Source organism: Takifugu flavidus, chromosome 14, assembly GCF_003711565.1.
Source record: "Takifugu flavidus isolate HTHZ2018 chromosome 14, ASM371156v2, whole genome shotgun sequence".
Taxonomy (NCBI): Eukaryota; Metazoa; Chordata; class Actinopteri; order Tetraodontiformes; family Tetraodontidae; genus Takifugu; species Takifugu flavidus.
Window position 1 is genome coordinate 2,522,218 of NC_079533.1, and position 247,515 is coordinate 2,769,732.

General features: G+C 43.7%; 6 protein-coding genes across 15 annotated transcripts in view; 3 read left to right on the forward strand and 3 right to left on the reverse strand.

Moving 5' to 3' along the window:
- The window catches only part of opcml (opioid binding protein/cell adhesion molecule-like), a 155,315-nt gene extending 76,156 nt beyond the window's left edge, over positions 1-79,159 (reverse strand). Inside the window, exons 1-2 of one of the 2 annotated variants that reach the window (XM_057054320.1) lie at positions 78,895-79,159; positions 18,351-18,426 (exon numbers count right to left, since the gene is read on the reverse strand). In XM_057054320.1, the coding sequence (XP_056910300.1) occupies positions 18,351-18,426; positions 78,895-78,955 (137 nt within the window). In that variant the 5' untranslated portion in view covers positions 78,956-79,159. Of the gene's footprint in view, positions 1-18,350; positions 18,973-78,894 lie in introns of those variants that run through there. The other variant, XM_057054319.1, reaches the window with a different exon arrangement.
- On the forward strand, positions 9,569-12,798 carry LOC130537472 (uncharacterized). 3 transcript variants are annotated; one of them, XM_057054318.1, is made up of 3 exons: positions 9,569-11,071; positions 11,228-11,263; positions 11,792-12,798. In XM_057054318.1, the coding sequence occupies exons 1-3, from the start codon at positions 10,313-10,315 to the stop codon at positions 12,086-12,088; spliced, it is 1,092 nt and encodes a 363-aa protein (XP_056910298.1). In that variant the 5' UTR covers positions 9,569-10,312; the 3' UTR covers positions 12,089-12,798. The 3 variants fall into 3 exon arrangements, 1 of the variants encoding a protein (XP_056910298.1); XR_008953629.1 differs by lacking the exons at positions 9,569-11,071; positions 11,792-12,798 and adding an exon at positions 11,487-11,556 and having other exon boundaries at positions 11,148-11,263; XR_008953630.1 differs by lacking the exons at positions 9,569-11,071; positions 11,792-12,798 and adding an exon at positions 11,644-11,785 and having other exon boundaries at positions 11,196-11,263.
- A 19,032-nt stretch (positions 79,160-98,191) lies between the features above and the next one.
- LOC130537718 (uncharacterized) lies at positions 98,192-146,569 on the reverse strand. Its single transcript, XM_057054724.1, has 18 exons — positions 145,963-146,569; positions 142,451-142,527; positions 121,036-121,172; positions 120,635-120,646; positions 112,489-112,660; positions 111,533-111,718; positions 111,256-111,391; positions 109,929-110,026; positions 108,858-108,977; positions 108,698-108,774; positions 108,222-108,397; positions 107,473-107,719; positions 104,742-104,822; positions 102,765-103,054; positions 100,556-100,698; positions 100,267-100,481; positions 99,358-100,109; positions 98,192-98,798 (listed from the first exon to the last, which is right to left on the reverse strand). The coding sequence occupies exons 1-18, from the start codon at positions 146,003-146,005 to the stop codon at positions 98,740-98,742; spliced, it is 3,021 nt and encodes a 1,006-aa protein (XP_056910704.1). The 5' UTR covers positions 146,006-146,569; the 3' UTR covers positions 98,192-98,739.
- A 12,264-nt stretch (positions 146,570-158,833) lies between these two features.
- tmem218 (transmembrane protein 218) lies at positions 158,834-161,311 on the forward strand. 2 transcript variants are annotated; one of them, XM_057055061.1, is made up of 3 exons: positions 158,834-159,344; positions 159,573-159,678; positions 160,964-161,311. In XM_057055061.1, exons 1-3 carry the CDS (start codon positions 159,241-159,243, stop codon positions 161,096-161,098), a joined length of 345 nt encoding a protein of 114 aa, XP_056911041.1. In that variant the 5' UTR covers positions 158,834-159,240; the 3' UTR covers positions 161,099-161,311. The 2 variants fall into 2 exon arrangements, with proteins under 2 accessions (XP_056911041.1, XP_056911042.1); XM_057055062.1 differs by having other exon boundaries at positions 158,934-159,344; positions 159,576-159,678.
- A 4,250-nt stretch (positions 161,312-165,561) lies between these two features.
- Positions 165,562-179,040, forward strand: robo4 (roundabout, axon guidance receptor, homolog 4 (Drosophila)). 4 transcript variants are annotated; one of them, XM_057054958.1, is made up of 19 exons: positions 165,562-165,910; positions 169,040-169,366; positions 170,179-170,336; positions 170,510-170,630; positions 171,005-171,143; positions 171,266-171,393; positions 171,566-171,678; positions 171,755-171,986; positions 172,083-172,204; positions 172,674-172,845; positions 172,921-173,103; positions 173,189-173,231; positions 174,400-174,512; positions 174,720-175,040; positions 175,191-175,283; positions 175,425-175,560; positions 176,633-176,845; positions 176,940-177,280; positions 178,213-179,040. In XM_057054958.1, exons 1-19 carry the CDS (start codon positions 165,727-165,729, stop codon positions 178,392-178,394), a joined length of 3,321 nt encoding a protein of 1,106 aa, XP_056910938.1. In that variant the 5' UTR covers positions 165,562-165,726; the 3' UTR covers positions 178,395-179,040. The 4 variants fall into 4 exon arrangements, with proteins under 4 accessions (XP_056910938.1, XP_056910935.1, XP_056910936.1 ...); XM_057054955.1 differs by having other exon boundaries at positions 165,566-165,910; positions 171,563-171,678; XM_057054956.1 differs by having other exon boundaries at positions 165,569-165,910; positions 171,563-171,678; positions 176,943-177,280.
- A 5,316-nt stretch (positions 179,041-184,356) lies between these two features.
- On the reverse strand, positions 184,357-240,137 carry robo3 (roundabout, axon guidance receptor, homolog 3 (Drosophila)). 3 transcript variants are annotated; one of them, XM_057054393.1, is made up of 27 exons: positions 239,622-240,137; positions 229,636-229,962; positions 210,934-211,091; positions 210,268-210,388; positions 209,025-209,163; positions 208,526-208,653; positions 202,263-202,387; positions 200,513-200,684; positions 199,022-199,227; positions 195,367-195,448; positions 194,821-194,989; positions 193,373-193,539; positions 193,156-193,277; positions 192,846-193,062; positions 192,241-192,365; positions 191,824-192,004; positions 191,435-191,671; positions 190,887-190,926; positions 190,611-190,750; positions 190,253-190,534; positions 189,532-189,667; positions 189,007-189,225; positions 188,561-188,757; positions 188,323-188,430; positions 187,738-187,896; positions 187,080-187,208; positions 184,357-185,178 (listed from the first exon to the last, which is right to left on the reverse strand). In XM_057054393.1, the coding sequence occupies exons 1-27, from the start codon at positions 239,686-239,688 to the stop codon at positions 185,159-185,161; spliced, it is 4,173 nt and encodes a 1,390-aa protein (XP_056910373.1). In that variant the 5' UTR covers positions 239,689-240,137; the 3' UTR covers positions 184,357-185,158. The 3 variants fall into 3 exon arrangements, with proteins under 3 accessions (XP_056910373.1, XP_056910371.1, XP_056910372.1); XM_057054391.1 differs by having other exon boundaries at positions 188,561-188,760; XM_057054392.1 differs by having other exon boundaries at positions 187,075-187,208; positions 188,561-188,760.
- Positions 240,138-247,515: the final 7,378 nt, after the last annotated feature.

Sequence of the window (247,515 nt, forward strand, 5' to 3'; positions counted from 1 at the left end):
ATCAACTCAAAGGACAAAACTGTTGATGACAATAAAATCGCTTACAATGAAGTAAATATCAGTGCATTTCCTGTCAAGTTTCTTGGGCCCAGGCTTGGTCATGAAACATGACAGAATTCAAAATGAAGCATCATAATTCTATGAACTAATAGCCCTACATGTACCTGGATACTTTGTTGTGAAATTCAGCCAATAGCCACCAAACAACAGGTATAATGACTGTGAACCATTTGGACTATTGCTTGTTTTTTAGTGTTGAGTGTTTTTTAAGTGGCAGTTACACTGAAATTCATGTACCAAACACACTCTCACACAGAATCCTTTATAGAATCCCTCACTGGGAGAACAGGTTCCTGTGTGAGACTTTGTTTGAGGTGACGTGGTGGATTATCTGGGTTCAAAAACAAGCAGTTCTTAAGGAGATACAAATGTGTGTTGCAGGGGGAAAACGGGGAATTCTGGATGGAGGCTATGATTGGACTATATATGCTCCTGGGTGTGTGTTAAATCTGTGGTTGGGAACTGCCTAGCACCACTACATCGCCCGGGAAGCATCAATAATCGTTAGAACGGCGTCTGATAGTTTCCCATATGTAATAATATTTGCCTCACTTCAACAATTGTCAGTCATTCTTTCAAACTGCATATTTCCAGCAAATTGTGCTCAGATCTAAAGTAAGAGTAAACTGGGAATAGTCAGTACAATGAACGGATGTTGATGGTAGAACTGGGCTCGCTCCTCCTTTTATAATAACATTATAATAACTCCTTTTTTAGATAACATGATGAACCACCGCCATCACTGAATCCATCTGCTTTGTTTTGAATGACAAACGTTAAGATCGTTTGTAATTGCAGACTCAAGGCAAACGCCGAATAAATGAAATGACGTGGAAAAAGCCACTTAGGCTTTGTACAAAACCTCTGCACAATTACTGTAGAAGACAGTCTGAAAGCATCTGAGCAAATATCAGGATCAGGCAGCCGGGCAGCCTGCGCAAACAGGCGGTGAAAGTGAAGTTAAAAGAAAGAACTTCAACAACTAAAATAAATAAATACATTTTCCACTTTATAAGGTGAGTGTGTACATATAGACACCATTGTTCTGGATGCTGGAATTCAACATAAAAGTTCAGTTAGAATTTAGTGCATTTCTGTCTATCTGTTTTTTACTATATCATGCTTGAAAGAGATAGCTGCGATCGGATTTTTCATTGGGAGTTTAAATTCTTCTGGGCTAATTAAAAAGGATGTGATATGTTTCATGTTTCATTCCTGAATAGTTGAAATCTCTGCACCTTCCTCCAGGAGCTGCCAGGATCCTGATTGTTGTCTGAAACCGCTTACTCGGGGGTCAGGAAAAGCAGATAGTCTTGATTGGAATAGACATTAGATCACGTCGAATTCTGTCATCTAGGACGAGGCTTGATTCTCTTTGCTTTGCTCCAGTTTAATTATGCATAATTTCACCATCTATCATTGTGTCATCTTTCTGTCTCACAACAGTAGCTACATTAATGCAGGGTCCTCGACGTAAAATAAAAAAGGAAACTAGCTTTGGGAAACTGAAAGGGTATCAACATTTTATAGAATCTCATTTCCTCGGGCGGATCATTTGTGAAGCTTGAAGCCTGAATGATAAATCCTCAGAACTCTTTGCTTTTCACAGGGACGTATAGAATACATCTTTAGACTCAGCTCGGTGATCTTAAAGCCTGCGCCCACTAATAATGTATTAGAAGATCACGAATACAGAAGCACGACAACCCTTGTGGAACCTCGACTCTACTGTAAGACTCTCTGGAAGGAGAGGCCCCCCGGATATGCTTTGACCTACATGCATGAATTTTGGTGGGGTGATGAAGGGCCACAAGTGCAAAACAACTGTTCTTGAGTTGTGTTCTGATTCAAACAGGAAGTCCACCGCTTTGAATTGAAACTTCCTTTTCGACCTGATTTCTGTCCTTTAACAAACTCCTTTCAGAAACTTGAGCCGATTGTCTTCCTAGTTGAGCTCCTCGCGCGTCGCCGACGGGCGTGGGGGTGCGAGGGCCCTGTCCACGCTGCTTGCAGCTTTAATTATTGAAGGAGCAGTACGTAAGTTTGGGGCCAAAGCTGGTGTGTGTCATGTCATATCATGTTTTACTAAATTTCTTACAACCTGCTCCCTAAATATTCTCACCTTCTCGTCTTCTTAGCGACAGCAGGTCCACACCGGGATGGGTTGCTAGTTCATCACACGGCCCTATATGAGCATTTGTGGGTTGGGTACCTTGCTCAAGGGCACCTCAGCAGCGCTCTGAAGGTGTTCTGGCACCTTCCTCTACTACCAGAACACCTTGGATGTTTTGTCTGCACCAGGGTTTGAACTGCTTCTCAGCCCAGCTCCCAACAGCCTGAGCTACCATCGCCCACGCTGCCTTAATATTTTCTACCAGAATGTGCAACTTGCTGCATAGTATAAATGATTTAAATGAATGAACGAACAAACTAACACAGCTGCTATTTAACTAATATAGCTGCTTCAAACTACATTAAACAAGGATGTTAAAGAACTGTGTCCAATGGAAGGAAGAAAATTGGGTTTTGCTTTACTTACAATGTGCTCAAATGGAAAAAGAATAAATTGCCATCAAATCTAAATAAATGAACTGCTTTTTGTCTATCTTCCAAGATCCAAAGGGACTTAACTTGAAGTTGAAAATGTTCCGCTGTCTGTATGGTTCAAATTCATCGCCAATCAAAATGGGATTGAGCCTTTAAACAGATTCCCCCAATCATCATTCAGAAGACCAGAGTCTAGCCACACCCACTGCTGTCAGTCAACGGACCAGTGGGTGGGGCTTAAGTCTGATTAAAAGCTGAATCTGCCAATCGTCATTCAGAAGACCAGACTCTAGCCACACCCACTGCTACAAGTCAATGGACCAGTGGGTGGGGCTTGAGTCTGATTAAAAGCTGAATCTGCCAATCATCATTCAGAAGACCAGACTCTAGCCACACCCACTGCTGCAGATGCTTGGTGGGCGGGACAAAATACCTAATTAGCCTCCGGTTTCACTATAGTGAATAAATGGTCCTCTGCTGTCTCATTTAAATCCACGCACACTTGCTTTAAAAGGTTTAATGACTGATATGCTACAGGAGAAGAAAATAGCATCAGTTATTTAATTTATATGTCAGAATTTCATCAAAGATATTAATAGTATTCCACAGGGGTCGATGACTGGACCAGTTTGCGCTTTACAAAAAGGACTCTGGTGTCACTTAGATAAATCTGATTATCACATATATCAAGACAACCCGTTACTAATGTCCTCAGTCTGTGACCCATCAAAAGTAAAAATACTATTTATTTTTTTTTTTTTCTGGAAAACCATAGCAGCAAGCATTGCCCCCATCACCACCCCATTTTTTCCCCCTGTATTTTATCTATCAAGAAAAGATAATCCAGCCTGTCTCCCAGGAAGTAGGTACATAGAATCTGCATGGCCAAGATAAGCCTTTTGAAACCATGTGGGTAGGTATTCTATTTTATATTGCACGATAAACAAAACTAAATAAAACACAAAAACTTTATTTGTGATTATCTAGTTAAAACATGCATTCAAGAGCCTAATAAGGTTATGGCCTGACAGCCAAGAGTGTCGGTAGTAAAGGTTAGGGTGTACCCAGAGAAATTAATTAGATGTTGCCAGGCTTAGGGGCTTATTATTTTGACCAGGTTCTCTTCTTCCCACATGCTAAGAGCTAAAGGTTAATCAATTTGAGAAGCATCAGGAGCTCCCAGTAAGCACTGGAAACTAGCAGTATCCCAAGTATCGATATCCTGGTATGTCTGAAATACCAACCACTCCACAATTTAAGGAATTTTCTATTTCGTACTTTCTCCAAGTCAGTAAAACAGGAAAAAAAATAAATACTGCATGTAAAAGATTTCAGCAACGCATGTCATCAAGGTTTAGCCTCTCTGCTCATTCTCTGGAAGCATTCAGCCCACACATTAGCTAATCAACTACCAATCATCACATATAAAGATGCTGTTTTGCTGGCTGCTGAATATTAAACTACATCTCATTGAAACATAAAACAGGGGTTTTCAAACTATAAAAATGTAAACCTTCCTATAAAGAATGCAAAATACAAGGGTGTTGGACTTTGCAGCTATTATATATATTTTCTTCTAATATATATCTTTGACAGCAGATGCAATGTTGGGTTTACCTTAGCATCCATTCAACTTCCTTTGGGCATCGAACTTGTGGGCGTAGAGGGTGAAAAGAGACTTTGGAGTTAACGTGCTCTCATACTGTTATCGAAGCCTGTACACAAAAATCCAAACTTTTAAAAACCATGCCAGTCATTTTTGCACTTTCGGCACAGCTCGGTGTCTGTTTTTTTTTTTTTTTTTTCTTTAACCGAAGGCTCGTTAAATATAAATATATAAATGCATATGGCTATTTTTTTTCTGCCACTCCCTCCAGTCGGAGGCGCGCTTCAGAGTGTTAATCGGAAGGCACTGTGAGCTGTGGTGGTGTTGCACAACAGGAAATCAACAGACAACACGCCAATAGAATACATTAAAGTGAACTAAAAACGAGAGCCTGCTTCCACACTACAAAGCAATTATTTCATTTGCCTTCAACACTGACTCAAATTCACAAATTTCTTACCACAACACAAAACTCTATTTCTGCTTCTCACAGACACAGTAAACACACTGAGTAATGACCGTGTTCTGCAGTTTGACAGCAGCTAGGTTTTCCATCTCAGAATGCCGTCCCTCCTGTGATTTGATCTATTTTTACATATCTGTATCGCCGAATTTCTTTAAGAACATCAAACAAAATATAATGGAAGACCCAAACATGCAAATCAAGTAAGAAACAGTAGGGAGCCTTCCTCAGTGTTAGAACATGGCCTTTTTGTTAATAGATTCAGGATTAGCAAGTATACCAAATTTAGCTCAAATCTATGCACAGTTTACTTATGTGTCATATTATTGAGAACATTTACATAACTCCGCCCTAGTAATGAAGAAAATAACTGGCAGAAAATGTCACAAATGCATTTCCAAATACTTTCAAAGGTGCTATGAAAACAACCATTATGTAAAAACAGAACAAACAAGCAGTGGTGAACCTTCCAAGACCTTTAACCAGAATTCATCTGAAAGCCCATTAATAACACTCTAAGAGATGGAAAAACAGCGTTGTGAAAACAGCGTTGTGAAAACAGCGGGCCGCCGCTGATGATTGCAAGTCAATAAATAAATTGTTCACTAATTAATATAAGCCAGACAGCAGACACCACAGAAAAATGAGAACAAGATGAACAATCAGTGTCCAGAGGTTTGGAGAAGGGGACAGTTTACTGCCTGAAATGGTGGTTGCAAAAAATAAAATGGAGGGGGAAAAAAGCCTGGGACGACTTATATACTTATATATCAAACTTACATACGACAGCCTTTCTATTGATATTAAATGACGCAAAGTAAAACCAAACTTTCATGATTCTCCAAACCCAGAACGAGAACAGGAATCCCAAATATGATTAACAGAGCAGTAATCAATGTGAAGCAAATCAAATCACTGCTCTCGGCAGTTTCAGCCACTTATTTGTCTAATGTGGTATGACAATTTTTCCCAGCTGACTCACAGTTGGCTCCATCTGCATTAATGAGCACCATCGGCTGGCAGGCTGAGGCAGATTCCCTCCTCCTGCCTCGTCCTCACGCTGAAATCTGTGAGCAATAATAAATCAAGGCCACTTATCGATTTCAACACGCCTAACCCATCCACGGCGAAGCTACGTGCGTTCAACTTTAATATCAATCAGGGTGTCGGGGAGTGGGGAGTGAAATACACTGGAATGCTGCATTTGCCTAAATGGATGTCTTAGAATCCCAAAAGGAACTCAGTCACTTGTAGACTTTATGGTTCACATTATAGTTATTCTTGTTATTTATCAGGGGATCAACACATCTTTTTCTCTATCATCTGCAACAAGGATTCAGTCTGTGCAGTTGCCAGCATGTTTATCAGTTTATCCAAATAAACCGGTGTTGGTTCTGTCTGGTGTCCAGAGATCTCTGAGTAATACAAGGGGCAGACTGGGGCATCACACAGGCTCCTACAGTACTAGACAAGCGGCTAATCTAAAGATAATTACTGCGCTATTTGCTGTATGAAAGACATAATGGAAGGATTTTTATATTATGCTCAGCTCGTAAGCTAATTCTGGCAGCCAAGTCCCATCAACAGCCATATTTAATGTTTTGTATTAGCAGCTGATTGCCTGCACTGAACACATTTCAAAAACGATGAACCGACAACAGTTTCAGATCACGTCTTCTTGTACTGTAACACTTCTGTAAGTGTGGACTTTTGCTCTGCAGCAGTGTCTTTAAGGAGCAGAAGTTAACGCTTTCCTCGGCATGTTCCTTCATTAAAAGGCCAACGGCAGAGAGCCAGGACCTGACGAGAGGAGGGGGAGCCAGGAACGCTTCCTGCTCACAGGGGCCCAGTGTTGACAGACGGTTCGGAGACATCTCATTCCAGAAATGACAGTGTTCTCCACTGATATGAACAGAGACGGCACATGATCTCAAAAGCTCCTTTAAGACCCACCAGAGGTGGTTCCCCTCATGTAGCTTCTTTAAAAGTACCAGTTTTTCGATCCTTTTATAATCTGTTGTGCATGCAACACATCTTGGTGTCCAAGTGTAGGACACAAAAGCCCAAAATGTCCTGGAAGCTGCGTCTTCAGTGCATCGATGTGCCCTAATGCTTATTTCTATTTATGGCACCAACCAGCGAGCAACTGGAGGGAAAGTTGCCCCAACTCGGCCACAGAGTTGTTGGAAACTAGACAGAGCGTCGGAGTGTCTGACTGGTACTTATTCCATTCACGATGAGGTCACTTTGAACAAACCAGTATACTTTGAGAGGTATGCTGTTATTTCCTGTATGCAGCCAACAAGCTGGCTAGCCTTGCTTCAATTTGAATTTTGCATATTGTAATTTGTCCAGATTTTGACTCCGACTAACCAAAAAAAACATCCTAATTTCTGGTCTTTCTGGTAAGACAGGATAAAAGAGCCAAAAGCACAAAACAAAAATTTAGGTGAAGAGAGAGAGTGTGTGTGAGTGTGTGTACGTGTACGTGTGTTCATATGCCATTACGTCAGCAGTTTCACACACTGTCCAGGGATTAATTTTTTGCAGTGGACATGCTCCTCCACAAAAGTACCGGCTCCTAAAAGCGAGTAGCATAGCGTAGCGTAGCATCACATAGAGTAGAGGAAAGCCAATACTGTCAGTGGAAAGGCGCCATAAGTGCTAACTTTGACATCAGTGTTTGAATGTGAGCTGCAGGGTCACTGCAAGTGAGGTGAGTAGTCAAAGAAGCTTTGTCATAAAAAGCGCTGTTTAAATAAGACTTTTGCATCAATGACACTGGGTCAAAACTCTTTTTATACCATATTAAGACCGTAACCAGCTTTTTATTATACCACTCACGTCTCTGAAAAGAGAAACTCAATATTTTGTCCACAGAATTTCAGATATACTCAGAAACACAGGTAATCAAGTGATAGACATTGTAATAAAATCTCGTCAGAATCTCGTGATTGCAGATGAATTAGTTCATACAAGGTAGAAGAACACGCTGGTCCTCCTCCAGTGCCTTGATGTGGTTGGGATTGTCCCAGAAATAGGCCACCGAACCAGAAAATAAATGGTTTTACTTTTTTTTAGCATTGAACAGGCACATCATGAGTATGTGTTTGATGAAAGGATAATTCTGCTGACTAGTTAGTTATTGTGAGAGCACAAAAGTCCCAAAAAATCCTCAAATGGACCAAAGAAAATTGCAGCGATGACTGAAATTACGCGCACAATGAAATGATGACAAATAATGTACAAAGAAGTAGATCGGCAACGAACACGCTGTGGATCCAGGGAAATTCAAAGTGAATTACATGAAATGGCTGCACGGGTGTAAACAATGCATGATTGATTAGGACACACAGCAGTCGGGGCAAATAAGAGTCTTACGACACAAAACTAGAGTATGTTTGTTTCATGATAACACTCATAATTACAGTGATGCCTTCAACACAACAGCCGACACTGGGAAGTTTAGTAATCAAGCAAAGTTAGTAATCAATTAACCAGTAACTCTCTTAGCACACAACATTAGAATGATTACGATTCCAGCCATGCTTCATCTTGCAGCTAAGATGCTGTTTGGATATAAGAACATTAATTAATGCCTGTCACCATCATTTCTTTACCTGTGCTTGCAGATAATAAGGCAGGAATGTAGCAAGGCTACACCTGCATATTTATATTACTTTGCACCTTGCTTTGGCTCTACTGTAAAATCCTTTGACTTTTTGGATGTCACATTAGTATAATTAAAGGGATTAAGGAACGAATGATGTCTTCATCTCGTGTTTAGAGAACATAACAGCATTTAATTAATAGCAATGCGCTCATCATAACAGTCATGTGAAACTAAGTGGGCTACAACTCTTCCAATCTATTTCTGCACAAGATACTGTTGTTATTCATACCGCTGAAGATCAAGCCAACTTGCTCAAGGTCACACCAGCCTCAGAAAGAGGATAGAAGGGGGATTTAAGTGAGTTTGAAGATGGCAGGGTTGTTGATATTTCACAAACTGCTGATCTACTGGGATTTTCACCCACAACCATCTGCAGGGTCCAAAAAAGATGACAAAAAGGCAAAAGTAGCTCCAATAACCACTGGTTCCAACCAAGGACTGAAGAACACCATGTGTGAAGGACCAACACGTGGAACCTTGAAGGAGATGAGCTACAGCAGCAGGAAACCACACCAGGGCCACTCCTGCTAGCTAACAACAGGGAAATGAGGCTACATGTGGCCCAGGGGAGATATGTTCTTGGCCCACTTTGGGCCCCTCAGGACCAGTTGAGCATCGTTTAAACTCTGCAGCCCACCGTACTCCAGTGGCCTCTGCAGGCCCCAGAACTCCACCAATAGATCCAACCCAATCTCACCACAGATGTGCAGCCAATAAATCTGCAGCAGCGATGCTGTCATGTCAGCATGGAACAAAATCTCAGAAATATTTCTAGCACCTCGTTGAAAGTGTGACAGAGGAGGCTCTGAGGTTGAAGGTGTGAAAGAAGCAGAGTGTGAAAATGGCATGAAAGTGTCATTGGATTAGTGTTAATGATATCAGAGCGGTGCATCCACATGTTTAGACACACGAGGGTGGTGACAGCCTGTAATTAATGTCTGAGACATGGGGGAGTGGCCAAGACTGCGCACACCACAGAGGCCGCTGTTATTAAAAATCAATGACGATCTCACTGATCTACAACAACATCAAACCTGGAGAACCAATTAATGTAAAACTGGGGGAAAATGATGGATGGATGGATGGATGGATGGATGGATGGATGGATGGATGGATGATGGATGGATGGATGGATGGAGGGAGGGAGGGAGGGACGGAGGGAGGGAGGGAGGGAGGGAGGGATGGATTCAGTGCCAATGGTGACCAGTGGTGACCAGAACCTTGGGTTACACCATCTCCATCTCAAACTCCCTCAGATGAGCTGAGACTAAGATTGTGACGAACCCTCAGGCCTCCAGGCCTCTGTGGGAGGGCCTGACCTCCACCTAGCTGCATTTAATCATTTTCAACGTTCATATTCAAAGAGCCTTAAGAGGAAAAACAACAACCTGGGTTTGTTTTCCTTACAAAAAGCTGTTGTTCGAATGAGAAAATCCTGAAAAAGAAATTGAAGGAGTCTCATTAACCCTGGGCCCTCAGGCCTGTCTTTGTGAGCTGCAGCCTCCTGCTCCTGATATCATCTGCATTTGTCCATCATAACTTATCAGCGTGGTTTCATTAGAGAAGTTCTCAGCCTAACCCAGCCGAGCCACGACGTACGGAGAGCATAAAGGCAAAGCACTTCAACTCTGACCCAGTTCCGAGTCATTTTCTACAATCAAGTTGACGTATGTGAAATACCTCTTCATCATCAGCACTTGGAACAGCTCGGATCCTTTCTAACTGAATGAGGACGTCACATTATGACAAGCAGCGACTTGATCCGTTCCAGAGTAAAGAAATGTCCCTCAAGCACAACAAATCATCAAGACATGAGAGAAATTAGTTCTGACTGACTGATAATGATAAAAAAAAACAGTCTGGGGTTGATTGTAATTGTTGAGCTCTGGGCTTTCAAACCCCGGATCTGAGGGAAATCTCTCTGGAAATAAAAGGCAGAATCTCCCGAGCAGGCTCCAGCTAAATGTCAGACCTTGGTGTTATTGAGCCGGACTGGAACGCAGCCATCCCAGCCAGTGCTCCCAGTGCACTTCTCCAGCGATCGGCGCCGTGGGCAACAAGTGCAGGGTGGCAATACGGGAGCAGTGAAAACACAGCAATGCCCACCTGCACCTGTTGTTGGGGTCCAGGGTTGTGTCTGGTTTTTCCTGCAGGGGGCGTGGTGGAGCAGCTGGCACTGTGGGCAGGCGCACCTGTTGGCAATTGTCATCTGGCCACCTATTTAGCCTGCCTAGCTGCGCCGGAGTGTTGTGTTGCTTTTGTGTTCTGTCCCGCTTGTTTCCCGGCACGTTTGAGGTCTTCATGCTGTCTGCTGGATCGGAGAGCGTGCCGAACCCGACTCCCGAGTTCTCTGCAGTCCTGGAGAACTGCTTCTGTTCCCCAGTTCTCTGCAGTCCAGGAGGACTGCTTCTGTTCCAGGACTCACCCTTGCTCCCTGCAGTCTTGGAGAACTGCTTCTGTTCCCAAGTTCTCTGCAGTTCTGGAGGACTGCTTCTGCTCCCGAGTTCTCTGCAGTCCGGGAGGACTGCTTCTGTTCCCGAGTTATCTGCAGTCCTGGAGGACTGCTTCTGTTCCGAGTTCTCTGCAGTCCGGAGGACTGCTTCTGTTCCCGAGTTCTCTGCAGTCCGGGAGACTGCTTCTGTTCCCGAGTTCTCGGCAGTTCTGGAGGACTGCTTCTGTTCCCGAGTTCTCTGCAGTCCTGGAGGACTGCTTCTGTTCCCGAGTTCTCTGCTGTCCTGGAGGACTGCTTCTGTTCCCGAGTTCTCTGCAGTCCTGGAGACTGCTTCTGTTCCGAGTTATCTGCAGTTCTGGAGGACTGCTTCTGTTCCAGGACTCACCCTTGCTCCCTGCAGTCCTGGAGGACTGCTTCTGTTCCGAGTTCTCTGCAGTCCTGGAGGACTGCTTCTGTTCCCGAGTTCTCTGCAGTCCGGGAGGACTGCTTCTGTTCCCGAGTTCTCTGCAGTTCTGGAGGACTGCTTCTGTTCCCGAGTTCTCTGCAGTCCTGGAGGACTGCTTCTGTTCCCGAGTTCTCTGCTGTCCTGGAGGACTGCTTCTGTTCCCGAGTTCTCTGCAGTCCTGGGGAACTGCTTCTGTTCCCGAGTTCTCTGCAGTCCTGGAGGACTGCTTCTGTTCCCGAGTTCTCTGCAGTCCTGGAGGACTGCTTCTGTTCCGAGTTCTCTGCAGTTCTGGAGGACTGCTTCTGTTCCAGGACTCACCCTTGCTCCCTGCAGTCCTGGAGGACTGCTTCATTTCTCGAGTTCTCTGCAGTGCTGGAGGACTGCTTCTGTTCCCGAGTTCTCTGCAGTCCGGGAGAACTGCTTCTGTTCCCGAGTTCTCTGCAGTTCTGGAGAACTGCTTCTGTTCCTGAGTTCTCTGCAGTCCTGGAGAACTGCTTCTGTTCCCGAGTTCTCTGGTGTCTTGCAGAACTGCTTCTGTTCCCGAGTTCTCTGCAATCCTGGAGGACTGCTTCTGCCTTCTGTGTCTCCATGGCGCGTTCGAGGTCTTCATGCCGTCTGCTGGGCCGGTGAGCGTGCCGAGTCGGACTCCTGAGTTCTCTGCAGTCCAGGAGGACTGCCTCTGTCTTCCTTGTGTTGTTTCCCCTCCCCTCCCGTCAATAAAACTCATTTTGGACCCTCTTACCACCGGGTTCTGTCTAAAACCTGAACTCGTAACACCTGTGTCTTCATGTCCGGGGACGGCTCAGCTGGAACGGCTTTTGGAGCAAATTAAAGTGATTTGAATTTTACCGGTGTTGAGAGGAGCTTGTCGTCGGTAAATCGGTTACATTTAGGAGTTTTGCTCCATAACTGTTGGCGGCTGATCAAAACCGATTTGGTCGTCTGACTTCGGTTTAGTTCTGCTTTTATTCTCTCCAAAATAAGACAAACATTTCCACGGCCGTCACGACACAAGAAAGATGTTAAGAGAAAACTGCGAGACGTGTGCTGAGGACTGTGGGAGGGAATCTGAACGCAGCTGTCAAGGGTGTTCAAATCGATCTGCTCTGAGATGGAAGGCTGAGCTGAAGGTGGTCACAAACTCGTCCCCATTGTCCCCCCCCCCCCCCCCCCCCCCCCCCCATTAAAACTCTCTGGTATTGGAGAGTTTAACAGTAGAGCAAATAAATTCATTTTAGACTCACTTGGTTTCTCACTTAAGATACTCAATTGTTCAGAAATAAATGAGTAAATAAAATTAGAGGACAAAATGACTTGTTAAAGCACTACTCAGCTTCCACAGTACATTAGTCTTATCCATTTTAGTGGGACTAATTGGAGACTGACAATGAAAGATAAACAGCATTAATCTGTGTAATTAGGCTGAGCCAAAATGACTTCCATCCACCTGGAACTAGGACCCTGGAGCCAGGCGCCGCGGAATCTAACTACCAAATTCGTCAATGACTTGAACTACCTTAGAAAAACATAAGAAAAGCCTTATTTTCTGAAATGCAGTGAACACGTCCTTCGACTGGACATTCGTTAGACAACGAGAAGACGTCTCAGGAGGACAAAAAGGGTGCAGAGCATTTTGTGTCTCCCTGCAGGAGGTGGTCATACTGGTGGTTCATGCTGGACATTAATTGAGGAATTGGACACAGTCCTGCTGTGGCTGCACCTTTCCAGAGACAGTCCTGCCATTAGCAGCCACTTTGCTCTCCAGTAAGGCTTTTAAGACCAGCGCAGGGACTGTGCCAAAGGTCAGCCACACATCGGCTCAGCTCTCCTGGGTGCTAATCTGTCCGCCTGTGGGACAAATGACAAGGAGCCAAATGATAACAGGCTGTCAGTGACACAGCAGAGAAGCCTGGGACACCCAGCTTAACAGTGGACGCGAAGACTTAAAAACCCGTCTAAGCAGAAGAATAGCTGCCTTTTCTCCCGCCGAACAACCAGCGGATCATCGCTTGCTACCGTCCACCTTCGGCGTCCTCTCGCACTCTCATTTAGGAGCAGTTGAAGGTGGAATTGTGATCGTAATAGAATTCAGCGCTGGCTTGAATGCCTGATGTTGAAGGTCGACGCGCGACTGAAGAAGCTTCCAGCAGTTCCCTGATGCGCGTCAACAATCAGTCCAGGTATTCAAGAGCAACTCAGCCGGCAAGTAAAAAAAACTATTTAGGAGCAAAAGTGCAGACTATGGGATGCGTGATGCTCTGGCGTCTGCTGCCACATATGCTCAAGCACTTCAGTTGTTATATTACATCCAGACTGTCAACATCTGTCAACTCAAATGAACACGTATAGGCTAGGACTGAACTCCACGTTAGCAACACGGCACATATTTAATAATAAAAACCCGACGGAACACAGAGGAACCAGACTTTACTTTACCAGATTCAGCTTTCTTTCTCTCGCGAAATGATCATCGATGAAATGATGCAAAGGGGAAAGGCAGCGCAAGCCAGAGGAGCCACCACATGCCATGACAGTGGCCTATGTGGGATAGCAAAAAAGCTCATTAAAGCTGTGAGCTTTAATGGGGGTATCATAAAAGTGAGGAAGGTTGTCTTTGTTAAAAGACTGGAAAAACTAAACACAGCCGGTGATGTTTCGGTTCTAGCTCTGGAATCCACCGTCCATCAATTAGTAAGAAGAGAGAAATGTTACCGTCCTGATTTTTAACTCAGTTTTCTGACCTTTTACTATCCAGCCGGGCTGATAATAACGCAACGGGCAGTTTTAGAGATTTATTTTAAAACAAAAACCTTTACAGGCTTTTTCCACACTTTTCCCACTCATTCTTATTTTTCAAATCGTTTTGTCTCCTATTTCACTTTATTCTGTCACCTCTGTGTGTCCCTGCAGGCAGAAATAGTGATGAGACAAACGGGAAAAACAAGTGTGACTTTAATTCTTGGGGGTTTTCTGTCATTACCTTGGCATTTCTGTCACATTTCTGGGACACTTGCTTCATTTTTATTGTTTCCTTTTAAAACTGATGAACAACATCAGAATAGGTTGTATTAGTGCACTAAGAAGGACTCGGAGCTCATTTTAACAGCAGTCAAAATGGCAGCTGAGGTAAATACAGCTAATAAGAGCAGAACTAATAAGGTTCTGCTCCTCAGCAACGAACCGGAAACAGGAAATTTGGTTGCTGGGAAAAAGATTCTGACAAAATTCTAAACTCAAAGAGGTAGTGTTGTTTTCTAGATAAGAGAACAAGGAGCTGTGGTAGAGGAACAGAAGGCCTTGATCCTGCAGAAATGCTAACACCTGAATTTATAATTCAAAATCATTTCCATGACTGCGCTCGGAGGCTAGTGGCGCTTGTCCTTGACTGGTTGGTGTCAAGACACTGTATGTTACAAACAATATAAAAGGTTTATTTTCTGCAGCTTTCGGTCAGAGGTCAAGGTTCAGGGTTGAGGACGGCCAACTGCCAATCAGCTGTTAGCTAGCGGAGCTGGCAAATGATTTACTGAATGGTCAGAAGGACAAACCTCAGGCCGGAGCCACCAGAAGAAGCTACTAAGAATGTCATTATCATCAAATAAGTTCTGTAGTTATGGGGGGAAAAGAAAATGATTCATAAAACCGTCATGTTACACAATAAACCTAACCAGAGCGTTTCTGCCTGACCTAAACATACTCAAGATTCACATGCTAACTTTACATTTAGTTCTGCTCTGTGCGTCCGTCCCTGCCTACACATTCAGAAATAGTGCGATGTTCAGGATCGATCGCGACTAGAACAACAGCAGCAGATCTGCAACCATAAAGCAGCTTTCAGGGAATCCACACGGACTGTTTTCTTTTCTCTTTTCCTGGCACGTTGTGCAGCAGCGCCACTTAACCTGCATCTAATTCACTGACACCCACTCTGAGGAACGTTCACTATTTCCCCCATTTAAGCTAATTGGAAACCAATATTTGTTACAAGTGCCACATTGATGAAAGCACTGGCGACGTTCCAGCCTAAAACAATCAATTATTCCGAACAATCACAGGAGGTCAGTATATAAATGAAACTGTCGCTACCAGAAAACCCCACTCTGAAAACAAACTGGAATTGACTTCTTTTTCTTCTTTTGTTGAACTCGGACCTTTAATCATTTTTGCTCGGTGACATGCGTCTGTGCACAATATGGAGGAAGAATGTGACTAAATTTCAGCCACTTGCATGTTTACTGTTGCCTATCATTGTCTCTCGTGTAATCGTGTAGAAGAATAACAGATATTTTTTTTCTGTGCGAAGGAATTAATTAGGAGCAGCGTCGGCTTTCGTACATCACCCATTATTTTCATCACGAGGAAGCAGCTAAAATACAAAACCAAACGAACCGCCGTGACAGATGCTGCGGGCTCGTTGTGGATTAGATGCTGACAGAGTCAAGGCCACCTTTTAATACTTGGGAACTATCTTACTAGCTAGATCAGTACAAATATCACAGTCATCTTTGGGGTTTTGTCTTCCCCACAATAGATCCAAAGGCATGAAAAGAAAGAAATATTTGTGTTTTGGGCAACAAAAAGCAGAAGAATTCCTGATAAATTCTGAAAAATATGAACACCTCAGACACTTTCACATCCACTTCCTGTTAAAGTTGAATTATTTAAGCATGAACATAACATAAAAGGTCTGTATAATGTATAATTTATTACCGTTCTACAAGTAATGTGTGGAGCGTATTTAGGACTTTCTAGGCACCGTTGCTTCACGTGTGTTACATTAAAGGGGACATTCACCCTTTCACATTCACCTCACCTCTCCCCTCCTCACCTCTCCCCTCCTCACCTCTCCTCTCCTCTCCTTTCCTCTCCTCTTCCCTCTCCTCTCCTCTCCTCTCCCCTCCTCACCTCTCCTCTCCTCTTCCCTCTCCTGCTCTCCTCTCCTCTCCCCCTCTCCCCTCCTCTCCTCTCCTCCCCTCCTCTCCTCCCTCACCTCCTCTCCTCTCCTCACCTCTCCTGTCCTCTCCTCTCCTCTCCTCTCCTCTCCTCTCCCCTCTCCTCTCCTCTCCTCCTCTCCTCTCCTCTCCTCTCCTCTCCTTTCCTTTCCTCTCCTCTCCTTTCCTCTCCTTTCCTTTCCTTTCCTTTCCTTTCCTCTCCTCCCTCACCTCCTCTCTTCTCCTCTCCTCTCCTCTTGATGACATCATAGTTGCACACTGACCTCTGACCTGTTCACTTTCTGTTCTTTTCTTCAGCATATCTAATGTATTCACATGTATGATGCATCTGTCTCTTGCGCTCCTCTTTCTCTCCTCCCGCCATGCCTCTGATTTTCTTCCTCCTTGACCCAGACTTTCTGGAAAGCACAAGAGCTGCTGGCCATCAAATGTCCCACCCTCCTGAGCTTGTTCTCTCTGTACTTGACTGCTTGTGTAGGTACCAACAGAATCTCCATCCAGGTCCTTCACACGTGTGCAGATGCCATCATACCCCAAATCCACATGCTGGAACCAGGAAACCGGATAGCATTATGACATTATAGTCTGATTGTAGCTCATTGAGACATGAGCTACTCAGCTTCCTCAGGTCTTGGACGTACAACTATGGAGCACACAATTGTCAGTGTTCACCCACCACGCATTTTCATAAGCAAGGTCAAGATCACGGCGGCTCCACAGCTTATTTCATGACACTTTCAGCGGCTGCTTGGAAGTTCTGTTCAGTGAAGAAGACCTGAAAAAAGGCTGAGGGTGTCGAAGAACGCTACGGAGGATGGGCGCCTACGGGCTAGCACATTCATCTCTTCATCTGTGTCAACGGTCTTCAGGCGGTGCTATCATTTCTGTCCAAACACTTCATCCGGCCGAACTGCGTTGCCAGCCTGAGGCACATGCATGCGTGGCTTTTACAGGGCACGCTCATGGGAGGAGGCTGCAGACAGCACGGCGGCTTTAAAACCCAACAGTGTTCATTTGTAAGTCCAATCAGACCGGAGCGGTGCTAGTAGTGATCCCTGCAGGTGGATGTGAGTATCACACCTGCTCGCGTTAGCACTTTCAGGGTCGGTCGGAGGAATATGCAGGCATATGAACACGGTTGATCAAACTCTCCCTCCTGTGTGTCACACACACGTCTGGCGTGTGTAACACAGCTAATCGGGACCTTGTTTGAACTGCTGGTATTTAAAATGATGAGCCTAAAAGTGCAAATGCATTGGTTTCCTTGTAAGTCACAAGGAAGGCTATTGAATAATTTTATTATCTGATAATTAACACTGAGCTCTAGTACACTAGGTGTGTCTAAGTTTTTTTCTCATTATTACTCAGATAAAGTGGAGCTAAAGGACAGATGGAGAGATTACCTGCTTGTCCTGTCTCACCTTCTGCAGGTGTCATTTACCTCTTTTTTCATGTGTTCTGATACAGAAACATGTAGAGCAGAGTGATGCTATGCTCACGTGCATGCGCACGAGTGTGTATTATCTACGTGCTGTCTTTGTGCCTGCGTGCGTGCATGTGTGGGGAGAGGAGGGGGGCGTATCCTTTATTGGTACCACACCTTTTCTATTCTTGGGGAATGGAAGCGTAAGTGCTGCTGGCTGTTAAAATTAGGTTAGAAAATAATCAACTGAGAAGACTAAATAGTTGTTTTCCACCATGAGACCTTACAACAATCTATCCATCCATCCATCCATCCATGCATCCATCATTTACTTAATGATGCTCTCGCTCCTATCTCAGTGATAACCATGTCAGCTCTCAAAACGTTCCATGAAGTGGAACCAAAACACTGAAGAGGGGGGGCGATAATTGCATTTGTATAATCATATATTGCGATCAATAGGTGCACAGCCTCTCACTAAGTGTCTCAGCTGTGTGCATCCTCAACAGGACATTAACCAGGCGAATCAATAGCGTTCAAGGGCACCGAGCAGAGAGCCTGCGTCCCCCAGTTCTGCTCAATGTTCCGATTGAACTTGGAAATGACAACTGCTGAGGAATTAAACAGACCGTGCGCGCTGCTTCCGTGAAAGCAGCAGCTCCAGGAACACAGTCGGTCCCGATGGCGCACCGGCGGCGCGCTGTGAAGGAAAGACAGTTAAAGACTTACTTTAAGACGGCGCTGTCTCCCTGTCTGACCGTGATGTTGTCCTTTAAAACTGAATCTCCGCTTCGCGCCGGAACTCCTGCAGGTACAAGGAATAACAGTTTAAGTCCCAGGACCACAAGGCATTTCCCAGGCATCGCCAAATCGCCACAAATTCCCATGTTTCTTGTGCTGCTGTTGCTGTTGTTTTTCTTTCTACCGCCGCGCAACTTCCACAGGAAAACTTGAAACAGAAATTCCTTTTCTTGCGTCTTGAAGGCAAATTCCCCACAGAGGCAGCGGCGCCTTCCGGAGCCGCGGACGACCTGGATGCGCTGCAAGTAAACAGGCTTGTGTTCAAATCTGCGCCGTGCGTGAGACAGACGGGTCCCTCTGACCGCTTCAGCCGCTCACTTGGCAAACTGAGTCTGGGTGCGAGCGCAGCTCCGCGATTCTGGAGGGAAACTGCGCACCGTCTTCCGCGCGTCAAACGCTAATGGCTGTGAAATGGATGCTGAGCTGGACGCAGCAGCCAAGTCTCCTTCTGCGAGTCCCCTTTCTTCACTCGGTGCTCCCTGCCTCTCTGGCGGACTATAAGAAGCTGTGAGCAGTCAAAAGGCTGAATTCGCAGCAGTGCTCTGTATCGTTAAGAATCTCTCTCTCTCTCTTTCTCGCTCTGTCTCTCTCTCTCTCCCTCTCTCTCCAGGTAGCATCACTGGCCATATGGTGTCTCTACCGACAGTTCTTCCACCTTCACAGTGGTTAAGTGACCCCCAGTGGCCCCTGAACGGGGTCTTTATCCTGTTTAAAAACCAGACCAGTTCATTTTTGACATAGAGCTTTGTGGATGTGTGAGGATTGTAGTGATTTAGTGTGTCAGGTACTTTCATTTAGGACCTGTACTGTAGAATTTTTGGGCATCTTATTATGGACTGGCCACTACGTGTTCCTCTTCCAGGGAGGCACCGAGCGGCAAGGATATTTAATTTATATTGCACATTTCAAACGTGGTGCTTTACAAAAAAACAGCATGAAAACACTATTTAAGAGCACAAAAGTGTGATTTGCTGTAAAGTTGTTCCGAGAGCAAACAGAGCAAATGAATGATGGGATTTTAAACTGTTGTAAAAGTGTCAGTAATTTACAGAGATTAGAAGTGCTCCTCACTTTATTACCAAAGATAATTCTATTGTTTTCTATGTTAATGAAGGAAATTCGAGTGCTGAGCAATCAAATTCTTTTTTCCTGTCTCACCTGTTTTTGACCCCGCTGCCATTCTGTAAGAACAACCTCTCCCCAAGAGGCCATCGCTAGGAAGCGCGGCAACCGGATAAAGAAAAAGTCCTTTACAACAACATAATTGGGATGGTGTCGCTCTGAAAAGGCTGAGGCAGCGAGACAGGCAGCTGGTGTCCTGGAGAGATCTCCAACACTGAAGAGCACAAAGAGCTGGAAACGAAATGAGATCTGCCCCTCAAACCGGGATGGACAACTTTTTCAGTCTCGGCGTGACTGCCGATGGCTGGGAAGCCAATCACGATTAAATATAGTAGAATATTACTGAGCAGTATTTCATTTCTCTATAACAAACCATCTCAACCCCCAAAAGCATCTTCATCAGATGGACAAACAACTTTACACTTTCAGTGGTATTTAATAAACAATGTAGGTTAGGATGAAACAAAAACCTTTAATGGATATCAATTTACTCTTAAAGGGTGGAAAAACTCTTTATAGATGCTATTTTAAGCCAAGTAAACCTCCTCATAATAGAGGAGCAGAGCGTTCCCACAGCCTAAAGACCCAAAATGCAATTTTTTCCAGATATAGAGTTGCCGATCACAGCCGGAGCCAATAAATGTACGGGTTTATTTAACTGAATGGCGATTATACCCATTCTCGGTCACTAAAAACGTCGGATATCAGTGGGCCGGAAAGAGTTACATGACACAATTCAAGGTCTGGTGTTGAAACGTGTACAGATGTAGTTTGGAAACCAAAGATGTCACTGAAAAGCAGCTCACAAAGTCGTTTTGAGCTTGAGATACTTCAGTCCAATTGACTCTAAATGAAGCTGTTATTTAAAAAAAAAAAAGAACTGTAGTCTCAGAAGAGTCGCACCCAGGTCGCCCAGGTTCACTCGCATTTGAGAATTAATTATCTCGGTTTTGCTTTTACGCAGTCGCGTCAAAGTTACAGAAGAGGATAAATCTCCTCATGTCACCTTCATCAGCAGCATTCTGGATCCACACCTGTTCTCATACTAATTAGGATCATCCGTCAGGGCCAAGAACGTGCAGCATCAGGCGAGTCAGGAAAGACTAGGCTGGGGAGCCTGTTTTTAAAGTCAAATATAAACTTATACCAACTTTAACTGGGTTAAAAGAATCCAGAAGAAGATAAAAGGAAAATGTGCGGTAAATGAAAGCAAACGTCGGAAACACGAGCGGGCAAAGAGAGAAATCACTGTGTCTTGCAGAAATGAAGAGGAGGAATCCGGAGGGTCGATCCTGCTGCTGTTCGGTTCCTTGACACACATCTGTCACTCTCGCAAACTTCCCCCACCGATCGAGCGGAGCCCCATCAAAACAGCGAGGAGGCCTCGGGGTTCCACAGCAAAATAAAAGGAGTCATTCCAAACGTTCACAAAAAGACTGCTATTGCTGCTCCACGGCAACACGGCAACCATTCCAAAGGGTTTCCCTTCCCAGACAGTCTCAGTCCCTCCTGCCATGTTTACCAGGAACAAGACAAACAGATCTGCCTCGAAACCTCTTCAAATCATGAGATCAAATATTAAACGATATTGAAGAGTTCTGTTAGACTAATAAGACAAAATATGCAAAACCTTGACTCATGTCCGATCTCTTTACAGTTTCCTTTCCTCACTGCTAAAAACGTGTGAACATCCACTTATATCCAACTATTTTAGTTCGTGGGAATGAGTAGCATTATTGCCGTTCAGTTCTGGGTCAAATGACCCTGGAATAAATGTGGATTTTTCTTGGCTCTGGCTCCGATCGGCGATGGGAACTGTCGTCAAAAGGGGCGCATGACCACAAATTGAGACCAGACACCAAAGTTCCTTTCCTACCTTGGCCAAGGGGAGTCCCGCTCCGTTACAGACACGTCTGCTGTCCCGGGGACTCTCACTCCACCCCAGAATTGCCTCTTTTATTAAAACAGGCATGATTACATGGCAGGAGGCATTTCTTTAGTCCCATAGTTTGCATCAACTGAGTCACATTGCCCATATTTGACCATATTCAAGCGGCTCTCGGCCTATGCACAGGTGCACAGCCTTGAGAACCCTAACCCAAGCAGATATCACACATTGTTGTTTTGTCCTCCTTCTCACAAACACGCTCACATACAGTTTCCCCAGTCCACTTTACCCCAGTTAATCCTTCTATTATTATTCTATTATTATCTACGAAACTACTCTACTTTTATTGAAATAGCTATAACATAAAATGTGATTCGCTATATTTCACAACAGAACATCCAAAGAGATGTGGGAATTTGCTACCTTTTTCCTCCGATGACGTAACCTCCAACGCATCATCGTAATCTGCCGACTCGGCCATAAATGTCCTCCGTCTGCTCCGTCTGTGTTGAGTTTCTGTGCTTAGAAAGAGACTCTAGAAAAGCAAGTATGCCGCTAGCTTCCATGCTTCCTCCCATGTTGCGTTCCGATCTTTGCTTCCCCTTCTTTTGGGGATGTTTCTGACATCACGAACATGATGACATCCGAAGAGGCTCCAGAAAATCCAGGTTTATTGGCTTGGGAATGGAACCAACCTCCTGTAATTAGCCGGTTTATCCATATTTCGCACACACTGGTTTCACACTTGATTTTTTGATTCTTTGTCCTGCACTTTGAAAGTGATGAAAAGCGAAATGAAGGAAAAGTGCAATGTGGCACACTGAAATTAAATGCAGCGGAGGGCTTCGAATCAATAACACTCCAAATGACATCGAGTTGTTCATTTCATTGAAATGTTCTGCCATTGACCTCTTCATGAAAAGATCAGTCTACCATGCTGGAGACATAAAATGACACAGTCTGAGAGCGTCTTTCACACCAAACTCTGCCACTTCTGTTTCACGCTAGTAATGGCTTTGAGTTGATAGATGCCCCTTAACCTTTGTCAGTGATCGGTGTTTCATTGTTAACGTATTTGACAAACATTCGCGCCTGACGTCGGTGTTTGATGGATCGGGTGGGGAATGAAGTAGCGTTTCCTCGAAGAGCTCAAGCCGCTGATAGTGTGAACTTCACTAAAGTGCACTTTGTTTGCTAATGCGCTCCTGCGCCGTCTGTCCCCAACCACATCTGTATGCACAGGGGCGACTCTGGCCACGAGGGAAGAACACAGCACTTTGCTACTAACAGCAGCACGATGACAGCTTCACAGTCTCCGGAGAGTATAGAACAAATTAATTAGTCTATCTTCACATCAGTTTAGCTCTTTTTAAGATATTGGGATGGCAGATGTCATCAGTAGCGCAGATACAGCAGCAAATGTCGGTCTTGTCTCATCTCCAGTGTTTGCCAGCGTGTGAAATCCCTGATACGGCTTGGAGCCTGTTGTGTTTTCATCAATCCTGCCACACACCGACTTCACGATAAAAGGCCTCCTTTCAATAACAAGCACTAAGTGCATCATACCTCACAGTGCCAATAAGTCAATTACATCTTTTAACTGCTATCAGGTGTTTGAGGGATTTTATTGGCTCTCTCATAACTGTAAAGGAAACCACTTTAGCAACCACAACACAACATTCTTTAATCCAGGCTTTAGATCTCATTCCTTCTCCGTCCAAAACAAACATATGCTTCTGAAACATATTAGTGAAAAATGGTGTGGAAATTATATCGTCAGCATTTCTGCTGGTGTACGGTAACTGTGTGTGCGGCAGTGACGAGAGAGCGTTAGCAACAGCTGCTAATGAACTTATACGCCTTGGGCTTTGGGTCGGCTTCTGATGGAACTTTTCACCTCGTGATTACCCCAATGACTCCTCTGCCTCCCCTTCCGCATGTGTCTCATATATTTGCTTGGGGCCAATCCTAGGAAAACCCCTTAGCCCTCTTACCCTTTTGTCTACCTTGTATAAACACACCCCTAGGCAGTGAGATGCCACTCCATTTCCCCTGCTTCATCACCCTTTTTCCACCATCACTTGCGGTATACCTTGACAATTTCTCTAACCCTTCATTTTGAGTGAATATCTCCGTTTGGCCGTGTAGCTTTTCTCCTTAGCCCCTTTTGGGAATTGGGATTAGCCCTTAGTGTGCTTTTTCCATGTCCTGATTCATTCCTTGGGTTGTTGGTGTCTCCAGCACCTCTGTTTTCAGATTTCTTCAGACCTCTTGGCTATTGGCCTCTGGATGAGTCTGCCTTTGACTGCCTTTACATTCAAGGACACTCAGTTGGAAATGAACTCACTCGTTACCAGTCGGGACACCAACTTGAATCAGGAATCCACTGTTCTTTTAGTTTTACACCCGAATGAATTGGACCCAATATCGCACAGGATGTTTACCATCATTACATTTAGAACCAGCAGATACAATATTCAGCGTACTGTCGCTCTGGCTTCCTGCTGCCTGTAAAACTTAGGTGTTTAAAAGTGCTTGTAAAAAAGTCAGATCTAAAGTTTGCTTGCGTTTAGCTTTTGTTCCCGTTATTGAAGCACGACTAAAGTTTCTGCTCTCAGTACTGCGGCTGATGTTGGATATATGCAAATGAATGCTGGTGGAATGAAGGACCCACTCTTTGATCCCATAATGTAGAAATTTCATGTAAACAGACTTGTTTTTCATGGGCACTGATAATGTCTCCAGAGAGACACCAATGGACTGTCTGCCCTCGCACGCTTGTGTAGGTAAAGACCTTTAGACTCCTAATGGGACTGAATGGCTCGCTGGAATAATCGTACATTTGATTTTATAAAAATCTGTTTTTTGAATATTTAAAGCAGGAAGAGGTCCAAATATTAGATAATTGACGTCTCAGTGGTGACAGGAAACAGACCCCAACAAAACGCCGAAGCTCTTCTCATCAAAAAGGCTCAGTTTAATACATTTGATACATTTTTGTTATTCAGTTTCTTTTCCTATTTTGCCTGAGCACAATATATGCAGAGCGGCGTAGCGTCTAGCACTGTTGCCTCACAGCAGGAAGGTTGGGAGTCCAATCCCCAGTTATAACAGACCTGTGTCGAGTTAGTATGCGCTCTCCGTGTCCTTGTGGGTTTCCTCCGGGGGCCACCGTGAAACACAGACAGGTCTGCTTAATCAACAGCGGCGCCGCAGCCGAAGCTGCGGCACCCCTGATTGGCCTGGAAATTTCTTTGTGCAAGCAATTGTATAATGAAGATCAAGTATTCCTCCTCCTTCTTCTTTCTCACACTCCACAAAATTCATTTTTTGGGGTGATATTTTTTGCTCGGAGACCTTTTTCCAGCTTGTCTGTATCTCTTCTGATTTCATATTTTGACAGGTTAACTGTCCTCTTTAGTTTATGTTGTCCTTTTCGAGCCGGCCTCACATACTTTTGCCGCTTCCTTTTGGGACTTCCTGTTTGATTCTGCGTCTCTTTTTGATTGATCAATTTCATTAAATTAAACAATAATGAGCATCATTAGCATCACCATCATGAACAACCACAGCAGTAGCAGTAATTACAGTTGTATTAGAGGTGTACTAGCATGGAACCAAACAAAATAGGGGTTATGTCCTTTATTCCGGTACACACCACATGAAGCAGTGTCTCTGCGTCATCATAAGAAGATGGAGCAGGAATTACTCGCTCACCTGTCAGGTTATTCCGGGAGCCGCAGCTCATTAATTGTGGTATCATATAACAGCTGATCAGTTGTTGTTCACCTGTTATTGGAGAATTATGATGATGACTTTCTGTCGAGTAATTGGGAAAAGATAAGACTTAATTAAAACTGAACCTGAATGGGATGCGACGCAGGCCGTTATGTTCACGTCCTAATGTTTTTTAAATGAAATCCTTTCCGCTGACCTCAGCAAATTCTAAGATTTGTGGTCTTAATTAAAGTCAGGGGCTGTAAGGAGGGAGTGGGCGTTCTTCACCCACACCCTGAGTGGATTAAAGCTGCAAGGTTTGGTCACGTGATGTTCTTCTAACACCTCGGTCGCGTCACAGTGCTATTAAAGAATACGAACAGTGCTGTGCTGTGCTGTGCTGCCAGTGATCCGCTCCGTGCACTGCTGTCAGAGGATAAAATAAGACCACGATCCGCTTCAATCATGCCATGAGCATTATGCTTCTGATCCCCCATCCTCTGCATCCAGCAGGTCAGGCTCATCCATGACCTTGCCAAAGATCAACTATAAGCTAAGGTGCCAAGCATGCCGAAATGACAAACTAGAACGACGCTGTTTGCTTCGCAGCTCACCCGACACCCGTGGCGACAGCTGGCGTTCCCGCACAGGCTGCATGGAAAATGGAGAGGAAAAGAAAATCCAGGCCGCGTTGATCCGTTGCTATATAGCAGGTATTTGACATAGAGTATTGATTTTAACAGGCTCAAATGAACGAAGCCAGCTCGTTCCCATTAACGTCTTTGTGCTGAAGCTGAAGCTGAACACAACCGAGCTCGTTCAGAAATGCTGTTTCTCATTTATTTCACTTATACATGCAGTGACATTCACATAATTTCCTGCTGCGACACATTAACACCAGACTCTGGGAGGTTGATGCAAACCATCCATGCTAATCTCCATTCATATCATGCAAGGATGGGCAGAGCGGGCAGACAAAGGAGCAGCCACTGACCAAAGCGAGCTAATACCAGAGCAAAAAACATGCTTTGACTGAATAAAAAGAACTCACTCAAAGGATTCAGTCATCCGCAGAAGCTCATGATGCCACCCCAACACTCATGTTACGCAACTTATTCACGAGTGGCTGACAGTCCTGGGTCACCTCAGCGCAGATTTAAAGTTACAGACGGGTCACAGATGGCAGCCAAACCTTCCGGCAAGGAAAAAAAACAAATGCGTACATGTGCCACACATGTGTGAGGGGAAAAAAGATGTTCGTCTGGCATATTTTAGTCGGAAGAGCTTTATCATTCATTAGTATGGCAGTTGGGCTGTGACACAACAAGGGAATTTCATAAAGTGCCAAAATCCAGCGTCGGAGGACATTCATTCAGTTTGCGTAACGCACTGCTGAAGCGTCAAATTAGCTGCGGCCAAACACCGCGTTGCCCTTTTGCCCTCTGTCTTCCCCTTTTCATGCATATATTTGGTCTAATGTGTCGGAGGGAGATTTGATTGTCAGACAATTTCATTTATGTTTCAACCCAATATCCTTCAAGTTTGGTTGTGTTTTTTTTTTTTAGAGTTACCAAGGCCAAAATTTGATCAAATATTATTGGCTGCTCACTACATTTCAGCAGCCTTTTGATGCGCCGAGGTCCTGTTGCACGTTATTGTTCAGTCCAGTCATTAAAACAGAGGAGGAGAAACCCCAGTAAAGCACAAACCATCATGGCCTGTCTGTATTTTAATTTTCTCCCACAAATCTCATTAAAACGCGATGTCACAGGCGCGGCTTCTCGTCGGGGACGTTTCAGCGCGACAAGTGTTCAATATATGGTGAATACGAATGAAAGGAGTGGCTGAATGCAGTTTATAATACTGGCTGGATCCTTTTTTCCCCTTTTATTGCACAATAGATGTGTTAAAACCTTTCTACAGAGGTAAAAATCCTTTAGAACGTTGCTCTACAAGCACAAAAAGCTCTATTTAAGAACACCAAATAATCCAATGTGGGTGTTCAGCAGATGTCAGAACGATCAGCCTTGCATGCTTTGTGTATCAGGCTGATTTTGGAATGACACGGTGCATTTATTGAATGATCTTTATTTATTACATGTTTTTAGTTCCCTGAGCGCTGTGGGATGCACCCACTGATCCGATCAAGGTTGTTGTGTTGTCCCTGTTCAAATGCGGAGCTACATTTAGTGCCATTAATGTGGAACATGTCCAGGGTTGCGGAAAAGTTGTTTTTTTTTATGCATATTTGTCAAATTTTCAACCACTTTTGCAACTTTATTGAATGCAAGCACAGGGAATCAGAAGCTGCTTGAAGGTCAAAGCTAAATCTTCCTGCATTATCCTGTTTCTTAAGGAAAAACATGAAGTGTTTGAGTTTTTACGTCTTTCTACATCTATGTGTACACTTACAGTCTCCGCTCCAAATGAGAATGATCTCATCATTATACTCTGCTGTTCAACTTTGCTCTAGAAAGTTACGACAGTGTTGCAGAGATAATTGAATAAAAAGTGTTGGATCATGTTGGAAAATAGAGACAAGAAGCAATCGACTAAACTCGGAGCTGTTTCTTTGCTTGTACCTTAACCAAAATGTCCCGTTTCTAAAGGTCCACAGTGATGACAGATTTGTCCGTGCAGAGGCGAAACACAAGCGCTACATAATCATTTAGGACAGTCAAGAATAGGCTGTCATTCCGTTCCGTCGGTGTCGGATTGTTCATTTGTATGTGTGTACCGGGGTGGTTAACCCTCAGGTTAGAACCAGTTTAGATGCCGACAATAACAGTATCCAATCTGCAGAGACGAGCAGCTTGCTTATGCACAAACTGTCACTGCAAGACGGATTCTTCAAGGTGAATGCATCTAACTGAGACATTTCCATTCAGACATTACTCAAATGGAACTAATACCCCGGGATAGAATGAATCAACCATTCGAATCCTATTTGACACTGACATATGGATGGCGGTCGGGAAAGTTGGGAAATAATGAGGGTACAGTTAAAGAGGGGTTACACACTATTTCAGACAGTTAATTGTCCAATTTGAGCCTCAGCTGGTGACGGCGGTGATGGATTTATTGATTTATTTACAGTGTGTGGCCTTAAACACGCCACGGTGGCTGTATGATTTGGAGTTTTCTGATGCTGCCACAGGCGGCTCAACTGTGCTACGTCTGTGTATTCACCCAACTGTTGAATATTGGGCCTCTGCCGGGCCTTTTGGTACATATCATGTGTGAGAAAAGGTCTCCATCTTTGCAAAACTCCACATTTGGAAACACCATGAAAGCAGATGGGAGTTTTTTTCTTCTTTACTGTTTTTTTGGAATTAGTTTTTGCACATAAACAACATTAAGTGCACACATTTCTACACAAAACAGGGTCTCATCCAGCAGACACAAACGAATCTCCTCCGTCTTTGTACTTATCTCTCTGGTGTGTTCTTCAAATATTGACTGCTGTTCTCTGTTGCTAACTCAGAACAAAACGCAACATCCCCCCATCGACAGCTGCTCAGTTGCAACAGAAGTTACACTGAGATGCTTGTAGGTGTTGTTTGTTTTTTTTATAAAAGTTACTTTATGTCTTGTGTTAAGGTCTTTAATGACTGACCTTAACTAAGCTGTTAGCTCAACGTCTCAATGATGCTTCTAGAAACAGTTTTGGTCTCAACTAAAGGGGGATGTATGTTTCTGATCAGTTGAAATAAATCCATGTGGGCTATTCTTTTATTCTTATATTATTTATTGTGAAGGATCTTTTTTTTAAAAAATGCTTTGGTCTAAGTTTCTTCAGAGAAGCTAAAATAATCTAAGAAAAGCTGAAGATGCGTGACACTTATTTGACTGAGCTCACTGTGACAGTTCCAGCTGAAAGTGAACAAACTGTAGCGCTGAAATGACAGCTGACAAAGACAGAAGGGGGAGCAGATTTCTTTCTTTTTTTGCCTTGTGTGTGTGTGTGTAAGGAAGGGGGGGGGAGCAACATTGTTCTCTGTTAAGAGGGGATAAAGGCCTAAAGTGTTCCGGAGCTTTAATTGTCTTTGTGTTGTTTTAAGTTAGCCTCACACTGTTGGATTGTTTATCTGTTGGACTGTTTCTTGCTTATGACCAAATCTGAATTTAACTGACCTATTGGATTTCATTATCTACACTCTACTGCTTTTGTGTGCAGCTTTAGAGACATGATTAGACTTCTACTGAGCAAATAAATGAAACTGGATCCAGAGGAGGCCAGAAGATTTGCATCTTGGGAGATCCGTGGAGGATAAACTGAGGCAGAAGATAAACTGTATGCTGGTCGGCATCATAAACGTGATGGACATCGACAAAACGGGTGGTGGTGACTTATCATTCATTGCAAAACACTTGTATGAGGAAGAATAGGAAACAAAAGGAGCCAGAACTGTGGAATGGATGGTGTCTCACATCATCTAAGAGTGACTGAAGTGAGAAAAGCAATGATGCACGTGGGTTTTAAATATAACCTGATTTAAATGCCACTGCTGTTGAATGGAATTGGATTATTTTAAAACATGTGTTCTGTCTGAATACGCTCATTTGTTTAACACTGGAGGTCCCCTCCCCTCCTCTCTCCCCCCGCCCCCCCCCCCCCCCCCCCGCCCCCCAGTAGGAATTGAGTAAATGTACATTTTCTCCCAGCGTAATCTCTTTTTCCCCAAGCATGACCACACAACTGAGGGATGATCGACAGAAATGGCCATTTTAGTCACGCACGCGTTTCCAAAGGCACCAGACGCGCATACACGAATCGTTTCTTGATCAAAATCTTTCAATTCCACAACCCAAATTCTTCTCCAGCCAGAAGCCTCCGCCAAGTCACCACATTTGAATCCGGCACAAATTGTTGCGTCTTTTTAAGTTGACAAACACGTTTCCAGCCAACACAGATTAATCCACTCCAGAAACCCTGACACTTCATTTTGCCCATTTAATTAACTTACCGCAGTAAAAGGTGATCACTTCCCTGCTTGTGTTACAAAAACAACAGCGGATGGCTCATTTCGGGGCACTCTGATTTACTCGGACTTGTTTTCTTCGGCCAAACAATTTCTGCACTCACTGTACAAAAGTCTGGAGGGCCCAATTCTAACGAGCTGCAGAAAGGAAAATGCTGGCATTGGGAAGAAAAATGAGGCGTAATCGAACTCATTTTTCCTTATCTGCAGAAGTCCAAGAAGCCAGGGAGGGTGCAGTACTTCCCCAGACGAGGTGAGGCCACGTTCCACTCACAAAGAAAGTCACCCCAAATCCAAACATTCCCTTTACACTCTAACTCCACTTGGCATCTGTACTGGCTTCTTTTAAACTCAAGTGGACAAAAGCATTTTATTTTCCATCCATCGTCCGTTAAAGGGAGTTGGTTTTACGGCTTATTTGCAGACAATATTATCTTCTGAGATATGGCTCCAGAGCGAACTTGATTTTAGGAATCGATGAATTCCTCCTTAAATGAGTCCTTAACTCAGTGGAACCACAGGGATGATCCGTGTACAACCGGGACAGAGACGGAAACGTTCATTCAATATTCATTTGCTCTGTCCTGTGAGCTCACAGGCCAAAGTGCTCCTCTTTTGATGGAAAAGATCTTTCACATGTCTTCGGAAACACAAAGAGTCAGCTATGATATCAAATCAATTATCTTGAAGACACAACCCATAATTCGTGACATGAAATGGTCCACACACACAAAAACCCACAGCAATGAAAAATTTCCTTTCAAGCCACAGTTTCTTTCCTCAACATCATGTGTCTGATTTCAGGGCCAATGTGGTTTCACTGAACGGTATTACAGAGCTAAGAATTCATGCCTTCCATTTTTAGTGTGTGTAGCAACGGTGATTGAAAGGGCTCAGGGGAAGGATTTATTATCCTTATCCAAAGCCAAAGAGAAGACAAATATAAACCATTCTTCTCCTCTTGGCCCTGCAACACCAAGCCCTTGGGGGACTTCCACAAAGATGGCATAAATGTGGCATTTAACACAAAAAAGCAACTGCAGAAAATGAATTCAAAAGCACATCACTATAGGCCACTTTTCCAAATAAAAAGGCTCAACAGGAGTTGTGACACAAAGACAGATCAGGGTTCTGGAGGTGTAGCTAGCTCTGATGCAAACAGGTACAAACGTGAAGATGTGAACACAACATTAGAACAATAAAAATCCCTCTTCAGCACCCCCCCAGTAGCCCCAAATCATATCTATGACCTCTTATATAGCTAAACAACCAACACATTTTACACGCTCGGCTTCCCCCAGAACAGTTAACCCGGCGTTGCACCTTCCAAACAGCTGAATCCACCAACCATCTTCTCCTCCTCCACCCTGGATTCTCTTGCTTCTACCTGTCAGTTAGTTTAATATTTAATTTTAAATGTCTCAGTCTGCCCAAAACAGTTCAAGTTGTCTAAGTTTGAATGCAGCTACAGTGGTGTGTTCACTGTCATTCCTCATTTATCATCTTGGCTTTATTGGCAGCACGTGAAAGGCCCGGCGTGATTCTAGAGACAATATCAACGTTTCGCTGAGATGAGCAGCTCTAGTGAGGACAGATGAGGTTGGTCTAACTCAACGCTGCTGCTCGGAACCACCAGTGGCTGCAATCATTTCTTCCTTTGTACATAAATATTGCCGTCCCCATTTTATGCAGCGAGGCCCTCTCAGGACAGCAGAAGATGAATACCGGGCCCAACCCTGAAATGACTGAACTGGCAATGATGACTAATGTCCCAGCAGGCAGGACGGGTGGAAGCACGATCCCTCACTGTCACCAGGACGGCCTCGGTCACGTGACCCAGCGTGCTGCTGGGTGCTGCTTTAGTAGCTTTTTCATTCAATATTTGCTCGTTATCACCGATTCAAAGAAATGGGACACGTTTTTGTCCTTATTAATTGATCTTATTTTTACCAAACAGACACATTTCCAGCCTTTACTTCAGTATTATATATGTGTTGGAGTACTCTATGTGAACAACTGTTTATAATAGTAATTTGTTATTCATTTCTCACCCCATCAACCACTGACGTATCCAAGCTCTCTAGTGCGGACATTTTAAATCCATGAATAGTTTCTGTCCGTTAAATGGCCGCGCGTCCACGAAGGAAATGCTGACTCATCCCACAATGCGAACACTCCTGCTTTAAACACTTTGCTGTTCATATAACTACACGTTTAACTGGCTTCTATAATCAAATTTTCTAAGTGAAATTAACTGTAATTAGTGTTCCATGTTGTTGGTGAGGGAATTCAAACAACTGGGAGAATGTGCTGGTATTCACTGGGAACTGGGATTAATTGGATGCAGGGATTTTAAGAAGCTTTTGTACGGATGTGTTTCGTATCGACAGTCTCTTAATTACAAACTTCGGCGTATCCTGTCGGCCACTAAAAGTGTTGTAAACCTTCACCCTCGCTGTGGGAACACAATAATGGGGTCAGGACTGTGAGGCGCCTAAAGGCTGACTGAAGGATGGATGCTGAACTTCCTGCGGTAATGTGGTTGGTATATCACTGATTCCACTTGGAAAATTCACTGCAGCTTGCTCTGATAAGCGGCTGTCATTTGAAATGCCACTATCTCCTGACAGTCTGCAGGGCTAGGCGAGAATGCGGAGTCTTGCCGGTATACTTAGAGAGGGAGGATTTTCTGTGTCTTATCAAAGACCGGACAAACTGACAAGCAGCTCCTGTAGAAAAGAAAAGGAAAAAAACCCGCTGGGGGTCAAAGTCGATCAGAACCTCGTGCCTCAGCAGACGACTCGAGTACGCCGTCCTTTTGTTTAGCAAAAACAGGCCCTTGTGGATTTAAATCTATTCCCCTGCTAGAAAATGAGAGTTTTAACTGCAGAACATTGTGTGTTTGGGTTGAATAAGGCTTTCAGGACTGGGCCGGAGAAATATGTCAGCACAATAAAGTCCAACACTGTAAATTTACTTTGAAGGCAACACTTTCAATCCCTAAAGGAACAGAACAGCGGTGTATTTGGTACGTTATCACAGCTCATTTTTGGGTTTATATAAATAGAGTAAAGGTGTCGGGAGCAGATTATCTCAGTAACAGAGAGCAGGAACAGAAGCAGATGGAACTGCAACGCGCCAGCCGTCTATACGCTAACCACAGGACTCGCCAGGTTCAGAGACAGCACAGCAGGCCTCCCAATAACTGCTTCTTTTCCATCTATAAGTTCCATTTTTTCCTGTTTGAGAACATTTTGTCACATTTCCAAAACCTTAATCCGCCCAAGCCAAGGCGGTGTGCCTTCAAGCCAGAGACAAGGTCTGAACGTTAAAACAGAACAAAGATGCTTTTCCTGTCTTTCACCTCGCATAAATCAGATTAAACTATCTGCATTAAATCAGATTAAACTATCTGCATTTAGGATGAGCCAAAACTATATTCTTAGGGCCAGAAATCCTGCACGCACATCAGGCACCACTGGCCAACATGCAGACACACATTTCTCCAGTCACAACTTCTTTTTTTTTTATTCAATGTTATTGTAGAGAAGGAAACACAGTCTCAAGATTTATCACCAGTCACCAAATTCTGCAATATTACACTTCTGCGGTCTACTACACACACATTAGTGTGGCAAGGCTGCGTTCCATATGCCTGTCAGACAATACAGAGGGAAATATGCACCAGAGGAAGTATCCATTTGTCGACTGTGGCTCTCTCACTAATGAAATAAAATCACAAATGCCATTATTAACACTAATATCGCTGTTATTTTGCATTTTACATCTTGTATCAGGAGAATAATACAAAGACTTCTGACATGAGGAAAGAAGGACACACAAAACAAGCCTTCTTCAACGCAAAGTGCATGTTTAGAAATTCACAGAGCACACACGTCACCCTTTGCCCTTCCACATAACCCACATGATTAAATGTAGATTTAAAAGTGTACTTTGGAGGCAATGGAGAGTTAAGATTTGCACTATAAAGATTGCAAATCTAAACCATGATGCATTCCACCCAGAGAAATCATAGAGTAGATAAATGCAAGGAAAAAAAGTCACATTCATCATCCTGATATTAGCCTAATTGCATGGCACTGGAGAAGGAAATTAAACCCTACACCTATTTCTATGCCCCATTTGTCAGCAAGTGAATGGCACAGAGAGATTTACGCACAGCTGATGAATTGTTGCTGTTAAAGCAAGATTGAAGCACTCTGTCATTTCCATTTCCACGTCTACTGAGGCACTGTAGCATTTGCAAAGTAAATAAATAAAAAGCAGTCTCGGGTGTTTCTAGATCGGGGACCTGATGCAGCCAGCTTATTGCGCCACATCCAAACGACGTCATGTCTAGTGTGTCAGAAATACTGAAGTTCCAGGATGTAACACAGAGAAGGAGACTCTCAAGTCGACCCAGCAAATGCTTTATAAAACCCATTTTCTGTCCCCGTGAGTGAAAATGAAAAGATCCAATATAGATCTGTTTATTCCGACCTATACGCGCAGCAGTGCCTTTGATTTACCTCATGCACGTTTACAGGCACAATGTGATGGAAGGTGTGAGCAAAAATGAAGAATAATGTTCTGAAAGCAGAAGGATGCCTCACAGAATGATGCTGTGGTCCAAAAATGACTGCTAAGGCAAATAAAGTAGATTTCTTTCTCTCTATTGGCAAAATAAAACATTTGATATCTATTTATCCATTTGATACTCTTAGTAAATTGGAAATCACTCTCATTATCATCCTGAAACTCATTCTTTGTTAACCAGAATTTTCATTACAGGTATTTTCTAAAGCGAAGGAGATGAACGTGCAAATCGACCATTTTCACAGGATGTGTCTGAAGCAGAGTTGGGGGCACTAATGATTCCAAACTGTCTTTAAATGAGAGAGAGAGACAGTGCAAAATGAAGAGGAGCTGAGCTCATTGTCTTTGGCAAAGCCCACCCACAGAGGAAGCTTTGGTTTTCCTTCCAGGGGGAGCTCCCGTGGTTGTTACTGCAGCCTTAAAGCACAACGTTTACAGTAGAAACAAAGTAAATCATTTTCCTGATGTTGGCGGTGATTGACAGCTTCAGACATTTATTTATGTATGTGTCATGTTTCGCGTGCGCTTTATAGTCCCTGATGAGGGTAAAATCAAGCAAAATTCAGATATCACCAGCACCTGTGGTTTCTATTTAGGCTGCAACTGAAATTAAGTGGCTCCCAGTGGATCACATTAGAGATGACAGTTCCTGAATGTCATTTGCAGCAGACCTGCAGAAAAGGAAAATCAATTTGTTATGCAACCAGATATAGTATCATTGTATATGTCAGGGGAAGGGCAAGAGTGACCCGGAGGAGGGGGGGGGCAGCATTCAGGACGGAAGGTCGACGGACGCAAACGCTGTTCACTCCTCATCAAATGTCAAAACATAATGACGAGCCCAGATTAGCAGAGGTGAAAGAGATCAGGCCTTTCAGAGCTCCTCGCATTTATTTCTAGCCACGCTGCACATATAGATGAGACTAACAATGCACCGTACGCGGCTGTATCGTGCCGCCATCGGTCCAGTGAGCAAACCTGAGCTGACATTGATGGCCGATGATTGTTTTTCTGCTCCACTGTGTTCATTTCATGCTGACTCCAGCCCTGGAGGTAAACAACTGTCCTCTGGTCTCCAGTCCAGGGGCTGATGCAGGAACCAGGAACGACGTCAACGTGTTCAGTTAGCACTAATTTTGACCTCAGCGTTGGATATTTTGATTGACCCTATTTAGAAGAAGTGAGTTGACCCAGACTTTAAATCCCTTTAAATTTCCACATCCACTTCTTACTGGAATTCCAACACTGTTTGCTAAGCAAATCTGCTCTGGGAAGAATGTTGTTGTGACAACTGAGCCTGATGTCTTATTTCCAAGTTCATCTTTTTCATCTTCCATTCTTAAAATTGGATTATTGCAAAAACATTGATAACACTAAAGTCCGAGTGAACTGAATTCAAAAGAACCTGTTGTAATTTTTTTCGTTGATGAATAGAAGGTCTTTAGTGTTTGGATGATTGTCATTAATCTGCATGTACACGGGGAAGGGGGGCGGGGGGTGTTTCGGCACAGGTTAAACACGCTGTAGGAGCAGAATCCAGGACAATCTATCATCCTCCCCTCAGCTTTCACCGTTAATCAACGAAGGAAGCCAGGCATGAATTAAGAGTGCGTCACTGGCCTGTTCAGCTTTTGTGATTATCCTAATAGATCATTAACTCCTGTGCTACACTAGGTCCACACCTACCTCTTGAGTTTTCTTTGGTCTTTTTGCCCACCTACTGTCACCTGCTACCTTTGTTTCCATCCTTAATGTGCTTGAATTTATTTAATTTCAATTTCATCTCCTGGCTTTTATATTCAAACACTGAGTTTTTTCTTGTCACTACACGACGCTGCAAAAATACAAGTGTGGGCAAAGTATCCCCAGAAGTAAATTTTCATTTCACAACCAAGTAATTGGCCAGATGGACCAGTGTATTGACGACTTGTTTCTATCGATTGGTGAAGTTTCTCCTTTTTTTCTCATCCTTTTTATCCCTTCAGGGTCACGGGGAGGCTGATGGAGCATATTCCTGCTGCATATGAGTGAAGGCAGGGTCCATCCCCGAATGAGTGACCAGTGAGCATTTGGGGCTTCTGCACCATGCTCAACGGTACCTCAAAGGCGCTGGACCAGGAAGATTTGTCCACACTGGGGTTTGAACCGAGAACACTCCACGCCTCAGGCCAACAGGTTGAGCTACCACCGCCCCATCAATGAAACTCTGCTTCAGTCCAGCAGTGCAATCACGAGATCTCGATCACTATTGAGGTCAGACAATGGAAGACACAAAGATACCGAGAAGTGTCAAAAGTAAAACCTCCATGGTAGTTCTGCTTCAAACCTGCAGGTGGTGGGGTTCATAGGATCGCCTGTGCAGACGATAAGCCCTCATCTCTGAACACGTGACGATATGAAGTGCTCAACGTGAGCGCCGCTGCAGAGGAGGCTGACTGCCATCTTTGTGTTTGACTGCTGCGGTAATTTGCGTGCTAACGCTCAGGGTTTTGTCACAGTTGCTTGTTTTGTCAGCGGGGGGAGCCCACACAGATCAACACCTGTGACCTGAATGAAATAAGGCTGTGTTTTCTGAAGGTTTTGTAGAAAATGGATCTGATGTTTGTTCACACTCCCCTGCCTTCAACCACTAACCATCTCTCTTTTGTTCCCAGATTTGGTATATTTTTGCTCGATAAGGCCTTCATAAAATTCACGATTCCCATCACGGTACACCATTATACAGTAAATGAGGTACACCAATACCCCTAACCTGTTACCTGGGGTGTAGCTCATCTCAGGTGAGCTTGCTGATTTGTTTAGCTGTGAGAGGGAATGATTTATTTTTTCTTTTCATTTGGCCACTTTAGCAGCAACAGATTCAACCCATGTTATGCCTCAAAGCACCTGCCTTTCTTTTTTCTTTCTGTATCACATTGTCAGGTTACATTTGCAGTCAAGGGTTATTAGAGATGTGGTGGTACAGAGGTCCAGCTGGACTGTGTCAAATGTGCATGACTGAGGACCCCCCCCCCCACACACACACACACACACACACACACACACACACACACACACACTGGTTGACAAGTCCCATTCTATAACAATAACCCTAAACCACATGAAAGCTGGCAGGCTCCCGTTCCACCAAACGCGATGAGCTTCAGGTGACGCAGGTTCTGCTGATGTCCAACTGTCACCAGAGTAATGTCAGATGATCCATGACTAACCGCCAGTGACTGGCTGCAGACCGCAGGACTATCGACACAACTGAGGACTGAGAGTGCGATGAAGACATGAAATAAAAGATGGAAATAGTGCTGACAGTTATTCAGCTGCCTTTTTTTTTAACTTCAAATGTTCTTCAAAAGGCAGTCAGGGGGCTTTTATGGGGATCTGCTAAAGGTGTACGGTTCTGCTGCCCCCATACTGAGATCCCACCCAGCAAAACCACTGTTATGAATGACAGACGACCACCATATGGCAGAAACGTGTGCTGTTGATGCGCAGCTATTGAAGATGAATTTGGAAAGTGCAGCACAATGAAAGGGCCTCTTTGAAGGATGCTCTCTGATTTATTAGGGTGGGGAAATTGGAAAGCACTTGAGAGATCCCCTTGATCTCCTCCGACTTTCATCAAAGGTTCTGGACTCCATAGGAAGATAGTAGGATTATTTCTGAGTGTTTCATTCTAGCTTTAGTGATGAATTAGTTATGGCTCAAGAACAAAGAAAATCTTCTTGCCATTTAAAATTACATGGGTCCTGATTTTACAAGTGTGGAGGGATGTATTTTAAATCACACACAAGGCCAGTTTGTACACACAAATACTGAAAATAACTCATAATTAGAGAATTCTTAACATCTATGGAAACACTGTTTTAAGATATGTCCAATAAAAACATAGTTACTGTCCCCTTAACGAGATTCCTGGTTGTTAAAGATGCGTCGAAGTGAAGTAACTATTTGCCAGTAAGAAGTAACTCACTTTAATAGATGAGAGAAGATATCAGCGCTTCCTCAGTTTGCAGTCACACTTGAATCACAGTTTGTGGGCGTCAGATTGAATCAGCGTCGCAGGATCAGTCCAGTTCTAGTGTGACTAACAGTCTTGACACTTTTTCATTTGGTTGCACTGTGATCCCACTGTTACAAACGCAACCATATTCATCCCCGTGTTTATATGCACGGTTCTTCACAGTTCAAGAGCGCTAATTTCTTTTTCAGACATAGTTTATTACTTGGCTGTGCGTACATTTTATTCTATTTTGCAGTTTCCCTTTAAAGTGCCTATAAGAGAAGTTCATGGACACGCTGTTAGCAAGATCTGCCAGATCTTGCACGGCTCCTGTTTTCCAACTACAGGACCGGTTTCTGACTGGATCAGTCAGGGGTCACTTCATCTTGATCGCAGGAGTGAGAATATTACCCTGTCATATGCAGGGTTGAATGATAACAGTGCTTTATTGCATCCCTCCTTCCTTCCACCAATTCATTCATTGCAGATACGTCTGTCACAGACCAAACATCGCCATAATCACACTAGTAGCGAAACAAAAGACACAAGGGGACAAGTTTTGGATATCTCAGCCGAGCAGGCGTATTGTGGGTTAACATGGGAAAGTAGGTTTGTCTCTGTAATTTGTACACTGGCCTACATCAGAGGTTATCAAATCGTTTTACTCAATTAATTCCTTTAGCTGCCTCTCAGATAGGCTATTATAAACACTTCCTGACCCATGCTTGACTGCACCTGTTAGACAAACCTGCACAACAGCTAAAGGAACACAATAAAACACTTTTAATTAGAGAGAAAGGGGGCAAGAGAGAGAGAGAGAGAGAGAAACGGAATGGTACTTCAGAAAAGGAATCATTTAATGAACCACCGCTCCTTCACAACTACAGTAAATCAAAGTACAAAGGACATGTAGACTGCAAATTTGTTGTAGATTTGGTTCTTTACTTCCTCTACTATGCTCCTGTAAGGTTATTTAGGGTGACATTAGCATGCTGAAATTGTTACTGACATATAGAAACATGGATAAAAAAGATTTAAGCAGTCACAGTTGAAAGGATATGCTTAGGTGCAACTGTTTTATAGGGAAATGTCAGCGCCAATGTAGAGGTAGAACATTGAGCGGTGGGTGAGGAGGGAGGAGGGAGCTTCCAAATGTTGACATAAAGTTCATGTTTCACATTGCCATCAGCAGCAGATGGATTTCCCTGCACTTAAATGTTTGATGTTTTCGTATCGACTTTTATGAGAGGAGAGAAAGAAAGAGAAGTAGGGGAGGTGAAGGATAAGGAACCAGAACTGTAATGGGTGAGGAAGCAGGTGTGAGGGTTTAGGTGTGTTCATGTGTGACATTCTTGTCAGCATTTGCCTCCGTCTTATCTTTCTGTCCTGTTTTGATCTTTGGTTTTATTATTTTTCTTTTCTTTTATCTTTTCCTTTTGTTTGTGTCTTGTCATTGTCTCCTCTGTACTCCATCCCTCCTCCCTCGTCTCTCTCCTTTTGCTTCGTGCTCTTCAGTGTTAGCACGGGGGGGCGGGGGGGTTCTTCTTAATGATTACTCCTTTTCCCTCCAGTTTCTCTCCTCAAGTCGTATGCCTGGTTCCTTTAGATGGAAGAGCATGTGGCTGCTTCAGGCGTGGACTTCAATTGAACTTTATTTCAAGTTTAAGCTAAAGGTTGGGATGTTGCACGTATATAAAATAAGGGTTCGGCTAATTTTGTTCAACATGCAGCTGCAGTGCACAGGATGGTCAACTAATGTAGGTAGAGGGTCACGTGCCAGCTACTCAGTTAAAGCCCAGATAAGGTTCTGTCACCCCTCACATCACCTGTGATGTCTCCGACCTTCTTGGAGCCACCTGGGTGATGGACTATTGTTATTAGCCACTTTCATTCACAACGCTTTGCCTCAAAGATCTGTGGGCAGGAGAACTAATCACCCACATTTCAACCTTGAAGAAGCAGCCATGGGAGCATGTTTGGCTTCACAGTGGAGCTCGAGCCCAGCAGACCGGCTATCCTCCATCTCAGTTGCCGTTCCTCACTTTCCTGTTCACATTATCAGGCTTCCGCCTCCTCCGTGCCAACATGCGCGCAGACATCATGAGAGATGACAACAAGTTGGAACAGGTTTCGCCATAGACGAGTCAGAAGGTGGTGGGGTACTGCAGGTGGCTCTGCCAGCTATTCCCGTAGCTTTCTTTAGCAGTTTTTTTCCTATTGCCCCCCCCACCCCCCCCACACACACACACACACACACACACACACACACACCTACATGTCATTCAGTGACCTTGTCTTTCTAGCCTGAGAATTGGCCTTTACACATATTGCTGCCTGCTCCTGCTGACATATCACTTACAGATCTCAGATAGATCAGCCTTGGCTCAAAGGCCAAGACCAATTCACCCCAGCTGCACCCAGCGCATGATAGCTCTCCGGTTGTATTTTTGTTTTCTGCTCTGTAGAGTAGCAGTGACATGCCTGTATTGCCTGTCAGAAGGCAGCGCGGTGAATGTGCTGAGGCTGCTGTTTTCCTCTAGCGTCCTTATTGATTCCCAGTAAAGGACACCAAATTTATTTTGAACCCTGCCTTCTTTTTTTTTACCTTTTCATTTTTAAAAAAAAATACGATAAGACGCGATACGCAATGAAACTCCAAATGCGTTCACATAAAAACTTGATGTGCACCTTTTTCATTTCTGTCCTTTGTAGATCACATTATCTTCCATCCCAAACAAGAATAATTCTGTCTTGTCCAGAAAGAAACGTATAATAATTCCGTAACCCAACTTGAATGGTGGCATTCAAGAAGTGGACTTTTTTTTTTCAAATCCCAAGTGTCCAACATGTGGCACAATCGGAAAGCTACTTTTATTGTTTGACGTTCAGAAAAATACAACTTTTAATTGAACTCAGATCACTTTCTACAAAGACTCGCACAGACGTAGAACAGCTTCATCAAGAGCTCTATCCTGTAGAACAGGGGTGCCCACACTTTTTCAGCAAGCTACTTTTCAAATGACCAAGTCAAGAAGATCTACCTACTATAAATTTGCAAAACATACATTTATTCATAAATATATTGAGAATTCTTTATATGAACCATCTATGTTGGTGTACCTCCCATAACTACATGAATCCATATTGCTCAATACAAATCTGTGCATTTTTTGTCATTACCTTACTCTGATGACTTGCACTGAATGGAATCAGCCAGGGATGCATAGTCCGGACAGTAGCTGCTTGTTCTTAACGATTCAGTGACCCGGAACGAAGCTTCGGTGGCTGCCTTTGCTTTTCAAGTCAGCTGTGAGAAAAATGACTGCTGTTCGGACAACTGGGATTTTAGTTCCTTCACCTTTCTCCTTCTCGGAGGGAAGTTAGTATCGTAGCTTTTATGAACAGTCGGAAAATGCCGCTCCACATTTCCCTTTTTCGGTATAGCGATGACAGACTGGCAGATGAGGCGAACACACTTTGAAAGTGACAGAGTGAAAAAAAAGTCCACCTCCCATTCCGTATGGCAATGGTACGTTTTTGGCTTTTTACTTGCTCCAGCTCCCCCACTCATTTTTAGATCCTTAAGTTCAGAAGAAATAAATTGGAGGCTAACACACTAGCTTGCTAGAACGCACCGTTATGTGCGCATGTGCAGTGACCCCTCTGTCAGAAAAAGCATGCGATCGAACCACAGTAGCTTGTTCGACGTATTGGGCACCCCTGCTTTAGAAGGTCAAAGACTGATCAAAACTTCAGGCCAACCCAGGATACAAACTCGCCACAGAGTGATGGTAGTTCAACTTCCATCTTGATCCGAGCAAGGACAGCTGCCACCGCAGGACCGGCCTTACAGTTTCAGTCGAACAAGACCAGGAATGATGTGAGGATTTGGATGAGTGTGAACATTCAGTATAACCAGGTGAAGACTGGAGCGAGGAGCAACAACCTCTCAGCAGTGATGCCATTAATCCGCCCATTAACACACAATAATCCAGGTCCTGTCCAGCAGCAGCATGTGTGATTTTGGAGGAAGCCATTATTTACAGGAGACTTTTTTCATCATAGGAGTAAGTGTGGAAAAGGCATATGTTGCTAATCAGGCTAGCCTGAATGTTAGCAGCATGCCTTCTACTGCCTCAGGGGCCTTGTTGGTCATTACTTGTAAGGACTAAGAATGTCCCAATAATGGAAAGATGAGCCTTAAACTGACGTGATTCTTTTTGGCCAAACTCTTTCATTCAGCGTTTAACCTGCTTCTGCAAAAAACTTTTCCAGTTCAACAAAGTGTTGGAAAAGTTCTGCTGCTCTTGTGTAAAGTCAAGGGGTTCAAAGTGAAATCACTTATCTGTGATATCGACAGACTGGATTATCAAATCAATGTGTTTCAGTCAATATGTTCAGACTTGCTTTCAATTATTTCAAGGTTTATGCAATTTATAGAATTTCCTAAATGCCTTGTCATACACAATGTGCCATATAGTGCTATATATGTACTGTCTATAAGCATGGCGGGGGGGAATGTGTGCTGTTGTTGTGATGAGGTGAGGAAACTTGTGTAGCACAAGGGTTGCATATAGCCTGTAAGTATTTCTGTATGCCCTCTCATCTGCCACATTTCCATCGCCGTAATTCCTCGCGTGACCATAAATCTATCGCCAGCTCAGACGTTTAATCCTGCCCCCACACTCACATCTACAGCCCTGTATGAAGAACAGTGGGTCTCCCCCAGCTCGGAAACCGTAGCAACACATGGTGGCATTTACGCATGTGTTTGTGTTGCCCCACCACCTATTTTCATTTGTTAAGCTTTCCGATTGTTGGATTTTTTTCCTTTCATTTTCTCATTTTCCAAAAGTACTAGTTTTTTTTTGTCGTTAGAAACAAACAAAACCAGAAAAAAAAACAGAATCCATTTGCCATACAGATATGTTTAAAAAAGGACAGTGTCCCAGACGATATCTGACAGAAGAAATGCTGGTTTTATGCTCTGGAACGAATATTAATGGTTATTATTTAGAACCCTGCCACATTATGCTGGCATGTTAAAGGCAGAAGACGACAGGATCACGTCATGATCGTTGCTATGCGAGCATGTGATTGGCTGGCAGGGAAGGATCTTGAAGGCCGGTGCTGCATGGAGAATGTGATGTTTTTGGAGTGAGTGCATGTTAAGCTGCCTTCATTTGTGTATTTTAGGGTCGTTCAACTGAATCACAAGAGAACAAGTTCTCTTTTTTTGAGGAGTTTTTGAACGGTGCCAACGGTCTTATGCAACTCCTCCGATTAATAAACGTTATCTGTGATTATTACACCAGCTTTAATGTGTCTTCAGAGCGTCTCTGCTTTCGCTCTCCCTCCAACTGCATGCTGAAACCATTCATTCACCAAGGGGATCCTGATAAAGGCAGGCAGGTGTAGAAAGACGCATCTTTAGCCTTGATTGTTGAAGGACACTGAGTGCTCTGTAGATTTCATCTATGCATTTTAGTGTTATCAGATATACTGGCACTAAGAGACTATTTCAACTAAAACGAAGAAGAGGTTGAAAAGAGAAATGCTTTTTTCTGCTGCTTCAGAACCTTGGACAGCACCATGGTACGTTCATCCCTTTATCAGTCGTATCGACGCTGCTGCTGATGTTTCAGAGTCATGGTCAGATTCTAATGGAGACAAACCTCAGTCAGAAAATGGACCAATAAGCCAGGCAGACGTTCTTGCCACATGGGAATGAATTCTTTAACTTAACCTTTGTGTGGTGTTCGGGTCTGTGGGGCCTGTTTTCACTTTTTATTAAAAGAAAAATGATAAAATTAATTAATTTTATCATTTTTCTTTTAATAAAAAGTGAAAACAGGTCCCTTTCTATCCTCATTCTGATGCTGGTTTGAACTCCACCAAGTTGTCTGGACCACACACCCGAACACCACACCAGGGTTAAAGAGATTTTTTTTTACAGTCTTTACATTAAATTGGCTGTGTTTTGTAGAGGTCAGGTCTGGGCTTCATTGTTGCCCTCTGATTGTAGCAAATAACTCTGCTGTAAACTTTCCTCATTATATTTTTAGATATTTCCCTCCCTAAAACTCTCCTCTACACCAAATAAAATCCGAATCACTTTGAATCCTTTACGTGTGTTAATTCCTCTCTTCACCCCAACTTTTCCTCTGTCGAACAGATGTTGCCGTTTACAAATAGCATCTATTTATGAATAATTCCAATGGTTCACTTATTTAGAAGTAATGTATTACAAATATATTTACATATCATTACAACCATACATCACAGCTATAATTAATATTATTATTAAGATAATTATGAATAGGAGTATATTTATAGGGGTCATGCTTTGATAATTTCCCTGTGCACTGATAATATCAGATAAGAAATCCCAAATGAACAGATTAATAGGTTTTAAATGAAAGAGGCTACAGGTGTTGCTAATGTCTCCAGATCTTTGTCTGAATAAACTCTTTAAGGCCTCTCTCTGATTCTTCCAATACTAATGGCACACGGTGGGAGAAGGCATTTCTTTCTGGAGCTACAGGGACAGTTACAAGTGGCGCTGCAAACAATAATGTTTTGACGCAAATTTGGATTTTATGGCTGCTTTAATAATGCCACTACAGCCACATTTATCGTCCTTACACAGAAAAATAATCGTTTTACTTGTGTTTACCCCTCATCTGCTCTACCCTCACGCTATGAGTCTTATGCCCCCCGTGAGATCTAACTTTAGCAAACATTTGCTCACTCTAACACCTAATTAGTGCAGCGTGTGTGTAGCAGAAGCCTCATGAACTCTGTTCACACAACACTGTAGTCTGCTGCACAACCACCGAATCTGCATCATCAGCTCACTCCTGGCAAAACTGCCAGCGACAAGCAAAATCTCCCTCATTCATCAGTGTTTGTTAAATATGTGGTGGTTCAGAGGTTTTCCACCGACTGAAGTTCCAGCACATCTGCATTTGGGCCAGATAAGCTCACCAGCCATTTTATTAGGAACACAAGTTCAACAACATGTGAACACAAGTAGCTAATCAGCCAATCACATGGGCACAACTCACTGCGTTTAGGCTTGTAGATGTGGTCCAGACAACTTGGTGGAGTTCAAACCAGCATCAGAATGAGGATAGAAGGGGATTCAAGTGACTTTGAATGTTGCATGTTGTTGCTGCCAGGCGGGCTGGTCTGAGTATTTTAAAAACTGCTAATCTGCTGGGATTTTCACCCACAACCATCTGCAGGGTTTCCCGGAGAACGGTCCCAAAAAGAGGGAATATCCAGCGAACTGAACTGAAGAAGCCCTCTGGACAGAAGGCGAAACGTCTTCACAGAGAAGAAACACATTCTAGTTGACAGAGAAAACTACCTTGGATAACAATGTCCTGGATGACCAGCGAGTGATAGTCGTGTGGACAGAAATGCCTCATTGCTGTGAGGTCAGACTGGTTCAGAAAGGCAACAGTAGCTCCACTGGTTCCAACCAAGGACTGAAGAACACCATGTGTGAAGGACCAACACGTGGAACCTTGAAGGAGATGGGCTACAGCAGCAGGAGACCACACCAGGGCCACTCCTGCTAGCTAACAACAGGGAAGTGAGGCTACATGTGGCCCAGGCTCACCAAAACTGGACAATAGAAGATTGTTGAAACCTTATTGAAAGTATGCATGAAGAACTAAGGCAGTTCTGAAGGCAAAAGTAGGTCGTTGATCATCCAACCAGCTAATTTCAGGTGAACACTTTCAACATAACTGCCCCTAGTGGTGAGGTTTAGCATAGCGTTACAATACAAACCTGGTTTTGTTTAATCTTTTAGTCCTAAAATAATGTTTAATTAAAAAAAAGAAAAAGTTATTTATAATCTCTGAGGCCTTTATTTCCCTCGTCCTCACTAGGTGAGAAAGAAATTCCAACCAACTAGTTAACACACACACACACACACACACACACACACACACACACACACACACACACACACACACACACACACACACACACACCCTGTGAGTTCTGGCCTCTCTGTGTCCCGAAGACAGCTGTCAAAGCTTCCAGGCTCCTTGCGCATTCATAAGGGAGAAGCGGTAGAAAACGAATGGATTTATAATTTTCCTGTAACGGTTCTTGTGTTTCTCCTTCACCAAACATAGAAAACTCCCCCCTGATTATCCCATTTCGAATGATTTGCAGCGAATCAACCTCCAGCATCCAGAGCATCGACACACACATTTTACGAATATCTGAGTAAATGTTTGCTTTTGTTGAGATAATGGCATCATTTTTTAAAGACTAAAAAAGTGTTTGCCAAGATAACTTTAGGCTGTAAAAGTCAACATTTACTTTTTCCTGTTCTAAAGTCTTTGACGATCTTATTGGTCAAATCTAAAGTTGTTAAATCTAAAAGGTAAGTGTTGCTGTAGGAAAAGAATCCATTTTATAAAGTAGCCATAGGCAAATTAAAATGGTCGTCACTGTTTAGTAGAGGAGGAATAGGCCAATAAAAGTCAGGTTCATGTTTATATAAAGTACAAAGTGAACCAGGACCTGGAGAGACGGGGCTGGCGAACAAGATTTGTTTTGCGGAGAACCGCTGTGATTCACAGGCAGCGGCGCTCAACAGTGTCTGAAAGGTGATAATTATTTAAAAGCACTTTTCAGGTTTCTCCCCACAACTATCGACTGCTCTGTTTTGGTTGCTCTAAATGCAGAACGGTTCATTATCTTTGCTCTGAAATCCACTGGGAAGTATCGATGGAAGTCCTGTTGTGCTGGCGAGAGCCATGCTACCTCCTCTCTGGGCATAAATACACTATTGATTAGTCATTCCACACAGCTTTCACTGTCATTTTTCTCCCTTGCTCGCGCTGAAGAATTAGCAGACAGTAATCACTCTCGAACCTGCAGGCAGGAGCATCAACCACTAGAAATGGGCCAGTATGGAAGCAGATAAATCACACTCAGCCGATCCACTCGTCAGTTTGAAGGATCCAATGAGTAGGGCATGGAAATATTGTCTTTGTTATTTGTTGCTCTAAAAAAAAATCAGGTCAAGTCAAATTTGAATTTGTTTCTTTCTTCCCTCTGGCCCTTTTTTCCCCTGGGACCCCTTTTTTTATTGTTATTTATTTATATATTTTTAAATTAGTGAAAGGCTTCTGCAGATCTGGCTGGTTTTCAGAGTGAGGATGATACAGAAATGACAAACAGGACTTAATAAGACCTGCGGGTCATGCAGAAATACCAGCGCTTAAATCCCAGTTGACCCTGCACACTGGCACCACTGGGAGCACATCAACCAGTCCAACCAGGATGTGCTCTCAACTGGCACGCCATGAAAGCAGGAAGGCACTGACACAGAAGGGTGGTAGCGTGAGGTTTTTGTGCCCCAAGCGAAGACAAACAAACCCTGAAGCTAATGCTAAGCAGAAGGCAGAAGAAACATGCTAAGAAAAACTAAATTAATCATATGAAAGATTCTTTGTGCCTTTGTGGGAATGACCAGAACACCAACTGGATAGTTTTCTTTTTCCCATCACCTGAATCTGTACCACCGTGGCGCTCTGGTTATCTTTTACATCCCAGTCAACAGAAGAATGTTTAAACTCTTAACGTACAACGGGTCATTTGTCTGCCTTAAACCAATGTGCACTACTCCAGGTTAAATCCTGAAACAACAAACCGCTGTTATTTAAGGACTTCATTATAATCCTGATGCTTTACTTCAATAAGGCAGCAGCAACAGGTTTTAGCCGTGTAAAGATGGAGGAGTTGCTGCCACCAAAGGTTCAACACTCCACATTCTGGATTCTGGTTCTAACTAACGCTTCTATATCTCTTAAGATGACCTCAGGCACACCCAGGAGGAAGACAGAAAGGGAATACAGCCTTGAAATCAGTGCACAGGAACCAATAGGCTAATGGGTAAGTTAATTTACAACACTTCCTTCGTTAGGTCCTTTTTAATTTTTTTTCCGTCAAATGGTTGTTTTATAATCCACTTAAACTGACATTTAAAGCACATTGAGATGCAACATTTATGAAATGTGCTATAACTAAAGCTTGTGTTGAGTTAAAATGATCTTAAAAGGTTTGTATTTGCATGGGTAAATTTAATTTGAATACATTTTCAGATTATGCCATTTAATTAATTTTAAAAAATGGTTCGAAATGGTTCACAGCCAACACATAAAACGCAGCACACAGAAGTATTTTTATTTCAACAGTGTAATAACATTAAAATAATTATTTTAGAATGTGTAAACAAAGGCAGAATTCAATATGAGAATCTTTCATCTACATCTCTAAAACCAATTTACGCCGAGTGCTCCTCAGATCTATGCAGAGCAATTAGCATGAGGCTCCCTCCTTCAGGATGCCTGATGCTAATTGCTCCATGGTTTCAGTATTTAGGCTGTTGTATTTGCCACAGCACACATGATGCTCAGAAATGAGCACAAGCCTTTCTTTGCATCTCAATCGAAAGTCATCAAAAACACACAGATTTGGACAAGAATCTGTTCTAAGCCACATTAAGGTCCTTGAATGAAACTGTGCCCAAATCTCTTCTCCAGCCAAAAAACCTTTTCTTTGGTCGTCATTGTGCTTAGAACTGTAGTTTCACGGGTGATATATGACAGTTCGGGGACGTTAGTTGCTTTTATACTGACATATATTCAATCATGCGTACAGCTATGATATATTCAGATTCCTCCTGTCTTCATCGCATTGTTTTGAACTTTAATTCTAATGTATAATGACATGATGGAAGTTGCAGATTTGATCTGCATCATCATCACGTCTGACCTTTTTTTCCTTTGACCACTACATTGCTTCAGGGTAGCGAGAGGGTCGGAGGGCCTGTCGGAGCCGCATATGGGCAATGGTCGGGTACACCACCTCATGTCAGGAGCCCGTGTGAGCATCTGGGGGCTCCAAAGGTGGCGTGATAGAAGAAGAAGTGAAGATTTGAGGGCGTTTGAAAAGGACCAAACTGTGATGGCTGGAAAACTGAGCGCATCTTCAAAACTGCAGTTCCTTTGGAGTCAGAGTCTTTCAAAGGTGGTCTAAGGGAGGTGGCGGCGAACCGGCGACCGGGTCGGGCATGGCCGTGGCCTCGCTTTGTCCACAAAGCAGTTTGAAGTAGCCAGAATAAGGGTGGAGTCGACCACCAGGTGGCGACCATAACTAACCCGACATCAGTGATGATGAGTTTACGGGTCGGGACTTGGCGTCCTGTTGCGATGGTCTGGATCAGCATCGCGGCGCTCTCCGACTTTGCCACATTTCACTCGCCGTTTGCTGGCGCACGCAGCAATCTGTCCGACAAGAACTCGGTGGAACGCTTCTATTTTCAGGTCCGGGAAATAAAAGTGAAATGTAGCACATGTGCAGGTTGGATAAGCTGGCTTGCTGGCCACGTGCTCTCGTAAATCGACTCACACCTGAGCTATGCGGTGGTGGTAGTCCTGTGGGATGTTGGACAAAGGATTCCGATCCATGGCAACCGTCTTCACAACTGATAGCACGTGAAGCATCCGCTGGCATCTGGGCGCCAGATACCACGGCACATCTCCAGGGGTCCAGTGGCGCCCACACCTTGACAGGACAGGGCTGCTTCGGCGGCCAAAGTGGGGCAACATTATACAGCCAGGTGGTCTTATTGTTATGCCTGATGGGTGTAAGTTGGCTAATAAGCCACACATTATTCCCCTAGCCTGCCAAGCTTCTGCAGAGGCTTTTCATTTGATCTTTAGGACAATAATGCCGGGTCGATATGAGTAATGAGCCATTGTTAACACCACAGTTGTGTCTCTATGTCATTTCTGTAATTAACAATCAATGTTGATTCCACAATTTGCTGATGGTGATCTGTTATTGTGTGCCAAAGTCAATTCAGGAGCGACAACACCTGTAAACATCACAAATGCAGAAGAGCCTTTCAGCTGCTCTGGTTTTCCAGAGTTGCCGAGCAGCAACATCCCCCAGATCCAGTCGCTCACCCTCACCGATTGCTTTAATAGCTCTCTTTTCAATCATTAGGCTGAGGGACAATTGAAAGTATTTTAATCTTCCACACGAACAGACCAGTTTCCGGATCATTTCATATTCACGGTAACCTTTTTAAATATCGATGTACACAGTAAAGGGTTTATTTGGGAAAGTATTTCAAATTACACATGTTTCATTTAACCAACTGCACGGCAGTTATTCACAATTATTCATTTATTCACCATGTGTGTACAAACCTTTTGCCTGCACACATTTACAGTGAAAGACTGAGAACAATAATAGCAACTGAAGCAGCTTTTCATTTGCCTCCCGTATTTTATTTGTATTTGCAAAGGATTATTTGTGGGTATATGTCGAGGGGTCTTTCGATTGTTGCTTTTGAGTCGTCTCTCGTTTCATAAAAGAGGCCTATTGAGTCCTTAATAAGACAAGACTGTGTGTAAGTGCACACATGAAAAGCTGCATCTGTGATGAACGTAGATCAGACCACAAGGCATCATGGGCAATTGCTTTTGTAAGAACTTTAGTCATATTTAAACAATGTAGGTTTTGAGACAGACATGCTCTCGAGTAGAGAGAAGGTCTCTGCCTTTGCCGCTGTGGTGTTATTAGTGCTAATGACAGACTTATTTTGAGAATAAAGTAACCGTAGCACAGCTATCTGCAGTATGAGTCACTTGTATGAATAAGTGACAGCTAGAAACAAGATGATGAGGTTCTGGAATAGTTTACTTCATCGCAATAATAATTTATTTCTATTCGTTTGAGTGATAAAATGTCTCTGCTCTGCTATATCGCCTCTTAAAAATCCTTATTGTCTTATTATGAAATGGCAAACCATCCACAAATGTTTAGTAACTCATCTTATTTCGATTATCATGACAGAGCTGAAATGGACAGATTGTTCCCCAAACTGATAGAGGTCTGCAAAGATTAATGCTGCAAATCTTCAATAATAATGTTTAGATTCCTGCTTTTGAAAAGATCTGATTCAGGTCTCAAGGTCAAGAGGTCCTCCTGGAAAACGGACACAAAAACCAGTGTCAACTCTCAAACTACTTTAAAACCACATAATGACATGCACAAGGCCATCCTATACGATCAGCCCTTTCTTCAAAAGTGTATCCACAATTTCCTGCTTGGGGAAATGGAAATGTTTTTTCTTTTTATTCTCACGGGATTATGGTCGGGCTCTGACAGATAGAGAGGAGCGAACCGCAGCCTCCTGAAATCACAATCCTCAGCTCAGCGCCGCCTCTGAGCCTCGCTTCTTCTAGCATATCCCTGACTGTGGACACATGCACCCGCGCTTATGTTACTAAAACAACTCGTTTTCTTATTCGGAGCGTCGGAGCGCTGAACTCTGCAGCTGCTGCTGTGATACAGACATCAGCGAGGCTAAAAGTGAATTCATTGTGTCCGCATTAGAATTAAGCGCCTTTAGCAGCCAAACCTGGAATTATTTATATAAATGGAATATTTTTCAAAACCTCCAGGTTTACAAATGCAAGAATAAACTCATTTATTATGAAACAGTTTATTTAAGGACAAGAGCAGCTGAGGAAGCTGGTGAACCTATTTTGATGGGAGTTGAAGTGGATAAGACCCTGAGTTGTTCTGCTAACCAACAAAAGCTTATGCTTCCGCACTACATGCTGCCTTAGGGGTCAGACTCCTCTCTTAGCTCCCTGTCTGGTCTTTGCACAAAGCTTAATAAAATACAATGTATAAAGGAATAAATATTCAACTAACCTTTTATAGAGTAGCAAGGCTATTTTAAATATTCACATCGGCACTTTTTGCAAGTCCTCTGCCAAAAAGCAAAAGCACAACAGCAAAACCGAGGCAGTGGGGAAATAACGTATGAGAAACGGGCATTAATAATTTGTGCCGCACTACTTTCTGTTCTTTGAATGCAGAGCAGTTTTCAGTCAGGACAAGCATCTCATTGCAGCTGCTATGAATAGATAAATGATGCTTTCAAGTCGCCTAATTACAGCTTTCAAGACAATGAAGGTCGTTGCTTGTTGTGTCGGAAACAGAGCATGTCATGTGAGTCCAGAGGAGTTCATTTCACTTGACAAATGCACTCCAGTGTTCCATACGGTCCTCAATGGTCTTATCTCCTCAGCCTGTTACCAGTTGAAAAGGTGCGTTCAGATCATTTACAGCAGCATTTACATTTCAGTGCACAGAGGAAATATGACAAGTTTCATTTCAAACAATGAAACCGATCAGTGGAACAAACTGCTGAAGGCTATATTTACAAAGTGGGGTTTTCAATATACAGTATTATTAGATACAGATGGTTTATGACAGAAAATAGAACACAGACATTAAGACAGGGAGTGATCCTGTCTCAAGTGGTCAGCGTGCCGTCGGTCTGATTGCACAAGAGTCTCCCGGGAGCACTTTTATATGGATCATACTTTCCTGCTCTAGTTTAAATCCAAAGAAATGTAATCTCCCTCTGCGAGCCCCCAGCTACGTTCTGTCTGCAGACATATTTTGTTTGATTATCTCTAGCTTTAGGTTTGGTGGAGTTTTTTAAATTTCCCCACTCCATAAAGTATCTTTTTTTATTTTAATTGGTAGAAATGTGATAAAATATCAATTTGATCGATTATAGAGATGCCCGGGAACTTTAATTTCCAGGAATTTATTTACCGGAGTAAAATATATCCGGGTAATTGGTGAAGTTTGTGTATCCACTGGATCTCACCGCAAAGATTAATGTATTTAAATCAGGCTGATGACAAGTGTTGCTGGAACACCACAAGCAGATCCATGGTGGCTGTTGTCCTTCAGCTTTGCTTTAGATTCTTCGGATCTTCATGAATTTGTTCAGCACGTGTCCTTCATTTAATGTTTTTGACTCTCCAAATTAAAGTCCTACTGAAATTTTCCCACATCAAAGATTTTCTATTCTCTGCAATTCTTTCTTTTGATCCTTTTTAGAAGGTACGCTTTTATAGGACAGTCTTAAGTCCCGCCCCCTACTCCGTCATTTTTCTGGCAATTTTTTTTCTGGGTATTTTCAGTGGAAATGTGTCAAGGTTTCAAAATCCTGGGTAAATAATAACAGTGGTAAAGAAGACAAACATTTGACTGAGTAACAGCTGGCGAGAAACTGCAAAAACTCATAAAACTTTTCTCTGGATCACAACATGCAAATTTAGCCCCAATTTGAGCCGACAGCCAGACAAACGTTCACCGTCATGCTCGAATATGAGTTGTCGGATTGCGTGACGAGCGTCTTTACCCCTTGTACTGGTCGGAAATGAATGTTTTTTTTTTTCCCACCCCCTGTGACATGTCCTATGACGTGCTATTAGACATCACACCTTGTCCTACCTCCCTGAGCCGTGCCCTCGCTCTTGGCGGCAGCTTCACGTTCTCTGATCCAGGTGGGACTCGACCTACAATTTCCCTTTAAGACGTTTACAGTCCACCATCAGCGCTATAATTTCAACTATAATTTCAATCTGACATTTAGAAGATGGTCTTTACTGGTTGGGTTATACCGCCTCTAAATTCCATCGCTGCAGCCTCGAGGGTGGATGCAGCATCAAAGGCAGCTTACAGTGCTGTTGCAATGGCCGCTGGAAGAGATTATGGGCTGTGGTGACTGGTGACCAGCACCAAAAGAACATGACAACCATCAGGACAAGAAAGAAAACAGCTTTCTTCTTCTATTTTGGCTAATACAGGAAACAACAAGCATCATACGGGTTGAGTCACAGAAATCTCGAGACGGGCCTATTTTATTAGCAGCTCTACCATTTCAATTGATTGCAGATCACACTAGAGTGATTGAAAGGCATTCCTCTCCGATCCGACATACATTTACATCACTGTTTTTTTGGTTTTCAGGAAACAGCTGGCAGAAGCTGAGCCGCTGTATGCCTCACACAGGGAGAATTAGAACTCTCACAACCTCGACAGTCTGATATAACCTCTGCTTTAACCAGATGATTGGTGATTGTTATCAAGTCTTTATTTCAAATCCTTTAAGCATCTGCCAGGGGCCTGATGAAGGCACTATATTTTCTCAGCTTGCCCCATATCCATTAGAGACTCTGACAATTTCCCTCCTTCCCATTATCCATCTCTTTCTCCCCATCTATCTCTGCCCACTGTATGTATTTGTAGACACCCTCGCCCTTCCTCTCCGTACATCCATCTCCATCTCGGGCTTCTGCTCCTTCCTCTCTAGTCAGATTAGCCTTGGCGCGGTCGCTCTGCCTGCCGTGTAATTGCCCGGCAGCAGCTGACTGGCATGTGGATTGCTGCAAATTTAGAGACGCCTACATTTTAATTAGGTGTAGGTGCGTGTAGATGGAGGTGTGTCTGCAGCACATTTTCACTTTCATTAGGCAGAATCATCGTGCGAGTTTCCCATTCTGCCAGTGGTGCGACGTTAGAAGCAACACACACTCGTTTGAGAGAAGCACGTTTGGGTGTCACTATCCATTTATCGCCAGTCTCAGCTCTGGCTGAGATGAGTGGAGGACCGTAAAATGTACATGTTGTTTGAAGCAGATGCGGCATTTATTTTCATTTCATCTGTCAGCATTAGTTACATCCCCTGGATCACTGTAAATTATCTCTTCTGCTCAGACAGACATCAGCAGCTCCCTGCCTGATGTCCTGCCTTCAAGTGAAAATCCACAGTTTACGAGGTGGCAAAGATCACGATAGCTGGATCTTTGTGTTTCTGACACGCGCACGAGTAGTTGCTCCAGCTGTCAAGTCCACTCGAACAAATCTGGCAATAATCCTGTGTCGTTTACGGAGACTGGGATTCATAACGATTATAAATTGTAATTCCGTACGGGAAACAATGACTCCCACACGTGCGGTTCAGTGCGAGAATATTCAAAAGGCCATTTCAAACCACAACTTTACTCTGCCAACCCCTTTAGACCACGTTCTTGTCCCCACGTCGACATATCGCAGATATATTTCAGTTTTCTCGTGAGTGTGGAAAATCTCAGTGCAAAGTGTGAACTGCATCATTAGTTTTGCCTCCTGTTTGTGAATTCCACGGCTGATCTTATCTGACAAGCAAAAAGAGTTCTGTCCTGATTTAACCTGCAGGTTATTCGAAGCACTGGTTTTCTAACCTTAAAAACAACAATCTGCTTCTGTTTTTGTGTTTTCTGCTCACATTTCTTTCTGTCAGCATTTCTCAGAATTCCGAGCATCAGCCCTAAACGTAGTGACTGACCTGAAGAAAAGCAGCTAAACTAACGCCCAGTGTCAACAGATGCCTCCTTTTGTTTTATTCATCACTGTCAGAAACACTGTTAAAGATCGGAATATGTCTTTCAAAGTCGGAAGCTGCTGTTTGTCCAGGGACCCGGAAAGCCTCGGAAATACCAGGCTGAGCAGGGCAGGGATGACAGTCTGGAAGCTAATCCTCGGAAATTATTTGGTCGGCAGTCTCTGAACTTACATTATCTTCCTCTGCATGCTGCATATGATTTTAACACATCAATCTGCTTTTGACAGGTGACGCAGCGTTTAAATAACCAATCATGGCGTGGCTCCATATTTTGGCATCCAGTTTAAATTTCTTTTATTCGGATGATTCAAAGAGGCCTTTAATTTGGAGATAAGAAATCCAACAGCCTGAGGAGCCAAATCCACAGCGGTGAAACGTGCCTTACACTGGTTTCTAGGCAGATGTGGGATGGCATTATTTACTGGTTGCTCATCCGCACATGGACCACAACAGACATCTTCCTTGGGTGCGTTCCCCCAGGTGTACTGGAGTCACAGAACACCTGCTTTGCACCAGAGAGGATTTATTCATGTAGTCAGACCAATAAATAATCATGTCACAAAAGCAAACGAGGGAGACTTTAGTCCCAAATGTATCAAAACTGTAAACAGGAGAGTAAACAAGTCAAGACAGACTGTCTCTTTAACTAATGCATTAATCTGAGTTATGCTAACGTGCAGCGAAGCAGCAGAAATAAGAATGCACGGTCATGCGGCTCTCGCAACAGGAAAGTAAATGTTATTAGCACGTCAACTCATATGAATAACATGTAGTATTATATAGAATGTATGCAAGTGATGGCCGGATCGCCTTTAGATTGTTACATGGCACATTTAGGAGAGTGCTGATGTCACTCAGCGGCGAATATATTAACAGTCTCATTACGTCAGGGACCAAATCAGACCTGAATAAGCCTGAGAATTAAAGGCAGATCAAAAATGATAATATTTCTAATGTTTCCTCTGAATATAATGGTGCTAAACATTTGAGTTGCCAAATTCTCCTACGGTCTGGATTACTACTATTATTATTATCATGATTGCTTCTTTTTTCCCTCCAGATCCGGGAGGCAGCAGAATCAACACAGCAACGACAAACAAGAAACAGAGGCCACTAAGCTGTTTCATGAATTTTTGGAATATAAGAAAAGCAGAGCCTGGAGTGTGTAGCAGGAAGGAGTTGGGTTGACTCTCCTTGCCCGTCTCCTCGATCAGCGCGTCCCTCAAACGGTCAAACCTCGTGTCAAAATCCAAACATGTGTTTGCTGCCTCGGGCAGTACAACAAGGTCATTAATCTATTGAAAGCCAGCAAATCCCACTTGCAGGGTTCCGTTACACTGATTTGTCAGATTAACCAGAGCTGCCAGTCCTAAAATATCATCCCGAGGTGCACCCACATCACAATCCAGCAACAACATTTATCAGCAAGGAAAGTGCTCCTTAAAGGGTGACTGCAGGCCCGACAGTGTTAGACAAAAGCAGTTTAATATCTTCTGTGTTTGGCTGCAGCTCCGAGTCGCTTCACCCTGTAAATCTGCCACATTTGAAATAGTCTGGCCTGTCTGCAATGGCAGCATGATATGATCACTGGCGGGCTGGATATCTTCAGGCTCTGGCCTGTTCCACTTTATTATCACTTAAATAAAAGCATCAGGCTGAACAATTACATTCATCCAATATTTTCTGCTAATGGATGTGCATGTACAGCCACTAGTTTTTAATTATCAGCTCCCTCACAGATTTGTTGCTGTGAGGGAAGCATGCAAATATTGTTCTCTCAGTGTAATCTCAGCTGTTGTCACATTTAGATGGGTTTCATGATCCAAAGCTAGCGATTTCTATCAGGAGACATTTCATATCGAGTCTTATTTTGCTTCATAACGAAGGGATGTGACTTCCTCTGACCAGTCAGATGTTGTTCACATCACTTTTTATTTAAGGCCTCAACCGTTGCACAACGAAGGATCATTATCAGGTGAAAAACACCATATTTTCCCTGGATCTTAAAACGGGTTGTGAGGCCACAGATTAAAAGCTCTCAGTTGGAGAGACACTAATGGGCAACCCTACAGGATATAATGGCACATTTCTATAAGTCATTATAGTCTTCAAAAGAAAAAGAAAAAAAAGGCTCATTGTGCTAGAATCAAAAAGCAGCGCCTGTTTTATAACTTTTGTGTGCACCCCCTTCCTGCCATGAAGCAAAGTAGGCCAAAGACTTCAGAAGTTCCTAAAGTTCCTCATCCCAGGAGTCTGCTAAAACAACACTTCATTTTTCCTAAAATCAATGAAGCAAATATTAATAGAATTCTCATCTCAGCTCTGGTTTTTTGGAATGAAAACATGCACAGGTATTGCTTTTTTCTCCCGCTGAGTGGAATATTGAAGCATTTGTCAAAGACCTCATAGCATTTATTGGAGTATTCAGCGTATAACACGGCACCGCTGGTCTTCATCATTTCAAAATCCTTTTGGTTTACACCCTCATAGTTTGTGATAGTGTTCAATTTGAATACTGAATAATGAATACCAGCGCCGCCATCCAAGTGTTGCTTAACTCACACAGTCTTTTCATTTGTCACACAACAATAAAACGAAGCAGATTTTGACACATTTTTCACACATCGTCAATGAACGCTGCCACTTACGTGCAGAATTGTGCTCATTTCTAAATCCAATATTCCAAATCTGATTAAATTACCTAAAGAACTGTGAGGGAGAATTAAGCAGTGCCGTTCTCCAGGCCTTCCTGCAGGCTTCTGAGGTGTGACTGAACAGTGGGTTTGACCTGGGATCGGGGATCTCTCCTGCTCCAGTGACCACTGAGGTGCCCTCCAGCACCCCTCTGACCTTAAATCTAATTAGGAATAAGTTGCTGTTAAGGGGAAAGAAGCATGTTTGCTGAATTCTGACTAGCTTTGCCCCAATTAACTGTCTTATTCTACAGCATTTTGTCTCCATGTTTTAAATGGAACCTATAAATAAAAAACAGGTAAAATTATTATTAAGAAATTCCTGGAAATGCTGTTGGTCACGATAAGCGGTCCATTGATCCTCTCTGTCCAAAAATATCCATTTCACTTTGTCCCTTTTTAGAGACCACATTTTTAACCTCAAATGTTCCTGCTTTATAAATCATTGTGAACATCAGCCTTGACAACATTTGATAATCACGCTGTTTTAATCTACCTGTCCTCCCCTCTTCTCCTCCCCCTTCTCCTCCCTCTCTACCCAGGTCCCCTACATGAGCCTGGTCCTGCTCAAGGTTTCTTCCTGTTAAAGGGGAGTTTTTCCTTGCCACTGTTGCTTGCTGGGAGTCAGGCCCTGGGATTCTGGAAAGCAACTTGAAACAATTTTGATTGTGAAAGATGCTACAAAAATAAAGATTGATTGATTGATTTTATCAGCAGCCCGTCATACCTCCAACAACCTTAAGCTAGGATGGCCTGAACGATATCACTAATCATGATAATACTGTAAGTAAAGAGGTGCAGACAGAAGATTCTGCCCATGATGGCAGCTACTTTCTTATGCTAATCCCTCTATACCGTTCAGTGTTGGACCCTCTCTTTGCATCAAACTGCTTCGGGCTCTTGCGAGGCGCGGTCAGCCTGTTTTCCTGTGGTCACCGCCCCAGACCGTGTTCCCGATGTGCTGTTGCTTCATCCTGGGTAGCAGCGCTGATACTCAGCAGCCCCCTGGGTACTGGACAGGAGGTGAACCCCTGCATGTATCCCAAGGAGCTTCGCTGTCTGCTCCATTGTTCTTCAGTCCCTTCACTTTTGATAATCTTGCTGCTGTTAGAGACCATTTCACTGCGTTTATCCACTCGGAATGACGTTCTGATACATCCCGCTGATGTGGATCAGTGAGTCGGCGTCACGCTCGCTGTTGGCATACAGTGTGATGTCATTCGTGGGAGTGGCAGATGGTTACTCCATTCGAGATATGTGAATCTGCTCATGGTGTTCTGACTGAGGAGGTCCAGGCCAAAGCAGAGCAGCAGAGGTTACAGGGCACGCCGCACTCGATGCTAACGCTGGCAACTGGCTCCGCGGGTTGTTTGCATTAATCTTTTATGTATGACACACTGTCCAACAGTAAAAGACATGATATATTACAAGGGTAAGCTGTGGAAGGTTTTATTGTCAACTGTTTAAGGATGGACATTTTCTTAAATGGATTATTATGAGGCTGTTTTCCATGGTTGTCATTATATTTTAATGCATCCCCATTTTTTTCCCTTTTTTCAGGGTTGCATCCTTTTTCAGCAAGAAAAACAAAAGATGCAGCCTTGAGAACCTTGAAAAGTGGTGATAAGCACTCTTTGTGGCTGGGCTCACTGACACGTTGACAACTTGCAGCCATTGTTCTGCGGGTAAAAAGAAAATGGACTCACAAACAGGGCGTTTTTGTGCGGGTTCACGTGAGGAGCAAGGTTTGCAACAGAGCCTCGGAAATCAAAACAACAGCCCTATTTAATATTCATCATCTCCACCGGATTCTGCTTTTAGTTCTGCGGAGTGGCGAGCCCCCTCCTCTTCTCTCAGGGGTTCTGGGGGTTCATCAACACTTCACCCCAGAACACTAGTCATTATCGGACAACAAATTGCCAGCGGACTGGGAGGAGTTGTTCAGTCATCGACCTAATGCACCGACACACAAAAAAAGAATCGGACAAAAAAGCAAGAAAGGCTTTCTCCCAGGAACGCAACTATTTTTAGCTGTTTCCCCCTCAGAGAAAGCAAAATGCTAATCTTCAGTCAGCATCTCTTTGAAGTATAAAAGGATACTTGAGGTGGATTATTTATGGCCATATTGCTGCAGTTTTAAATCATGTTAGGTTGCACAAACAGCATGCACTTCAGTGTGAGGAGGGCTGCAGCAGTGATTGTACAGCCTGCTGCATATGCACTCACTTATATTCATGGTATAGAACAGCTCTGGGCCCATTCTGCAGCTCAAATCCCATTTGCATTAAAAGGTTGGGTACAAATGAGAGGAAATTAGTTGATAACGATCGTGGTGTTCAGAACAGGCTTTTGAAAGGAGCTGCATTGTATGTTCTTGTGCACGCACATATTTTCATTCCGAAAAGGGGCAACAAGAAATGCATCCGAGAAGCAGAACGTTTAGAAAATAGGTCAGCGCTGCAGAGCGTCGATAGTGCTACTTTGCCCCCCAGTGGCTCAAAGACTCAGTGCAGACGAGCAGCATTTCATTATCACCACCTTCAGGCTGTTGATTTTCTACCACAGAGGAGTGAGGGACGCAGATAGGCTGCATGTATGCACGCTGGGTTCAGATTTCTACAGGCATTTCCACGGCGTCCTAAAAATATGTCCTGCATTTGCTGCGGTAATTGTCGTCTGTGGCGGATTTTTCATTCACTGCCGTATAATGGACGTATTTGCTCCAGTGAGTCATTCCCAACTGATGGATGACTCATGTGGAATTCACTCACTCCATCATCTTCAAAAGCTGCATTTTATTCCTTTTCCCCCCTGCAAGGCCTCTAAATATGGCATTAATCAAATAACCCCAACTTTTCAATTTGATTATATTTTTCTTCTCACCATCGTGACACACACACACACACACACACACACACACAGACATTTTATTTATGGCACAGCTGGTCAGGATGCCTCATGGTTGGAATCCAAAGGTGTTTTAGACATAATAAACCCAGAGGGGAGCACCTTGGTGTGAAGGAAAGGGTGGTCCAGGCTTCCTCGGGTAATAGGCTGCCACTATAACTCAGACCCAGGGAAGCAGAGTAACATTAGCGGAACTACTGGTAGCAGGAAGAGCTTGTACGGTGAAGGAGAGGACCTGTTCTGGGCCAGACTTTAGAACAACTGGCTCTTCTTCAGCGAGATCCTCAACCTGCTCCTGAAGCGGCGTCGTCTGTGACTGGTTGCTTCTCCTGGTGTGACCATGTGAAAGCTGAACACCATAAACAGCACTCAGTTACCATTTGACCATCCCTTGTTTCTCCTGCCCATTTATCCCACCGTCCAATCTTCAAATGCCCATATAATAAGCTTAAAGATGCAGACGTGCGTTACCGGTCAGTAGCTGCGGCTTCAGCACATCTACAGGCAGGTTGATGATGCCTTCATGAACGCAAACACTCTTCAAGGGAACGTTTTATTAATTGTTTTAGCTTTTCCTGTGGTTATTGATGTTAGCTAAACTAGCTACTTCAATGTGCCCCTGCTTGTTGCCCATCAGTCTTTTGCTCAATTCTTCAATATGTTCATTATCATCATCTTAATTAATTGTTTTAATCTTTCAGGCATCTAAAACTCATAGAGGTCAAACACGAGGAGAGCAGAACTTGATAATGCAGCGGGAACGCCAGCACAGTCCAAGACAATCTGGCGCAGGAAGGAAGGGGAAGATTGGCATAACGAAGGGGGAGGGGGTATTCAAAAGCAGGTGAAGGACATCGAGGTGGTCGTAGATGAGCGAGAAGGGAGCTGATGGTGAGAGTGGCAGACATGGAACGCATGCAAACACAGAAACTCAGCATGAGCGCCGGTGAAAATGAGCCACAACGTAATCCTGCCGGGGTTTGAGGCTCTTTTAAAAATGAAAATAGTCAAATAACAAAGGCAGAAACTCTGACACAACATGATGGAGCACCTCATTTGAAGCTAACTAGGTCATTTACATCATCTTATTTCATGTTTCCCCACCGGTAAGTCCTCCTCCATTCCGCTATTGACGCGGTGGGATGTTTGCATTGAGAGAAGCCATTATTACGGAATTATTCCTGCAAGTCCAGCCTATTGGAATGGATTAGGGAAGTCAGACAAAATAAAGATTTCTCGCACTTTTCTTTTCATCTGGTGGTCCGAGTCCTAAGCAGTGACTGGGATAATCTTGTTCTGCTGAATTGCAGCTGCAGTACAAACAAGTGGGGGATTAGCAGTCCCCGGGGGAGATATTTTATTTTTTTGCCCTAGAGGAGGCAGATAATAGCTGGCACCTGAGGCCAGGTTTGATTTCCGAACAGTAAACACTGATGTTTTCCTCGGTCTGCGCACTATATTTCATATTGATAATAGCGTTTGGGTGCGCTTGAGTAAATGGAGTTGGATGCTGGAGGTGACAGCGGTCGGTGACCTTATCAAAATGTGATAAACTGGAAATGGGAAAGTGAAATCAAAATACCATCACCGGTTCAGGAGCGGGTGGGTTCCCGCCGTTCATTTCAGGAGGAAGAGGAGGGGGAAAAGACAGAGGAGGAAAGAGAACAGGGAACAATCCACAGGGCCGAAGCCGGCGTGAAATGTTTGAGCGTCTTCTCATGAGCTTGTTTTCACTATCAACTTGTTAATTGTGACCCTGAATAATATATTTGATGCTGTTTGCAAAATGTCAAAAAATAGAGAGCTCATGAGATGACACCCACAAATGTCAGGCGGAAGAAAGTAACGACACATCAATTATAACCTGAAATTATGGCAAATGCCTTTATTCGTTATTGAAATGGCTTTATTGATTAGTCGCTAATAAGACTGGAGATGAAGACAGAACACGAGACTTGTGGTGTCCTGCCGCAGTTCTCATCAGTTTAGCTCTGATACTTCAGGTGCAGATACTCAGCTTCCCTTAATTGAGCAGCCAGTCACGCCTTCTGTGTGTGTGTGTGTGTGTGTGTGTGTGTGTGTGTGTGTGTGTGTGTGTGTGTGGTGGGGGGGGGGTTGTTTTGGGCAAAGGTTATTAGAATTCAGAGTAACAAATGGCAATTTGGACCTAATTAGGTCTTAATGGCATTTGATATCACTAGCATACACAACCTGTGCAAAGCAAACGCGCACACACACACACATTTGCAAAAAGTGGAGGACGTCTCCTAGATGAGTACAAAGTTATTTTTCAGGTCTCAGAGCAACAAATGAGTCTGTGACTTCAGAGGCAGTTGTAAAATAAAAGATAAACATTCATAAAGATACACACACCCGTGGGGGTGGGGGGGTGGGGGGTAGAGCCACATATAAACCAATCACCATCAACGCTCCATTTCTTGTCTAAATGCACGTCTTTATGCTGATGAGAGAGCTGGAGTACCTGAAGAGCAGCCTGCCAATCAAACGTGCACGTTTCTCTCTGAATAATCTAGATTCTTCCACGTTTGCGGGTTCATTTATGGTTAAAAAACTCAAATCTCTATCATTTTCACTTTAACAAAGTGACAACAAATACAATAATACTAGTACTAATAATAAAGCTATTAATAAATGGATTTACTTCTATTAGAGTTAAATGCTGGGGAAATGTTAAAGATAGTTTAAGACGGTTGGTAGAAACTAGCAACGAAGCACTCAGAGAGCAGAACTCTTCCCCTCATATGGTGATTATCTACTGTTACCCAAAATCAGCACCCTGACGTCACTGTGGCAGGAAATATGCTGCCGCTCCGATACGTATGTTGGATTTGATTGTAGATATGAAATAACAACCCCAAAAAAGCCCCAAACAATGAAAAGCCACAAAATGTGGATGATGTTATATTAGCTAGAGAGAGAGAGAGAGAGAGAGAGCCCTTTGGCTTTGATTTTCTAAGATCAAATGTCAAAATCCCTCCGGAATTGGGAACATCCCCAAAATTTAATCATCTCTTTGGCTCATTATCAACATTTCCTGAAGATTCCATTAAAATCCTTTTCATGGCTGCAGGAGCAGTTAATATGCTAAACACCTCCGTGTGAAAATCATCCAAACCACTGATCCACTTTCTCTGACTGCACGATATTTATTTATTGATTGATTGATTTGGATAAAACGTGCGCGCTCCTCGCTCTCGTCGTGCTTTAGAAAAAGGAAAGCAGTGTCCCAGCAGATGTCAGTGTTACTCAACACAGCAGAATTCCAAATGTCCGCTGCAGGCGTCGCCTGTGTCCCAAATACCTTTAAAGTGATGATCACTACACTTTCAGTCTGACAGACAGCGAAGTATTTGATGGAAAACAGCTGAATAAACAAAGAGCTGAGCAGCTGCAGAGATAATCACCTCAAGCATGCTGGAGATTCCTAACAGCATCGACCAATTATGCAAGGTTTGATTTAACGGAGTCTTAAATGTGCCTTTGTTTGTTGATGTAAATGGAATCATTGATAAAAACATTATAAATGGATATCAAACAAGATTAAGATGGTCTCCTGATGCTTTTGACCAGAAGAATTACTTCTCAAAGCTCCCAGAAAAAGGGGATTTCCAAATCTGAATCCAATTAAATGTAAAGAAATAAAGAATTTTGGTGTGAAATGGGAACTGAGGCAGGAATGAGATCCACAACGGCTGGCAACTGTTGCCCGCAGCAACAGAGCAGGTGACTGAGCAATCCATCTCACAGGCTCGCTGCAGCGTCAGAGACACCTGCAAACGGTTGTAGCCGTCCTCACGACACACCGGGGACGCCGGGGAGCGAAGGGTTCCGGCCGGGCAAAAAATGAAGGGCCTGTTCGGAAGCAGCACGAATGGAGAACGGGTGCAGAAATGTTGCTTTGTGTGGTACTTTAGCAACTCCCCAGCAAACACACGCTCACCAGAAGAGCTCAGACCCAGCATTTCTGCTCGCGCCTCCGTGAGACCTTCAACGCATCAAAGACGCCGTTATTACAACAATAAAATGCCGGTGCTCGATATAACAGAGGGCCTTGAAGGCGCTCAGGACGGATTCTTCAGTTTCCACATTCACTGCAGCACATTCGGTCATGTCAAACACACGCTGGGCAGAATTTAAACACTGTTTTATACTCTCCTATCACAGGAATTATAAATGCAATCGGAAGCTTCAGGAAAACAAAATTCACTTTATGCCCTGCCGTGGTGATTATTTATGTTTCCATGCGCTGTATTTCACGAAGGCTGTTTGAATCTGATTAAAAACAGGGAGTAAAGATGATGAACCACCGTGTAAAAACTCCGATCTTCTCTTTTCACCGTTGCAGGAATGGAACTATCAATCGCAGAGGAGGAATAAACATTTACGCAGGTATAAGAGCCCAACCTGAAGCTGCATGTGGCACGTGTTGGGTGTTGAACCAGTATTTCGTGACATGAAAACTCCTGCAGCGTGTGCAAATCACCACTTATTAGGTTGATTGCAGAGTCTGAGTTGCCTCCAGATGTGCGCGCGCGTGTGTTATTCACGTCCATTAATTTCCTAAGAGATGGTGAATATTATAAACGCAATCCTAAACACTTAGCATCACCTAGAAAAAGTCTTCAAGGAGAGGTTAGCTTAGCGCTGGAGCTCCAACCTTTAAGAGGAGCCGTCACAGCAGTTTTACCTCGGGCGAAGCTGTATCTGAAATCTGACGCTGGCACCTGGTTTTCTTCTCCTTTGACGGAAATGTCAGAGGCGGATGGATGGCACGTGTGTGATTGTCTTCGTGCATTGTTTGTTTGGAGCCTTCTTTTCCCCCGACATCTAAAGCAGAAACAGATTTGAAGGCCAGAATCACACCTGAGACCAGCAGACCGGGAGCTCTGGCACCCACTCCACTGTCTGACCTTCAGGGAAAAATAGGCTTTGGCAGAGGCTTGAGGCCCCATCCATCCTCTGATAGGGAATCTAGTTAGAACAGCACTGAGCGCTGCCTCACTGTGAATTGCCAATTTGTGGCTATGTAATTAATTTTGTGTTGACAAAAAAAAAGGTAATTATCATCCAGGCATGAAAGTGATTCGTATGTTGGAGGTATTCATTAGGCTTTCAATAGGACATAAAGGCAACCGGTGTATGTAAAACATAAAACAGCCCTAAATGTCAGTGGGAAGAGCCACAAAATCATACGCTTCACGGGAAAAATCAAGAGGTCCGACAGAGGGTTTCCCACTAATTCCAGGTAGGGAAACCATAGAAGAGGACTGAATTAGAAGATCTGCAATCATTGGTTGATAACAACGTGAAAAGTTGCCATGCTTTTACGCAATTGTTTCAGTGAGAAGCTGATTAGACCGAATTTCGATTTCAGCGAATATAAAATTACGTAATAGAGCCATGATTAGAGCTGGCGCCGCTCTACAATTACGGCTGATTACTGACGGATTCTTGACTCATTCCAGCCTCGTGGCCCATCTGGATCCTGGCTGAATACCAATACTCCTTTTTTTCACTTAATTTAACGTCAGCTTTGTTGCATTTTGCTTTTAGTACCCAACAAATTTAACCTTAAAAATGTCAAAAATGTCTAAAAACTAGTTAATTGACGCATATCTAACACTGGGGGTGAACCCTGGACTGGATTATCCTCGTTTGCTGGAATCTGAGACAGGCTGCTCAGTAAAAGGGTAATAACAAGCTAGCCTCGGGTCGCAGTCGTTCACCTTGGGACTTCGTAAACCAGACGGACGCTAATTCCTGTTCTGATCTACAAACGACCTCCAGACGCACTTCCAGTCTACCCAACTGTTAGCCGCTGTTAGCTGCTCCACGAACAATCTAGCCTACTTTAGAAACGCTGATGTTACAGCGCTTCACCCACCAGACTAAAACTGCAGCGTGTGTGCCGGGATGAGAGTGTCTGCAGGGCAAACGTCACGGTTTATCCATCATGGTTGATTGTCCCTGCGGCAAATGCATCGCGTCTCCCGTCATTTGCACCGAACAACTAGAACTCTGCTACATTGGAGCGAAATCTTTGCTATTGAGCTAATAAGCTACACTTGTCTGGTTCCGGCCCCGTCCCCTGAAAGGTCATTTCTGTCAACTTCTCTTCAAGCAAAAGACTCCGGGCTGGATCTGCTGACCTCCCCGCTGTCACATCCACTTTTTTATGCCATTAGATTTCCACCTATGCTGTCAGATGTTTTGGAGGTAACGTATTTTCGAGGCCACGCAGAACTCTGCGGAGATGTTACGTAACATTTGTGTCTGATTTTCAACTTGTGTTTTCACCAAAATGGTTTGTGAAAACGGTGACCAAACTGGCATGTTTTAGAGCTGACTTAAATATTAATTATAAGATTTCTGAGAACATTTTTTTTTTTGCCGTTAAGTTGAAAAAGAGAAGAACTGAGCCATAGAAAGGGAGCGCTCTGCTGACGTGTCCCAAGAGGCTTCGCCGGATCCGTTTATTGTCTTATGGAAGCTGAACTGGCAGGTCAACAAAGGATTGTTTTTATTTTAATGATGCCCATCAGAGGGAAAACGAAGAAAAGCACAGCGGAAATACAGCCAGACAGGAACCATCCATTTTGTTGTTGTAGATAACTTTCACAGATGAATAGACTCATTTGCAGAAATGTTCTATTATTAGCAGCATGGATGTGTGAACTGCTGCTTTTGCAGACTGACAGTTTTATTTTCTGTTAAAATTCAAGCTTTTGTGCACAGATTTTTAGATATTCCTACATTTACACTAACCGGCAACTTTATGCTGTTTACGTAACATGAATTAGCACACTCATGTGTGCACAGATACAGCTTGCAGGCCAAACTCTCTAACTGTTGGTCATATTCTGTTGGAATAATACGCCGACTCAGCACCTTTCGTCTTCGCTTCCTTCCACATTGTTGTTTTCTTTGTTATGGTTGTTGCCAGGGTGACGCCGCGATCGAATCTGTCGCGCAACGATTACGCGGTGATTAAAACCCGTGATGTCGCCGAGGGTTCCTACCCTGCAGTAGACAGGGGGAGGAATGGTTCCTCTAACGTTCCTGCCCCCAATATTTCCCAGGAACCCCTGCAGTGGAAATGAGTTTGGACAGTTTCATATAAAAACACAAATGTTTGAAGGCTTTTTCCTCACTATTCTATCTATCTATCTATCTATCTATCTATCTATCTATCTATCTATCTATCTATCTATCTATCTATCTATCTATCTATCTATCTATCTATCTATCTATCTATCAATATACATGGACGAAAGGACGGACGGGCGGATGGATAGATAGATCGGTCGGTTGGTCGTCGGTCAGTCAGTCGGAGAACTGGTTAAAAAGAGTGACGAGCTCTTTCATTCTCTTCACTTCAACTTTTGAGCCGTCGGAGTAAAATCCTGATTACCTTCCCGAAGAAGAACTTCCTAAGAAGGGGTTCATAACGAGTACCTTCCAATGAGATGAGCTCACTCATTGGGAGTTAATAACTGTATGAACAATTGAATTGTTTCCTCAATGTCAAATGCACTTGGTGCTTTTTTTAGTTTGTTTTGGTTTTTATTAATGCACATATGTCAGATATGGACTGTTTGTTCCTGTCATCCAACAGTCATCCAACGGTTTGAGGAAGACAACAACACACCCCCACCCCCATGTGTTGAAGGATCAGGCCAGTGGAACTCCAGTTTTGACTATCCCTCCTCCATTCTCTACTTTCCTTTATTCTTTTTGATTGTATCGGCACGTCTGCAGCCTGTGGTGCCCTCCCAGATCAACCCTGACATTTCTCTGACCCCCCACCGCTACCCACTCACTTACAGTTTATATGAGGCGCCCGAGTTCGGCGTGGACGTTAACACTTTGGCCTGCGACAACATTGATCTGCAGGTTCAGTTCACAGTGCTGGTTCCAAGGTGACAGCTGGTTAACCCCAGCAGCCGGCTGCTTCCCTGTCACCCCAGATGGCTCAGAGAGCCCCCACCCCCCCAACCCTCCACCCCAAGAGAGCCAAAACCAGAACTTTATATTTTCTATGAAACTCGTGACTCTGTAGGAAATCCCATGTGTGCTGGACCATAAAGAACACTGAAATCAAGTCATTTTAAAGGGACAAAACAATACAAGTGGACACCCACTCTTCTTTAAAGGGACCGGTCACACAGTCAACAGGGACTAATGCATCATTGCCAGAAAGAACAGGCTTTGTCTCAGGCATAAAAGCCATAAAACCCCTTGAATTTTGTAATCATGTGAGAATACCAGCAAATAACTCCTCAAATGATTGTCAGAAATGAAGCAATGTGAAGGGAACATTTGCATGCTGCAGCAAATTTGGCTCATTTGTTTTTTGTCATGCAAATGTAACAAATTGCACATTCTTTACTTGAGCATTATTATTATTAAGGTGTGATTTTAAATATAACTTGCAAAAACCAGTTGGAATGACTGGACTCTCCACAAAAGAGGAGAGCTCATCGTGAAATAAATCCAGTCTTGTGTTTATTTGGTGTTAAACAACACGTTCAGGAACAGAAATGTTGATCCAACTCCCAGCTGAAAGTGTTGTGATGGCCTGTGAACACATCAGCTGAGGTTAACAGGTTTGGGATCATGTGAATTAGCTTTGTAGAGTCACATAAGCCCACACATTTGCACGCTGTTTAATTGAACATCTACACTTCTGAATACTAATGATGGGGAAAAAAAGGAATCCTGTCTCATGCGGCAGATAGATTTTTCTGTTAGAGGTTTCTACCAACATGAACGCCAACAACCAAGAGAAATGCGCTCATTAAAGTTGTGATTTAAGCACCATCTGGTGTTTTAGTTGTTTTGGATTGTACATTTAGTCATTATTTGCTGCTCTTGAGCTTCATACATTTTAGATCTTGGGAGGGCAAAATGCTGTGTCATATTTATTGGACTGGGATCACATTTGCAAGGCCACATTCTCCTTTTATTCTCCTGTATTTGATATTAAATGTAGCTCCCCAGGCACATACCATGGTGATTACGCTCTTCAGTTACCTGGTGGATTCCTAATGTTTCCCCTCACTTTTTCAGCTGGATTCACCAGGAAATGGTTTCTATAAACTCTCCATGACAGCACTGATTTCCCCTGAGTTCAGCCATCCATTTTGTGTTAACCACCGCTTATTCTGAATTTGGGTCTTTGGTCTGGGAAGGGGGGGGCTCTGTAAGCAGCATTCACCTGGTGAGCAACAGCAATCCGATCCCAAAGGTGTGCCAGGAAACACACACCATTTGCTCCCACACACACTCCTAAGGGCAATTTAAAGTCTCCAATCAATATAACAGCCGTGTTTTTGGACAGTGGGAGGAAACCAGAGTTAAAGGTGCCAAACACCCCCACTATTTCTCCAGTTAAGTTTCATAATTGGAAAAGTTATCTTCTACAATTCTCTTGGCTATAAATTGACTTTCCTTATTTCACCTTCCACAGCTATTCTGTGTATTTCTGGTGCTTTCTCTCCTTTTGGAATCCTGACCAGTCACCGGTCAAATTTCGGACCTGCGTCGCCTTTCTCCGAGATTTATTTATTTATTTTGTTCCCAACATCATCTTTAGTATGGAAGCACGGATGTTTCATCTCATCAAACTTTAAAGAAAGATGAAGGACATCAGAGAGGGGATCTTGACCCACCGTCATGGGAGTGTCAGACCTCTCTCGAAGAGATGTCACTATCCCATTTAATGAATTCCTGACAAGTGTGACAGGGCAGGTTGACAGCTGATGTCTTCTTTGTCCTTATACATCATCCTCACTGCATACAATCAGGGCCACATAGAAGGAGCTGATGTGACACATGTCAAAAGTAGGTCTTGTACAAATAAAATGTGGAATCTGAAATTTTAGGGAGGTTTTTCGGGTTGCCGTGTTTTCTGACCGCAACTGTGACATTAAAAAGACGGAGCTTAATCTGATAATCAGTGCGTCACTACTTGAAGCTAAAGGCTTAGCTTACAATGCACGCTCTAGCTGAATATTACTTGGGAACCAAACCTTGTCATATCAGCTAATTTGACTATGACCAGGTAATAAAGAAGGTTAAAAATGTTCATATTTCTTGAGCTCCTACTGGCTCGTAATATGTGCTACAAGAAGATTGAGATATTGACCAATCAGGCGCTACCACTGGTTATCAACCCATCATATTTTCTTTAATTTTCTTTTTTTTATGAAATAATCACTTATGGACAGTGGTCAGAGACGACTATTGTTGGCAGAGAGATGATAACACCCCCCTCCCACACACACACACAAACACACATGCATACACACAACCTTTCCCACACACACACATATATATGTCCATACATTCCAAGAGCTGTTCCTGATCCCACTGACATGCATATTTTCTGGTTTATCGTTGTTTAGGTTGTTATTATGCTCCACAAAGAGCCAAAAACATACATAGAACATTGAACCCAGGAAATGCTGGGACATAACCTGGAAAAGCTTCTCGTTCTTTAAAGACTTAATTGAAAGTTTCACCTCATTTGTGAAATATGCCCAGATAACCAAAGGGGGTCTTGGAAATGGCCTTTGCCATATTAGGATCTAAAAAACAACCTCCCTGAATGGAGTTTATGGATATTGTCTTTGTGCGGGAATTTCTTTCCAAGCTCCTCCCACAAACCATACACAGGCATGGCAGGATTAGAGACACTAAAGGGTTCTTAGATGGGATTGTGTGTGAATGGTGTGTCGCCTCTGGCCTGCAGACCACTGAGCCAGTTTCCAGCATACCCCACCTGTACGGTACCACGCAATCAGAAATAAGCCCCAAACAATAAGTTCAAGCTGACGATCAACACGGTGTTGACTGACAAAATAAATATCAACCAGGTTTAGATATATCTAAACCTCTCACATCCTTCTACTCCACCGTGACTTTGCCCAGTGGAAGATGTTCCTCTCTTCTAAATATGACCTCATTGCTGCCTTGCCGGAGTCTGAGCAGCACCAACAGCAGTGGCTCAGTCTGGAGAGACTGGTGGGTGCAGCGCTCTCGGCAACAAAGCAGCAAATGAGATGTGACAGTTGCAAGTGAACGCAGCAGCAGCTGATGGGGCTGAAATGCAGCAGAAATTCGTCTGTATCACGTCATTCACCAGTTCGCCGCCAAGCTTTAGGAGGAATAAATACATATGGAGATCGGCGGTTTAGACCTCTTTGTTTTTATTCTAAATCTGTGTTTGTGTGTGATCAGGGAGCATCTGAAAGTCATGCGAGCTCTTGAATAGCAATATTATATCAAAGCAGAAACGGGAGCAGTGGTCGTATTGCCTGACCTTTGCTGAGGTTGAACAGCATTCATCAGTGACATATTCAACACTGACATATTATGGCGCATGTAACTTTCTCAAAACATGGTAGAAGAAAGTGTTTTCTTCATTCTTTGGTGGTGTCTGTGCCTGCAAATACATGCAGTAAGCAAAACATCTATGAAGGCTTTAAAAAAAAAGAGATGCAAGTGTGTGAAAAATGAAATATTCTATACAGATATCACGGGAGCATCACTCTTCATGCATTTCAAACTTGGTTTTAATTTGTCAATAAATATACATGAAAAATCATGTTTATCTGGGTATAAAGAGGAGCAAGTAGGCGAAATGTGGTGAAAGTATATTAGAAGTAGAATGGTTTTATAATAACAATGAGAATAAGGACTATTTGAGATTCTACTAGCGCAGCATCCTGAATGTACCTGCAAAGACTTTCATTTTTTAGCCTCCAGCTCGAACCCGAAGTGACTGAAGCTACTGGTCTCAACAGCTGCAGCAACATTAGACATGCTGGTCGGATACGAAGGCGTCCTGGCAGCACAAGATCACGACCACCAATGTTAACAAAGGCATCGGTTGGTCTCTTCGTATTTTCTTATGGTGTTCAGCAATCACAGCTGATTCATGAAGCCATTAATCTTCACCCTGTGAGATGAGTCTCACGCAACCTCAGCACTTCTGAGCCCAATTCAACACCACAGGAGACCAGACATTTTATCGGTAGGTGATTTTTGATGGAGTTGCGGCGCCACAAAAATGCAGAAGAGACAGTTAAGAGCACACTTGTCAGAAGCGTATGGGGACATTCGGAGAGCTTTGAGTACTGAGATGAGAGCAGGGGGAAAACATCTGTGCTAGAGACAATATATTCAGGTTCACACATGAAGATTGAACACACATACAACAGTTTCAGGTGTAAGAAGCAACTTCAGCAAAGGCATTCTCTGCACTTGGGATATTTTACTGTTGAAGGGGAAATAAAGGTAATAATATACTCGCCACATAAAAGGTAACCAGCTGTACAGAAGGTCAGCAGAGACAGGTCACTGGCTAATATTGCAGAAGAGCTCGGAAGATTGCACCAACAGCCCACAGGAGCAAAACTCCAAACCACAGAAACGGAGAGATGTTTAGAACCAGAGTTTCTACGTATGGAATTTAAGCTGCACGCTGCAGACAGGCCACTAGATTAAAGTAGCTTAAAGTATGGAATGGTGTTGCAATATTGGATGGTCCTTTTGGTACCTCTCCCAGGTTTGGATGGTAAGTTTGCACAAGGAGCCACACGTTTGATGTTTAGGGAGGTGTTTGTTGCCAGCAAAACTGGACAAAAAAGAGATTTCACCTCCCCAGCAGTAACTTTAGATTTAATCTCTTTATAGCGTGAACGTTTGTGCCATTACAAACCAGAACCGTCTATTTTGAAAAGCTCAATGTTTTATTTCCCCTGAGTCTATAATTTGTCAAGTCACACATCACAAATAGTTCTGTTTACCCTGAGGGGAGTGTTTAGGAAGGTCAGTACCTTCTCCAAACACACACCAATGTAACAGAAGCCAACATCAGAGAAAATTGGATTATAAAATATTAACTTATGCATTGAAAATAACTGCTATTCCTTATCAGTAGAGACTGAAAGCCTCATCCAGGAGAGAGGGATTTTTCTTTCTTTTTAATGCTGTTTCGGTATTCATGGGCAGGAGTTCCACGTGCTGTTGTGAACTGCTGTACGATGACCTCACTGTGACCCTGTTAAGAACACACTCCTGGCACTTAATGACAGAGAATTCTTGCTGAAGGCGGCATAGAGTTCTTTTTATAAGATGGGGGTGTGCAGCGCTGTGTTGGTGGACATGTCCAGCACTCACTGACCTAGATACATTTTGGGGTTTGGACCTGTGTGGCTGTTGTGCGGCAGTGCACACAATGTCGCACTCGTATTCAAACCGATGATGTACTGTCGGACAGTCGAATGCACCCGCAACACTCTGCCAAAAAAAACGCATTGTAGCATTCAGATAATAGTTAGATACAATTCATAAACACAAGAAAGCAAATATATATATAAAATATTGTTAATGCTGAAACAGCTCCCCCGTTGTCCTTGCCACATGTTCATAAAAGGGGAAAGTGGCTTCAGCACTGGGGGGTTTGCCAGTGTAATATTTGCTTGGGATAAAAACCAAAGGTCATTGTGATAATCTAAATCAAAAGAGATAGCCTCGGTGTTAGTGCACGTTTGCCGAAATGGCTTTGCGAATATTGTTTGGGGACTTGGACTAAAATCACTTGGCCAACTCTTTATTAGAAGATATGAGCTTAATTACACCTGCAGACACGTCATCGGATGGATTTTATTCCGCAGATTGATTTCCCTGTGGCTCAGTTGTAGCCACAGCTGTTCCGAGCGTCAAATCTGGCCGCGCAATCTAGCCAAATCCATCCAGTTTCTGATGAACAGCTGCATCGTTTGATTAATTGAAAAAGTCACTTTGTTACATGAAACTGGTCTGCAATAGCCCCCTGTGGCCATTATACTTTACAACGTTTTACCAAAACACTAAGAGGTCACTGTTTCTTTAATAACTGGTGATATTTAAAGGTCTTTTTTCACTGATAGGATCGATATTGGTTTATTTTCAACCCAAAAAGAAGAAAGAAAAAGAAATCCTAGGCCCAGGCTCACCTGTGTCGACACAGAACAGCTCAAGTTCTGAACCAAACCAGCTTTTAGATCGGTTCAGTTGTGTGTTAGAAGTTTCTTCTCTGATATCAGCCCACACGAAGACTCTTCCTGGCATGTGTCAAGGCTCCCCATTCACTGACCATCCATTACTGGCATGTTCAAAGATGGTGACAGCCTCATTGAGCCACCAGTGTCAAGATCCGTTGTTTACTGATGCTCAGAGCCAGTGTTCTCGTAAATGCCTTAGCCTCCAATGAATAAGTGCTTGTGCACACTATTGTTGCACTACCGGAGCTGCGTGAGTGACTCTCTGTTAATTACTGCTCCGTTGTAGAGCCCTCCCCACAGTCTCCCAGTGTCTCAGATTCCCAATTTCCAAACGCATTTTCCACCACAAATGTGGCGTTGTGGGCCGGGGAAAAGACGTGGCAATATGAAAGTTGTTTTTCAGCGGTCGAATCTTTCACACTGGACCTTAAAGCAGAAATGTTTTTCAGCCATAAATTTCAATTGCACTGGCGGCCCTGTCATCTAATTGGTTACAGAAAACACCTCCCGTCACCGTGTGAACGTGCGCAGCTCTATCTTCCTGAGTCATATACAGCCGCACAGATATCCATATGCCCTACAGCACTCGTATCTCAGTATCTTTTCCTTTGATCAGGAGTGGCTGGATAAACAGCAAAAATGATTTTCTCTCCCCAAAGAGAAGAAACCCAGTCCAGTTGACAGAGAAAACTACCTTGGATACAATGACCTGGATGATTGAGAATCTACACAGACATTTCCCCAAAAATATCTGGATTTTTTTTTCATTTATTGGCCAGACATCCATTTATGTCTCCATAATTCGATAAATTCTACCATCTATGGAAATTTGGAGCATGCACGCTTGTATTATCTTGTATTATTATTGTCGCCTTCATAAGCTGTATACTGACCTCCGACCCCGCTGACCCACCCAACCCGCAGCTTATTTTAATTAATATAATATATCTCTATGTTCTACCTATTCTCTCCTCTCCTCTCCTCTCCTCTCCTCTCCTCTCTCTCTCCTCTCCTCTCCTCTCCTCTCCTCTCCTCTCCTCTCCTCTCCTCTCCTCTCCTCTCCTCTCCTCTCTCTCTACCCAGCCGGCCATCAGCAGGAGGGTCCCCCTACATGAGCCTGGTCCTGCTCAAGGTTTCTTCCTGTTAAAGGGGAGTTTTTCCTGCCACTGTTGCTTGTTGGGGGTCAGGCCCTGGGATTCTGCACCTAGAAACAATTTTGATTGTAACAGACGCTGTATAAATAGAATTGATTGATTGATATAACCCAAGAGCATCAGGGTTGCATTTATTCCTGTCCATAGATCAGAATACTCTCTCCTGCCCTTTTGATGCCAGAGTATCACTATGCAAACACTGATTCTGAGGTGGAGGAGGACCGGACACGCTGGCTTCACTGCCGTCCAAGTCTCTGGCCCCTGGATTTGGGTCCAGATGGGTGAAATATTTAACACACCAACCTTTCAATGAATTCACAGGTGCGAAAATGAATGTGTCAGACAAAACAAGCAGCTAATAGAACTCTGTCTGTTATTATCCAGTTCTATTCCAAAGCCTTTTTTTCCCCCATTGCAATTTCATCTCATCTAAAAGATGCAGGTAAACAACCAGTCAGAGATATTTATAGTAGAGTTGGAGTGCTTTCAGAACATGCTGGGGGCACCTGCAGTTCAACTCATGCACATATCACAGTAGGACACCAACACCGACTTAAATGCAGAACTTTTCCTCCAGAACCGACACTTCATATCAAGCTGTGTGGCTATCTATCTACTCTATTTTTGATTGTGTTGCTTTGTCTTTGCTGTCTCTCATGATTGTGTTAAATCATGCAAATTAGCTCTGAGTAATGTGTGTGCCTCTGTTATATAGGGAGAAGCATGTGTGAAATAAAATGATTGTAAATCAGGAGACATTGCAGCCTCTAATCAGCCTTTTTACTCGAGCAATGTTGCTGCGTAGGAAATGAAAATTCCCATTTTTCCCGATACTCCTGTCTGTTGTCTGTCCTCTGAAAGTGAGGTTCTTTTTTTGTGCTTTAGTCCTTCATTGGAGTTAAAAAATCAGGGTTCACAGCTGCTGAAGGATGATGCTGGGAACAATAGGAGCTGTCATGTTGTAGACACATTTTTCTTGTCTCCACTGCCTCAGTTGCGATTATGTAAGTGAAAGAGGTGACATCAAACGACACTATTGTTTTATCCGGAGTCACTTTAGACTTTGTTTTATTCGAGTGAGGATTGTTGTTTTCTCACGTGTTAAGCTAAAGTTTGAGGAGGTCATTTCCATTGTTGCATAACTGATAGTGGAGCTGAGTGCTGTTCCAACCAAGCTTGGCGGCAGAACCCTTGAAACACAACAGCCGCCAAAAGAGTCCAGCAGCCAATCAAAAAGTCCATTTATGATTATAAGCCGCCTCAAGGTAAAGAGCTGCCGTGTAAAACCAAGGTTATGAGGACTCAGCGACAACAGGAAGCTGTCTGAAATGTCATAATGTATCTGCAAAATCAGGTCATTATCATCAACGTCCAGTCAGTTTCATGTTCAGGTATAATGACGACAATCTCAGGGTGCAGCTTCATATTACTGTATGTACCTTAATGAGGTCCCCCCACCCCCCATCCCCCTCCCCTCCTCTCTCCTCTCCTCTCCTCCTCATATCCCCTCCTCCTCTCCTCTCCCATCTCCCCTCCCCTGTTTTGTTATTGATGCTGAAGTATTTTGATGTCGTGCTACAATCAAACTTTTCGAAAAGAAAATGAGTTCCATCAAATTACAAAAGCAATTTCACATCGATTGTTGTCCTTGTGTGACGCAGCCACAACCAGTTGCACCTTCAACAGCATGAAAACAACAAAAAGAGAGCAGAGAGGAGTAACAAAGGTACCCTGCGGTGGGAAAACAGCATAAATTACTTTTATGCCACAATAAAATACAAACTTTACATGTGAAACTGCTGCAGGTAAAAAAAACAAAACTACACACTTCCATTTGGAGGCTGTCACAGAAAACACATAAAGATGAATATTAGGTGGAAATTAATGGAATGAAATATCACTCCAGTGACGAGATCACTAAACACATTTCTAAGGACAAGATGAGAAAAAAGCTCCATCGCATGAGTCCGTGTTTCAGCAGTGAAACAGTAAGACAGAAGGTTGGAGACCTTTACAGGGATGGAGTGAAGTAGAAAGAGTCTTACCTGAGAACACAATCACAGCGGACATCCATGTCAGAACGATGAAAAACACAGAGTTGTACATGTTTCTGGAGTCTGATCCTATTAGCTTGTCTTTGCAGTGCTCTCCACTATGTTTTTTTTCCTCTTTTTCCTTAAATCTACTGATCTTTTAATCCCCTTTGCTTGTGGAGTTAAAGAGACTTTCAGTCCAGTGTTGTAGCCGGCTGCAGCCTAAACACTGGCAGATTTCTCCTGCAGACTGTGGTCTCCCCTCTTCCAGCACTACAGCACACAGTGGAACCAACAATTCTAACCGAAGCAGAGGAGGGTCCTTTCTGCTCCGCTGCTATTGGCCACAGCTTCTGTCACTCAATCATGAACAGTCCTAGCTCTGTTTTTCTTTCTTAAATGGCCTCCCTTTCTCTTTTTTCCCTCGTTTTTTTTTTCCTGACAGAACTAGAGCAAGCTTTAAAAAGGATGATTCAGGATTAGAATTCAGTTTAGGCTAAATGTGGAGCAGCTTTGCTAATTAATACAAAGATGATCTGGCATTAGTGCAATTTGCAGGAGATATTTCTTGGTGTATTTTTTGTCCTTGCTTGACACTCATTCATTGCTTTAAAGTGTGTTTTTCCCCTCTACTCACTATTCTAGAAACATATATGGATGAAGATAAATCACACACTCACATTTATTTTCCGTTAACTGTTACTCCTAATAAGGGTCGTGGAGACAGCTGGAGTCTACGCCAGCCGAGGCAGCAGTCCACCCTCGATAACACATTTTGCCATTACAACACATTTGTGGAAAATGAAGAAAAATGACTTGTTTGCACGAGTGTTCACAGGGCAATCTTATGATCAAATTTCATCTTCATCATTCCTGCTTTTCAAGAACGTCAAAGATGCGAAAGGATGAAAACATTCAAAGAAAAACTAGGAAACTAGGAAAAAATAGGAAAATTAGCTTAAAAAGGAAGCATCACAGAATAGTTAATATATTAGAAGCCATTCTGAGAAGGAGTGTTTTGAGGTCTGGGCAGTTAAAGGTGGGGGCTAAGGTGGAAAAGGCTCTGTTGCAAAGAAAATAGCACCTTTCAAGTTACTATCGACTACACGTTGCCTGAAATGCTAAGGAAATGAAGGCTAAACCCTTGTTTGCATTATTTCTTTGTCTTCTACATTACATAATAGTGAAGGACACATGTTGAAGATAATTTGCTTTTGCTTCTTCCACAGCTTCATTTCTCAAACAAATAGACTTTTTACCTGGTGAATTATTTCTGCAATATGACATCTCATGATACTTTAAGTTAAGTTCAGCCATTTATTTATATCCCAGACTCTAACACACGTCATTCATTCACTCACACACCCACACGTACGAATGCTTTGGCAGTGAAGGTTACCACGTTTGCTCAGATACTTAGTTTTTAAATGCAAATTGAAGAAAATAAATAAATAGTTTCAATTTAAATAACATAGTGATAATAAAAGAAAAAGAAAACCCAAGAAATATTTTCAATGAATTAAAGACACATGATTGAACTCAGTCTTGCGATGATCCCGAACCTTTTCATAATCTATCTATTTTCTAACATCTATGTAAACTGAAAAGATGGGATTTATGGGAGCAGCGTTGGAGTCAGTCAGGAAAGTAAGGTGGAGTGGCACTTTACCACATTTTACAAGATGTCTGACCACATTTCCCATCTGGCAGGCGTCTGGCAGGTGGTGAGCTAAAAACAGGTTTGCAGCAGTAGCTATTGTTGTTTGAATGATGCTTGACTTGCAGCCCCAGCTTTCTTTGCAGGATTTACAAAGTGGCCCATAGCTGATTCCTTATGCAAGGATCACAAAAATAGCCTGTCAAGACTTTCAACAACTGGAGGAAAGGCAAATGGGCCATTTCCCCCTCTGTACACAAAATTCTTAAAGAAAACGATGCTGCATCTGGAGTCATGGGAAAAAGGGGGCCTCCTGATAAGGCTGGGTCAGGAGTGTGAGGACAGATTCAAAGGCTCTGTGTGCCTGGAGTCCCGTGTCGCATTCATTTTAAACCTCTTCAAGGATGTGAGCATATCTGCGTTTTCTGAACATTTGGTTGTGCTGTTCCCTCCCAGTGTTGTTAATTTAGAGGTGCTGCAGATGTCTGCAAAAATTCCATCCTTTCAAACTCAGACAAGGATATCGCGAAGATTGCGGATGCAAAGAAGCTCGCCAACATCTGTACAGGACTGTGGATGGTGCTGTCCTTTTTATCTCAACGCATCATTTTGAACCTGCCTTCTCCATCATAAATTTATCAAGTGGACATTCCTAACTCGCCTCGTTGATGTAAACTCTCAGGACTACAAGGCCCTTGTGGACAGTACGCAGTGTCAAACATCTCATCAAGATCATGTATGCATGTGATATTGTGATAGATATGAGTATAGCATAATAGTACATAAAATGAGGGAGTTGAGGCAGCTCGCAACTTGATTGACTGTTTGAAAGTAGTTCTCATCACAAAGAAGGTTGGAGACCGCTGATCTATTCATTTATAGATAAGTATGGTGTGTATCCTGGTGTGTCAAATAATGTGGAATTCACCCAGTCATTACTAATAAGCAGGCAGACGTGCTATCAAATAATCAGACATGTTATGAAAGACTTTTGTGGCACTGATGGGAAGTGGTCATTAAGACAGAACAGAAGAGGGAGGGGTACTGTGGTTAATTTGGGGTCTCCAGCAGCGGGTCAAGCCTTTTAATGAAGGGAGAAGATGTTGGCATCTTTTTGAAGTGGTGCTTGTTTTATAAGACTCTGGTAAGACTCTAAGAAACCCATCTTGGAAGCACATTTATTTAGGTTTTTCCTGGGTTTCCAATACAGGTTTCAAAATAAAAACCTGAATGTTTGATAAAGTGTATAATTGCACTCGTTTTTGGGCACGAGTTTCGCAATTCTCTTGAAATCTCGTCTCACAACTCATTCAAAACTTGTCGTGTATCAGTACTGTTGTAGTTACATCGACAGCAGTTGCTTTTTCCTAAAGAACAGAAGAAGGCAACAGATGAGAGTCAAGATCAAGACCAGGAGGGACGAGACCAAGTCCAAGACTGAGGCCAAACTGTTTAAAAAAGAGGCATTCATTTCTTTTTCATATTGAAAATTCTAATAAAATATTCTGTCTCCTCTTCTGTTCATATGTACCACACCACCATGTTGTCTCATAGATACCTGCTTACCTTGACACAGACATCATATAATAACGTTTGAGAGATTGTTTAAAAAAAAAAAAAAAAAATTCAGGCATTTCTCTTTCCAGTTTTTATAGCACTATTAATTTTTTGCACAGTTCTAAAGGTGATGGAGACCCAGTGAGTCACCTGAACTAAATTCAAGTTCAAAGAAAAATTGTGATTTTGTGTTGCAAATACGGTTTTGTGTAACTACAAAATGTTCACGTCGCACAAATCAAGTATGTAGAACGCAAAATTTAGAAATTATTAAATTCCTAAATAAAGTCATAGCTGCACTGTCAGAACTTTGAAATGGAGAGAGGAGTTTATGGTCTGCCTGCCTGCCTGCCTGCCTAATAATCTTCATATAGTTTTAGTTATATATAGTTATATAGTTATGCACTAATTCCATTTAAATGATCAACAATATGTTGCAATTGCTAAAATGTTGCATTTCTGTTATACAGAAACTTTTTTGTATGATTTATACTCATTTTGGCATGTGCAATCCATGACTGTGCCAGGGTGTACCAGCATCTGGTAATTTAGGTGTTTAATTGAACCCGTTATCCAATAATTAAAATGTTTCCACTGACTTTTGAAGTGTCCAACCATCAATCCTTTCTGTTTTCCTCACAAGGCCACATCAGTCAGAATACCAACAAGATGAGGACAATCAGTCAGCCAGGCTGCTTGGGGAATTTACCTGGGAAAGACAGGGGCTCCATTAATACCCCTCCTCTCATTCCTCTTTATTTGCCAGGAACGCCTTAAAGTAAATGGGTGCTCCGAGTGAAAGGGCAGTTTACAAATCGAAAATATTTCCCACAACCTTAAAAGCGATGGCATTTTTATCCCGTGTAGAATTAGCTGCACTTTACTCCCTCGTGCAGATGGTAGTGAGCAATTTTTATTCCATTTGGCCACAAAATGGAAGAGAGGAGAGGAAATTGCAGGGGAGACATGAGAAGAGACATTCTGTATCACCTTTGACAAGATACCTTCAGATGTCCATGAAAAAGATTAATGACATTACAATTAGCAAATAAATGTTTTCGTCATCGTAACGTCTTCTCGGTGTACCCTACAAGCAAGAAAAGCTTGATCAAAAAGCAAAAACCTGACCAACACATGTTTCATCTATTCCAGAACCTTCTGCTTCAACATCATTAGTTTTAGTTGTCGTCATGTATCACAACATGAGCTGGCTGTTCTAATTTGTCTGCTTGGTATTTTTATTTTTTATTGGTTTATCCTGTCCTCTCTGTCTCTGTCTCCCCTCCCTCCTTCTCCTCATGTCTCCTGTCTACCTACTTTAACCCCAATTACCCACATGTGTTCCTCTTACACCTAACTACCCCTGCTGCCCTTCCTCCCCTCATGTGTTTGCAGCGACTTCTCCTTCCCTCCAGAGTCCCTTTCGTCAAAGCGCCTAACATTACCCATTGTATCCTGTTCTTTGGACTATTAGTGCTTGAATGATTGAAACGATTTTCTTTTGAATGGGATTTAAAGACCTCTTGCTGATGTAAATTTCTTAAAAAAAAAAAAAAAAAAAAGATTGAAACTTTCCCACTCCTAAACTTGGTTTTGTATTAGAATTCTGCTTAAGTCTTTCCGACAATACAGTGCAGCCAATCATGGAGTCTGTGGATATCAGGGCCTGAGGTAAGAATTTAGAGACTAGACCTTCAGTAAGGTGGAGTTTGGTTGGAGCATCACTTCACTAATCGTTATTGAGTCTCTCAATGACGTATGCTACCTGGCTTGTTGTAAAGTCGTTATAGTTACTGTACCTTTCAAAGTGAATGCATATACAGCTTTAGAAAAAATAGCATCAGTAGTAATATTAAGCAAGCATTATCACTATAAACAAGGTTAGCCATGCTGGATAGGTTGGTAATGTGACTTATTTGTGATGCACTTCCACTATGAGTGGGCTTGCTGAGTGCACGGGAAATGATTGACACCTTGCAGTCTTGCACTTTGTCTCTGATTGGTTGTTGTTGCTTGGGCGCTGGGGTTTCTTGCAAATCCAATTAAAGGCATACTGGGCCAGAGAGGGCTGGATTCTTTAACAGATCATTTTACTCATTTACTAATGTCAAGTTAGTAGTGACTGGTTTAAAAAAAATTGACAAAAAGTAAGTTAAAAAAAAACCTGGACCTTTAAAATAAGCCAATATTTTAAAGCATCCAACATCACATAGAATGTTTAAAATATTTTAGAATTTCTGGACAGTCTAGGAGAGTCAATAATTGCTGAATTAACATAAATACATGTGCTGACCCTCTTGGGTTTGGTTAGCAGAGACTCATATGAGCCTGATCAACAAAGATGGGTTCAGCTAACAGTAAGGGACCAGTGGTTTGTCCAGATTCCTCCCCCCTCGTGTGGGAGTCATTGTGTCATGTGTAGGTGCTCTTTAAGGTGTGAAACCTCACTCAGTTGATGACAACTTATGCCTCTATCTACCAACCATAAAACCACCAGTTCCAACCAGATCATTGTAGATCCTGTGTGGTAAGGCTTGGCTCCCTTTTCTTGAGAATTTTTTGAGATTGAACTTTTGCAAGTCATTTCTCATGAGTTTTTACCTGCCTCCATTATCTGGTCTTCCTATTTTTCCAGCTGCCTGTTCACTACTGCTCGGATCAGCCTGCACATTGCCCACCTGTGGCATCTTTACCGATTGTAACCTTTTTGAAATTAAACCTTTTTATGGTCAGGTTTGTCTGTGTCTGCCTGGTGGGTCCTGTTTCTGGCTTCGCTTGGCGTTACAGAATGATCCGACCACAATGGACCCAGTAGACTTGAGTGAGTGGACTTTAACACCAGCAGTCACCACAGACTCTAACTCTGTTCCAGCTGTTGCAGTGCCAGAGGACAACAGGAGGAGCCCCTCCAAACCAGTTCTCATTACAATAAAGCAATTACCGTAAATTAGCGGTCTCCTCCTACACCAGGTCGCCATACAGTGATTCAGGTTTACCTACATTTACCAGTAGTTGACATCAGAGGACCGTGGAGGTCAGTCCAGCCAAACATGGTCCACCCAAGATATGACCGATGCTTGCAAAGACCAAATTCCCTCAGAGAGGGAGGTAAGATTCTCATGTTTAGACTTTCCAGTGATGATTTTGGGGGGAAATGAATCTACATGCAGGGGTAATGTACTGATGAAACGCTCTGAATGGGGTAACCAAGCTAATGACCCATACAGACCGAGCTCATAGCAGTCTGTCATGAACTGAAACACACTTTGCCACCATTGGCCTGTTTGTTGGAGTAAACTTTGTAATCCCAAATTTTATGTTTCATGTACCCAGGATCAATGCCCGTTGTGCAAATGTGGCATCATAGTCAAGTACTGCAACATACAAACAGGTGGTGAACTGTAAAATGTGTCCCAGTGAGGTGTTCATACCTCAAAAGTTAAATCAGCGTAGTTTCATAACAGAGTTGAATGAGCTCTGACCAACAGATGCTGGTACGTTTCTACCTGGTATGGGAGACTTATTGGTGACATTCCACATTAAAACAAGATTTTTGGGGGGCAGAGTGTTCTTGAGGGGTGGGAGGAAAGGTAGATTTATCATTCTGCGAAACGCTACACCAGCTCGTGTGCAGGAACTCACAGGTGGGTGGACACAGTGAGGCAGAAGCACTCAGGAGTAAGGCTCTAAAAACAAGATAAGATGCCTTTATTGTCACTGCATTTAAATACGATGAAATTGCGACTGCCCATCACAGTGGTGGCATACATTTATTTACATTCATCACACAATATAAAGGCATGAATAAGAAAAATGATCTTTAACACAAAAAGAAGGAATAAATAAATTAAAGGATAAGAAAAATGAGCACAACATGGCAGGTTGCTGGGAAGTGCTTGTGGTGGTAGTATATATACATTCACATTCACTCCTACATACATATGCATACACAGACACATAGAGCAAATACTATACCTATATATGTATGGAGTTGTGAGATTACAGTGTGTGTTTGCTGAGAGTCCAGATGGCTTTCAGGAAAAACCTGTGAGCCTGATGGGGTGTTGTTTGTGTTGACTTTTATCGCCTCCCTGAGGACAAAATCTCAGAGTCTAAAAAACAAATTTTCCCAGCAGGTACAGAAGTGGCAAGAAAAATCACAAAATCCGGGAAACAAGCGAAGGTTTAAAAAATAAGGAACCATAAGACAAGAAAAGCGGGAACACTGCTCACTGAGAAGACAAGACGAATGGGCAACAAGGGGAAGGAAGGCCTGGCTTCACAGAGACACAGGTGAGACACCAGCCAGAGGCCTGCCTAGCCAATGTCTGTGGAATTTTCTATGAAAAGTTCGTTTCCACTTTCCACCGACCAAGTACGTGGTTAAATCCTGCTGAAACGTAAACTGTCCTCATCTGAGCCCATTGTCCTCTAATTCTGGCAGGGAGGGCTTTAGTGATGGATTTAGGAATTGCCTTGGTTTCTGGCCCCAATGGATGGGAGGTTGTTACAATTTCTCATATACTGTTTTACAACATTCTGAGGATGATCTACTCTTTGGTTTTCATTGCGCCTCAAGCTCCCATCTGCTGACACCATTCTCACACCCAGTTTGCTATCAACACACTGTCTGATATAATCACACCAGCTCACATTCTCTGAGGCCCTCACCTTGACTTTGAAAAATGGCCCTTGATACTCACAAAGGACGAGCTTGTTATTGGTTTCCTTCTTTTAAAAAGCAGGTTTTTGAAATGTATAAATTCCATCTCCATTTGCAAATCTAAATACAATTAGTGGGGAGACATTGTCCCATTTCTTTTTTAATTGACAGACGACTACTGACTGGGAAGAGTTGGGAAACAGCACTCCAGAGGCGAACCACTGTTCGGGTTTCGGGTCTTTCTGAATTTCTTTTCACCTCACAGCCTCCATGATCAGAAATATCCTCAGCATTCCTTTCTCCGATGGAAGACTGGCTGTCTGCGATCCATTTTCTTCACCTATTTTTTTCCACTGTGTCCATTTCTTTGTGGGAAAGTGTGATGTGGGATTGATCAGGAATTGAGCACCTGTTCAACCAATATCTGAGTCTGATTATCAAGCCCAACACATCCAGAATGTTAATGTCTGTTGTAATTTCCTGTTCAGAAGTCTTCCTTTCTGGTATAAATAAATAAATTATATTATAAATAAATAAATACAAGCTCCAGGATTTGCGAGCAAGGATTGGCACCATGTTGGCCCCTGTGCCATGTGTGACAAACCTTTACACTCTGGGATCTCCGGTATGGAAAGGTTCTCCCTGGTTTTAAGTGCCTCTCATTACGTTTATCTTTAGAGGTTATTTCATTGAGCTTTGTTCCGTTGGTGAGTGGTTTCTGAAAGGTTTCAACATTTTATCAGCTAAGTTTGTACCACTGAGTGGTCTAAACTGGCCAACAAATCCAAATGAGCAGGCAAGGACAATCAGGCCAAACATCCAAGCAGTAATAATCCAACCTGAAGAATAGGACACAAGGGGCAACGCTGGACTCTTTCACAGAGAGACAGGCTTAAAGAGAAGGGAAGGAGAAGTGGGTCTAAATACATAAAGAACGGAGTGGGTACGATTAAGGTGTGACACAATGAGGGTAATTAGGGTCAAGGGAGGAGAAGGAGGGAGGACAGGACAAGGGCTGGGAGGACAAGACGAAACAGATGAAACTGAATAAAATGAAGACAATCTTACACAGCAGACAGACCCTTACAATCAATTATTACTGACTTAAAGAAATGCTTTAAATAAATTTCTAATTTGCCGGTTCCTCGGGTTCCTCGGTCCAGTCCTGATATACTTTTTAATCATTTACAATATTAGAAATATGAAAAAATAAATGCGTTCTGCTGACCCCATGTTGTGTCTGTTGTGCTGTTGTCAACATCCAACAGTACCTAACTTGATGCTGCTAAAGACATTTTTGGGGGAGTTTTAAACCAATCACATCGCATACTTTATTAAAGTTGTGGGAAGTTGTGGGAAGTTAAGTTTATTTATTAAAGTATATTATGCATACTGCTGCATCCTTACGATGAGCAGACCTATCCTGAGCAAAGAATGAATAACCCCCCTCACTATCTTCCAACAGATACCACCCATCATCTTTATTATGCTATAGGATAGAATTGCATTCAAAATATTGTCTGTATTGTTTCCTTGATTTATCTCATCTGTCCTGTTGTAATCGAATTAGGAGAACATCTTCATCACGCTTCTATTTTCTCTTTTCGATAAAAAGTAAGGCTATTTAAATTAATGTTCCATGTGTCATCACGGTGAGGCAAGACAAAAGGCTACAGTCGTGAATTAACACACAAGCAAATTGCCAAATATGTTAATAAGATCTGTTTGCTTTGAAAGGGGAGAATAATGACTGCCCTGGCCCATCAGATAAATAAAAGCATACAAACCATAATTAGAGCTAGCTTTTATGATGGATGAAAGGCGTCGCTGTAATGGTTTGTTAATAATTCCCACAACCGCCAGTTTTGCTCGAAAATGGTCTAATTAAGGCTGACTGTTGGGAGGTGACCCATTTGTATAAAACATCTGCACCCACTTGCATTCAGTGTGATTTAGTGTGTGCCAGGGGAGCCTAAATTTGGCAGGTGAAAAGAAATAAAGGTGCTCGCAGAGCGGAGCTGAGCTTTCAGCAGGCAGTAATGCACATACAAGCACGACAGAGCGACAGCAAACAAACAAACAGACCAAAAAACTCCAATTTCGGTGTAAATCAAGAGTAACTGGTCATGGGGGCTCATTTTCTGGAAAGGATGAAAACCCTTAAAGAATATTAAAATAATCTAACAGGTCCTTAATATGAACCAATCAGAACATAAGAAACCGTTGATATTTATCAGGCAAATCTCAACAGATGCTCTACTATCTATCTTTATCTTTGACCAAACAAAACTTTTCATAATTACGTCAAATCCATTTCTTCATTGCTTCTATTACGCTGTAAATAGCGAAGCAGTAGTTATCTGCCATATCGTATCATATCATCACACTGGCAGGCTGTTTTTCTTACATAAAGGAATGAGTGACGCATAAGGACGGGAGAGGACGAGTGTGTCTCCAAGCAAACACGATTTTCTGCACAGATGCCTGAACTTGCTGTTATAGTTTGCGTGCACGTGTTCCATATTACCGTATTCATTCCGGCTGGAGCCCATTCTGGTTCCCAGACAAGCTGCAGGAACCCTGCCTGGACGGGTCATAGTCCGCTTCATGACCGAGGAGATACCTTCACTCAGGAGAAGGACAGTTTTTATCAGCCTAATTGGATGGTTTTGGTCTGTGGGAGGAAACAAAAACACAAAGGAGAGAAGAGGCCAGCTGCAACCTGAGGCTGCTCACAGTAGCACCACAACACCACAGCACCGTAGCACCACAGCACCACACCCCGCAGCACCACACCGCAGCACCACAACATCACAGCACAACAAGACCGCAGCACCACACCACCACAGCACCACACCGCAGCACCACACCTCAGCACCACAACACCACAGCACAACAAGACCGCAGCACCACACCACCACAGCACCACACCGCAGCACCACAACATCACAGCACAACAAGACCACAACACCACAGCACACACACCGCAGCACCACAACATTGCAGCACCACAACACCGCAGCGCCACAACATCACACCTCAGCAGCACAACACTGCAGCACCACAACAACGCAACACCACAACAGTGCAGCACTGTAGCACCACAACAGCGCACCACCTCAGCATCACACCTCAGCAGCACAACACCGCAGCACCACAACACCACACCACAGAACCACAGCACCACAACACCGTAGCACCACAACATGCAGCACCGCAACACAGTATCACCGCAGCACCACAACACAGTATCACCGCAGCACCACAACACAGTATCAGCGCAGCACCACAACACCAAAGCACCACACCACCATAGCACCGCAGCACCACAACACGACAGCACCACAACACTGTAGCACTTCAACAGCGCAGCACCTCAGAAGCACAACACCACAGCACCACAACACAGTATCACCACAGCACCACAACAGCGCAGCACCACAACACCAAAGCACCGCAGCACCACAACACGACAGCACCACAACACCATAGCACTTCAACAGCGCAGCACCTCAGCACCACACCTTAGTAGTACAACACCACAGCACCACAACAGCCACAGCACCGTAGCACTACACCACAGCACCACAACATCACAGCACAACAAGACCACAGCACCACAACACCGCAGCACCACAGCACTGGCACTGATACATTACACACAGGGTCTGACTGTCAGTAGTAAAGTCATTACAAATAGAAGAAATATACTGATGTTCTTATCAGAGTGGCACGGAGGTAACTTGTTTCCTCTAGTCATATTTTTCATTTGATTCCTCCTGAATAAGCTGAATATGGTTTTCAAGCGATCGAGTAAAGAGTTCAATCTGGATATTTTATTATTATATTTGTGGAAGTTGTCCTACCAACTTCAGGGAGCCTGTTTCTGACCATTTGGGAAAAACGAATGCACATGCTCGGGGTCATTTTAGAGGGTGTGGCAGTGCTCCTCCAATAGCGAAGTAGACAGCGCTACTGCTGCTAGTTTGTTGCCCCCTCCAGCTCAGTAGCGCTACCGCAGCCAGTTTCTTGCCCCCACCAACTCAATAGTACTCCCGCTGCCAGTTTGTTGCACCCTTCAACTAGATAGCACTCCTGCTGCTAGTTTGTTGCCCCCACCAACTCAATAGTACTCCCGCTGCTAGTTTGTTGCCCCTTCCAACTCAATAGTGCTTTTGCCACTAGATTGTTGCCCCCTCCAACTAGATAGCACTCCTGCTGCTAGTTTGTTGCCCCCTCCAACTAGATAGTGCTTTTCCCGCTAGTTTGTTGCCCCCTCCTAGCACTCCTGCTGCTAGTTTGTTGCCCCCTCCAACTCAATAGTGCTTTTGCCGCTAGTTTGTTGCCCCCACCAACTAGTTAGCACTCCTGCTGCTAGTTTGTTGCCCCTGTTTGTCGTGGTAGCAAACCTTTTGGCCACATTGTGATAGATGTTTCATCTTGGAGGAGCTGCCCTACCTGAGCAACCAGATCATGGCAAAAACATTCCATCAGCTCCACCAATTTTAATTCTTTTCTTGTTTGCATTTGTTAAATGTTTTGCTCATTATTGATTCCAGCTTCTTACATCCCCCCTCCTCCTCCCTAGTCCAGCATAACCTTCAAATAAAAAATCAATTGAAGAATGAATCGTTACAACATGAGATACCGACATACCGGTATTGACAAAGCAAATCTGTCTGATTAAAAAAAAAGCCTTCGGATGTGAGTACTGCTGGGCGAGGAAAGGTTTAAATAACAGCAAAATCCTCAGAGTCTATAATTAATAGAACTTTGTATTCCACAGGACTATGGGGGGAAGCATTTGAAGCAAACTAGAGGGAAGATAAGATGCAAACTTTACTCAGAATACCAAGCAGTATTTTATTTAGAGTTGTTCAAGACTCCCTCCTGCTGGGAGTAATGTACTGGGCCTTTCACTCCCTGCAGTTTCTCCATCCCAAACCCCCAAGAGATGTTGAAATTGCCCAACTATGCTCATGAGCTTTCTGAGAAGTTTTTGTTTCTGTTCTTTGAAATGTAAATTATGTTCTATTTTATTTATAAAGTATGCTGTCGACTTTATATGTTGACCAAAGTAAGGAGTCAGCTTTACAGTAGACATATACCTCCGCCAAATAAAAGATCAGAGGGACCAGATCAAACATCTGTGGAAAACAGACTATGTGATGAAATAATGCTGGGAACTCACTGGTTTCATGCTGAAATAAGTGGTCAAGGAGATGTTTGAGAATCCTTTCAATCATCTTTAAAAACAACATAATTATCTCCCATTCTTCACCCAACTACAGCCCCTCAATCTTAGAAATGCTTATTATGGAGGTCAGAAAGGTGTGCGCAGGCATCATTATCTTGAGCTTTGTCAGGAAAACCAGCATAATTATCTAAAACAATAAAGACCTTGAACTGTACAATCATGTCAAGGCTCTATGTGTCCACGGATTCCTTGATTCGCACCTTCTGCTCTAATTGTCACTTCTGAATGCAGAACAACGTCAGCCGTCCTTTAATGTCGCTCCTACCCGCCGACAGCTTTACTTGACAGGGACGCCTGGGCTTCTGCCGTCAGCTTAGGCTGAGCGCTGAAGGACAGTCTTTGAAAAGCGTTTATTTACCTGGTGGCATTCTGGGGGAGAGCTTTGCAATATGTCATAAAGATAAAAAATAAACTGTAACAAAATTTTCAAATGATCTTGTAACATATGTTTTATATACAAAAACACCTTTTAAGTGTTTAAACTTAAAACTAACAAGAAATGGAGAAGATAAACAATGAAAGTGGTCACATCACTCAATGGTACTGAGATGTTTGTGTTCCTGCTGAGCATTTATATTTGGTTATATTTGCTTTATTGTGTCATGACCTCCACCAAGGTCATGTGTCAGCTGGAATCTGTTGCTCTGGTTGACTTTTAGCAAAAGAACTCAAAAAGCTATAAATGGATTTTAAGGAATTTTTCAGGAAATGTTGACAATAGGACAAGGAAGAAATGAACACAGTCTGGTGGTGTTCTAGATTTCAACAGGACTTGGACCTTTGATCTTCCAAAGATCAAAGCCGGTGGAGTTCTGATCATAAAGCAACCTTCTATGTTATGCAACGGCCTGTATACTATACTATACTATACTATACTATACTATACTATACTATACTATACTATACTATACTACTATACTATACTATACTATACTATACTATACTATACTATACTATGACCAGCCCTCCAAGATCCCGACTGCTGGTGGCGGTGCCAATTTAGAGACTCTATCCTCCTCATCGTCCACGGACTGTTTCCTGTGTTTCCTTGTCTGCCTGAGTTCCTGTTTGCCCGTGTACTAATAAAGGTAATTACCAATGGTCCCAGCTTTCCAAAGTGCTGCTTTTGGGTCCAAATTGCACCCGTCACACAGCCTCCCGTACCTGGACAGGGAGCTGGTTCCATAGCAGGGGGGCCTGATAGCTAAATGCTCGGCCCCCCATTCTACTCCTAGAAACTCTGGGGACCACAAGTAGACCAGCATTCTGAGAGCGGAGTGGTCTATTGGGCTGGTAAAGGTGTACTAGCTCCTCCAGGTAGGATGGAGCTAGACCTCTGAGGACCTTGTAGGTCAAAAGAAGGGTTTTAAAAATTATTCTAAATTTAACGGGCAGCCAATGAAGAGACGCCAGTACAGGAGTTATGTGATCTCTTTTGTCAATACCTGTCAGAACTCTGGCTGCAGCATTTTGGATCACCTGGAGAAGTTTGGACACCCTGATAATAAAGAATTACAATAGTCCAGCCTGGAAGTAACAAATGCTGGACTAACTTTTCAGCATCATGCCACGTCAGTAGTTTCCTGATCCTTGTGATGTTTCTCAAGTGAAAAAAGGCACTTCTAGAGACTAATTTAATGTGTGAGTTGAAGGACACATTTTGGTCAAAAGTTACTCCTAGATTCCTCACAGAGAGACAAGATGTTAATGAGATACCATCTAGAGTGATCATGTGATCTAATCTATCCCTGAGAGGTTCAGGACCAAACACCATGACCTCAGTCATGGTGTATACTGTACTGCACTATGCTATACTGTGCTGCATTGTACTGTACTATACCATACTGTACTGCACTGTACTATGCTGTATTGCACTGTACTATGCTGTACTGTGCTGTTCTATACAATACTATACTATACTGTACTGTATTGTACTATACTACACTATAGATAGGCTTTTGTTTATGGTGTTATTATATTTTGATTTGTATGATTAATTTAGTTTGAAAAGGGACAGTGTACTATATACACTACATACATCACACACAGACATACATTTCAAGTGTTTGTTTAATTAATGGTGAATGTTCAATAATGATGAATATAACATGAAAACCCAGAATTCAGTGTCAGTGCGATGCATCTGTGCATTAATTAATCCGCAGAATTAATGGTCTTCATGTAGATTTTGGGTTCATTTCCTTGTTTGTTTGTTGGCATATAATTCTGAGAAAGGTCCACGTCTTCATCCATGGAGCTGGAGGGGCTGCAGAGGTCTCACCACAGACATGAGCTATCAGTTTAGGTGGCCTCGTATGTGTGCTTTACAGAGGTTGTGGTTCTGCGTTGAACACTGACTCAAACTTCCAGGATGGGTCAAAGGAGAGGCAGTGCTCCTCCACATCAAGAGGAGCCCTCACTGAGCCTTTTATTAAGCACTCCTCCACGTAATGACTCCAAACAGGTGCAGCAACTATCTAATAATCCAACTCAGCGAGTCACTGGAGTCACTGGAGGTGCGTTTGATTTTGAATGCCTTCTACTTACTGCAACAGCTTTAACGTTCAACAGCTGTGGATGCTGTGGTTGAAGGTGGATCAAGACATTCCACTGACCATCATCACATGTACCAAGCCTTGGTGAAAGGTTTTATCTTCAGTGAGTGGTAAGATCATTCTCAGCAGCAGACAAAGGTGAAGAAGCAAGGTGACGTGGTATCAACCGTTCAATAGGAACAACAAATCTAAGCACAGGACCAAATCTGGAGACAGTTAAAGGGTTTAACGGCGTAAGATGCTGTCCACTGTTGAAATGGCTGAGAATGATTCTTTCTTAAAAGCATTGTGGCTAATGTTGACTTGTTGAATGACTTATAAGGTCACTAATAAGGCCACTGAACGTGCGTTTTCTTTGGCTCTCATTACCACAACCGCAGCTATCGCCACAGCTTGTGACGCAGCCACAACATGAGATCTGCAAAGAGCAAATCCGAATCGAATCGAAGCGCCTGTGCCTTTCAGCGTGAATCAATGATGCCCCCAAGTGGTCTCAGCTGTCTCCCTACAACAGCATTTATTTCAATTGGACAACACTTTTGGTGGGTTTTGAGATCCAATAGGTAAAATTTAGTTTGAGTACAAATCTAGAACTATGGTAATAAAACTCTAGCTATTTGCCTGTGCGCACATCTTATGCACACACCCCTGTGATTACACACACTGGCTAAACATTGTTCAGTTTTTGAATGTCTTTGAACGCATCACCACATAAGAGAAAACAAACCAAGTCCTATTCTGAGCTTTTGTAATACTCCAGTATACGCAGAGTGTGCAGAGCAGGACCCAGTTCCCTCCCTGGTAAAGTTTTGTCTGCAGAAAACCTCTCTGTCATGTTTCAAGTGCTTTCTATGTATTATGAGTGGATCTTTTTTTTCCCATTTTTTACAAGCCAACATGCTTGTTTCGTTTCGCGCCATCGAAACGAAACAAGCCAACATGCTACTGATATCACATTTTGGAATGTAAGCCTGCAAGCATGGTGAAAAATGTGATTTTAAATCTTCCTAATTTGCTTCAGTAAACAGTGATATCTGTGGCTGTGTTGTAATAAAAATGATTATGAAACACAGTAGACAGACTGCATTTGAATGGCTCTATAATTGCTTGTAAATGCAGCTGTGATTGCAGTGATAAATCATGTGACAGTGGAAAAACTATGAGCAATGACGTCACATTAGCTTTTTAAACTAATCACCCCTGACCTTTGCGAGAAGTGTCAGTCTCTTCCTCCAGCTACACATACTAAGGATACAATGGCAAAATGAGGTTTAATGTCCCTAATGGTCATTTTAGCTGCTTGCATTTGTGGTGTTATTCTTTGGTGAGGACACACAGCTCATTATCAAAGGTGAGGGCTGGAATGTTAAATGAAGAGCTTTGCCTTCTGGCTCACTGCTCTCTTTACCACAGCACAGTGGGTACAGCGGCCCCTGCCGCAGAGGCTGCACTCATCCATCCATCATTTCTTGTCTCATCCCCCCGCCCCACATTCAAAAAGATCCCTACTTTCTTGAACTCTTCCACTTGGGAAATGATCCCTTTTCTGACCTGGGCTTGGGATTTCATTTTATAAATTGTAAGAGTAGTGGTAGTAAAGCTAAATACTAAAATCCTAAATCCTGAGCGCTAAATGGCGTGAGCAAACTAAATCCATGTATGTGCTGTGGGCGTGTAGCGGGCGATCCACCACGATTGCACACTTTATATAGGTGCGAACGTGGTGCGGGCCGCCCTATTTAAATGTCTCCATGGAGACACAATATAAAAAATGCAAGTTTTTCCATAAGAAATATGCCATGGCTTCTCTTTGTGACTGGATCCAAATAGAGTGTGAGGTCATCCAGCAGCTCAAAAATGACATCGCTGATAAATGATGTCTCTACCAATTTATGTATTGATACGCGCACGGCAGATTCTTTCTCCCCGTGCGCCTAGGCCTGTGCCAGTGTGCACCTGCCTTTCAAACATGCCAAAAATAGACGCAAAAACACCGACAAACACTGGTGTCAGTTTCAGGTTTGATCAATGTCATTGGGGTGCCAAACGATGACATCAGTATTTTGCGCGTTCTGATTATCTACATACTGTATATTCTGCATATTCATAAAGGCAAACAAATGGATTGCGCGTCCTATTTGGCTCATTTGGCGGAAGCAATCCTCGGTGCACCCGGTTAGTAGAGCAGCTTTATGTTTTATACACACAAATCTTTGGTGAGAGAGGAGATACCAAGATCCCAAATAAGAGCTCTGAAGTGCTTGAGCCAAATGCGCGTCATGTTAGTGGGCGTGAATGCGCAACTATAACAGGACTTTTTGATAAGGATTCAGCGCGAGAGCAGAGTGGCTGTAAACGGACAATTAAGTTCGGAGCTGAGCGCTTGCGTCCACTGAGGCGCGCGTCCTCCGCCGTGAGATTCAGGCTATCGCTGTGAACAAGAAGCAGCTGATCAGCGCTGTGTCTGGGGTGACAATGGCCGTCCGTGCCCTGGTAACAGCCGGGAGGTCCTGCGGTGGCAGTGGTCCTTCCATTCAGCCGATGGCGAAAAAGCGCACTGGAGGTGCACCATCATTACGCACGACTCAGCGCAATCTGGCAAAACACGAAGCCCCAATTAAAAAATGTGTTTGGAGGAAATGGAGACAAGGTTTCTTTTCCGATCATCGCTGATTTTCTGTTCTCTGGTGGCTGTAACTTGTAACTTGTTTCAAAACACGCCGCAATGTTGAAGCGCATTCATGGGGATTTTCGTTTCGGTTTAATTACATTTTAAAGGCATCAGAGGGCTCATGAGAAATGGCTTTGAGTCAAGTTGGCCCGCGTCTGCAGTCCCGCAGCATGAATCTGTCCGGCATGTAGCCAAGCATCATTTTCCTCCACATCCTCCACATGGCATATTGCTCCAACCCGTGGGGTTTTGCTGTGTCGAGGAACAAGAAGCAGACGACACCACCACTACTACTACTACTACTACTACTACTACTACTACTACTACTACTACTACTACTACTACTAATAATAATAATAATAATAATAATAATAATAATATAATAATAATAATAATGATAATAATAGTTGAACCTTGACAGGACGTGTGTGTCTGCAACAAGCTTGAGCGCATTCCGCCTATTGTTTTGAAGAAGTCAGCTCCTTCAAAAAGCCGATTTTTGCATCATTTACTGCGTCCCGACTGCGTGGGAACTCAATATACTCGCCCTTCTTGCGCGAAACAGCATTTAACACTTGGGACCACACAGAAAAACTACGCTGGAAGGATCTAGTGGTGCAAGGAGATTTTCCACAGCAGATATGGCAAAACTCCTTTTTGTGACTGGCTCCAAATCCACCCTGAGGTCATCCAGAAGCTCAAAAATGCCTTTGCTGAGAGATGATATGTGTCTACTATCCTTAGATTGACACGCGCACGGCAGATTCTTTCTCTCCGTCATCATTGCGTCACTGCGCGTTCCAAAAAATCGACATATATTCTGCATATTCTTGAACACAACCACGCAATTCGCGGCACACCCGGTTAATGGATCAGCTTGTCGCGCACAATGATGCCATATGCTTAAACGGTGAATAATCCCAAACAAAACTATAGAGGAAAAACAACATTTTAGAAAGAACAAATGTAGAATCTTTTTATTTGAAAGTGAAAGACATTCTTGATGTAAAGGTCTGTTACATTACTCTCATATCTAATACGCTCCCTCCTCTGTCAGGGGAACAGTAATGGCATGTCATTGTTTTTTTCATCACACACATGACATTTTTCTCATTTACAGGCAGTAAAGAAAAGCAAAGAAATTACAGCGATACACGACTCGAGCAGACTGGTACAATAGTTCTCTCTAGCCGTTGACTTATATACATTGAGGCTTATGTTCTAAATACATTTTCTTTAAATTTGCTTCATGTTCTCACACAATAATTAGATTTACTTGCGTGTTCTTCTCATACTGTCCGCCATCAAAGCTTATTTCACAACCAAATGGGGTCAAACCAAGTGACAATCAGAATCATTTGCCCCATGATTTTTAAACTACGGGCACTTTGATTGATGCCCACTGTCACTGCGGCACCAGTACTGTAGAGAATCTACTGTAGCCCCCCCTCCCCCTGCTTTCCCCTTGCTATCACTCTGATTCTGGCTGCTGGAGGGCTAATAATGACTAAAAGGTGTGGTCTCCTTCAACTCATGGTACCCCTGGTGGTTTGGCTCTGTGAAAAGACAGAGAGGGCAGTTAGAGCTAGAAAGTGCCAAACATGTCCCTCCTTTACATTAGCCAGCAAGTTTCAATGTTGCAGAACAATAAGTGGCAGCTGGGTACAGAGTGGACCCTCCATTTAATTGCCCTCACAAATAAACATAAGAATCTTTGACCTCCAAATCTTTTTCTTTTCTGTCATTTCAATTAAAGATATTGCTGCTACAAAGGACAAGTGTGCTGTCTCAAGGGTCGTGCTGATTTTGGCTGGTTGCATTGGCAGGACTGTAATGTTCAAAACTTGCTCACACTGAACATATTAAATCTTTGCTCTCTCATCATTTCGCACTGAAAATCTGAAAATAATCTGGTTTGTATTCAGCCTTACACACATACAACACCACACAGACGCAAAAATGGACATTTATATCTCTAAAGCTGTTTTCTCCATTCTAGAGTATGTTGTTATTCCTCTGGTGCTCACTTAATAATTTTTTGCACATCCCAAATTATGTAGATGAAAATTGCAACTAGCAAGATACGTTTGAGTGTATAAATAAGTGTTACGGTACCAAGACTCATATTCTCCTCCACAAGAGGCTTCTTCTCGCTGCAGTTCACCACTCTGCCCTGAGCTGCTCCCACAACTGTCATGATATCCACCAGGTCAAGCTTCGCTTCTTGCTTGGCCTCATCTAGCTCCTCTGAGAGCTCCATCATGGCCTCTTCACGCTCCTCCATCTCTTCTTGCGTCAGCATCGCATTCAAGCCCTGCCCCGCACCGACGTTGCCCACCTGCGGTGGCGCAAGAGAACACAACGCCCTCACTTGCCCGTAGGACTTCAGGTGGGCGACATTAGCACGCAGGAAGAGCAGAAGAACGTTGAGATCGTTCAAAGGGCAGCCGAGCCTGCGGCGGTTGATAACATCCAGAGCTGGGAGGACCTCGTAGACCGAGAAGAAGGTCGTGTCCCAAACAAAGAGTCGGATAAGGCTGAAGAGGACTATAGGACCCAGCAGGATGTAGATGGCGCCATTGGCTACGCTTATCACCTGAAAAACCAGCTGGCCAATCATTTTACACTGAACCAGCTCAGGAACCCAGTTCTGATCCCGTAGCATGCCTGTCCTGACAAAGCAGCTGAACTCGTCCTGCAGGAAGGCAGACAGATGGAAGTACGCCAGGTAGAGGCAGGCAGCCGTCATGAAGGTCAGGAGAAGGAAGCCCCGCAAGAACAGCATGCTCACGAGGAAATAGGAGTTTTGTTTGCACAGCAGGTATCGCTCCAGAAGAGGGTACTCGAAATATCTCTTCTTCTTGGCTCTGAAAACACACAGAGAACTCCTTCAGGAACATCTGAACATGTCCAACACTCCCCAGTTATCTTCATTAACTACCAGAAACTCCCCAACAAATCTATCCTTTTATTGAGGTTTATTGGGTGTTGGCGATGAAGGATCATTTTCAGGAATTCAGTTACCTTTGCAACTCGGCCTGAAACGTCAGCGGGTTGTTTGTGGTCTGTCGCATTTCCAGGATGCTCTGAGCCAACCGGATGGAGCGGTTGTAAGACTTGTCCAGTTCGTCGATAATAAACAGCAGGTCTGAGCCCAGCGAAGGCGTCACAAGCTGGCGCCATATCAGAGCGGGCAGGTACATGAACATCGCCATGGCCAGAAGAGAGTAGGGAAACATCTGGATGCAGAAAATGATTAGACCTAGCTGAAAGCGCAAGAATTTAAAGATCAAAAACACCCGCGTCCTCTTACTTTGTGGACCCAGAGCGAGCGCTCCTCAAAGTTCCCGTTGCTGTCCGACTCGTGGTGCATGAGCGAGTCCCAGCAGAACGTGTCAACGTAGCTGGCCTGCTTCATGGTGAAGTTGCTGGGTGGGAAACAGCTGATCTGAGGACCTGCAGACCAGAGAAACGATCTACATCATTGTCCTGTCAACAGTGTCAAACACTTCATATCTCTGATAACATGGATGCAAATCCCTGTACCGTCCAGAGAGAGCTTCCCTTTTTTTACACATTTTATTAATTTCACTTGTTTTTTTTATGAAAACGCATGTTGTGAAACAGCAACCTGGCTCCCCCACCTTACATTTACTTAACCACATTTATTCTAACTTGAATCTGCACTCAACCCTTCCCTTTCATTTCCACAGCGCTCCACCCCTGAACACAGAGTGGAAGTCCACTGAGGGTGTGTTCCATCTATTTCTGAGCACGACTTCTATTTATTTTTACAGCCACATCTGCTTTCTGTTTCTGAAACTGCTTCTAATTTACTGCCAGAAAATGAGTTTTGCCTGCAGTTCAAACCCTATCTATCTATCTATCTATCTATCTATCTATCTATCTATCTATCTATCTATCTATCTATCTATCTATCTATCTATCTATCTATCTATCTATCTATCTATCTATCTATCTATCTGTCTGTCTGTCTGTCTATCTATCTACCTGTCTGTCTGTCTGTCTGCCTGTCTGTCTGCCTGTCTGTCTGTGCATACGTGTCTCCAGTACAGCGCCCCCTCTCGATAAAGTGGCCTCACTACTATCAAGCAGGAATTTTGATCTTTGCACATTCATATTTAATAATATAAATCTAATGTTCCGCCAAGGTCCCTGCATTCGGCCGCTACCCAAAACACAATGCACCCGACCCCCTTGGCCCCTCCTGCAGGTGGTGAGCCCACGGGAAGGGGGTCCCATGTTGCCTCTTCGGGCTGTGCACGGCCGGACTCCATGGGCAGAGGTCCGGCCACCAGGCGCTCGCCAACGCGCCCCACCCCCAGGCCTGGCTCCAGGAGGGGGCCCCGGTGACCCACATCCGGGCAAGGGAAACTTTGCACCAATGATCCCTCACCTAGGACCTGTTTGCCATGGGTGGCCCTGCCAGGGGCTGTATGTCCCATTAAAATATGACCTACATACAATGAAATAAAACGTGTATCTAATGACAGGAGTCATATTTTATGTAAAATATAAGTCAGTTTTCCTCTTCAGGTACTGCTACCATCATTATCATCATCTAATATCTATATATCTATATATATTCTACATATTCCAATCTGGAAATCTATTTCCTTGGCGGGGACACATGTGGGAGAATGTGTTCAAACGTCACACTGAATACAAACAACAGCCTGCTCATGGAATCTTGTGGAATCGTCTAAACCCGTCTCAGCAGCCCTCGCCACTTGGCAAGGTGAGACCCCGCTTCGATTTCCTCCTCACACTGTGCAATTAACACTGACAGACGCTGCACTCTCTCTTTGGCTGAGAGTCCACCTGCAAGAAGACCAGACGCCGAATCCAGACGAGCGGCGCAATCAAGCTCTTGTTGTCAAACCCAAGAACTGAGCGTTTCTCCAGCCAGCGCACGTCAACAACGCACGCGTGCACGCACACACGGCACCGCGTCTCCTTCCCCCACCTCCCCACTCTTAATCAACACATCCTCTCATTTGGCTCAAATCGGGGGGGAGCTGCCACGGAGGATGTTTACCCTGTAATTACAGCTTGTCAGCGTTTGTGAACGCTGCAGTTCTCAATCATCCCCCACAGCAATTAGAATCAGCAGCAGCAGGATGATTGCAGACCAGCGCAGAAGAATTCCATTTTATGATTCCAGAATCAGAAGCTCGTCATGTGCTGCACCGCTGTGACCAGACCTACCGCCTGTACTTTCAAGATGGTCTGCTATTTCAGAAACTGGCCTTTGAATGGCTGGATTGGATTTGAGGCTCAAGTAGTCAAGAGTTATTGGATTTGATTCAGCTCTTTGTTCTATTTTGCTGTTTTCTCAAGTAGACGTCATAAAAATAGACAATATGAATGCATCTTTATCATGGGTAAGATGACAGGTGCTATGTGTAATGTAGAACTGCTTCTTTCTTGCTTTGAATAAGTTCTCCTTTTATCACGCTGACCAGGTGTGAAGGAAAACAAGAAGAGAGAAAAGTGCTCACCCAGAGAGATCTCCCGGGCAAAAGCCATGCACACCAGCAGGAGCGGAAGGCCGACAGACACGAATTTGATGACCTTGTCCAGAGGAAGCTCCAGCTCCAGGTGGTTGAGCCGGTGGATCCCAGGGCTGTCCTGCAGGAGGGCATCAGATAGCATGGCCTTGGCCGCTGCCTTGGCAATGGACATTTTCAACACCTGCCTGGAGATAAGAGAGCCGAACGCTTCCCGGTAATATCGAGCAGACAAAACACGGTGACCTTTCACCTTTTGCCGTAGCGATGCCGTAGCCCGCCTTTGGATTCAATAAACAGGTCTAACAGGTAATCCAGAAAAGTGAAATCCAACCTTTACCTTTTGTGTTAGTTTCCTGCCGTGGTTCTACCAGAGATGGAGCTCCTCCGACAGCCTGCGCTAAGTTGGAACGCTGCTTTAGTAATGAGGGAGGGCCTTTGTAAATGAGAGGGTAGATCTAGGCTGGACCAGACCGAGCTGGGCCTGGATGTAATTACAGAAGACATGTGGGTACCCAGATTTCAGCCTCCCTCCTCTACACAGGCAGCCGTGTGTGTGTGTGTGTGTGTGTGTGTGTGTGTGTGTGTGTGTGTGTGTGTGTGTGTTGTGTGTGTGTGTGTGTGTGTGTGTGTGTGTGTGTAGCTGATCTCACTGTGAGGGATACTGGCTGTGGCCCACTTCAAACAACAGAACCTCTGCCCAGTGGCTTTTTCAGCCTCTGTCATTCGGAGGGACTATTTTTACTGCAGTTCAGCTGCTCGGTTCTTTGCGGCTCTGATGTTTTGTGCAAAAGAAAGTCGTGTTCTTGAGTCCACACGTCCATGTTTCTTTTGGGAACACTATGGCTCATAAGAATGGGATCAAAGGACACGGATGGGATGTCACATTTGAAAACATTGAAGTGAACGATTGGCTTGTGCAGTTGTATCAAGTTTAACTTGAAAAAACAAATTTAGAGCTCTCAAAGAAAAAGAAAACAGGTGGCTTATTCAGCTTATGTTCAGGTCGACATTTTTTCATATTTTATATTCTCTTAAAGATATTTATAATCATGGTTTAACTAAAATGTATCTCTTCTTGCCATTTGAAGCTTGAAGCTAAAATGAAAGATGGCAGCTGGTTTAAGGCTGCACCCCCATCAGCAGGAGGGTCCCCCTACATGGGCCTGGTCCTGCTCAAGGTTTCTTCCTGTTAAAGGGGAGTTTTTCCTGCCACTGTTGCTTGTTGGGGGTCATTCTCTGGAATTCTCTAAAGCACTTAGAAACAATTTTGATTGTAACAGACGCTATATAAATAAAAATTGATTGTTTGATGATAGCTAAACCATGACAATATAAAAATGTAGTGATGTATGCTTTACAAGTTTCAGTGTCCTGCAGTTAGAAGTAAATAAAGGAAAATAGATCTTATAGTTGTCTATGGAAAATTAATGAAATGGAAAGAGAAGTTTTTAGTCCCAAATGTTGCACCTGCGACATTAGCAGGACACACACCATCAATCTGGACGACGCGATGCCTCAGATCTCATCTACGCAGTCGAGACTGTCTGCTAAAGCTAAGCTAAGGGTACCAGACCATCAACCTTTGGCTTCCTTCCTCGCCCTGAGGGCTCGCAGCATTTCTTTTTCACACCGCTGGCCTGATGTAAACCACAGCAACAATCCTGACCCTGCTGTAATAAAAGAAAAGTGGATAAAATATTTATGATTTATGGGCAGATTTTCTCCTGCGGGGTATGTCGCCCTATGATAAATGGAACGTCCATGTTCAGCAGCTGTATTTATAGTGAAGATATTATAGAGAATATGCTGCAGCCTTCACACTGCTTCTATGCTCTCTGACCAGCTCTTTCCTCGTTGGACATAGATTATGATGCCAAAACTTTTTGGAGAACCCACTTTTTAATACTTTTGAGGCGTCAGAACTTTTTCCTGCATGTATATTAGAGCCCCACTCTAAAGTCACACATGTAATCAAATCCGCTCATGTGCAGCAGTATTCCGAAGCCCTCGTGGCCTTTGCGGCTTTTATCCCAGCAGAAATTGTGGCTGAAGGGGGAGAAAATCAGCAATAACAACAACATACACTTTTGTTAAGGGTGCAGGAAATAATACAGACACGCAATTATATATGTGCAAAACAATGTAAGGTTGTGCAGCTAACACCCACAGGGCTTATTAGCATTTTTTCCAAGAGAGCAGAATCCACTTGGGTGTCAGAAGTGAAACCCCCAAGATGATGAACTGTGCTGGCTTCTAACATGGACGCCGACTGCAAAGGTGGGAGAGCATTTGGGTGGGAGTCTCCGGTGCAAGTTCAGCCCCATGAGCAGTAACTAGTGGGTGGAAGACCACACACGTGATGGGAGGCAAAAGCAAAACTAACATTTAATCTGCTAACTTTGGAACGTGTTCCAGTAAAGGAGAATCCAAGAGGTGGTGCTCTGCTGCTATTTCTGCAGAAACAGTCTGGTGCTACTGGAGCTATTTTACCCCCCCTTCCCCCCATCCCCGTTCCATTTCGTAATATTTTCCCACTGACATTCCTGTTGTAATTATTCAAGATGCACTGACTGTTTATGGGGATTTGATTCATATCTTCATGACTTGAAGGATTTTTATCAATTATTTAAAGACTGTTTGGTTTGGAGCATCACTGTTTAAAATAATACTGGATTTAAGGCTTTGTTTTTTTACAGCAGCCCACCACTAGAGGGTGATCAAGACGCCGTCGACATGCTTTAGTTTCAGTTTTGGGAAACTGTCATCAACATCCAACAACAACTCTACTTGACCCTCAAATATGATAAAAACACAAAGAAAGTTGCTTTACAGAGTTTAATTATTAAAATTGGTCTGTTTAAACACAATAGGTTATGACAACAAAGTGTACAAATGAAATAGAAATTTTCCCTATTCACTGCCACCTTATCTGGAAGATCCTTTTAGAAAAAGTAATGCGGGAAAAACTCTGAATGGGCAACAAACTTCACAATAAACGACCAGAACATTCAATGAGAGGGTTCTTGTGTGGGCATCTTCACATTAGAAACACGCTCCTTCTGGGTGCTTCAGTACAAAACAGCTGAAAAGGTTTCACAGTTTCTTCAAAATCCTTCACATCTCACTCTCGTCCTTCATCAGTTTGTCATTTAATGACAGAGCGTGGGGATTCCAGAGTCATTGTGCGTCCTTTGTGGGCTGCGTCCACACCGACTGGCTGTGTTTGGAGTTCCTGTCAGCGTCGTCACGCTGACTTTTTCCACCCCCGGGGGTCACAGAGACACACAAGCAGTGCCGAAGGAGTCGACGGTTGTAGTTACGCGTGTGCGCCGCCATCGGCCGTCCCGACGCTGTCTTTTACAAAGTGTTCTTCCAGACACTCGCTGAGCTCCCACAGACACTAATCTGAATAAATATGCAAACCTTTAACACCAAAAAGGCAAACTAATAATAAGCATAATATACACACTGTATTTCCTACACTTCTTTTGTGCTCAAAGGTTAAAAAAGAAAAAGAAAAAAGAGCGATTGGTTTGCTAAAGTCATGAGAGCCAATTTATTTTGTGTGTGTGTAATTATTGGAAGAATACCCGCCCCCACCCCCACCCCCCAGTGTCAGATTTGTCCAGCAAATTGTGCGATGCAAAACATTTAGGAAGAAAGGGTCGTTTAGCGTTCTTGCTTGTTGGCGGTCAGTCCTGTTTGGTGCTTGAAACTACTGACATCTCTACTCCGTCTTGTTCCGTTAGCAGCTCCTAACTTAACCCAACACCTGACTAACAATAAAAATACAGAAAAATATCGACGAGAGTCACACACAACAGGAGCCAAACGCTAACGAGTCACCTCACGGTGTCCAACTACCAGGACGGGTTTACTTTGGACTCTCTGAGACTGTTCTAGGATCAGCGAACTAAGCGGGAAAGGTTGTCTTCACCTAAAGCAGATGTGTTTGGGATTGGGTGTGGCCCAGTTAAAATCAATAGAAACTGATATAACAATAAAGAATAAAATGAATGAGAGCTCTTCTTGTTTTTCTTGTGGTGGAGTTAAAGTCGGGTAGCTTTTATTTGTAAACGTCATCTTATAACAACGTTTCTGTCCCATTTAGAGCGGAGCAAGTCTCATATTGGTTCAGCCCAAGTGCAGCTACACGCCGTAGATTACACTGGTTTCACTGGGAAACGTCAAAGGGCTTCTAAGGTTTGCCTCTTGGCTGTCCCTCACCGGCAGCTGGAACTTTACATCCTCGGGTTGAACCAGCCTGTTGGACCGATCGACTGGACTCGCGTTTGAACCCGTCAACGAAGCGAACGAGATAAAACTAATTGTACAAGTTGATGCGATGTTTCTGCTTGCAACAAATATAAATCTTTTCACCATCACGTTTGATTAGGTCCTTGCAAACCGTGACATGATCATCCCGAGTACAAAATGTGCTACTATTCAAATACAGTATTTCAAGAGCTCACGCCATGAAAACACGCAAATGAAACAACAGATATTTTCATGGTGAAACTAGTAATTGTTCTCTATGTTTTTGATGGTCTCTGAAGTGCTCTACAGAAGAGTCTGATGGATTTGTTGAAAACCTAACATGCCCTTAAATGCTCTCGGGGGTCTCTCTGTTCGAGAGGCACCCTGATGGATACAGGAGGCCAGGTCGAGGACGGTCGTGTCTGAAAGTCTGCTCCTCTATTCCAGCTCCTCTCTGAGCTCCATGCTTAGATCTCTCCTTCCCACATTGGACATTTGCCTGCCCCTCCCCCTCCCTTCCTCTCTATCATCCTCCTCGTCCTCCTCTTCCTCCTCGTCCTCCTCTTCCTCCTCCTCCTCCTCCTCCTCAGTGCCGTCCATGGAGTCGTCAGCTCCCAGCATGGCTTGCTGCATAGCCAGTGTGGCCGAGTCTGATGAGAGTGACTGAAGGCTGTCCATGCTGAGGTCTGACAGAGGACAGACAGACAGTGTGGGAGAATTTAAAAGATTTTGGGATTTAACACCTAGCGAGGAAGACATCGTTGTGATCTACGACATTGATAAATACTGGTATATTGATTGACGTGAATATGCAACATCTAAAATGTTTTCAATATTTATTTTACCAGGATTTACATATTCAATTAATACAATAAGTTTATTGTACAGAGGTCATTGACTGCTTACACTACCCAAACAGCCAGGCTACAAGGACTCAAAGCATGATTCACTGCAGAGAGAGTGAGTGTGTAGGTAAATTTAGACATTTAAAAAAGTGGAAAAAGTCTGTTCAGTGTGATGAAAAGTGTAGCAAATAACTAATGTTTAACAGCGACACTCAGTGGTGAAACCTGGAACAATCGTAGAATTCGCCAGAATTAACTTAACAACTTCATCTATGAAGTGACAGTTCACTATGAACTAAGTCCACTTCGAGAAAGTTCAGGAAAACAATCAGTGTGGACATACTTTCCGAGTTTCCAGTTTGGGATCTGTGCGTCTGCAGAACTCCAGCTACAATGGAATCGGGCCAGAAGCGCTGTGTCGGACGGTGCTGAGACTTCATTTTCTTGGCTTTTGGAGCTGGGTCTGGGTTACTGGCATCCAGCATAGGCTGGAGGATTCGACGGCGAGCATTGATGAACCTGCAGCAGGGGCGAGGGGAGGAGATCATTCAATCAATCTCTATTTAAATTCCTATCTATCTATCTATCTATCTATCTATCTATCTATCTGTCTATCTGTCTATCTATCTATCTATCTATCTATCTATCTATCTATCTATCTATCTATCTATCTATCTATCTATCTATCTATCTATCTATCTATGTTTTGTAATTCGTTGATGTGACCAGGAGATGGCGCCACTAATTCAGTAAATTCTGCTGGTGCCTTCAACGACACCAGACAGAAATGATGTGTTTGCCTGTGCAGCTTCGTCTCACCAGTTGTTTACTTGCAAAAGGGTTAGATTCGTTTGTGCTGCAATCTGCCGTTTCTCATCTTCTGTGGGATACGGGTGCTGAAACAACAAATGATCCCTTCAGAAAATCTGCGCTCCCACTCCTTATGACGCACTAAATGCGCTGGACTTCTTTGGCTCACCATGAGATGCTGAAAGAGCCATGAGCGCATTATGTTGGTGGCATGTTTCGGCAAAACCCCCCTCTTATTTTTGGACTTCTTGTCTTCGCTGTCCAACAAGGATGAAAGGTCCAGGTTTACCTAGAGAACAAAAACAAGGTGGGGGGGGGATTAGGTGATTTGGATATTGTTGCCTCGGAAACAAAGCGAAACTACCAATCATCTATATTTTTTCAGTCGTAAGGGCAGAAACAAATGTTACCGTGGTAACTAAATTTGAGTAATGACGCTCACTGATGAAAAAATAGAGCCCTTGACGATACAGTTGTATGAGGGGGGGTCAGCGGTCTGGCGCGCAGATGAGGACTTTGCTAAACGAAGGATGGGACAAAAGTTTGCTGCTGTATTAGAGACGTGCTGCCGTCAAGTGTGACTTAGCTCGTGATTAGCGTTGACCCGAGCCTCTCTGCTGAAATTGTTTTTCAGATAATGTTGCTGAGAATAATCCCATTCCCTCTCAGCAAACACGTTGTTTTGGTGACGGACGGAGGCACCTAACGCGTTAGCTATCACCGGCGCTCCACGTCTATGGGCTTGTTAAAAATGATGGAAGGCAGGAGTAATTCTGGATCAAACACATAAACAAACTTTTGCGGTCACTCTGTCATGACCTTGATGTCGAAATAGCCGTTGTAACTACACAGATTACCTATTTTTTTTCATACATTATGCAAATGAGGATAAATGAGGTGAAGTGGTGTTGGGATGGACTGGAGACCTGCCTCTCTCACGCTAACTGGGATAGATTTCAGCACATACCCACGACCGGGATGAGGAATAAACGGAAGTCGAATAAAAATGGATAAGCTGTTATTCTTCTATAAACTATTACTTTTATGATATTGGGAGCCCAAAAAGGTACGTAAACGTAAAAGTGATTATTTTAAGCAGAGCGATAAATCACTAAGACCAGAAAAACAAAGCTCACAGTAAGAAAATTCACAAATTGTGTGTGTGTGTGTGTGTGTGTGTGTGTGTGTGTGTGTGTGTGTGTGTGTGTGAGTGTGAGTGACATCAGGTGTGGTGTTTTACCTGTGAGTTCTGTATTTGAATGGTTCCTGGCGGCAACGCCTGCGTTAACACTTGGCCTTGTGATGTCACCATGGCAACCGGCTGGTACAGGGTCCCACCTGAGGGGATAATTTGCCGTCATGAGTATCAAGTGGCTTCGGCAGCCACCGGCAGCCACGCGCTTCCCACCACCGCCACCATCAGAGCCTTATTAACTTCTTGTCAGCACCACAAACAAAAGCACCATGAACAAAAGATAAAATGATTAAATTCAAGGTGCATTAATGCCCCTTTAACCCACAGAAGAGAGGAAGAGAAGAGCCTGCCTCGCTGTTGGATTAATTAGCCTTGATGAAGACTCTCATCACAGTGTGTTTGAGCTCGTCGCTGTGTAGCGATCAAAGGAGGAGGCATTGATTTATTTTGGGTTAAAAGGGATTTCCAGAGGGCAGGATTAGCATTTCCCTGTACAGCCTTGACATTAGAAGAAGCACTTTTTGTAGGATACTATCGCTGCTGTGTGATACCCATAACGAGCACTACAGACATTTCCTGAAAGAGAACATTAAAAGAGTAGATTTTAATCGTTAGCTTCCACCATCAAAGGTGTGTGTTGTGAATATCTCACCCAATGTTTATTATTCTTTAGCTTCCCTGATGCTGTAAAGAAAATTTATGCCAATACTGACTGAGTTTATGTTTCAATACTCATTTTTCTGTGTTAAGGGTTCATTTTACTATGAATTACGCTTGTGCAGCGATACGCATTTGCACTTCTCGCCTCTTGGTTCGTAGGAAAACCTTGAACTTATAAGCACAATTGGTCCTCTCAGTTGTGACCAGTGTGGCTGGTGGGAATCAACATAAATCCCTCAGATTTGTTTCCTCTTATAATGCGGTTTATTCTATTTTCTAGACAGATGAAATTAAGATTAAGATTAAGATGTACTTTATTCATCCCTGTAGGGAAATTGAATTGTAGTAGCAACCTATACAAAGTATAGAAACAGAATAAATAAATAGAAATAAGATTAGAACGTTATAAGCATATATACAGCATATATTATAAGTATATATATATATACACATACATAACATAATATATACATATTATAAGCATTATAAGCATATATACATAAATATAGAATAAAATAGAAATAAAATTGTAGCAAAATGTAGCAAAGATGGAAAGTTGTGATATTTTAGAGACACGTATTCAACCGATATGATGTCAAAGTTACTCTTACATCCTTTTCAATCTAAATAATATGTGGTAAAAGTAATAAAATCCCAAAATACAAGCCAGCGCTGAAAGCTGTCGGCGGTGCTTCGATATTGGCGTATTTACCTGACACCACTTGAGAGTTGATTGTAGTCATGGCGACATTGCCCTGTTGCAGACCCCCGGAAGGCACCACAATCCCTGACGGGTTAACAGAGCTGGAGACAGAGGTCATGGATGGAGAGGAGGTCTGAATTAGTTCCTGGGGGAGTCACAGAAAGATGCTGGTGAGCGAGCGTCAAAGAAGTTAGCTGTCCTGCTTCTGAGTGAAGGAGCGTCAGATAAACGACACGTCTCATCTTCATGGACTGAGGTGGGGAGTCCAGAGAGGCTCCCGACCGACCTGCTGCATGTTGAGGCTGGTGTGGGACGGAGAGTAGGGTCCTCCCAGGTCGTTCCGCAGGAGGTTGTCGCTGTGCATCTTCGTCTTGAGGCAGGTGATGTAACGGTGGCAGAAATCTTTACAGAGCTCATTGACCTTCTCCAACTCCAGCAGGTGGATCCGCAACACCTGAATGGCCTTCACCATCTAAACAATTAGCGGACCCAAAAATAGCTCAGGAAATATGCACTGGAGGGCTTTGGAGGAAAAAAAAAAAAAAACAAGACACACTTTTGACTTCCGGTGACACAAATGATAATAATTAAAGCTGGGACGCTTGAAGATAGATCAGCGTGTGATAAGAACCCTCTCCTGAGCCTCCACTCACAGCAGCCAACGTCGCAGCTCAAGGTCAACACGGGGGACCCAAAAGTGCTGGGCCAAGGAGGAGATAAATCAGCTAATTAAACTGCTCTCACTTAATCAAGGGCCCAGTAACTGTGTGTCCATCACGGCCAGAGTAACATTAGCGTCTCCTGGAAGAGTTAGTGCCCTCTGGGAGGGACGCCTGCACCCAGTGCCTCATAAAGCACACAGATGCAGGGTTAATTGACTGTTCAGCACTTCTATTTCCAATCTCATGTACTGAAATGGCAGAAGTGCAACCCCCCCCCCCCCCCGAACTCCTTTGTCTCAGTTGAGCTTCATCTCCTCCCTCACATTTCCAGCAGAACATGATCCGCATCATCCCTCTCTCCGTTTAAAATCCCTGCAAGATCAGGTGCAAGGTGAAGTGCAGCAGCAGCAGCAGCAGGAGGAGGAGGAGGAGGAGGAGGAGGAGGAGGAGGAGGAGGAGGAGGAGGAGAGGAAGAGTTTTTAAAGGGTGTTTAGGAGAAGCAGAGGGCTGGGTGACGCCGCAGCCTTGGAGGGAACGTTTATTATGTGGAGCAAGGTTAGGGTGAAGGGGCCGCGCTCACCAAGTTGTCCAACTCTGGATCTTCGCTGAAGAAGGGTTTGTTTTCCCGCTCCTGCTGGTGCACGAAGTTTTCGATGTCCACGTCGAAGCTGGCCGACGTGATGCATTCGGAGCCCTGCGTGGCCTGCTCACATTTTTCGAACAACAACGCCAGGAGGGGGAACAGCGGGTGTCTGAGGAGAGACAGGGACACGAGCGCGCGTCACTTATAGATGCGTGTTTGGTGTTGGCAGGAGTTCCTTTCTAATGACTGTTCGGGCCAAATAAATAAATAAATAACGAAATGCCGGTGCGTCACGTAGGTGCATGAGAGATTGCTCAACATGAAGTTTTTAGAGAAACTATTTTATATGTGGAGGAACAAACAGCAAAAATGCCACACTGCAGTTTTTACCCTTCTGGAGGTGATCTAGCGTATATCATATTTAATACCTCATACTGTATAAACACAGCACCAACCTCGACTCCTCCAGAACGTCTGTCTGAGCCTGGACAGACGGACGGTCTTTTTCTCCTCAGCTTGAAGTATCTGACTGGTGTAACAGCCATGCAGCTAGTGGGCAACGCCTGCTTGCTGTCAGAAGAGCATCTACTTCAAAGACTTTTCATTAATTCTTTGAAGACATGTCTCCACGTAGTGCTCAAAAGTATCTACTATAATGCAGATGACTCCTCCATGTAGTCTGGAAAGTATCATTAATATACATTTATGTACCTGACTCTTCCCAGCAATTTTCAAAGCCTCTTTAATGGAGCCACTCTTACTTCTTGCCAAGCGCCCTTTGATGGTGCGTCTTGAATGTAGACATTCAGCCTGACACCTGATTTATCTCTTTTGAAAAACCAAAGCGGAGCATCTAAGACACCAATAACACCAAGGCTAGGAAGGAAGGGGCGTATACGGGGAGGTGGAATAGCTTTATAACACCGATAGAAAAGGATTTCGATGTGATTGTGCCAGATTGATCCACCGATAGAACAAAAAGAGGCTGAGGAAGAGACCCTCACGTCCGTGTTTTGAGGTATGGAAGATGCTTTAGCTTCAGTGGGGATGCTCCTCTGCTGTACCGTCGCTGTTTTGGGGGAATAAACGTTTCGGACTGGATTCTTCGGAACTCCTGCACTCATTTGGACCCTTATCACTTCTATTTATTTCCATTCATTTCAGAAACCATTTAAAGGGGTTTGACTGGTTCCTCTGTACACAACTGTGTAGCCTACAAGCAGGGGTCAATATACATATATTATATATCCCACCATACGATTTAATGTCCATTCTTTAATATCAAGGCTTCGCTTGACTGCTATTAGAATGGCCAAAATGGAGAAATGCCCAAGAGAAGAAGTGAAAACATAATAGAACCATCTCTCCTAATGGTTCCTCCTCTCTTTTATAGTGTGGCAGTTTCGTGACGTTTCCCTAAAGGAAGCGGAGCAGCGAGGTTCGACCGGAGACGAAAGAAGACGTCGGCGAGGATCAGACACGGTCCAGTGGCAGCCCAGGTCGTCATAGCGACACCTAAATTGTTCCCATCTGCCTTTTCTAGAGGATGTTACTCACATCGGATCCTGCTGAGATGCTGTGGTCCAGACTGCACTGCAGAGTTTACTGCAGAGGATTGAACATGAATTCAATCGAACTACCGAAACACAAAATATATTGAGGAATTACAGAAACGACTGTTATTCCTTTATTTCGGGTCTGAGATTATATGGTTATATGGATATATTCCAACATCTAAAGGCTGTATATGATATAAAAGGGGGGGAAATGGCCTAAATCTCTAAATCACTGGTAGAATTAAAGACCTAAAATGATGAAAACATATGTTATTTGAGTAAATTAGGCAACCGAGATATACAAAAACCTCCACTCTGTTGATCATTTAGACCAGAGATTAATAGACAAATCGATTGTTCGGCAGGAAAGGAAGATGACAGTCTTGGAAGGTGACTTCAGGAACGTCTGCACTCCTTTATTTGATGACGAGGCTTTAGGTGAGAGGCTGAGGGCAGCTATTAGCGTACTGGAGGTTGTTTCCTTTCCCTGCGTGTGCTCCCAGGCCAGTAGGAAGTCAGAGCCACCAAGGTATGGCTGCTAGAGGGTCCCGCTAATATTTGCTTGATATTAATTTAAAAAAAACAACAAAAAAATGAAAGCCAGTTCCAGCCCTGATATTGATGTTATGTATCTTGTCTAGTTACTGGTAATTGTTTATGGATGGTGGACTGGAGGTGATGGTGTATGTGGGGAGCTGGGCTGTGGCCCTGCCCATGCTCTAACCCCTGCCTCTCATTTGCAGCCTTTAATAGTCGTCTATATTATACTCTAATCTGCCTGATCCCAATTTAATGGCGCTCCCTCAGCCAGACGTGGTCGGAATACTAAACAGGAGGGGATGTCTGCCTGTGGTGGGCTGGAGAAGGCTCTGGGTGGGGGTGAAGGCGGGGCAGACACTTTCACCACTGCAGCTGCAGCAACGCGTCACAACTTCTGCGCTCACACATCCTGGTGTTTCTGCCCTCTGGATTTCCCGTTATTCCTCGCTCTGCAGCGCAGTCCGTGCGATATCCGTGCAGCTTTGGAAGCGACGTTCCCAGACTAAACCCAACCTAAATGAAGAATTGCTCCACAATAATAAGGAAGGTTCCCACTCGTGTTCTTGGTGTCTGGTTGAGGGACCTCAGAGAATCTATTTCCTGTTTCCCAAATTCTGTGTCTGGTACTATACCTGGGTAAATTGGAAAAACCTGCTCGCTATGGTGACGGGATTCAAAACAAACATAGTCATTATCTCCTCTTGTTCCACATTTTAAAGGCCACATATTAAGTTATGAGTCATTTTTAAAGATAACCTAAGACTAAACGACACTCTCGGACTTGTTTTGACAACATTGGGGTTCAAAAACTTTCAGCAAGAGTTAAAAATAATCACCGTTGTCCTGCTTTATTATTTTCTATGACGGATCTTTATGGGTGCATTTTTAAAAATAAGGCTTAAATTCTGCTTTATTTATTTGCGATAATTAGAAATGGGCATAAAACAGGGTGCTTGAAACCTTGTGTGCCATCTCTTCTAATTGCCGTCTTAATGTAAATGCTGTCCGAACTCCTCCCAGCTAGCAAGTGAGCTGCTTCATAACTCGGCTCGTTCCACTGCCACTCTTAAAGAGCGCCTTGTTTATTAATTAAACACTAATATAATAAGCTGCAATAACTAGGTGCTAAATAACTGTTGCATGAAAATAATAAAATAATTCTCAATGTATTTGCTGAGAACTTTATCTCCATCAGAACAGACTCGTGACACCCAACCTGCTCGTTACTCTCTGTTCCTTTCTAATTAACCGCAAGCACTTCTTCTCCTCAAGTTCCGTGTAAGCACAGAAAATAGACGACGACTTGAGAATCTGTAGGAGCTGTGATGGAGCCCGGGCAGATCCGGGGTCTCCGGCATGAAACCATGGTGACCATGTGCCATTGGGCACAGTTTGACTTCGGTCACTTGCGGTGAAGTAGAAACAACCTCCGTTTGCTTTCCACGACCTTTACACAGGACGTCAGCATTACCGTAGATGAGCTGTGAAAATGCATCTTTATGTGTCTGTTTGTGTGTGTGTGTGGTCATAATGTGTGTTTTCCAGTCCTCCAGCACCTCCTGATGCCAAACGGAGCACCCCTCCCCAAGCATCCGCGCTGGCTGCCGGCTTCTATCTGCAGTGCGACGGACTGGAGATTGCTGCCTGGGGGATCATTATAGGGGCCATAAAAGAGCGATTTACAGGACGACCAGTGAGTGGAGTCAGCACAGTTGCCTCCCCCCCCGCAGGACTGCACCGTGCTGGGTCACCAATGAGGAGCCCAAAACAGAGAGTCCAGCAGGGGACAAGATGACTTAAACATGAGGGTGAACCGGAGGAAGGAATAATTGATGTCAGATCAAAGCGAAATCGGTTTTATCCACAATAATAATACAATACGGAATATATATTTACGTAGTTGTGTGCGTGTACATACATGAATACGTGCCTAGATGTATGCACATGCCTATATATTCTGCAGTCACTGATGGAACGAGCCTTTCACAGCGTTGTGTCAGACCCCCATTGACATACAGATAAATATATGGAGCAAGTGAAAGAAAGATGGCGGTTTCTCTGTGTCTCTGATAAGAGTCCCCACTGCTCCGCAGCCTAATCAGGCCCCATGCCCCCCCCCCCCCCCCCCCCACATTAGGAGCTGGTCTATGGTGGGGTCCTGCTGTTTGTGCTCCCAACATGGCCCCAGTTTCCCCAGGCCTGCACGGGCAGCTAGGTTGGTGTGTGTTTGTTCCTACACAGGCTACACAGTGAGGTCCAAAACACACATTTAACCTGAAAATCCTCAAAGGTGAAAGCACAAGGAGGATGTCTGCATAATGAGTGAACCTGTTAAAATAATCAAGGTTATTTTTTAAACCATTAAACACTTCAGTCAGTACCAATACAGATGCTGCATATGGAGATGTTAAGAGTCAATTTCCAGAAAGCATCTTATTTCTTTCTAGTTTGCTGCTGGTCATTCCAGGGAAGATAACAAGAAGACTTACTCCGCTGCTCAAGTAAAAAAAATAAATAAATAAATCCTTCTTTTTCATCCAACTCAAGCAGCGAGGAAACTCATAAAAGCAGCTATCTGAGAGAAACAGCCAATAAAAGTACTTGAGCTTTGACACAGTTTCCTGCATGTGGCAGTAGCTGAGCACCAACACATGCTGACCCGCTAAATGGAGGAGCCGCGGCCTGTTTTTTAGCTCAGCGGTGCTGGAGAAGCAGCACGGTGGTCTACAGAGCGCCACGGCGTCACAGAGGCTATCAGACCTTATGGGGCCATACATAAGCAGACCCCCACGGAAGCCAGCACGGGCTCATTGGACTTATCCAATCAAAGATCCTCCTCCTGAGGCATTTGACACGAGAAATCTTCTTATTTTTGTCCCTTATGCGGCGTCTAACTGGCGGCCAAGCAGAGGTGCACTGCGGGGGGGGGGGGGTGGGGAGGAGCAATGTGCACCACACAGATCAACAAAGCTAAAAACTGCTCTGTTGTTGTTATTAATTTGCCCTGGAATTTCAGAAAAACCCCTAACCTAGAGCGAACTCATCTTATCAGTTTCCTTTTTCTCCTCTAACATAAAAAGAAGTCAGTATTTTGAAACTTAAGCATCTTGTAACCATGTTTGTGACGCAAATATGCCAGAACCAGTCATTTAACCCCGGTCAGATGATACTTGTCCGCTATAAAAAGATCATGAAACATGTCGGTGTGTTTATGTCGCTGTACACTAGAAAGCTCATTAAAACCGGTATGAAAGGGCAAACATCCCAAAATGACAAGAAGCAGTAATTGGCTTTGTTTGCTGAGAATGCAGCCACTTTTGTTTTGTTCCCAATTTACTCGGATACAAGGTTTTTGACACTGAAAATAGATTCTCTGAAGGCCCCAGATGTCCCTAGACACCAAAAATAGGCTTTTTTAAAAAATGTACTCCATCTAAACAAGCTCCTGTATGAGGAACTGAAGAAGGAAAGAGCAGGAACTGCTCACACAGACTTAAAACAGAACTTAAACTGACCTTGAAACAGAGTTTTGGCCTCATTGAAGATATGACACCTACAGTACTGCAAAGAGAAACGTCTTTCAATTATAGACACGTTTCCATCAGCAGCAGCCAGCACCTGAAAACAAAAGCCTACCAGCCTTTTAATAAGATGCAGAGTATCCAGAAGGATCTTTATGGTAAATGCCACAACTCATTAAGCTAATTACTCTATCACACATTTACTCCGCTGCTAACAGCGGAGCGAGAGAGGAAGCCACATCTCCTCATAAAGTCCTGCCAATTAGTGAAAAGAAACATTAAAGCTCACAGAGACTTCCTCTGCAAAATAATTAAAGAGAAACAGCAGAGATGTTGATTATCTGCACTTTTTTTGTGTTTCAAAGTCTGGCAGAGGAGACCTCTATTCACACAGAGGCACCATTTGTGTCTTTTTGTATAAATTGACTCGGTGTCGGAGACGTAACTCATGAAGGCAAAGTAAATTGCATTTATAACTAGGCAACAAGGCGTGTTTAGTCATTAGCTGCTTGCACAGACAAAAAAGACAAATCTAAAAATATGAATGCGCCGCGAACGCGCTCGCAAACCGGGCTGAACCCTCAGTTGTGCTGCTGCCTCTGACACAGAGCATCACAACAGTTTAACTGGCTTTCATGCAGTTACGGGCTAAATTCTCCTCTTCCGGGCCTCCAATTCATCCGATTCTATCCATGTTCTCTACACGCTCGTGTTGAGCCGTGTGGAGACGCTGATAATGTTCATCCGAGCCGACTGACGATGCATCAGTGAGGAAAACCAGGCTGTGGTGGATGTTCTATTCAGCAATTTGTAACCTTTTTGAATTCAAGCCATGTCAAATCTTATTACTCGCTGCTGTAGCTCAATGTGATGTAATACAATAAACAGTGTAATTTGGTATAGTGTTGTAGATTTTAAACATGTCAGATGTGTTTATCTAAGAGCCAGTTTTTAATCCCCCAGTGTGAGTTGGTCTTTAAGAGGGTTGGAAATTTCAATCAAAATTGCACGAGGACATTGTTGAGTTTTTAGATTCCTTGTTTCGGAAATGTTTTAACGTTTCCCTTTCACGCAATTTTCTTATTTTTAACAATCAAAAAAACGCTTTCTGCGCTGGCAACGCTGCAACTGCCTCTTTGTGTTTGTGACTCTATCAAACTTCACGCCGGCAACTCGAGCTGAAGGACAGAAATAGTCTGGATCGAGATGACGAACAGCTCCCATTGCTCTCTTCACACAAGAACGCTAATATTACCAGATGACCCAAGGTCACATTTATTGGGATTTTCATGGGGCTTCGTTCCTACTGCCCTGGCTCCATTTGTGAAATTCAAAATGTGCAGAATATCACGCAGACATAGTGAAGACTCACCACAATTGCTCACATTCTCACTATTTCCCCAATAATAACGGTGGCTCAAGTCCTTTAGGTACAAACACCTATAAATTTACAGTATTTTACACCTATTTAGAAATGAAATCCTCAATACTGTGTTAGCATTTGGCAGATCTCACCTCCCAAAAGAGGCTTTGTTAAAATACTGGGTACCAGCTTTCTGTTTGTGGAAGAGTTGCATTTTAAACTTTGACCATCACACACAACACTGCTCCGACCAGATGTTGCCCCCCCGTCTTACGCACCAACACAACTCTGGCCCCAAGAATGGAACCCACATCAAATGTACATCATATGGCAGCAGATCAAGCCTATCAAGCTTCTTTTCTGTGGTTTAGGCAAGAAATTGCGGGGAGGGGGGAGAAACACGCGTTTAAAAACAAGAAGATTTTGAGTGGGAATATTCCCCCTGCACCGGCAGCAACGGCGGCGGCACCCGGAGCTGCTGCAAACATGGCTGAGCACATCAAAGGCAGCACGCTATCTCCGAGGAGCTGCTCGGGACTTTACAGCGGCGCGCCTCCGGCCCGAGCGCGGGGGCAGATGGCTGCGGCGGATACCCGGGGGCAGGATCGGAGGAGCCGTGACAGAAGGCCCGGCTCGGGCTGCGGAGTCATCACTACAAGGTGGTGGAGGGGGGGTTCTGCACTTAGCAGCGGAGGGCAGATCATGTCTCACTCCGCCCGACAAATCTGGCTACACCGGGAGATCATCCCGCTCGATTAAAAATGTCTGTATCCTGAATAATTTACTTCATAAATAGATAATACAGGCTCATTATCAAGGTGCATCAATATTCTAGTGATTGACTGAGGGAGGAGAGAACCTATTTTATATATATATATATTTATACACATGTACACGGTTTGGAAAGCAGGATTTTGGGTTCCCTCCATCAGTATTCCCCCTTCTTCTCCGCACTAATAAGGTTCTGCCTTGCGGCGTTGCTACTCTGTCGTTAAAAAATCCAGAACAAACGTCTCAAGTCGAGCTGCAAACATCCTAAAATATGTGCTGCCAAAAAGAAGACAAACATCAGCTACATTTCACAGTGACTCAGGATTTTACTGTAAAGAACAACAGTTTCAAAATAGATCATGAAATGGAATGTCTCACCCTGAAGATCTTACCTTTGAAAATTACTGTCGGCATGAAAGAGAAATAAATTACATTTTACACAGTAAGTCGGGAACCGTTAACCAATTTTTGACACACTTTTTTAAACCTTTTTAAAAATGTGTTACTTTTGTCCCTGTAACTCCCTCAAAACATTATATAAAACTATAGAAAAAAAGATTTTAAGTGCATTTGAAAGGGAGGGGGGGGTCTGTGGGGAATCAAAACACCCAAATTGTAAAAACAAAACCGTGTAGTGGGTCTTTCATTGAGCCAAAACACTCGACAAAGTGGTTTAGATGCAGCAGAATTAACTGTGGTCGATGCTGTTTAACGCCTGCAAGTGTGAAAAACTGGGTGACGGTTGCGGATTGTGTCGCGCAAAACGAATGCACACAGCCAACAAAGGACCGACCTGTAAACGGCCCTCTTGTCCGACTCAAGCTGGGCCTGGGGGTCAAGCGTCACACTGACAGAGGTATTTCCTGATGCAGAGGCTGCTGGGATGTGAACCTGTGGGGTCTTGGTGTTCTGCTGCGTGGTGCCTGTCATCTGTCAACACAGAAAGTGATCAGAAAACAAGATTTAACCTCCTTTATCGCTGTCTCTTTTCCTTTCGACTGTCCGCGCAATGGTTAGCGTGTTAGACCTGAGCAGCGCAGGCTGAAAAGTAGAAGAATGAAGCTGGATCCATGGTTTCTGCTGAGGTGAGCCTCATTTTAACCCACTTTTTGAACGTCATTGACATCCATCCGTCAGAGCTCCTGATGGGTCACGAGCTTCGTGGCGAAGCTGTTGGGCGCCAACAAAGGAGACGCGATACGTTTGCTAACTGATCCAGACAGTTTCATTTCATATCGTTATATCCTCGTATTATATCTCTGTCTGATAAATATTCAGGCGCTAATTAGCAGCTAAACGTTTGTTGGAGCCATCAAAGAATTGTCTGTTGAAAGGATTTCTGGAGGAGAGTTCTCCCCTCACACTCCGCTGTGTACTTCATCCTGCAGCCCGCTCTACTTCCTCTATTTTCCTCTGAGGAAATGAGCCTAACAACCCCCCACTGCCCCCCACTTTTATTTATTTATTTATTTATTTTCGTCGGGCTAGGATGGAGGAAGCTTCAAGTCTTAATCCCAGCACCAAATGGGAAATAAATTAGCTTCTTCACACTTAACTAGCTCTCATTTGCATTTGCCGAGCGTGCAGGCTGCAGCTCTCCCCTGGCACTAATCCTCTGGGCGTAGGCAGACCGAGGCGTTGTGGTCAAAGAGGACCGTGTGGGGTCGGAGAAACCTGCTCAAACCCCTCTGCTAGAGTTTGTCTGCGGAGCTGGACTAAACCTAAGAGCTGCTGCAATCATGTGCTGTTAATTACTCAACCAGCACCTTATTCCACCTCTCGGTCTCTATACTCTGAAACGTACAGACTGCGTCTGTCATGTCTTCCTTACGTCACACTCACTACAGTCGGTGTTAACGTGCTTTTATATGGTCGAGAGGTTAAATCGTGATTAACCTTTTTAATAATGGCGTCTCACACAAGAAGAGGATAAACAGAACTACAGCAATGGAGAGACAAGATTGCAGTATTTGTGTATTATTTAAGGTTTATACACTGATCCTGCAGCATTGTAGCAGGGAAATAAAAACCAAAAAATATTTTTTTAGACAACACATTTATCCGGAGGTTCGTTGATATCATTATCACCAACACAAGGGGGCGCTTTGTGAAAATGAAACGTCTCCTATTGTGTTGTGTTAGATTTTCTTTTTTTCCCCGCGTAATTTTCTGAAATAATCGATTAGTATTCATGGAAATGTGCACTGTTTGATGCCCTTATTCGTGGGACCTTAAAATCCCTGCAGCACTGTTAACATTAATGTTAATTAATTCAATAAATCACTGCGGCATTCAAATGGAGTAATACAGAATTATGTTTGGCTCACATTTCTGATTTAACACTGTATTTTTTACAGTGAATATTTTACGTTGCTTTATATTGTATTTAAAGCGTGATCTGATTGATGAGTGACTGACAAAGACACACAAATAATTGTTTTAAATTGTGAAATGAGGAAAAGTCTACAGTGCACAGAGAATTCTTTTATTTCTTTTTATTTTATTTTTTTATTATTTGGCTTTGAATGTATATTTGCATAAATGAAAGTGGGAAATCTGAGCTTGTTGATTTTGGACTGGTGCATGTTTAAATATACACAAGACACTTTCCCCCTTGAGCCCAAACAAACATGTAGGAAGAGCGCAGGCACATCTGTAAATGTGTGCAGGAGCCGGTGTTAACATGTACTGACCCCTCTGACCTGTTGGCTCTCCTGGTACGATGGAGGAGGAACGCTCTGGGTGGCCATCATCGTCACTGCAGGTGCTGGGGACACATGTTGCATCATGGGGCAGCGTCACATTCAGACTATAAATAGAGAGAAAACGGATCCTGAGTTGAAAACCAGGGATGCAGCTACACACCGATGCTGCGAATGAATCATTCTCTCCCAAAGTCCAGCTGATTATAAAGCAGCGCACTTTACACACCTCTCGCTGTTAACTTCTGCAGCGCTGTTACTGAGCCAATCAAAAGGGCTAATTAGGGCTCTTGTTGGTAGGCTAATTGCTATTGGCCGAGACCCCACAGGGCTGGGGGCCGTACCCAGTGGAACACCGCTGTATCCATCAACCCCCACCACCAATGATGGGGCTAATTGGTGCAACGCACACAGACACACACCGACCCCCCACCATCCACCAATATAGGCAGGCACAACAGGAGTTCCATCCTGAAGCGACACATAACCTACAGGACGTGCACGCGCTGCAGCAAAACGTCTTCCAATGAACAATTTCACATAAAGCAGGAGAGGGGAAGTTTTCTATTTGTTCCGCTGCTCTGAAATGAACATTTAATAGAGACTAAAATCAGCCCACCTCATTGTAAATCACGAAAAACAAAACCCAACAACACAGCGTACAAAAAGGGCTGCGCACAGAAAACAGCAAAAGCATAAAAACTTAAAATACTGAATAATAAAAGACAACAAAGACAATAAAAGGCAACATCTCAAACAGGGTTAAATGCCATCGACGCACTAGTTAGACCAGTTTATACAGTGGAATTTGGATACACTATGAATGTGTGTGTGTGTGTGTTGTTTGTGCCCCATCTCCATCAGTGTCTTTGTGTACTGATTGCATTTTCTGGTTTCTGTTCCAGCCGGTATCAGCTGAAAGGCATCTTCTCCGTTATCAGTCTTCATTTTAATTGCAAATGCAGCGAGCGTGTTAGTGATTAAATGGAAAATTGCACATTAATTGATGAGAATGAAGATAAAGCAATTCCAATTACTGCACAGGATTCCAGGCAGCCTCTCAAGTTTCGTCATCCCTCGAAGGAGCGAGCCACCAAACACCAAATCTGAGCAGTCGGCTCAGAAACACACACACACACACACACACACACACACACACACACACACACACACACACACACACACACAGAGCCGCTGAAGCATGAATGTACATACAAGAACAAACACCAACCAACAACCATCTAATTTCAGCATTAAAATAAAGAAGTTGCAGATTATAAGTGGCCACAAGCTGCATGGTTAAACAACACTGTCAGTTTGTTGTAGGGATAAATGGCGTGTTTGTTCCTCCACAAATGTTTCAGAATAATTACAGAGTTCCACAAGCACATCAATGGAAAAGTGCCTGTAATGGCAATTCAGAAGGTGGCAAAACGTGGGGAGTAAACAAAGTAGGCCTTAAATTTAACGACAAACATTGAAGTCTTTATTTTATTTGAATGGCAGGCAGACGATGGCCTCCACCATCAAGCTCCCAGCTATTCCAAGCACAAACAGCCATAAATGGACGTTTAGCTGCAGCCTCCTGAAATGACAGTCCATATCTGGTCACCTGTGATGAGCTGCCTCTGGCCTCCACTCCATCTGTGTCCAAGGATTTTTCCCTTCGCCGCTGTCGGAAGGTGAATTCACTGCAGCAAACGTGTGGACCAAATAAAAGGGAGGCAGAATTCACGACCCATCGTGATATCTGAGTCTCTTTTAAAAAAATAAATTAAAAAAAAGCTCGTCCACCAGTCCACCACAATACTGAGGTTGGGGCTTATATACCAACACCGCCTCTAGATTTCTCATTCTCAATGTTTAAATTCTGGATCAAAGCAGATGGAGGTGAACCATCTAGTGTGTATGGCTGATTTTTGAGCGAGCCATTCAGCAGAAGTTATCAGAACGCTCGAGATCCTCATTCCCTTTCAACCAAAGTGCAGATAAACTGCGTTGATATTTGCAGATTTGTTTTATTCATTTGGAATTGATCAGCCAACAGGAGCTTCTTCTTCTTCAGGCTAATTCAATCCCCAACTAACTAGTCAAAGCCTCCAGACGGCCGGGGTTCTGCCTTCATTATGAACAAAACAAATGGATGAAATCATTTGACGAGGAGGGTGTGAGGTTCTGGAAAATAACCCCATCCCCATGACACCAATTTCTCAAAAACAACAATGCTGATGTTTCTCCAGCTTAACGAGTGATCGTCTGGATCTGCATTTAGCACCCTGAAGCTTCTCTATAAATATCCTGCGCATATTCATGAAAAGGGCCGACGTGGCCCAGTTTTGCAGTGCAGTCAGGTCCACTCTCGGAAACCATGGCGGATTGTTTTAACTGCTCCTACACCTGATCTGTTCATTTGGGGAGGGGCGTCTCCTCTCTGAGGATGGAAGGAGCCACCATTTGCACAACATGGCCTCAAAATCTCATTTAATCTTGCCGGTCTGGGCCTGTTGCTTAACAGGCTGACCTGCAAATGCAATGAATAACAATTGGAAGTGGTCGTGTCACCTTGGTCAGACCGCGCGCATCTTGATGCCATGCAAAAGAGCAAGATGAATAAATAAATCAAGTGTTTTTGAATATGAGCAGGATCTAATCACGGCCTTATTGTCAAGCCTGATTTACAATGCAAACACCAGGAGGCGAGGCCTTGATGCTGTTCGGTAAAACGCTGGAGGGAAGGACTGAATGGTAATAAGTATGGAGGAGCGAGGGGCTGGCTGTGTACACATTTGTGGTTGGACCAAACACAGACAGTGGAAAACACACAGATCAGAGTCAAACACCCCCCCCCACACACACACACACACACACACATAAGGGAATCAGTCTGTATGCAAACACAGGCATGGATGCAGCAACATTAAACACAGATAGCAAACTTATACCGGCCTCATCAGATCACACCACACAGCCGCAGGCAAGGAGAGTCTTAGCAGAGGTCTTGAGGGTATGACCCCCCCCTTCAGGCTAAAGCCAGGACCTGGTCCAACTCCCAGACCAGCTCATTAACCTGGGCAGCAGCCCAGCCTTTCCATTCAGACCAGCATCATTTATTCATCCACACATGTTGATTCAACGGAAACGAAGCGACACAAACGAGGCTGGAAGCTCGCCGAGGTGGACGGGACTCGACTCCAGCTGGACATTGTTAGCTGACGGTACCACCTAGGTGGAAAGAGGCTCAGCAATGTCGGCACCAGCTCAGCATAGTACTAAAAGCAGCAGTCGCACCAATCACTATGAGTAGCCCAATATTATTACCGTATTTTATAAGGCGCACCTAAAACACTGAGATTTTCTCAAAAATCGACGGTGCGCCTTGTGTGTGGAGTTCCAAAATCTGCTGTGCGCCTTTGGTGGGTGCACGGTAAATGCTCAGCCAATCGATTAGCGGCACACCTACGCGTAAGGATCCCCTAAAATAGTGCCGGTCAAGCGAGACGCGTATGAGGCTTACTTTAAACTGCAGGCCATCGAATATGCGGCTGAAAATGACAATCGAGCAATCCTGGTGTTTTCGCTTTATGAGGAGGCGGCATCTCTCCATACGCGCAAGGACAACTGTTGCTCAGCGGCTGCCGGATTACCAGGAGAGGGTGGCCATCTTCCCTAACCCTAACCAGGAGAGGGTGGCCATCTTCCCTAACCCTAACCAGGAGAGGGCGGCCATCTTCCCTAACCCTAACCAGGAGAGGGCGGCCATCTTCCCTAACCCTAACCAGGAGAGGGTGGCCATCTTCCCTAACCCTAACCAGGAGAGGGCGGCCATCTTCCCTAACCCTAACCAGGAGAGGGTGGCCATCTTCCGCACCTACTGCCGCGACAAGATAACCGCGCCCAGCCACATCACCTCTGACTTTTAACATCCCTTTGACCCACAAAGTGGAGAAAAAGGGACCAGCACGGTGGCGATACGCACAACGAGGCACGAGAAGTCGTCGTTCACCGTGGTTCTCGGCTGCCACGGAAACGGACAGAGCGCTGGATGACGGAAGGCGAACACTCCTTCACAAAGACTATGAGGCAGCGGCGGGCAAGTTATGCCACCATATGCGGGTGGATTGTAGACGCATGGGCTATGATACCGTCTTCATGTATTGTAAGAGCTTTCACAAAACGCTGAACCGGAACCGGTCGGTGAGTCCGATTCAGATGATTAAGAAAAGGAATTCGGGATGTTGGACATTGAAATAGCGCAGCTGTTTAATTCAGATACTGAAGATGAAAACTTTGATGGTTTTTTGGCGGAAGAATGAATATTTTGTTCAATAAATGTGTCAAAACTCACTGTTTTACTTCCGTTGTAATTTTTATTGTATGTTTCAGCATGCGCCTAATAATACGGTGCGCCTTATGGTCGTGAAAATATGGTAAATGAGCACTAGTGGTGGCTGCTGGCAGCAGGAAGGAAGTCACTTTAGACGTTTGTTGTGTTTTGCACGTTTACGCCAATTTTAGCAAAATTCCCCAAGCAAAGACAATTCACAACACAGTTTGAGTTTACAACGCTACTCGTACCTTTACGAATGTATTACAGTAGCTAAATATGAAAGAAAACATCCAGGTATCAAAATAAAAGCATCCAGAATAAGTTGTGACATGACTGATTTGTCTGTCCGAGAGGGAGAACAGAGGAGCATCACTTCGATGACCCGAACCCGGTCCTGCCTGACATGCTTCTACTTTCTCGAGAGAAACTTTGGTGTGTTCTTCCTCCTTCACTTTTTTTTTTTCCCAAAGACATTCATGCCTGGATTCGGATCTCTAACCTTTCCGGTTTATTCCCTCCCTTTCACACACTGAACTTCTTAATGAACGTCCTTCACATATTCAAATATGCCCCCAGCCGTAATGAAGACGTGAGGATTTCCCTCGGGTACCGAGATTCATGCCTTGCTGCGCTGACAATGGCGACAGTGCCTCCATCTGACTGCCATTCTTCTCTTTGTATTTATGCAAATGTTTGTTTGGATATTACAGATTCCAGTGTGATTGTGTCGCTTCCTGCTTTTAAAAAAAAAATCTGATTAAAGTCAAGTAAAACAGAGAGTGATAGAACTACAGAACATTTTTGTAACTCCCGGCGGACCGGCGGTTTGCATGCAAATAACCATATTAGCATAGCTAAAAGCTTTTATTGTCATTAGGTGAGGTGTGTTTTCTGAAGAAGGAAAACATACAAGATAAAAATGAAATACGTTCAGGCAGCAGTAAATGATTGTCCTGTCTTTAATTATCTGCAAAAAGATTCACTACCTGTGTTTTAAAGCGGACTAAATAAAACGAAGTGAAGCAATTAAGGTCCTATTCCCATTAGCATGCAGGCTTCTTTAATTAAAATGCAAAAGTTCCAATTTTTATTATTTTAATGGGATTAACTTCAAGCACTCTGCTAAACTTAGTGTACTGCGACTAAACAACAGGAAAACACTGCGATATTAATCGTGCGTGCGAAACCGTGGAACGATTATTATTCCAACATTTCTTCCCTCATTGATTAAATGTTTTACAGACAATACAAAGTATGGCGATGACAATTAAACTGATGTCGACTTGATTTATTTACATTAATATAATGGCACATTATATGAACATCACAAGCTGTGTTTAGCTATTTATTTTTTTTAATATGCAGTGTTTTATAGAGATTTTTTTTTTTTTTACCGAAATGAGAATAAAATTACAGAGTAAGAAGAAAAATTATCATTTTAGAGGCAGTTCATGTATCATCAAGCACCTCCTGCAGTCGATGTGATGTAATACATCCTGAAAAGTGATTTAAACTACCAAAATGAAATCAGTTATAGGAGAATAACTAAAAAACAATAACTAGCAAGACCTTTAATTCACTATAAAGTGTTAAAAGCTTTGAGGGGGGTTGGAACCCCGTATAGCCACATCAGTGACTGCAACCCGACAAGCCTACATACATAAAAATACACATGGAAAACATGGCGCGTGCCGACTAAATGGTTGCCGGGGACGCTTCGGTGAACTTATTTTTGTTTCAGCTCTGTTGCAGAGAAATTTACACAAACTGGTGCTGCATCATTTCCTAAAGCAAACACACAAACACACACACACACACACACACACGCACACACACACTCTTGGGGAGGACGATAGGTGGCTTTGGAGGAGGATGCCAACGTTGAGCTCTCCTCCGCCAACGAAAATAGCACCGCAACGGCGCCTGCATGGTGTAAATGGCTCAGAAAACCACAGACGACATTAAAATATCCTGTATTTTTCACGTTGACCTGGAATTCAATGAACAGACTAAAACTGCTTATGACCATGACCTCATTACCAGCAGCAAATTCTTATATGTATTCTGTCTAATCTGATATATATTCTGTTTTAAGAAAACATCAGTGATGTTTCTGATGAGCACATCGTCAAATCAGCAAAAATATGCTTTTGAGTAAACAGGAATTCTAATTCTAATTCTTATTTAAATAGCACTTAACTGATGTCCCTGTTTTAATGAACGTTTTGAAATATCTCTTCAGAAGGCTGATGAAAACACCAAGCAATAAATAAACAAAACCGATTTATGCTCACTTGAGGTCACTCTGCAATTAGGAGTAAACAAGAAACTGCGAGATGGAAACAGTTACTGAAGAGGTTCTGGTGTTGCCAGCGCCGGAGCCCTTATGGTGGCTGCATGGGGCCAATGCTGGTCTGGACTGGAGTGGAGAAGCACCGGCTCGGCTCTAATTAACCTCTTCCTGATTCCTCTACGCTCCAGTTCTGAAAGGACTAGTTTAGAATCCTGTATTTGCTCTTTAACGAGTATTTAGGATTGGATGGATGTTGGCAGCAACCTTTAGTTTCACGCTCTCATCAGCTCAGTAAAGAAGATTTCATCTGCACCTTCAGCCTGTACAGCTTCTTTGATTTTACACCAGATTAGATTCATTGGCTTCCTGAAGTAAAATCATAAATCAGCTGATTACAATAGAACAGCATCGCCATTCTGCCAAGCTGATAACATTAAATGGAGTTAAGATACTGATATATAAGTTCAGATTGTTTTACTCGTTTTAGTCATATTTGATCTTCTGATTTGACCTCTTTCAAGAAATAAATAAGGATATTGTACCACTGAAGATGATGTTTTCTAGCATTTTATAACATATTGTCATTGTTATTTCCTCATTCGTGTAATTTGTTCTTCAGTGTTTATAGTGCGAATAAACACAGCGATTTATTTGCAAAGAATAACGTGATATTGAATCAGATTTCCACCATTGTTCTAGTGTGGTTCCAGGTTCAAAAGAAAGGTTCGTGCCTCAGATAACCCATCTCATTTTTCACAACTGTCAGATTGAAAATGGTCGTTAGTCTAAATGAAGCTACCGATACAAAATGAAACCCTAACCAGCACATTTAAACTGCAGTTTTTTGCTGATGCTTCTTCCATGATCGGACAGGATTCACTGTAAGTGTCAAACATGTACCTGCTAAAATGTTCAGAGAGAGAGACACAGACAGAGAGAGAGAGAGAGAGAGACATAGACAGAGAGAGAGAGAGAGACAGAGAGAGAGAGAGCAGAAATGTAGGTCCAGTCTGCAGGGAGTCTTGTTCAGACTTTACATACTGTGCATGAGAGGCTTTACATAGCTGCTGATTTCCTAAAGGTCCATGCTGATATTTCTCCCTTCATTGATTTTGATTATGTTTAGCCTGTTAGCACGAGGTTCCCACATCCCTGCATAGCCTAGCTTACAGTCAAACAATCTACTGCCTTTCAGAAGAAAAATATTTTCTTGATTAGTGGGAGATTATGAATTCTACGTATAGGAAAAGAGTGCAAAGACAATAAAAGAGGGTTTCCAGGTTTTGGAATCCTTGCCTGGAGTTTGTGAAGTCCAAATGCATCATTTTAGACAAGTACTTCTTCATTAAATGGATCCAGAAAATCTAAAATGAGGAACTTTATCGGAAAGTGTAGACCACATAATGACGGCCAGCGGCTCTGTGTGCTGCTCTTGGCAGGTCAGTCGCTGTTTGTCTTATAGCACGAGACGTAAAGTGAGATATCTAATGGAACCGTCAGAGGATCCAAACAAACCTATATTAGATTTTCCCCTGAAATACCATGGGAGGAAGCATGGAGGAGGAGGAGGAGGAAGATGGGGATGTGGAATGCAGAGGTATGGAGACACAATGAGAGTGAAACGGAGGGTGGGTGGGGGCACAGCTGCAAATAAAACCAAAAGAAAGGCCTGCGAGGAGAGAGGAAAGAGGCACCGAGAGAGAAGAAGTTAGCGCAGAAGAACACGTCAACTTCACATAAGCAGGAGAAGAAAAGCGTCAGATTATTATGTCTGAGATTCTGGAAATCTGATTTTCCTGCATATAATCTTTTCTTTGGGGATGTTTTATCCAAAATACAGTGTCCAGTCAATGGAAGTTCACCTTATTTCCTTGTACACGGATGAAACTCAGGAGGGGAACCTGAAAACAGATCTGCTGTGAAGACTAATTATCAGTGCAGGTGCATCAACAACAGCCCCGAGGAGTGCTGGACAGACCAGAACTGGAGTCTGGGAGCCAGATCAAGGTCTGCTTAGAGCTACTTAAAGCCTTACATTTCCCCTCTCTGTCTCCCCTCTTTCACTGTCGGTGGAGGGGACATCTGGAGCGCATTAAGGCACTAAGGACATTGGATCTCCCCAGAGCGCCTGGCTGGATGGGTGGCCCACTGTGGACCCCTTTCAGCAGCAGAGCACAGCCCCACCTGATTAATGGCGGGAACCTCACACGAACACTTCGCACACATTCGCACACATTCACTCAAATCCCAAAGGCTTCGCGGAGTACAGTGTGAGAACCGAGACGCTGCTGCTAGCGGAAATCCGCATGGACACCGGTTCTATTGACTGACCGATCAATTATTAAGAGTCGACAAGATTGACTTTAGGCTCCGCACATTCAGAAAGCACTTCATTAGAAATTAGGGATACCCTCAGAAACACCTTATTAGAGTTAACATCTGAGGTTTGAAGCAGCACAACCACATGTAAACAACTATAAATACCAAATATCTGTTATTAACCTGACTGATGCTTTCACTGTGAAGTATCTGCAATGATCAATATTAATAATTCAATAGTATGTTAATTATCTATATTAATAATTGGCTTGAGAAAATTCAACTGGACTTCCTTCTCTTCATTTGCTCTAATTTAAATGTGAATCTCAGACTTATGCAGTAAGAATGATGCTGGTTCAGTTTAAAGGAGGAAGAATAGAGGATTTAGCTTACAAATCAATGACGCTACTTTCTTATAACTCAAATCAAAGACCATTTCCCCCGTCAAACTTGTTCTGTTGCATTAAAACACATTAGACTTTCTAGAGAGGCGCCAAAACAAAAACTTTTTCAAAGCAAGATGCTTCACAGAAACCTTTCGCTGTGCCTGATTTGTCATTTCGAGAAAATTGCAGCGTCGGCCAAAATTTGCAATTCACAAGGCGCACGTTAATCCATATTTCACATTTGGATGTACGCTGGACGGAGAGAAAATAGGAAAGAAAAGGAAGATAGGTAACGGCATGGCGGGAGATGAGGGGCGGGAGGGGAGGGGTGATGGCAGAAGCTGTGGGAGTGGAGGAAAAGCAAGAGAATGGGAAGAAACGGGCGCTATTTAGAGTAAATGGCATCCAAAAACCTTCTCCAATTATCTTTGCCTGCCATGCCAGTGAGACTGACTTAATTAAAATGACTTGAGAGGGAGGGGAGAGGGGAAGGAAGTGCGAGTGATTGAGGGGGCAGGCGGGCGACGTATCTGCAGCGAAACACAAAGCTGAAGCAGCGCGCAGGCTGTCCACCACTCTGCCTTTTCAATTCCAGACTTCAAAGGAGAATAAAGAAGTCATAATAAAAAAAGCGAGGGGGCTCTCACCATCCACAGCCGTGTAATTGTGCTATTTAAATCCGACATTTTCATCATTGTTGGAATATTCTTGGAGGGAGGTTTCTAAAATGGATAATAAAATACTTTTTGTTGTTGTTCTATCGCGTCTGGCTCCCCCCTCCTTCAATAATCCTCCTGCCTTTTTTTCTGAGAAAAACCTTTGACAGTGACCTTTTTCACATGAGGTCTGTTTCTATGGAGACGACGCCCGGCGCCGCCGTGTTTGTTGTTTTCCTGTCATCGGCTTTCCAAATCTGGTCCACTTGTGATCCACATCGTACCTTGAGTTTTTTTCTTTTATTCCACATTTCTGCACTTGCAAGATTGTGGGAAACATCTTTATTATTTTAATAGTGACACTTTTTACTATTGTCGTAAATTTCATAAATTCCCTTTAATATCAAAGTTGCTGTAACAGTTCATAGAACATTTTAAATCCCAGAAGGACGAAGACACAAGAAGCATTACTTTAAATATCAATATTTCTGCTAAACCTTCTCTCAATAAAGTCTTAAAGTGAGTTTTAAAGTCTTAAAGTTTACCATAAAAACGTCCATCTCGGATTTCTAGTTATTGGCAAACACGTTATAGCATTAGAGGTTATTGACAACAATGAATCCTGGTTATAATCCCAAGATTTTCACTACATTTTTGACTCTTTTTGTTACTCGTGATGTCGATGAGACAAGTTTTGACAGCTCAAACAAGTCGCTAAAGCTCTGAGAAGGTGCCGCGGTGCTAATCTATTTTTTGCTAACTGTAAAAACACAGAGGGAAAAAGGCCAAAAGGCAGAAAATAAGGAGAATATTTCAGTTCGGTGGAGTAGAAAAAGTGATGAGGATGTTAAATATACCTACGCTAAAACAAAAGCACATTTAAAAGAACAAAAAAAAAAGCTGACAAATGCAGAATGCAGTTGGAATCCTCTCAGATCCCCTTTTTTGCATTTTGGACGAGAAGTTGGTGAAAACTAACCTGGGTGTTTTTGTCTGCATTGACCCCTTTCATGATTCCGCAGGGCTGCTTTTCCATTTATTTGCATATTCTTATTTTACATGTGTGACTTTGTTCGACCATTAGTAGGCTGAGCTTGTGTTAATGAATTGCACACATTTACAGCTGCAGAGCCAGAACTCCATTAAAATTAAATCCACACACACACACACACACACACACACACACACACACACACACTCTCACAGTTTCGCCAGCCAATGAAACATAAAAACTCATGTCACTGCCAGCACTTGTTCCTGTGCTTTTGTCGTGCAGCTCATTGTTTCATTGTAACACAAACCCCAGAGTTTCTCACTACACACTCAACTCAAACCGAGGTTAGTTCATCAAATGCGCTTCCGCAGATGGTCGGTGGGCGCTAAACTTTGAAGTTTAGGAGTGAGAAAGTACTGTAAAGAATCATCTTTGTTCATTTATATTAGGTAAGGACAAGGACATAAAAACAAAGTTTCAAATGCAATTGATTAAAACGCGTTGCGCAGCCGCGATTTCTGCAACAGAAGGAGACGTTTTGAACGTATAAACTCAGTGTTCCCTTTTGATACAATGATATAACGGAATCATAATCAAAGCTTCAGAAAAGATCTCGGTTTTAATGAGAGGCCACAGACTGAAATACAAGGATTAATGGTGTTTCCACATCACAATCTGGGGTATTTGACATCACTCATCGTCACACGCCATAAATCTTTCAACTCAGGACTCCAATTCTCTTATTATTATGAAAGACAAGGACAGATATTCTATTTCTACTGTATCTTGAGCAACAGTGGTCCTACATCTGACTTGCATTCATGATGGTCTCCTTCAAGTGGTAAGTTAAAAATTTCCAACATCAAAAAGTAATTTCAGAACTCCCAGTTTGGACCTGGCGATTGGGTATTGTCTCATCTTTGGAGTTCGTGCACAACGGCTGGATCTTCCCTCGCTCCCACATAGAATTGCAAAGATCTCACAGTGTAGAGTTTTAAACAATGGCCATCTGAGGTGGAGGATGAACATTTATCAGGAACTAAATGGCAACAATGAGTGCAGCGCGGAGGTCTGCGCTCCGCTGGCAGAGAGAACACATGCTGTGAAACTTCCTCCTAAACTTCGGAGACTTTAACTGAGATGACGCACAGGTGAAGCTCAACTTGAGTCCAGACAGTTGGGCTTCGAGTGTGATGCTAACTATTTTGTAAACTGTGTTGCTCGGACCCAACGGTGCTGTTTTAGCTGCCTCTGCTGTCACCGCAGCACTTTAAAGACACACAACTGTGGAGTTTTGCAGCAAGAATTGATAGTAACTTGTGCTCATACTGAGCAACCTTTTTAGGGGTCATGTGATCATGATCATTTCCTCATTTCCTTCATGCAAAAGCACTTATAGTTGAGCACAGGTCAGCAAGTGTTTTTGCTGCCAATGAGAGATAGAAAGAGAGAGTGCTTCTGTGCATGTGAGTGAGGGAGAGCAAGTGTGTGTGCACACACACGCATGCGTGTTGATGTTTGCATGACGACCACTATTGTTTTGATGGGTCCAAAGCCAAGTATCTTGACACATGTACTTTCCTTCTCCCATTCCCCCATTCCTCCCCTGTTCTCCCAACTTTTCCACCCCCCCATCCACACACACACACACACCACCCCCACCCCTTCAGCTCTCTTCTTCTTTCTCTTTTGTGCCATTGCTATTCTTAAGCTAGTGTCTCGCTAATCTCTCCTATCTCCATTTTGTTCTTCAAACGAGGGGAACAAAAGGGGGGACGCTCTTTTGTGTAACACCTCCTCGTGGAGGAAAAGTGTTAATTGGTTAGTTTTGTTGTGAATGTGGTAGTTTTGCCATTATGGGTGTGTTCTGCTGTAACTGGAACATAAATTATCTGAGAGGAGTCAAAGCCAAGTCAGACGCAAACGTGAGGATCGACTCCGTAGTCTTAACCTTCAGCGCACTCACACACACACACACTCACACACTCACAACACCGCTGTCTCCGTTCCAGTTGCCAGGGAGACCGCCATACCAGGGCTCTGACCCAGGAGGTTTGGGACTGTTTTTCAACCCCCCACCCTCGCACTGGAAAGCAGGAGCGATGGCAGCTGTAGGACAGCTGTTCTTACCAGGCTTGAGCCTTAAACCACAGCCATCATCCCACCATCAGAGCAGCCCGGACGACATTCTAGGGACAAAAACAGCCTGCAGCCCAAATGATTAGACACATCTGCCCGAGCGAGTGGATTCCTCACAGCTGTCTGTGGGAAACTGCAGGACAAAGATTCCACACAGGCCTGCGCAAAACCAGAGTTTACAGCTTGTTTTTTTTCCCCAGCCTGTCTCATTTCTGCTGCCTAACTTTAGCTTTTGGTTTGATCAGCAGCTACACAGCAGCACACTTACCCCACTGTAGACAGAGACCCAATAGGAACCGCGGAGAAAGTGAAATATGAAATTAAGAAAGCAAATAAGGTAGTTGTTGGCGTGTGGGCTCACTTTGCTGACAGTCACACATTGTGCTGTGTTACATCGTCTGGAGATGCATAATTGCATTACATGCTGATTCACTGCACACCAGTGACCACATGCTAGAAGAACAGCCGCAGGCAATTTTCATGTCTGGTGACTTAACACCTTTAAGTTGCTCTGTGGTCTCACTAGCTCCATCGCGCATGTTTCCATCTACGGGTGAAGATAGGTTCCCACAGACCTCCCGTGGAGAGGCGAGAATGCCGTTGCTTCTTTCGGATCAGCTATTGTCTGAGCTGTCGGGTTCCCCGTGTTGTTTTGTTTAAACATGCGCTATTGCCGGTCTGGATTTCTACCTTCACCTTCAATAACGTGGGAACACTTCTACATTACGTCTGTCTTGATTTTTTACGTTTGCTAATAGATTATTCGGAGATGTGCGGCAAATGTTGCCGTCCAACATGCGTGGCGCTAGCATGGGTTTATGAGTTTTGCACTTGCCTCATGTACTAGTTGTCAGTACTATAGCTTATTCTTGGCTTACTGGAACACCATCACTGCCCGGCTAGTACATGTGATTCAATAAACATGAGTTCAGTCCATTATCACAGTTCACAAGAGTGAGCCATTCTTTATTTGCACACCATGAAGGGACCCTGAACACAACCCTGTGGAGTGCCCAAACAACAGTTCAGTTGTTTAACGGTCCGGGGAAGTATTTCCAGTCATCTGCTTCAGATGTGTCACCGGAACATTCTCAAATACATAACGAATGTAGAGTTTGGTTGGAAATGAAACTGAAACAGATTCTACACATTTTATCTAAAGCTGTTGAACTATCAGCTTCATACTGGCTAATAAATCCATCCGGACACGGATGAAGCTCTGGCTGTTTGCCTCCTATAGAGGAAGTCGTGAGTAATGGTTGTGGTAACAATCATATAACCACTTAAGCCTACTGATTCTATAATGCTGGCCTCTCATAGATGAACACGTTGGTTTATAAGGCGTGTAATAGAATTTGGCCGTTCCTTCATCAGCAAGAGCCAAAAGGGCCACAGAGCTGGAACCAATGTCAGACAAACCATGTCGGCTTTAAGATGGCGCGGCAAATGAAAAGTTGGAAGCAACTGATCCTGGAAGAGCAGAGCACACAACAGAATTCCACAGAGCAATGTCACTCCAGAAGTGCAGGAGGATCAGGGCTTAATTATGTCTGCAAAGGTTTCTCTGAAGGTTTAAGCTGATTTTGGAAGAGGAAAAGTGACACATAGATGACAAAACAACAGATTTATGCTTTGGCTTTGGATGATCTTGTGCAGATTTACCTGATGCTGTACTGTGGTTGCACTAAGGCAGTTACCGGTACATTAAAAACAAAGAAATCAAACCTATTCGTGTTTCTGCAGTCATGTGACAAAAGACATAATTTTGTGGTCAGTAATTCAATTACACTGTAAAAAAAAAAAGCTGGTAATAATATATATTTAAAATTACAGTAACTAAAAATTAAAATTATTACATTATGAAAGATGTTTTTCCTGGACCCTTGCTTGAAAAATAATAGTGAATATTGAGAGAAATGGGAGACGCACGCTTGTTTGTACCCTTCACTTTGTAAAATGTGGAAGGAACAAAACTGTATTGAATATGCAGTTGAAATATACCTTCTGCCATGACTACAAAAGTCCCATCTTTTACCATTCAAGAGAGTAAGAACCATAAACAGCCCGTTTTCATATACAGCCGGGCAGCCAGAGCGTGCATTTTATTAGCAAGTCTATTTCTCCACTGTGAACATTTCACTTTGTCTTGCTGCATAATTAGCTTTTGGTGTTTTAGAGGGAGACTAACCTTTCTTTTTGTCATCAGAGTGCAGGAGAAGGAGCAGGCTAAGTTAGAATAGTTGTGATTTGGCTCTCCCCCTCCATCTGTTTTGTTTTCCTTCCATCTCCCGCTTTTTGATGAGCTGGGTCTTCAGTCCTCCTTATAAAATCCCATTAGCTCTTAATGAAGTCGGGCTCCGAGCCTCTCGGCCTCACCTCATTTAGCACGATTGTCTGGCGGCCATTAGCATGGAGGCAATTACAGCCACACGACAAGAGTAATTGGAAATGCCGACAGGGACCCTGAGAAATGGTAATAAATAAATCTAAAAAAAATATATTCGAGCTAATAAGCTTCCATTCAGATGGCGTGGAGGGAGCCGCATGTGTCTAAGTTAAATCAACATAATTACAATTAGGGTTGGTAGGGTAAAAGCCAGGGCAAAAAGAAAAATGGATATTGATGGATTGGAGAATGTGTGGGTATCGAGGTAAAGTTGTGGAAGGAAATATAGGATTACACTGCTGCTAAAATGGGAAGCTAATTGTGATCCCAAACTCACGGAACACTCAGCCGAGCCAATCTATCAGATAGTTTACCTTCTAGTTTTCTTTGTCTCTCAAATATCCAAGCCGGACTCCGGAACACAGCCTGGAAGTGTTTTAGCTTCAGCTTTTCAAGTGGCAATTTAAAGTTGATTACCTTTCCAAATTTCTAAAACCCAGATGATTAATATTCAATTCCAGATGTCACAAGTGACTGAATGAGGTCTGTCAGATTGGCTGGGCTAAACTCAGCCCTGTGGAAATCCTTTGAGTCTGAAACAGGAGGGATTCTGGATGAATTTCCCTCCGTGAGCAGAGCTGCCCAAAACGGAGCCCAAAATATGTCCGGCATTCCACCGACGCTCTGTCGGGTTTCTGAATTCTGGTCTAGGTTAGTGCAAGTTCGAGCAGTTTTCTCTCTGTGTTGTTGTAAAGTGCTGCATAAACAGAGAAGCAGACAGTTTAGGCATTTTAGACGTTAATGTATGTGGACAACAGTGATGGATTTAAAGTCAACTGTACAATTTTTAACATTCTGTAAATGCTGGTCAACCAAAACGTCTGATATGTGATATCAAAGCAGGAAAACTCACAACGATCAATAAGGATCCTGCAACGACAGCAGGTTTCGGGCCTGGTGCCAGATCGCCACTGGCATCTTTCCTGTTACCCTATGCCAACGCCTCCCTCCCACCACTCACAACCACTGCTGCCCCCCCCCCCCCCTTTCCTGCCTCCTAAGCTGAATGACAGGTGGTAGAAACCTGATCAGCAACAGCCTTCTTCATCTAAACGCTCCATCTGACACATTGCCCACTCACCCACTCAAGAGTGGGGACACGATCAACCAAGTGTGTGTGTTTGTGTGTGTGTGCATATGTACATGTGTCGGGGGGGGGGGTTAAAAAAAAGTTTTTTTGACCATAAGACGTCCACAGCAGGAAAAATACCACATTTTTATTCTTTTTTTCTTAGAAATTCTAAAGGAAATACTTTTAAACTTGGGAAATTTAGGAAAAGACATTGGTTTCCTTGCTGCAACATGTCCTCACAAAGACAGGAATGTCTTCACAAAGAGAACCACAGCAACAATTGGGTGGATGTGTGAAAGGGTAGCGGGACTGAGGTCTATCTGAGACAGCACCATGACACCGGCTCAATGTGCGTGGATTTTTTGGGAGGTTTTTTGGCCGAAGCAGCAACCGCTGAAGCTGGCATTGAGTGTCCAGGGCTCAAACAGGAAACAGGAGGTGGGCTCCCACAATAGTCGCTCCCAGTGGGTAGTTCACAATAGCAGGCGAGCGGCTGCTCTCAACAATGACCTCCAAGCCCTCATCGCTTGAAGTGGGGTGACCCCACCCCCAGCATTTCCCTTCCAGCGGCTCATACGGGGTTTATTATTAGGGACACGTCGCTGGAACACGCGTGACTTGTCACTTGAACTCTGAAGCTTTGACTACTGTTTGATTCACCGGGGCTGAAACTGCTGAAGATGAGGAGGAAGTTTCAACTCACCTCTTTCATCGAGATAAAAACAGTGTCAGAAGACAGAAGCTACTTAATCATATAATATTAGAATTAAAAAATAAACATTACAAGTAACTAGTTGTCCAGTGGAGAGACAAGTGTGTATAAAAAGTATATATTTTTAGTTTTGACAGCACTTGTAGGTTCCCTTCAATACACACATATTGAATACACAGTGCAAAATATTTTATGGATTTGTTTTCTAACCCAGATTTATTTAGCTGAAATTGACAAACAGCGTCCACTAGAAACCATCAAAAAGACTTTTTCCCTGTTGCCTCAAACACAAAAATCAGATCTGAAATCCTACTGGCTGTCTCAGGAGCAGCAGAGCGTCTTGGTGCAAAATTGGAAATCCACAGAGTACGACAGCGCTGTCCTCATGAAATTCAGTCTCCCCGTTCCCCATGAAAAAGTTCATTTGTCTAAAACAGCTCCAGAAGCAATCAGACCACAGGATGGTGGTTCAGAGCGGGGTGGGGTGGGGATAATGGGAGGGGGAATAGTGGGGCTCTCCTACCAGGAGGAGATTTAATTAGTGAAATCTCATTAAGACTAACAAAATTAAGTGTAAAACAATCCTTGGTGGGGAGTCGCGCTGAAGGAGGGGAGCGGAGAAGACTGAGGGGCTGAGAGGACATGAGCCGGCTGTGCCAGGGAACACACACACGCACACACACACGCACACACACATTCTCCAAAGTAATTGTCTGCTGCCTGTATGATCATTTACAGTATATAACTGTGTGTAGAGACTAAACAGGATATCAAAGAGCTTTGTCAAGTTGATGTAAAATGTTGATTGAGAGTTTCCTTTTTTAATACAAAGAACTCAATAATGAGAAAAGCTCAGTTGGTGCATTTACTGAACTGGCAGCTTAATTCTTTCAGCCAACTCACGTTGCTTTTTTAAAAGCATGGCTATCCTGCTCCGTGTAGGTTGAAAGAACACACTATTGAGCTTTTGCACTTTCAAAAATCCCATTTCTTCTCTCTGGCGATGATGTGGCCGTGAAACAACAGGGTGGGAAACTTCCGGTGTCTGTCTAGGTGTGTCTGCGTCAGTAAAGAGGGCACAGCCTAACATTTTTCACACCGAAATGTCAGAGGTGTGACACACCTTGAGCATTGTCAAGATTTACACAGAGGAAATGGGAACCATTGAGAGCTGATCCTGTGAAGCTGAAAGCTAAAACGACTGGAAGATTTTCCGTCGTTATCAGCCACGGGCGTGATTTTCATCAGTAGCGATTAATGGCTGCACGATTCTAAATAAATACAAATGTTGGAAATGCAGCTACCGTTTAAACATATGACTTCAAATTACAGAAGGTAAAGGAGAAGCAGAGCTGAAAAACTCCTCTGACATATAAATGGTCACCATGGATACCAGGCGTGCCAAATATAAAGCAGAAAAAAGAATGCTGAAACTAAAGAAGGCAGTTACAGCCCATCTGTTTCTATTATGTTTATAGAAATGTCGTGAGCTACACCTTTGTCTATTAATTTTACAATTTTATGATGCTACTATAGACCAGTGTATAATGTGTTCTAATAGCTAATGCTCATCAGCACAGCAGCTAAACACATGTTCATATTTTCTGAGATTGATTGGGCATTTTAATTAATTTAAAGTGTAAATGAAACCTACAGAGACAAAATCTGCGTTTCTAGTGTGAAGGTAAAGAAAAAAAACGCACCTCGCTTCCAAGAAAGGTGACTGATTCATGTTCTTACAACGCTGTAAAAGAGGCTTCCTCAAAGTGTCAAAACCAATATTCGGGCCTCCTCTTCCATAACCACGGCAACCAGACCAGTGGAGGTTAAAAACCTGGCACCCCTCATCAGTTTTTAGAGGTTGAATCATTAAATCAAAAGCCCCCCTAATGCCCCTGTGAGTACTCACTACAGGACAAGGAAGACAAGAGCGAAAATAAATTGCCATCAAAGTGTCACCACACTTTTCTAATATATGTTTAAACTCGTCTAAAAATGGCAACATTTCTCTTAAATTGAATGAGTTAAGATGAGGGTGAAAGGTCATGGACCCCAACAGTGGACCTGGGTGTTGATAGCACAGCTTGGTTCCACTGTATCATATCTGGGTCGTAATCAGACCGCAGTTGAGCAAAGCTGGTGAGTTTTACGGGTAGACTCACCGTCGGGTTGTCCACCACGCCACAGCAGCTGTTCAGTGTTATTCTCTGCTCCCAGAATGCAACTCTCCACGCAGAGCCTGGAAACAGAGGCCGGCGTTACATCGTCTCCGTTAGATGACAAATACGTAGATCATTGAAAGGAGGGACGAAGTGTCGTTTTCATTGATTTATAGAGAAGAAAGACGGCCGCCACTTCCTGTGGCTTCAACACCTTCGCAGTCCGTCCACCCTGACAGGACGTTCGGATCAGTATCAGTGCTGATACAGTAGCTCTGGAGGATGAATCAGTCTGCTTCAAGAACCGCAAAAAGCAGATAAACCTGTCTTCGTTATCTGAGTCTTCCCTTGAAGGCGCGCGACTCCGTTCTCAACCTGCTGGTTCTGCCTGAATAAAAGTTGGCCGTGATGACGCTTTGCGGCTTTTCACTGGTAGCAGCGAAATGTTCTCTAGCAGCTCAAAGGTGAAAACGGGGAGGTCAAAGGAATTGTGGGACTTGGATTCCTCTGTGCAGTGAGAGGTTGAGTTATGGCCACATGTAAAAGATTTAAGCTCAATCAAGCATTGATGGTGGGACACCTGATCTTTCACTTAAAGCCGCAGAACAGTGGGAGAGTAGCCGGGCCTCCCGCCACGTCGCCTCGCTCCAGCCCTCTACGAACACAGAGCCTCTGAAGGGCTGGTATTTACCCAGACCTGCACGGCTCAGCGGGGACGCCGGCGTGTGTGGTAGGTGGGTACGACCAGAGGCTCACAGCGGGAAGAAGTGGGGGGGGGCTGGAATGAAGCTGTAGGGATTAGCAAGAGGAGGCCAGACTTTCTCCTCTTCAGAGTTTCTGCTGACAGCAGGACGCTGCTAAAACGCTCCTGTGAAAATTTACGGCCACGCTGGAAATAAGAAAACGCCGCCGACAAAATGAATATCAGTGCTTTCAAATTCTTTTGTATTTTGTTCTTAAGGATGTTTGACTTCAACGCCTTCTTCTGAGAAAGTGACGAAATATTCGTATTCAAACTGGACGGTACAGAAATGAGGTTTAGCTGGTTTACACACCTGTTGTAACTGTTTTATGCACGTCAGAAGGTTGGGTGACTATGATACTGCTGACATTCTGACCCACTCCACGTCAACACAACAATAACAGCAGATATTCCAGATCACGACACTTTTGTCTATTCTGATTTAATTCAAGGGTTACAGTTTATGGTTATAGCTATTTTAACTTCCTAACTTTCTTTAGGAACTTTGCTTTTGTTCTAAAAGATTTCCAGCTCCAAAATTAATGTTAACAGATGCTATAAGTTTGGTTTTTTTTGTATTCACAGAAAAACAACTAACCAACTCAGACCAAAGGAGAAGGATTCTGTGAGCCTCAAAGAAAACATTTTAGTCTCTGTCTAATCCTTCACACACACCCCCCAGTACCAAGGAGCCGTCTCCCAGAGGTCATTCCCCCCTGACCCCAGGTAGGATCACACGCACACAAAAACACACACACGGACTCGATCCATGACCCCCAGGGGACCTAGATGACCTTCCTGTTGACGTCAAATCAAATAAGAGCAGGAGCTGCTGCGGCGAGGGGCTCCACCCAGGGGGCTGGAGGTCTAATCACCTAACCGCCTCAAAGGAAACATTAGCATTCCTCAACATGCACAACAGCGCTCACTCTGCAGCCTTTACACAAGCACACTACCTATATCTAAAACAGTGTTTCAGCTCTCTACGGTTACTGTTAGATTAGGAGTACGTTCTCTTATTTAAAAGCACATCTGAACGCAACAGCTTGTGGATATGTTAGCGCGTATGACCCATATTTCCCCCAGTAATGGAAAGAGCTGCTATGAAAGACATCGTGTGTGCCAATAACATCACAAAACTGATGATGTCAGACTCTGACTTGGACTTTGAGCCGTCGTTCAGACTTTTGGCCTCTTTCCTTAAAATTACCGGAGACATTCTTTGGCTTTCAAAGACTCAAGCTGACGGAATTTACAGCTGGCGAGACTTAAATGTTTGTCCTTGTTTCCTGAATAATTCATCAGCAATAGCTGTTCCTTCTCTGTTACGTCTTTGTCTCCGGCTTCACGCTGACACACAGATACACAGATCGTTGGATCAGTCAGTACGCAGAGAACGTTAGCAACCGCAATACTGATACCCACCACAGGCAGTCTCGGGGAAAATCTCAGGGACACTCGCCGAGCGAGGACGGCGCATTTCTAATGAAACAATTGTTGCACATCGCGCAACACTTGCAATAATATCAATAATGAGACACGCTCGGATGCACCTGGAAAACCCTGTGAGAGAATCTGCCTGAGATGGATTTAGGTGCTTCCACTGCTCGCTTCCTTTGTGGAAAAAAAAAGGGGTTTGAAGCCCCCTTCGTGATTAAATATTCACAACTTTCTGCCTAAACTTTGTCTCTAATCACCTGTACTGCAGGATGAAAACTCCAGATGGATGTCTTCACAATTCCCAAATCCTCCACCCCCCCCCCCCCCTTTTTTATGATCGGGAGATTTGGGGTCAAGGTGTGAAGGGAGGACCAAAAGAGCTGCTTCCCACAACCCCTCTCCTGATACAGCCGCCAGCTGTTCCAAGGGCTTCCATAACAACAGCTGCGCAGAGGTTTAGTGGTTCATGTTGCTATGACAACAGCAGGATCAATTGGCATGCACAGACTCTCTGCGCTAATAGGAAAAGTGACATTATAGCATAATTTCATTCCAGGGAAGCAGAGGCAGTTTTTTTTATTGCAAGAACATTAATAAAAGAGGCCAATAATTAATTTTGCACGATAACGCTCCGAGGCTCGTCTGGCCAAAACTCACAAGAATCGCCCACACGTGTTTGACAACTCAGCCAGAAACCTCTCACTTCACTAAATCCTTCCCAGGCGATAAAGATAAAGTCTGTGTTTCCAGCTTAGACAATAGGAGCTGAATCTGCATGGATGCCTGGCAGCTGCGTGTGCCACCAATCACAGGATGTCCAACAATCACAAACACTTCACAAACAGGATGTCAGGTCACCCGGCCACCTTAACTCTGGGCATTGTATGGGACCACATGTGAAGTTGATGTGTAGACTAGCACATCAGCAATCTCTATTAAAACAAAAGGTCAGAAGTCATTTTTAAAAACAGAACATGACATTAAACTGCTTAAAAGCTTCAAAGTCACTCTCTGTCTGCGTTGTTTTTCTGCTACACAAAGTGAAAAACAACCAAACTGTTGCTCCTCTTGCATCGACGGGTTATTTAGAGTCAAACTTCAACTGTTTCAGGCTAATTCCTGGGAATTACAAGAGGCTAACGATGACAATGGCAGCTATTCCCGCAGGAGTAACCAGAGCCGGTGTGGCGTCAGTGTCGGGTTAAACTCAACGTTTAACGAGCATTCGGCTGATACAGACAGCTGTGGCAGACAAAACATGGCAGACACACACACACACACACTCCGAACACACAGCCAGCTGCTGGAACGATGCTGAAACAAGCTTTCCTACCTTTGTGTCTGTGCACTGATCGCCTGTTGTTGATATTTGACATTGATTTTCCCTCCCTGTCTCACAGAATACGATGGCTCCCTCGGAACAGAGGGGGGAAACACAGAAGAGGAATCCATTGCTAAAAATACCAGCGTCATGATGAGTCAGAATGGATGAACAAACTGAACAAACAAGATGAGGCGACTCTAAATTCCTCCAGTCTCAATTTTCTCAATAGTTTTTTTTTTGAAGGGGGGGAGATCCAGTCTGAAATGGCATCAGTGGATCCTTTACTTCAGTGACTCAAGAGCAGCACGAATACAGAAACCAAAAGTAGGATAAGAAACGGATGATCTTATTAGTGACAGCTAATGTGGAAAAGGAGAAAAGGGTATTCACATTGAGATTATATGCAAACTGATAATATCTCAGATATACAAATATAAGTTCAGCTTGAAAGAATTGAAGAATTGAAATATCCACATTAATATGTACAGCTAAATACACTTATTCTCCTTTCTAACTTAGGTGGTTAGCACCTATCAGGAAGGTCTCAGGTTGGGTCAGGCTCCAGACACGCACCCACAGGCTCACTCCTACATTGCTGTCTATAAATATTAACCTTGTAGCATTGCATATATGATGTTTAGCATAGCATATTCCTCACTGAGCAGCAAATATATTACATTTTATCCCAGCTTCCCAAATGCAATAATGGTGAGGTGAGTGGTGAACATCTATCATCTCAACAGCCCTTTTCAAAGCCCTTTAGACACACACTCATATGCTCTTTCGCTCTCTCAAAGGATGTTTTTTTTCCTGCTGGCTGTGAATGCCTCTGCATTCTGGCCATTTTTTTTTTTAAATTAACCATTTTGCCAAGGTTTTTTTTTTTGGGGGGGGGGGGAACTAAGTAGCAATGATGAGTGTTCTTAACAGGACATGTCAGAACACTACTGTTGCACCCTTAAGGAAGGTAGCAAACGGCCAAAATGCGCAGATAGGGCCCTGCAATGAGCTGGCAACTCATTCAGGGGACGTACCCAGCCTCTGCCCGTATGTGGCTGGGATTGGCTCCAGCGCCCTCCCCGTGACCCTGCGAGGGGACGGTAGTTTGAGGATGGATGATTTTTTACAGGGCAAGAGATCTGACAAAAGCTCCAGACAGAGTGGAAATGCGATAAGGAAATAAAGTTACAGAAAATATCCCAAAAAATAGATAATTTTATATATACTTTGACATAATTAAACCGAAGGCTTTGCAGGGGAGTGCTGAAATGCTACCTCTCCGATTTAAAGCTGCTGTATCCAAATACCCAAGATCAATTGGAAAAAGTGGTGAGGTGCTGCAGGGGTTAGTACTGTCCCCTTCTGCATTGTATACGAGTGTGTATGCTCGTCTCTTTCTATATGTCAGCCCTTTGGGTGAGCTGGCGACTTGTCCAGGGTGATATCCCGCCGCCTCTCGCCTGAAGGCAGCTGTGATAGGCTCCAGCACCCCCCGAGACCCCGTTAAGGTCTAAAACAGTGGATGATAAATGGATGGCTGATATTATTATGTTATTAAACCGAATATAGAAAACATAAATTAACCCCCCCTTCCTTTTTTTTGATGGAACAGGGAACAGGCTTGTGTTTAAAGTGATGTAAGGGGATGATTTTCCTCATGTTTAACTTAGGTATTACATTAGAAGTGTGAGAACGGTAAAGAAAAAGTCTTTAAAATATCTTATAATGGGAGAAAAAGGATATGACGTCAAGGTGACGTTCAGGGTGAAAAGTGAAGCAACCTCCTGCCTCTTCCCTCCAGTAAGCATCCCAGCACTCCCACAGCAACAACACTGCAGTCTATCAGTGTACAGAGGGAGGAGTTTAAAGAAAAAAACACCATCTTTGCAGTTTTTACAGATTGCAACACCTAAATCGCCACAACAAAATAAAATAGTTCCCCTAAAATGCAACAGAACATTATACGAGGCGACAGAAATGTTTTGCTAGTTCATTACTTGAGTAATAGATTCCATCTGTCTGCAACAATGACGCTTCCTTCATTAATTTGCGTTATTTGTGATTCAACTAATGTGGTTACAGAGCAGAAATTCCAGCCTCTTTTCCTTCAAGAATAGGTTCTCTGTTTTTCCACCATCCCTAAATCCGCTCGCAGCACATGATGGCAGAACCAGAGGAGCAGAAACTAATCTGCGGTTATTCTATCCAATGTTTGTATTTCCACAGGCGGTACCACAGCACATGTTGGGTACGTCCCAGGCGGCCCGGGCTGGCCGCAGCACCGCGAGGGGGAGTTTCTGATGGAAGCCACGTCAGGCTACACTCGAAGAGCGTGAAAAAAGTCAACGCAAAGCCTTTGTGGAAGGACAAGTGAAGTGAACACGCGCTCCACTCCTCCCCGCTCAATCGACACAATCACGGCAGACCAAAAACTTGGCATTTACGCCTCCCAAGCTGATGCAGCAGAAATTGACAGGGATATAGTAACTATTTACCCTTAGCTACGGGGGCTGCACCACTGCCTGTGCAGGCAGGGGTGTTTGACACTTGTCTTCTGACTCAGCATCGATGGGTTTGCTGTTTTGCAGATGTGGAAAGATGATATTCAGGAGTGGTTTAATCTAATTGCCCTACCTGCAGTGCTTTGGGTCCGTGTGGGGGGGGGGGGGGGAGATGTGGCCAGTTAAAATGAACTTAAATGAATCAACAAGTCCGATGCTGAACATTTTTGGTATAAAATGTTTGACAATAACGCCACAAGAAACTACTTGCATTTCTGATGCTTTAGCATAGAGGCTCATACCCCCCCCCCCCCCCCCCCCCCCCCCCCACACACACACACACACACACACACACACACCCTAGCACATCCCCAATAATCTTTTCTTTAACACCAAACCAACAAATGTGATCTGCCGCCAACGCGATCACATTTCAAACTGCCATTTACACCAGACTGACACTGCAGCAATGCCAGACCTGTGCCAGAGGTATGAGACCTTGACCAGGGGGCTGAGGCAAAGGGGGGGGTGCTCAGACAGCTTTTCCCTGTCATCGCAGCAGACGTGACACCGTGTAACACCTTCGGGCTAACTTATATACCTCTGCAGCTGCTTATCAGTCCAGCTAAGCGCAGGAGCAGCGCTCCTCTTTCACATGAACCTTTTATATGTGAACTTCTTTTGTCATTGGAAAGTGCTCTATAAATAAGTTTAATATTATCGGGGGGAGAGAGAGCTACTGCTTCCTCACTTTTGCTCTGACTTTCACGACTGGAGTCACCTCAGAATCTGTTTTTTTTAATGAAATAAAACTGGCTTGAAATGACCTAAGACAAGAAACTAAAGTGCATCTGACTGTTAATTACATGACAGTCAGCTTATGATAATCACAGCAAACATAGTTTAGCTATTGCATGTGTGTGTGTGTGTGTGTGTGTGTGCGTGTGTGTGTGTGTGTGTTCTACAAACTTTTGGCACAGATTATACTGGATTGCGTGGTTGCCAAAAATGTTGCCAAAGGCAGGAAAAATCACAATTGAAACATTTGGTGTCAGAGGTTGTTCTTGCAGTTCTCACTAAGGTCTCCAAAGGTTGCAAAAAGGTGGACAGACTGTTCCTCACATTTCACTAGTGCTTCATAAACACTTTTAACGAAACGCTTTAAAAGGTTTACAGAACTTGCATTATCTTTACAGGCTGAATGCAAAACCCAGGTCAAATAAGGGGGTAGAAAGGTTCTAACGTATTAAATAGAGGGAGCTTATTCATTTGATGAGTATTATTTGTAGGGATATTTGTCACTAATCAAAAATAAAATAAATGAAGGCTCACCGAAGGCTTTCTGAATAAGTGCAATTAGGGACAGGTTAGGGTCATGTGATCTGATGAGGTAGCGGCTAAAGAGATTAGCATCAGACAGGGTTTACTTGACGTTACCGATGTTGCGAACAGCTGTAGCCAGTTACAGTCACGTGACTGAAATGGGAATCTGTCGTTAACTGATACATCTCTGTCGTGTCACCATTGCTAAAGTCTTTCACATTGCTTCACCTTATGTGACGCTGTTGTTGCGCTGCTCTGGTCTTTTCCTGCCTCTTCTCACTGGACGGCTACATGGCAAAGCTAGCAATTTTAAATGACAAATCATGGACAGCAGCATCTAAATCAGTAAAAAAAAAAAAAAAAAAGCTATGAAACGAAGCAGCAAACCCAAAAAAAAACCCCACCTCTGATTATATTTCCAGTAACTTTTTAGGAAACAATACGATCTTTCATCACAGCACATATCCTCACATGCTAATTACCCCTAACACAGTTTGACTTCATTTATTATGCATGAAATAATCTAATATGATGACTGTGATAATTATGTGCACATAGATAAGATTAAAGAGTGGTAACCAATTATGGTTCAGGAGCCGGGAAAAGTAATTATTCTTTGTAGTGGGGGGAAAAGTCTGTAAAGTCATTCAAGTTTTGAATTAAGAGAAGAAAAGGAGATTTTCCTTATTCAGCACACATACAGTAAATGAGCATTTAATTCAAACCAGGAGACAACAATGTAAAAATAAACCAGGATGAAAGCTGCTCCATTTCTGCCTCCTGCATGCATTAATGTAAAGCAGCGTGTGTTATGATAATTGAGGGAGGCTTCACACGCTATGAGTCTGACATGTTTACATGATGTCTTGAAAGGGAACACGTCTCGATGCGTCGGGTTTCAGCAAATCACACGGAAATCAAAAACTGTAAGGAGTGGTGCTTGAAATCAGACGTGTGTTCCAAAGCCATTAAATATTACCACTTCTAAAATCAGAGCTGGCATGCAGTTAGCCTGTGCTACCATGTAAACACACTCTTTGCGGCTTTGACAAATTATGGCTCCGGCACTGCAAATCACAGGAAAAACAGCATGCAATCATTTAAGCTGTCGGACTCTGACACTTTTTGGCTTGAACTGCGTAATAAATCAAAGTTTCACTGAATGCAGCAGCTCAATGAGGATCATAACGAGTGGAAGAAATATCTGAGCGCTGCACTAAATAAAGAGATCAATAGATCAGATCACCAGAATGCAGATAAAATTAAATTAAGAATGAAATGAGGGTTATATAAGGAAAAATATACAATTTTGAGCTCAGTTAATTAGTCAAAATTGACTGGCTCATTCAGGTGACAACGTAAAGTTGATTTTTACACAATAGAACTTTGCTGTGGTGTATTTATCAATGTAATAATGTTCCATGAGACCTTTTCTTTCTTTTTCTTTCTTCAAATTAAGCACAAAAAAACCTCAATATTCTCTGCATCCAGTAAGTTGTGGTGCGCCGCCTGCATGCTTCATTTAAATTATCATAAAAAATAGATTCTGTCACAATTTTTAGACTTGATGCCTTGTTTGCCTTGTTTGCATATTTAATCTAAAATACATTTTGTTAAAGAAAAAATGATGTTTTTGGAAGATTCTGACATTTTCTTGACATTATGAGCATTCTACACAGTCTATTTTTCTTGTCTTCTTTACACCAACGTTGGTGACATTGGTTAATATACAGTTTTATAGTCTGTGCGTGTGGTTTAAGAAAGGTCATTTTAATACTTTAAGGCTTTGAAGCTCTGTTAATTTTCTCAATTTGTTGATCTATGGACTCATCATATTGTATTTTTCACATAGACTTTTATCTTTTTTGCGAAGCATTAGCTGCACTTCATGTTTAAGATGTTGGCTAAACAACTGAAGTGCAGAATCACAGAGAAATGGAAAGTCCGGAAAGCCTGAAATCTTACTGAAATAGAAATAAAACAGCGTGCCCTTCTTTAATATTTCAGGAGTGTCTTATGGAACACTTTAAAAGATGTAACCTTCCATGGAGAATAGAGTGCACTTCAACTGAAGCTGTGCTGTCATAAAACCATGGCACTTTCACAAGAGATCTAAAGGAAAGAGAAGTCATTTGCCTCTTTTAGGAGCGTTCGTTAAACACAAGAGAACAAATGAGTGTGTCCTTGCCGCTGTGCAGAGCTTTTAGTAAACCAAGCAAGAGTATGCAAACAATGAAAGTGGCAAAGGCCGAACCGTGAAGATGAGCTGTGAGTGGACGAAAGAATAACACTCTTGACACGTGTGGAGAGGGTTTTGGGAGGATGGAGCCAGGTTGCAGTAAATAACCTTGTGGAGGGCAGAGAACTCTTCAGACTGCAGCACAGTCAGGGTCAATGGGCTGATTTTAACATCTCTCCACATCAGCAAACCTGCCCTTGCTGAACCTCCATCATTCTGAAAGCGGCTCGTGGCTCTGGATTTGTGTTTCCTTGCCCTTCCCTGACGGGGAAGTACGTACTAAAGATCCATCGAGGTCCAATAACCCCTAATATGCTGCACATCTGTCCCGCAGACTGCAGCCTCACACTTCAGCATCTTTTTTACAAGCCCAGTCACATCCTGACAGGCCTCAGCCACATTGGCAGCTTTCTTCCCATCCGGCGCTTTGGTATTCCCACACTCGGCATGTGCACGCCTCATCTTGCTGCGATCTGTTTCTCCCCCCACTTAGTTTTCAATTAAGTAATCACTTGAGAAAAATGGGCAGAAAATGGAGAGCTTTGCTTGCGACGCCTTTGAGGTGCAATCTTCAAGGGAAGGGACCTGATTTTTACCAGAACACTTAATAATCTTAGTAAAATAAGTCTGGAATTTTAGCTGATTGGAATATTTTGGCATAATATTTCCAGCTATTTCAATTAGTCTCATGTATAGATATCACCTATGGCTGCTTTTTACTGATATTTATAGTTTTTAACTTTTTAATCAAAGATGTTTGAGATTCAAACTAAAATCATGTGTGTTTCAGAATAAATCCACTGACATTTTTAGCACCGCTGACATTTCTCCTCTAAGCTTTAAAGAGGGCACCAGGGGTAGTTTTAAGCGACGCTGACACCATTTTGGTCCGTGCAATTAGTCACTTCCAGAGGATGTGGGCACGCAGTCACCCAGCCATGGCTGTTTTTCCTGCCTCACTATGATCTGCCGTTGAATTCAAATCAAATATTTTGAACCTCGCCCAGCTCAGCTGTTATGAGGACTCTCAAATATAATAAATTCAGGATTTGCTGGTGGCCTTCATATTTTCTCTGTGTGAAACCCCGCTCATTTATCAGGATTATGTGCATTCCGCCAGAGACAGGAACCACAAGCACCGTGCGGTTCAGAGCCTTCTAAAAGGACTTTAAAGGCAGAACGTGTAATACGCTGTTGCTAATTAGATTTTTCAATTGATCCTTGAATAATCCCATCAATTTTGGAAAATATGACGCTTGTTTTGCTTTAAAAAAAAGGAATCACGAGCCACTCGTGGTGACGCTGCGAATGTGTGTGTGTGTGTGTGTGTGTAGGTATGGGGGAAGGGGGTACTACATCCACATAGGTCTATTTCAGTAAACACTCCGTGCACCCTGCTGCTGAAAACCCTCACGTCTATGAATTTTATGGAATGTTCCCTGCTGGCTATTCATTTCCTCTCTCTGACAAAAAGAATGCAATCAGAGCGTCCATGTTAAAATCATTACCTAATGATTCGGCCCTTTGAATGGTTTCTTTCTCTTTCAGGCAACGCCGCGGCGCGGAGACGTGCGCGTGAAGTTTTCTTTTAAGTTTGATGAGCTGCACGGCCGAGTCAATGTAACATCTCGGCCTGATCAATCGGCCAATCACACACTCTGAGGGAGTATGGATTTCCCCTACATGTAAGGCTGTCTTCTTTTAAAAAGCAAAAAATAAATAAAGAAGACTTTTTGTGAGTCTTTTTATTATTACAAAAACATCAAACCTCTGGACCTGGAAAGGAAATCGATGAACACAGAACAGGATGTGCAGCAGAGGTGGGTTAGTGTGTCACTGTATAATCAAGTGTATTATTCTCACCGCATATTCTATATAAAGGCATACTATCTTAGATTGAGTTTTATCTGCTGTCAACCCGTGCACTGGAATAAAGACATTACACAATAAATTGAATGAAAAGTACCACCTATAGTCAATGCCGATAATGTCATCAGAGGTGGATTTGTGTTTTACTCCTTTAAATATTCATGCGTGAGGTGCGAATGTAATGCACATATTGCATCGGTTACGGTTAGGTCGGCGAGCTGAGGTCAGGCAAACGGTTGTGATTGTTTATTCGGTTTATGGAATTCTTTCAACACGCGGTGGAGCTGATTCCACACAGACATCGATGTCTTTTGGAATAACGTCTACATATCTGCCCAGAGCTGTGAAGTCCAATTAAAACAGGAGGTACACAAAGCAAAAGGCCTTCGAATGTCTGCTTTTGTAATACGCAGGTAGAATTGTTTTTGCAGCAGAGCTCTGATCAGCTCAGTCAGGGTGAAAGGGTTCCCTCCAATGTTCCATTCATGCGTTGGGAATGGTGCGCGGCAGGTTCTCTGGGTTCTCCTGAGCCTTACTGACCATGCCATTATTCTGGGAGTGTTTTCATGACATTTGTATGACCTCACTGAAAGAAAGCTCTGTGATATCGACGGTATGGAGGATCATTAAATCTGCCCGCCGCTTCTCTGTGAACATAAATCAAGCCGATCCGTCTCTCTCCGACCCCAGTTCCCTGTGGCTTACTTAAAACCGTGCCAACGCCGTGCCGGCTGTGGAATGAGCACAAGTACGCATGCAAGGGCCGTCGCTTCGGCTGAGCCATCTGACGGCATAAACAGCCCTCTGCCTTCCCTCCAGAGCAACAGGGATCAAGGAGGCTTATTGGGTATGACCTGTGAGGGCCCAAACGGGCCAAAAACATGCAACGCAACACAACACGATTGTCTTAAGCTTCGCTCTATTGAACATGAGGGACGTAGCCCACATCGCATTGCTCACAGGCCTGGAACAGGACCGAGATCCACTCCACCGAGGATACTCTGCAGACTAAAGCCTTATGAATAATTCTGAACATCCGCTCTCTTTTTTTTCCTGCCTGATTGAAGAAAGTAAAGCCCTCAAAAACAAATTAGACATCTCACAGTCTGACTGCTGGGAAGAGAAATCTTGCAATGCAAGGCATATTAGACTAACAAAGAGCTCCTGAAAAATGATGTATTGGTTTTATTCGGCACCACGCAGGGTGGAATCACAGACAACAGCGGCGGAAATGACATTTGCTTCTGGTTTCATTTCCTTGATTGCTTTATGGCCATACATAAATGCCTAAATTAGTTTGTAACATATGCTCTTCTCGCTCGGCTTACTTCCTTCATTTAGTGTGACTGAATCACTTTATTAGTGATTAGCTCCCAAAAGCTGCAGGAACGCACAGCACCACACCTCATCTTCTAATTTACCCATATAGTAGGATTGGAAATATGCAAATAGTGTCTGCAGCACCAAACATGCCCCTGGGCTGCTTGTCCAATGACACAAATCATCAATTAAGATCTCAGCAGGGTTTGGGGAGGAAGCTAAATTGGCATTATGTGCATCTAGTGATATGTAGAGCCTGTGCAACACAACAAAGAACAAACAGCGCTGAGGGAGACTGCTTATAATTTAATTTAACTCCTGCACTTGAGAGTGCATGCACTTTTAAACACATTCCTGACTAAATCATCACCTTTGAGATTACACGGTAGTAAATAGCAGAGTTGTACATCGAAGGCTTTACACCGGCAGCACAGGGGGAGGTAGTGTACCGCACTGTAACGCATAAGGAGATGTGCACAATGATGTGACCTGAGAGAATTTGGCACATGGAAAATCCGTACGTGATGAAAAGATAGACACCAGGATGACAAATGAAGAGCTGGCACGCAAGGAGATGGGTGATGGCAGCGTCGCGCGAGATAAAATTACACAGGAGGTGGTGGTAAACAACAAAGTGAAAATAACACACTGATTATTCCATGCGCAGAATAGGGGTGTACGCAGCAATGTGTCAGAAAGCTCTACACGAGGCGGGACGCAGAGACGTGGTGCAAGGTGAGATGACAGAATGGAGAATGGCACACAACCACCAACATGTGGATGGACCCGGTAAGAGGGCGCTCAGCAAGCTGCTCTACCACGAGGTGGACGGTCATTTAAATAGCACATAAGGCTCAGTTTTAAAAGAGAGCCTTTAATTCAATTCCCTCTGGGGATTTCCCTGCACCTGCACACCGTGTTCTAACAAGGGCAGCAAAAGTGGTCCGACCCACCATTATGGTTGGCCAGGGAGGCAGATAATGAGTAAACAAACAGCCCATGCATATTTAATGAAGCTAATGTCCTTTCATTCCTCTGTCAATGAAATGGACAAACAGTGGTGTTATATTTATGCTGACACCCAACCTGCTTGAAGATGAAAACTATATGAAACTAGATTCTGTATTGGATGAATTTACAGCAGTTTTACCTTAAAAAAATAAGTGTAGTTAACTGATAAGCGAGTCTTCTAAACTTGAATCTGTCACTGAAAGGTCGATGGATAATCCAGCCGTGTCAATTTAAGACCCTTATTGAGTACTTTCAAGGGTTTCAATGATTTTAAAATGGCACTTAATCTACAGCTGCAAACGATTTAAAGTTGCAAGAGAATTTTGTTGCGCTCTCAAAATTATTGACTACTGGAACAAATAAATAAACAAAAAAAAACGCAATTAAAATGAGAATACCTTAAGGGGAAATAGGTGTATATTAAATTACTCAACACAAAGTCTGCACTTAATGTTGTTTTTAAAACACAAAATCACCAGTACTCTCAAACACGGTGCACGGGCACGGATACTGCACTCTAGAATACGTGTATGGAAAGAAAATGTTGAAAAGACTAACATAAAAAAAAATCCTAAAACGCGACAGAGAAGTTTATCAGTCAACAAATGATAAACCGAACAAAACTTTACATTTGGATAACTGCGGTGTACAGAGGAGAAAGTCTCAACCATACATATTTAATGGGCTAAAAAGAAGCGCTTATATAACAAGGTGATGTACTAAATAAAGAGAGAGAAATAAAACGGCATCTTCCTGCAGCTGAGCGCTCGCTCTCACCAGCCCTCTCACTATCCCGACATTCATTTCAAACTACAATCTTCTGCACAAAAACATGCACCCCCAGAACCTTTCTGTAGACTACGTCACATGCATGACCGAAATTATGAGGATCCTTTTTTTAAAATTCCAAACGCAAGAGAAACAGAACAAATTAAAAGGAAATCGTCTAATCTTGCTGTCCAGCACGGAAATGCCTATCGTCTATTTTCCGTCTCTCGGCGTTCTCCCCCATCCCGACTCCCCCCACCCTCTCCTACATCCTCCCTCCCTCCATCTCCCTCTCTCTCTCCCCCCTCTCTATCTCTACTCTCTCTCTCTCTTCCTCTCTCTCTCCCTCTCTCTCTGTCTGTATGAATAATGTCCTGCCTTTTGTAATGAGGGGGGGTAAAGGGGAGAAAGGACGCTGGAGTGTTGCAGCCCTGCGCTCATACACTGACATTGAAATGAATGACAGCTTACCTGCATGCCAATCTTCATCAGACTGACACTGGGCTGACAGCACAGCCTATACTCCTCCACACAGCCGCTGACGTCAGACGCACCAGGCCCCTCCCACCCCTGGCTCCATGGCACAGCCACGTTTTCCCAATGCCGGGCTGATGATGCCTTCCAGTGTCCGTGGGAAATACGACAACCGCAAAATGTGGACACAAATGTGTTTGCGGTCCAGGTACCATGTGGACATGCTGCAGGTTCCTTTTAAAGCGTGTAAAATATCGAATTTCTGCTTTAGTATTCAACCAGTCCTTGCCAGTTGAAACGATGTCATTATCTTTACTTGTTTTCCAGTAAAAATAAGAGAATAAGGCATAATATCTATCTATCTATCTATCTATCTATCTATCTATCTATCTATCTATCTATCTATCTATCTATCTATCTATCTATCTATCTATCTATCTATCTATCTATCTATCTATCTATCTATCTATACTTCCGTACATCCATTTTTTTCGAGAAAAAAAAGTTTTGATCGGGTTTTTTTCAAAAACTTTGATGACTACTTTGATCCCTAAAGGAATATTGTATGCACAAATGGCCCCGATCCACTTTCATTCAAATTATAGACAATAGCAGTGTGGCTAATTGACACAATGACTATTAAAAATAATATATTTGTGGCCTCAATCATTGATAAATGGTGAATACTATTTGCCTTTGGGAGTCAGCTGACATTGTGTTGAAAATGATTGTATTTTCTCCTAGTAAATGTAAACTGAGTTAGATTGATCTTTTAAAAAGACAAATGCTTGAAATGTTAAGCTTTTTAATGATGGGATAGGCGTGTGAAGATTATTAATGCAAAGATGGTGAGAAACAGTACAAATTCCAAATTCGACGTCCTCAAATAACACGTGTCTAAATCACGGACGGGGCTATAGCCACCTGTCGGCCTTCCTTTACAATTACATTATTCAGGCGCTGCAAAACAGTTGGAAAGATGCTGCGGAGCAATCGCCACCTGTTGGGATCACAATTCCCATTTGATGCAAAATGTACAACTTAAGTCACATGAGTGTTTAATTCTGCAAAATATTCTCGGGCTTTGTGGACAACTTGTGAAATTGTATGGCAAAATGTAAAGTAAATGTTACAGAAAATGTTTATGCCTTTTCCAGTCTCTTGATAATAGAATGTATTCAGTTTACATCCCCTATTGATGTGTTTTGTCTTTAAATCACATCTCAATGAATGAACTTTTTATTTTTCTAATTTATTTTTTTTATTGTTATTAAAGTTAATAACGACTTGTTAACACCAACAAGATGTTCAAACCAATAGGCTACAAAAATGCTGTGCTTTGATTTACGTAACTGGTAATAGCGTCCTTTTCATCAGCGCCGAATTAAGCGTTTCGGTGCACATGAAAGTAAAATCTTATGTGATTGGCTTATCGTCGATTCCTCTATCCAATCAGAGTTCACCTCTCTGTTACCAGGAAGAAGCAGGTAATTGTCTAGTGGTTGTTTCGCTGTTAAACTATCGGCGCTATCGAGTGGTTCTAACTGGGCAATAATTTTGAATTTTTCGAACAGAACATTGTTTTGTGAGGCGAGCTAGATGTTGTTTTTTTTAAATTTAATATAGAGAAATTAAGAAACAATCTATCTGCCGACGCCGATCATTGCATTTAGCTAACCTTGCTAACCGTATCGATTGTTTTTTTTCACTTATTTGAGTAAAAGGGGAAAGAAAATCATTTTTACTGAATATTTTTGCTGGTTCGGCAGGAAAAAATTGTAAATGTCGGCGTTACAAGTCGGCACAGGCGTGATTGTGATCGCGGTGATCTGGATCGCTACTCTTGTGTTGGGGATCCTGTTTCTGAGAGCGTCGGGATCAACAAAGTGAGTAAATCCCCCTTAGATTTCTGGGTTTCTCAAAAAGATTCATATATGTTTGGTTGGCTAATTTAAAACACAAAATCGAACTTGCTTAATGTATTCGAGAATGTGTATGGAGGCATGTGCATGCAAAAATATTTGTGTTGCGTTGCTCAACGATATGCTTTGAAGAATTCATTAGCATTAAACTGTGTCCATTCTTGCTTCAGGGTGATGCTTTGTTCTGTCCAGCAGGTTCGGAGTGATCCCCGTCTTCTTTCTGGCCCTGACTGTCACTTTGGTGTTGGTCTTTTTCCCTCGCAGCTCAGAGACGAGTCCCCCTTTCAAAGAGGTGGAGGTGAGCTCCAGACCCTTACAAAAATATCCACTATTCACTGTAATGTAGAAATGGTTGAATGATTGCTGCAACTGTTTGACATTTAGACATTAATAAGCCTGCTCCTGGAGAGAAGAATGTGTGTGTGTGTGTGTGTGTGTGTGTGTGTGTGTGTGTGTGTGTGTGTGTGTGTGTGTGTGTGTGTGTGTGTGTGTGTGTGTTCGTTCATGGTCTGTAGCTTTATCTTAGTCCAACAGCAACAGAAAACACAGAACACCCTCCATATTGCCAGCAGGTCGTGCCAGTAATCCAGTCTGGTCTGCCAGGGAACTGCCATCCCATAGCTAGGAGAGAGCAAAGCAAAGGGTCTCACTGATATTTACTTTTTAAGATGCCTAACCCCCACAACAGGTCTTGCGTGATAAACTTAGATGGCTACATGGTTTGATGTAGACTAAAGGATGTAATCAGTATAATCTCAGCTGACAGAAGCTTGTTCCTCAGTCAACCTGCAGGTTCTGGAAGGAGAAAACTTTCTCCAGCAATTGGAGTCAGTAACAAGGAGAACAATGCAGATTCTTGCACCCAAGAAACACCAACGTTCACTATTAAGTTGATTAGTAATTTAAATCATGAGAAGGCTGCAGTCTTTACTGGCTGGTTTAGTGGAGGGAACTCATTTGCTTCAAATATTGTACCAATAATGCACATATTTAGTAAAACCTTTCTACTACATAAGTGACAACATCTTACAGAAGCATGACTTACTTTTTAAATGGTATTATTTATTAATTAACAGTTTTCATATTTTCTCTTAGGGCTTTAATTTAATGGGGAATTAATAGTTACAAAACTCAAGTGACTGTTTTCTTTAATATCATGTGTGTGTGTCGACTTTACCTCTAACAGCAGGAATGTTGAATTTATTATTTACTTTATGCTTTCATGTTAATAACGTGTCCTTTCTGGGAAAATTAATAGTTTGTTAGAAACATTTCTGTACATCATTTTCTGAGCTTCACAACTGACAACTCTTGATGATCTGATGTGTAAATACATATTAATTGTTTCTCACGTCAATGTATTATTTAAATATAGCATTGTCACATTATTGATACAGGTTAAGCACCAGGTCACCGCTTTATTTCTCATTCATGCATTTCTCAAATCAAACAGGGCTTTTTTTGTCTGAAACCTTCTTTGTCAAAGTCCTCTACTGACGCCTGGTGGCCACGACGTGAAATAAAACTAAAGAAATGCTTTGAAAAATAGATGTTAGCTCATCAGAATCATCTTTTTCCTGCAGATAGTGGACACCTTGTTCATTGGCCGCTACGTGCTGCTGGCCTTGGTGAGCGTCGTCTTTCTTGTGGCCTTCTTTATGCTGCTTCCCTTTCACTTCCTGGAGCCAGTCTATGCCAAAACCTTAAGAAGTCAATGAAGGTGCTGAGGTCAGAGGTCACAGTGATCAACCTGACAAGAGTCCTCACAAGTGTTGTGGGCCATCAGAAGGGAGAACGGCGTTCCAAAGACGGCACATTCTGTCACGTTATGTACATTTTTTGTAAAGTTTTGATGGTTTAGATTTAAATTATGTGTGAATATCACGTGTTTTTAAATGTTACGCAAATAAAAGACAGTGTTAAAAATTTGACGCCATGTTTATTGATTCTTTGAGACTGCAATGAACTTGAGAATGTCAGCTGAGAAAGTGAATTTGTGGTGTTCAGCGTAACTGCAAGTGAGCTATGCTTTTGGCCGAATAGTTAAATTGAAACCACAAAACATGAGCTGAAAGTCTAATGCACTCGTATATGGTCCAATAAAAGCCTTTCACTGCCAGAATAGATTTGAAACCAGTGGCAGGGATAGATCGGGTCATAAAGCAGGAATTATTAAATGGCGGCGCCCTCTACTTCATGTATATTTGACTGTAAAACACGGTCTTCTACGGACCGTGGAAAACTGCTTAAATCTAGCGACCTCATAAGCAAAGTAGTCGATTTGCTGTGATGAAAACAAAGTTATTAGTTGTCTGTATGAGTAAATTGCTATTGAGTCTCAGAGGTCAGAGGTAAAAGTCCTCATTGAGAGATCAGATTTTTGACAAAATGCCTCATTTCTTCTACTTGAATCTGGTTTTCTCACCGCTGTTAATCTTTCCCAGTTGCTCAGTCACTTCACCCACCAGTGATGGAGTAGAGAGCTGGTCCAAGGATCGGACTTGTTATGGAAGCCTGATGGTAGATCTGCTTCTCCTTCTCTTCTACTTTCATTTCAGGTTTCTCATTATTACCCTGTCTTGGGTTTTCACGGGTTTGACACTAAAGTTCAACCTTCACAGGATGTTGATTTCAGGATTCCAAAGTGATGAGCTTTTGTCAGCTAAAGGCTCGATCATTGACACAGGCCCCCTTCCCTCCCCCAGCGCTACTTTAAAAGTGTGAAGCCCGAGGAGACGTGGAGTGGAATTCCAACCAGGACGATGAAAGAGAATCTAATGAATCAAAACCAATCCTGTTAGTTCCGGCCCACATTTCTATACCAGGGCCTTTTCTCCACAGAACAATCTACCACATGATTTCACACCAGCCGCGGAGCCGCGATCTTCCAGCAGAGCAGGTGACGGCATCCACGACCTTTCACCCTGGTGTCACTTCTTGCCTGTAACTGACTGATTGCTCCCCCCAAAAACTCGATCTTACCTCCCTGACAGGATACTGAGGAAGCTGTCAAAGATGCTGGTTCTGACACCCATTAACCCATTATGGAGGATCCAGCGTTAGATGTACAATAGATGTTGGATGTAATGGAAATATACAATATGGAGTAATATATAATATGAAGTTGAGCCAGAAATATGTTTTTTTACACATGTTAAGATTCTTTTCTCGTCTAGTCGGTAATAAAAAGTCATAAACGTTGACTTCAAATGCAGCGTAGTCGAGGTTAATGGGACCGAGAACTGCTCTCTCGCCACCTTATTGTGTTTTCAATCTTTTCCTCCCTGCATCTTTTCTTCGTCTTCATGTTTGTGACTATCCTCCGTCTGCGCGCAGTGGGAAAATGAGCAGAACAAAGCATTGTGGGGGTTTGAGGATGTTTGGAGTCTTTGTTGCGCAGCCAGCTGGACGTATAAAGAGCCGGAGGAGGGGAGGTGTGAGCAGAAAGCTCGGGGTCTCCAAACTCCTCTCTGCTAGATCCTCCATTCAGATTCACTCAAGCAGAACTCCTGGCTCGCTGTTCACATCCTCAGCACCTCGCCCTCTGTTTGTGATACTGTCGCCGCCCTGCCCGGCTCTCACAACATCCCAAATCCGTGATGGATTCCAGAGAGAGCCGCTGCACTCACCCTCAAGAATGCGATTCAGTCGTGTTAAATCAAGCGGGCGCTCGTGTTTGCCGTCTTTTCATTCACAGCCTTTGGTAAATAAAACTTGATGAGGAAAAACTGAAGATACCTAAGCAGGAAAGCGTACAGCACTGGATTAAGCCAGCCTTTTATCAGCTAACGGCTGAAATGTTTGGCAGACGTGACGGCCGGGCAGTTTTTCACTGAGCTGTGAAAGAGCTGCTGATAGAATGTCACCTTGTCGCCGTGGCAACAAACTATGCATTTTAGAGCCAAAACAGTCTCTTTTTTTTTTGCTTTTCTAAATTATTCTCGTTCTATAGAAGGGTGGAGGCGCAGGCGTTCCATCACACTGGGGGGGCTAGGGGGGCAAAGTGGGCCCGCTGATATCGTAATGTGGCCTTGGCCTCTTACCGCTCCCTCAGAGAGGATTTAGCCAGAGGGAAAGGATCATGGGGGGGGGGGCGCGATGACGACCCACATGAGAGGTCAGCTACCTCACCAATAGCCCTCCACTGCTCGAACATGACCCCCCATCGTGGGCTCATGCTCAACCCTACGGGAGGGGGCTCGGCTTGAAGACACGACTGAACTTTGTCCAGGCTTAGAAAAGGCAGCGGCTGCACTGATCAAAGAAAAGCTGCGCAACAGACGTGCGCGGGTGGTCAGCAGGGCCGAGAGCTCACACTGACGTTTGAGGGAGAAGGAGCACTTCTGCTCCGTGTGAGGGTCCGACTAAAGTCCGGCTGGGGGAGATAAAGCCCGAGGATTTCGGACAATGTGAAGGAAATAAAGGAATGAAAAAAACCCTGTGCTTTTTAATGCAGCCGAGTTTTAATCTTTAAATGTTTGAATGGTTGGATCTCAGTGATAGCGTTTTATTAATGTAACCCCTTTAGTCACATGATCTGGTGTAGATGTTTTCATCATGTCAGTAGGGTGGTTTCACCCCCCCCCCACGAGCTGCCGCGCCACCTGCATTATTTCTCTGCCGCTAACCATCATTTGCTCCTCGTCAGGGTTCCAAGAGGCAGAAAAACATTCTTGGGGAGATCTCTAGGGCACCACAGGGGACACAGCAGTCCCTCATCCACCCACCACGAGGGCAGAACAGACTCTCCAGACACGTTTCAGAGTGCCGGAGGAAAGCAGATTACCTACTGCTATGAGCCTGAAAATGAATCTCATTCAACTGAGCCCTGGTCACCTCTCTGCTGGCCGATCATTGGTGACGATCTGGGTCTTCACCTGGAAGCAAATCTGACTGTTTCATTCATGGATCCTCCAGAAAAGTTGTCAGGATCAATCAGCCGTCCGCCGAATGTTCCGACAGCACTTTTGTTTGCTTTTTGCTGCCAAGGCAACGTGATGTATGAGACTCATACTGTGCCGACAAGCAGCTACAAATTTGTTTGGCTAGTCAACTGGTGGGAGGGTGGGTAGTGAGGATAAGAAGGAGGTGGGGGACAGACATAGTGAAGCAGTTCAGAGGGTTGGGGGGGAGCCCTCTGTAGCCATTTTGGCCCTATGGATGCTGACAATAGTCAAAAGAAATCATTTACATCCGACCATGAGAAATTTATGTGACAATTGTGCTTTTTAAAATGGTTGAGTGCAGAGAGAATCAAAAGAGGGAGAGGGCCCAAAAATCAAGATCTCGAATGGAGATAAGCTTTGAAGCAGAACGCAGATGAAAAGTCATTATGGGCCTCATCAGTCCTAAATAAATCCTTAACATCAACAGCAAAACCCTTTGAGACCCGTGTAAAATGTTAGATCTGAGTGATGTCATCACGTCACATGGTTAAAAGTCTAATAAGTGACTCTTAAAATGGCCAGAAAAGAAAGGACTCATCAAACAATCCTGGATTTTTTTATATAGGAAAATTGTAGGGATTAGTTGTTCTTGGTTCCTCCCTCACTGCCAATCTTTGTAAATGTCGTATCACGTTCCCTTCAACGGAACATCTTCAAATAAATCCCCTGTGGCTGAATAAGAACCGATCAAACGTTGGAGAGCTACGGTCAAAGGTTACGATCTCATCCACGTTCGTCTTTTCTTTCATGAACATCTAAAAAGTAACTGTCTTGATGCAGGAAACCACTAAAATCACAGCGCTTCCCCTCTACTTGAACTGTCGGGTGGTTGTTCTTTTCATTTTCACATTAAAATAAGTGAAATCACTGATCCTTTATGAATTCCAGGGAAAAATATCTGCTCATTGACCAACGATCCGCTCTGCCTCTTTGAGTAATGAAACCTATCTGACAGTAGTGAACAACCATCTCCGTGATTCCACCCCCCCGTTTTCTCCATCCTCCCTCGGTCGGAGCCTGGTCCCTCCCTCCCCTCCCATCCCATGCAGAATGAATGGCACAGATGTTATTGGATAGGACAGTACCCCCAGTCCCCTTCCCCTCACTAATCGCCCAGCATGAGGTCTCAAACTTGTTTTCTGATGATTGTTTCTACCCAGAAGAGAACTTCTCCCTTGTTGGGGGGCTCAAGCACACCCAAAGAGGAGGGTGATGGGGAGAAAAAGAGGAGGGTAGACTTGCAGATAGCCTTGTTGCAACAAGATAAACACCACATATGGTTAACTCTTTGCTCCCTAGTACAGGTTCCATGGTGAAGCGTGACAGCAGGAGAGGGTGAGTCCGCTGAGGCGATGAAGGTTGACGTGCTGCAGTAGAGCTTCGGGTCGTGGTGGCTGAAGATGAGGGTTGGAGTGTGGCTCCTCTGGGTGTCCTGGCTCTTCATTTGGCCTGAGAGATCTAGCTGCAAAGAGATCCACCCTGCTGGGAAGGAACTTCATCAGAGGTCAAAAAGCCAGGCTAGAGAGCGCGCCCGGCACAAACACCAGCAGCTGTATCACAGGAACGCATCGCACCGGCGAAAAGGTGAGCCAACGGTGTGTAGTCATAAAACCCACCAAGCCACAAGATTCACAGGAACTGGTGGAATAATCTGATAGTATCAGCACCTTTATGCTTTGGGTCTGATGGATCTTGGGGTTATAGGCAGACAGGGATGACCACAACACTGTTGATACGTCTGTCAAATACACTAATCTTTATTGGTAATATTATCAAAATGATTGGATCATATATTTATTATTATGCTGTAGAATTTCCCTTTATTTAACCCGTGGCCCCCATTTATAATTTTCAAAAATATCCTGCATTTGAGCGCTCATGTATAAAGTTTATCTGAATACATGGAAATGTGCTTTTTCTTTCAATACCTGTGGCCCAAATCATAGTTTTAATGATGAGTAGTTCTCTAAATGATATGAAAGGAATTCATTTTGTCAAGTCAACATATATATTCAATTTCTTCAGCAAAAGTGAATAAAGATAGAATAAAGAAACAAACTTGGCGATTTTAGATCCATATGATCAACAGCTGTAAAGCACTTTTTACATCAGAAAATTGTTACTATTTATGAATTATGAGGCATTATTTTCTCATCCTGTCTTGATGTTTGGATCAATATTATCATCAGTGTTGTGTTTATATATTATGTATTCAACTCAGAATCTGATTATTAGAAGGCAAATGTGGTTAACCTGAAAGAACATTATGCTTTAAAGGGACTGTTTGGTTTAAACCAGCTTAAATGTCTTCTGTTGACTCTGTTTATAGCTTCTTTTACCAAACACACTTTTTACTCTGAAGTCACTTTTTTTATCACATTCTTTGGTGGCCACTTTTCCTTTTTTTTTCCTAACCGTGCCCCTCCCTCAATTCCCGTTGCAATGCCTCGGCTGACCTCTGGTCTGTAGTGTGAAAGAAGCTCCTTCCCTCTGAATGTCTCGGCCCGGCAGCATTCCCATGGGCTCCGTTTAGCTGGGAATCATTCTTCATCCTCTCTAAAGCTTTTGTTTGAGGCTGAAAGCTGACCGATGCCCGGGCCATCAGGCCCGGCGTGTAGGATCAATAAAAACATCCATCAGTGTAGACTTCTCTTTTCTGAACCTCACAATGAAGAGCTCAGCAGACAATACTCCATTTATGTCAGCCTTTAACCAACTGCGAGTTCACTTAATTCTGCCTCATGTTTGCTGTGATGGAGTTTGGAAACTTGTCTCCCGTCGCTGAAAGCCCCCCCCCACACACACACACACTTGTGGCAGTCAATGAAAACATTTGAGTAACTTTGCTCCATGCCACTATAGATGTATTGTGTTCTAACCATTCAAATGTGTTCTTTAATATAGAGTGAATAGTTACTGCCATTACTATTATCTTGTTTAGCTGCAGTTGTTTTGCCTATTGTACAAATATTCAAATATAATATACAGAACTGCGTGTTGGCCTTCAGACAGTACCTTTGGAATCTGTAGACGCATAGCTTCCTCCCATTCTTTTGTAAGGCTCCTTCCTGTCTCCAGCTGCAAAATAGGACAGCAGCATTTATCACATTCCTTTCATTGTTTGTTTTTACCGAATGGAAAAATATGAATAGATCAATTTAGATCAGTTTAATCAATTTATTTGTTGTCAAGAGCATTACTGCGATAAGGGAAGAGCATAATTTGGTATAGGCATTGGGGTAGAAAAATAACATATAAGTATTTCTGAACTTTTACGTTAAATTTTGTCCGTGTAATTTAAATGCATTAAACGACAATAACTGACAAAATGCGTCGTTTTTAATGCCTATTTCACATGTCGGTCTTTTATTTTGAAAAACCCGCCCACCGGAAGCTGGCTGTGTTTCGATCACATCGTGAAGTATCACTCTGACACAAATCTTGGCACGAAAATTAAAAATGGACCGTCTGTAAATTCTGTAAAGTCTCTTTGGGTAGTTCTGTTAAGCGTCGTTGTTAACATAATTAGTAATTGTTAATTAGCCACGCTGACCTCGCCGTTAATGATGAAGAGTGCTTTTCTATTCATATTCTCTGGGATTGGAACTCTCCTGTCAGGTAAAGAACTGAGTTTCCGTATTAATTTGTAAAGTTATGCTTCTATAACTCCGCAGTTCCGGACATCCTGGAAGATCTAACGTTACCATCGTTTATATTTAAGTTTAACTACACTAATTATTTGTTAAGTGTATTATTTCAATATAAGCATTCTTTACATTTGGATTTCAAATCATATGATATTTCAGCGATGACCCTATAATGGGGCTGAGTCTTGGCTTCCCACAGTTTTCAGCAATTCTGGGAAATATAGTTAAAGTTCTGCTGCTCCTCCTAATACTCAGGTAGAAAACAATGATCATTTCACCAAGAGGTTTTATCCATGTATCTATGTAATGATATCATACAAATTGTTACAATAATATCCAAGATATTGCAACGTGTGTTGAGGTATTGTTTCCAATACTTATTTAAAGTATCTCAGATATTTGGGAACTCGTTTCATTTTGTCAGTGTTGCTCTGATGCTTCCACTCGTTTCCAACCATTATTGTTTGCTGGGATTTGACGATATTTCCTGGAAAAGTGACTGAATCAACTGTTCACGTCACCTTTGAGGTGGCATCAAACATTTGAACGGCTTATCACAGGATGTCATGTGAAAATCTTCTTTTTTCTCCCCAGATTTGTCTTTCTGTGTCATGTTTTTGTCTCTTTTTAAAGCAGGCAACATGTGGATCTATGCGCTTCCTTTGCGTACGAGTGGCAGAATTAATTAATTACCACCCCGATTTTTCTGCCTTTTTCCAAATCAATCCAAATCGACGAGAACGTCGGCACGAGAAGCGTCATTGTTGTGTAGCGGATGTGATGTGTTCGGGTCAGCCTTTGTTGGGGCGGAGAGCCTTGAGCTTCAGGAAGCCGATCGGTCTGCCGTTTCCTTCAGCATGGCCATCCAACTGCAGCGGAAGTCCAAACAATGGCATTCCACTCTTGCTGGATGCAAACACACAGTATTTGTTGGATGCAGGACTTCAAGATGTTTGTTGTGACCATTTCGATAGATGCGAAAACACCTACACAACACATAGAGCCGAAGATGGGCTCCGGGTTTTTCCTTCCTTCCTTTTTTGAGATTCTCTCTCTGTGTTTCCAGTTCCCAGACTCGGTGCGGAGGAGATCGCGCCCAGCATCGTCCATCACCCCTCGGATGTGGTCGTAAAACCAGGGAACCCTGCGCAGCTGTCCTGCAGGGCAGAAGGCAGCCCTCAGGTCAGCCTCGAGTGGCTCCAGAATGGCCAGCCTCTGCAGATGTCAAAGGCTGATGGACAGATGCAGCCCATAATGTTGCCAGAGGGCAGTCTCTTTTTCCTTAGTGTGGGAGAAGGTCCGAGAGGTCCGTCACACGAGGGCGTTTACGCCTGCGTCGCACGCAACGCCGTTGGAATGGCAATCAGCCGTAATGCATCGCTGCGCATCGCAGGTACGCTGAGGTCAATGCAGATCGCGGTGACGTGTCACAGCTCCCGACCACCTGGCGTGTGTGGTGACTTTGCACCAATGTCAGGGGTTTTCTGGGAAGAGTATATTTCTCCAGTTACCTTCTGACTCGTATGGGAAACCAGGGGTGGGCAAACATTTTGATTCGTGGGCCACAATGGGTTCTAACATTTGACAAAGGGGCCGGACCAGGAGCAGATGGATGGATGGAGTGCTTTGGTAACCTCACCTCATTGGAGAAAAAATACACATCTTGGGATATGGAGAAAACATGTGCTTTAATTTCAAATGAAAATGAAGAGAAGCATTACAACAAAATATCTGACTTTGGAATGAGTTTTAAAACACTTAAAATCAAATGAATAAAATGTGCCTTTTTAAAAAAAATTAATAACCATTTCTATTTTAAAGCACTGAAAGTTCTGTTATCCTTCAGGATATCACCATCACTCTCCTCCTGACTGTGTTTTTTCTAGTGGGAAAACACCAGAATTGCAGTGAAAATATAACGTAACACAATATAACAAGGTTTATTCATTTAATTTTTCAAGTTTGGCGGGCCGAATTAAAACGTTTAACGGGCCGCGTGTGGCCCCCAGGCCGTAGTTTGCCCATGCCTGGCTTAAACTCTTCCTCTAGTTTGGTGTAATTGAGTGTAATACAGCCGGCGTGCGTTTAAAGCTTCATCCTCATCAGATGGGGCGTTTAGGGTCCGTTTTAAGTGTTGTTTTTCATAACTAACTGGATAATTCTGTTTATTAATCGTGCTTGAGCTAAGGCCAGATGTTCTCATAGTGCTACAGGAGGAGTTCCATGTGCAACCCAGCGACGTGGAAGTGGCAGAGGGAGAGGTGGCCGTCTTGAACTGCGGCCCACCCACAGGACGTCCTGAACCTAACGTCCTCTGGAAGAAAGACGGCGTGCCCGTCAACATTACCGATCCCCATTTCACTGTAAGTACACGTGGATCTAAATCAAACAGGGTACTGATTCTACTCATTATTTTAGTGTGAACGTAAAGTAGCTATAAAAGGTTTGTGGGTTTGTAAAGTGGAGAAAACAAATGACAATGAGTGTTTTCGCTCCAGCCAGTCATGATTACACTCCATCTTTCTGACTGCTGCAGGTGCTGAGTGGGAAGCTGATTGTGGCTCCAGCAGAGAAACAGAACTCTGGTTCTTATGTCTGTGTGGCCACGAACACTGTGGGTGTGCGAGAGAGCAGGGCGGCGCGCCTCTCTGTGCTGGGTGAGACTGTCGCTGTGATAATATCCCCATAAGTAAAGTGGATTTCTGCTGGAATGGCCAGCAACATGAAAGGAGCGTTTACAATCACTGGCCACTTTATTAGGTCCACCTGACTTAACAAGTGACTGCTAATAAACAAATAAAAACCTTATTGAAAAGTATGACACAAAGAATTAAGGCAGTTCTGAAGGCAAAAGTGGGTCCAACCTTTTCTGTCCCGTACTTGACAGTTACTGATTATTTCCCAAGTGTATTGATTATTCAATTATACTTTTAATTTGATTGAATTTTAATCACCTGTATGTGTATCAATGGTCGTGACCTAAGAGGCCCAGGAACCTCTCCTCTATAGCTGCTCTTCTCTTCTACTGTAGCCAAACCTACACTGCTGCTGAAGCCTGAAAATGTGTCTGTGAAACTGGGGGAATCTGCTCAGTTCTACTGTCAAGCTAAAGGTGACCCCCCTCCTACTGTGGTCTGGAGCCGAGAACAGGGGCCTTTGCCCAATGGCAGGTAGGTTCATAATACCAACTCACTCTCTTCCTTTTAAACTGTCCAGTAAAAGAGTTTGATGTGTACTTTGAAAGTTAACTTCATTTATGACTGTGTGTGTGTGTGTGTGTGTGTGTGTGTAGGTATCTTGTAAACCCAAACCAGACTCTGCAGATCCATTATGTGACAGCGCAGGATGCTGGACTGTACACGTGTACAGCTGCTAATGATGTGGGCATGGTCACCGCCAGTGCACAGCTGTTGGTCGAAGGTGAGAAAAATACTATTTTAAAAAGTATTTAACTGGAATATCATTGGATTGCACCTGTTGTGTTATGTTACACACAAGGTTATTCAGTGTTCTAGCTTGTAAAATATCTCTGTAAGATTGTAAATGATGTAAATTACAAATGCTAGAAGAGAACGTGTTGTGCCTCCAGAAGCTCCCAGCACTAAACAGAAAGATCTTCACAAAGAGCTTTCAGCCCTCCGGGTGGATTTAGAGAACATCACCATCGCTGCTCCCGGTTCGAACTTTTCCCAGGTCCAGTGGAAGGTATGAGCAAACCAATTTACGATGTACAGAGCAATCGGAGTCCTTTCTGACTGTTGTGGGTTTCCCATGTTCCCAGCTCCAGGCTCTCCCCACCCAGCCTCACTACCTGGATGGCTTTGAGGTTCTCTATCGCTCTCTGCTGCCTGCCAGCTCAGACTGGGCAGCAAAGAAGGTGACGATGCCCAGTTTTCAGTGTCAGCTGGGGCCCCTAAAGAGAGGTTTCAAGTACGAGTTCAAAGTTCGTCCTTATGGGAGCAACTTGTACGGGAGAGAGAGCAACACTCAGCACCTCAGGGTACCAGAAACAGGTGATCAAAGTCTGTCTGTGTCCTTTAGTTTGCATTTTCTATGGATGAATCCATATTTAAAAGTTAGAAATAACACCAAACTAACCCTTCATGCAGTGCCCAGTGCCTCTCCACAGACTGTGTCCATCAGTGTGAGCCGTCAACAGAATAACACCATCCATCTCAGCTGGGAGCCCCCTCCCCTTGACACCCACAATGGCATTTTACAGGGCTACCAGGTAATCCATATTTCATCATGTCTTGTTGTCAAAATCTGGTGTTTTAAAGCAACATGCTAAGAAAAACAATCATAGATGTACTGAATTGCTATTATCTATGCAATTATTATTATTATCTATCTATTAAAAATTACAAATGAGCTTTTAAACAAATAACTCCACTATTTTTATAATGCAATCAGTGCAACTTGTTATGCTAACATTGTAGCTAATGGAATGGAGGGAGAGCTGAGCTCAGAGGTATGAAAATGAGCAGAACCTAAGAAATATGAGCTTTAAATACCATCTCAACACTAAGCATGTGCTGTTTCAGTTGTGGTCCGACACCTGGCTAAATGTATACATCTATCGTTGGACTTAAAACAAGTCGATCATTTAAAAATCATCCTATACTTTACTTTGAAAAGATTTGCTATATTTTAAACATTTTAAACAAATCCACCTCACTGATTCGTATTTCCTGCTTCAGGTGTGGTGTGTGGAGTCTGAAGAGGAGCGGTACCAGAACTGGACAGTCAACAGCAGCCAACAAAAACTGGACATCTCTGCTTTAAAACCCGGGAAGCAGTACTGGATAACCGTCGCAGCAGTGAACGGAGCTGGGGTGGGAACGCCGAGCGATCCACACGGATTTCTAATCAGTGAGCTATTAAACCTTTCCTCTATGAGTCCTGTGATGTCACCATATGTCACTGAAGTGTGTGTTTTGTCTTCAGACCCACAGAAGACCGGTTCATCTCACTCAGACCTCTCCTGGGGTCTGACTCTGCTTCAGGACCCGCTATTGATTGGCGGTATTGGCGCCCTCTTGTGGTGCACTTTAATGATAGCAGCTGTCTGTCTGTTCAGGCGCCATGGCAAGACAGGGCGCCTCCTCCCAAGACATGGAAGGTCAAAAGGTGGGCCTTAATACAACTCTTAATACAACCCTTATTTACTGATCGTCGATCTTATATCTTTGATTTTCTTCCCCCTTGACCATAGGATTAAGCAAGCTCGTAGGTGAGGACCTCATCATAAAACACAGGTAATGTGAAGTTTACATTTTAGGATTTAGCAGATTTTTTGTCCAACGTGACCTGCAGTGAAGTGACTCTCCAGGGAACGTACGAGTTGTCGTGTGCTGTGATGTTTTTGCTGTTGTTAGCAGACAGAATATCTTTCAAAGTCTAATATTCGATTCAGATAACCACAGTTAGAATTATAAGTTCTTATTTCCGGAAAGTCTGAAGACATTCTGGCATCCCACCTGCACAACAGTGTAGACTTAGTGCTGCCGTCATGTGTACAGCATAAAATCAGGGTTTGAGCTGTGCAAAACACCCTTCAATAGGAAATTACATACTTCAGATGATACATTTAGAGGGGAGACGTGTAGTGGGACATTTAGATTAGAAGGCCTGGATATGACCCACCTGCACGCCTACATGGGGCTGCTCATTTTGGCAGGAGTGTACAGGTCAAAGGGTAAAGCCCCCACAAGCATTACACTGCACTTGTTTCTGACCTCATTCTTTGGGCACATCATGTTGCTGAACCTAGAGGTGACCAACTGCAGCCACCACAGGCTGGTACAGCAGACACCAGGCGGGATGGGTGCCGCTCTGATGTGTCCGTCCCTCCAGAACAGGGTAAATCTGGACTCATGAGAACACATTCTCCAGAGTCTAGGCTTTGTTCTGCCCAGCAAATTGAAGCTCTTTTACCCTCACTGATCAGTGGTTTTCTTTTCAGTCCCGCTTCCTCGCGTTCCCTTTGACTTGTTTGTGTGGAAATGCTCTTCCTTTCACTATTAAACACAGCTCTGAGTTTTACTGTTGACTTTCTACAAGTTTATTTCATAAAATATTTATGAAGACGTTTCGAGATGATGGTTTCCCGCATCCTTTTAGGTTGTTATAACTGGACAGGTGGACAGTTTTTAACCCATTTTTCGTAGTTTCTGCAGTCTCCTTAGACCTTATTCTGATCTTATGCATTTCTTTTTGGCCAGGAAATGTGTGTATACTTATGTTATAAAAAGATGAGTACTTAGAAATATAATAAAAGTCCAAAATATATATTTTTTTCTAGGTCAGTGATCTGCATATCACTTGATAGCATGGGCGGGTGGGGGTGCATTAGATCATGTAGATTCAAGTACAAATACCTCACTAAAACAACAAATGCTCTAAATAGAGATACTCCTTTCACAGGATGGCAGCTCCCGACTCACCTTGGATGTCTGGAGGCTGGAGACCTGCCCTCAATCCAAAATATCAGGATTTATGGGCTCATGGTTACAGTCACCCAGGACTCCGGAGCACTAGTGAGTAATATTCACAGTTGTTTGTTACATTTACAGAGGATATTTGTCTCTAAAAGCTCTCCTTGATAGACATAATGACTCAATTATTAATATAATTGACCACGGAAGACTTAACAGATCCCATTAGACTCGGGTTTATTAGTCACCACGACTTTTATTTGTTCTTTTTCATAAATCGCTTTTAGTGTATTATTCCTCTTCCTTTAGGTCTCCCTGTTTCAACCTGTAAGGATCCCAGCTGCCGAGACTCCGCGGTTCCCGTGGTGACGGACAGCTGTGGGGTTTACGGGACCTTTTATATGGACCTGATGGGCAACCGCCTCAAGACCTTCAACAGTCCCGGTCGCTGTGCTAAAATGCCACACAGGCTACCCCAACAGCTAGGAAGCGAGACCATCCAGATATTCGCCAAACCCATTGCCAAGAGTTTCGGCAGCCAGGAGGCATTGCCATGGAAACAGGCCATACGCCCTCAGCCCAGGATGGGTGTGCTAAGAGAGTCGTGGGAGAAGGGCCACAACAAACAGGGTGAAAACCTCATGATTGCCTCCACTTTCAAAACATTTTTAAACTAAAAGTTTTGCTTTAGTCTTAAATTCGTAAAATATTTGGAATAATAACTTCACCATTATGGTTAATAGTGCCACGTTCAATATCCATGTGATGGTTTATCTGCAGAGCTGCATGCGGTCAACAGCGTCCCCATCTTGCCAACCCGGACCCCCCCTTGTTCTGGTATCTGTAACCAGAGACTAAGTCATATACCACCAGGTACGCTCAGTGCTATTAAAAATACCTTTTTTGCTTTTAAAGTTAAATACATTGGTTTTTAAAGGTGCTGCTATTTCACTGTATAGACAACACCATCATAACTGCGAGTTATTGCTGATTCCGACATGCGTCTTTGTGCAGGAGGACACTCGGACTGCGCTAAAGTGTCCCCTCGACTGCTGCACTACTCTGCATCGTTACACCTGTTGGACATGTTGCCCCCGCCGCCACCACCTCCAGCACCCATAGACTCGCCCAGCCTCTCCACTGATGAAGGGTGAGGCTCACTCACCATTTCAGGTCCAGTTGACAAGTGGAGATTCATGTCACTAAATGAGCGTACGAGAGGCGATAAAGTAGAGTCACTTCGCTCCATAAATAGCTCCATAAATGTGAAATGCTTAAATACTTATAATGCTGCCACCTGAAATATACTCCTTGTGGTTCTAATGACACACACACGCTTGGTCGAGCTGAGGTTTGCGGTTAAATGATGACGGCTTCCTTCAGCTTTAATGGTAAACAGTAACATGAAAGCCTAGTTCCTGTCATGATGTGGTCTCCTCCGAGCTTGATTGATCCAAAATCACGTCCATTTCCTTCCTCTCATTGTGCTATTTTCCTGTTTAAAAGGCTGACATATGAAGACCAAAGCGGTTGCCTTTGCAGACATACGTGTCTGGATTTAAGAGCACAGGAAGCAGGGCTGCATTCTGTTTCCTAACTCAGGAACATCGTGCCAAATTCCATATATAGACCGAAGACAGATGAGCTCCCACATCCAACTCAGGAAATGAGAAACCACCGAACCAATCCCCAAGTGTCCCGAGCACAACGATTTGATTTGATTCTGCTTAGACGTCATGTTCTTCACCTCCTCTTCTTCTTGAAAACATAAACATGAACAACATAATCATACAATTGGCCCTTTGCGTGTATTTTTTTTCCCTATTCCGAAATATTAGAACGCAATCATCCAGCAAACCTGTCTGTTGGGAACTGGGCTGAGAAGCGGAGGGTTCTGGGTTCGAGTCTCAAAACATGGAAGGTGTTCAGGTAGTACGGGAAGATGCCAGAACACCTTCAGAGCAGTGCTGAGGTACCCTTGAGCAAGGTACCGAACCCACAAATACTCACATCGGGCCCTGGGACTCCTCCGGGGAGGGACCTGCCTTCGCCCATCGTGTCCCCCCTCTCCGTGACCCCGAAGAAGACAAATACAATCAGCCAGCGAACCTGTTCTGCTCATAATGACAAAAACAGAAGGTCTTCGAGGATCAGCGGAGACTCAGCTTGGCTCGGTTCACAGATCCATGCGGTTTCAGCTAAAGTGCCCCTTTCCTCCTCAGCTCCAGTCGATCTACAAAGCTAACAGTGGACATGGGTTCTGTGCAGTCGGGCAACGCGGCATCGCCCCGCCGTGGACAAGCGTCAGGCAGCAGCTACAGCCAGATGTTGGCTCCATCAGCTCATCCAGCTGTGGATGACGCGCATGACGACAGGCTGACAGCAGCGGACGTCGGGCAGTATCTGGAGCTCAGTCCAAAACCGGAGAGGTGCAGGTAAAACCGAGTCACCCCTTAAATTTACAGTTGACGAGCTCATGAACGCCACCAGATGTTCTTCGTATGACCCTGTGACCTCCGTGTGTGTCAGCAGCGTCCTCCCTGAGGAACGTTCTTCTCTGTCCCAACACCTGGCCCCCTCTCTGGGCTACGTCGCCGCTCATCTGAGGAAGCTCCCTGCCTCTGATGAGCCTGAAGCCACCCCCGTTGATCTGAGACGCGCCCGCCTCCAGAGCACGCCGTCATCCTGCTACAGCGACTGGGACAGCTCGCTGTGGAGCACCTGGAGCTCCGTGATGGACGGCAACATGAACAGCGCGAGAACCAGCCTCATCAGCTCAGTGGACAGCTGCTACACCAGCGACAGCACCAACTTCAGCCGCTGGCTGGCTGCAGCAGCAGCAGGGAGCGTGAGTGGAGCCTCCCTGTCAGGTGAGCGGCTGCAGGCCCCCCCCCCCCCGCCCACTGTAGCCACCATTGAAAACGCTAACACTGATCCTAACCCCACATTTATTCTTGCACTTTTCACTATATTCACTCTGCACTTACTACTTAATGTTCTTCTCAAATTCGCAGGTAAGAAATTAAGTTGAATTTATTATTCAAGATGACTAATTAAAGAAAAGCATAAGAAAAAAAAGGACAACACTGATGAACTATACTGGGTTTATTAGCATCGCTTTAATAAATGCAAGGTAGAAATAATACCAGGGGGAAAAAAGTAGAAAAAAACTTATTTGTTACACTAAAAATGTCTTATTATTCAAATCTATAATCTTTTTCCTTGCTGATCTTTTGAAAGGACTCTTAATCTTACTAAACCCCAGTAAAACCAGCTAAAACACACTGTAATAGAGGTCGCTTTTGTCATTACTGCGACTTTCCGCTAGATGGCGCCACCGGTTGGTGACTGTAGAAACGGAAGGATTTAAGTGTTGATGCTCGTGCGTTGGGAACACACGCTCTTAACAGAATTTACGGTGAATTACTGGAAATGCATCATCAGTCTGTCGCTGGCTGTTTGGACTGATGGTGCAAAATAACTCCTAATGGATCCTTGTGAATCACTCGTCCTTCAAAACATCAGCAGATTGAACGATGTTAACACTATTTTTTGTTTATTTATTGAAAAGTTTTTATCTTGCAATTATTCTCATTCCATTAATTATTGTAGTTTTGTATATTTATACTTGTAAGTATAATTATTTATCAATGCGTGGGTTATTATTTTAATAAAACGACTATAGAATGTCAGAATTTATCCCATGAAAACACAGACAGCAATATTTTGATTGCTATTTACAGCTATATTGATTTTTTTGGTTTTTACTTGGACTTGAGCTAAAAACTCCTTCTGTGTTCAGACTTCTCGCCTCCAGCTTCCCCCCTCAGCATCCTGTATCCGTCACTCCGGTCAGAGGGCGACCTGTTCGGGGAGCAAGAGCGCGTTCCTGTGTGGGACTGGAACGTGGCCTGGATGGAGGAGATGGAGGCCAAGGTCAGAGCGCACCACCCTGTGCGCCACAGCAGAAGCTTTGACGTTTAAAGACCTCGGAAAGATCTGACGGGATCGGCGGAGCCGCAGGAGGAGAAGAGGAAGACGTGACGCCGCTGCGCTTTGCGCCATCTTTACGTGGAGTTCCTGGAACCTCCATCAAGTCTGCAGCATGTCTGGTTTTGCTTTTCCTCAGACCGCCTCGGGGCGGTCCGACAACCGTTTGCATCCTTCAAATGACTTCCAGTGACTCTCTAATGTTTTCCCTCCCTCTCATTAAGGAAGAGGATAACGAGCCCTGGAGATGTTCTCGAACAGTCGGCTCTCCTCACAGCTCAAGCTGATCCTCTGTTTGCTCCAGGACCTTGTTTACTTCTGTTTAAATATATATCACACGTGTTATTTAAAGACTCTTCCACACATTCCACATGAATTTCTGTTTCTTCTGATTTCTTTTACATGTTGGAGATTCTTTCATATTTTAAGCCTGTTTAAATTGCCTTAGGCAAAATAACCCTTTAGTCTGAAATAACAAATATAGAGAAATGTTTCTGTTGAAATCGATTAATAAGTGCTGCTTTTTGCGGCATTCAAGTGTTGAATGAAAGCTTAGCTTATCGTGCTTAACCGCTAAAGACGTTTTAATGAAATCTTTGTTCTCTTTGTGGAATAAATGTGAGCAGAATCCAGTTTTAAAGGACTTCAGACGTGTCCTCCTCTCCTGGCGGGTATGTTGGAAAGGGAGTTGATCCGTTCAGCCAGGGTGTACGTTTGCTGTCAGACGCCTGTGTGCGTGTGTGTGTGTGTGTGTGTGTGTGTGTGTGTGTGTTTGGATCACAGCGGAGCAGAGGAAGTGAAGGCTCGGCATTCTTCTGTGCAGCCTGTGGGCAGATTGTTATTGACCACAGCTGCTCCTAATAGCTGTGCAGAGCAGGAAGGTGATGTTTGACAACTCATCTGTTCTACTACATTAACGGCCATGCAAACAACGCTGCTTCATCTGATAATGACTAGTAATTACAGCCCATCAGACGCACTAATTAAACCCTAATCTGTGGTTGTGCACCCACACCGGTTGAAGGTACTCTTATTGCTTGGTGTTCCAGTGCAGGCTCTCTGTAGAGATATTGGGCCAAAAAATCTAATATGTTTCCCTCAAAGACTTTATTTTGGCGTGCAGCAGCGCACTTCAGCATTGTTTTTCAAGGTAATCCCTGTCTCACATCAGAACTGTTCAGGTCAACCTTCTTAGCGCTGCTAAAACGCGCTCTTTTGGTTTTTAGCCCCGCCCAGGTGGAGAATTACGCAAGTATTCCGAACCCAAACTCGGCCATTAATGACAGAGGAACCAACTTTAAGGTCGCAAAAGCCACGGCCCATGAGAGAAGTTGAAGGTTTTTCTTTTTTTGGGGGGTTAAGATTAAATTTGGAGATAAATCTGCCTGCTTGGTTTGAAGTTTTTAGATAAAACAGCAGCGGCTTCACATTCAAGCAAAATAAAAGCATCAAGAACCAAGAAAAATATACGAGTTTCAAGCGGTTAAAGCCATATATCATCCTCACAATCTGTGAGCAACTGGATTATTTCTGTGTGTGTGTGTGTGTGTGTGTGTGTGTGTGTGTGTGTGTGTGTGCGCATCCCGAACTGCCAAAGGGATTATCCTTCATCTGTCTGTTCACTAAAGGCCATATGTTTCTACAATGAATAGTTCAGCTCCAGTAAGCAGCACACTTGACCACACACACACACACGACTGTATGTTTACAGTAATAATTTATATGCACACACACGCGCACATTTGCTGCTCCTGGGATTTGTGCAGAACAGAGTTTGGTGCATGCCAGAATACCAGCTTTAAATCTATAGCATGTCAGCAGACCGATGACATATAATAAACATGCCGAATACAGACACACACACACACGTATGATGGATAATTGCTTCTCTGGGGGCTTACATTAATACAGTAGAACCAGAAAAGTTGATATTTAACATGCAGCTTAGCTTCAGTAATTTCCTCTCAGCAGATTTAAAGACGGTGTTTACATCACTGGCGGTTTGTAAACCAAGCAGGCCTCTCAATCCCATAATCAACGCTGTTCTTTATACGAGATGGAGGCATTTGATTGGTCAGAGTAAGGAAATTTGCAGCTGTGAAAGGGTGTCACAGAATCAAAGCAAATAAAATGAAAAATGGTAAAATAGTAATAGTAAAATAACAAAGTGCTGAGATGACAGTCAAAAGAAGAGTTTAGTCTTGTCCTATTTAGCCTTTATCACAACAGCTTTAACCAGCTCATTTCTCTGTCCAAATACTTCTCTGTATCACCAAAACCAGCTGATGTAGCTTCCCTGTCCCAGTAAAACCAGTCAATGTCCCTTCCTCTGGTCCTAAACTGCTGCAGCTCCTCCGTGACCACGTTAGCATGGTGGTGAACTTGCGTGACCTGTTAAACGCGCATCATCACGCTGCGTTTCACAGTCAGGCTCACTGGACGCTGCAGCAAATTAGTGAATGATTGAGGTCCTTGTCCCGATTAACTTTACAAAGGTTCCTGTTTACCATATCCCATCAAGGCTTTGCTGACAAGTGTTGTAGTAAAACCATAAATGCTAATACTACCTAAAATAACCCCAAAATCAGTTTCACAAATGGCTATTTTAAGTGTATATTTAATTAAGCAAGCTGGAGTAAGGACGCGTGCTGAGGGGAGCTGGTCAGTCGTGCTGATCTGATTATGCACAGGTGGCTCACATTGATTGACAGCTCACAGAGATGTGTTGTGGCATACAGACTTGCTAATCACTCTATTGACAGGGAATCAATACTTCCCAAATGGGCCTTCATTTCCAATGCATCTGGTCACGGCGAGAGCCCGACTCCTGCATGTTAACGGGTTCACTGGGGCTGCAGCTCATGAAGAATGCTCACCGCCCCACCGCTCCGGCAAGACTGTTGTGACTCAGCACATCCTTAAGTTTGCGAGAATATGGCTCGGGCTCAGTGTGGGTCACCTGACCTTCCCTGCTGCCGTAGACGCAGCATCGATTCTGTAGATCTTTAAAAGCGACCACTCATTTAGTCCTGGGAGTTTCGCCCTGTCAGATGGCTGTTGGCCCGGCCGAGGGGGAGTAAAAGGCCAGAAGGGGTGGGTGGAGAAGGAAGACAAAGTGTTTTAACCTCACCTTTTCAAGCTCCGGCAGCTGCAAAACACGTCCCCTTATTTGATGCTAGTAATTTATGTGAAGGGTAGCCAAAATAACCCTAAAACAAAGCTTATTTTACTCTAGATGATGGCATTATTAAGTGATGGTAGTTTATTCCTCAGATATCCTGACTCCTGAGAGTTTAACAAATCCCAGATGGAACATTTGTCTCGGGTCACATATAAGAACTGTCCTGGTTTATCGTGACCGACGCCAAACATGTTTAGTTTCACCGGTGGAGATCCTGAAGCAGAGCAGGGATCCTGCTCAGGTGAGGAGGAGTTTGGATTTTGTTGTTTTTAATACTTTTAATTTAATACTCAAACATTCTACACAGCATCTCTGTGTTTCTTCTCTTTGGATCAGAGAGAAACAGAAAGAAACGTTGTCTTGAAATACAAAGAGAGGCTAGCCTGCGGCTAACGTTGGTGGTTTCATAAAGGACAGAGGAGCATTTTAAATTTAGAGGGGTAAAAGCTGCAGTTTGGGGGGGTTGGAAGTTTGTGGATCATCTACATGTTGAACGCTGTATCTCTTTGTCGTGCACCGTCTGCGTGCGGTGACCCTGCTGCTAGCACAATAGCTTCATTTCAGGCCGTCTGTCTGTGGAGCCAAGCCGGACGCATCCATCTCTGCTGTCACGGGAACATTAACATGGAAATTGGTGTGTTGCTGTTCAGAATAAGGAAATAAGGCTTTAAATGATGCCGTCTCTGTTCCTGGTCTCTTCAGACCCAATGGGCGTTTCCCCGTCCGATGCAGGCTAATGAATGGATGAGATGATTTACGAGCGAGGCGGAGGGCTGAGATGGGAAGGCTGGGGGCGGTGGGTCACGCCGTAGAAGGTCAGTAACGTAAATCTTCTGATCGTCTCTGTTGTCCTTTGGTCTGGGTAATGTGGCATCTGCGGGTCACATCAGGAGCGCTTTACCAAAAATCCAAAAGAGGCCCTGGAAGTCACTTGCTTCTCACCTCGAGTTAATACAGCCGCAGATCTGAGGATTTCGTCCGCTTGTAAAATACGATCCAATTTCTTTTCAACTAAAGTGAGATTGAATCCAGTCGTCGTTGGTTATCTATTTATCCGTCAACACAAAGTGGATCCTGATCACAGATCCTTCTCTCTCCCCCTCCACATCACGTCCTTGTTATGCAACGAGAATTGCCACCCCTGCCCGTCGCCTCTCACCATCGGCAACTCCAGAGTGGTAGAGAGTCCAACCCCTCTCGAGAAGACTGGTTCCAGAGCCCTTACGTGCGTCGAGGTGAGGCCGACTATATCAAGTCGGAACTTCTCAACCTCGCGCACCAGCTCAGGCTCCTTTCCCACCAGAGAGGGGACATGGAATATCCCTAGAGCCAGTTTATGCAGCCGGAGATCAGACCGCCAAGGTCCCTGCCTTCGGCCGCTACCCAACACACAATACACCCGACCCCCTTGGCCCCTCCTGCAGGTGGTGAGCCCACGGGAAGGGGGTCCCATGTTGCCTCTTCGGGCTGTGGCTCCATGGGCAGAGGTCCGGCCACCAGGCGCTCGCTAACGTGCCCCACCCCCAGGCCTGGCTCCAGGAGAGGGCCCCGGTGACCCGCATCCGGGCAAGGGAAACGTAGGACCGATGTTGATTTCCATCATTAGGGGGTCCTGGGCTACGCTTTGTCTGATCCCTCACCAAGGACCTGTTTGCCATGGGTGGCCCTACCAGGGGCATAAAGCCCCAGACAACAGAGCTCCTGGGATCATTGGGACACGCAAACCCCTCCACCACGATGAGGTGGTAGCCCAGGAGGAGTATCTATTTATCCATCAACACAAAGTGGATCCTGATCCCAGATCCTTCTCTCTCCCCCTCCACATCACGTCCTTGTTATGCTTTCGCAGCTCCGCTCCACCGTGTCTGTCGGCGCCTCAACGTCTGATCTGCAGTTTCATCACCCAGAGCAGGCAGAAGAAACACACCTCTTCATATGTGTGTGTGTGTGTGTGTGAGATAGAGCTCGCACTCTGCATACATCTGTAGAAACCTGCAGACTGACGGGCCTGTTGCTCTCAGCATGGAGAGAACAATTTCATGCTCCCGGGTGCGTGCAGAGCTCGCCCGGGTGCACGGGACTGTGAAGCTGGGGAAAGAATGGCCGATGGGGGATTAAGGAGCAAACAGAAGCTCAGCGATAAGCCAGGTTTTTATTTATTTCTTTAGAAATCACTGGAAGGTGTCATGAGAAAGTTGGAGGCTTTCAAAGCTTTTTAGAAGTTTGAGCTCCTGCAGATTTCATGACAGACAACTGCTTTTTTTGCTATTCACATGCCAATCTCTGCGCGTAACGACCCTCCTCTGAGCTTCCCTAGACAGGAAACGGCTTCCACGCCACAGAGGGGCCGACCTTTAACCTTTTCAGGAGTCTAAACTTCATGTTTTACTCCATTTTTACTCCAACCCTAACCCCGGCCATCAGCACCTATCTGAAAATACATTTTGCGGTTTTCACAAGACAAATATGAAAAGATTTCCCCCCCTTTCCCATCAGGTCATTCCTTATCTTGATTTGCTGATTGAACATTTTTTAAATTGGCAAACATACCGGAGAGAGGTAATGTTTCTACATTAAATGTCTCAGGAACCTGGTTTCATCTGATTAAAGGAGGCTTAACCTTTGTAAGATAACGATGTCTCTCATTACGAGCACCTTGTCATCAACATCTTGCATCACGAGGAGCTCCGCGGAGCACCAACGCTATCGTGGCGGCGATCAGAAGGCTGAATAATCGCCGAATGTGGCTTCAAATGAAAGAAGCAGAGGCGTGAATCAGCATCAAATGTGTTTTAATGTACATTTACAAAACGACAAGAGTACAAAAGTCAGTCCACAGACAGTTTTTTTTCTTTCTTTTTTGTTTTTAAGGAGTATATGCAAATTTCGATCTCACAACTGCAGCAAACGGTCCCTCAGACGCGAGCGGAGGGGAGCTGGAGGGCGTACAATCACACTTCTAACTTATTCCTCCACAGACGCTTTAAAACAAAAAACAGGGAAACATTCTTGCCGACGCCACGCGCGCACGGATCTCCGCTCCTTTTGGCTTTTTCTGACCCTCCTCCCCCTCAACCAACAAACACACTTTGTGCTTCATATTGTCTGTTGTTTTGCCGTCACGACAGCAGAGTGCAACAGCAGTTTAGGCTTTTTACCCCCCCAGAAAGTGTACATTATGACAAAAGGTTGGCACATTCAAGAAGACATGAGCTTTTTATAATAACAGACTTAATTTACATGTTATTTTTTTGTTCAAGTCCTCATAAATACAATATACGTCTCTTTCCCTGTATCCAGAGCCCACAAAAGAACAGTACAGACAGGTATTTACAGATCCGGATAGATAACTCATAAATAATTAGAGCGATATGGGAAACAGGACGAGGAGTTTGTTTCACAGTAGCATCAGCGGTTCGGAGCTCCTGACTCTAAATCCCCCCCACCCCAGGTCCAGATCTTTGTGTCCATGCTGGAGAGATGAGGTCCAGATCTTTGTGTCCATGCTGGAGAGATGAGGTCCAGATCTTTGTGTCCATGCTGGAGAGATGGAAGGTGATGAAGCAGCGACGGCCGCTCACGCTCTTATCTCATTTCCTGAGGGAAGAGCAACATTTAGCATCATTAATTATGCTTTTTTTGAGTCAGGACTTTCCTCTTCTGCTTTACTTGGTTATATTTTCAAGAAATCTGGGTCCTATTTATGCTTCATCCGCCATAATTTTACCCTGTTCCACACCAGCTTACGATTAACAACGCCTCCACATGATTTTCCAAATAACATATACAGGAATTCTATACTATAAAAGAAAGACAAGTATCCAATCGTGTTTTAATGTGAGTGCACATCTGTCAGATTGATGCGTGTCATCATTCATGTTCCAGGGTGGATTTCCGCTGGAGTGATTTGGCTGCGGAGCAACTTTCATGAATATGCATGTTAGCTTCAGCGAGCGTTCCTCCGAGCACGCAGGCATATGTCAGACAGCGCAAATGCTACGTGAGCTCTACCTGATTTGAAAAAAAAAAGCCCCATTTCAGCGACGTTGCGTATGAAAATAAGGCGTCCGCTGCAACAAGTGTGACCTAAAACACAAGACAATCGCCGATCCGGCTGAAATCCGTCCGTCAAAATGGTGTGGGATGAATATTTTTATAAAAATAAAAGTAGATCTATAAGAAACAGAGGCTGCGATGCTGTGGGTGTTCATGAGAAAATCCAGGAAACATCTAAACTCGCAGATTCGGATCAGGAATGGACGCGTCTTCATTCCCAGCAGCGTTCGCCTTTACCATCCCTGTCTTGTTTACAAATGAGCCTCCAGTATCAAGTTGATCTAACCCCCCCTCTGCCGAGCACCCACAGGTCAAAGGTGATAGATAAGCAGTCAGACACACCACAGGAGGAATGGGTAATCCAACCCCGGCTTCCTGCGGAAACACCTCCGATTTTATTGCAGATCCAGAGGTCGTCTTTTCATGTCGGAAGCAAGGCGTGAAAAGGCCACTGTGGGTCAGTGGGTGGGGGTGAGGCCAAGCCCGACACACAAGGCAGGCTCTGTGAGTCCGTGGTGACAGGAAAAAGGGCATTTCTCTACCACATTCCCATGTCAAAGATCGGAACGGGAGAAAGAGCTGCCGCACCACTTTCCTACACTCTTCCGGCTCAGCCGTGCATTCAGCACCAGAGACTATTGAAACTGAAACTGAAAGTCCAGTTACACTTACACCACATTAGCACAAAGCGTTGCTTTGTCTTTAAATATTAATTAAGTATTCGGGAAGAAATGGCAGCTACTATCCAAACAGGGCAGTCTGCAGTTAAACCAAACTGAGCAAAACAAGTACAGGACTGATATTTTTAGATCGTTATAAGCTGACTGCAGCTTTTTCTGGCCTTTATTTATTCACAGATGAAACCTGTAACTGATACTGTATGAAACACTCAAATCTGAGATTCTATTAACGTCATGCTCAGTGCCGGTGAGACTTTTCCTGATGAGCGCTTCGCATGTTTTCCGAGGTGATGCGGCTGTATGTTAACGGGAGTGTTGAGAGGAAACATCCTTCCAGTTCTTTCACTCAGAGACAGATCCCTGCTGGCTACAGAGGAACCTGCAGGAGCTGCGTTTATATAAGCGCTCCCAGGCTGATGTGCACTCCAGACACTGGTTCTTACTCTAAAACTATTCTGAGGAGATGCTAATGGCAGATCAGTGTGTACGAGCCTGCGGTTGTGTGTGTGTGTGTGTGTGTGTGTGCGGACAACAGGGAAATACCGGAGCACTTTTATGCTTGTGTGTGTTTTATGGAGCAGAAATAATGATATGTAGATACAGCTAAAGCGTATGAAACCCTCTGCTTGGCAGGAATACTCTTTGTTCCAGTGCTCATGAATATCTAAAACCATCAATTATTAAAACCGTTTGAGTTGAAAAAAAACTTCTCGGCAGTGAAATTATGAAATCTTTAGAAGATCCATCCCTGTTCTACCTCACTGTGTTTTCTGAGTCCCCGGGAGCCCGTGGAGCCTCTGGATGAGGAGCTTCCCGTAGTCGAGCAGTTACTGGACATCTGACTCCTGGAGAGGTACGCGGCCTTACTGCCGTACGCCATCACTTCCTCATCTGAGGACGCAAAGATGGAGAAAACAGGGAGGTGTAGTGTGGTCCAGACCGGTCAGGCTAGCTTTACAAATGTCAGAATTCAAGCTGATCGCTAGCTTGAAACGAGTTACGGGTCGTTACCGTCTGCATTGTTCCTGGATGTTCCGCAACGTACGTAATAAGTTGGGATTTATCGCCGGCCATTGTGAGATTACAGCTCTCTGGGGGCGCAAAACTGCTCTAGCGGCTGTTTGGAATTGTCGCCCGCTAAAAATGTTTGATTAACATATAAAAATCTGAAAGCACCCAGACTATTATGGAGCTGAAAAAACAAAATAATGTTTTACTGTGTGTGGGGGGGGATTCAATGATTATTATTACACTATAGGAACACATTTTATTGCTGGCTGCAGTATTTGGCTGAGAGGAGAAAGTACTGCAGTGCAGCAGCAGCAACATGGTGCAGCTGGGAAGTGTTATTACTGATTCTGTATTCCAGTGATGCTGCATCACAGTGACTGATGACTGTAACGCGCTGCGCAGCTCTTACTGTCGACGTGTCTTTGTCCCGAGCCTTTCCGCCGCTGGCTGCTGCTGCTGCTGTACTCACTCCTCTCCAGCGATGACAGCGCTCCATTTGCCACACCGCCGGCCTCCGCGCACTCCAACCGGCTCTCGTCTGGAGGAGGCTCCGGAGGCGGGGGCAGGTCTGAAACAGAAAGAAGAGGGGATTTGAGTTGTGCTGACAAATTCACGCTACCTTTTGTCTCTTAAGCTCATTTGGGTGCTTTTGCAGTTCCATAATAGCTGAATGGAGCTTTAAAGGGAAATCGGGGTGATTTAGCTTGTCTTTTCCTGCACATCACTTTTCTTTTAGAAGACAAACCAAAAACTAAGAACCCAGAAGTGGAAGCTGATTGTTACAGACGTGTTCTCGTCCATGTCGGCGGGGGTGATGGGGGCGTCTGCACACCAACCACAGTTTTTAGGATGGAATAACAATTTAAATCCTCGCCTGCAGGATTGTTACGGACCGCGGGATGACAGAAACTGACAAAATATGTCCTGTTTTTATGTCTGACTGTTTCCTGCGTGTCGCCCGTGATGAAACAGAATCACAGATGGTTGTTCTCACCTCCTTGTAAATCTCTTCTGTACGCTGAACTCTTTGACACCTTTTTCTTCACTCTGGATTTTTGGTTGGGAGGAGTGCCGGTGTCTGCCGGGGAGGAGCGGTTGTGCACTGTTGACAGGGAAAACACAACGATCACGGCGTTATTTTCTCCTCAAATTAGCATATTCATGCATATGGATTATTTAAAGAATGCCAACTCAGTTTTGATTGTTCGCCTGTGTGTGTGTGTGTTGTTTACCGGGTGTGGTGGCGCTGATGCTGTCTTCGCTGAGAGCTGGCCCCTGGCTCTGCAGGCAGCGATGAGCAGGGCTCTGGCACTGCAGCGTGCCAGCCTCCGATGAGCCGTGATGCTGTTGGCCCGAGATGTTGGGGTTGGACTGGGTGAGCGACGCGCTCGGCGCCTGGGGAACTGGCACCGGACCGCAGGGTAACCTTCTGCTGTGGGAAGAAAGGCAACATGTCACCTCAGGAGGGATTTAAATATAAACCAGTCGCTTCGTATTAGACCGAGATGACCTCAGTTGATTTATTATCTGAATAAATATCGTCTAAATGGATCAACGCGCCGCTGTTTTTGTCGCTGGAGTTGAACAAAGGTCGACTTTTTCAATGCTGAGACTTTAAGCGGAGAGACAAGTCCAACGTCTTTATCTCATAAATAGATTTTCAATCTCCCTCAAATACCGTGAAAGCTGCTGACTGTCATGGAGGCTGAGACGGGGGAGGTCATGGTGCGCTTGGTTCTCCTCGTGGGGCGATGGAGTGAGCGTGGCGGTCGACTGGTGGCTGTAGGATGTGGCCGGGGAGGAAGCGTAGTTCCTCTGTGCGGGACAAGGCCCGTCCTCACATCCTTCCATCAGGTAGGTCCTCTCTGGGAGAGGGGGGCACCACTCCTCATCCGACCTACAACCGAGAGAGCAAATGAGGGAATGAGGCAGTCGAGATCTACTCTGACCGACCGCGGCCCAGCTAGCTATCAGGCTATTTACTCCTTCGTGCTCGTCCTCCAGGCTGCGGTAATTACCGTTGGCCAAAGCAGCATGAGGCTAATCTTCCACTTGGGTAGGACTGCTGCAAGTATTCAACGCAGCTAATCATGTTTCGAAGGGAAGGAAACAGCCAAAACAATTACAAGCTGTCGAGGCCACAGGAGGAAGTGGAACCCTGAAATAGCCATTTACAGATCTGCGTACACGGAGGGCGACTCACCCCAAGTCCATGTCCTCGGGAAGGGAATCGTGCTCGTACTGTTCCAGCTCACCAATCGGGGGCGGTGGGGGCAATGCCTCCATCCAGGTAAGAGACGGGGTCTTCACGGCCTTACCCACTTTCTGCTTGGGCTTCCCTACAGAAGAGATGGGATACAATCATCCGGTTACTTGTGACATTTATTTTTTAAACATGAGGGTTGCCGAACTCGGTCGGTTAGAGATCACAGCAACACAGCAAACATGCATCATGATTCTGAGCCATCAATGATTTAGAAGCTCGTCCTCCAAGCCAGAAATCGTCTTCTTAATCCGCAACAACAATAGCAACAACCGGAAAACACAACACAACACATGGAAGAGGACGTACAAAAGGGGGAATGATGATCCCAAACTATTGGGGAAAAAACAGAGAAAACTGTTGGGAAAAATCTTGGAGTCAACAGGAACATTTCGATTTACTCCTGCTTCCTTGTTCAGCTCACGTCTTCATTTCCCGACTCGCCTTTCCTCACGCACGCCGGAGCCGATTATCAGGACAAATTCCCTCTTAACACACCTCAGACCACAGAACAATCATACAGGCCGTAAGATAACCGGGCGTTTGCCCCCCCTCCTGGTTGTGAAGGGGGAAAATCAGGACAAAAACAGCCCGGTGATCCTTACGCACCCTTTTAAAGCAGTTGTGATGTGATTTGGCCATAACAAGGACCTCTCCTCACCGTTACAGCGCTCTGGTTGGGCGTACTGAGCTCCGGGTGGACCCAGCGGGGTGACCCGCTGTCCTTCATCCGGCTGCTCTGCTCCTGGAGCCGCCACCTGCGTCTGGTTGGTGAAAGGCATGATGGAGGTGGAGGCATAGGGAGCGGTGGACATGTTCTGGGCGTAGGTGAAGCTGTGCAGGTCCTCACTGGTGGCGTCGATGGTGCTGTAGATGGGACCCTCGGTGGAGCCGCCCATGCTGTATTTCTCTGTCTGGTTCAGGTAGTTGGAGATACCGGCGTCTGCAGAGGATGCAGATGTTGTTTAGTGGAAGGCGTTCTTCTGAAGAGATAACTCAGGTCACCAGGGCAGACAGACCATTGTAGTATCTCTCTGTGGTGTCATGGCTGGTGGTGCAGCAGTTCCCAGCCTCTTTACCCCCATGGACCAGGTTAGAGGTCGGCCAAGAGTCTGCCAGCCATGGGTAGTTGCCCATGTTGCCTCCCAGCACACCAGGCCTGAGGAAACATTCCGGCATCAAGTAGAAGCAGAAACGGGACATCGTGACAGAATCGGCTGAGATCACGTGAGAATGGACGTCGGCAACTAAAATCCCTAAAATCTGACTTAACCAACAAATATGAGATGAATCACCTTCCATTGAGTCCTGATGTCTCTCCATGAGGGAAACCAACTGCCGAAGAGAAAGACAGTAAACGTTACATGACAAAATGTCTACATTATTCAAGCACTGGCCTTGTGCATTTTCCACTTCCTGCCACTTGAAACATCTTTTCTGCCCCATTCAAGAGGTAACTATGGTCCAGTAACACTGGAAGATAGCATGGATCTGGGAATCGCTGGCTCTCATGGAGGTTAAAGTCAAACTTTGATTATCATTTCATTTGGGTGATTAATCACTTCAAATTTGAAGGAAAAAAAATGCTAATTACGAAAAACAAGAAGCTTCTATCCGATATGGTATTTACAATATATGCAGAGGTTATTTTGACTCAAAAGATCAAAAGTAGATCTAGTATTAATCACATTCAAACATGTGTTTGACTGCAGGTGGTTTTGCCTCAAAAATGGAATTATTTATTTCTCAGGGTAAAATTGCAGCAACCTTGTGTCGTTTTGGTTCAGATCTCAGCTCCCCCAGACAGAAAACACGATTATCCACCTCTGTTTTTCCGTCTGACCTGCGGGCGTGTACGCGAAGGAGGCCGTGTAGTGGCTCAGCTCCTTCCTCTTCTTGCGTCGACAGTAGATCCAGACACTGAAGCCCATGAGGATGACCCAGCAGGCCCCGCCGATGCCCGCGATGAACGCAGGCTGCTTGACCACGTCGGTGATCTGCTCGGCCAGGCTCACGTTGCTTTCCTCGTCGCCGCCGCCGGTTCCATCGCCTGGCACGTTCAGCTGTTCGGCTGGTGGCTCTGTGGCGAAAGGACAGAAATGTTAAAGCACAGGAAGAGAAAAGACAAAAATAAACGTGTTTTACATCAAGACAAGTGTCAACATGATTGGGGCCTGATGTAAAACGTCCCAGTTTGAGCCTTTATGGTGATTTCTGCGACTGTGGACTCACTGATGAGGATGGACACGGGCTGGCTGCGAGTTCCAACACCAGCCCTGGTCACCGCCGCCACCTCCACCTGGTACAGCACGGGCATCAGGCCTTGCAGCACGGTGGACAACGTGTTCCCGTCCACCGTCTTGTTGAGGTAATTCCGTGTCTGGTTGTCTGCGCCGCTCCACGCGCACCAAATCTGGCAGAGATGCAGGAGCGTTAGCCTCGGATGCCTTTTTGGGGGGCCTATATCCTCGGCTGAGGAGATGCAGGCCTTTGCGTTTAGGTGCGCTGATGAAATATTTAACTACAGGCTGCAATATCCAATAAGTCATAGGCAACAGCCAGACATTCATGCGTTTGAAGTCCTTTTTTTGCGACCGGTTGTGTGATTATGGAATGCTGGGTGCACGTTTCATGCGCGCGGGCGTTTACCCTGTACTCCTGGATGACGCCGTTCTGCATGTGGCTAGGTGGAGGCTCCCACGAGATGCTAATGCTGGAGCTGTTGCTTGGCTTCACCACCGTCACAGTAACCGCTCTGGGCGGGGCGCTGGGGACTGAGAGGACACAGGCGGATACAACGCGGTTAAAATCGGAATCGTGCACGCTGCAGGCAACGAGGAAGCACGAGTCAAGAGAAACAAATACATGCGGTAACAGGAAGGAGCATCAAGCTAATGTTGGGCTTTTTCCCTCAGTAATCTACTCAGGAAGGTCTTAGCAGTGACAATACGTGCGGACAAAAAAATCGGCTCCCTTGTTTTTAATCTTTACCTTGAATAAAATTAAACTGCAGTGGACCCCAGGCAGCAGGAGTGGATGCCGGCTTTAATTAAATTAGGGCTCGGCGAGCCAAAATGGTGGAAAATATAACATTAACCCCAAAATGAGATAACATTGCTGCGATTCACATGGTGCCAAACAGGCTAATGAAAAATTTGAGAGCACTAGACTGTCAAAGCAAACCTTGATTAGGTTTAGGAAAAGTGGATTTTCTTTTGAATCTAGTTACGCCTCAGATGTGCTAAATTACGTACCTTCCTCTGGGGTTCGAACCAACAGTGTTCGGCTGTCCTTGCCTTGAAATTCATCAAAGTACGGACGGATCTTTAGTTCGTACTCGGTTCCCTTGAGCAGGTTGATGAGAACGGCGCTGCGTTCGGACGGAGAGTTGATGTCATGGAGGACCCAGCTTCCCCCGCTAGGTCGGTAAAACAGACGGTAGCCCTGGATGAACTGAGACTGGCGATCCACCTTAATGGTGAAGCAGATGGAAGAAGAAGAAGAAGGGAGATGAGAAGCGAGAACAAAAAAAATGGTCTGTTTATATTCAAAAGAGGCCCTCACAGTCCAGGACACTCGTATGGAGGCTGCTGTTAGCATGACAGGATCTTGCAGCTGGACGGCCACTTCTCCCAGTTCCCTCTGAACCTGGCGGTGGTCCACTCCCTGACCCGTGGGGCTCACATCTGAAGGAAGGAAAAACACTCGCGTTGCATCAACGTTGCACGGCTAAAGCGTTAGCGCAGTGCTGTTTAACGCCAGGTAAATCAAGCACGCTGACCCTGCGTCCTGACTGGCTCGGAGATGGGACTCGGGTCGCTCAGGCCGTAGGCGTTAACCGCTCGCACGATAAACAAGTAGACGGTGTTGGGGAGAAGGCCGGTGATTGTGTGTGTCTCGATCTTGACCATGTCGGCCACAGTCTGCCACGTGCTGCCGGCTGATTGGCTGTGAAAAGAGATGAAAAGGCTACTTTGATGACGGTGGCGGTACTGAGGACGGACTTTCTTTCACACGCAGCGGCGACGTCCAGGTTTTCCCCGACACCTCGACATGCTCAACGACATTCCGTGACTCGTTCGGCAGCGAGCCAGGAAGCAGCACTTGCTTCATTAGAAGCTGCACCACTTTTCCGCTCATTCGCTTTCAATCAAATTTAGCAGCTTCCTGACAAAACCTGCATTTGAATGACTCTCCTCAAATACCCTGAACTGGGCCAGCAGCCATAAACTGGACACTATATTCCAGCAGTGAGAAGCTGCCTTCTATTGTGTTCAGAAGTGCTTTGTAATGCTATTAAATGAGAGAGAGCATGAGAAGATCTGCTAGCAATAGAGCTATTTAATTTCTTGCGTGGAAAACAAAAGCAGATGTGAGCAAAGTCGCTTGGTTCCGAGAATTTGAAGGATTTTTCACATTAGATAATTTTCTGTTTTGATGAATAATGTAATGGGGCTTGTAAAGAGACACAGCTGTGGACAGGAAATGAGGCCATGTTGGAAGCATTGTGACGCTACAATGATACATTTTTTAACTTTCCGACCTTGTCTGCCGCTGAACTGACTGCGGTAAGGTTTTCCCCAAACGTGTATCTGTGTTTTTACGGGTTCTCCGTGGTTCCTGCGAGGGTTTGTGGCGGAGGAGCCTTCCGCCACAACAACAACAAACTAATTATGCTGAATACAACTCATTAGCGCTGGTACTCAGCTGGGTTCACACAAAAGACGGCGAAGAATCGGATCATGAATATACAACGGTAGAGGCCCTCAACACTTTTGCATACTCTCTGTACACACTCTGGAAACAAACCTTCACACACCTGAAGACAGGAAGTGCCGCAGCAAACTACACAATCAGTTTGTTTTACTCAGAACTGTTGTTGTTGGGCTACAGGAGCACCAGCACCTCCGGAGGTTAGGCTCCTTTATCTCATTTCCCCTCGATGCTACCTTTTCCCATCATTCCATCCTCAACTTTGCCCCCGTAACGACTCCAACATGGACCTTCTCGCCTGAAGATGCTGCTGTGCTTCAGTCTTTTGTTTAGCTTGTGTGTGCATGTGCCTGTGGACAAAAATTTCTCATCCAGGAAAAACATCTCATTCCATATTATTTTTCAACGTCACCACAAAAGCGATGAGCCAAGACTGGAAAAAGGTTGAGAGTCAAAAGAAGCAAATTCTCTGGTTTTAGATTCCAAAGGTCCATTATCTTGACGCGTCAACCTCACCTGAAGGCCTCGATGATGTAAGAGGTGACAGCAGCTCCCCCCTCATGAGCGTTGGGTTGCCATGTCAGAGAAATGCTGTTTTTGGACACGTCGGTGACGATGGGTTTGTGGGGGGGTCCCGGCAGCTGGAAGGGCTCAGTGGTCTGGACTAGCGATGGGTCGAAGCTCTCTGGATCAGCAGGGAGTGAAAGAAGACGTGTGTTTACGTTTAATTCTGCAGCGGCAGATACCAGACTAGCATTACGCATGCTAACCAGACGTTTTACAGTTCCATCACCAGCAGGGGTTCACTGTTTCAATTAAAATCCAACACACACAACGAACCCTCCGGCGTTAGGGCTTCACACATCAATGACATCAATGACTTCCCCGCGTCTTTTGTACAGTTTTTCCATTTAAAAAGTCAATAGCAGTGTTACTCCAGCTTCCTCATTAGCGACTGAACAGAACAGCAGGCTGGGCACTTTTTATTTCCAGCTGCATAAAAAGTGTCTTTTATTTGGTGGTGAACGTGCGCTGGACATTATTAATGGATGGAGACTTTACCTTTGACTGTGAGCACTCCACTCCAACTGGTCTCCCCACTAGAACTGGAAGCCAGGCAGGTGTAAACTCCAGAGTCCGTTTCCTAGCAACACAAACAAATGCCATCAAGTCTCAAAAGTGAGAGGTAACATCTCTCAGAGCTGGGTGTTTTCCACTCGTTCCTCTGACATTTTGATGTGGATCGGTCTGAAAGAGCATTGTAACGAGATCTCTCAGAGATGCGTTCAGGATCCCTTTAAAGATGATGTGACAGGGCGTCAAAATTGTGATTTCTGAGGTGAGGAGATTTCAGGAAAGAGGGCGCTGGAACATTCTCTCCTTCTTTTATTTGACAGATGTCCACAAACGGAAACGCAACGTTGTCGCCGTGCACCCGCGTTGAATTCTGAGCACGTTTTTCTGATGACAGGAGTCTGATTATTGATGCATGGACAGATACAATAACGCACAGATGACAATCAGACAGGTGAACTTTAGGAGCACGAGGGGCCTCATGCTAATGTACACATTTGCATGACTGAGGCGTGAAGTGGCAGCATGAATCTTAATAAACTGTCATTTCGTTCATCAATGGCTTCACGCTACTGTGATTCAGAAGGAAAATAAAAGTGTTTTGCATCGTTCTTGTGCATATTAATTGTTAAGACTGTATCTCAATGAATCGCTTTCACGCCAGACATTTTGTCAATTGTAATTATTTCTTTTTCTTTTTCATAACCTCCATATTCCCAGAGGACCTATTTGCTGTCAGAGCTACTGTCGGGAGCCAGGAGCTTTTATTCTGGCGGGTCGCAGCAGAGGAGGAGAGCTAAAGGATGAAAGGGCAGAATTTTAACGACCGGCTCAACGTCGAGAAATTTCTGAGGAGCCCGTCTACGTCCCCAACAGCTACTTAGCATTCTGGATGGGCTACGAGCAGATGTAATTAAGAGTTGTGTGATAAATGAGCCTGTGTGTGCACATGAATGCTGGTTATTACATTTTTGGGGGGAGGCAGGCCAAAAGCTAGACAGCCTGTGAAATTACCCACAACAGAAGAGGAGGTGGGGGGGGGGTCTCTCTGTGGGACACCGGCAGAGAAAGAACTCACCTCCAAACATGTTTCTGCTGCTTCTGAGTCTCCCTTCGTGCGGTTTAGGTCCGCAATCGTCAATTCAACTGACTCGAACCCAAATCTAATTTATTTTTTAGGTGATAAAGTGTGAAGACTTTATTTTAAAGTAACACATTTCTGCAGTTTGGCAGCAAACTTGATGTTCATTAAGAGTAAAAATCACTGCTGACTGTAGAACTGAGGGCTCCGTCTGGGAGTGTGTGTGCGTGTGTGTGTGTTCGTTCGGTTTTCTACCGTTTTTCATGCAGGTTATTTGAGTTTCTCTGCCTCATCCGTTTATATCCAGAACCATTCTGGCAGAAACACAAATCAGATTTCTCGTATTCATTGATTCTCCCAGCACAGCCCGCGTTATTCCCGCTGAAAAGTCCATACATTATTCAGAGGATGTACACAGCAGAGCCTATGGCCTCTTCTCTCCTGCCTGTGGGCTGCTTCTTTGCTAATGCTGACAGAGGAATTAGCGCCAAGCTAAGTGGCGTGTCAGCGCGTCCAGCGGGGCACAGGACAGGTGACGTCCCAAGCTCCTCCCCTTTCCCTATAGGCCTTGACCCTGCATTGACCTGCTGATGGAGCATCCGTCTGCAGGGTTCAAACACGTCCCCAGATGGTGGCGTTTGATTGTCGGATGGGGAATCGACTCGGAGGGAGCGTGGGAGGGGCTAACGGGGGGAAACACCTGACTATTAATCAAGGCTGGCAGCGCCGGTCTCGGCACAGGAGGAGATTTTTAAGAGCTTCAGACTTCTAGAGGATCTGCAGATAGAATGACAGAGTGCACCGGCGTCTAAGAAGGTTGCTATGGCGATAATGATCCCTCTAGAATTCACTACACCAGCTTGTGTACAAGATTTACGGCAAAACTAAAAGTGCATATTTACATTTCAGCATGTATAAAATAGGTATTAAGCAAATGACAGTGAGCCGGCCTCAACTCGGATATTATTATTCCTTTTAGAAATTCCAAGTTTGGGAAAGTTTCTCAGTAGCCTGACCCTGCCGAATGGCACCGCCACCCCCGCCCCCCATCCCCCGAGAATACACACTTCCAGGACGTCTTGGCACCAAGTGAGTGAACGTATCTGTGTGTGTGTGTGTGTGTGTGTGTGTGTGTGTGTGTGTATGTGGAACTGATCCCAGCATAATAGCCTCTCATCTCCAGGGCACGAGGAGCAAACAGTCCATCTGTCCCGTCTCCATGGCTCAGATGATATCGACTTATTTAGAACGATGAGCTCGTGATTAAATGTGCGATGCAGATTTTTATTCTTCTCGCCAACGGAGATCTCACTCGCCGGTTGGTGTGAACGCAGACTACAAGTCCTCGTTGGAGTTAGTTTAGACAAAAATGACAACAATGGATGGACTCGGTGATTCCATATCTATGTACACACACACACACACACCACTTGCTCGCTAACTTTAATGTCAGGTAATAATTTAAACCGATTTTACAGATCTACCTTTGTGCAAAAGATACAAAAAAGTGCTTTTTGTATTTACACCCCTCCCCCACCCAATTCTGGTCTCTGAAGATTGGTTGTAATCTCCATATTTATAGCTTATAATGAGTCTAACGTGGTCAAGTTGGACATGACTGGGGCTTTGGCTCGCTGCGTGTTAATCCATCACTTTGGTGTTCAACAGCTCCTGGCTGGATTAAAATGAATTAAACTGTCATCTGACATGGAATGAAGGGGTCGGCGCAGACGCCGATGGCGTCCAGATGGTTCCTCCTACTGACTCTAATGGTTCTCTGGGTCTTTCTGCGGCACCAGCAGCGGACGTTTGTGAGAGACCTAAAACATTCACCTGAGTTGATATTCACCAACAGCTTTGGTGATCGTTCACGTCTGTAAAAAAGAAGTTTGGGATCCGAAATTATTTTAACGACGTATTTAATTCAAACAGAACTAGCGCCAAATTTAGAAGCAACAAAACACTGCGATTTAGCACTTTTTCTCTCCATTCAGCCTCCACTTCCTCTCTGTTCACCTGCTGTGATGTACGGAGGATTTAATTTTAAATCCCAGCGATTATTAATCATTAAGAACCCACAATCAATTAATACACCGGCCTCCTGGTGCGTTGCAGGCGATGCGTTGACCTCGGGTGCTGCTTTGTCCCCAGGAGGGATTTTTGGGCAGAAAGGATTTCATTAGCATGGGGGAAGATGGTGCTAACGACTGCTAATGGCCTTGGATGCTTATTATCATGGTGATCACACCTCACTGATGTGGTTTCGCAACAGTTTCCACCTCGACTCTCCTAAGAGCTCATCATTCGCATCAACAGTAAAACGCCCTCAGTTGAAGAGCTTCCTACTTTCTGTGTAATTAAAACCGCTGTTTAATCACGTGGAGTGTGTTTATTCAATCTGAACTGCAACTGCGCTTAATGTGCAAATAGTGTCTAACATAGACATCGTGCGCATTTCAATGAGAAGAAGGTGCGGAGTACTTATGAATATGCATCATATTTCCCACAGCTGAAGGTCACCGGGAGAAAAGCGGATCGGTAATTAAACAGTGGTTAAAGCACCTGAAGGTTGCTGATTTGGAAGGTGCCGTTCTCCATCAAGATGATTCGGCCGTCGTTTCCAAGGATTCTCTGGCCGTCTTTCTCCCACTGGATGCTGGGCGTGGGGTTGCCCATGATGTGGCAGTGCAGCTGAATAGTGGAGCCTGGAGCTAACGTGTGATTGGCTGGCCCTTGGCGGATGATGGGGGGGACGTGGTCGGAGGGTGCTGTCAGGTGCAGAAAGAATAAATATATGTAAATGGGAACCCTTGGCTGCTAATGATGACAGTTGTGGCGACAGAAAAAGATATTTTCAAAATGCACATGAATATTTAAATCAGGTCGCGTGCAGAAGACACGTAACAGAAAGAAACGCGAGCTAATCCTCGCCAACATTTGGGTTTGTTGTTAGCAGATGTTGGATGTTTTGTCTACATTAGCAGCAGCAGTGGAAAAGCTTTCACACATGCACCGTATAATTGTCCACGGACGAAGCACAGGCGACCCATAAAAGTAGTCCCAATCTGCACCTAATGCACACATGTGCCCCTGACTGTCAACACTGAGAACAGTGTGGACATATATGGTTGCAGCTAATGCTAGCGCCCGTGGGCTCCGTCCTAAATGTAAACCGCCTGAGCTGAGAGTTGCCAAAAAGACTTTCGCCCAGCTAAGATAAAGTCGTGAAGAGTGAAAACGGCTTGTCATTGTTTACATTTGTCATAGCTTGTCACGGCGTATAGCCTCATTATTATTCAGACCCTGCTGATATCATCAGCTAACAGATGCCAACAGAAAATGTGGAAGGTGACCGCTGAGGTTTGTGTCGTAGGATAAGGGCAAAACCGTTGTTTCTCCCCGAATCGGTGTGATGGCCGGGTTGGGGGGGGGGGGGGGGGGGGTGCTGTGTCACTCCGATCTTATTTACATAGAAGCATCGGTCGTTGTCTCTTTGAATTACATCAGATAAGGAGCCCTGCTGCTGGCTGAGTCAGAGGAAAGTGTTTTCAAACTGTGCGCGTGTGAGGTGAGAGAGGATAAATCAGCAGCTTGTCGGACGCGTGTGATCAAATATGAAACAGAATGTGCTCCGTTTAATTCAAAAACACATAACACATTCATTTGATTTGGGTTTCGCAAGTAAATTTGGACATCTTTTTAACTGAGTTCTGAAGTCAGATTTAATGCTGCGTGGATCAACAGAATTCAGAATTAAGCTAGCTTAAAAAAAAAAAAATCAGCTATAACAGAGCAAAATAGTGCTTTAGATTGTAACTATCCCCACTGGGATCAATAGTGTTACTTACTCATATTAAATTACATCATATTATATTTCTACTTAATGCATGAGATTAGATTTTAAGTGATCAGTTCAGTTCCATATCCATTATGTAATGATTCTTGGTAAATGTGGTGGAAAAAGTCTTTTAATTGCAATGCTAAGAGGTTGATAAGAGCAGGAACTGTAAATGCATTATTGTCCAGTGTGTTGCTGTGATGTGAGATACTCACTGCTCTCCACCTCCAACAGGGCTTTAGTGAGGATGCTGCCGGCTACACTGATGGCCTGGCAGATGTAATATCCCGAGTCTTGCACCTGGACATCGGCGATGGTCAACTCGCCGCTCAGCGACACTGAAAAACGACCTGACTGAGCCGGCTCCTGGGTGGGGAACAGCAAGATCTGGAGGGGACAAACATCCCAGAGCTTCACGTTGCGTCTAGAAACACGTGTCTGGATTCATGTTGTCTATGAGCTGAGTGGAGCGGAAGCCTTGCTCACGTATTTTGAAATATTCATCAGCCAGCTTGCAACGAATGCAGCTAAACACAAAGCTAAACACACTTTACCGCTTAACATTGACAACTATCTGAGCCGGCGATCTTTAATGTAGACACGCCAGTATTTTAGCTCAGGCTCTAGAAACAACCAATAAAGAGCTGCGAATTGCACAAGGTAAAGCATGAAGAATTAAAATTGTCAGCTTTTGCAGATATTAAAACATATATTTTGTAATATATCGGTGTTGGAAGCTAACGACAGACAGATTTGAGATCTGTTTGATTGTAGCTGAAACAACCTGTTCACAGCAGCCATCTAAGACCCTGTTCAGGTTCCGTCAGGTACTTTTGGCTATTCTGAGCCTTAACGCTGTGATAAAGCACCATGTTACTACACACACACGCGCACATTCTTTTCCATCTGCTCTTTTCCACTGTTCTTTTCCATCCACCGACTGGAAATGGATTCCCACTGCAGGGCAGACACTATTCACAACATGCTACCCACATACTTCTCCTTCCTCCACACTGTCCGCTTTATCTTTCCTCCACTCTTTTCGTCTCCCACACATGTTCTCCAGGCCTCCTCCAATCTCATCCCCCTCTAATCTGTACCTGGGAGCCATGCTCGCAGCACCCACGCGCGCCCATCAGGCCTTTCAGCATCGTCTGCCTAGCTTATCGTACACCCTAATGCATAAACAGTCCCCATAACGTAATAATACCTTCTTTGGACGAGGTGTGTTTACGTTTGTGAGTCACGGCGCTAAGCTATTGACCCAGATGATCGCCAGGAGCACGACAAAGAGAGCAGATGCGAAGGAAAGAAACCAGCTTTAGCGGTACCGCGTTCGGTCGACACCGAGGTTGAGCTAAAATTACACTTTTGGCTGGTTTCCTTTTCTTTTCCATTTCTGTTTCCATCTGTTCGCTGCCGATGTGAACCTGAACGCAGCACATTTATGCCTGTTTACTACACGCCACTGTCAAACGCCACGATTGGTCTTAGACTAGGTTCTAAGGCCCGTTTGACACCAAGCATCGAAATCACCTGTTAAAAACGGGTCATATTGGGTTCGACCGCTGTGGGCTGAGACAACAGTGGGGTATTTTTAGACCAGTCCTTGTCCTGCAGTGGTCTTGAGCTAACTTTACGAGTATGAGAAGCTGCAGTGCTCTTCGCACCATGTTTAAGTGCTGTATGCTGGAGGTTACATCTTCAGGGGTCAGCAGAGATAATCAGCTGCCTCCATCTCCCCTCAGCCTCCAACTAACTTCATGTCCTCCTTCACTAAATCCATTAATCTCCTCTTTGGTCTTCCTCTTGCACAAACAGCCCAACATCAGCGTCCTGAACAGGCTCATCGAGAGGGGGTAAAACGCAGGTTTCCATCGAAACACGCGGAGGTCAAGGAACTGTCGTCCACTGTAAATAAAATGTTAATGGATGACTGAAAAATATCGGACAAAAAAATGGTACCTGGCTTCCTTCTTTCTGCCAGAAGACAGCAGGTGGTGGGTTGCCTTTAGTGCCGCAGAGGAAGGTCACGGTGCGACCTGGAGCTGTGATCTGGTCACGTGGCCGAACGACCATCTGAGGAGGCACTGCAGTGCAGAAGAAATTACAAAATAGTTGAAATCCTTCCTTTTGAGAAACTCACAGTCCTTTCATTCACAGACATGACGTTTTGAAGTAATGAGACCAATGAATTGACAGCAAAGTCCCAAGAGAGAAGCGGGGAGCTTCTGGAGAAGAGCCTGGAGCAGGGGGAGCGCCGGCGTTGCTCCCGGCAAAAGGATCTAAGGTTAGCTATTATGCTGCAAGGGCAGCTCAGAGAGGAAAACTAAAGAATCTAGAAGCTCTTTATGACATGAGAAAAAAGCCTTTTACTCTGTTAGAACCTGTTCTCATCATCAAGTACTCAGTGGATCCTGTAAGCAGAGGCTAATTAAATGTTTTTGCACACCACCAAGGGCACCGTTTGGAGAATAAACCATGTTTAAAGAGTCTCTCTCATTTGATTTTTGCTATATTTACAGTTCAGGGTCTCCCGGAACTGTAAATATAGCAAAAATCTACTGTAGTCTGTTCTGACAAGGCTTTTTCCCTTTATGCTTGTTTTTTTAATCCATATTGAGGACCTAACACTAACTCCCAGAGACCAAACTACAGTAGGTTCCTCTTCACGAAGGTCCCTCAGTAAATGTCATAAAACAATTTAGGCACAAGGGAAGGGATGGGGGGGGGGGCTATATTTCTCATTTCAGAATCAGAATCAGTATTTTTCTCCTACCATCGCAGAAATATACAGAAATTTATAGGCACGTCTCCATTTCTCTAAATGCATCCATACAATTTTGCTTTCTATACATAGCCAGTGTGTTTATATTTCCATACATTATCTATATTTCCTCATATAATTTGTTTAAATACAGGATCAGAGATATTATTTTACTTGAAGACACTTTTTACAGCGTGGAAGCGTGTTAAAATACGCACTTAGTTATATTTAAGATGCCCTAAAAGTCCAGTAACAACATTCAGGGTTTTTCACCATCGATGGTCACTTGTCAAATCTCTCGCGGGCTTTCACACACACACACACACACACACACACACACACACACACACACACACACATCTCTGATTTCAATTAGTAACAGCCCTCCCTGCATCGAGTGGACTGTAAAGACACTGATGCCTTCTGCAAGTCTTCATTGATTTTTTTTTGTCCACCAGATCTCCTTCTTGTTCCTGGTTATTAATGGTTATTAATACCTGTCCTCCCCCTTCTTCTCTCTCTTTACCCAGCCCCCCCATCAGCAGGAGGGTCCCCCTACATGAGCCTGGTCCTGCTCAAGGTTTCTTCCTGTTAAAGGGGAGTTCTTCCTTGCCACCGTTGCTTGTCTGGGGTTAGGCCCTGGGATTCTGGAAAGCGCCTTGAAACAATTTTGATTGTAAAAGACGCTCTATAAATAAAGATTGATTTGATTTGATTTGATTAATAAAACACTTTATGTCACTAAACATGTGAGCTCATATAAGCAGAATAGAGCCGTGACAAAAGCACAGGGCATTTCCTACTCTCACCTTTCACCAATCATCCAATAATATGACGTGTCTGTTTGAGGAAAGCTAAAATATTCATGGGAACCGCATCACAGACCGGTTTGTCTTGCAGGACCGTGACACGACCGTTCTCCAGTTTCAAAGTAAGCACTCTTGGGAATGTGCGTGGACGCTGGTCACCTCAGGGAGACGATTCATCCGTCCGGAGGGTTTGAGTTGAAAGTGTTTGAATGAAAGAGTTGACAGACAGACAGACAAAAAAAAAAAAGGTTTGAGGTCAAAGTCCAAACCTGAAGCAGAGCAGAGTGAAAAGCTAAGGTTCCTGTGAGCCGCGCTCGCCGTTTGGGGCTGTGGATCGAGCGTCTCTTCAGGCTCGCTCTCTGTAATCACTCAGCAGAGGTCAGTCATTTCATGCCCTGCACACACAGTTTCTTCTCTCGCCTGGGGAATTGCTCTGCCTTCCAAAATGCTCCTTCCACCACGGATGCCTTCCCGCAGCAGGAGACCATCCGCAGCATTTTTCAGAGCTGTGTGCTTATTCCAGCTGAAACACTCCTCCCACACATTCCAAACGAACATCCTGCTGCACTATTGTAATCCATAAAAACGGAGATTTTCTGTGCTCCTATTGCTGAGAGACAACGTTCACTGGTTGCCTACCAGTAGCAACTGGGGGGGGGGGGGGCATTACTCATCCTTAACAAACATCTTAGGTGAACATAATTGGTCTTTCCCAGCATGTTCTGAAACCCCCCAAACCAGTGATGTGTCCAAAACATCACAAACATCATGATTACATCATCTGGTTCCTGGTCCATGACTTCACGCTTCAAACCTTCCAGAAGACTCCAGCAGGGAGGAAACTGACTGCTAATAACTGGACGTGCAGCCATCTACAAAATCTGGATCGTCTCGTTTGACATATTTGCCCAGGAAAAAGCAAAGTTTGCTGTTTATTTCCCGGGATCCTTCTTGGCCTTCGCCAGCAGGAGGGAGGACAGCAGGAAGAAACCCGGCTCCTGTATTTTTGATACGGGCTGAGGACGCCGAATCCCAGAATTCCCTTCCAGCTACCGCATGATCATGCGATTCAATATTAAAGCGTTGTCATATGAGATCCGTGTCAGAGGCGCGTGTCCACGCACATAAACACACGCGTGTTCGCCAGGTCATTAAAGAAAAAACCCTGTCACCTGAGCGGTCCCACTCAGATCTGAAAGAAAGCCATAACTCTGACCCAAATGCGCTGACAGCTCGGAATATTCAGGGTATGTGAAGGCTGTTTTTGGTGCACTTCACAGCCCTGTCTGGAGAATAACAATGTTTGATTTGAGACGGCAAGCCGGCACATTGCTTCGGGCTGTAATAAATAATTAGCAATAATGGGCGCGCACAGCGCGACACTGAGCCTTAGATTTAGGGCAGGGATAAATATCAGCGTCGGAGGAAGGAAATACGGAGACGGATTAAAACAGAGCAGCTGAATTATACATGACAGGAATCAACAGATAATGATTGAATGTCATGGGAACTATTTGCACACCACATCTTTTTCAAAACGCAATGTTCTGATATTCTGGGATTCGGGCTTTGGATATGACGGGTGGGCTGTATTTCCCCCCAACAAAACTGCACGTGTCATCTGAATCCTTAAATTCTTTGAAATATACAACCGTGTCTGCAAACAAGAGGGTAACGATAGGAGGCATTATCAGGGCAAATCGCTTGCCAATGTCTAAATAAAGAATAGAACGCTCGAGATGGGAATTCAAAGGAACCTGACGACTTTTTTCATCGGCTGGATATTTCCAGGGAACGCATAACAAGGCGAACATGCCTTGAGAGGCAGGCAAAAATAGACGAGGACTGCAAGTTGCGTTTCCACAGCTTTTATGATAACAACTGTCAGACTGAAGGAGGAAAGCGCCGACTCTCTGTGAACGTCTGTGCTTCTGCGTGATAGAAAGCAAATGTTCTCTCAGCGGTGAGAAAAATCTTGTCCAATCCAAGTTCAGCCTGTAAGTGGAGGTTCAGGATTATCTTTACCACAGCTCAAACGTCTGTCTCCATATGATAAATGAGGTGAGGCAGACAAAGAGGCCTGTGGTGCAGTAGACATTCTCAGCGAAGGCATTTCAGGTTCATTACTTTTATCTAGTATGAACACATTTTTACGCCTTTATTGTGCTTTATTTTAAAATTCAGAGCTCAAAGCTATCAAACGTTTCAGCATCAGGCCACATTCTCCAATCATCCTCCGCATCTTGCCACTGGAGTCCCGCTGAGCTCACAAACTTACCCTCAGTTTCCACGATGGATCCTGACAGACACTGACCAGGTCATGACACTTCAAGTTTAACCATCAGCGTTAGCAACACAGTTTAGGCCCGAATGATGTGAGAACTGTGTGTGAATCTGGGATGTGGGCTGGCAGGGTATTAAGGTGCAGCAAAGTTGGATTGATGATGGTACTGCTGAGTCACACCTTCACTACATGAAGGACGACTAAGGGGAAAAATCACATAGCTCAGAGTGTCATTTGTCCCATGACTGGCAACTTTATATTAACGCCTAAGTAAAGATCATTAGCCATAGCGCACCCCTACGCTGCCTTATACTGCTGACTGCCACCCCGAATCGTGTCTTCATCCCTACACATTTATGGAAACACACACAAACTCACTCACTCTCACACACACACACACACACACACGCTTGCTCTCAGAAGATTAACTGGGTGACTATTAACCTTGACATGATGTATTATAGCTGGACCATATTCATTGATACTTTAATTTCATTTGGAGGGCTGGTAAAAGGATTGGGAATATTAAGGAGAAAGGGCTGTAATTCTTAGCTTCTGCAGCCATTCCCTGCTACAGTACATGTGACAGAAATGCTACTGTGTTATATTGGAATTGAAGGTCGTCGAATATTCGCTGCACAGTTTGACTTCACGTGACGTCCTCTCCACTTTAGTTGCAGTACATTCAAAAGACATGTGGTGGAAATGAAATGTTGTTTACTTTAGCTTTACTATGAGTAAATTAGGGTCACCCAGGGAGCAGATATATCAGGCTGGATGTATTGGGCTTCCTTCATGGGCAAGGTCACTGAGAAACCTGGTTTGAGTCCAGTTTAAGTCTCCAGTACTTTGGGACTGTTACATCAGCCAGCATCCAGTCAGACCAGGAAAACACTCACTTTAATTCACTTTAACTCACTCCAGTTAGTGACCACAGCACACCGACGGGCCCAAACCATTTCATTTTGTTGCACAATCTTAAAGCATTTTCATACAAGTAAGATGTTTGAAGCTGTAGTGAACAACTTTGCTTCTACAAAGGGTAAATCTGAAACACTGGAAGCTCGGGGTCGCATCCTTAAATGGATATTTCATCAGTTTCCACCCCCTTCCTCTTCAAGCTATCATTTACCCGCCATATTATCTTCTCCATTTCTCTGACATTGGAAAGAAGACAGTGTTTGACGGCAGTTTGACAACGACTGCGAGTATCCGTCAATTATATGTTTATCTCCCAGAAAGCCCAGCGAAACACTGAGCCTCAGCAAAGTGCAGCTGTGAAGGTCAGGCATTTCCAAATCACCGGTAGTAAAACCGGCTTTAATTTGCAGCTATTTTCTATACTTATCACCCTACCACACAAATAAGCCTGATTAGGCTGTTTGCGTTGTATATTCACTTCCATTAATGCATTTTTTTTTCTTTCCAGCTTTATTAAAATGAGTTTCATCATTTATAGGCACAAATATTGCTGGTGAGCAGCTCAGCAGTAAGGTAATGTATGAGTCTGAAACACACACACACACACACACACACACACACACACACACACACACACACACACACACATATTCAGAGATGACACAAAATGAACTACTTACTGGATGGGCCCACTGTGATGGAGAGAGATGGAAAAGAAAAGAGAAGAATGATGAATGAGCTGATGAACAGTAGGATGATGAAAATGGATGAATGTTGTGAGCTGTTTTGAAGACTGATGGCGGGGAGGAGAGTGCTGATTAAATGGAGTGATCACAACTACAGAAAGATGAGAGGACGGACTGGAAGCAGCCACACAGGTGAAATAATTCGAATAATGTGTCTCGGCGTTGCATTGTGTTTACATGTGTATTTTCTGATGCATTAGCAAACTGCCTGGGTCTGGTTGTCAGAAACATTTGTTCACTTTCGCGTGTTGACATCTCAGAAGTGTCGTACCGTCTGGAAGGTTCTTTCACAGCCTAAAACTCTTCTCTCTTTTATCAGCTGAGTGCTTCACTTCAAGAGTCTGACTTTATTCTAATGCAATTTCAAAGCCTTTGGATCTCTCTTTCTCTCTAGGGGGATGATGAGCCGCGCATTTGAAAGCAACTTAAAAAAAACTTTCTTATAGTATCACTTCACGCTAGTGGAAATATTGAGAGACTTTCAGATAGCCACAACGTCTTTCTATTTGGAAGAATTCTTTGCCTTATATGCACAAAGTGGACTTCTAAGAATAGCATATTTCTGAGACTAATGTCATGATACACTGCACAACAGATTAGGGAAGTGACTTCATGTCATTGAGCAGGATCAGACATTTTTCTAGCCAGGGTTGAATTCATTGCTGGTTCAAGGGCGCGCGTTGAGGGTTGATCACTCTTACCGTGCACCTGGAGGCTGGCGGAAGCTTCTGCTTTTCCCACACTGTTCTCTGACACACAGGTATACGTTCCCTCATCTTCTCCTCGTACTTGACTCAGACGCAGGCTGTTGTCACCGCGGATCTCAAATCTGCAAACACATTTACAGACGCTTTTACCTGCTTTTACAGCACCTTTAACGGGTACTTGCATTTCAATATTCTGTGACTGTGCAGAATATAAGAGCTGTGGATGAATTCGGAGTGTCGTTACGCAATAACGTGCTGCTGTTTTATGTTTTGTTAGTACAATGCAAGGTCGCAATGTCTGATGATGCGGTGCAGGAAAATTGGAATGAGCGCAGGATGATAATCATCCTTAATCTGGCCAGTATTGTTTTTATCTAACAGCATACAGCAAATAACATGCTGTCTAATCTGAGGATATGCATTACATGATGTTCATCTTGGCGAGGCGCTGAGCAGAGTTAGCAAAGTGTGAGTGGTTGTCGGTTTGTTGTACCTGCCCCGCGGAAGTTCGCCCTCCTCTCTGCGCCAGCGGACGGTTGGAGCTGGGTCTCCGTGCACCTCGCAGTAGAAGTCCACGGTATCATCCGCCAACACCACCTGGTTCACCGGCTGTTTGGTGAACACTGGTCTCTCTGATGGAGACAGCGTGAAGGAAGATTTCTTTAAAAAGTATTATTTTATTTTCTATTTATTTTAGGTTCTACCGCAGGTCTACTGCAAAGCATTTGACATTTTTCAAATAGACACAGAGGCTGGTGTGCACCAGGAAGACGACTGGTCTGAAAAAAAAGGCATAACGGCAGGAAAAGAGTTGGGAGAGTTGATGTAAAGGCTAAAACGTTGATGGATAAAGCATCAGAGAACTTTTGAAAATGTGTCATACTGTTACCAAGGCAACAAATTAAAAGAAGCACCTCCAGAGATGTGTAGCATAGAAACTGAACTCAGATTAAAATGTCAGGAATGTGGAGGAAAGTGTCAGAGAGAAGGAAAATACCCAATTCAAAGCATCTGCTTTACTACTTAAAGATTAGATAATCATTGACTGAATTTTTTTGGAAATTAACGTATAGTCTTTTTTTCCACAATACTAAAACAGAAATACTAAATTGCTTTATCACACTAAAATTTATATCAATAAATGGACTGTCCCTAAATCTGTTAGCATTCTGCTAATGGGAATGGTTTTAATCATCATCCCTGATTGTTTCCAGGCTGATGCAGCTGAACAATAAGACTGAGGAAGAGCAACATCTAAAGAGAGAAACAGGCGTCATGAGCTCTAATCGTGATCTATTTTTAAAGTGGTGACGGCCAAGAAATGAGTGCACATGTGCACTGGGTATTATCTTGCAAATTTCACAGATGGCTGTAAATATGAAAAGTGAGGGGAAGTGACACGGTGTCATGCAATGATGCATTAGGGGGGTTAGGGTTAACTGTTGCACCACATTGTGGAGGAGCAGCATTTGGCTGGTGCTGGGGGTGGGGGGTGGGTGGGGGTGGCTTGTTGGGAATCAAGAGAAATGATCAATCTTTAATCTGCTTCCTGTGATCAAAGACTCAAAGCAAGCTGCTCCGCTCTACTGCGAGCAGAGCCGAGACTTGGAGGCAGAAGCAGAGAGGTTAAGAGGGCAGAGGACCCTGAAGGAAAACATCTATGCAAAAACAAACCTGAAGAAACGTCACATTTTATGGTTAAAGGTTGTTGTTGCAGGACGGACAACGTTACTCACCAAACACAACCAGTTCAGCTGGATCACTGTCTTTCTCTCCAACCATGTTGGTCCCAACGCACACATACATGCCGGCATCGCTTTTCTTGGTATTAGAAATCATCAACTTCCCTCCTCGGATCTGAAAATGACAGCCAGAGGAGGAGGAAGAGACGTTTTATGGATATAACATGACAGGTAAGACACGTCTTACACATGGAACCCCGGGCCAACAACCGTAGAGATATGGCTTACTGCTTACTTCAGAACATGGAAAACCACTGATTGAAGCTGCATATATTCTGGTCCTAAAGGTTTGAGTTTTTTCTCAAGAGTCAGCAGCTCTGATGAGCAGAGGATCAATGCATGTCAGGAAAACAGGGCTTTTCAATTATAAGCCATGACTGGAGTTGGAATTGATTGTTAATCAGGGGCTTCCTCACTGATTGAAACTCCCCATCATTGATTTTTGTGTGGAAAACCAAAAACAAAGATGACTCAATGGCTTAAAATCTCCCCCACGAGTCGATATTGTCTGTTTAACATACTGAGCCTCAAAATAAATGTTTGGCATTTAAATGAGTGCAAACAGAAGCTGAAGTTCGGGCTTATTTAAAATATATCGGACAAAGAAAAGAGAAAAGAAACAACTGGAATCTGTCATTTGCAGAAATGTTTCCAACTTACAGTGATCCTCTCATCTCGGTCATTGACCCGGACATTGTTCCTCTTCCAGGAGATGGTGGGCTCAGGATGACCTCTGGGGGGGATACACTCCATGACCGCCGGCTCACCTGCTGCCACCACCACATCACTGGGTGTTTGACGAAAGTCGTCTCTCAAAACTGCAAAAGAGAGAAATGTCCATAGTAGTAATACGGTTTTCATTGTTTTTGATGCCCCTTGTAATCACACACGCAGAGGCCTCTTGACATTTGTACTGACCTTTAGATTTCAAAGGTAATCTACCACACTAAGCAGAAAGAAGTACAATTTCCCTCGACGTGACTTTAATATAAGCAGGACTGGACATTGTTATTGATTCTCTGTGGCTGTATTTCACATGATGTCGCCAAGGTTTTCATTGACTCGGTGTCATGTTTGCTGTGTCAATAGTCATCAATATGGAGGGCTCTTGTAGGGAACCCATGCATGTGATAAATTATTCACTTTGAACCATGCACGCTCAGTATGGTGATCCCTATGGCAAACACGCATAAATACATTGGAAATGTGGTCAAGACAAAAAGACACCTCTCAATCAAACATCTGGATGGTACAGATTTACACTCCAGTCTGTTTTAAATGCATTGAGCTTTCAAATTTCCAAACTCCATGAAAATGCAGCGTAATCAGTTTTTTTTATCAAAGTATGGGTAGTTTTAGATGTGTCATTTGAGTATTGTTTTCACAAGAGTGAGAGCTAGTGTGCATTAACAGGCCAGGGATGTTCCATTTCATGAAACATTCAGGATTTAGCCTCAGGGAAGTCCGTAGCCTCTCCTTCCAAAATTCCTCTATCTGTATTCAGCCTCCATTAGCATTTAACCTGAAGGCACAGTGCTTTTTCTTTTCCATTTCTGACTGCAGAGCTATATGACGTCTCATATTCCAGGTTTGGGGGAAGCTTTTGAAGTGAATGATGATGTCCTGACACTAGACATGTACTAGAACAGGCTTTAGCCATGCAAACCTGCAGGCTACGAGTCTGACCTCATGCAAAAAAAATACAATGGGAATAAAACAATCAATTACTCTGGTAAGATGCCATTCCTGACAAGCTTAAATACTGCCATAAGCACTCTTGAAAAGCAAATGGTCTACATATTAAAACCTGTATTTGACATGTATATTAAAAACAATTTTAAAGGCAATAGCAGCAAATTTTGTTGAAGCAATTCAGCATTTATGAGTTTTCATTTATCGCATTATAATTCTCATCAAAATGAAAGAAAACGTTTTATTCTGTTATTCATTCTGACAGATCAGACCCCCTCATTGCCCTTTCACTCTTCATTCTTTCATTTACACTTGGTGGGAAAACTGCCCAGTTTTCCATCCACTCTTGTAGACTGGAGTCCACTAACACCCAAATGTTGCTCATCTTCAAAATCAGAATGTTTATCACCTCTCAACTTCAAATGACGTGTTACCGGGAGCAAAATTTCCATATGTAAGACCAGACGTGGAAATAAAAGCAAGGCTTTCGGTCCTTTCAAGCAGCACACAAACACAAAGCCACGAGATATAAATAGTATAGATGATCATCAAAGGAAAAATGTTAACTGGAAAACATAGAAAAAACCCCAACCAACAAATATGCAAGTATGAATGGATGTAATTAAGCAAAAGAAACCAGAAAGTATCTGGCCTGTTGGATGTGGACTGAGATGTTTTTGCATTCATCAACAGAGGTTTGAATGTGAACACATCTCCAATACAACATAACGCAACAGTAAATAATAATGAATCTACTGCGAATCCCATCACATAACAGACTTTATCAAAAAGGTCCTTTGAGTCCTTTTGTCACAGACAGGACGCTTATGTGCAAGGATGTCCACACTTCTGCAGCCTGACTATAAATTTTGGTGCAATAAGGTATCAGAAAGAGACTTGACTATAAAGGTCCTTTTCAATGTTGAAATTTCAATTATCATGTGTCCGTTCTAAAATATGTCTTCAATAACACGTTGGGGTTTGTTTTTTTTTTGCAATTTTTGCATAAAGGATCAATAGAAGTGACATGTGAGACCTTCAGAAATAGATAAGCAAACAAAACAGGTTGTTTTTATTATGACAGAGTTCTATGAAAGAATTAACTTGGATGCCTCCGAGTAAATTAAAGAAATTGAGTGTGCACAACACACAATGGGCGTAAAAACAACACAAAATTCAGATATATGTTGGTGTCGTCAATCAACTCAAACCAAAGCAAAGAAAATAAAAGTGCACCACCGAAATAGATTCGAGGGTAACTGCAATTAAGATTGATTCAGATGAGTTACGAACAAAATCGATGTGAAAATATTGAAACTGTTGTGTTCAGATGTGTGAGGAACAGCAACGATGATGTTGTGATGCCACAGCGCAGCAGGCAGGATCACCGATCAATCTGACTAATGACACAGGAGGACGGAGCCCCGTGTTATCACGGCCACCCTCGCCATCATCGTTAACCTGAATGAATCCGCACCGAGGACTCCGACATTTGCTTATCGGGCCTGTGTGATGAGAATTCATTCAATCTCACTGTCAGACGTTTCTGCACGAAGGCTCGTTTCTCCTGCTGTCACCTTAAAGTGCCAGACTCAGAGAAAGTGAGCCGATATATCAGCCTGTTTTTGTTCGTAACGAAGGTCACGAGAGGTGGGCGCGTCCGTGTTTGAGGAGGACCCAGGATATTTTTCATTGCTTCCTAAGATGATGGAGCCTGAGCTTGCTTTTGCCCTGATAAAACTCAGTCTGAAAAAAACAGCCTGATCAACTTTAATCTGTTTGTCTTAGAGGGATCAAGTTCCCACTTATGGCTTTAGACTGAGTCATATCCTGATGGCCAATTACTTAGCTATAGTGCAGTTGGGGCACAAATCCCATTGGTCCCAGCAATCCTGGAATGATATGCCAAACCACACCCCTGGCTTGCTAACCAATCAATATTGGCAGGCCTTGAGACCACCCGGATTAAATTGCTGAGGAAACTGTCCTATTGTATAAAGTCAGAAGGGAAACAGGAAGATGCTCTGCTAAACAGACTGCTAAAATGACCTATCACACAGCATTTTTAACATCATGACTCCAGGGGACGCTGATCTTTCACACTTGCTCTTCACACTGCAGATGTGAGCAGTAAGATGCGATCTAGAAGTTTATTAAGCATAGTGGCAATTACCCATGAGACCCCTTGGGGCCCATATTAAGTGGGAGCACTTTGACCTTTTCTTTAAACCCCTTCAACAAAGCCACAGTAATCCTTGGCAGGATTTAATCAGGGCAGATATGCAGTGAAATATAGAGATGTGAAATATAAATGTTTAATGTCAGACTCTGGAAAATCAGATATATCCTTGTATATATGTCAGGCATCAGTATCACCATATAATATGATTACAGATTTAGATTTCTGTTGGGGCGTCTCAATCGTTCACACGTGGATATTTGATTTGAAGATTGAATCTCTTTATATCATCATCAACAGGTTGAGAACCACTGAGCATCCTTTTCGTTAAGGCCCTGTAGCGTTTTAATTAATTAATCCCTGGGGGTGAGAACATGAAAGTCACTTTGTGCAGACATATAAATCACACGGAAATGTGTGTGGGCAGTAAAGCAGTGTGTGTTGACCACGGATGAGAGCGAGAAGTGTATATTGATTAAAACAAGCAGTGAAGGATGATCATCTGCTCTTTGTGGAGTTTGTTTTTGCAATAATTTACCTCAGGTGAAGAATCATGACTTTTCTCATGTGATCATGTTATTTGATATTAAAAAAGTACAATATTATTACTGTATTGTAAGTTAGAAGCTTCTCTCTCTTCATCTATACATGCAGCCTTGTCACCACAGTGTTCCTCCACGTCCTTTTCACCAAAAACGGGAGCCATCTTTTATAAGTCACAGTCATTACCCAGAGTGGACCCCCCCTGATCGCTATCAAATGCTACCCCATGATGAAACGGCCCATACAGGATATTGCTGTGGGTTTGGCTGGTGATAAGGGGGCTGGTGGGGAGGTGTTTCACAGTTGGAGACAGATGTCCGAGCTGCTTCCCCCACCCACCCAATGTAAACACAGACGCACACGGATCGAGCAACTCTGGCAGCAAACAAAAACCGTATTCATCCAATAATCAGACGATTCAAGCTAAAATACAGACACAAATAAAAAAAAATATAAAACTCAACGTAACATTTCCGACTAAAATTTTTACTACCTACATGTAGATATGATCAGATCAGACAAGGGGCTTAACATGAAGCCTAATGGAGCAAAAATGGATAAAAGGTAGACAAAATCTATCATTAAAGATTATAAATTTGTTTACTTGATCTCCAAAAGGACAAAGAGCTCCAGGCTGGAAAGAAGCTTCCTGTATGGGCTGAAGGTTCCATCCAATTTAGCCTTGTTGATGAATAAAAACCTATTATCCGATCTAGAGCGGACAGCTTCTCAACCTGGTCTTTGTACAGTCTGGCATTCAGCACAAAATCACACATGTACTTTTCATCAACGTCTGGTGAATTGTTCTCCTTAAATGTACCCCCATCTGCTTACTTTTGTCCCTTAGTATGATGTCTGACATGGCCATTTATGCCGCTGCTGAGGCTGCTTAGCTTTGTCAGCTGAGCCCATTTAGCAACAACAGCTGTGACCTCACTCCCCCATAACCCAGACCCCTCCTACCAAACTGGGAGAGATGGTCAAAGACAGCATGAGAAATTATCTCTGCGAAGCTCAGTGTAGATCCGACGGTCAATTTGAGTGAATGCTTCAAAACTGGATTCAAAATAAGACGAAAAACAGTCGAATCAAAGCAGAGAGTGTCTGCGATTCTCTGCGGCACGAATTAGTCTTGCGTGAAAGTGTTGGCATTATTCACAGTCAGCCTCGGGAAAACCAATTATAAGCCAACGGGCTTGGATAACACTGAAATCAAATCCACGAGTCATGGCGATGCATTACAGGAAGATTACAAGTCCGTCATTAGCGTAGATAAAAGTCTTCCTGCAACATAATCAGCAGGAAAACCCAAGATTACATGCTATTAAATATTAATTTCACCCTCTGACACTGTTTACCATGCCTAAATAATTCAAACAACATGATATCAATGTTGCTACATGTGAAATTCTGCCTTAAATCAAGTTAAATGTTACAGTCGGAGCAAAGCCCCCACTCCCCAGTGCTTTAGAACACATGCATGCTGAGGTGCAATGTTTCACAGCTTTTTAAGTGCTCATAAAGGCCTCATCTTTTCAGCATCCTGTTCTACATGTAGTCAATGGTCCTGTCAGAGTGTGGCATGTTGGAAGGGGGTGGGGTGTGCATGGATGAGCTGCAGCCATATGGGTGTAAAGGTCTAATACTTGGCAGCAGCGCAGCCAATATAAGTGGGGGCCCCACATGCTGCAGTCAGAGACAACAGGAGGGTCTCATTATCAGCCACAATTGAAGGGAGGGGGAATTGTGCGTGGGCGGGTGCATGCCTGCATGTTTCTGTGCCCTAATGAAGCACATGGCCCATAACATGTTAAAGAACAGGGGTTCAGGATGACTGGTGACCATCGCATTAGCACAAATCCCCCAGAATGTGACAGAGAATCTGCTACATTTCCACCAGGAGTAGTGGGAACCATTTTCTGATCCCACCACGGACCACAGAGGGTCTATAGGTGATATCCACATCAGCTCAAAACAGAGGCGCATATCTGCACCATTAGGGCGGGGTGGGGGGTGGTTGCTGATTAAATGCTAACAGATTAAATTTAGCATGGTGATAATTGCTACAGACCAAAGTCAAAAAGTTCAGGATGAGGATAGCAAATGCAAACAATTAAATCTATGAACTCAACAACTATTGCACCCACGGCTTGATATATACAAAAATTCCAATGGCATAAAGTAAATAAAACAACAGCTCTGCTAGTCTACATTACAGATTATCTCATCTAGAATTTCCTATTGCGTCATCAGTAAATCCATCCAATAGCAGATAGTAAAACTGTATGTGTTTTGACATTTAAAGGTGTGGGGAAATGACATTAAAATGCACTGAACTCATGTTATAAACACAAAGTCTGTTGTCTTACAGCTGCAATGATGCATCGCTCAGAATGCTTTGGAAGATAACTAAAGATGAAACATAAGCAATTAAAGAGAAGCGCGTGTGTGCTCAGAGCTTCGTGGAGCCTCCATCAATGCCACTTCACTGCTCTGCCTCTTGTTTTCCATCAGACAAACAAGAAGATGCCGGAGGACTTTCAGCCATATTAGCCTAAAACTACCGCATTTGCAAACAAGCCGAGAGTCACATCACAATAAGATGACAACAAAGTGACAACGCACACAAAGTCCCATATTATCCTTAAAATAAAACACCCTGAGTACCCCCAATGATCTCACACAAGAACACAGCTGCAGTACATGTGCGTACATTTCAACACAGTGTTTTCGCTCCACATGTAGGTAAATCCCTCCAGTGTCCCGCAGGACGAATGTTGGCCACAGCAGCAGGTGACAATCCAACTAAAAGCCCCCCCCCCCAGCAACTGTCTCTCACACCCACCCACACACACACACACACACACACACACACACACACCACACTACTAGGGCAGCAAATGAGACATGCGATTAAATCTCATCAGCTATTCATCAGTTCTTCTTTCATTCCTATTTTAAGACCAACTTTTAAAGGGGCAATAAGTGAATTTTTTTCCACGGCTAGGTTTGCTGTCGGTTTGCTGTCTGTAGACCAAAAGGAAGTGTGCGATGAGCCCCCACCCCCCTCCCCGGGCCTCTCGCCTCCTCTGCAAACAAAGCTCTGCAACATCACCATTTTGTGCAACATGTCGCGTGCTCAGTAAGTAACTAATGACGTTAGAAGTCCACGAACGAGTCACCTTCCAGCAGGTTTTCTCTGCTGTTTTGTCTATAAATTAATCATGATGAAGTTAGTGTGTCACTGTTAGTGTGTCACCGCATCAAATGGTGTCAGCAGACACTTTAGTAACTTCTTCCCCAGTGTTGCTGTCATGACGGATCCTGGTTGTCTTCAGGTGAATGTTTTGTTCCACTTTCCGCCATTTCGTTTCAAATGTGCGTCCACGGGCTGCAGCCTTTTACGGGGGAGGAGGAGGGAGGAGGAAGCGAGTCACATGCATGTTCTTGAACACGCCCGGCTTGTAAACAAAGAGCTTGAAATCAACACACACACACAGACACACGCAGAGGGTGTGTGACATTACGCTGTTCTTCAGATGAAATTGTTCCCAAATTGACGACCATCAGTCATCACTTTTTTAAAATTTCCCCCAAAACTCACACACTAAAAAAAAAATTTAGATTGCCATAGAGTATCAGTTAAAATCATTTTTATATCGGAGAACTAGAAATGCTGTAGCTGTGCCAAAACCCTGATTAGAAATAAACAGCTTTTAGACATAGACTTCTTTAGCCCTTTTTAAACTCTCCTGTCTGCTAAAACGTCCTTGAGCAAGAGATTTGTGTCTTATTTCAAAGATGCGCTACTTTAATTGACCTTCAAATTTGACCTTCTGCACTGAGAAGCAAGGAGAAAAACATTAATTCAATAGATAAATATTATCACATCATCCAAACGCAGTCTTTAAGATTTATCCGGCCCATCCTGTGATGCTCTGACTTCTGAGACGGAACGATGGAGCACAGTCAAGGTTGGTTTACAATCATTATCACAGCTGAATGAAACAGAATTTTCTTTAGGAGATGATTTCACCAACTAATTAAAAATGGTTCTCGGGGTGACCTCCGAAGTCTTGTTTAAGGTTAGTACTCACTCAAAAGCAAAACCATGACCGTGTCTGTTCTATGTTTGGTATACAGGGTGTATCTATACAATGGCCGTCTTTTAAGCACCAAAGAACAAACGTATATCTTAAATGTCAGGGATGAGACCTGGCTATGATCCTTTCTAAATGTCATAAAAGGTTAAATAAAAATAAAATAAAAGCTGAATCCAATAAAAATCCCAAACATGAACCTGTCAAAACACGACACGTGCCAGCGACTCCAGTATTTCTTAGCAACCCCCCGATCACATTTAAAAAATGATCAGGCGAAGCCTCGACTGACACGTTTGAGGGACGCCGTCAGAGACAGCGGTGATATTTTGGAGGTGGTTTGAGAGGAGATGGTTTTTGGAAATGTGAAAGAGCGCCTTTGAAATACAGAAAAAGGGACGACATGAAAAGATATTTTAGTCTGAGCCATTTGGCCAAATCATGAGGGATGAGAGGGATTCAAAGGGAGGAAAATGGACCGAGAAGAGAGGGAGGCCAGCTGCACTTGGATTGTAATCCAAGCAATATATTCCATGATATGGCAACAATGGGATTATAAAAGCATTCATGGAAGAAAGACAAATATGTAATGTATGCATGACCTTGCAAAACACCATTAAATCTCCTGTGCTGGCCCCACCCCACAACATGGAGGGCCCCCACAACAATAGCCTTGCATAGGTGGTCGAGCTCCTGTGTGGTCAGCTAATAAAGCAATTGTCTGGGCCTGAAAAGAGGATTACTTTAATCTAGTAATGGCCATCGTCGTGTGGCCTATATTAGTGGGGTAAGAGGGTCACTGAGGATTGTTGAGAAGCTATTGTGACCCCACCACCCGACTACCACACACTGCCCACAGCTGACCCTCTGGCCCAGTCAAAGCTACTGTAGTTCAACCATCCGGAAAATCAGAACCCCTCTTTAACTCAACCTGAAGGGAATTCCACTACTACATACAATAGAGCCCCCTCCAAGAATGAGCCCCTCGCATACGAGCCATTAATTATTGACTGTCGCACAGAGATAAAGGAAATAAACACTGTCAGGAATGCCTTGACAACAATAAGGCGATGTCAACGTTAACAGGAGTCACGCCACTGCAGCACCGTGCCTTTCTGCTCCCAGGCCGAACAATGGCAGCGTTGTCAAATTAAAAGCATGTTGCAACAGAAGGCAACAATGAAAGTTCGCACGTCTCCATTACAACCTGGAAGCGTTCCATTTTTCAGAGCAACGCTAACTGTATTTGTTAAATCCCGTCTCATATCACTCGGAATGTGAAAGCAGTGTTTAAAGCCTTCAAAAATTCATGGGCGTAGCTACTTACGGTACTTACGCGCTCTTACCTGTGGGAGTGCGCAGACACAATCGCACACAGCCGCACCTCAACCGCATTAGCAGTGGCTAAAGTTGAGGCCAAACATGAAATGTGGACCTTTAATAACCAAAATGGGGTCTGAGCCGCTCACCTACTACTTCATGGAGTTTGCTGGCACAGAGCTTTTGCAGCACGAGTGATTTTAGCCTGTAATCCTCAGCGGCAGTACTGGTACCAAATATGCTGCGCTGATACCAGTCAAATGAATTTGGTGAGTCTCATTTTTGCCTCTGTCAGGGATGGATGGGATGTTAAATACGGAGACCCCGTCAGCTGTTTGGAGACGTCGCCGCCGCCATTCTGTGAGGCCTATAAGTTTGGGCAAACAATCACATCTTAACGCCGGTTGTGAGTGAGTTGCTTTCAAATTCTTGCCATCAGACCACTTCAGTTTTGGAAGAAGTGACCCAATTTTCTATTTCTAGATTTATTTTATTGATTTGTCACTAATGTTGGTGGGTTGTTGTGTTCATCTGGTTTCTTTGAGGAAATAAGTGAAATACCTTTAACATTATTATACATTTCAATTGTAACCCTGTAGAGGGAGAAGTTTCCACAGGATCAGAGCAGAAGGTATGTGATGATCCACTTTCCGCCCTGTTTGCCTGCCTGGTCGGTCCTGTCGACCGGAGGTGGGTGTGAACATGGCGGACGTGGTGCGACTGGCAATAGCAACAGTTCCAATTTTCCACCCTGTCAACAGACTCTAAAAGCAGATGCATCTTAAGCCAGAAATGCACTCAGCTCCAGTTGAACGACTTGAGCATTCACTTGCTGACCTTTTCTAACTAGAGGTGGGAACACATTTTAAAATGACAAAATGAAACTCGCATAAATACACAGGAAAAAGAAATCAATAAGCCTTTTCCACAGCTGTTGCTCCTCTATTTACCAGCTCCAGACAGATCAAATATCTAAATACAAAGAGTTTAGGTCTGCTGTGGCCACAGAAATCACTGAAGGATGATTTTTCTCTCAATAGAGATATAGGAAATGTTAATCTAAGGACAGAGAAGGCTTATTGAAGCATCTCATTGTTTTTAACAGTGGCTTGATGGGAGCAAAAATACAGAAAATCAGACCAAAATACAGAGGAAGTAGCATAAGCAAGTTAAAAAAAACAAAAAAAAAAACACCCAGAATATTTACAAAGTAATGCCAATTAAAACCTACAGCATGGCTATCAAATGGAAATCAAAAAGGACAGTCAAAAAGAGAACGTATCACCAGAAATGAGTGATGTCATCACTGGAATAAACAATGAAAAATGTTGTTCTGAACCACTAAAACTCCCATTTACTGGTACAACATGTCCATTTAGAACTGCCAAAACTACTAAAGCTCATTTTACACAAGAATAAATCTGAATGCACCTGTGCTTCAAAGAACAGAATCACTTATTTCCTCTTTAACAACAAAGGAAACCAAAATAAACCAAATGAAAATGACCATTTTAACCATCCCCCGCTGTTCTTTCATATCCTCTCGGTAATTTGGAGTGATTGTGATTTTCCTGTCGTGTTCATTTTGTGGCTTTACTATAAAACGTTTTTTAAATGCAAATGAATGATATTGTTGTTGTTATTGTCATTATTAATTTGTGTGGGATTAAAGCCAAGCTTCCTGGCTCATATTTATTTCTTTTAATCTCCACCCTCAGGCAACAGACCCGTTCCTCCCGTTAGCATCCCTGCAGGGCTAATGTTGGCCTCAATGAGCCAAAGTGGCTTTGGGTCATTTGCATCTGATAATGCAAAACTAATGACTATCAATTAATCACATTCTTAACTAATACTCGAGATGCATTCGGCTTTAATGCCTTTCAATATGGTAAATGTTGAAATTAATCCTGGTCTACGCGTTTTTTCAACCTTTGAAAATCTGCATATTTAAATGCCACATTACAACATACGAGAATGTTGCTGTTAAAATTCATGAAACAGAACTGTGTAATGTATGTAAATGTAAATCCAGCTACATTGTGCCATGAATTTTACATCTCACCTCTGAGATGTTTCACCTCTGACCATTTTTTTAGGTCTTTCTCAATACTTTTAAACCTTCATGAAAATGATGAGTTCCAGCTCTGTTAGCTGCTTCAGTGGTTCTAATGCTGTATTAGCACACGAGTCTCATCCAGACAGAGCACAAGGTAATCAACAAGTGAAAAATCTGGGTCGAAATGCAAATGCGTGGTCTTTATGGAATCCTAATACTGTCAGGATTACAGTGCATGTGTGAAAGCAGCTTAACACTAACTGACAGACGTTTGTGGGCATATGTGAAGAATCTGGGTGTATCAGTGGCTGGCAGCTCTTGTAGATAATGGGATGTGATTGGACACCACGGTGGTGTGCGTGGGGTCTTTATTGCACCCGTGCATCCCCCGTGACCCCGCTGCATTGTTGTTTAAACTCTTGCTCGTTCTCTGCACCACCTGTTGTCAACGCCTGAAAACCCCCCACTACAACTGATCCTTTACAACCCACACAGACAGACACACACACTCTTGTCAGTGGTCTAATTAATTCATGGCTGTCCTCTGGAGGAGGGTCTGGCTGGTGGGTGTGGATCTGATAATCCAGCTCGTGCCCCGTGGCCTCACTCTGGCCATCTGATCCCCATCTTTTAAGAACAGAATAGCCGCCAGCTCTGTCCTTAACAATCCCATTAGTGAAGCATGAACACACCTGAGAACTCACACTGAAGCAGACAAGGAAAGTCTGCTGTCACTGGTGAAGGTTTGAGGAAGACATGCGAAGCATCCTCAGTCTTCACATGTGTGATGCAGACAGCTAAACATGTCCTGAACACTCAGCTTTGACCCATCACAAGTCCAAAGTGTTTTCTATTTTATTCTAAATGCCTTGACTGCATTCCTGACCAAGCTTACGGCTTCGTTCACTCGTCTCCCATCAGCTGACACTCCGGTCGGCGTTCTCCGAATTCTAACAGGTGTTGGGGGCCTTTAGTGGTCACTTAGCTGGACCCGCAGTTCCACCGTGTGAAGATGTATGATCACTGCGCCGGGTATGACAGCATGATGCACAAAGCTCCAATCAGGGCCCATATGTCTCCCCAACACTGGGGTTAATGACAGGCACAGCGGGCGGCTTACAGAGGCTGGTCTGTGGAAGGAGAGGGGGGCAGGGACTTCTTTTTATCACAACTCTCTCACTGGAACACTTTCCTAACACCGAACCCCACAAATCCGACACCTTATTTCCTTTCCCTGCATTCAAGAAGCCTGAAATGTAATTTTCTACATAGATGTGGGAGCATGAGAAGTGTTATTCAGCTACACAACTTTCCTTGACAGTATTATAATAAATCTGGAGTATTTCAAGGATTCAGAGGAAAGCTTGTAAGACCTGGAGCTATGCAGACATGGCAGTTTTTCTTGTCATGAATGATTTTCACATGTTTGGTCTAGAGCACCAATGATGACAAATTCTAACGACAATCTTAAATTGTTATTTTAAGGTTAAGGAGGTTTTGTGTATATATGAGTATCAAAATCCTCATTCTACTAGCAAAGTCCATGTTTGGTCCACTAGGAAAAGTCCATGTAGAGCTGTACATAGGTTATAGTTAGGGTAAGGCTTAGGATCAGGAGCTGGGTTTGGTTGGCATTATGTCTTTGATGGCCCCCATAAAAATAGAAATGTGAGAATGTGTGTGTGTGTGTGTGTGTGGGGGGGGGGGGGTATGTGTGTGTGGAAAGAGAAAGGAGGATCTCCGTTTTGACAGTAATGTTCAGCTGTTACCCAACACTGCTGTTTAAAGGATTATTACAAGTGGGAAAGTTGGCTCCAATCATGCACACACACACACACACACACACACACACACACACACACACACACCACACACACACACACACACACACACCATGTCTTCACCTGTTTAGCCACCAACATGCCATAAGTCAGTTGCCATCTTGCAGCTCTCCTGCTCTATTTCACGTCCTAATGGTCAGTCTGAGGGGGCTCAAACAAAAAAGAACCCCCCCCCCCCCACCCCCCAACTGCCATCAACATCACAAAAAAGCACCTTTCCTCTCCAGTCCCCTGTCAGCGTGAATATTCATGAGATATAAATTCAGCAGGCAGAGCTGTACCACGCTTAATAAAAAAACATCAGAGGTATAAAACAGACAGAAAGAGCTGCTGGGAGCTTGGGCAAGTCCCTGTGAATGTCAGCCCCCCACCCAAGGGTGTCTGGCCTGTTGGCTCTATTGTGCTTGACTGACTTTTATGCATCTGACATGAATTGGCCTCTGCTCATGGCACACGACATTTTCAGGATCAAAGATTCTCTTTTAAAGCATGAAATCAGAGAGGATTGGGGTGAAAAAACAGGCATTTTTAGAGGGAATGCTTCAGTAAAATGACACTTGGTGATTTTCTTAACTTAAAAAGCCAAGTCAAGTACGGCTTGCCAAAGCACAAAGGATTCGATTACAAGGTTTATAAGCAAAGAAAGACCCCACTTTTAGCATGGGATTGTGTAAAAATGCACCACAAAGCCTTTGCACGCCGACCAGATTCACTCTAATAGAAAACCAACCACCACAATGTCTACTATGAAAGAATGGTCCTTGTCATTTGATTGATTTTATAGCTTTGTCTCTCTTCTTCGCAGCCGTGTGTGCTCACTCACGGATGCTGACAGAAAAAAAAAAACCCACACGATAGTCACAGAAGTGTAACCAAAAAAATATGTCAGGTTTGAGCAGGAAGGGCCGAGTGACTACAAGTTTGAGGCTGATTCAGCCAGAAAGGAAACATCATCTGACGTTCTTAATACAATATGAGTAAAAGAGAATCTAGATTATTCTGATATAATTGTTAGAATTCCAGATGATCCTGAAAGTGTCAGTTCAGATGAATAAAGTTTCCAGTCACAGGGAAGGGAGCGATCGATACTGACGGTCTATTACACCTCTAATGACTGAGCTATAGTCTATATTACCTGCAGCCATCGTCTTGACTGAATATGTTCACACAAAGGAATCAGACAAATATCCTCAGCTTATCCAAACTTCCCAGAGCCCAAAACAATGGGACTTGTCATTACAGAGAAATTGTGTTTAAAGGAAACTCTCAACTCAACAAAAAAGATTGCAGAGAGACACGATAGGGAAAAGTAACCCCACCATGCAGGAGGAGACACCTCAATATGAATCCAGCCTGCTGAACTGTCAACGACAGCAACAAGTAACGCGCTCCCAGCTGTTCCCAACATTCTAGATAATGCCTGATTATTTTTCTTTTGGTACAGATTAAAAACATGACATTAATCCACATATTTTATTTTCTCAGTGAGAATAAGAGGAAACGCTGAAGCAATTACTCCACAACTGCTGAGAGGGGTTAGCGGAGGATGCTACCAATGCTGGCTGAGCCGCAGCAGCTCTTTTGAGTTTGCGCTCAGCTCTCAGCTTCCAGGCTGGAAAACAAAGTGGCGGGTTACAACAGTGTCATCTTCTCTGCTGCCACACTGAGCATACTGGCATCTCCGGACAGTTTATGTGCCAGGGGCCATATCTCCGGCCCCCGAGGAGTCACATAGACTGTGTTTCAGGAAGTAGCCTCGGCTTGGCTCTGGCACTGCTGCACTGTTTGTTCTATACACTCTTTGTCTCTCTCTCTGTCTCTCTCTCTCTCTCTCTCTGTCTGTCTGTCTGTCTGTCGTCTGTCTGTCTGTCTGTCTGTCTGTCTGTCTGTCTGTCTGTCTCTCTGTCTGTCTGTCTGTCTGTCTGGTCCAATCTGTCCCTATCTCAGAAAGTGTGTTTGTGGGTTGCTGTGGGTAACTGTAGACAGCTAAATCCATGCTTACAATGTGCCACCAAGGCTAACGGATGCTAATCTGTGAATCTGTGAGGGCTTCAGGAAAGACAGCATCAGGATCTGGTCAATTTCTGATTAAAGTGGATACGAGGGAACAGCAACCATTAGTTAATCTCTTTGTACGAAACATTTGCATGGAGCATGAAAAGAAATGACCATTCAGCATATTCATTTTAGTGTGCTGCCTCGCTGAAGGTTTCTCTGATTCCGCTTAATTATTTCCTATACATTTTCCACAAAGGTGCATCGTGTGGTCACCAAACAGGCAGAACAGCAGAGAAAGCCTCATTTACACTCATTGCTGTTGATGCAAAGACTAATTTAACATTCAATCTCATTGTAGCAAACAAACAAGACGCGATCGCCTCAGCAACGCTCGTCACTCACGCTCAAGTCTGTGTCAGCCTGGCCTGAAAACATTAAGGCAGATTGGACTGTGTGCACAGGAGTAATGCAACATTATCATTTGACTATTTGTGAGCTGGTGAATGTTTAATATTGTCAGAGGAACAATCTGGAGATTATCAGGAGGTTTAGGCAGATGTCATCAGTAAAAAACTCAGAATCTATGAGATTTGATTCTATGATCATGTCTTCATTTAGCGGTATAGATGTTTCTTGTACCTATTTTGATAGGGTGATTTGAATTTTTTTATTATTTAATAAAAGTTCTTGTACCATTTTATTTACCCATTAGGTTTCAGCGTTTAAAGATTAGAAAAAGCCACGTCTGTGGGGAATAAAAACTTCAAAAACCAAGGTCAAAAGCACATTGCAGCCCCATATTGTTCCTATTTTCTATTACCCTCCCTCTAAAAATGATTTATTTCATTTCATTTCTTGTTTGCCTTTCATATAAAGAAGAGAAGCTCATTATGAGCCAAAATTCAGCCTTTTTGCTGCAGAAAGGTGAGGGAGGGCGCTGCTCAAAGCCTAATTATTACAGGAGAATAAAAGCTGATTCAAGGCTGGCTGTCATGAAATGCAGCCTGATAAGGAAGTTAAAGTGTTCAGGGAAATGCCAGAGCAGATTAGAGAGGCGACAAAGGTTGAGGGTTCAGTGGTTTTTACTGCGGTGAACCGACTACAGTTTTACAGCGATTGGTGCACGTTAAAGTGAAAGAACTTCTTGAGCCCTTTGGTTTTGCACATTAGTGAAAACAGAGAGGCCAGAGTGAAGGATTAGAGAAAATGTTGAAAATTAAGTCATGGCACCGCTTATTTTTGTTCAAATTATTAGACAAGAATAGATAATAGAAGCAAAAATCCAGCATAGCTGTCAAGTTGTTTCTATTCTTAATCCAACAGCATCTGATTTATCCTCTGTTCTGAAAACAGTGATCGCACAATCACCTTTTTTTAACTTTGCTGCTGCTCATGTTGTTACGACCCAAGCATCCCTGCTAATAGCATGTGACTGGGCTATGTGGACTGAAATGATGTCTGCTGGAGGGACGGCGAGGTGGTCTTTTCTCCTCCTGGAACATTTCATTTATTTAGCCTTTTTCTTTACTATCTGCTCTGTCCAGTGGCGACAACTATTATCTTTCTGCAGGCGCTCACTGTCATCCATCTACATTAACAGGCCTGGTCACAACATGACAAGAGGCCATGCTCTCTTCATAGAGAGGAGATTGGGTGTCTAGAGCGGGCAGAGCGGTGGGGTGGGAGGGGGTGAAGGTGTGAGCTGCCTGGAGATCTGACACCAAGGTCAGGGGTGACGCTTTGAGATAAGTCACCCTAGTGATCGTGATAACCATCCAGCAGGGGCTTCAGAGCTGCCCACTACAAGCTGGAATAATCAAAGGAACGTTTCACTGGTTTCAGACGTGAAGCTTAACCATTTTTCATCAAATGGTTTAGAACTTCGCGATCGACCGGTCGATCGCGAAGCTACTGTGGGTCGATCGCATGCTTTTTCTGACAGAGGGGTCACTGCACATGCGCACATAATGGTGCGTTCTAGCAAGCTAGTGTGTTAGCCTCCAATTTATTTCTTCTGAACTTAAGGATCTAAAAATGAGTGGGGGAGCTGGAGCAAGTAAAAAGCCAAAAACGTACCATTGCGATACGGAATGGGAGGTGGACTTTTTTTTCAATCTGTCACTTTCAAAGTGTGTTCGCCTCATCTGCCAGTCTGTCATCGCTATACCGAAAAAGGGAAATGGGGAGCGGCATTTTCCGACTGTTCATAAAAGCTACGATACTAACTTCCCTCCGAGAAGGAGAAGGTGAAGGAACTAAAATCCCAGTTGTCAGAACAGCAGTCATTTTTCTCACAGCTGACTTGAAAAGCAAAGGCAGCCACCGAAGCTTCGTTCCAGGTCACTGAATCGTTAAGAACAAGCAGCTACTGTCCGGACTATGCATCCCTGGCTGATTCCATTCAGTGCAAGTCATCAGAGTAAGGTAATGACAAAAAATGCACAGATTTGTATTGAGCAATATGGATTCATGTAGTTATGGGAGGTACACCAACATAGATGGTTCATATAAAGAATTCTCAATATATTTATGAATAAATGTATGTTTTGCAAATTTATCGTAGGTAGATCTTCTTGACTTGGTCATTTGAAAAGTAGCATGCTGAAAAAGTGTGGGCACCCCTGGTTTAGAAAAATCTAATTACTGTATGTGATGTGTCAGATATAACATATACAGTAGAACAGGGGTGTCCAAACTACAGCCCGCGGGCCAACTGTGGCCCTTCGTCCATTTTTAATTGGCCCGCAAGACATTTTATAAATAGAATAGAATATGGCCCGTACCTTTGCTTGAGTATATTGGACTTTTTAGTTTTAACACCAGGGGAAGCTACTGTTGGCATCAAGGCAGTTACTCCACCAAAAAGGAAAACCTGCTTTTGCGCATCACTTTGTAATAAGCGTTTTTCTGGTTAACACACAGTGTACACACCGCTGTGTACAGCGCACACACTGCACACGCAAAAGCAGCTCATCTCATCTGATGCAGATTTGCTCCTTGATCAAGTGACATTTGTCCGGATTTTTGGCCCGAGTGGCGTCAGATCAGGACCACACAGCTTGATGGCCCGATTTACATACCCAGCTGATACTCACCAGAATAATTTACTAAATTTATACGCACGTCCAGTTCAGTCTTTTAATGTTGATAACCATTTCAAGTGAACGTTATTAGGTGTGCTCCTAAGCCTAATAACTTAAATAACAAGCTTGAAATCTACCAGTTCCATTTTCCCCTTTATTGTTTGATCTCTGTACTGTAAATCTTCTAAGAAGAAATCTGAGGCTGCTGTTCTGGGAATGAGCTACCAAAGCTTTTTCTGAATAACTCAATAAAGATCCATTTATGGGAAGCTGTGATGAAGGCAGTTTTGTCTTTAATTATATTCAACAATATAACATATTTGACCACTTTTAATTGATTTTTCTAACTTTAATACACTAAAGTTAAGGCTATATACCTAATTTCTAGTAAGTGGCCCAGCCCCTCCTATATTTTTATGTATTTGGCCCTCGGTGAAAAAGTTTGGACACCCCTGCTGTAGAACAACCAAACCAAACCTTCCCATCAAAGAATGCACGCACGCACACATGCACGCATGCACATGGGTCAAAATATTAGTGCGACACTTACTCGCCACCTCCAGCGATGCGTTTCGGCTGACCGCTTCACCGAGGTAGTTTCTAGCGACACAAACGTACACGCCTTCATCGGGTTTGCTCCGCCTTCCGTGAACAATCCTGAGGAAGAAGAGGGATCCGCTGGGTAAGAGCATACGGTGGGATCGAGGGTCCTCTCTGTCCGTCTCCACTCGCTCGCCATCCTTGTACCACTCCACCATCGGAGTAGGTCGGCCTTCGGCTTTACAGTTGAGGGTGGCCGGCTCGCCTTTGGACACGATCAGGTCAGACGGGTGTTCTATGATGCGAGGAGCTGCATCTTCTAATCTCGGTCGAGATCCTGCAAAAACAGGGAGCGTTTTAAAGATTTGATAGATTCTGATAAATGTATTCAAAGTGATTGTTAGCTTGAACGTAGCTATTTCTATTAAGACCCTTTCCTGTGTGCCTGAAAGTGATAAATGAAGGCAGACAGAGACGTTCTATATGTCAGCTCTGAAAAATCCCCAGCAAATCTATCCTTCCTCTTCCTTTTTCAATTTGAATGACAGCATGTTGGCAGTACAATTATGCATAAAAAGCAATAACACAAACTGGAGAGCCACGAGGCACAAGTGAGATTTCCCCCTGGAGAGCTTCTGAAAGAATGACAACATGAGGCGCGACTTGCCAGAGATAATTGCTGTACAGTCATGACTGTGAGGAGATTTTCAGACTTCTCTCTCCGTATCGGTGTTTCATTTGTTCCTCCATGCTCAGACTGACATCAGACTGTCATCATTTCTTTCATATTTCAAGCCAGATGTGCAGTATATTTTTTGTATGTTTATTGTAAACTTTAGTGCTATTCCAATAAGCTTCTGAAAGATAGCTGATAAAATGGAGAAAGTGCTGATTTAGACATCATATTAATGTTTTTGACACCAGCTTAAAAAAAAAAAGGAAACCTTCATAATTGGTCTATCTGCCTTGTTAAAAGTTAAGACTTAAATCTACCATTGTGGCTTCCTGGATCAAGTAATGAGGAAACTGTGTCTGAGCTAAATATCATCAATGTGGTAGCAGTGGCTAATGACCAGACTATCCAGGAGGGTTACGCCTGACAATTAGCACCACTGTTTAAATCTGCATGCTGACTGACAGAAAAATAAATCCCAGCCATTCGTGCTTAAGGGTCAGGATTAAAGACGAGCTGACGTCTTACATGGACAGCTAGAGTCTGGAGAGAACCACGGGCTGTCTTCAGAAAGGAGTCTAATAAGTAAGTTTGGACCCTCTAAGGCCTTATTAGCTCCCACACATGGTGTACTATAAGAACACAGCCACAACCCTGCACCATGCACGGGAGCTAATAAAACCTCAGGGATGCTGCAGCAGCAACAGTGACTGACGAGAAGGACGTAAAGATGAACTACTGGCTGGACTGACAATGAGACAATAACACGCTCTATGGACAAATCTGGCAGCCACCACGGGTTGAAGGGGTGTCCATGTTGACATTTTCGCTCTCCTCTTTTTTGAGGCTGAGGCATACATTAAACCATTTAAGATGTTGCAAACGCTTCAGAAAAGTGTCCCTCAGTCATTCAGCCTGCTGACATTGCCTCCAAGCATGTACAAGCTCACACACAGCCGCTACATTCTCACATTCAGATGTGGGTATCAATGTTCCAATTATGTTTAAATATAAAAGTGATTTCCTTAGAGACCACGCAGACCAGTGATGATAATTCTCATTTTTTTTAAAAGTAATGAACAGAGAACCGGATGATATAAACCGGTTCATAACAAAATTGCAATCATGACTGCTTATCAACCATCATATCAATTGATGCAAATCCACAGGGGGGTTATTGATAACTGATTACTAAGTGACCACTGGATCAAGATGCAGAATGCTGACTGAATCATTGTTCTCTAAAACCAATGCTAGCATGAATATGTAGCTCTAGCAGCATAACTAGATGGTTGGTCAATACAGCATTTCCATCACACCAAGACGAAACTTCTAACCTCTTGTTATCAGTGAAAAAGGTTAAATAGAGTTTTCAGCACAGAGGTGTAAATTAGATACAGCAGAAACACTTTACGTTGAACCAGGCAAACCTGTTCAGTTATAGGTGAGTTCAAAGGTCACAGAAAGCCACAGACAGCCAGATATTTTATATACCGTACTGTCAAAGTTAACTTTAGTCTGCAGAAAATGGGAAGACAAGAGGGAAGAGTCCAAGAGGGTGGCGGAGGAAGAAGAAATGATTAAAAGCTGCAAGCGTCCTTTTGAGAATGGGGATAAAATGCTGAGAAAGAACTTTTCACCCGATAGGTTTTGAAAAAGTGGCTCAGTGTGATATAAAACACAAAGAATAGCACTGCCAAACACCCTCGGCAGCATCACCTCGCGTTATTTATGCCCGACGTTGTGATTGCAGCAGTTGCGACACTCACAGTGCGCCTGCGATCATTTGATTTGCTTCCTTTCCAAAACACAAGAAAACAGAGCTTAAAGATTCGACACACGGTTCAACTAGACTTTTCACTCTGAAGCACAAGTTCTTCCAAAAATATACTGTAGAGGTGGGAAGTTCAATGAAATTTACAATGTAGCTGCAGGTCAAAGAAGCGACTGTCGGATCGCCTGGACCATTTAATTAGAGCTGTGTGTACGTTCAGGCTGACGCTGCTAAAAAGCCTCGACAGAATTTGTTGTTAGAAAGAAAAACAGAGTCGGCTACCGGAAGAGGAGGAGATCTGCTCATCGGGAGTTTGTTTCGGCATCACTTTAGCTGACAGGTGAGACGAGATGAACAGAAATGTCACACCTTCTCATCCATGTGCTTCAATGCTGTCATTACACATGCTAAATTAAAATATATATTTTTTAAAAACGGTCTCCAGCCATGCTGATTAAACCTTTTTCTCTCTGCGTGACGGACTCACAGAGCTCCTTTCAACCCAGTGGTGCCCTGGCAAAAAGGAAGATTAACACTTGCTCTAGTTTGGAAACTAAAATTAAGGCTAAGCTGAGCCAAATCCCACTCTGCACTTGAGATAACCAACCGCGTGTTGCTGCAAAAATAGCCAGATGTTTTTGGCTTTAAAGTTTCCTTTTGAGTTGAACGGGTTGTTTCAGCCAAAGTGATCTGGTGATCTGACTGAGCATCATGATCTTTGAAGAACAAGCAGAGGAGAGATTGTTTATTTCAGCTGTTCAGTCAGAACAGACAGGAAGTCATGAAAAGGTCCAGCAACTTCACATTAGAGTTTACCTTGGTTACATTTTACAACCTTTTTCCCTGATGCTGAATATAACTGCAACTGTTGCTGTGTTATTTCAATAAACAGGAAGTGACCACGGACTCTGCATTGATTCCTCTTGTTAGAACTTGTTTTATTGCTTTGTAGCCACTTCCTCCTCCTCCTCCTCCTTCTTCTCCTTCTCCTCCTCCTCCTCCTCCTCTCAAAAAAGGGAGATAATTGATTTGCAAATGTGAATTCACAGTTCAATGGGGATCAGACAGGGGAGGGGGCAGTCGGCTTCTCTTTGACCCTGTAGGGAGGCCAAAGTCGGCCACTTGAATGACAAAGAAAGTGCTGGTTGAAAAGACACTGCCTCCTTAATTGAGCTTGTGTTGATGCTAATGGGCGGGGTCAATGCTGAAAAAGGAAATCGGGTGTTTTTATCGTGTCCCTCCAGGGGCTGGCAACAGATTCATGAGCTGGGGGCTCAATTGCTTTCTTTCTGCTAGTCTTTAATAAAATGAGAAGAAAAACAGTCCAGACATCCAAGCAGAATAAAGTTCTCTGCAGAGAAAAGCGGTTTGGTTCAGTGTTTGACCAAATGAACAAGGGAGAAGTATTTTTCACTGTAGATAGTGAGAAAACACTGTAGCTTTTCTGGACAGGCAGAAAAAAGACCACAAAGCCCAAAAGACCATTTTAAAACAAAGAATAATTCATTCTAAATTATGACTGTGAGGCCAGGGGTTTAATTACTTTACACTCTGTTTTAGTTCCAAGAGCAGCACCCCATCTAGGTGAATTAATACACTATTTTCAGCCTGCAGTATGTTCTCCTATAAAACATCTAGTAACATTGAAACAGGGGTTCTGCAAATCTACTCTGGCAGCATCTGTCAAACTATTTCCATAAAGCAGAAATTATCATCCAAAACAGATTAATCTCATTTGTTAGCATCCAATTGTTTCAGTGGAAGAGCATGTTTCTTCCACCGAGAGGAACGTTGGGCTGCAGCGTTACGAAGGAACAAGAGAGCAATGCCTTTAATTTTAATGGGAATCCCAGCAGACCAGAAGTAACAAATGACAAAAACTGGGGAAGGAAATAACAAAAGATATTAGCGGTACTGGTGCTGGCAAAGATGATCGCTGGCATGATGCTCCTCTGTGCTGTTTTGATGCTCATTCAGGCATCAACAATGGTTCACTGTGCTTCTCAGTTTTGCTGGAAACCTCAGGAAAGTGTCCCAAAGGGGCCTTGGAGATCCCACAGACCAGACCACAAATGTTCAGCTTCACCACTGGGTGCACAAACATGGCTTGTGATTAAAGGGTAAGGCTGGGGAGCCTCGAGAGGCTCTCACCAACAGAGCCACCATAACTGCGGGGAAATGCCACCGGCTTCCTGTGAGGCCCACAGCAACATATTAGATCTGAGTCCACGTCTACACACATGCACACAGTCTGATTACTATCAGCTATCTGTCTGAGCGCATGCATCACGCAAATCACTGAGGGAGGAAAGGGTCGAGACGTGGACTTCCTGAGTCCACATGTAAAAAAAGAAAGCTGAAGAGTTGTGCAAATAACGTAAAGGTTGATCAAATATGGACAGAACCTGTAGTTTCTTTTAAAATGGAGTCCTCCAACACACTATTGTGCTGATCTCCTCCCTCTTTAAAACCTTAAAACGCCATGCAGCGCTTAAAAGGTTTATGGTCAGATGTCATTAACCATCATTTTCTGGGTTTGTCCCAAGTTTAAAAAGTATGACAGAATGATCAGAGACAGGATGGAAAGCATCCTTATTACATATTGCATATCGGATAGCATATTGCCGGTTGCCAGACTTAAAAAATGGTTGAGCAATGGCCGACGCAGCCTAGGTGATGCCCCCCCCCCCCCCCCCCCCCCCCCCCCCGCTCCTTTATTAAGAGTTCATAGAAAAATATGCACTTAGAGAAAAAATCTTGACTTCTTACTCCAACAAAAAAAAGGAACATTTCCAAAGTAGAAACTGAAATTCTCTCTGTTGACTGTCTAAATGACAGATTTGGACAGAAGTGATAACAGATCAAATGAGCTTTTTTCCAAAGTCATATTTCTTTGCCAAATCTTCATTTTCAGGACATCCCACACTGTCGTGCACCACAGCTGCTGCCTGAGGCAGCGGCAGAGACCCTCGGACTGTCTCACGTCAGGTAACTCCAGGGGCTGCCGCTGTGCAGAAACAACTGCAGACATCCCATCAGAATCCACAACCTCTGTTGGACAACACAATATTCCTTTCAATTAGCTGTTGCCCTCAAAATAACAACACTAATGTTGCAACGAACCGTCTATTACCCAAGTCCAAGCACGTGCCTTCAGGACTACTCTGTATCCTGAAATCCTGCTATGGTTACGTTTGTGGTTCTGTTTTGGTTAGCCGCACTCATATAGCCATTCTTTGGGTTCTGCAGAGCTGGCTAGATAAAATATGTGCCAATGATCAGCTCCATAAAAGCAGCTCTGGAGCAAAAATCCTGTCTTGTCACTTCTCTTCACTTCTTCTATCTGCATCAGGACAGATTTCCTCAGCATATTTACGCCACCTTTGTTGTACACGAGTGGGACATTTTCCATGACACTGGATTATTTTGCTCTTTGCACCGAATGTTGCCCAGTTAGTTGTATTACTCCACAGTGTTAAGGGTGTTTGGTTCACATCAGTTTTCTGTAGCTACAATTAAGGCGGGGCCAGCCCTCCTAAAACCTCTGGAACTAATTCTGGAGGCCATCCATCTGTCTGCAGCCCGAGCTGCGGCGTTCAGGCCGTATTGTGCGGGGCCCCACGGGTATGTTGCACTTGAGACCTGCGAGGAGGAGCGATAGCTGACTTCTCCTGTCAGCACTCGCTGCTAAACAGAGCTTGGTGTCGTCACAGTGCTTTGATGGGGAAATCTAAGAGGGACTGTGTTTGCTCTGGCACCCAGCACTGGGAATTAACTCACTACATATACGTACATCTGGTTTGACAATAGCCCATAAGGCACTTGCAAACACAAAGCTGAGGCCGTTATTCTCCCTTGCTTTAGCAAATCCCAATTAATCTGTAATAACTAGTTGTATTCTTATTGGTGCACGTCAATGGCTTTCCTTGATGTTAAGTGCAGAAACATACCAATCCAATCTGGTAACCAGTTTTTAGGAATGTATTGAGTCATACAGAAGTTGTGTAACAGCTCATCTGTTCTTCCCCGGGTTTAAATAAGAGCTGGCTGAAAACTTGGTCCATTTTCAGGAGATGCACAGCGTATTTCAGTGTATTATGCAAGACGCACTGAGCTATTGACAAGCTGATTGATCTGCGAGGAACAGATGGGAGGCAGCTGGGGGAGGGGAAGTGTGCGTTTGCTCCCAAAGTGACGACAAAGCTCTCGCTGTCCTCTTCTCGGCACAAAATAAAATATGTGGTGTCAGTTTATAACAGCGCCACTGCGTGTTGCCCGAATCTGCAGGTACTGTAAGAACAGCATTCAGCGGCTGAAGGAGGCCAAGAATAATCAGACAAAATTCACCTTTTGTAGAGGAAAAGGGCTGATAATGAGCTAATAATCATATTTTACTACTTTTAGGTAAATAATTTGAGGATGCTTGAGCATAAAGTCTCAACAAAAATCAGAAAGAGAAATAAGAATTAAAGAAATTCTAATGAGTTTCTAGGACCCCTGTGTGGTTATTATAGACAAAGCCTTGATGACAAGAGACTTAATCAAGGTTACACAAACCTCATCTGTAGATGATCATCTCGAGACACTGAGGTCAAATTCTGATGTCAGATTTCAATTATTACCAACAAACCTCTGATTTTATTTTCCAGATGAACAAAGGTGCCTTAAAGACAGAACAAAAATCTGTTTTGGGGGTCACTACGATTCACTACAGCCTAATATGTCCTCCTAATATGTGCCTCTGCGGACTGAAAAGTTGGACACAGAAGAAACCACTGACAGTAAGGTCAACATAAGCAAAAGCAACATCAGGACTGCACAGAAAACTCTTGATTAATCTGATCACTGTTTATTTTCGGCTTTGATTTTATGTGATTTGGTGTAATTAATGTATTTGCATGTATGATGTGTGTCCATTCTCTTCTCTGTCCATCCTCCCCCCTTCTCCTCTCTATATGAGCCTGGTCCTGCTCAAGGTTTCTTCCTGTTAAAGGGGAGTTCTTCCTCGCCACTGTTGCTCGTTGGCTGTCAGGCGCTGGGTTTCTGCCGAGCAGCCAGCAAATTGATTGTAACAGACGCTATATAAATGAAATGACTTGATTTTATGTGACAAAATAATATTGCAACCATTTAGGGATCAAACTACACGTTCACATTAAGTATAAAGCTTGTTGACAGCAGGGTCGGTGTAGACAACAGAAACAGATGTTTTTTCTCCTAACTGAAGAGTTCAGTCACTGTAACCATAACTGAAATTCTGCTACAGCTCCGAGTTGGTGTGTAGACACGTTAGGGTTCACAGCTGTGCTGGTGGTGATCACAGCCGGTTCCTGAGCACCTTCAGACCTTCAGTGCATTTTGAGATTTCATGTAATCATGTGCTGTTTAAATGACAGACATGATGTTCTTTTTCCCTTCATGGATTTTACAAACAAAGTCAGCCTTAAAGGCAGCACCATATGTGACGATCAGGCAAAAGTAAAAGTGCCAAACAAAACAGCCTGGAGGAGAAAGAGCCAAAATATAATGAAGGGCAACACTGGAAACAGAGCTTCTGTAAAAAGTCCCTGTCAAATCAGACAAAGTGAGACAAAACGCAGTGAAAAAAACTGTTCACTTTGTAAATAACTTCATTACTGCACTTTTTTCCCAATATTTTTTTAAATTGTTGGATGAAATAGCTGCAATTTCTTGTTACTTAAAGGCTAAAAAACTAAAGAAATCTCCCAAATTTAAACAGCACCTGGAATCCATTAAACCAAGCGAGGTCAGTGAGGATGATGGTGAGTCCTGAATACCTCAAATGAAAGAGCATAACTGGAACTGGGACTGTTCAACCAGGAGCAGCCTTGATTATTCTGCTATTTCGACCATGTTATGCTAAACCCAAATTGTGCAAGCTTCATTTGATCTGGTGACCAGCACGGGTGCATTGACTTAACCCCCACATGGTGACAAACACGTGGTGCGCTGGCGGCGGGCGCAGGCAGACTGCGGCGTTGACTGATGGTGACAGAGATGACTGACAACAACAGCCCAGGCTCTGGTGTCACCTTACTGAGCAAACAGGGTGAAGAGGAGCCCGTCGAGACGAGGCTCCGACTGCCGCCAGGACAATCTGGACCACTCTCTCCTTTTCAGATCAGAAGCGAGGTTCGATAAATCCTAACGTGTAAAATCAGTACACGCTTTTTTCTTTGTCTTAGCTAGATTGCACGCATCTCTCCAATCCAGCGCGTGCAGACCAGACGAGCATCTGGGCCCAGCGGAGGAGCGCAACCACAGATGCTCATTTCATATGCGACAGCTTTACAATCACCAGATCCAGGCCCGAACATACTGCTGTCACACGGCGTCTCCGCCCCGTTGAGTCACAGAAAAATTACTTTTCAACACTGCAGACTGGTGGTGGACAATAATGAAGAGCCAAAGACTCTGTAATCCACAACCATGGAGCCTGAGTCACATCAGATGTGGAACAAATAATACCGCTTTGCCTCAGTTGACAACAAAAGAAAGATAAAATGAATTAAATACCAACTATGAATATGAATAAGTAAATAAAACAATGCAGAACTTTGTACATGGAAAGATGTATGCTGAAGGGGCTATTTTATTTGATTAATTCATTAATTACACCTTATTAATAGTATTTAAAATTGATCTCTCTCCCTCTTTTATCGTACCTGCTCGATTTCAATAGTCTATTGTTATGTTCTCCAGTTCAGTAAATGCAGACTTCTAATGTGATGATTCCCATATCAATCAAATGTTTCATAAACAATAAGAAAATGCATAATTACATGTAAGGGAAAATGATCTTTATCCAGCATCACTGCATGTTGCATCAGAGCTGAATACAGCTACTTTCCAAGATTGCTAGCAAACTGATGTGAAAAAGCATCTTAATCAGAAATGAATCCCACACTAAGGCTTTTCAGACCATCCTCACTTTCTGCTGTAAATTGCTGTGGATTCTGAAGCCAAAGCAAAGGAGCGAGCGTTACCTTTTAACAAAATACAGAAAATGGTGAGGCCAGCAGACCTGCAGTACATTCTGCCACTTCCAAAAGCCCAAACTATTTCTGGAGCTCTCTAGCTGCACAAGGAAAGAGGACAGTGTGACATGTAACGAAGCAGCATCCGCGAAAAGGCTTTTATCCCAAACAAAAACAGAAATCATGTATTTTTCAGTACACTTGGTCCCACACCTCCACTGGCTTTATTATAGTAGCTCATTTCTGCAGCTGCATGCAGTCCAGTATTCTGTCCCCTAATGGCTGCAATAATAGAGATAAATGAGCAGGCTGAAAGTCAGATTTCAGTTGGGAGCAGATGCTTGTGTGGATCCGCGGTCCCCTGGGCGAGCCACTCAACGGGGCTGCATATGGGCTGCTGCTCTCCCGTCGGCTGGTCTAACTGGTCGTTTACATGGTATCACCAGGAGGGTTAGCGGCGCGCGTTCAGGACTGGTTTTAAAGGTGGGAAATCAAAGGTCCGGGGTTCTTCGTTCATACGCAGAGCAACACAAAAGTGATTTTCAACTTACCATATATAGACGTCCCGAGGGTGAACACAAACAGCAGAGGGACCAGAGTGTGACGGCGCTTCATCATTCACAGAGCGGCTACCCAGAGGCAGAGTTGCTGCGCATCCAAACACACGCGTAAAAGCTCTCCAGTCTCCACCAACTGCATCAAACTCCACGTGCAGCTTCCGAGACACCACGGCCACAAAATAACCCCCCACTCATCTCTCAAGAACTTTTTTTTAAAAAATCTGTCCACCTGTCTGTGTCTAGTCCCGTGGCCAGTGCGCAAAAAGCGAGGTACAGGTGATGAGCGCACAGGCGGCTGTGAGTGTCAGGCTGCGCCCGGTCCCTCCGGGAGTCAGCGCCTCATTTAGTCCAGTTTCTTGTATGAACATGAGACAAAATGAGGAGTCAGAGAAGCTCTCCCGGTGACGGATTCATGTCGGAGCCTCCGGGAGACTTTTTCTCTCCGTTACGCACGCAAATCCCAGGATCCTCCTGCCTCGCTCCTACAACTCTTCCAAACTGAACACGTAGCGCAGACCTAACATGCTGCCATCAACTCGAGCAAGACACGCTTCCGGTTTTGCTTTCAAAATAAAACAGACGTTCCACGGCCCGGCGTCCACAAAATCTGAAGTTAAACCGATTAACGGGAGTAATAATGAAAATAGAGGGCAGACTTGGGACAAATTTAAGGAACTCAAGCAAATTTAAGTAAATATTTGCAAAAACATGATCAAAAATCCTAATCTCTTCTTTGCAAAATTGCATCAATGATAGCCCACAAAGTCGGTCTTCATGATATGCAACGTAAAATTTTGCCCATAATATAGTCACAGTAATATATTAGTACCATATTTTTTTTCCCAATGATTAAAATAATAAAACATTGCTTCCCCCCTCAAGTACGACTACCGATAACAGTAGTTGTAGAATCAGTCTGTTACTGATAGAGTGTTTGCTTTTGAAAGTAGACTCGTATTATTTCCGTTTAGTTCGTGTTTTGACCAAACGCTTTACTTTACTAGCAGCACTCAATTAAAGGGACAGTGCACTCTTTATTCAATACTTTGGATTGTGGACAAAAATATATTAAATTTCAAATTTTTTTAGCGTTTAGACCACGATAGAATTTGTCCTTTTAATAGACATATATTACAAATTAAATATATATTTCATAAGAGTAACATGTGCAACCAGATTATATTATTTATTTTTTTGTTCTAAGCAACATTTAAATTTCCCTGAAACATTCAAAGAATCCAATTCATCCTGATCATTTCTTTTACATTTTTGATTATAAATTATTAAGACACACAGAATCCAGTAGTAACATCAGTAATACTATGATTAAATAATTAGATTCTACTGATAGTATTTCACACTGATGTATAATCCAATTTTACAGCTAAATTTTACAGCTAAACAGGGATTCCATCAGGGATCCTCTACAAGTGATTACGCTCGGTTTAAATCCACAGCAAGCGATCCCTTTTTGATGTTACCTTGGTTGGAGTAGTGCAAATGTCATCGTGTTTATCAGAGTTGCTATCCAACCACCAAGCTATAAATTACATTGGCAGCCATATGAAGCCAAATGCTAATTTGCCTTACAAGCGAAGGACCTTTGATCGTGCCGACTGCGGTGTCATGTATACAAATCAGGCGCGAGGAGATCCACACACCACTGCAGAATGTCAGTATTTATCTGAAGCGTCCTCTGCCTGCTGCTGATGGGAAAAGAAAAGTAATATTACACATGCCAGGAGATAGAGTCGAATGCGGCCAATGAGACTCGACCTTGCAGGAGCCACAATTGCACAAGGAGGAATGATTGGTTGGAGCGCTGCTGAGCTGAATAAATATTAGGGGTCAGACAGAGCCTGTAAACACAAAGCTCCTGACATTTATAGAAATGCACTGGATGGTGGTGAATACTAACAGGAGCTCCTCAACATTAGCTGAAATCTTTGTATGTCACTGAAGCCACCTCTCAGAATAAACAACCTCCTTTTGGGCTGAGGCTGTGCTTAAATGCCCCCAATAATTCTTTCATGTTTAATGCATGTACATGTTTAATTTAATTGCAAAAACTGATTAATTGAGCACTGCACTGTGATTGAATAAAACATGATGAGGCCCTCTGCTAAATGCATTTCTGCTAGCCTGTGACTGATGCCGCTTCTGTGGTTCTTCCATCAAACGTTTGGTTTGGCTGTCAGTGGAATCAAACACTCCATGAATTTAGACTAATTATCCACATTAGGTGCTGAATTACAATGACAGCCCGTCAGTGCCGCGCTGCTCTTCTCACAGCTGAGCCATAGATCACAGAATTACAGTATTTCCACTCTCCAAAAGCCCATTTTAATGATGAGAGTTTTGCTATTTATTCAAGCATTGCAAGGTGAGCTTTCTCTGAAATGTCAGCATTAAAAACCAGGAGTTATACAGTCTCATTATTCAGGAAACAATAACCCTATAGCTTCTCAGTCCTGTGCCTTTTTGTCATTATAAAATTGAAGCAGACCGAGTTATTTCAAAAGTTTAAAGCTTCCTTTCATTTCCTTTTGAGCAGCATAAACGGGTCAAACCTACATCTCGTATTTTTCCCAGACTTATATACTAAAAACGTACAATTTAGTTACCGCTAGTTTCACTCTCTCGTGTCTGCACCCCATAAAGGAATACATACGTTATCATCTTCCATGAACATTTAAGGTAGTGTTAATTCCCCCTCAGGATTAAACTTAGCAGATCATCTCTCCAGCTATCCATGATTTATTGATTTACATGTTCTAGATGTTAATTAGAGCTAATATTGTTCAGAAGCAGGACGTATGTTCATGATATTGCATGTCAAAATGTATTACTGTTGCTTTTTGGTTGACTGGTACTGACTGCTGATTTACACCCCCAACCACTCCGAAGCATTGTTCATTCTGAAAGTGTCTCCAAGCTGGCATGGCCGACTGTGATGGAACATTTATCATGTGGTCACAGCGCAGAGGTGCTACAACAGCTGGAAGCAAAAAAATAAGTGTGTATTAAGATAGCATCGGCAGCACGCAGTGCATTTAATAGATTCTGGGTCCTGGCAGTCTTGTGTATGTGTCCCTATACCCAATGTTGCTGTGGAGTATGAATATAGCAGCCTATCAGGATTGGAGCCTGTTATCTGACCATTTCTTTTAAAACATAAGCACTCTTTCTCATTAAGAGCATATCATGTGAATCTATAGGCAACAGCAGTAATGAGAGCCCTATATGTCTGCACCTTCCCCGACCTAGAGCTGGTAATGGGGAGCGGGGCCCTTTAAGAGGCCCCACTGAAGCGATTCTATTATAGATTAATTGATTAAGATGGTGGCACAGTGAGATGACAATATATCTCTTTATTGATCTGCCTTTCAGTGAGATTGGCTCTAAGTCAACCTTCCCAAGGGAGCAACAGGGAAGGGCAGGAAGAAAAGGGGAAAAGGGAAAAGGGGGGCGTTATTAAGACCCAACAGTTTCCTGTTTCTGCCAGTCCAGCTTGATTTAAACATCATCAGACATCTCTAATGTCACACTCAAAAAGAATTTTCTTTCTATTTAACCAGCTGAGACCGCAGGAATGTAAAAAGTTTACCTCTGCATAGGTGGCACGTGCAGACTACCTACATACACCAAGGAGAAAACGAGCTGAACCTTCCCAACCTCATGTACGGTGGATTAAAACCCCACGCTCCATCTGTTGGCACCTCAATCAGCACACTGAAGGGAGCGTATGGAGATCGAGTGGGTTGTTGTGTCGTTGCCACCACTCGTCGTGACAGCGTTGGGATCACACACATTTTCCACATTCCTACCTGTTAAACTGGACAAACTTCATCACTTGTAATTATGACCACATATAACCACATAGGATGTCACGCCGACTGAGGATGACTGACAGCTTTCACCAAAAAAAGCTTATTCAAATGCCTTGAGTGTATTTTCTGTCTTGTCTTTCCTTTGAATTACCAAGATGAAACACACATGAAGTAATGTATGCAGACGGCTGCTGGAATAACAATATTTTTAGCCTCCTCATCTGTAAACTAGTGCTGCCGTGCGGAATGATTGTCAGCACGGATCTATCAGCTCTCATTAGCGCAGGACTCGCTCTGCTGATACTGTGTTTACTGGAGCATTTACTAAATTACTAAATGAACATGTTATTTGTTTCAGTGGCTTCAAAACAACCAGTATTTGAAATGAGGTACACACATTTTACCAGAAATTGTAAAAAACACAAGTTTCCTACTTAAAAAATAACCTGATGACAGATTGAAACTTGTTCTGATCCACTCTGAAAATACCGAAACAGTCACTCATCATGCATAAAACGGAGTTGCCTCATTTATCAGCGTAATTTGGGGTGAATGTGCATTTTTAAGGATTCATACAGCTCCTGTCTAGAAATTATTGGAAAAATAGAAAAGGATTCATGCCATCCAGTATATAGCAGGGAAATGGGGTATCCTTAGACATACACAGACACACACAGACACACACACACACACACACACACACACTGCTATTATTTTCTACTGCCTTCTACACAGAACATAATGAGATGCCACAGGAGCCATTCAAATGTAACACTTAGTCACTCAGCATGAAAGAAGCTAATTTCTACAAAAATCCCGCCAGAAGTAAAAAAACAACAACAACAAAAAAAGAAACAGATTTCGAGATTTTTGGGCTTTCTTTTTAAATAAACAAAAAAAAGCTTTTTGACGTGCGTTCTTTTCACCAGTCTGAGCAGATCTGTAGGGTTATTATTTAGTGTTTTTAATCGTAACTGGGAAGAAAAGCAGGGAGGAAAGTAACGGCACCAGAGGATGGCCTTGAATTTCATCACCAGACACCTCTTATCCTTTACGCAGAGACGTGCAGGAACCTTTTGTTCTCAGGCTCGATTGTGACCCGATGATCGCTCCTGTTGGGGGGGGGGTAGATGAGATTCTGCTTGTTATTTCAGCTGTGTTGATTCAAACACATTTTAATTCCAGGACACTGCTGTTATTGGCAGGTTGGAAATAGGTTTAATAAAGCAAAATAAAAAGCATTTGCATCTAAAACACCTCCTGCAATATTGAAGTCTTTGTTAATACGAGGGAAAGATGTTTGTCTAAAGGATGTAAAATAGTATCACAGTATTTTGCTTTTAGTCTATATATGTATATATGTTGATGTGTATTCTTATTTTTAATGTGTATTGAATTAAAGTCTACTAATAATTCCCTGAAGGGAGTTAATATCTGCTGTGCAGTAGGTGTAAAGGGTGATATTGTGGAGTGTGACATGACTGAAGCAGATAAGAGTCAGTCAATAATCCAGGCCAACAGTGTGTGTGAGCTTCGAAGGAATTTAAGCAAACAGCTTCAAACAGTCCATCGGGGGTTTTAAATGCAGGATTAAAAGGTGACAGTATCGATAAATACGTGTGTTACCATAAGATCTCAGAATAGAAAGACAGAAAAGAACACTGCGGTTGTCAGTGTAGCCAGTGTGTGTGTGAGGAGGACGGATGGGATCTGTTACCCGTGGACAGGCTGCTTTGTGGATGCAACCATCTGTCATCCATCATGACGTAAGTCAAGAGGCTACATGCATCTGATGTCATCGTTCGTGGCCTTCTGAGTCTGGTGCCGTTGCTAGGAGTCACCAAATGAACTTCATAACCGGGAAACTTTACGGTATGGAGACTAATTAATGCCGTCGTATAGATCGTGGGTGTTTTCACAGCTGACGCCTCATCAGCCTTGCATCACTTCTGCCTTCAAAACCTTCAACGTCTCATTATGTCACTCACCAATTCTACTTTAAACATTTCACGCAGCATACCGATGAGGTGGGAGACGCCATTATCACATTCCTCTCTGCTCTTACGAGTTGTCAGTCCTCCTAGAAGTATATGAGTGCCCTTCAAGTGTGTGTGTGTGTGGGGGGGGGGGCAAATGTTCTCTCAGCTTTTTATTTAACTGTAGCCAACTTGACCTTTACAAAATTGCTGACCTTGCTGTGCTGATTGACCAGATGAAGCCAAGAAGGATTCGGAGCACAAAGAATGAAGCAGGCTCATTCAGGAAGGTTGACGTCTCCTGAGACAGGTTCATCTGTGCTCTCTGGGGTTTACCTGGTTCTCAGGTATCTTTCACTCGGGAGTAACTAAACCTTCAGGAATGTTTGCAGATATTTGGACTCATCATCTCACATTTTAGCCCGGAGGTGTTGCGGATTATGCTGACAGCCTCTGAAGAGAGTCAGGAAAGCCCAGCAGACACAGGAGAGCATTGAGAGGAATGAAGCTCCATGTAAAATGAAACTCCTCCAAAAAGACCTTTGGGGTGGATTCAGAAGGGAGCAGCAGAAGAGCTGTAGGACCAGATGGTATTCTGTACTTCTAAAGGCTGGAGTTTCCTCACATTTTAAGACAATCTACAATCCCTCCACAGGCTCCAGATGTTTGAAAATGGCAGCACCTTCTGCAGAGGAGCTCCATTATCATTATCTCACAGGCAGAAAATGAATGAAATTTGAATTAATAACGTAAAAAAAGAACTGGTAACTCTCCAATCCACTCTCACATTGATTTCTCTGAATTGTCCTTGTGCTTAAAACACCTCAGAGGTTTGACTAATGTCCAGAAAATCTCGTCGATTGAATCAAACCGCGGATAATTCAGGGGGATCGTGGAGTTTCTGTTGTGGAGTCGTGAGATTGCCCGATTATTAACGACTGATCGCGTTCGTGATCCATTACCGTGGTTGATGTGATAACCGGGCTGAACCGAAACACGCAGGAGAGCGGGGGCACACGGTTTTTCCTCTTTTGTTTGAGCCAGCTGGATCCGGGTGGGTAAAAGGACGCCGCTCTCTGCTGCCCCTGAAGAAAACCTTTAGACTCCTGGCGTCTGGCAGGAGGAGACCTCAGAATCAGGCGGCAGCCAGAAGATCTGGCAAATCCTCCCTGCCAGCCAGCCAGCGGCAGCGCCGCCACAATGACCCCATCCAGCCTGGATTCATGACTTGCGTGAGTAGAGTGAAGAACCACGCCGAACAGGCAGCAGGAGGGTTTTCATGCTTTCATTAGAGACGTCTATCTAAGAGTAAACAACCCCTCCCCAGCACCTCCATCATCCTCCCCTTCTTTTGTCTCCCACGCTCTATAATGGTGACAGCAAAGACCACAGTTCTCACTTTAATGTCTCCTAGCTTTACTGCCCTGCTCAGGTCTCCCCCCCTTCCCCCCGCCTTTTCTGATTTACAACACCCCCCCAGTGGCTGCCGGGGAGAAGGGGGAAAGCTCGAAGCAGTGAAAGGAGAGGAATTCATTGTTCCCCCTCCAATGTCTCTCTTTATTTATGACATCTCCAACCTGACTGGGGACGCTTGCTAACCCTGGGGAGAATGTGGACCACAAGTGATGGTCACCAAGCTGACTGATTACAAGACAGCAGATCCCCCCCCACCCCCAACACCACCACCACCACACACACACACACAAACCCCCCAATCCAAATCACTCTGGGGGAGGCAGCTGAATGACTGACTGTAGAACAGAGGTTTACCTCCAACATCACATGACCTCTTTAAAAAAACGCCAACGCTTAGATAAACAAATACTGACTCGCTTTTTCTTGCTATTTTTGTGGGGGAAAAATGCACCCACCAACCTCCTGGCTGATTTGTTTATTGATTGTAGCATATAACGAGTGATATGAAGTCAATTGTTTAATAAAGTGAAATTGTAAAAATTGTGAAGTCCTCTCCCATTAAGTAATGTAGCTAGCATCTGTTCGGTGAGCCATTTTTAAGAGGGTGTGGTGGGTGCAGGAGCTTGTCCCACCTGTCATGGGACAAATTCAATCAATAACTGA

Excerpts from the sequence above, each read along its gene's own strand:
- LOC130537472 (XM_057054318.1), top strand. The coding sequence starts at position 10,313 with ATGTCAGACCTTGGTGTTATTGAGCCGGACTGGAACGCAGCCATCCCA. Across the intron at positions 11,072-11,227 it reads AGGACTGCTTCTGTTCCCGA|TTCTCTGCAGTCCTGGAGGA; the intron begins GTTCTCTGCTGT and ends TTCTGTTCCGAG. Across the intron at positions 11,264-11,791 it reads AGGACTGCTTCTGTTCCCGA|TTCTCTGCAATCCTGGAGGA; the intron begins GTTCTCTGCAGT and ends TCTGTTCCCGAG.
- LOC130537718 (XM_057054724.1), bottom strand. The coding sequence starts at position 146,005 with ATGTCAAATATCAACAACAGGCGATCAGTGCACAGACACAAAG. Across the intron at positions 111,719-112,488 it reads ATCCAGAGTTGGACAACTTG|ATGGTGAAGGCCATTCAGGT; the intron begins GTGAGCGCGGCC and ends CTAATTGTTTAG. Across the intron at positions 108,775-108,857 it reads GGCTCTTTCAGCATCTCATG|CACCCGTATCCCACAGAAGA; the intron begins GTGAGCCAAAGA and ends TTGTTGTTTCAG.
- tmem218 (XM_057055061.1), top strand. The coding sequence starts at position 159,241 with ATGTCGGCGTTACAAGTCGGCACAGGCGTGATTGTGATCGCGGTGATC. Across the intron at positions 159,345-159,572 it reads AGAGCGTCGGGATCAACAAA|CAGGTTCGGAGTGATCCCCG; the intron begins GTGAGTAAATCC and ends TGTTCTGTCCAG. Across the intron at positions 159,679-160,963 it reads CCCCTTTCAAAGAGGTGGAG|ATAGTGGACACCTTGTTCAT; the intron begins GTGAGCTCCAGA and ends TTTTTCCTGCAG.
- robo4 (XM_057054955.1), top strand. The coding sequence starts at position 165,727 with ATGAGGGTTGGAGTGTGGCTCCTCTGGGTGTCCTGGCTCTTCATTTGG. Across the intron at positions 171,144-171,265 it reads GGGCCTTTGCCCAATGGCAG|GTATCTTGTAAACCCAAACC; the intron begins GTAGGTTCATAA and ends GTGTGTGTGTAG. Across the intron at positions 171,679-171,754 it reads TTTCCCAGGTCCAGTGGAAG|CTCCAGGCTCTCCCCACCCA; the intron begins GTATGAGCAAAC and ends CCATGTTCCCAG.
- robo3 (XM_057054391.1), bottom strand. The coding sequence starts at position 239,688 with ATGATGAAGCGCCGTCACACTCTGGTCCCTCTGCTGTTTGTGTTCACC. Across the intron at positions 208,654-209,024 it reads GGCGAACTTCCGCGGGGCAG|ATTTGAGATCCGCGGTGACA; the intron begins GTACAACAAACC and ends ATGTGTTTGCAG. Across the intron at positions 190,751-190,886 it reads ACATCAGGACTCAATGGAAG|GCCTGGTGTGCTGGGAGGCA; the intron begins GTGATTCATCTC and ends ATGTTTCCTCAG.